At 44.9% G+C, this 281,615-nt stretch overlaps 11 protein-coding genes and 1 long non-coding RNA gene across 44 annotated transcripts in view; 8 read left to right on the plus strand and 4 right to left on the minus strand.

The window, feature by feature from the left end:
* SLC11A1 (solute carrier family 11 member 1) overlaps nucleotides 1-6,383 on the plus strand; it is a 9,126-nt gene extending 2,743 nt beyond the window's left edge. The window contains exons 5-15 of the mRNA XM_045481231.1: nucleotides 300-406; nucleotides 788-858; nucleotides 1,197-1,264; nucleotides 1,406-1,561; nucleotides 2,464-2,622; nucleotides 3,648-3,737; nucleotides 3,862-3,981; nucleotides 4,408-4,557; nucleotides 5,046-5,119; nucleotides 5,542-5,695; nucleotides 5,845-6,383. Of these exons, the coding sequence (XP_045337187.1) occupies nucleotides 300-406; nucleotides 788-858; nucleotides 1,197-1,264; nucleotides 1,406-1,561; nucleotides 2,464-2,622; nucleotides 3,648-3,737; nucleotides 3,862-3,981; nucleotides 4,408-4,557; nucleotides 5,046-5,119; nucleotides 5,542-5,695; nucleotides 5,845-5,955 (1,260 nt within the window). The 3' untranslated portion in view covers nucleotides 5,956-6,383. The remainder of the gene's footprint in view (nucleotides 1-299; nucleotides 407-787; nucleotides 859-1,196; nucleotides 1,265-1,405; nucleotides 1,562-2,463; nucleotides 2,623-3,647; nucleotides 3,738-3,861; nucleotides 3,982-4,407; nucleotides 4,558-5,045; nucleotides 5,120-5,541; nucleotides 5,696-5,844) is intronic.
* Nucleotides 6,229-8,036, minus strand: LOC123599466. Its single transcript, XR_006713160.1, has 2 exons — nucleotides 7,194-8,036; nucleotides 6,229-6,387 (listed from the first exon to the last, which is right to left on the minus strand). It is a non-coding gene; the product is annotated as an uncharacterized LOC123599466 (long non-coding RNA).
* Nucleotides 8,037-10,538: 2,502 nt separating this feature from the next.
* On the plus strand, nucleotides 10,539-16,625 carry CTDSP1 (CTD small phosphatase 1). Of its 4 annotated transcripts, none has more exons than XM_045481234.1 (7): nucleotides 10,548-11,069; nucleotides 12,493-12,641; nucleotides 13,088-13,189; nucleotides 13,299-13,355; nucleotides 13,982-14,074; nucleotides 14,209-14,394; nucleotides 14,932-16,625. In XM_045481234.1, exons 1-7 carry the CDS (start codon nucleotides 11,003-11,005, stop codon nucleotides 15,058-15,060), a joined length of 783 nt encoding a protein of 260 aa, XP_045337190.1. In that variant the 5' UTR covers nucleotides 10,548-11,002; the 3' UTR covers nucleotides 15,061-16,625. The 4 variants fall into 4 exon arrangements, with proteins under 4 accessions (XP_045337192.1, XP_045337191.1, XP_045337190.1 ...); XM_045481232.1 differs by having other exon boundaries at nucleotides 10,549-11,069; nucleotides 13,085-13,189; XM_045481236.1 differs by lacking the exon at nucleotides 13,299-13,355 and having other exon boundaries at nucleotides 10,539-11,069.
* Nucleotides 16,626-25,562: 8,937 nt separating this feature from the next.
* VIL1 (villin 1) lies at nucleotides 25,563-50,610 on the plus strand. Of its 2 annotated transcripts, none has more exons than XM_045481243.1 (20): nucleotides 25,563-25,668; nucleotides 30,380-30,464; nucleotides 30,793-30,867; nucleotides 31,688-31,884; nucleotides 33,362-33,470; nucleotides 33,638-33,748; nucleotides 35,312-35,514; nucleotides 35,625-35,703; nucleotides 35,898-35,996; nucleotides 36,614-36,767; nucleotides 37,294-37,394; nucleotides 37,494-37,631; nucleotides 38,232-38,390; nucleotides 39,419-39,598; nucleotides 40,092-40,237; nucleotides 40,967-41,111; nucleotides 41,569-41,757; nucleotides 43,855-43,923; nucleotides 45,011-45,151; nucleotides 49,743-50,610. In XM_045481243.1, exons 2-20 carry the CDS (start codon nucleotides 30,390-30,392, stop codon nucleotides 49,854-49,856), a joined length of 2,484 nt encoding a protein of 827 aa, XP_045337199.1. In that variant the 5' UTR covers nucleotides 25,563-25,668; nucleotides 30,380-30,389; the 3' UTR covers nucleotides 49,857-50,610. The 2 variants fall into 2 exon arrangements, with proteins under 2 accessions (XP_045337199.1, XP_045337200.1); XM_045481244.1 differs by having other exon boundaries at nucleotides 25,628-25,717.
* Nucleotides 50,611-50,721: 111 nt separating this feature from the next.
* USP37 (ubiquitin specific peptidase 37) lies at nucleotides 50,722-150,746 on the minus strand. Of its 5 annotated transcripts, none has more exons than XM_045481238.1 (25): nucleotides 150,453-150,745; nucleotides 144,876-144,971; nucleotides 140,010-140,227; nucleotides 136,204-136,375; nucleotides 131,760-131,857; nucleotides 128,764-128,942; nucleotides 128,092-128,169; nucleotides 120,002-120,099; nucleotides 118,140-118,224; nucleotides 110,469-110,630; nucleotides 96,141-96,272; nucleotides 95,629-95,752; nucleotides 94,957-95,147; nucleotides 89,490-89,607; nucleotides 88,115-88,194; nucleotides 85,658-85,822; nucleotides 83,933-83,998; nucleotides 81,130-81,271; nucleotides 78,363-78,618; nucleotides 65,402-65,568; nucleotides 62,733-62,793; nucleotides 58,566-58,681; nucleotides 56,591-56,660; nucleotides 55,933-56,071; nucleotides 50,722-55,408 (listed from the first exon to the last, which is right to left on the minus strand). In XM_045481238.1, the coding sequence occupies exons 3-25, from the start codon at nucleotides 140,163-140,165 to the stop codon at nucleotides 55,321-55,323; spliced, it is 2,943 nt and encodes a 980-aa protein (XP_045337194.1). In that variant the 5' UTR covers nucleotides 140,166-140,227; nucleotides 144,876-144,971; nucleotides 150,453-150,745; the 3' UTR covers nucleotides 50,722-55,320. The 5 variants fall into 5 exon arrangements, with proteins under 5 accessions (XP_045337194.1, XP_045337193.1, XP_045337195.1 ...); XM_045481237.1 differs by having other exon boundaries at nucleotides 144,831-144,971; XM_045481239.1 differs by lacking the exon at nucleotides 150,453-150,745 and adding an exon at nucleotides 150,291-150,444 and having other exon boundaries at nucleotides 144,831-144,971.
* Nucleotides 150,747-150,806: 60 nt separating this feature from the next.
* On the plus strand, nucleotides 150,807-177,332 carry CNOT9 (CCR4-NOT transcription complex subunit 9). 3 transcript variants are annotated; one of them, XM_045481247.1, is made up of 8 exons: nucleotides 150,807-151,254; nucleotides 162,638-162,817; nucleotides 165,390-165,505; nucleotides 167,681-167,790; nucleotides 169,475-169,584; nucleotides 172,506-172,604; nucleotides 172,802-172,893; nucleotides 174,992-177,332. In XM_045481247.1, exons 1-8 carry the CDS (start codon nucleotides 151,231-151,233, stop codon nucleotides 175,158-175,160), a joined length of 900 nt encoding a protein of 299 aa, XP_045337203.1. In that variant the 5' UTR covers nucleotides 150,807-151,230; the 3' UTR covers nucleotides 175,161-177,332. The 3 variants fall into 3 exon arrangements, with proteins under 3 accessions (XP_045337203.1, XP_045337202.1, XP_045337201.1); XM_045481246.1 differs by having other exon boundaries at nucleotides 150,825-151,059; nucleotides 174,029-175,099; XM_045481245.1 differs by having other exon boundaries at nucleotides 150,826-151,059.
* Nucleotides 177,333-182,235: 4,903 nt separating this feature from the next.
* PLCD4 (phospholipase C delta 4) lies at nucleotides 182,236-208,025 on the plus strand. Of its 6 annotated transcripts, none has more exons than XM_045481263.1 (17): nucleotides 182,239-182,356; nucleotides 183,089-183,631; nucleotides 188,290-188,345; nucleotides 188,488-188,646; nucleotides 189,934-190,162; nucleotides 191,292-191,421; nucleotides 192,242-192,473; nucleotides 197,217-197,418; nucleotides 198,939-199,083; nucleotides 199,974-200,126; nucleotides 203,132-203,326; nucleotides 204,846-204,941; nucleotides 205,083-205,239; nucleotides 205,580-205,696; nucleotides 205,911-206,083; nucleotides 206,627-206,762; nucleotides 207,105-208,025. In XM_045481263.1, exons 3-17 carry the CDS (start codon nucleotides 188,324-188,326, stop codon nucleotides 207,437-207,439), a joined length of 2,481 nt encoding a protein of 826 aa, XP_045337219.1. In that variant the 5' UTR covers nucleotides 182,239-182,356; nucleotides 183,089-183,631; nucleotides 188,290-188,323; the 3' UTR covers nucleotides 207,440-208,025. The 6 variants fall into 6 exon arrangements, with proteins under 6 accessions (XP_045337223.1, XP_045337219.1, XP_045337221.1 ...); XM_045481265.1 differs by lacking the exon at nucleotides 182,239-182,356 and having other exon boundaries at nucleotides 207,105-207,254; nucleotides 207,333-208,025; XM_045481267.1 differs by lacking the exon at nucleotides 205,580-205,696 and having other exon boundaries at nucleotides 182,236-182,356.
* Nucleotides 208,026-208,713: 688 nt separating this feature from the next.
* ZNF142 (zinc finger protein 142) lies at nucleotides 208,714-225,594 on the minus strand. Of its 5 annotated transcripts, none has more exons than XM_045481251.1 (10): nucleotides 225,458-225,594; nucleotides 225,040-225,191; nucleotides 223,166-223,478; nucleotides 219,723-220,322; nucleotides 218,430-218,597; nucleotides 216,696-217,520; nucleotides 214,864-215,041; nucleotides 211,201-214,117; nucleotides 210,551-210,656; nucleotides 208,714-209,619 (listed from the first exon to the last, which is right to left on the minus strand). In XM_045481251.1, the coding sequence occupies exons 3-10, from the start codon at nucleotides 223,443-223,445 to the stop codon at nucleotides 209,150-209,152; spliced, it is 5,544 nt and encodes a 1,847-aa protein (XP_045337207.1). In that variant the 5' UTR covers nucleotides 223,446-223,478; nucleotides 225,040-225,191; nucleotides 225,458-225,594; the 3' UTR covers nucleotides 208,714-209,149. The 5 variants fall into 5 exon arrangements, with proteins under 5 accessions (XP_045337207.1, XP_045337205.1, XP_045337209.1 ...); XM_045481249.1 differs by having other exon boundaries at nucleotides 218,430-218,624; XM_045481253.1 differs by lacking the exon at nucleotides 219,723-220,322.
* A 137-nt stretch (nucleotides 225,595-225,731) lies between these two features.
* On the plus strand, nucleotides 225,732-229,582 carry LOC123599474 (mitochondrial chaperone BCS1). 4 transcript variants are annotated; one of them, XM_045481272.1, is made up of 8 exons: nucleotides 225,732-225,831; nucleotides 227,048-227,415; nucleotides 227,519-227,658; nucleotides 227,865-228,059; nucleotides 228,322-228,385; nucleotides 228,614-228,783; nucleotides 229,013-229,130; nucleotides 229,277-229,582. In XM_045481272.1, the coding sequence occupies exons 2-8, from the start codon at nucleotides 227,096-227,098 to the stop codon at nucleotides 229,527-229,529; spliced, it is 1,260 nt and encodes a 419-aa protein (XP_045337228.1). In that variant the 5' UTR covers nucleotides 225,732-225,831; nucleotides 227,048-227,095; the 3' UTR covers nucleotides 229,530-229,582. The 4 variants fall into 4 exon arrangements, with proteins under 4 accessions (XP_045337228.1, XP_045337231.1, XP_045337229.1 ...); XM_045481273.1 differs by having other exon boundaries at nucleotides 225,814-225,888; XM_045481274.1 differs by lacking the exon at nucleotides 225,732-225,831 and adding an exon at nucleotides 225,958-226,453.
* A 450-nt stretch (nucleotides 229,583-230,032) lies between these two features.
* RNF25 (ring finger protein 25) lies at nucleotides 230,033-236,565 on the minus strand. 2 transcript variants are annotated; one of them, XM_045481271.1, is made up of 10 exons: nucleotides 236,398-236,565; nucleotides 234,063-234,137; nucleotides 233,717-233,819; nucleotides 233,557-233,624; nucleotides 233,395-233,464; nucleotides 232,176-232,247; nucleotides 231,941-232,078; nucleotides 231,493-231,582; nucleotides 230,873-231,007; nucleotides 230,033-230,673 (listed from the first exon to the last, which is right to left on the minus strand). In XM_045481271.1, the coding sequence occupies exons 1-10, from the start codon at nucleotides 236,436-236,438 to the stop codon at nucleotides 230,095-230,097; spliced, it is 1,371 nt and encodes a 456-aa protein (XP_045337227.1). In that variant the 5' UTR covers nucleotides 236,439-236,565; the 3' UTR covers nucleotides 230,033-230,094. The 2 variants fall into 2 exon arrangements, with proteins under 2 accessions (XP_045337227.1, XP_045337226.1); XM_045481270.1 differs by having other exon boundaries at nucleotides 231,493-231,585.
* A 21-nt stretch (nucleotides 236,566-236,586) lies between these two features.
* STK36 (serine/threonine kinase 36) lies at nucleotides 236,587-262,926 on the plus strand. 8 transcript variants are annotated; one of them, XM_045481258.1, is made up of 27 exons: nucleotides 236,587-236,696; nucleotides 237,287-237,461; nucleotides 238,154-238,294; nucleotides 238,405-238,482; nucleotides 240,291-240,421; nucleotides 240,652-240,901; nucleotides 242,555-242,648; nucleotides 242,942-243,111; nucleotides 243,517-243,704; nucleotides 244,218-244,317; nucleotides 245,992-246,135; nucleotides 250,105-250,284; nucleotides 251,116-251,315; nucleotides 251,704-251,809; nucleotides 253,590-253,740; nucleotides 253,932-254,059; nucleotides 254,595-254,699; nucleotides 255,047-255,145; nucleotides 255,232-255,320; nucleotides 255,604-255,667; nucleotides 255,854-255,964; nucleotides 257,595-257,669; nucleotides 258,159-258,321; nucleotides 258,538-258,685; nucleotides 258,915-259,062; nucleotides 259,624-260,370; nucleotides 261,434-262,926. In XM_045481258.1, exons 2-27 carry the CDS (start codon nucleotides 237,378-237,380, stop codon nucleotides 261,575-261,577), a joined length of 4,038 nt encoding a protein of 1,345 aa, XP_045337214.1. In that variant the 5' UTR covers nucleotides 236,587-236,696; nucleotides 237,287-237,377; the 3' UTR covers nucleotides 261,578-262,926. The 8 variants fall into 8 exon arrangements, with proteins under 8 accessions (XP_045337214.1, XP_045337210.1, XP_045337216.1 ...); XM_045481254.1 differs by lacking the exon at nucleotides 236,587-236,696 and adding an exon at nucleotides 236,703-236,906; XM_045481260.1 differs by lacking the exon at nucleotides 236,587-236,696 and adding an exon at nucleotides 236,703-236,906 and having other exon boundaries at nucleotides 251,218-251,315.
* Nucleotides 262,927-266,566: 3,640 nt separating this feature from the next.
* The window catches only part of TTLL4 (tubulin tyrosine ligase like 4), a 38,626-nt gene continuing 23,577 nt past the window's right edge, over nucleotides 266,567-281,615 (plus strand). Inside the window, exon 1 of one of the 3 annotated variants that reach the window (XM_045481278.1) lies at nucleotides 266,567-266,844. The gene's annotated coding sequence lies outside the window, so the exon portion shown is untranslated. The remainder of the gene's footprint in view (nucleotides 266,845-281,615) is intronic. The other 2 variants (XM_045481279.1, XM_045481276.1) reach the window with 2 other exon arrangements.

Raw genomic sequence — 281,615 nt, forward strand, 5'->3', positions numbered from 1 at the left:
CATTTGCTGCCTTCAGGAAGCTTGGCCGCTACTGTCAAAACAGCCACCAACGCTGGTGGAGCCCGGGAAGCCTGGTGCCCTTGATGGTGCCTGTGCCAGAAACACCACTAGAAGTAGGGGGAAAGAGTGATCCCTCCCTGCCTTTTAATCTCCCTTAATTGTTTCCTACAAAACCTAACTGGAGGCCAGCTGGCAAGGCCGACAAACATAGTTTGTGCCGGGTATGGAAAGGTCCGGGACATCAACAAATAACAATATCTGGCCCAGCCTTGATGCGGTGCTCCCTCCCCCCCACCCAGGCGCCCCGCACCCTCCTCTGGCTGACCATCGAGCTAGCCATCGTGGGCTCGGACATGCAGGAGGTCATCGGCACGGCTATCGCATTCAATCTGCTGTCAGCTGGACGGTACTGCCACCAGGAGCCCCAGCTCTTCAGCCCAGCGCTGGGGACTCGTGCTCCTTCTTCCCCAGGCCTCGTCCTTCCCCCCGTCCCCCTCACCCCCAGTCCCCTCTGACTTTAGAGCTGTTGCTCAATTTGCCCGATGGGGAACAGGGACCCAGAAACGTAAAGTGATGTCAGTCACCACGCAGACTTCAGGACTGCAGCCCCGAGCTCCCTGCCATGCTGGTCCCCCACCAGCGCCTAGTGCCATTTTCCCACCTCCAGCACACTCTCACCCCCCTCTGCCTTAGCTGCCTGGGGCCACTTGGGTCCCCGCTCCCAGGAGTCCAGATTCCACAGTGTCCTGCCTTGAGGCTGGGCTGACCCCGGCCCCTCTGGTTTCAGAATCCCACTCTGGGGCGGCGTCCTCATCACCATCGTGGACACTTTCTTCTTCCTCTTCCTTGACAACTACGGTGGGTGTGCCCCTCAATCTCCCAAGGGACTGGGTTGGGGGAACAAGTGAATGAAGAAACCAAGCTCCGCTGTACTGAGAGAAGGGCTCCCAGCTCCCTCACTCTGGCTGTGTGGCCCTGAGCAAGTTACTGAGACTTCTGTTTCTTCGCCTATAACGCGGGGACAATAAGAGCACAGACCTCACCGGCTGTGGCGAGAACTCACTGAGGCAATATATACGTTAAGCACTTGGCACAGTGCCTGAAACTTGCTCAAGATAGTAGCCATTAATAATTGCTTCTGTTACAATTTTTGTCATTTTTCTCGCTCTTGTTGTTCCCCTTTGCTTTCCCCCTAGGGTTGCGCAAGCTGGAAGCCTTTTTTGGATTCCTTATTACAGTTATGGCCTTGACCTTCGGCTATGAGGTGGGAAGCCAAAGCCTCCATACCCTCCACCAAGGCTGTTCCTCGGGGCTCCTCGAGAAGCCCCCTAGCGGCCAGGGTCAGGGTGGATGGTGGGAATGGCTGCACGTGGCGTGGCTGGCCTAAGGAGGCTCCTCCCCACAGTACGTGGTGGCCCGTCCAGCCCAGGTAGCGCTCCTCCGGGACCTGCTCCTGCCCTCGTGCTCCGGCTGCGGCAGTCCTGAGCTGCTGCAGGCCGTGGGCATCGTTGGAGCCATCATCATGCCCCACAACATCTACCTGCACTCGGCCTTAGTCAAGGTGAGCAGAGGGAAGAGGAGGGATGTCTGCTCCTTCAGCCACGCTCGGGTGGCCTCCAAACTTGGAGCCCCGCCCCTTTGGCTCCTGCCTTCCGGATTCAGGCGGGAAGGGAATCATTCTCTATGTATTCAGAATGTAGTAATAGAGCATCTACTATGCGTGGGAAAAGGGGGTCAATGATGAAAAGGCAGACAAGCCATCTGCCTTTCTAGGGCTTGCATTTCTAGTCGGGGCGGGGGGGACAGATCATGAGCAAGTAAACAGATAAAGGAAAGAATTACGGGGGCCCTGGGTGGTCCGTTAAAAGTCTGACTCTTGATCTCCGCTGGGGTCGTGATGTCACGGTTTGTGAATTCCGGCCCCACCTCCGGCGCTGCCCTGACAGACCGGAGCCTGCTTGGGATTCTCTCTCCCTGTCCCTTGGCCTCCCCCCCCCCCCCCACTTGTGGGCTTGCTCTCTCTCTCTCAAAAAAAAAAAAAAAAAATTAAAACTAAAAAATTTAAGAATTAAAAAAAAGGAAAATTATGGATTGTGAAAGGTGCTTTGAAGGAAACAAAACAGAGAAGTATGGCAGAGAAAGACTAAGGAGGGGCTCCTTTAGAAAAGGTAATCAGGAAAGGCCTTGCTAAGGAGGTAATCTTTGAGACTTGAAGGATGGGAAGGAGGATCAGAGGAGAAGATATTCCAAGCAGAGGGAGTGGTAAGTGCAAAGGCCCTGGGGCGGAAATTAACCAGGCATGCAGGAAGGGTGTCAGCTGATCAAGGCCATGACCAAACTGCCATGGAGAGGGCTTTAGAAAGAACTGGGGTTTGGAGGGAACATCAGTAGATGTGTGAGGGTGGAGAATGTCGGGGTAGCTCTGAGGAACTTTGGCTTTTCTTTCCCCTCTGACCTTTGCAGTCTAGAGAGATAGACCGGTCTCGCCGGGCAGACATCCGAGAAGCCAACATGTACTTCCTGATTGAGGCCACCATCGCCCTGTCTGTCTCCTTCTTCATCAATCTCTTTGTTGTGGCAGTCTTTGGACAGGCCTTCTACCAGCAAACCAACCAGGCTGCGGTGAGAGACACCTCCCCACACAGCCAGGGCAGGCCCCCCACACACAAGCCCTGCAGGCTTTGCTGGGGACTCCAGGCAATGCATCTAAGCCCCTGAGTGTCTGTCTGCACTTCCAACACTGGTAGGGGAGGGAGTCTGCGATCTGGCCTTTGGCTGAGACCCCTTCCCCACTCTGCTGGAGAGTCCAGCTCTCCCCTGCCCGGGGGTAGGCTCTTAGAGAGTCAGACCCACCCCAGGGCCTGCAAGGCACAGACAATCAAAGGAGGAGACTGGGAGGGCGGAGCTGAGTCTTAGAGGACCCCGCATCCCAGGTGCTCCCCAAAGGATGGACAGGATTTGTCCAGAAAACTGCAGGCAGGGCATTCTGGGAGTAGGCGCCTGCCTGAGCATGAGCAGGGAGTTGGGAATTCTCTGAGTCCTCTCTCTTGACAATCTTTATTCATTCAGCAAATAGTTACTGAGGATTTGTTATGTTATCAGGCAGTAGGGGGTAGAGCAGTCAATGATACAAAGCTCCTCCCTGGCTCTCTGGGGTTTGGGACCTGTGCCTGTCTCCTCTCCGAGTGGGTCTCTCTCACGTGGCTCTAACAGCGGTGGGGTGCTTACTGAAGGCTGAGCACTGCAGGGGACGACTGACCAAGTCTCCTGGGATTTGGGCACGGCCACTGCCTTGCTATGTGGCCTTGAAGATCAGGCCAGCCTCAGAGTTGTGGGAAGTGGGTCCCGTGTAAGAGAGAGGGGACCGTGGAGCAGCTGGACTCACTGCCAGCCAATTGTCTCTTTGTGGTAACGCCATTCCCTACAAATGCAACAGAACCCTGGAAACTGGGTTCCCGTGTGAATTCTTCTCAATTTTAGATGTCGGCAACAAATTCACATTAAAGAGAAAAAACATCTGTTAATCAAGCAAAATATATCTGGCCGGATTCGGCCTGCGGGTCGCCAGTTTTCAACCCCTGGTCAAGACCTGGCAGTCTGATTTTCTGAGACTTCACATCTCCCTCCTACTGTCCCGGTGCCCACAGTTCGACGTCTGTGCCAACAGCAGCCTCCACGACTACGCCAAGATCTTCCCCAAGAACAACCTTACAGTGGAGGTGGACATTTACCAAGGAGTAAGCGACAGGCGGAGGCGGGCAGGGAATGTAAAGATCCCGCAGGCTTCGTCGCCACGCCCACCAGGGGGGCGGAGCCTGCTCCGGGGCGGTACCACGGCTCTAACCACACCCCTCCCTGCAGGGCGTGATCCTGGGCTGTCTCTTCGGCCCGGCTGCTCTCTACATCTGGGCGGTGGGCCTCCTAGCGGCCGGACAGAGCTCCACCATGACCGGCACCTACGCGGGACAGTTTGTGATGGAGGTGGTGGGGCCTGGGGAGCGGGCCGGGGAGTCCCAGGGGTCCGAGGTCAACAGGCACACCACTTGGGCTCGGATACCAGCCTCACTGATCCTTAAAGCAGCCCAGAGGTCACTATTATAAGCCCCGCTTTACAGATGAGAAAACTGAAATGCGGAGAGGTGAAGCGACCGGCTCAAGGCAGCAGACCCAAAACTAGTAGACGCCTACCCCCCAAAAGTTTAGTCTTAAGCATTAACCCGGGGGGACCCCCCCCCATTTCTCCTCATCCATTCTCTCCACCAACTAGGGTCAGAGCCTCCCCCATTTCAGAGATGGAAAAACAGAGCGTTCCCCCTGATGCCTGATGGGCTGAGGGACGACAGAGGATCCCTCCCTTGGAATCCCTAGTCCTGCACCCACCACCAAAATGCCCACTCCACACCCCAGGGCTTCCTGAAGCTGCGCTGGTCACGCTTTGCCCGTGTGCTCCTCACTCGCTCCTGCGCCATCCTGCCCACCGTGCTCGTGGCAGTCTTCAGGGATCTGAAAGACCTGTCAGGGCTCAACGACCTGCTTAATGTGCTGCAGAGCCTGCTGGTGAGCCCGTGGTCCCTAGCCACCCCCCTCCCCCACCCCCCTGCAGAGCTAAAGAGGAACCGCAGCAATCCTTCAGAGGGACCCTTCACACACCCTCTCCCTCCCAGTCCCCCAGTGCCTTCCCACTATTCCAAACACACGTTTGCTTGTAAGGCTCACATAATCCCCATAGACATCCCAGGGGTAGGAACCACCATTGTCCCCGTTGTGCAGATTGGAAAACGAATGTACACAGTTAAGTGATCAGTGGCAGAGCTGAGATGCAAACTCAGGCAGCCTGGGACCAGAGCCCCCAAACGCTTCTCCTGCTTTGGAGCTTCACAACTCTGGAACGCTCAGAGGTGGAGAAACCTCTGAGTGATTATGGATTAGGAGACTTGTCCAAGGGCACACAGACAGAGGACGAATGGAGCCCTGCTCCACTCCTCCTTTCCTTACTGTATTCTGAGGGCCATGACCCTCAGCCCCATCCTCCTGCTTCTCCCCAGCTTCCCTTTGCTGTGCTGCCTATCCTTACATTCACCAGCATGCCAGCCCTCATGCAGGAGTTTGCCAACGGCCGGTGAGTACTCCCCACCCCAAACACCATGCTTGCAATTCTCATTTGATCCTTACAACCACCTTGAAGTGGGAATTATCATTATCCATAAGCTCATACAGGTTAAGGAAGCTGTGCAGGCTCACACAGCTAGCAAGTGTAGGGCAATAGGGCTGGAATCTGGAATCTGGGGTCGGGGGCTGCTTCTAGACCCTGAGCTCCTCACTCTCACCTCAGACTCTGCTCTTGTCAGATCCTGCCAGTGTGGAGCCTGGAGGGCCCAGGAGACAGTAGTGGGCAAGGGGTCTGCTCCAGGCCCCACAGCCCAGAGAAAGTGGCTTTGTGTATCCCCTCACTCTCCCCACCCCAGCTCCAGGCTGGCTTTGGGCAGTGGAGACAAGGAGGAGGAGATGGGGCCAGTCCTGAGCTTCCCTCCCTTCCCCCAGGCTGAGCAAGGCCATCACATCCTCCATCATGGCACTGATCTGTGCCATCAACCTCTACTTCGTGATCATCTACCTGCCCAGCCTCCCCCACCCTGCCTACTTCGTCCTTGTAGCCCTGCTGGCTGCAGTTTACCTGGGCCTCACCACCTACCTGGTACTGTAGGGCCAGAGGGTGCCTTGGGGATGGGGGAGGCGAAGAAAGGGGGCAACAGATGGAAGGCATTGGGGGAAGGGGATGCACAGGGAGGGGAGGCTTCCCAGAGGTCTTGTTCTCTCCCAGACTCATGGTCTCCCTTCCTCCAGGTCTGGACCTGTTTCCTTGCCCAAGGAGCCACCGTTCTGGCCCACAGCTCCCATCAACACTTCTTGTATGGGCTTCCTGAAGAGGAGGAGAAGGAGAGGATCTCTGGATGATCTCCCACACAGGGCCTGGCTTGGGCGTGGAATGAGTGGGGCAGACTGGCCTGCCCCGGGGGGGTGGGGGGTGTGTGTGTGTGGAGGCAACAAGATGGAGTGGGAGTTTTGGAGGCAGGCTAACCAGGCTTCCATAGAGACTTGCTGTTTCCCAGCTTGGACAAGTGATTAATCCCCAGTCTCAGTGTTCTCATCTGTAGAATGAGGACAACGCCAACCGTGTGATGGATGTAAAGCACTTTAACACAATGCCTGGCACGTGGGACTTAAAAATAATAGTAACTCCAAAAATATTTATTGTGGGCCTATAGGAGTGACCTGACAAACGGACCCATTTGGGGGCGGGACACGGGCATCAAACTGGCACTTACGATGGTCTGATTAGCTTGATGAATGCTCAATAAATGCTAGTCTACTTCTCATCCAAAGGCGCTGGAAAGTAGAAATAGGGAAAGGACAAAATCCTTGGACCAGTAGAAGAGTCCTCCCCGCCCCCCACCCCATTCGAATGTCAGTTCCTAGAGTAGCTTCAAACTAACCCACTTTTCAGGCCGTAAAACCAAGGCGCAGACTTCTCTTCAGGCGCCAGGTCATGGAACCCAAGAGTCGTGCCTCCGAGGCCCAATTCATTTGCCATTTCCCCAGGGGACTGGGCGGCCGGGACTCCCACGCCGCGCACTTAACGCTCCCTGGGTGCTGACTCCCAGCTCCCCCTAGGGGCAGGGACGGTCCCGAGCGCCCTCACTCCCTCCCGGCCCAAGAGCTGGAGGCAAGCGCTCCGACTTCGCGCCCCGGGGCTTCGGAAGGTGGGGGGGAGGCGGAGGGTGGAGGGGAGCTGTGTGGGCGGGGAACCCCCTTGGCCGCTGGGAGCCGCCCGGCACCCCTTCGCCCGGTGCAAGGGTTGCACTTTACAGACGCTCCCTGGGCTGTTTCTAGGCTCCCCCAAGTCCCTCCTCCGGCCTCGTCGGGTCCCTCTGACCACTGCCCTGGAGCTGCGGAGAGAGGTGACCAGAAGGGGCCCCCAGGCCTTTGCCCTGGGGTGAGCCTGGAGCGGGCTTTGTGCCTGGAAGCACCCTCAATTGCCCAGGGATCCGGCGGGGCAAGCTCCGCGCTCAGGTTGAGGCGCTTGTTTATGAGAAGAATTTCCTCTTTCTTAAAAGGGCAATGATGCGAGTGGGGCCCTTAAGGACGGGATGGGACAGGTCTGGCCCAATCAGAGAAACGGTCGGAGAGGGTACCTGAGCTAGAAGGCCGCTGAATCCCTCTCTGGGCTTGGTCCTGGAGAAGATGGGACCCGGGCTAGCGGAAGAGGAGGGTGGATGGGGGCAAGATAATGGAGAAAGGCGTCTTCCATACTCCTGCCCAGCGTCCTGGAAGTGTCCCCAGCTATACCTCTGCACACACTCTCCAATCAATTCACTAGGTATTAATTGGGTGTCATCCCTGCGCTAGACATGGGGGAGGGAAGCGAAGTCCCGAATTAAAGATGTCAGCCCTCCAAGAGTTCACACTCCAGTAGGGGAAGACAGCTAGGTAGATGATAACAAACCACTCTACAGGGGTGGGGGTGGGGGGTGGGGAACGAAGTGCGTGTCAGGCGCACCTGCAAAAGACAAAAAGGAGAGGCAAGGGCCGGAGAAGGTAACTCCTGGACAGGATTTATAAAGTTGAATGGGGTGGGGGGTGGGGGGCAGCCAAGGAAGAATGAACTTGCCAGGAGTGAGGACAGATGTGTGCGACCTTGTGGGGTGGGTGTTCTTGGATCTTGTGGAGCAGGCCGGGGGTGGGGGTCGCTCCAGAAAAATGAACAAGCTGGTCACCTGCATGCTTACACCTGGCATTGACAACTTGGGGGCAAGGAAAGCAGACAGAGGAGGAAACCAAAGGGTCAGCTACAGGGCTACCCTGGGCCTGAGCAAGGTGTTAGCAATGAGGTCAGGCCAAGGTCAGTCATTTCTGGGCAGGGAGGTCCCTACAAAGGGCTTCCCTCCACCCCCATAGTAGCTTTGGTCTTCCTAGGGGGAAGGAGGGGATGTTTCCTCAGCCCCTCAGGTGGGAAGGACCTGCGGTGGGCACCCTGCCTTTCTTTCTTTTTTTTTTTTTTAATTTTTTTTTTCAACGTTATTTATTTTTTTGGGACAGAGAGAGACAGAGCATGAACGGGGGAGGGGCAGAGAGAGAGGGAGACACAGAATCGGAAACAGGCTCCAGGCTCTGAGCCATCAGCCCAGAGCCTGATGCGGGGCTCGAACTCCCAGACCGCGAGATCGTGACCTGGCTGAAGTCGGACGCTTAACCGACTGCGCCACCCAGGCGCCCCCACCCTGCCTTTCTACACGGCAGGGTGCCTACCCTACTTCACTTGCCTGGGTTGGGCTCTTACCAACCCCATTTGGCAGTTGAAGAAGCCGAGGTGCTGAATAGAGAGGTCACTTGCTCACAGCTGCCAGAGAGAAACCCAGCTGAGTCCTGGTGTTTCTGGACCCACAGCGCCTATGATCTGATTCCTCCTGGGGTGCAAGAAGAAAAATAAATTGTGGATAAGATGACCTCCCGCAGTTAAGGGATAGCAGCTGGGTGTGACACACACACACACACACACACACACACACACACACACACACAAGGGAGGAAACCCAAAGAACCCACCAGACCCTGCACGATACTTCCACCGGCTCCTCTGTCCCCACAGACCCCCAAGACCCTGCGCTGCTGCAGGGGGCCTCCCGACTCGTTCACTGGCCACCACCCCTCCCTGCGGGGGAAGGAGCCTGGCACTGCATCAGAGCCTGGGAAGGTCTCCCAGGGGAAGAGGCCTTGGACGGGGCTAGTGTTAGGGATGAGAGGTGAGGGGAACAGGGATGGCGGTGGGCAGCGACCCTGCCCGATGCCCTACCCCTTTCTTCAGCCACTCTGACTCTCAAGAGTTCAGCCGGCCAGCTTCCAGCCTTCAGAGAGGGAGAAACGAAAGGACAGGAAGGCGAGCCGCCCTGCTCAGGCCAGGGGGTCACTCAGTCCTCCACCACACATTTCCTTTTGGGGTCAGTGCAAGCCGGGATCCGGAGACGAAAGCTGACATCCCGCCCCGGGGCTCAGCCGAAGGGGAGGGGGTCTCCGCTCGGTGGCCAGGATCCCACCTCTACCCTCGCTGGAAGGCTGGGTCTGGTCGCTTCGCTTCTCGGAGCTCAATGTCCTTATCTGTAAAGTGGGAGCGGAAGAGGGTCGTTCTGAGGAGTGAGCGAGACCAAGGGGCGCAGCCAGAGCAGGACGAAGCGCTAGCTACACGTTGGCTATTAGTATTCAATGCAACGATGGCGGCGGTGTGGGCGGCGAAAGGGAAGGAGGGGGGCCGTGGGGTCCAGCCCGGGACAGGGTGGTGGTGGTGGTGGTAGAGGTCGTGGTGGAGGGAGTCCCAGCCCGGGGCCACCTCCTGTCTCCCCTGGCGCGGGGCACACAGCTGGCGCGCCTCCGGGCCGGCGCCGCTCTACTGCCCGGCCTCCCCGGCGCGGGGCCTCTCCCCTCCCCGCCTCCCCCCTCCAACCTACCCCGCCCTGGGCCTGGAGGACGTGCGCCGTGCTCGCACCACGCGGCTGGACGGGACAGGACGCGCCCGCTCCGCCCCGCCACCGAGGCCCGCGGGGGAAGGAAGTGCTGAGGCGTGTTTGTCAAGGCTTGGCGTTATTATTATTTTTAAAATAGTGAACGCAAAATAGCAAGGACGAATGGAAAGAACTTCATAAACAGGAAACACACATACACACACACACACACACACACACACACACAAACAACCGTAGACCTCACGGCGCAGAACACGGGAGTTTCCCTCGTGAAGAATCCGCGCGGAAACGCGGCTCCCGGCCAGCTGGTGTCTCTGTACACCCCAAATGAAACGGGTGTTTACAATCGTCCAGTTGGTGTCTGTGGACTCCCACGGTCAGAAGTTTGGCCCGCAGGGATTGAGCGCCCGCTGTGTCCGGGCACCGCGTGAGCCCCCCGCCCCAATAATCACAGAGTGGCCGGCGTGGAGAGTAGAGGAAGGGTCTAGGAAGGCCTCTTGGAGAAGGTGGCATTTCATCGAGATCAGTGGGATTTGGCCCTAAGAAGGAGCTGGAAACTCTTCCAGGCAGAGGGAGCAGCGCAGTCGAGAGCCCCGAGGCACTTGGTGCCCTGCCGAGGGCACCAGATGGGGCTACCGGGCGAGATCGGCAGGGGGCATTCTGGGGCTGGGAGTAGTAATTTTCACGCCCTACGGATCCGGATACCTGGCCTGCAACTGCGATGAGTGTTGACAGTCACAGTCCGGTCAAGAGCACAATTCTACGGATGTACACAGCCGTTTGGAGCTGAGAGAGCGCCTTCACTCGCTCAGAACTTTACCGCGAGGGGGCCCCCGCAACCACTGAAGACCCATTTTGCAGACCAGAGAGCGTTATTCCCGTTTCCCAGATGAGGAAATCAAGAAGCGGCTAGCGTCTGGCCCTCGAAAAGCGCCGAGGTGGAGCCGCGCCGCCCTCGGGCACTCCCCGGCGTGGGCGCTTGGGGCGGGTGGGGCGGGCCCTGGCCCGGGGCGCTCGGCTGTCTGGAACTGTGGGCCGGGTGCCGGTCCTGCCACGCAGCCGCAGAGGCTCGGGCCCGCGGGCGGGCGGCAGGAAGAGAGGCGACGCCCCCTGGAGCGCGGCAGGAACCCGGCCGGGCCCGCCCCCCAGCCAGCAGAGCCGCGCCGGCCCCAGCGGTGATGAAAGCGGCGGCCGAGTCCAGGTCACGCCGAAGCCGTTGCCCTTTTAAGGGGGAGCCTTGAAACAGCGCCCGGGTTCCATGTTTGCATCCGCCTCGCGGGGAGGAAACTCCATGTTGTAACAAAGTTTCCTCCGCGCCCCCTCCCTCCCCCTCCCCCTTAGAACCTGGCTCCCCTCCCCTCCGAAGCTCGCGGGGATCCCTCCCTCCCACCCCTCCCCTCCCCCCCGCGCCCCGATTCCGGCCCGAGCCGGGGGGGAGGCCGGGCGCCCGGGCCAGAGTCCGGCCGGAGCGGAGCGCGCCCGGCCCCATGGACAGCTCGGCCGTCATTACTCAGATCACCAAGGAGGAGGCGCGGGGCCCGCTACGGGGCAAAGGTACTGGGGCCGCGCGGAGGGGGCTGCAGCCCGGGAGCCGCGGGAGGGGAGGAGAAGGAGGCCGAGACCCTACCCGGGGCAGTCGCCGCCGCTGCCCCGGGCGCCCGCCTCTGCGGAGCTCTGAGCTCCTAACCGGAGAGGGAGCGGGGAAAGAGTTTGAACTAGACGAGGCTCAGAGACGCGGGGCGGGGCCTGGAGCCATTGGGGCGCTCCCGAGTGCTCGAGGTGGGGAAACTGAGGCAGAGGTAGAGAGTGGATTCCTTCCTAGGCTCCTGGGCTGGCGTAGCGGGTTGCCCAACAGTCGCCCCCCCCCCCATTGGCGCCAATGAAGCTGGGAGATGGGGGGTTGAAGAGGGCGCCTTCAGGCCACCCTCTGAGGCTCCGCCCCGGGCCGCGATCGCCCGGGTCGGGTCGCCGGAGGGGGTGTCGAGGTGACAGCGGGCTCGGGAGGGTTGGAAGGATCTCCCGCCAATACACAGCTACGATCCCAACAAACTTCCGCGTCATGCGTGGAAGCACTGAGCCTCTCAGAGGCACAGAGTGGGGCAGCCACTTCTAAGGGTCGCTAGCGCGCCCGCGGGGTGTCCCGTACGACGGGCGGGGCACAAGGAGCCCGGGCTGCAGGCCCTTTGGCGCCGGGCCTGTGCACACACGCACCGACCCGGTAAGCCGTGCCGCCCGCCTCCACCCGGCGCCCAGGAGCTGGAGGGTCTAGGCTGGGGGTCTGCCCCTCCCTGTCCGGGTGTTGACCTTAGAGACTAGGAAGTCCCTCCAGGTCTGCCCAGCTCTGGCCTGGTCCTAGCTCAGCCCGAAGGCAGGGGGCCCGGTAGAGGGGCGGTGGAGGGTGGGCCCGTCAATCAGGCGGCGGATGCCCAGCTCTAGGTCGGAGGCCTGGGCGGGGCGAGGGCGGAGGAGGCGGGGCCGGCAGATGGCTGCGGGACACTGGTTCCAGCCAGGCTCCCACTCCCAGCCTCGGGGCCTAGCCTTAGTGAGGACTTTGGACCCACGTGGGCGGAAAGGATGGGAGGAAGGCGGGAGTGGATGGCAGGGCCTCAAGCCCCAGCCCTCATTGGTTAGGGGCCGACGGAGCAGGGGCTGCTCGGGTAGGTGGGTGTCAGGAAGCCCCCCACTGGGGCCGAATCCTCAGTAGTGATGAAGGCTGGGAGGAAAAGAGAAAGCACTCTCCGTAGTCCCCTTCCAGCCAGCCCACTTCCTAATGAGGGTAACTTTGTGCCCACACTAGGAGGATTTCTGGGTACCACAGGGTGACGTGGAGTCAAGGCTGTCAGGAGGGCCTGGAGTGTATCTCCTTCAACGAAGGGGGCGTGGCCAGATCCTCTCACCCAGGGGATCGCACCTGGGCACCTACACCCAACTCTGCAGGCTAGAGTGCACACCCCCACCTTGGGCCTCCCTGCTGCAGGTGACCAGAAGTCAGCAGCTTCTCAGAAGCCCCGGAGCCGGGGCATCCTCCACTCGCTCTTCTGCTGCGTCTGCCGGGACGATGGGGACGCCCTGCCCGCCCACAGTGGGGCGCCCCTGCTGGTGGAGGAGAACGGCGCTGTCCCCAAGGTGCGTGGTGGCCGGGTGGGAGCTGCCGGGGCAGCCTGGGCTCAGCCTGGAGGATGTTTAGGAAAAGGGGCTTTTCATGACCCATCTGCAGGCCTTGGAAGGTATGGAAGAGGGTGGAGCCCCCCACCAGGCCCGCCACCCTCCCTCTCAGGTCCCTCCCAGCCAGTCCCTGAATGCCCCAAGACTGCCACCCAAGGGAACTCTATAAGGTGGGAGCTTTCTCTACCTTGGTGTTCCAGGTGGGGAAGTGAGGTCCAGAGCCAGGCGGCCTGCCCCAGGCTCCAGTTGGCAGGGGCAAAGCTGGGAAGGGGAGGATCTCTCCCCACTATCCCTGTGCTTCCCCAGGTAGAGGGCTGGGAGAGGGAAGACGTGCTTAGGAGAAATGACTGGGTTTTAAGAGAGTTTAAAAGAAGTGCCCCCGATGACCTCATCTGTCCCTGCAGCAGACTCCAGTCCAGTACCTGCTCCCAGAGGCCAAGGCCCAGGACGTGGACAAGATCTGTGTGGTCATCGACCTGGATGAGACCCTGGTGCACAGCTCCTTCAAGGTAGGCCCTGCCCAGCAGCCCTCAGCCCCGGGTCTCTGAGGGGGCCTGCCCTGGACTGGGGGTATGGTCTCTGCGGGCCCCGCCCCAGCAGCTCCTTTTCCCCCCACAGCCAGTGAACAACGCCGACTTCATCATCCCTGTGGAGATTGATGGGGTGGTCCACCAGGTGAGGGGCTGGGTGTGGGGGGGAGGTGGGGGGCTTGGCATCTGCCTTCCAGACCCTAGGCTCCTCTCACCAATCCTGAGAACCCCAGGTGGGACTTTGATAGATGTGCGATGTGAGGCCCCAGAGGGTGTGAGACTTGCCTGAGGTCGCACGGACCCTGAGGGACTTGGCCCAACTCCAAGGCCTGCAGGGAGTGGGGTTCCTCCTCGGCTCCCCCTTGCCCCACCTTGCCCGGGACCCAGTTCAAGTAATTCAGGATAGGTTGTGTGCTGTCCAGCCTGTTCTCCATTACTTGGCTCGGGGGTCGGTGCCCTGCAGCCTTGGGGTGAGGGGGCTGCCCCCAGGCCCCTATATTTGGCTGAAGCCATAGTTGGGGAAGGGCTGGGCATTAGTGATGCCCCGTGAGGTAGGACGTGAAGCTAGAAGTTGGAGGTTCATTTTGATCCTCTTCTGGAAGGATAGCTGGAGTGGCTGGCTGGCCAAATGGAGCCCGCAGACCCTGGGACCGGCCTCCCTCCTGTGCACCTCTACTCTTCCGTTTGCTCCCTCACGGCCCTCAGCCACCCTCCCACCCCCACCCCCCCGGCCTTGCAGGCCTGCAGTTCCCTTACTGGCCCACCCCCTAGGTCTACGTGCTGAAGCGGCCCCATGTGGATGAGTTCCTGCAGCGAATGGGTGAGCTCTTTGAGTGTGTGCTGTTCACCGCCAGCCTTGCCAAGGTGAGTCCCGTCCCCCCCCCCCACACTGAAGGGCTCCTGGGGCCACCGGCCTCCCATGAGCCTCCAGCCTGCAGCTGGATTGACCTCTGGGTCACTCACCATTGGCCCCGGATGACCCATCTTCCACTCCGTAGTATGCAGACCCAGTAGCTGATCTACTGGACAAGTGGGGGGCCTTCCGGGCGCGGCTGTTTCGTGAGTCCTGCGTCTTCCACCGGGGCAATTACGTGAAGGACCTGAGCCGGCTGGGCCGAGACCTGCGGCGGGTGCTCATCCTAGACAACTCGCCCGCCTCCTACGTCTTCCATCCAGACAACGCCGTGAGTGCCGGGCAGGACTGGGTTAGGGGCTGAGAGCCAAAGAAAGGGTCAGCCATCAGGACCACTGGGGCCTCCCCATTCCCATGCTGGGTGCTGTCCGGGGCCTGATGCCCTCCCATTCCTCCTTCCTGCCCTTGACCTGTGCCTGCCACCCACTCACCTCATCACCCGCTACTGCATCCCTTAGTGACCATTTGATCCGTTTGCTTGTGCGAAGAGAGTGCCTGGCCAGGCCTGAGGCCCCCGCTGCATGCTGGAGCAGTTTCACACTGCTGGCTGTGACCTGTGAGTGGGTCACAGAGGTGATGCGGTGGGTCCTAGCTGGGAATTTTTAAAAAACAAAATAGAATAGGAAATATTGGAGTGTTTTGCAAACAGTAAGATTATCATTTCGTAAGACTTGTATTGCATGCATAGATGTGATTTACCGTGGGTGTTGCCAGAAGTGTTTGAAAACTGCGGGTAAGGGGCTTCTGGGTGGACATCCTGTGCCCAGAGGCCCCGGCCCCCCTCACTGCCCCACATCCATCTGCCCAGGTACCAGTGGCTTCCTGGTTTGACAACATGAGTGACACAGAGCTCCACGACCTCCTGCCCTTCTTCGAGCAGCTCAGCCGCGTGGATGACGTGTACTCAGTGCTCAGGCAGCCAAGGCCCGGCAGCTAGTGAGGTGCCCCGGGGGCCAGGACCTGCCCCTGACCGGTGCCCACGCCCCTCACACGTGGACTGTTCCTTGAGAAAACCCAGCGGCCGCTGCCGCCACCTCAGCGTCATGGGGAAGTGGGCCCTCCCCACCTGCCTGGCCAGGCTGTGAAAGGGGCAGCGGGCTGCACCAAGGGCGATGAGCCCCTGGGTCCCTGTGTCAGTGCCTTAGAACCTCCTCCTTCTTCGTGGGGGACCTGTGGGACCCTGCGTGCAGCTCCCCCTTTTTCTCTCTCTCTCTGCTGCCATGTTTCTCTGCTGCCAAATCGGGCCCCTTGGCTCTGTCTGGTTCTGCTTGGGGGAGGGGCAGGGCTCTTGCTGCCCCATGCCTTGGGCCCCCAGCCTGGGAACAGTGGACACCAAGTGCCTTGCATAGAGCCCTTTTCCCTGCCCTGTTTTCCCAGGGCCACGATCAGGTCGGCTCTTGCCCGGAACAGTCTCCAGATTGCTGCAGTCTAGCCTGGCAGGGGAGGAACCAGTCTCCGCACCTCCTCCCTTGGGACTGACACAGACCCCCACCAATCTCTGCCTAGGAGGGCAGGGAGGGAAGATCTGTTACCACTTGTGAAGGGAGCAGGGTGCGTCCTATGGGACCCCGGAGTCCAGTTTCTCTAGGCTCAGCAGCAGCTGAAGGCTGCTCTCCACGCCAAGACCTGACCCCTCACATCTGCCTTGACCACCCTAAGGCCCTGGGGCTTGGCTCCCCCAGCTCCTAGTGTGGGGGCATAGGCAAGACCCCTTTGTGGTGCCATATAAATATGTATATGTGTATATAGTTTTAGGGGAAGGGGAGAGGGAAGGGCTGGGGTAGAGATACCCCTCCTTCACCCCTTTCCTGGACCCATAAACTGGGGGGAGGGAGGGAAAGGATTTTTACATTTTTTAAACTGCTATTTTCTGAATGAAACAGGCTGGGCCAAGAAGTCCCAAGCCCTGTCTTCTGTCCCTCACACCCTCTTTGCTCCAATTATTCATTCAAAACACATTATTAGCACCTTCTCTGTGCCCAGCTCTGTGCTAGGCCCACCAGCTGAGTGTGTGGGGTCCCTGCACCTAATCAGTGCCTCCCCACCCACTCCATACTTCACCGGTGCCTTTAGGGGAGCTGTAGGAGGTGGGACCCTTCTTGTGGGGTTTGGGGGTCTCCAGGAAGCCTAGCCAAGCTGTCTCCCCTCCCTAGTGTCAACCCATCCCCTGTCGACCCCAGCCTCACCCCCTGCTGGCTGGGGGCAGCTCCCAGGACATCCTGATTTCCAGCTCTGACTTCTCTATCTGGAACCCCTTCCCCCTAAATGCTGAGTGTGGAGGTCAAGGCCTTGGGCTCTCCCCAAGGCCTAACGGTTAAGGGGACCCACGTAGCAGTGCCAAGGGGGATGTCAAATGGAGATGTCATTGCCCCCCTCCCCTCAGAACTGGGGGTGGGAGGGAGGACAAGGTTGGCCTGAATCGGGTGACCTTCCCATTTAAGTGCCTTCTCTGATTGAAAGCCCCACACTATGACAAGAACTAAAGAGAACGCCAGACCCCCATCCCGCTTCTGTGGTCTTTGGGGGGACGTTGAAGCTGGGAGTGGTTGTGTCCCGTGAAGCCACACTCAATTCAGTGTATCTTTTGGCGGTGGAGTGGGTGGAGGGAGGGGCTGCCCTAGGTTTCGGGGGGCTTCAAGAGTGCAAGTGCAAGGTTAGTGCACAGCGGTGGGTGGATCCGAGCGCCTCGCTGTACTGTTTAATTATTCTACCTCTCTTAGTCTCAGTTACCTGACCTGCATAATGGAGAAATGCCCTCTTTGCAAGTTGGTAAATGCCTGCACGCGGAGGACTCGGTAGTATTAGCGGTAAAGCTGAGCAGCGTCCTTAGGGGAGGCCCCTGGAAGGTATTTGGAGGCGGGAGGGGTGTGGTCTCCGTCTCGGGGCGGATGGGAGGGGCTCCTGCCGCCCCAGAGCGAGGGGGGGGGGGAGGGGGGCGGGGCGAGTTCCTGGTAAGCCAAGTTCATCTCCAAACGGAAGAACTTTGGCCTTGGCTGAGGCGGGCCTCCGAGGCGTCGGGAGGGAGGGGCGGGCGGTCGGAGGCGTCAAGGTCTCTGGAGAGACGGTGGGCCTGGCACTCGGTCTCTTGGACCTCCGCACCGCCTTCCCCTACCCGCCCCTCGGCGGCCTCTCAGCACCTACTAGCCGCGCCCTTGCACGAGCCTCCGGCCCACTTCCTGCCTCCGCCCCTCCGGCCTTGGCAGCACTTCCTTTGCAAAACTGGGCAGCCCCAGGCCCTGGCAGGAAGTGCCCTCCCGGCCCGCCCTCTCCTGCTTCCCACGGCGGCCACTAGAGGCCTCTCTGGCCTCGCGGACGCCAACCTGCCCCCTCCCCCACCCCGGGGACTGAAAGGGTGGGGGCCACCCATCTCCCTGGGGTGGGGCAGCCTTCCCCCTAACACACACAGACACACTGTCCCTCCCAAAGTTGGTCCCTGGCCCCCCAGCTCTGCCTACCCTATCCCCTCACCCCACTCATCCCCATACCTTGTGAATCCAGCCTCAAGTGGACCTTCTCCAGCCCCAGATGCTGATCTGTCCCCGAAGTCTCAGGGGGACCTGCAGTGTGTGAGATAGCTCCCTCCCATCCCTCTTCCCAGATGGCGCAGGAAGCAAAGCCCAGAGCTCCATCACAACACCAGCTCCACTCTGAGCTGGAGCCCACTTTGGCAGGGTAAATACCCAGCCCTCCCTGCCTTTGCCTTCCTCCTCCCCAGGGCACTGCCTGATTTCCTGCTCTCCCAGTAAGCACCAGGTCCCCCACCCCCACCCCCAAGATTTGCATCCCAGGGGCCTTGACAGCCAGAGAGTCACCCGGGTTCCCAGCTTTGAATGAGACCACAGTCAGCTTCTCCCCACCACCACCACCTACACAGCTTCACCCACATAGAGTTCAACTCAACCACATGTATCCGCATTTCCAGGGTGCCAGGCACGGTGCCAGGGCCCAGGGACACCCCATGACTGGGCCATGCTTCTGCTCTCAAGGAACTCACACCCTAGTACAGAGAAAGACACCTGAGCAGGCTAAAACCTGAAAGCCTGCAGGTGCACTGAGACAGAGACAGAACACAGAAGGCGGGGGGCACAGGGGACACTTCACCCCTCCTGGGTTGGTCTGGGAGGTTTGGAAAATGCTTCCTGCTGGCTTGCATCTCAGAGGAGTTTGGGAAGGTGGAGCAAGTCAGGTAAAGGTGGCCTAAGCAAGGAGGTGCACCCGGGAAGGAAGCAGAAGCATCAGGGGCCTGCCACGGTAGGGAGTGTGGGAAATGACCATTTGGAATGGCCCACAAGGGAGGAAGGACAGGAAAAGAAGCTGCAGAAAGCAGAAGAGGCCACATATTGCAGATCTTTGGGCAGTCCAAGGGAGTGGCTTTTTTCTTGCAGGCCGTGGGTGTCACTGAGGAACACTGAACGGGAGGGCACAGTGCTCAAAGCCAGCAGGTGTACTTTAGAACCTAAACCAGGGATACGGAGGAGAACGGACAGGGAGACCACAGTCATGGCCCTGAACATGGAGGGTGAAAGCCTGAACTGAGGCAGAGGCGGAACAAAGCAAGAAGAGGATAGAAGGGATGGATGTGAGAGAAGAGAGAAACTTGGTGGGAAGCTATGGCTGGCTGGCTTTGGGGGTGGGGGCAAGGATGGCCTGGAGGGAGGAAGGCTTTGGAGATGTCAGCTGTGAAAATGTATCTAATGGAGCCTGGTATGGGCAGATATTCACTATTTGCTTGTTACACACACAGGAGTAGAGGGTGTAGGGCAACAGGCACCAGATAAAACGCTGCTGGCAGGGGTGTGAGCTGGTGCAACCCATTCAGAGAGTGATTTGACTATCATTATTTTTTTAATGTTTTATTTATTTTTGAGAGACAGAGCACAAGAAGGGGAGGAGCAGAGAGAGAGGGGGCAGAGGATCTGAAGCAGGCTCCTCACTGTCAGCAGAGAGCTCCATGAGGAGCTCGAACTCACAAACCATGAGATCATGACCTGCACCAAAGTCGATCACTCAACCAAATGAGCCACCAGGCGCCCCTTAAAATTATTTTTTAAATGCAGATACTCTGATCCAGCAACTCCACTTTTAGGAATTTATGCTGTATATAGAATATATGAACATAAGGGTGTTAATTGCATCCTTGTTTGTAATAGCAAAACACTTGAAATAACCTAAGTGTCCATCAGTGAGGGACTGGTTAAATATTGCTCTATCACAGAGAACACCATGCAGCCTTGAAAAACAATAAGTTGGAACTACTCAAGCAGATATAGGATGATCTTCAAGACAGACAGCCAGTAAATGAAACTATTAAAATCGAGTTCTAACAATGGTGATCGTGTATTCCCACAAAGCAGATGTATTAAAAACAGACACAAACATATGCGTACTTTGGGAATGCAAGCTGGTGCAGCCGCTCTGGAAAACAGTATGGCGGTTCCTAAAAAACTAAAAATAGAACCACCCTACGACCCAGCAATTGCACTACTAGGCATTTATCCGTGGGATACAGGTGTCCTTTTCGAAGGGACACACGCACCCCCATGTTTATAGCAGCACTATCAACAATAGCCAAAGTATGGAAAGAGCCCAAATGTCCATCGATGGATGAATGGATACAGAAAATGTGGTAGGGCACCTGGGTGGCTTAGTCGGTTAAGCGTCCGACTTCAGCTCAGGTCATGATCTCGCGGTCCATGAGTTCAGGCCCCACGTTGGGCTCTGTGCTGCCAGTTCAGAACCTGGTCCTGCTTCAGATTCTGTGTCTCCCCCTCTCTCTGCCCCTCCCCTGCTCATGCTCTATTTCTCTCTGTCTCAAAAATAAAGCATTAAAAAACTTTTTTAAAAAATGTACACACACACACACACACACACACATATATATACACACAATGGAGTATATATGTGTTGTGTACATATATATATATACACACACACAAATATGTATATACACAATGGAGTATATATGTGTTGTGTATACACACACACACAATGGAGTATTACTTGGCAATCAAAAAGAATGAAATCTTGCCATTTGCAACTACATGGATGGAACTGGAGGATATTATGCTAAGTGAAATTAGTCAGAGAAAGACAAAAACGATATGACTTCACTCATATGAGGACTTTAAGAGACAAAACAGATGAGCATAAGGGAAGGGAAACAAAAGTAATATAAAAACAGAGAGGGGGACAAAACAGAAGAGACTCATAAATATGGAGAACAAACCGAGGGTTGCTGGAAGGGTTGTGGGAGGGGGTATCGGCTAAATGGGTAAGGCACATTAAGGAATCTACTCCTGAAATCATTGTTGCACTATATGCTAACTAATTTGGATGTAAATTTTTAAAAATAATAAAAAAAAATTTAATAAAATAAATAAAAGTTCTTTTTTGAAATAAACCATTTTGAGCCTTAAAAAAAAAATATGCATACTTTCTTGCACTTTCTTATCCTCCAGTCGGGTACACAAGAAATGAGAGCTGCTGCTAGTCCCGGGGAGCAGGGCTGGGGGACTGGGTGGAAGTCATCTAAGAGGAGAGGGACACATTTTATTATACATCTGATTCGAATTATTTTACCAGGTATATTTATTAATTTTAAAAAATAAATTATTTTAAGGGTGCCTGGGTGGCCCAGTCGGCTGTCTGATTTTGGCTCAGGTCATGATCTTACTGTTGGTGAGTTCAACCCCCACATCAGGCTCTCTGCTGTCAGTGCAGACCTTGCTTCGAATCCAGATCCTCTGTCCCCCTCTCTCTTCTCCTCCCCCATTCATGCAAGGTCTCTCTCTCTCTCTCTCTCAAAAATAAACTTTAAAAAATTATTTTAAAAATTAAAAAATAAAACTCATTTTAAAACTTAAAACACAGCTTCCTAAATATAATGTCAAAGATAGAAATCATAAATTCCATTTCTTTCCTTCAACATTCATCACATGCCTACGGTGTACCAGGCACTAGGATTCAACAGTGAGCACAACAGACACTGTGGGGGAAATCAGACATTCAAAAAGTACAGAATGGGGGCGCCTGGGTGGCGCAGTCGGTTAAGCGTCCGACTTCAGCCAGGTCACGATCTCACGGTCCGTGAGTTCGAGCCCCGCGTCAGGCTCTGGGCTGATGGCTCAGAGCCTGGAGCCTGTTTCCGATTCTGTGTCTCCCTCTCTCCCTGCCCCTCCCCCGTTCATGCTCTGTCTCTCTCTGTCCCAAAAATAAATAAACGTTGAAAAAAAAAAACAAAAAAAAAAAAAAAACAAAAAGTACAGAATGAATATTATAAAAGAAGAAGTAAAGGGGCGCCTGGGTGGCTCAGTCGGTCGAGTGTCCGACTTTTGATTTCAGCTCAGGATCCCAGGGTTGTAGGATCGATCCCCTGAGTAGAGACTGCTTGGGATTCTCTCTCTCCCTCTGCCCCTCTACCCCACTCTCTCTCAAAATAATAATAATAATAATAATAAAAGAAATAAAAAGTGGTAAATAAAGAAATAAAAATTTTTGTGCTTCTAATACCAAACTGTCACCCCAAGATGACTTCTCATTGCAAAGGAGGGAACGTGCCTTTACAGTGGGGATATCTGGCAGTCACCATTGTCACCAAGGGGTCAAACTTCACACCACTCATGCTAGGACAACGTGACGTTTTATACCTCCTAATGCCACGCAATGTGAAACAGCAACACCTTTGCCCGTGCTACTCAAAATGGGGTCTGTGGACCGGCGTGGCGACATCACTGAGGAACCTGTTAGGAATTCAGAGTCTCAGGTCCTAGACCTATTGAATCAGAATCTGCACTTTAAATAGATTCCCAGGTGATTCTTATAATATTACAGTTTGAGAAGCGCTGACCTTTTTCAAGTATCCTTGAAAAGAGTGTTTAACCAGAACCCAGTCGAGACTTTAGATGTACTTTCGGTTTGTGGGAAATACAGGGGAAAGAGGAACAAATTAAGTAATACACAAAGAAAGATTCAGACAAATCCACAATGTGAACACACAACAGGACATCTGTCCTGGACTCAGGTAGGTCAATATCAAAAAAAAAAAAAATTGGAAGACTGTTCTAGATTTACAAAATACTAAGAGTCGTAACACTCAAAGGAAATGCATGATCTTAATTTGATCATGCGTCAGTAAAACCAGCCGTCAGAGTCGTTGTGGGGACAATTGGTGAAATTTTTAACTGTGGACTAGATAGACGATATTAGAAATTATTCTCAGATGTGAAAATCATATTACAGTTATGGAGAATGTCCTCATTCTTAGGATATGTGTGATAAATATTTTGGGCTCAAGTATCATGATCTACAAATTACTTCCAAGTATAATTACTTTCACTAATTCTTGAATCCATGAGCGTTTATTATTGTACTATTGTACTATTATTTATGCGTTTCTATTTGTTTGACATTTGCCATAATAAAGAAATTGGAAATGATTTTTTTAAAGGGGCACCTGGGTGACTCAGTCTGTTAAGCATCCGACTTCGGCTCAGGTCACGATCTCACAGCTCATGAGTTCGAGCTCCGCAACAGGCTCTGTGCTGACAGCTCAGAGCCTGGAGCCTGTTTTCAATTCTCTGTCTCTCTCTTTCTCTGCCCCACCCCCGCTCATGCTCAGTTTCTCTCTCTCTCTCAAAAATAAATTAAAAAAAATTTTTTTTAATTAAAAAAAAAAACAACATATGTTCTCCCAATAGGAACCCTCGTGCATTGTTGGCGGGAATGCAAACTGGTATAGCCATTGTGGAAAACAGTATGGAGGTTCCTCAAAAAATTAAACATTGAACTACCCTATGATCCAATAATCACACTGCTGGGTATTTACCCAAAGAATATGAAAACACTAATTCAAAGGGATCCCTATGTTTATTGCAGCATTACTTACAATAGCCAAATTATGGAAGCAACCTAAGTGTCCATCGATAGATGAATGGGTAAAGAAGATGTGGTATATCTATACAATGGAATACTATTCAGCCATAAAAAGAATGAAATCTTGCCATATGCAACCACTTGGATGGAGCTAGGAAGTACAAATGTGAAGCAAGCCAATCAGAGAAAGACAAATACCATGATTTCACTCACACGTAGAATTTAAGAAACAAAACAAATGAACAAAAGGAAGAAAAAAGGAGACAAACCAAGAAACAGACTCTCACCTATAGAGAAGAAACTGATGATTACCAGAGGAGAGGTGGGTGGGTCGATGGGTGAAATTGGTGAAGGGGAGTAAGAATCCACTTATCCACTTATCCTTATCCTTGGTGAGCACCAAGGAGGGTATAGAATTGTTGAATCACTATATTATACACTTGAAACTAATATAACACTGTATGTTAACCACACTGGAATTAAAATTAAGAAACAAACAAACAAACAAAACATATATTCTTCCCAAAATCTCGAGGTTAAATTAAAAGGCAAGAAGCAAACTGGAGAAAAATACAGCATTAATGACAGGCAGGTTACCAAACTTAATACATCATACATGTAAACAACGAACTCAACAAATTAATAAAAAATTCGCAAAAGAAGACATAGCCAATAGGTATATTTTTAAGTGGTCTATTTCACTGGTAATCAAAATAACATAAATCAACGCATACAATGATTTTTCTTTTTGGCAATCAGACCGACGAGAGATTTTCTTAAAAAGCCGGAGCCCAGTGCTGGAGAGGACGTGGAGGAACAGACATTCTTCTGTGCTGCAGGTGGTACTAGGAATTAATGGGACTTTTCTGGAGGCCGATTTGCCTGTTCTCATCTTCAATCCAGCAGTCCCAGTTTTAAGAAAGAAAGAATAAGGGATATAATCGAATGGTAAAGATACTCACCACAGCATTCTTTGTAGTATAAAATAAATGGATGTAATTTGGAAGTCCAACAAAGAACTATCACTTATATAAACTATGCTATCTACTTCGTGGATTGCCCTGAGACGATTCAAATGCAGTCATGGGGGGCCTGGATGGCTCAGTCAAGTCAGTTAAGCGTCCAACTTTGGCTCAGTTCACTATCTCACGGTTTATGGGTTCGAGCCCTGCGTCAGGTTCTGTGCTGACAGTTCCGAGCCTTGAGCCTGCTTCGGATTCTGTGTCTCCCTCTCTCTCTGCCTCTCCCCCACTCTCTCTCTCTCAAGAAATAAACATTAAAAAATTATATATATATATATATATGTATACACACATACAGTCATAAAATGACACATAACCTGTCACAGTAAGGATAGATGGAAAAATAGATACATGTAGATATTATATACATAGAGTGTACATACACAACATATGTACTGAAAAATGAAAGACCTACTTCAAAATAAATCACTAACTGATTTATTTGTAGATTATTTCTGTAGTGAAATTATAAACGAGTTTTTTCTTCCCTTCTCGCTCGTCTGTACAACTGAATGAACACAGACTCCTTTTTAGGCACAAAAGATGTTCTTTAAAGACAAAGTAACCCCCCAAAAAGATTAAAAATATATATAAATAAAAAACCAAAGTAGAACCTGCCGTGTCTTTACTCCTTTTCCCAGACTGGGCACGAGCATGCTCACACGTGCTCATGTGCGTGCACACACACAGACAGCGGGTCTCCAGGACTCCTGGGAAGGTGTGGTCAGGAGGAGGGGCCGCCCTCACCCAGCCGGCTTCATCTCGCCCTCCAGAGGACCAGGTTCAGAAGGCCGGAGAGTTTCCGCAGGGGCGGGAGGCTCGGGTGCAGCCGCCCGAGGTGCTGAGTTTGCAGGCAAAGCCAACTTCAGAGCAAGACCCACAACCGAAAGGACGGTGCTTCTTTCCAGTCCTCAAGGAGATGGGCCCCCTAGGATCAGGGGTCGGAAATCGAAGCCTTTGGCATCTGGGAGGAAGTGGCAAAGCAGAGTCCAAAGGCACTGGTTTATGGCAGCTAATAAAAAGTCCAGGTGCGGCCAGTGCCCTTGAAACAGGGCGGGTGGGGGGGGGGGCAGATAGGGAGAGCACCTGTGCCCCCTCTAAGCAAGTGTCATGCCCAGTGAAAGAGACCTCTAGGGGTGCCAGGGTGCCCATCTGTCCAGGAGGGGCCGCAAGGGTGAACCCCACCCCCCACGCCCACCCCCGCCGTCCCCCTGCCCTGTGAGCCATTCTCCCGGGGAAGGAGGGAGGACAGCTGAGCCTCGTCGTCTGGGTTGGTAGGAGGAAGGGTCCAGGCTCCCCTGCCTTTCCTGGCTGGTGCTGTCCACCTGCAGTGAAGGCCTGGGCCTTGGGCAGAAACGTACCCTATCCCTGGGAGTGTGCTCACTGGGTGTCAGGGGTGGGGCACATTGGCTCCTGCTGTCAGGCTGGCGCTGGCGCTGGCTCCGCTGGCTCCCAGGGACCAGCGTCCCTGGCGGGCACCTGCGTCCCCACCCCCTCACCCATTCTCACTCTCTCTGGGGCCCTATCTTCCCTTATATGGTGAAGGCAGTTCCTAAGGGGGGGGGGGTGGTGGGGACAAAGGTCGCTCTCCTGCAGCCAGCTTGCCACAACTCCCTGAGACCTCCCAGGTGGCAGCTGCCTCCCCCAGACAGGTAAGGCAACCCTGCCGGACACACCAGACGGACACACTCGGACGGGACGGTAGGTGCAGGAGAGGACGCGACAAGGGCCTCTGCTTCTTGCTGGCAGCCTGGGGCTTCCTGTAGCACCTTGGAGCGGACGTGAGGGAGAGGCTTGGCACTCTGGAGCGTCTGGAAAGAGCAGGGAGCCCAGTGTGGCTTCCTGGGCCTCCAAGGAAAGAACTGTACAGGCTCCACTCCAGGCAGCTGCTCTTTCAGACTCGCACCTGCCGTTAGCACCCACCTGACTTCAAGTGTCAACCATCCCGGATTGCCCTGAATGGGGAGATTCTGGAGACACTGGGCTTTTAGATTTAAAACTTGGATACTCCTGGGCAAACTGGGACTAGCTGGTCGCCCTAATCTCATTCTGCCACCCCCTTCCTGCACCTCACCCCATCTCTTTGCATATTTGTTCCTCATATGAAATGGTTTCTTTCTTTGTGCGGTCATTCCCCCTGACACTCCTGGGGCCTCGGGGCTCCTGGATCCTAGGGTGTGAGCAACAGCCATCAGGAATTGAATGGGCAAAGGCAGAGAGAGGCAGGGGGCTGGTGAGGCAGGGCCCTTTTGGCCCCAGTCCATGCTCCCCGGCCACCCTAGCATGCCCTTCTGTCCCCAGGTCCAGTCCTCTGGCCTTACCAGCCACTGTGGCCCCATTCAGCTGAAATGGGGAGGAAAAGAAGTGGGAACCAAGTCCAGACCAGGGTCTTGGGATGTACTGACCACCCCTTCCCAGAAAGCCTGCAAAGACATTCTCAGGGCTTCGAGAGACAGAGTCTGTAGGCTGGGATGCTGGGTTGTGTCCTCTCTCCCTGCTCTCATGGGCCTGGGGAAGCAGGAGGGTGTCCTGGGTTTCAGGAACTGCCATACCCCTGTCCAGCTCAGACCCGCATGACTGGGGACTGAGAGCCGGGATGACAGCACCCCGCAGCTCTCTGGAGCCAGAACCCTGAGGACAGGACAGCAATTAGAAAATGAAAGGTGGGACCTGGATGGAGCAGGAGCCCTAACTCCCGCCAGGGCTCCAACATGGTCCACCCCTTCCATCCCACAATTTCGTCTTTAAGTTTTATGAATATTTATTGAGCATCTACTATGGGGGCTACGCAGACCAACTGTCTAGGTCCTTGACCTCGGAGACCTGGGATTTATAAACAGATCCTTTCATTGCCATGTGGTCAGGGTGCCAAGAGAGGCACAGGTCCAGGATGCTCTGGTGCCCTCGAGGAAGGGCCTCGTCTAGCCTGAGGATTCTGGGAAGGTCTCCTGGAAGAAATGAGACCTAAACTGAGTCTAGAGGAGCATCTAAGTGTGAGCCTTGTGAAGACAGGTGGGGAGGCCATTGGGTAAAGGAAAGAACAGGAGCGCAAGGACATGGCGGGAAGGGGGAGAAGCCGCCTGGGGGGCAGGGCATCACTAGAAGGCAGCTGTGAGCAGAGAGGGAGGGGGGTGTGGCAGGGGGCAGATAGGAGAGAGATTCCAGTGGAACAGAAGGGCAGGAGAGGGAGGGGTCCAGGGTGTTGCACACATAGCCGTATCTGGGGTCTGGGAGTAATGGTGCCCTTCCTCAAATTGGGGGCAGAGAATACTGGGGATCAGGAGTGAGGGGGGCAGCCAGAGAACTCAAGTTGAGGGAGAAAGAGGCACACATCCAGACCTGGGGCCATGCTGTGCGTGTCGTGGGTAGTGAGGAGCCCACATCCCTCCCACCAGGAAGGGAGAGACAGCCTCTCTGGGGAGAGCCCACCAGGGTTGGGGGGTGGGCAGAGGCATCTGCTCTGACCAACATGGATAGGAGCAGGAGCAGGGCAGTATCTGTGGGGATACCCTCTCAGTATGAGTTCACCTCTCAGGGCCATCCCCTTTCCCCCCGATCCCTGGCCCAGTGGAGGTTCTCCCTCCCCAGTTCAGGCTGCTGGAAGTTCCAAATCTAGGGGGAGGAGCATGCTGGCCTTTTCAAGTCCCTGCTCCCCCAAATGTCCACTCATCTGATGGGCAGGAAGTGTCTCTTCCTGTCTACCCTCCATCCTCTTGCTGTTCACCCCTAAAAATCAGAGCCTGTCCCTAGAGGTCATCTAATTGACCGCCTCCCACACCATAGATGAAGAAACAGGGCTCATGTTCATACAGCTAGTGGGTGTCAAAGAGTCTGTCTCAGAGAAAGGAAGATGTAGGCCAAGGTGGCAAATGAAATAACACAGAAAACATTTTTCTCCTTTGTACCAAAACTGGTCCTACTGACCCAGGTGTCCTGGGAGCCCTGGGGTCTCTGTGGGTTGAGAAATATCTCACAAAGGGGCCATGGCCAACAGGGCATCAGACAGGGCCCAGGCACAATGGGCTCCTAAAGGCGCATGGAAAGTGACCCGACATAGCCATGATCTGCCAAAAGGGCCGCTAATCAGAGGCTGGGCAGGGAGACCTTGCCCCAAACTCCAGAATGCCTGGGAGAGAGGTCACCCCTCAGGACTCAGAAGAGGGAGTTTCCCAACAGTAAAATGCCAGGTCATTGTTCCAAGAGGTGATTCAGAGTCAAGGTGCCAAGAGAGATTAGATAGCGAGGTTTCAGGCTGACAGCTTGTGAGGCCTGACCCTCTAAGCCACATGACCTTTCATTTATTGTTCATCAGTTCAAGGAGCATTCCTGGAGGACAAATCTGTGCCAGGCTGGGTGGTAGACTCAGTGGGGAATGGGGGTGGCCTCCAGCCTGATAGGGAGAGGCAGGAAACCAGGAATGAGAATCACTGGGGGCAAGCTGTTCTCTGCCCTCACTCATATCAGAATCTCTGGGAAGTTTTAAAAGCACCCATGCTGTGCTCCCAAAAGTCAGAAAATAAAGTACCCATGCCTGGGCCTGCACCCAGCCTAATTAAATCAGAATCCCTGGGGATAGACCTGAGGAGCAGCAAAGCATTGGTATCATTTAAAAGCTCCCTAGGTGATTCTGATGAGCAGCTGGAGTGGAGAACAGAGCTACGGGTGAAAATGGAAAGAGCCATAAAAGATACCATAAAAGAAGCTTGGCAAGCGGAGGTTTCTTTCAGTTCAGTGGCTGGAGCCTGGTTCACACTGGAGAGTTCACTCTGTCATTCACTCACTCATCCATCCATCCATCCATCCATCCATCCATCTATCCATCCATCCATCTATCCATCCATCCATGCATCCATCCATCCACTCACTCAGCAAAATGCCTACATGGTTTTAGACGCTGGGGATTTAGTACTGAGCCAACAAACATGGTCCCTCTCCTTGTGGGATCTCCTTGGGCGCCACCAGAACAGTGACTGAGGGGTGTTTGGGGGGAGCCAGGAGGGAATAGGAAGCTGCTGCACAGACTTTTTCTATTGTGGTAAAATACACATAAGATTTACCATTTTAACCACTTTATACAAGTCAGTGGCATTCAGTACATTCACAACATTGTCCAGCCATCACCATGGTCTAGTTCCAGAATTCTTTCATCATCCAGATGGAAACTCTAGTAGGCATCCCCCCTTTCCCCTCCCTCCAGCCCCTGACAACCACTGCTCCACTTGCTATGTGTATGGATTGGCCGGTTCTGGATGGTTCATAAAAATGGACTCATCAAGACATGGCCTTTTGTGTGTGGTTCCTTTCACCAAGCGTAATGTATTCAAGGGTCATTTGTGTTGCAATGTGTATTAGCCCTTCATTCCTTTTCATGGCTGAATAATATTCCATTGTGGGGATATAGACCGCCTTTTGTTGATGGACATTTGGACTGCTTGTACCTTTTGGTTATTGTGAGTAGAGCTGCTATAAATTTCAAGTTCCAGTTTTTGTTTGAACACTTGTTTTTTCTTGGGGTACATACCCTTTTGGGCCCTCATTTATTCTTTGCTTTCCTTTTTTAAATTTTTTTAAAATTGGGGGCGCCCTGGTGGCTCAGTTAAACTTGGGTTCAGCTCAGGTCATGATCTCACAGTTCGTGAGCCCACATTGGGCTCTCTGCTGTCAGCTCAGAGCCTGCTTTGGATCCTCTGTCTCCCTCTCTTTCTGCACCTCCCCAGCTCATGTTCTCAATCTCAAGAATAAAAATAAAGGTTAAAAAAAATTTTTTTTAATTTCTAGTTTAGAGAGAGAGCACAAGCAGGGGAGAGAGGGAAGAGGGAGAGAGAGTGAATGTTAAGCAGGCTCTCTGCTGAGATGCTGAGTGTGGAGCCCAACATGGAGATTGATCCCAAGACTCTGGGATCATGACCTAAGCCGAAATCAAGAACTGGACGCTCAACTGACTGAGTCACCCAGGTGCCCCTGCTTTCCTTTTTTTTTTTTTTTTTTTTAAGTCCATATGAATTTTTTCCAGTCAGCATGGCTTTGATAAAAAAAATTCTTAAGAAAAATTGTTTGGGGCTAAATAAAGGGCCTTGAATGGAAAGCTAAAGAGTGAGGGCTTTATTCAGTAGGTAATAGGGAGTCAGGGTAGGGGTTTGAGCAAGAGAGTGACAAGATCAGAGTTGGGTGGGAAGACTGGACGCTGAGCCCTTGGCCAATCAGGGCCCAGGGTGGAGCGCCAACCCCTCCCCTCCCCAAGTTCCTGAGCCCTGGCCTCCTGGTGGTGTTGGGAGCTCTCTGGGGCTGCACTGGAAGGGCAGCTCCTGAAACCCAGGGCGCTCCCAGCTCCTCAACCCTTGTTCCCGCGTCTCCCTTCCCTAGGTTCCTCACCATGACCACACTGAGCGCCCAAGTCAAAGGCTCCCTCAACATCACCACCCCAGGGGTGCAGATATGGAGGATCGAGGTGAGGCCTGCCTGGGTGTGTGTGTGGGCAAGGGGGGCGGGGGGCCTGCAGGCTGGGGTGGATGGAGGGAAGGAGGGAGCCTGAGATTACTCTGTCCTCAAATCCTGCCCTCTGATGTGCGAGCCGCTGCTGCCTGTCCCCAGGGCCACCCTCCTCCTGCTCCTATTCCTCCTCCCATGGTCACATCCCTTCTTCTGGTCCACTTTCTCAGGCCCTCCTCCTGCTGGTTCTCCGCCTCTCCCAGCTCTCCCTGGGGTCAAGGGAGGCGGGGCAGCTGGGGGTTCTGGGTGGTCCGGGGCAGCCCTTCTGAGCTCCTTCCTCTCCCTAGGCCATGAAGATGGTGCCTGTTCCTTCCAGCACCTTCGGCAGCTTCTTCGATGGTGACTGCTACATAGTCCTGGCTGTGAGTGTGGGCGGGTGCCAGAGGGGCCCAAGCAGACAGCAAAGCCCACTGTGGCATTAGGGAGGAAACCTGAGGCTGGGGGCAATAAGGAGGGCTGGCCGGGCTTCACCCCTAGACAGTATTCACTGGGTGGGCCCAAATGCCCAGCCTTTGGTAGCTCTGCAGGGTCAGAGATATAAGAGGCTCTCCCTGCCCTTGGTCACTGAGCTCCAAGGTGAACATCTTTGAATGTACAGTCTTGGGGACACTCTGAGCCAGCGGGATGTCACCCGACCTCAGGTGCACATTTCCAGAATCCATAGTCCCCTTCATATTGCCTCCTTGGTTTTTGCCACATCCTGTACGATTAACGCATTTTTATCTTCCCTTACGCTGACTCGCTTTTGAAATTTAAATCTATTGATTAAAAACATAACTCTACATCAGTACCATAAGTGGAAAGCGGTGTCCCATGTCACAAGCAGAAAGTAGCTATACAGTTTTTACATAATCATTTCCTATGTACATTTGTACACCCCAATTCATCACCTCATAGACCTGTGATGGTCCATACACATCACTTGAGAAAATGCTGCTATGTGAAACCCACTTATTTCCAAGACCCAGAGGGAAAGCCACTCGCCCGATGTCTCAGCGAGTCTGTGGCAGAGCTGGGGCCATTACTCACGGTTCCTGACCACGAGTGCCGTGCGCTTCCTGGATACCAAGCTCACCTGTGGCCCAGGCCCCTTGTGTGTGACAGACCATGCAAAGCAGGGAGGCGGGGAGAGGGCTGTGGGAGCCCAGGGCCTCGGGCACACCGCACCTCCCCTCTCCCTAGATCCACAAGACGGGCAGCAGTCTGTCCTATGACATCCACTACTGGATTGGCCTGGCCTCGTCCCAGGATGAGCAAGGGGCAGCTGCCATCTACACCACACAGATGGACGACTTCCTCAAGGGCCGGGCCGTCCAGCACCGCGAGATCCAGGGCAACGAGAGTGAGGCCTTCCGAGGCTACTTCAAGCAGGGCCTCGTGTATGGAGGGGTGCACTGCTGGCAGGGAGTGGGGCCTGGGCTGGGGAGGGAGCCTGAGGCTGTCGGGGAGCTTGTGAGGGGGACCCACCATGGGCTTTTGGTGATTTTCGTTCTTTCCACTTCCCCACCCCCATTTCTGCTGCCGTCCTGTCCTTGGTCTTCATCCCTCTGAGTGTCTTTGGCTGCCCTAGGGGCCGTTCGGCAATTAGGTGCACCATGAATTTTCGTAAGTCAACCCCTGTTTGAATGTCCTGGAGAGCTCAGTGCCAAAGGAGGCCTTCCAGGGCCTCACGGTCAAGTCTTCCCTCTGGCCAACGGGCAAATAACTGCTCCTCCATTCTCTAAAGCAGGACTTTCCCACTGAAAACCCAGGTATCTAGCTTTTCTTGAAAAGTCTGAAGCTCTGGCCTTTGGGCTTTTCCCATGGAAACATGGTCAAGAGCCATGTTGCTACTGACCAGTAGGATAGGCCAGAAGCTCTCCGGTTAGCCACAGTCCCCACCCCTCCCTTTGGTCTTGTTCCTCCTCTTCCCACACTTCTAGCAACAGTCCGCCCCTTTGGCATTTGAGCTGCCACCTCTCCTGTCTTAGTGTCCTTGGGCTGCCCTAACAAAATACTGTAGAGTGAGTAGCTTAAACAACAGAAATTAATGTTCTCACAGTTCTGGAGGTTGGGAAGTCTAAGATCAAGGTGCCAGCTGATTTAGTTGCTGGTGAGAGCCCACTTCCTGGCTTGCAGACAGCCACCTCCTCACTATGTCCTCGCATGGTGAAGAGAGTGAGCAAGCTCTCTGGTGTCTCTTCCTATGAGGACACCAACCTCATCACGGGGGCCCCACCCTCAGTACCTCATCTAAACTGTATCATGGGGCGCCTGGGTGGCTCAGTCCGTTAAGCCTCTGACTTCGGCTCAGGTCATGATATCATGGCTCGTGGGTTCGAGCCCTCTATCGGGTTCTGTGCTGACAACTTGGAGCCTGGAGCCTGCTTTGGATTCTGTGTCTCCCTCTTTCTCTTCCCTCCCCCACTTGCACTCTCCCTCCCTCTCTCTCTCTCTCTCTCTCTCAAAAATAAGCATTAAACAAAATTAAACTGTATCAAAATCTGCTACCTCTCAAAGGCCCCTCTCCAAATACCATCACAGTGGGGTTAAGGCTTCCATACATGAGTTTGGGAGAGGACACAATTCAGTCCACAGCCTCTCTCCTCTTCCCCTCCACTGTGGTCCCCGTCCTCGGAGTCCCGTTCTGTCCTTCTGCATTTCCACATTACCACGCACCCTTCTTAGTGGGCCTCTCAGCGGGGCAGGGAGGCAGTGAGTGAGGCATCTAGGGTGCAAACTGTGGGCTCCTGAGATACCTCGCGCACCTCAGCCTAGTCCCAGGCCCAGCCCTCAGGTGGCCCCAGTGGCAGCGGGCACCCGGGCTCTGTCACACCTCCCAGCCCACTCCCTTGGGTCAGCTCCCTCTCTTCTCAGGATCCAGAAGGGAGGCATGGCTTCTGGCATGAAGCATGTAGAGACCAACTCCTACCAGGTCCAGCGGCTGCTGCATGTCAAGGGCAAGAGGAACGTGGTGGCCGGAGAGGTGGGCATCAGCCAGGGCCCTAGCGTGTGGCCTCCTGTCCTCCCTACCCACTCCCCACCCCCCGCCCCGGGTGCTGGGCAGAGGCCCAGGAGGGGTGAGGGAGGGAAGACATGATGGACTGTGGAAAGTATCTGAGTAGAGGCCACACCTGCCCTCTGGCGCTCCAGGTGGAGGTGTCTTGGAAGAGTTTCAACCGTGGGGATGTTTTTCTCCTGGACCTGGGGAAGCTTATCATCCAGTGGAACGGGCCGGAGAGTAACTGCATGGAAAGACTCAGGGTAAGCCCTGCCCATGCACCGCCCTGCTCCCCATCCCACCCTGCCCTCACCTGCCCCTGCACACCTGCCCCTCTCCTACCAATTGAACTCGCCAGACCTCTGTCGCCAGTACCGCGCCCCCCCCCCCCCCCCCTCCAACCAGCCCAGTCTCCAGGTCTCAGCTGACTGCCCTGGACAGTGTGTTGGAAGGTAGATCTGAGTCTCCTTGTGTATGTGGAGAGGCATGCATGTTGGGATATGGGTGTGTGTGTTCTCATGGCTGATCCACTGAGGTTTAATACATCCCCGCTGTGCGGTAGACCCTGTGCCAAACATCAGGGAGCCAGTGGTGAAGGAAATGGGCAGAGCACCGCCCTGGGTCTGGCCGTCAAGTGGGGGAGACCGACAGGAAGAGGGTAATTGAGAGGTGAGGGGTGGGGGTGGCGGTGGGGGTTCTGGAAAGACTTCTGAGAGGAGGTGGGCTGGGGCCGGAAGAAAGTGGCTGGTGAGGGGTCTGCCAGCAGAGCCAGAGCACAAGATGGGGATTACAGGGAGAACAGAGACCTTGGAGAAAGTCTTGCTCGCAGGGCATGTTACACGGCCAGAAGGCTGAGTAAGAGGCTCGGGTTTTGTTCTCGGTGCCCAGGAGGCCACCGAAGGTCATTCTAACTTCTGAGTGGAGAAGGGGTGTGGGGGCTGCGGGGACGCACGGCGCCCTGTGGCCATCTGGGTGAGGATGGGAGGAGGCGCCCTGGCCCCTTGGACAGGAAGGGGGGATCCACACACATTATGTGGGTGGCGATGAGGCTGAGGAGAGAGGGGCATTGCGCTTGAGCGGATGGGGTCCCGTTGCCCGAAATGAGCAAGACCAGGAGCAACGGATTGGGGGAGGAGCTCAAGTTCAGTTTAGGGCATCTTCACATGGGGCTGTCATGGATAACGTGAGATGACAGCAGGGAGCTGGGCTGGAGACAGAAATATGGCCTCCGCAGTCTGCAGAAGCCCGGGGCCTGGGGCTGAAATGCAGGTACCCAGAGGTACACAGACATGGGGCTGAGGAGGGGGAGCCAGGGTGTGTGTGAATGTGCGTGCACATGTGGGCACATGAGGAAGTGTGTGCACGTGTGTGTCTCTGCATGAGCACATGTGGACTGTCCACCCTGGGGGTGTGTGTGTCTCCGTGTGAGGACGGTTGTCTCCGTGTGTGAGCACATGTGAAGCCATGCGTGCACGTGTGCATGGCTGCACATGCGAGCTCGCTTTGGGGCAAAAAGACCGAGTGCTATGAGAGCCAGGGCTCAGCTCTCGTCCAAAACTATGAAGTAAAATCACAAGTTTCAAACGCACCCCAAACCCCCTCTTGCCAACGAGAAACATGCTTTCCCCATGGGGTTCACTTGGTTTCCTCACATGTACCTTAAAAGCCTGGTCCCCCCTGCCCCTGGTCACCAGGGTAAAGGCAGGCAGGCACCTCACCCCTTGGGGCCATGGCAGGGTGGGCTGGGCTCTCCCGGCATGGTGTGGGGTGGCGGACATGGCCCTGTCCCCCACCAGCCTTCATGGGTCACCGGGGTCTCCCTGCAGGGCATGAACCTGGCCAAGGGGATCCGAGATCAGGAGCGGGGCGGGCGCAGTTACGTGGGCGTGGTGGACGGGGAGAACGAGAAGGAGACCCCGAAGCTGATGGAGATCATGAACCACGTGCTGGGCCAGCGGAGGGAGCTGAAGGCCGCAGTGCCCGACAAGGTGGTGGAGCCGGCACTCAAGGCCGCCCTCAAGTTGTACCAGTGAGTGTCCAGCTGGGCTCTTCGTGGGTGCGGGGGCTCCCTGGGGTCAGGGCACCTGGGTGACAGCTGTGAGAACCCCGCTCGTCTATGCTGTGCCCTTCGTCCTGCAGCGTGTCTAACTCAGAGGGAAAGCTGGTGGTTACAGAAGTTGCCACGAGGCCACTCACCCAAAACCTGCTCAGTCACGAGGTGAGAGGGTCTGGAGACCCCCAGCCCCACCGCCTGTCCCCCTGCACCCAGCCTGCTCTCCCCCCAAGCAGGTGAAGCGCTGGGGGCCTGGGGCTGGCCTGGAGGGAAGGAGTCAGTTTTGTGCCTGAGACTCTGTAGCCCCGCCCCGCCCGCACCCTCAGGCTCCCACCCTGGTCTTTCTCTCCCACCTGTAGGACTGTTATATCCTGGACCAGGGGGGCCTGAAGATCTATGTGTGGAAGGGGAAGAACTCCAACACCCAGGAGAAGATGGGGGCCATGAATCAGGCACTGGTGGGCATGGGGATCGGTGGGGCGAAGGGGAGAGAAACAGATATAGCAGGGAGAGAGAAGGGGGATCAGACTGGGCGTCCCACCAGGCAGAGGCCTCCAAAGCTCTGGGCCCAGCTCAGCTGGGAGTGCTGAGGGTCTGCTCTGTAGCCCCCTGCGGGGGTCGCTGCCTGCCACCAGGGGCCCACCAATGGGCAACCTGGGGGCCTCCTCAAGCTCAGTTCAGAGAAAGGAGGGAGAAATGGAAGCTGACCTTTTTACAAGAGGGGATTGGGTCAGCAGGGGGCTGGGGCTAAGTCAGAGTTTGGGGTCATTACTGGGGTTGGAGTCAATAACCCTAGCTGGCTTGGGGTCAGAATGGGGATTGGGCTCAAGGTTGGAGATGGCAGCTAGGGGTCAGGGTCAGAACTGAGGTCTCATTTGGTTTTGGGGTTGAGGCCAGAGCAGGCCTTAGCTTTGGGTCAGCACTGGGACTGGGGTTGGGTTCTAGTTTGTGCTTGGGACCTGGGGTAGGTTTGTGGTTGGGTCTGGTTGGGGTTAGAGCCAGGCTGTCACTTGCATTGGAGGGCTATGGGGGTTCAGAGAGGGACACAGATCCAGCCACCGCTTTCTCTTCCCAGAACTTTATCAAAGCGAAGCAGTACCCCCCGAACACACAGGTGGAGGTGCAGAACGATGGGGCCGAGTCAGCTGTCTTTCAGCAGCTCTTCCAGAAGTGGACGCTACCTAATCAGACGTCAGGCCTGGGCAAAATCCACAATGTGGGCTCCGTGGGTGAGGGCCCGCCCGAGGCAGGGTGGGGCTGGAAGAGCGTCTGCGCCTGCCTCCTGTCCTCCTTCCCAGACACGCCTCTGCCATGCGCGCTTTTACCCTGGCTCTGGGCTCCTGACTGGGGTGGGGACATGAGGGCACACGGGTAAACTCCGGAGCTGTCACAAAAGGGGAGCTGAGAAGCACCTGTCTCTCCTTTGGAATGGGATCGAGTCTCCCTGGGAACCAGACGGCTTCAGTCTCTCACCAGACAATAGTTGCTGAAGGCAAGCTCAGTGCCAGGCACCTGCAGGAGGGAAAAAGTGTTGTCCCTCTCCTGGCTCCTCTGGGAGGCCCTGGCGAAGCCAGAGTCTGAGGGGTGGGAGATAGGGTTTCACATTATAACTGCCACTCTCTAGCTCTGTGACCTCTCTGGCCTCGGTTTCCTCACCTGTAAAATGGATCTAAGAATTCTAGCTATCGGGGTTGTTGGGAGGACCTGGGGATCTCAGTTGGTGACGGCCGGTGTCGCGATTCCCCCTCCCTCCAGCCAAAGTGGAGCAGGTGAAGTTTGATGCCATGTCCCTGCACATCCGACCTCAGGTGGCCGCCCAGAAGAAGATGGTAGACGATGGCAGTGGGGAGGTGCAGGTATGGTGAGGGTGGAAAGTGGGTGCTGGGGGGGGGGTGGCGGGGGCGGCGGAGCCCGTCCTGGACCTCACACCCACACCGGCCTGGTGCTGGCCTCAGGTGTGGCGCATTGAGAACCTAGAGCTGGTGCCGGTGGATTCCAAGTGGCTGGGCCACTTCTACGGGGGTGACTGCTACCTGCTGCTCTACACCTACCTCATTGGCGAGAAGCAGCACTACCTGCTGTACATCTGGCAGGTCAGGCCCCACCCCTCCCTGCCCAGAGCACAGCCAGCTCAGTTCCCACCCTGCTCTACCCCTTCCACGTGGCCATCACCCTTGAGTTGAATACCTCTGGTGATGAGCAACTCACCCGTTTTCCATCCTGGGATGGCTTTGGCTATGAGGTCCCAGTGGCCCAGAGTACCCCCATATACAACCCTTTCCCCTTCTCTGAGTTCTCAGAGCCTCCAATTTCCATGGCTTCCAGCACATTCCCTTCATCTGGGCTTCTGTGTCCAGATGTGGGTGAGCAGGGAGATGCTTGGGTGCTGGGGGTAGTGGTATGGTAGCCATGCTGTTTCCCCCAGTAAGAAGGAGAGGAGGTCTGGGGTTAAGGCCGGGGTTGCAGGGGAACTATGGGTAGGGGGTTGCCGGGAAAGGATAAGGTATGGGGATGAAACCAGAAGAGGTCTGGGGCAGATTGGGTTTGGGCTGTGTCCAGGGTAGGGTTTGGTGGGGAGGACAGTTGGGTTTGGGGCCGGGTGAGAAACAGGGATGGAGTTGTTGCTGCAGCCGGAGACGGGGTCAGAATTGGAGCTGACTTCATCCCACCCCTTCCGTCGTGCTCGTCCCCAGGGTAGCCAGGCCAGCAAGGATGAAATAGCAGCCTCTGCCTATCAAGCCGTCATCCTGGACCAGAAGTACAACAATGAACCGGTCCAGATCCGGGTCCCGATGGGCAAGGAGCCACCACACCTCATGGCCATCTTCAAGGGACGAATGGTGGTCTACCAGGTGTGGTTGCCGACCTGAGGCACCTGGCAGTCCCCGCATTTGCGGTGGGGTGGGCGTCAGGAGATGGGGGAGGGGAACTGGGGGGGGCCGGCCTGGAGGTGAAGGGCAGTCTTCATGGGGGAGGACTGTTTGAGGCCCCATCAGCCATGTGGAACTGGTGATAGAAACAACCACCCAGTACTTTAAGAATACGTAATGAGTATGTGACATGTGCAAGTGCTGTTTCTCTGCCCGCCCATCTCCCTGGATCCTCTACATGAGAAAGGCAGTTCTTGTGCCTAGATTAGCCCAAATGATGAGCCTGTCCAAACCGCACTGGTGCCTTCCAACGTAACGGAATAGACACCTCCTGTTTGTTGAGCACCTATGAAGTCTGCGGCCCTCTGCAAAGGGCCAAGGCTGGAGAAGGCTGCGCATTACTGTTTACGGTCCTGTTAGGAGAGCAGTGAACTCACAGCCCGAGGCCCTGTGTGCTTAAATGCCAGAAACTCAAGCTGAGTTCACAGGAGAGTGTGAATACAGTAATCTGGGATAGGCAGGGAGTTCACGGTAGAAAGGGGGTTTGGAGGAGCCCTTGACATCAGGGTCGGAGCAAAAGGGCTCAGCAGAGGTAAACTGTAGGGCAGGAGGCACAGCAAAGACAAAGGCCCAGAGGAGGGGACACACATGGGACAGTGAGAAGCCTGGCAAGCTACATGGGAGGGTTTGGAGAGAGCAGAGCGGGTCTGGAAGGGTAGTTTGCACCTGAGTCATGTGGGGCCTTCAAAGGCTGGGATGAGGAGCTGGTTCTAGTCTGTAAGCAGTGGGGAGCCACTGAGGATTTCTGAGCAGCGGAGTGCCATGACCCAAGCAATGTTTTGGAAAGGCTACTCTGGTGATGGTGCATCAGAGGACCTGGGGGCGGGCAACCGCCACCCCCGCCCCCAGCCTCTCTTGCTCTCTATTTTCTGTGCCCTTCAAGAATCTTCCATTGTCTCTACTAAGTTGCTCCCACCTCTTTCTCTCTGCCGTCTCCCCACACCCTGCAGGGAGGCACCTCCCGAGGCAACAAAGTGGAGTCAGTGGCCTCCACACAGCTGTTCCAGGTCCAGGGAAACAGAGCCGACAACACCAAGGCCTTTGAGGTCCCAGCCCAGGCCAGCTCCCTCAACTCCAATGACGTCTTCATCCTTAAGACCCAGTCCTGTTGCTACCTGTGGTGTGGGAAGGTGCGTGCAGGGCCTAGTGGCCTCCCCCGCTCTTCAAGTGGGTCTTCGGGATCCCCCCGCCTCAGGGAGCCTCTGGACGAGTAGGTCCTTCTTGTTAATTTCCTAGTTGGTCTCCTTCCCCTGCAGCTCTGGGTCTGGCCACCCTCACATTTTCTGCCTCTATGTCTGGGTCAGTCTCTCTCATTCTGTTTGTCTCTGGCTACCCCTGGCTGTCTCAGTGTTGGTCTGTCTTTGTGTCCAGGCTCTCTCTCACTATCCCCGTGCCTGTTGCTGCCTCTCCATTTATCTCAGCCTCTTGGATTCCTTTTCCCGCCCTGTAAGGATTGTGCAGACTCCTGTCCCCTCTGCCATTCTTTGGAGTGTCAGGCAGAGGAGGGGTGCACATGGGGTCCTGATCCAGGCAGAAGAGCCCTCTCAGATGCAGGAGCTCTGTGCCAGTGAATGTGACACTAGAGATGGTCTCCCCCAACACAGCTGACTCCTCTTTCCCCAGGGCTGCAGCGGGGATGAGCGGGAGATGGCCAAGATGGTTGCTGACATCATCTCCCGGACGGACAAGCAAGTGGTGGTGGAAGGACAGGAGCCGGCCAACTTCTGGATGGCCCTGGGTGGAAAGGCGCCCTATGCCAGCAGCAAGAGGTAACTACGGGGTCCCTCTGCCTCTAGCTCACCTTCTGAGGCTGGAGAGCCTCCCAGCATCTCCATCCCATGGCCCAGAGCCTGCAGCAAGCATGAATTGAGGACTCTGTATACCAGGTCCCCAGGGCTACAAGATGAGTCAAGGGCAGTCCATACCCTCAGAGCCTCTTGAGCAGTGCAGTGTCTGTGTGGGTGTGCCTCGGGCCTGATGGGAGTGTCTTCGTGGCAAAGGGAGTTCACAGCCATAAGAAACAACTCAATGAGAGGGGCAGGCTTGCCCTTTGGGAAGAAGATGCCAGAGCCCTGACCTTTAGCGCTGACACAGGACCTGGATGCTGAGAAGCCCCAGCTGTACACACTCTGTCAAATGGTTTTTCTGAAGAATACCCATGATCCACCATTCCCTGGTTCAGAAGCAAAAGGGCATATATTGCAGTAGCCGTAAGAGGGCACGGAGGGAAGACGGCAGAAAGAATTTCCCAATGGGCCCATAGAAGAGCCACTGGAATGGATGTCCTAGAAAGGCAGTGGGGATTTCTCCCTCGGAGCACTCTTAGACTCTTGGGAGGAGGGGGGACTTTATATGTGAGCAGAAAAAAAAAAAGAGTATTTTCCTAGAAGTTAGGCTTTCCATGCCAGAGTTCTGTATCCCCCTATTCTTCTGTCCCCCTCTATTCTTCTGTCCCCCTACCTTCTTCTTGGCAACACAATTTTCTCTCCATCCTGCAGATTGCAGGAGGAAACCCTGGCCATCACCCCCCGGCTCTTTGAATGTTCCAACCAGACCGGGTGTTTCCTGGCCACAGAAATCCCTGACTTCAATCAGGATGACTTGGATGAGGATGATGTGTTCCTGCTAGATGTCTGGGACCAGGTAGGACAGAGGCCTGGGGAACCTCCCTTCCCACCATCTCCATCTCCAAAGCCAAGAAATAGTGGCTTAATGGACAGGCTCCCTTATAGATTCTTCCTGGGAGTAGTATTATGAACAACAAGAGCCTACGGAAGAAGGAGGCAGGTAGAGAGGAATGTGCCCAATGGGGCTGCAGGGCAGGATGTATTTTCCCAAAGTCCAATTTTTTTTTTTTTTTCTTTTTCCACGTGGCATGTCTATAGCTCTGGAGAGGCTGGGAGTCACACATTGGCAGAATATCCCAGTACAGGACATCTGTCCAACCTCTTCATTTCCCAGATGCAAAGTCAAGACCAGACGGGGCCTGCCCAAGGTCACTTAGTGCCACTGTTGGTCATCGGAGCCTGGGTGAACCGAGGCAGAGCCCTGTGGGCCAGGGAGGACGGGAAGGACCGCCTGAACCCTGGATTCTCCACAGGTCTTCTTCTGGATCGGGAAGCGTGCCAATGAGGACGAGAAGAAAGCCGCAGCCATCACGGTGCAGGAATACCTCAAGACCCACCCCAGCGGCCGTGACCCCGAGACCCCCATCATTGTGGTGAAGCAGGGATACGAGCCCCCTACCTTCACAGGCTGGTTCCTGGCTTGGGATCCCTTCAAGTGGAGTGTAAGTGGCCAGCCCACCCTGATCCTTATAGCCCTTCACATCCTCCTCCAGGTGGCCGCTCGTGGTACACCACAAGGGCAGGGCAGACTCCCAGGCTTTTCTGTTTACTGCGGTAGATGACCAGTGATATATTTGTAAAGGGGTCTGAGGGGGCCTAGAATAAAAAGTAAGGCTGCATAAAACCATTAACCCCCCTGGTGAGGGAGAGGAAAGAAGGCTATCAAAAACTCAGGCTCAGTTCAGTGCCTTGCCTTATGGATCCAATGTAGCTGAAGGCTGTTGGACACTATTGGTTAGAACCGTACTATTTAAACTTAACTGCAGTTAAACAAAATTAAACATTCAGTTGCTCACTAGCCACAAGCTAAGTGCTCTGTAGCCCTATCGGACAGCACAGAAAAAGAACATTTCTATCATCGCAGAAACTTCTCTGAGGCGGTGTTGGTGGACCCATAAGCCAGGTGAAATGAAACATGTCAGTTCTCAAGGACAGATAAATATCTTCCCGGCACCGAATTCTAAGCAAAATGGGTCATACACGTGGTCCTTACCTGAGGGACAGGGAGTCAGACTTCCACAGGATTCTCCGGAACTGGTCGCACATAGAAGCAGAGGGCAGGTCCTCAAAATGGAAGGTTTTCTGCAGGAAGGAGGAAGGCTAAGGTAGAGAGTGCCAGCCCAGTGGTTTTGGGTGTACTAAAGTGGCAAAACAGATGAGTTTAGGGAACCACAGCTTACTTTCCTCGAATACATTTCCTCAAATACTTTTTTTTTAAACGTTTATTCATTTTTGAGAGACAGAGCATGAGAGGGGAAGGGGCAGAGAGAGGGAGACACAGAATCTGAAGCAGGCTCCAGGCTCTGAGCTGTCAGCACAGAGCCCGACGCGGGGCTCGAACTCACACACTGAGATATCATGACCTGAGCTGAAGTCGGATGCTCAACCGACTGAGCCACCCAGGCGCCCCTCAAATACATTTTTTGAAAGCATTCTTTCAGTGGCTGATGGGCTGAATTTAGTTTTGAGGATAAATAAATCTCAAGGCTGCAAATCTAGATGCCAGAACTTTTCTTTCTTTTCTTTCTTTTTTTTTTTTTTTTTAAGAGCAGCAGGCAAAAGTTTATGAGAGTATAAGATCAAAAAGTAAGAATAGTAGGAAAGCTCTCTTTACAGAGAGGGGACATTCGAAAGTGAATGCCCCGACTCTAGGCGAGGGTCCTTGTTTTATAAGGTTCTGGCCACCCCCCCTTCCTTCCCCCTTGTTCCTTCTCAGGTCCTACCCTTATTGGCTGGATAACTCTGCGTTGTCCAGTCCTGATTGGCCCGATTCCATTGTGTGAGGGGTGGTCTATGGCCATATCATTCCTTGTGGGTCGTCTGTTTTGTGGTCTACTACTTATTTTTAGTCAGGTCTTTCGCCAAATTCCTGAGGGGAACCTGAGGGGGTGCACATGGTGTCTGATACACTCTTAAGAGGAAACTTATGCCTGAGGGGGTAGATGCCAGAACTTCTAAAATTCATATCAGTGTCCTGAGTCAACACCTCTGGCGGCCCTCCCCTCGCCCCAGTCTGGGGGGCTTCTCTCAGGCTCACGCGTGGGCTCACTCCTTCACTCAGCATAACTCCAGTAGGGTGCGCCATGCTTGGCGCCAGGCCCTGGGGATATGGAGACGGGGTTCCTCGTGGAGCTAAGGTCCCTTCTAACTCCCTTTGCTCTTTGGCGGCAGGGTCCCCCCCCTGCCCAGGCTCTGGGAGGAGCCCCCCCCCCACTCTCCAGGGCCCCCATGTTCCCCAGAGTCTGCAGGGTGTAGGCAGGTTCTCAAGGCTGCATGTGGCTGCTTGCACTGCCTCTGAGTGTGGCCTCCAGCCCCACGTGGGGCTGAGCGGGGCCTCTTCTGACTGTCAGCCCTTTGGGTGCCCATCCTCGCCATCCAGCCTCCTTTTTCAGGGCCCCCCCCCCTCCAGCCCCTGAGCCCCTTCTTCCCCCTTCCATGCCCAAGCCTTAGACCAACCTTCTTTCAACTCCTGAAGGAAAAAGTTCTTCCATCTCCTCTGCTGAGAACCGGGTCTAACTTGTTATTTACTTTCTGTGCAGAACGCCAAATCCTATGAGGACCTGAAGGCGGAGCTTGGAAACTCCAGGGACTGGAGCCAGATTACTGATGTGAGTACGGGGCGGGTGGCCGGCTGACGATGGCCAGCCCTGCGGGAGCTGAGAAAGCTCCAGAGAGGACACCAGCATCCTGGGCTTTACTTCCCACCATGAACCGCCACCCCCCGGAAGTCCTTGCTGTTTAACTTCAAGGCCTCTGGATGTTTTTTTTTCTCCTCCATTTCCTAGGGTATGGTTCCCCCATCTGATCATACATGAATCTGATGGGAGCCGGGAGTGAGGGGCAGGGGCAGCTGATTAGAATGCAGATCCCAAAGTCCCACTCACTGCCTCAAATTCTGGCTTGTGGAATTGGGTTGAGACCCAGGAATATTTGCCCGTTCTAAACGAAGAGCCCAGGTGATTTGATGCAATTAGGCCATGGACTACACTTTGAGAAAGAATGATTTCTCTGCCGTGGTCATCCAGGGATAGCCTTCTCCAGATACAAACTGCAGTCTCTGAGTTAGTTAACAGAAACTCATTTAGCCTGTCGGCCTGGTTGATAAGGAAATCTGAAAGCGAAACCTTTCCTTCAAGAAGTTCCCAGGCTTGCAGGGGAACTGAGTCCAAGCAGACTCTGCAAAAATGTATCCAGAACATGAGAGCAATTCCACAAGCATGCTGGGGTAATCAGATAATGCACCTGGCTCCTTGGCCCCTCCCTCAGGCTGAGTACCTCGTGACACTCATTAAGCCCTTCTCGGTGGACTGATGGTGTGCGTTGGAAGGCATATATAGGTCAAGGCTAAGTGAATTTACTGATCACAATTTCATAACCGATAAGAGAAAGAGGATCATAAATGTCCAAGGTGGACCTCAAACATCCACCATGAGAAGCCATGAAGAAGTTTGTAAGTCAAAGAACAAAATAATCATCTCAGACCAATTGGCTTTGGTTGGACACAATCCACCAAGTTTTAGCTCATGGGTCCGATCAAATGTTGTGTTCTTATGAGGAGTGTGTGTGGGTGGTGGGGTCATGGAAGGCTTCAGAAAGGAGGTGCCCTAGTATCAATGTTGACTCCAGAGAGATAAGCAGCCTGGGAGGTAGCCACAAGCCAGCAGAATTAACCAGTGGTTTCCTTTTCTTCCCTAGGAGATCACAAGCCTCAAACCGGATGCGTTCAATGCTAACACCAACCTCATTGTTGGGCCTCTACCCATCTTTCCCCTGGAACAGTTGGTGAACAAGACTGTGGAGGAGCTCCCTGAGGGTGTGGACCCCAGTAGGAAGGAGGTAGGTCAGACTGGAAGAGGAGGATGAAGAGATATGGCTTGCCGATTGCCGGACCACACTAATTGAAGCCCAGATTGTGCCCTGCAGGTGATTAGGTGCTGGGGGGATGCCAGAGAACAAAAACAGACCTGGTCTCTGCCTTCATGTGAGGTGACATCTCAGTGGGGAGAGAGGGCTCAAAGGACCCTGATTACACTGTTATTTCATTTCAGTGACAATAAGTACCACACAGGTGAAGTACAGGTGCCATGAAAAGTATTCCCAAAGGAAACCTGTTATAGTCAGAGCAGAGTTCCTTCTGAAAGGTGGACAGGAATTATTCAGGCAAAATGGGTTATTCCTGGAGAAGGGAACAGCATACATGAAGCCCAGAGGCAGGGAATAAGCGTAGCATGGGGGTGAAACTGCAAGGTAGCCAGAGTGGCTGTGGTGTGCAGAGCTGGGGAGTGGCAGGCCAGGGGGCCAGGGGCCCAACTGAGTAGTGCCTGCTACGTCACCTTAGGGAATGTGGTGTGTTTTTTTGGGGGGGTGGAGAGTGCAAGTGGGGGAGGGGCAGAGAGAGGGGGACAGAGGATCTGAAGTGGGCTCTGTGCCTACAGGCTGACAGCAGTGAGCCCGATGTGGGGCTTGGACTCACGAACTGTGAGATCATGACCTGAGCCGAAGTCGGATGCTCAACCCACTGAGCCACCCAGGTGCCCTGGGAATGTGGTGTCTTTTTATTTTTTATTTATTTATTTTTTTAAAATTTTTTTTTTTCAACGTTTATTTATTTTTGGGACAGAGAGAGACAGAGCATGAACGGGGGAGGGGCAGAGAGAGAGGGAGACACAGAATCGGAAACAGGCTCCAGGCTCTGAGCCATCAGCCCAGAGCCCGACGCGGGGCTCGAACTCCCGGACCGCGAGATCGTGACCTGGCTGAAGTCGGACGCTTAACCGACTGCGCCACCCAGGCGCCCCTGTGGTGTCTTTTTAAAAAGTGGACAGGAACCATTATGGCTGAAGCAGGGGAGTAGCAGTTAGATTTATGCTTTTAAAAGATCACTGTAGGGGCACCTGGGTGGCTTAGTCAGTTAAGCATACGTACAACTATTGTTTTCGGTTCAGGTCAGGATCTCATGGTTTGTGAGTTCGATCCCTGCATAGGGTTCCGTGCTATGTCAGCATGGAGCCTGCTTGGAATTCTCTCTCTCTTTTTCTCTCTCTCTTTCTCAAAATAAAGGATTTATTCTCAAAAAAATTAAAAAAAGAAAGATCACTATAGGGCCACCTGGCTGGCTCCGTTGGTAGAGCATGCGACTCTTGATCTTGGGGTTGTAAATTCGAGCCCCATGTTGAGTGTAGAGATTACTTAAAAATAAAATCTTTAGGGACACCTGGATGGCTCAGTCGGTTAAGCGTCCGACTTTGGCTCAGGCCATGATCTCATGACTCGTGAGTCCAAGCCCCACATCGGGCTCTCTGCTATCAGCTCAGAGCCTGCTTCAGATCCTCAGTCCTCCTTTCTGCCCCTCCCCCACTCATGTGTGCACGCACGCTCTCTCTCCCTCTCTCTCTTTCAAAAATAAATATTAAAAAAATAAAATAAAACCTTTAAAAAAGAACAGTGAAGAATGGAAGGTGCAGAAGCAGCAGCCCTGAGCAGACTGAGTGTGTGTGTGTGGGGGAGTCTACAATAGGTGGTGGCTGGGGAAGTAAGGGAAGGAAGTGGTTTAGAGAAATATTTAGGAGGTAAAGTCAAGGACACTAGGTAATTACTGGATGGGGGGAGGAATTGTGTCATTTTCCGAGATAACAAAACAAAACAAAACAAAACAAAACCCTGGGTCAGACTGAGCTTAGAGGGGACAAGCATGAATTGGGTGGTAGCCATGCCATTTGAGGCCCCTCCCCCCCCCGCCCCGGGTGACATGCGAACAGATGCACGTTTGGTGGGCAGGCAATTCAGAGGAGCACCAGGGAGAGACTCACCAGCGCTCGGTGCCTCTGGTGGCTGCAGCTGTAGGCCCGCGCTGTCACCTGTAGGGAGGGAGTATGGCAAGAAGAGCTTGTTAAAAATACATTTCCAATATTTATTCCCACTACAGGAAGATCCAAAAGACATGGCAAATCTAGCTTGATGGGGGTATTGAGAGAAAATGTACTCTGGGTATAATAATAATAAAGTCTTACACATGAATTAAGGACTCTACAGAAGAGAGATGCCTGATTTCTCCAAGAAGTCTGTTAGCGATCTGGGCCCGATATACGTTTAAGTGTATTGTTCCCAAAGCATTTGTATCCTGCCCTTCACCTTGGAGACCATGTTCGTGCATTCTCTCCCAGATCTGCCCACCATCCATGTCCTCACTGTAATAGTGGGATGATCCTAATATATTTTCTGTAATAGTAATACTACAAATTATTATTTGCCCAGCACCTGGTACATAGAAAGCGCTCTGCAAATGTAACCTGCTATTTTCACTGCCTGCTCTACACCTGAGAAAACTGAAGAGTGGGGAAGTGACTTGCCTTATGTGGCTGGCAAAGCTACTTAGGAGCCAAGTCAGAGCAAGAACCAGGTCTTTGGAGCCCTGCTGTTACCCTCGTATCATCATGTGGCACCAAGTATCTCTAAAAGGAGGGGCAGCCAGTGTTATTGAACGAGGTGATCAATGGGAGGCTGGAGGGTTTGCAGGTTTTGAATGGGACAAACAGCATCAAAACAACCCTACCACAGTAGACACAGTCTACAAGATCTAAGATCCTTTTTAAAAACTCAGTTGTCTGTTGCCGATGTTTTTAATCATGGGAGTAACATACATTCTTGTGGGAGAGCTATAAGTTCATGGTCAAGTGGGGAGAGTAGGAGAGGTCTTGAGGCCTCGCTGGCTGCTCCGAAGTCGGAAGGGGAGCCAGAGACAATGAACAGTGGTGTGGTGGGTCTGGCTGCAGGCAGTAGCAAGAGGATAATCCAAGTGTTTGAGCGCAAGTGAGTAAACCAGAGAGAGGCGGATGTGGGTATGGGTGAGGCCAGTAATCAGCTGGCAGGACCACAGAGTCCAAGAACAGGACTAGGGAAAGATACAAGGCCACTGGGATGGGCAGTTCCTGCTATCTAGCCTAGGGGTCAGAGTCTAGAAGTCTCCACCAAGCAGCGGAGCCAGCCTGACTGGGGCTGAGAGGGCACCTGCATCCACAGCTGTGAGGGACCTGGAGCGGGCGTTTGCTACAAACCAGTTTGGGGTAGGCAGCTCTTCCCCATCCACTGATGCCCAAACCGCCCACCTTTACTCCCTTCCTCCCTGCCTGGGGGAGTGGGCAGTGCTCTCAGGATCCTTGAGGACAGAATGCCCAGGGGGTGGGAGGCAAATCTAAAGACAGGTTAGAGAACTGAGGCATCAGACCTACCTGAGCTTGAGGTCCATCTGCGGATGTTTTCCGAGCGGTTCAATTAAGGGCTCTCTGCAGGAGTGGATAAAACACTCTTCTGGGGTGGCAGGGTGGGCTAAGATTGAAAAACAAAAAACAAAAACCTTGCTCTCACCACCCCTCCCCTCTGGGAGCCTGGGGATCAGAGATGAAGGTTGGGAGATGCTGTCTTATAGCAGCTTCAATTTGGGGGTTCTCACATTCAGTGTGCCTTGATAGCACTTAGCTTGCCTTAAGCAGCACCACTATTATATTGTATCAGCTGGGAGCAACAGTCATTTCATGCAATCTCCTCATCTAATGGAGAAAGATACATACTCCAGGCCTAGAAAGGTGTCTCCCAGTCATGATCTCCAAGCTGAGAGTAAAAAGGTAGAATTGTGCTAACCTTCTAGACCCTTCATAGGACTGGAGAATATAGGGTAAGTCATCCAAATGTTTTGTCTCCTGCTCAAATTAGCCAGCTGTTTTGTAAGTGCCACGGCTGTACACGCTTGCTCACTTTGCCCATTGGGGTGGGGTGGCTGCCGGGTGAACTTGAGCCTGAGCAAGTCAGGGCCCAGGAGGGCAAGCCCTCAAGGGCTAGGGGCTTCTGCCAGAAGAGCTGTGCCTCCTGTGGTAAAGACAACTTGGTCTAGACCAGACCCAGGTAGATTCCCTTCTGCAGCTCATCTGCTTCCTCCATGGGCCAGACTCACAGAAAGAAGGGTCCCCTGGCTTAGGTTCACTGCTTAGTGAGACAGATGAACAAGATACTTTCTTAGGGAAACATATGCCCTTTCACATGTAATGTTACTTTCATCCCCATAAAAACATTACAGAGAAGCAAATATTGGCCTTTAAAAAATTTCCCCCATTCCCCCATTCTACAGAGAGGAAAACTAAGACATTCACCCAAGTTAGCAAATTCCTTAACCACGCTAAGTCAAGTTCTTATTTCAGATCTAGGGTCAAAAGAAAGGAGCTCAATCTACTTCATCTTGAACTCGTTTCAAATTCAGGGATCAAACCTCTTGGACCTCAAAATGCCACCTGACTCCTCCCATTTCTTTCTTGGTTCTCCTGACGTTGCCTGTATTTGCTTTTCATGTGATCGCCACCCCACACCCATAAGACTCATCAAAGTAAACCCTGGGGAAGAGTGTGACCTTTGTCCTCTGCTTCCTCTCTCCTTCTAGGAGCACCTGTCCCCCGAGGATTTCACCAAGGCCTTGGGGATGACGCCCACTGCCTTCTCTGCCCTCCCTCAATGGAAGCAACAAAACCTCAAGAAACAAAAAGGCCTGTTTTGAGAAGCAGGGGTAGCTGCTAGCTGGAGGGCAGTACCCTACCCTGCTTGGTTTTTCATGACCGGGATGTGAGTCCTACACTAATTGAGGTGAAATTTTAGTTACCGGTGAGCGGCCTTCTGTGGCACTGCCACCTTTATTGAGTAACCTACCTATTCTTCCAGAATGATACCTCTGTAAAGACACTGTGATCCCAATTTGAGACATGAAGGGGGGGGGGGTCACGTTGTTTCTATCCTCAGGTATTGCATCACTTTTAGTCATCCTGTTCTAGAGCTTTCCCTCCTGAGAAGAGCAGGCACTCCACGGGACATCAGAATTCTGAGGAGCCGTTCCTAGCTTTTCCTCTCTTGTGACACTTTTATCTACAGGAAGTGGGCTGAAGATCTTTCCCAGCGTAATGGCTTTTCCTCTTCACTTTCCTGATTTAGGCGAGACGTTAAAGGGGACTCCTCCTCTGTAGGAGTTGAATGGCCTGGGAAAAGGACCTGTTAGGCAATCTCACAACACTAACGGGTACCCAGTGAGAGCAACATATCCACTGGGTTTTAAATGCAGGCTATTTCACCCCCTTCTTTGGTACTAATAAGGCAAAAGAGCTTAGCAAAGGCCAATGCTGAGTTTACAAACGGTTATCCAGAACCTCTGTAAAGCTTCACCGGCTCCTCAAATGAAAACGAGAACTCCGTGCCGACCACAGCCACTGGTTGGGTTTGCCCTTCCGTTTCCTTTAAGTTGTAATGGGGCTGCACGGAAATCCAAGTCAGAAGGCCAACAGAAAGGGATCTCAGAACCTCAACACGTGATCGGTTAAGAATGCAAGTGTCTGCAAGAATATGTCCTTTTTAGAAATAACAGTCGAACCAACTGAAGGTTAATAAAGGCTTTAATTTCACACACACAAAAAACTCTATGCATAATTTAAAAAGGAAACAAAAACAAGGAAAAACCGTAAAGGATACAGAGGAACAGTTCTGCTAAAACACAGATAAAGTGCCGCTCCATACAAAACAACATAAAGAAATCAGAATCAAGTCACTGTGAGCACAAAGAAAATCACCTCACAAATAATGTGGCCAAAGCTGCCAGCAAATCTGGTAGTGGCTCAATTAGGCAAAGTGTAGGACCTTTACTTTTCTGTCTTCCTCTCTACAGCATAAGTAAGCAACACTGACAACAGGCCAGAGGAGTTGGGATGCAAGGACAAAAACTCAAGAGAGGGCGGGAGACCTGCGGAGGGGATGTGTGTGTGGGCTCAGTCCCCGCAGCCCCTCTGCTTTTGAAATAGGCCAGTCAGTTGATTGCTCTTACTGTTTTGGCATTTGACCTACTGAACTTGGGTCCTGATCCAGACCCTCATTCCCCTCTATTGTTTTGCCAGTAAACATGCCTATACTTTGAATCTCTTAAGGTACTTTAAGAAAAGTTCAATGTTACTAAAATCAACTGCTTATATTCATACTGGCACACTGTTTTAATTAAAAAACTTCAAAACCTCAGACATATAGCACACATGGAAAGAAAAATTTACTGTGTATAAATATGATACAACGGAAAAGACTGCCTGAAGTCTAGTAATCAAAGCATGCCGTAAAGGAGTCAAGGATTGTGGTGACACACAGCAAAAGAATTGTCACAAAACTCTCAAGGCCTAACAAACTCTAGTTTCCAATCATATATATGTTTTTCAGATGTTAATAAGACATACCAATAGAGACAGAATTTTGAAGTGATACATGAGGAAGATGTTAGATGGCAGAAATCTGTTCAGGTTTGGTACACACTTAATGAGAGCATTACTCAGTGTTAAAGCAAGACGGAGAGGAGGAAAAGGACACACCTGTTTTGGGGGGACATTTATGTGACTTGCATCTGGTACTGGGTTTTGATTTTTCCAAAAATCTCATATATATACAAGATTCAAATATACTTGGGAGATGTAGCTGTTTCTCTGATTTAAAACAAAAGACCTCCTGAGAGAGGTCAGTTAAATCAGAGAGAAAAAAAATAAAGTGTGGATGACTGACAGCGTCCACTGCAGTCACTTCAGAGGACAAAGAAAGAGGGAGAAGAGTCATATTTATTTGTTTTAATATAAACTCTTTCCAGATCACAAAAAAACAAACTACTTTTCTCCTGTAGGTTTCCAATCCCCGCTCCCATGTTCTCTCTACACTCCTAACACTCAACTATAGTGACATGGCCAAGAGATCTTCACTTTAGGTGTTTCCAAATAATTTTCATTATACAACCATATCTGTAGCTGTACATGCGTCAAGCTATGTTTACATAGTTACATAATGGTAACTGCAATATGGAGGAATAAGTAAACTCACAAATTCACCTGCTGAGGTTTTAATTCTTAAAGTTTCTCTTTTGGAAGAATTCTACACTTGAACAAGGAGAGAAGTAAAGAAATGTATAGTCTAGTATTTGCCTCCCAGAGTTAATCAGCTGATTTGTAAGTATCACTGTATACTTTAAAAAATGTAAACACATTTAATTTGTTACATCTGTTACTGAGCCATTAAATTAGGCCTGAAATTAACAGATCACCTCCAGTAAACATAGCTTTTGGAATCAAAATATAAATAGAAGAACAATTCATGGACTTGCCTCCTACTCTATCCTGCTGAGACAAAACTTAGATTTGAGTGTGCACACACATATAAATACCCCCACAAAACAGAGGCTATCTCCTCATAGGCCTAAATTACAGTCACGGCTACTAAAGGGACAGCAGCCATCTGGCCACATGCAACTTCCAATTCTCCATAATATTAGGTGATAAGAGTCAGTAAGTCTGGATTTTAGGTTAGTTTTCCATTCAAAAAAATTTAAATTAACATCAGTTGTCTGCAGAACTAAGTGCTGTCGAGTTCTAATTCAATGTCATTTAAAGTAGCGTAACCCTATTTGGTAATTTTCAACAGAAAGGTTACTGTGTAGGCTGCCTGGGACTGAAGCACTCTGTCCCTATCTAACTTGTCCCTTGCGGCCCCAACACCCCAATGCCCCATCCCCCTGATTGTGAGCAAACTGATCAGACTGTGCAAAAAAAAAAAAAAAAAAATATATATATATATATATATAATATATTATTATAATTTTTAAATATATACAGCCAGCTCAAAAAACCAATAAACCCTTTCAACGTGGTCCAGCTGAAATCTCCATCTGTAGTCATGAACCCTTCACTGAACCTGAATGAGAACACGTAGTGAAAGGGGGGATGGATAAGGAGCGCAGGGGGAGGGGAAGGCCGAACAGGCCATAACAATGCACAGCTACCAAAGAAAATTCAAGTCCAAAACTTGCAAGCGTACAAGTGGTGAGAGAAGTCATCTACCTCAGTAACCTATTTCCAACTAACAAGTTCAGCCCAAGAAATGAAGATCAAATCAAATCAGGTTTCTGAGCCACGTGTACTTCTAAACCACACACACACACACACACACACACACACTACAAAAACAAGTCAAATGAGGGCACTTCATGGGCAATCAGGCTTATGGCATTTCTATTTTTTTTATGCCCTAATGCATCCAACCCCCATTTCAAATCATTTCCAACCATTTTTAACAGTACCTCTCAAAGCTCTCAAATACAAACACATGGAAGAGAAGTCCTAAATAGCTACAGAATTTGATCACCACTTCACTCATTTTTGAGAAAACCAGTTATTTCCCAGCAAAAGCTATAATTTTTAAAACAAATATTTTCCTCTGCTCTATATTACTCTTGCACAACTTACTGGCATACCATTTTGGAACGTTCACTATGGTAATGCATAGGTAAATGGCAGGAGGCAAAGCTTTCATTGGTAGTTAACCAAAAGTGCTGGGGCCGTTTACAATTTGGAAACTGAACATTTTAGAACAGGTTACTATGTCAGAACACGTCCAAGCATGGGGCTGCAGCTCTCATAAGGCCATCTTCCAGAAAAGATGTTGCACCTTCTGTGATGGCGGACTTTAACATGTTTACTTCCCTTGAAAAACTGATGTTTTGTCCCTACCTGAGAGCTAAGAGTTACCTCCTTGTTTATAATAAAAGAAAAACATGAAAGAAAATACTGAAAGTTTCATTTTGCTATACTTAACTGTGTGAACCTAATGATTCCTGGGCTTACAAAAATTATTTTGTGGACAGAATTCTCCTCTGAAACTCATTCTTCACATGGTTTCACAAGCTGCTTACTAACCAAGCTGGTTGTGGCAGCCGAGCGACTAATGCAGCACTTAATACTGCACTCCCATTTAGCCTCAACTCAAAGCACCTAAAAAGATAAATCCATTACACACCTTTGTTATTTGTTAGCTCTTGGGATTACCTAAACCAATCTCATTCTAACTCTCACCTGGTTTTAAGGGCAAAGCCAGGCAGCAAATGATTTAAATGTTCTTTATCCAATAGCTCATGTACTTAATTTCCCATTTGCAGCAGGGCTTCTAGGGGTCCAGAGTTTTTAGATTTAACGCAAGAATCCTCATCTTGACCTATGTATGAGGGACAGATGCTAGCATTCTTTCTTATCCCTAAGTATCCTTGCTGGGGAATCCCAACCTCCTAAAGTTTCGGTTGCAATCTTTTAGGGTAACGTTTGCTCCATGGAAGAATGACACGGAAGAAAAAGAAAAGATTCTATCTTCACTACAATGATATAGATGATATACAAAGAATATACTTTGAGAAGGAAATTTCTTTAAAGAAAATGCAAAGTGTAGAATGAATACCAAATGGGGGACCATAACACATTCCAAAGCACCAACAATCCATTTCTTGGGACTGCATGTAAACAGCAAAAGCATTACAAATCCATGAAACAATTTTTTTAAAAAAGCTCCTCATGTCAGGTGGCAGAAATGCCTCTCCTTCCCAAGGAGGACACACTGTCATTAGTGTAACATGGAGAGCTGGCTTTCCAGTGAACTTTACTAATAAGAAACAAACATGAAAGAGTGTAGACTCGAGTGAAACTACTCAAGGAACATAAAAGCTAAATGCCAACTGATATGTATATCTTTACACATTTCTCAGGTGAATGGACTCTTTGACGCCTTCATTTCTTCTCAGACTGCTGTGCTATTAACTTTGAGCAGGCATACTCTGGTGACTCATCCTAACTCTTTAAGGCTCCATTCACTCCACATATATGTGTGTGTGGATGTGTATGTACATATGTATATATTTACAACACGTATCCCTAAGACAAAAGGAAGCGCCACTACTGTAGGAGAGAAAGAGGATAATCAGCTACAGATGTGAGACCAAAGTTTCCATAAAACAATTAGCAATGGAGCGTTCCACATAATTGCAATTTTCATCTTTTGGTTTGGCCCTGAGCTGTTTGTTGCTCCCGCATCAAGTAGAATTCCGAATTCTCCTCGGGCAGAGGAAAGGTGAGGCGGGCGGCAGTAAGAGGGAATAATACTCAGTGCACACTGCCAACCCACGAGTTTGTTCCTCACAAGGCCTGACGAGCGGTCTTCCCCACTTCCATGCTAACTGCCTGAGAGTTCTTTTCCGTTTCCAGCAGCTCATCGAAGATCTCCCTTAAAATAAAACAAACAAGAAATAAAACAGGACATTTAGTAAGTAAAGCCAAAGGATAGAAGACAGATACCGACAGAGCCTGCACAATCCCATTTGGTGCCTAAATTTTATTCAACAAGCAGCTCTTTCATTTGATCACTATCTTAACCCCATGTGCCAATTTTTGAGAAAGCTGGGTGGTGGGGGGGGGTGGTGGTGTGTGGCAATGGCACTAGCTAGCCTTGACAACAAAGCCATGTAATTCCCATCCGTGTAACTCAGATCTTCCAGCTGATATAACTGGAAGACAGACCAAGGTTTACGATAGGACAACTTTATCATATAGAAGTCTTAAGTTCCATACTTAGATGCTACTGTGAGACAATTAACATGAAGTTAAGATATCAAGATATAAGCCCTAAGCAAAGAAAACAAAAATCAAAAATTGTCGACCAGCAAGTGATGGGAATACTTTGTCCTTACAGGGGGAAAAAATAGTTTCAGAGATTTGTAGCCCACAGCTCCAGACCTGGCAGTTTCTTACTTGTGCATATAAAAGAAGATGTAACCACTCCGGTCCCGATCACTCTGCACGGAAGCCTCTTGGATTTTAGATACCTCGAGATCATTGTAAGTAAACCATGCCTGCTTCTTAATGTCGTACACATCACTAATGTAATGACCTAAAATAAATAAAATCTTAAAATGGTTTGTTTTTTTTAAAGCCCAACGCAGGGCTTGAACTCACAACCTTGAGATCAAGGTCAAGAGTCAGACACTTAACTGACCGAGCCACCCATGTGCCCCTTAAAATTGTGGTTTTTAGAACACACTGCATTTTTCTCAGGTACAGGAAGTTTTGGAGAGAGAGAAACAGCCTTCCCATCGACCCTACCCCCAGCAATGTTTCTAAAAACCATTCCGAAAACATGTACAGAAACTCAAGGGAGTAATATAGTACAGCAGGACAACTTTTTGGATATAGATATATGTATGTATATGGAAATTTGGGTCATTTATAGAGAAATTAAAAAGTTGCACCTTTAACACAATTCATATTTAGTGTGATCAAAGAAAAGATTTAAAACTTTTTCTTGATGCATTCAACCTACAGCTCATGATACTGGGCACAGAGCCAACTAATAGGGAGTAAATGCTGGCAACTTCATTTATAAAAAACTGAAATCACAATGTTCATTTACCTGAAGATGAGGTGCTACCAATGTGGCTGACAACACTAATGAGCCGGTAAGAATGAGGAAGATTCCCTGTCTGGAAAACAGAAGTGGGCGTGATTTTTAACTCTTCATTTGAATAAAAGTGAAACACTAACTTTAAATGTACTATCAAAGCCGACATGACAGTTTCAGTGTGTGTAGTCAAACTCAATAAAAAAAATCCAGTGGTTGCTATTGTTCACATCTTTTGACCCAAGAATTCTACTCCCAGCTAAAATTCATTCTAGGAAAATAATTCAAAAGGAAAAAAGAATATGTGTGTAAAAGTATTTACTGTAGCATCACCTATAATGATGAAAAGTTGGAATTAACGAAAGACTCAAAAACAGTTAAATGATCAATGGTATACCAACTCAGTGCAATATTATTCAGTGGGTCAGCAATACGTTAACTTGTTTTCCCAACCCACATGAATGCACACAATAATTACAGCTCTATAAAAACAAGTGTGTTAATGATTAAGTACTGGAAAACAAAATGAACAAAATGAAAACAGTTGCAGTGGTGCTGCTGGGATCATGGGTAAACTTTTACATTTTTAAATATTTTTTTAAGTGCCCTTAAAATATTATTAATAGAAAAATTTTTAAAAACCCTGAAAAGTGACATTCATGCACTGCAGGGAGCACCATAAGGTACAATGTGGGGAAGGAATACAGCTGTATGTAAACCAGAACCATTAAAATGTTCATAAACTTTGAGGCAGTAATTTACTTCTGGGGATTTAAAGAAGAAAATTCTAAATTTAGAAAACACTCAATCATACACAATTCCTCAGTGTATTATTTATCACAGTGAACGACAGAAACTTAAATGCTCATGGTTAAAACCTAAATGAAATGAACAGTATGTTGATTTGAGGGAATACAGTACATACAACAATTAAAAATAAAATGCTTATAACTAATCTTTAATAAGCAAGCAGGATAAAAACTGTACTTATGACTTTAAAAAAAAATTTTTTTTTTAACGTTTATTTATTATTGAGAGATAGAGAGTCACAGAGCATGAACAGGGGAGAGGCCGAGAGATGGAGAGACACAGAATCCGAAGCAGGCTCCAGGCTCTGAGCTGTCAGCACAGAGCCCAACGTGGGGCTCGAACCCACAAACCACGAGATCATGACCTGAGCTGAAGTCGGACACCTAACCAACTGAGCCACCCAGGTGCCCCTACTTTTTTTTTTAAAGCACACTTGGAGGCAGAGATGACAAAGTATGTCAAAATGCTAACAGTAGTTGTGTTAGGACAGTGGACTCCTAGGCAATTAAAATTACAAAATTGGAAAATGGAAAAAAAAAAACAATTATTTCAGAAAAAAAGAAGGGTAAGAAAAGGTTACAATGTGCTCTAGTTTAATAGTGCAATAGTTTTTACTGAGTAACAACCAGCTAGTTTTGGTATATAACTTTAAAGACAATATAGTTTTGGGGCGCCTAGGTGGCTCAGTCGGTTGAGCGTCCGACTTCGGCTCGGGTCATGATCTCAGTGGTTCGAGCCCCACGTCGGGCTCTGTGCTGACAGCTCGGAGCCTGGAGCCTGCTTCGGAATCTGTGTCTCCCTCTCTCTCTGCCCCTTCCCCACTCGTGCTCTGTCTGTCTCTCAAAAATAAATGAAAATGTTAAAAAAAATTTTTTAAGACAATATAGTTTTGGCAGAACTAAAGGTGAGTTAATATTAATATATGACATCAAGAGCCATATTACTCATTTACTACCTAACATGTACATGAGGGAGTCAGTTTTGTTTCAGTCTGTTCTGAAGCTTGTGTGTAAGAAACGAGGAGCAAAGGCAAGAGAAAGTGAAGGCCATCGGACAGCTGACACAGGGCACAGATGAACCCGCAAGGGACACGAACAGGGAGGCCTTTGAAGACAAACAGCAGGAGGAGTAATCCTGACAATGTGACCGGTTCTACTCACGGAAGAAGGTCACCTACCTCAGCATTTCTTTTCAGCTCCTCAGCCTCAGCTTCTGTGTACTCCATATCTAAAACATCCTCATTTCCAGAGTCCTCATCAGAACCCAATGAGTCCAGAAAAGAGTTGTTAAACTCTGAAGAATACAAAAATGTTGTAAAAGTTCTTAGAACAGACACAAAGAGATAGGATTAGAAAAGTAAAAAAACAGCTTGGGGTACACATTTTATCATCCTATGGAAACATAAAACATATTATCATTAGGGTTCCAATTTACCCAGCCCACTCTGAGGAATAACAATTCAGGTACCAGGTATCTATAAAAGAAATGTCCCTTTTTCTTTTAAATATATTTATATGAAAGGGACAGGACTCTAATAAGAAAGGAATAAAACTGAAAAAGAGAATATGATTTTACAGATAACCCAATTTCACTACATTCCACATTCTATAAACTGTATGTTAGGTTTGAAGTACTTGGTGCATATTGTGGATGCCCCAGCAAATACAAACCACCTCACAGAAAAGAGACCATAAAAAATTAGTATCCTTTCACATTCTTCAACATTAACTCTTTTGAAATTTAATATAATGGTATCTAACCTTGAATTTAAGGTTCACTTAAAATATACTACACTAATAATTAAATCCAAGATCCACTTTTTTCTTTAATGATGAGTTTCTACTGAAAGAATCCATCTTTAGTAATGACTTAAATAAAGAGTCCCAGAAGCATTTGTAGGTGTCTCTTTGCTTTAAAATACAATTAATCCCACTTAAAATCATAGTATAGAGTTATTTAAAAGACATGAACACTTATGAATGGGAAGAACAGAGAAAGAGACTATAGAATCAGAATCCTGTAAGCTACAAAGTAGATGGTGACTGACGTAGCAGACCTAGGAAAGCCAAAACCAAATCTTAAGCCAGTAACAGAAAAGTTGAGAACCAATCCAATTTAAATCACAGACTCTTGTTCAAAAGACATACAACTTGCAAATATCATGTACCCCTAAAATTGGAGGCTAAGGAGGGGATAAAAAAAAATAAGGATTTGGTGAAAAGTGTTTTTGAGAAACAGACCCCCAGGATCCCCTCCCCTCCACTTTATGCTGCTAAGCAGTGACAGAAATCTGGAGTTTCATCCTCTGGAGGGGGTAAAACACTCTCTGGATGGGGGAACTCTCTGGACTGGGGGAATGCCAGGCACACACAACAAATGGGGAAGCAGGCCACGATTTGCATAGCAAACCCCTCTACCCCAGCCCTATTCCTATACTTGGCTCTCAGAACTCTGACAGCCTCATCTTTTACCTTTAGGCAAAGGCAATAAATGAGAAAACTCTTTTTTTTTTTTTAAAGTTTATTTACTTATTTTGAGACAGAGAGAGAGCAAGTGCACAAGAGGTGGAAGGACTGAGCGAGAGGGAGACAGAGAATTCCAAGTAGGTTCCACACGGTCAGTGCAGAGCCTGATGTGGGGCTTGAACCCACGAACTGTGAGATCGAGAGTCGGCCGCTCGACCAACTGAACCACCCAGGCCCCAGAGAAAACTCTTTTTTTTTAGAAATCTGACCAGCCCATGACAAAGTCCTAAAATATTAACATCATCTTCAAAACAGTCCCACCCTCTAAAACTCAGAGTTGATGAGCCCTAACTATTCATGTGCTCAGAGCTTCCAACCATCTTTTTGTTATTTTTTTTTTAAGTTTATTTATTTATTTTTGTGTGTGTGTGAGAGAGAGAGTGCACGCTTGAGTGAGCATGTGAGTGGGCAAGGGGTAGAGAAAGAGGGGGAGAGAATCTTAAGCAGGCTCCATGCTGTCAGGCTGTCAGCAGAGCCCTATGCAGGGCTTGGACTCAAGAACTGTGAGACCATGACCTGAACTAAAACCAAGAGTCGGACATGTAACTGACAGCCACCCAGGTGCCCCCAACTATCTTTTTAGTCTCCTTTTCTTAACAATGAACCAACAACCAAAGATTACTAGACACTGAGGCAAGCCTCTAATAAGTAATATAAAGACCATAAGAACCACACAGGACAGGGCAGTTGGAGGAAACAATCTATTCAGGGAGAAGAAACCTTCAAATAAACAAATCAACTATATTTAATATCCTCAGAGATTTGAGATGGTATTACTTCCATGACCACCCCCCAAAAGCTTACAAAAAAGAGAACATACACAAAACAAATCAGTTCTTGAAAATTAGAAATATGATAGAAATAAAACACTCAAAAGAAGGTTTGGAGCTAGAGATAAGATTAGAGAACTTTCCCAGGAAGCAGAGCAAAATTACCAAAAGATGGAAAACTAGAAAGAAGAGATGAGAAAATTTTAAGAATCAGACCAGAAAGTCTGGATAACAGAAGTTTCAAAAAGAGAAAAGAGAGTGAAAGGGAGGAAGTCAGTGAAAATTTCTTATAATTGAAGGACACAAGTTTCTCTATTAAAATGATCTTTTAAGTGCCCAGTAAAATGGATGAAACAGACCCACATCAAAGCACATCGGTATGAAACTTCATCATAGTAGAAATAAAAAGATCCTACAAGCTTTCAGACAAAAACAGGGTCATATCAGGATAAAGAATGGCTTTCATACGGCAACTCTGCAAACAAGACTTCTATCACTGCTCAGCAGCATGAAGCTGGAGGGAAACAATGCTTTCACAATGACTGCAAACCCAGAATTCTATACAGCCAAACCATCAAATACTAGGTCCAGTGAAACTTGCAAGGCTTCCAAAAAAACCTGAGTCACGACCCCTCTTTTCTAAGAAAACTACTAGGACATTCTCCATCAAAGCACCAGTAGAGGGGTGCCTGGGTGGCTCAGTTGGTTAAGCATCTGGCTTCGGCTTGGGTCATAATCTCATGGTTCCTGAGTTTGAGTCCCACATCAAGTTCTGTGCTGTCAGTGCAGAGCGCACTTTGGATCCTCTGTCCCTGTCTCTCTCTGCCTCTCCCCCGCTTCACGTGTGATCTCTCTCAACAATAAACGTTAAAAAAAAAAAAAAAAGCACAAGTACACAAGTAGACCAAGAATGAGGAAGGGTGAGATACAGGAAATGAGAGATTCAAACAAAGGAGAGAATCAGAGGGAATCCCCAGGAGAATGGTTAGGGAGCTCTCAGGGTATCTGTGCATGGATGTAAAGGGCAACCAGTCCAGACTGGAGCAATGTGACTTGTGACAGCCATTAATGCCACCACTATACCATCTTTCTAACAGAGCACAGAATGCCTGGGTGAAATCTAGCTTCAATTCTTATTTGTAATTGCCTCAACTATGTGCCAGCAAAATTCAGGCTCTCTGCTCTATGCCCTGGTGTCTAGATCAGCCTAGAGCACTCAATTTGTACCAAAGTGTCCTGTTTTGATCTATTTCTGAGAACCAGAGAAAGACTAGTGATCTTGGAAAATAAAAGTGAGCCTGCTTCCCATGACTACATGTCCCTGTGGACCTCTAGTATCTGGTCCATATATTAGTTCTGCCACATGCCACAACTATGGTGAGCATTATGTTTCTAAATACTCATGATTTTGCCCACTGATTTTCCAAGAGTGAACTCTTGTAAATTCATGGGGAAACTGAGGCCACATTATCTTCTAGTAGTTCTAATCATGGCAAAATGCTCTTTCACATGTCTGTGTTACGTAATTTTTCAAAAAAAAAAAAAAAAAAAGGAGGGGTGATATGGATAGAAATGACAAATTATTTTTTTTTAAAAAGCTACCGGGGTGCGCCTGAGTCACTCAGTTGGTTAAGCGTCCGACTTCGGCTCGGGTCACAATCTCCCAATTCATGAGTTCAAGCCCCGCGTTGGGCTCTGTGTTAACAACTCAGAGCCTGGAGCCTGCTTCAGATTCTGTGTCTCCCTCTCTCGCTGCCCCTCCCTCTGTCTAGTTCTCTGTCTCTCTCTCAAAAATAAGTAAAAACATTAAAAAAAAAATGTTTTTTTTAATAAAAATATTCAAAAAAAAGCTACTGATGGATACAAACATTAGAACAGTGGTTTTCTCTTGGGGTGGAGGGGAGAAATGGGTACACAATTTCTAAGGTTCTATTTCTTTACCTTGAAGGTGTTAAAATTTGTTATTGTCATTAAAATAATACTTTACATGTTTTTCTGTGTGCGATACAGTTCACCATAAAAACAATGTAATTAAAATAATCTCCACACCTTGAAGACTTAACTCTGTTGCTCTTTTGAGGTCATCATCTTCTTTCTGTTCCCAAGCTTCCTAAAGGGACAAAAACAAAACTAAGGTATTTAAAAAGGTACTGATTAAACTTATTTAACAAGGATGAGATCAGCCGCGCTAGAAGCATTTGCTCACAATGTTTTCCATAATCTTACAAATGTATGGAGTATGACCTTTTGAGGGATGTGGAGAAATCCTTTACTTTTTTCAACCCTGTTTTCCTAAAACAAAACCTCGGGGGTTAAAAGGGCTTACATGTTATCTCTTCTAGTCAGTAACATTTGGCTTGCTAACCAAAAGCCATTCACTGTGACAGTGTGATCTAATTAATTCCCTTTCTTCTTGTATGTATGAAATGCCTGGCACACAGCAGAACCTACTGAGCAAGTTGCTCTGTTTTCTTTCCTCTGATTTACAGCATCTGCCCATTTCCGTGGTATAAATACTCCCACTGTGGCAAAGTTTAAGCTACCAACGTGATACTGAGTGCACGGCTGGGAAGAGGTGGGCACGCCTGAGCTGACGGTGAGCTGGTCCTAGTGTATTGCTGTCCCTAAGTCTATGACAGCAACAGAAACAATTTCCACAAGATCATTATTCAAACATTTCTATTTTATTCTTTTTTCTATTTTTTTCTTGCTTAAAAAAACCCCCGACACACGTAACAGATACTTGGTGAATACTAAATGAATGCTGCTGTTACTTTTCTAATACATCTGAGGTTCTCTTAGAAAGACAAGAACCTGTGAAAATGTCAACCTGATGACTAATTATAAAAATAGGGAAATGTTGACTCTAAAAATTTTTCCCTCTCATCTGCAGAGAAATTTATAAACTTCATGCATAAATGAAGAAAAGATGTAATTTAAGCAGAACCGTTTTATACTTTTCCCAAGTCTAGACTTGTTTTTAGTTACTAAAGTATATAAGAAGCTTAGAATGAGCTATTCTGCATTACAGTCCTGGGAGCAATAATACTGTATTCAGGAAAGAAACAGATATTCTCTAAGAGGAAATATGATTACTTAAACTCATCCAGCATATAAAGTCTGTGCTGAAACCCAGATGGTAAAAGATACTCTTTTAGCTATTAATAGAATGATGCAGGTATACCAAACTGAAGAGACCTCATATTCTATTCTCAGATGTGAAGATAGGTTAATAAGATAGTTTTAACTGGGTAGCTGACAAGAAAGAGGATATATGTCCTTTGTGCATGAAAAAGAGGTATGCTGAATTTTTTCTTTCTCTGCACTATAAGGAACTATTGTTAAAAAATCAGACCTTGGTCTTTTAGATGAAAAATAAGTTTTCTAAAACAAATGATTACTATCCATTATTTGCAAAATAGCTGACATAAATACATCTTGATGATGAGGCAGCTAGGGAGATACTTCTCACAAATAAAAGGATACAGAACAGCTGGTTCTGAAAGCATTTTAAAGCAGCAGTTCTCAGCCTTGACTGAACACCAGAATCACTGGGAGGTTTTAAAAAATGAAGGAAGAAGTAAGGAGGAGGGAGGAAGCAAGGAGGAAGGAAGGAGAGAAGGGACGCTGAACGAAGGGGGAAGGGGGAGAGAGAGGGAGGAGGGGGAGAGGGGGAGGGAGAGAGAGGGAGGGAGGGAGAGAGAGAAAAGGAAAGATATCTAGATGCCCAGACCATACCCCAGGATCCATTATATCAGAATTCCTGAGGGGAAGAACAATGCAAGTATCAGTATTTTTTAAAACTCCCCAGATGATAGTAATGTGCAGTTAAGAATGAACCCTACTGTTCTAGAGAAATCAGATCTTAAGATTTTATTTTTAAGTAATCACTACACCCTATGAGGGGCTTGAACTTACAACCTGGAGATCAAGAGTCACATGCTTTACTGACTGACCAGCCAGGTGCCCCCAGACAAATTAGATTTATTAATCTGATTATTTGTAAACACTAAAATGGTGTGCTCATTCTAGGGAGTTTTGGTAAATTTTTATTACTAACATGACGTGGATTGCATAGGATCACACAACCATGAAAACATCACCTTTTAGTCAAGATACCTTAGGCAACTGCAATACCTCAGGCAAAAGCAACAGCTTTGGCAAATATAAGTATGAAAAACTAGAAATTTAAGATTAGATTACTATATAAGAAAAGAGCGGATAAATGTTCATCTTTTCCAGTCTATGACTGAAAGCTGAAATTTCAGATATTATTCAGACAATAGCCCTGAGAGTTTTATGCTCAAATAATTCATAGGAAAGAATTCATATTGTGAGAAAGTGACCAGAACAATGCCTTAAAATGTTAAAAAATCATGGTGGTATGCTGGCTATTTCTAAAGCTTGCAAAATAAAGTTGGACAGGGGATGATGTGTAATAACCCATCCTGCCTTAGCATGCAACGAATTACACTAATGGGAAGTAATCAACAATACATTTTGTTGCATTTGGAATTTCAAAAAAAGAAAAACTATCTCTGTTTCTGTTTCAGAACCAAGGCAAAGTTCCAAACAAGTTTGTTTGTTTTGCTGGACCAATGCCTTAGTGTATGTAAATCATCTGGAACAATGCTTGGCACACAGTAAGTGCTTAATGCATGTTAGTTGTTATTGGGGAAGACAGGTAAGGAGAAAACAGCAATAGAAGTATCTCTTACTTGTTCCTGAAGGCTCTGAGCCAATGCCTGCTGAAGTTCTTGCTCTTCCCTTTCACGTTCCATATCATACTGCTGGAGCCAATCAACCTCTCCTTGAGATCCTTCTGGAGTTTTATTTTCTTTATTCTCATCACAGTCTTTAGTTATCTCAGTAAAACTGGCAGGATCTGAGGAAGCAGAACAAGACGTAACTGGGAAATCCTCTCTAATAAACTGGAATCTCTGGACTAGAGTGACACCTACTGTTCAGAGAGTAACTGCCCGAACCGCATACATGACTTGCTTGGGACACACAATTTCATCTTGCTACATTTAGATCATGGTTTCTCAATCTCAGCACTACTGACATTCTGGGTGGGATAATTTTTTGTTGTTTGAGGGGGCTGTCCTATGCACTGCAGAATGTTCAGCAACATCCTTGGTCTCTACCTACTAGATGCCAATAGCACCCCCCTTCCCCAGATGTGACCACCAAAAATGACAGACATTGTCAATGTCCCCTGGGGGGACAAAACTGTCCTTGGTTGAGAACCACTGATCTACAGCAATGTTCTGAAACGTAACCAATCAGGAAGCACTATGGCTGAGGATGGAGCAAAATGAACAGCCATATTCATAGCCGGTCACAATGTCACATAGCCAAGTATTAGGAATAAAGCATTGTTTAGAGTAGTAAATGAAGAATTAGGCTAGAATGATTAAGCTAACATTGAGATTTTTCTCATTATTAAATTAGGTCAAATGAGTGTGTGTTTTAATTAATAATCAAATAAGCCTTGCACATATCCTAAATCAAAAGAGCTACATGAAATACGTAAACACTTCATGTACTGCACAAGTATATGACTATATATGTTTAAAACATCCACACAAGGAGATAAGAAGAAAAAATCTTTCATTTCTTTCTGTTCCTTCTCAATCTCTAGATCACAGCTAGCTGGGATAAACAGTATGGTCATGATTTCGTTCTGGTTATTTGAACTGTGAGAACAAAAAACATCTCATTATGATTTTTAATATAGGTAAGAGTGGGTAGACAAAGAGTTCAATGCTTTCTTTCTCTCAAACACTACAAAAGCAAATATTATCATCTTAACAAGTTAGGGAAAGTCTCATAAAAAGAATTTAACTGGCAAACAAGAATTATCTTTACAGATTGATTTTATATAGATTGTGTTAAGATTAGTATATGCTCTTTATCTGCCCTAATACTGTATTTTAACCACTTAAACGATAGATTTTCTACAGCACTACCAATTAATCTGAAGTTTACAACATCTTGACTTTAGACTCTAAATCAGTAACTTGTCATCATTTTTTAATTGTATCAAATTGTTGACTGAATACTTACCATTAAAACTCTGAATACTCATTAAAAGAGAAAAACTCAGGGCGCCTGGGTGGCGCAGTCGGTTAAGCGTCCGACTTCAGCCAGGTCACTATCTCGCGGTCTGTGAGTTCGAGCCCCGCGTCAGGCTCTGGGCTGATGGCTCAGAGCCTGGAGCCTGTTTCCAATTCTGTGTCTCCCTCTCTCTCTGCCCCTCCCCCGTTCATGCTCTGTCTCTCTGTCCCAAAAATAAATAAACGTTGGAAAAAAAAAAAAAAAAAAAAGAGAAAAACTCTTCGAATATATGAAGTGCAAAAGCAATATGATCCCAATTAAAAAATTATATAAAAGATGTAATTTCTGGGGCGCCTGGGTGTCTCAGTCAGTTAAGTGTCCGACTTCAGCTAGGTCACAATCTCGTGGTCTGTGAGTTTGAGTCCTGTGTCAGGCTCTGTGCTGACAGCTCAGAGCCTGGAGCCTGCTTCGGATTCTCTCTGCCCCTTCCTCGCTCACATTCTCTCTCTCTCTCTCTCTCTCTCTCAAAAATAAACAAACATTAAAAGATATAACTTCTTCCTTTCTCCTCCATTCTTGGAGAAAATCATTTCCATAAGCTGGAAGGGGGAGCTCTGAAGTCTCTCTGACCCTGCCTGTCCCTCTGGCCTTAGCTTATTGGACCAGGAATGGATATTTGAGTCAACCAATCTGATTACTGCTGGAAATGTGGAACTGAGACATTCAAAATTAGCTGATGTTGAACATTTTAAGTGGAAGAAAGATTTGGGAGTTGAGGCTGCTATTTTAGACCTAAGATAAATATTATTACTTTTATTACCAAAATATACTCATTAAAAAAAGGTAATTTTTCTTAACCAATAATTTTCTGCATTCCAGGTACTAATGTGCCCCACAAATCCTAAAATCATACTACCAATTAATCCACGTGATAGAAAACCAATCAAGAAAGTTTACTTTGAGATGCTAAAATCAAGATAGATTTGTTATCAGGACAAGATAGATTATCAGATGGATACAAACATTACTTAAGATCTATGGGAACAAATATGACCATGGAATAATAACACTCTTTTAAGGAACTTGATCAATGGATAGAAGGAAAGCCACATGTCAGAATTTAACATTTTTACACTGAACACATATCTTCTGCTTCTTCCCCTACACCAAATGAGACCTGCTCCTTTCCTATAGTCTATGTTTCAGTGAAAGGGATCACTATACACAGTTTTTTTTTAATGTTTATTTTTATTTTTTGAGAGTGAGTGGGGGAGGGGCAGAGAGAGAGGGAGATGAGGATCTGAAGCAGGCTCTACACTGAGAGCAAAGAGCCCAATGTGGGGCTCAAACTCACAAATTGAGATCGTGACCTGAGCCGAAGTCAGAAGCTTAACCGACGGAGCCACCCCTGCACCTTATGTGCCTTTTTTAAAGACAGAAAGCTGGTGTCATTTTTTACTTATCCCTCATATCAGGTAAGTCATTATTTCCTAACTATCTCTTCAATCCATCGACTTTTCCTTCAAATGCCAAAACCTTGGCCTAAGGCATCATTAGTTTTTGACCTAGACAACTGAAGTAACTTCTTCACAGGTCTCACAGGATTACTTTGAATTTCTTCTCTAATAAATGTGCTATAGTGCAGCCAGAATGGTCTTTTTATTTTTTTAAACTTTTTTTTTTTTTTTTTAATTTTTAACGTTTATTTATTTTTGAGAGAGAGAGAGAGAGAAACTGAGTGGGACAGGAACAGAGCCTGACATGGGGCTCGAACCCATGAACTGTGAGATCATGACCAGGACACTTAACCAACTGAGCCACCCAGGCACCCTTTTTAAAATTTTTTTAAAAAGTTTATTTATTTATTTTGAGAGGGAGTGAGAGCGAGAGCGACAGAGAGAGAGAGAGAGAGAGAGAGAGAGAGAGAGAGAGAGCACGCGCACGCGCGCTCAGATGCATATGCAAGTGGGGGAGGGCAGAGAGAGTGGGAGAGAGGGAATCCCAGTGCAGAGTCCGATATGGTGCTCAAACTCATGAACCATTAGATCATGACCTGAGTCAAAGGTGGATGCTTAACCAATTGAGCCACCCAGGTGCTTTGAGAATGATCTTTTTCAAATATAAATCTTTATCAAACACTTGTTTGCTTATAACTATTCAATAACTTCCTAATGGTTCTGAAATAAAAGTCCAAACTTCTAAAAATGGGTTTAGGCCATGTAAAAACTAGAGATGCATAGCTTTCTCTCTTTTGCTTTTCTTCCTCAACACTATGCTCCAGTCATGCAGATCATTCTGAACTTTTTTGTTGCCTACTAACTTGCCATGGCCTTTCTCACATCTCAACCTCTGCACATACTCTTCCCTCTGGCTGGTGTCCGGAGACAGTGAAACCTTACTTGGCAGTCTTCTTGCCCTTCCTGAGTTGATTCATGAGACAATGTGCTGGGCCCCAAATAATTACTGAGAATCTACTATGCACCAGGAATTGTTAAAAAAAAAAAAATAATAATAATAAATAAATTAAAAAAAGGGGCGCCTAGGTGACGCAGTCGGTTAAGCGTCCGACTTCAGCCAGGTCACGATCTCGCGGTCCGGGAGTTCAAGCCCCGCGTCAGGCTCTGGGCTGATGGCTCAGAGCCTGGAGCCTGTTTCCGATTCTGTGTCTCCCTCTCTCTCTGCCCCTCCCCCATTCATGCCCTGTCTCTCTCTGTCCCAAAAATAAATAAACGTTGAAAAAAATAAATAAATAAATAAAGGAATTGTTGTGGAAGGTGAGACTACAGCAACAATTAAAGCAAGATGGCCCTTGTCCTCAAGTAGCTTAAGTGCAAAGACTCTGAGATGAGAATGAACTTAGCATATTTGTAGGAACAAAGAGAGACAAAGCCAGTATAGCTAAGTGGAGTGAAAGAGGGGGAGAGTGGAGACAGGCCATAGTAAGAAGCGTGGATGGGGGTGCCTGGTTGGCTCAGTCAGTTAAGTGTCTGACTTTGGCTCAGGTCATGATTTCATGGTTCGTGAGTTCGAGACCTATATCCAGCTCCCTGCTGTTAACACAGCCTGCTTCGGATTCTCTGTCCCCCTCTCTCTGTGCCCCTCCCCAGCTTGTGCTCTCTCTCTCTCTCTCAAAAATAAACAAACATTCAAAAAGAAAAAAAAAAAAAGAAAGAAAAAAGAAGCTTGGATGAAGTGTAATGGCAAATCATAGTAAGTTTTGAATGTTTACTTATTTATTTTGAGATGCAAGGGAGGGGGGGAGGGGCAGAGAGAGGGAAGGAGAGAGCATCCCAAGCAGGTTCCACCCTACCAGGGCAGAGCCCAAGGTAGGGCTCAATCCCATAAACCATGAGATCATGACCCGAGCCCAAATCAAGAGCTGGGTGCTTAACTAACTGAGCTAGCCACCCAGGCGCCCTGCCAAGTGGACATTTTACATAGGCATCTCAATACCAAAATTTAAAGCTCAGCTGAGAGATCCAGGCTAGAGGTATGAATTTGGTAGTTCATTGGTATGTGAGGCTGTGGTAAAATATGAGATCACTCAGGGAGAGAGCTTCAGTAGCAAAAAGACAGCTAAGGATGGTATTCTGGGAATACTCCAACAATCAGAGTTCTGATGAGGGGAGGGAAACTAAAGTGACTTGGTTTAGTAGGAAGAAAACCCCTGACAAGCATGGTGTCATGGAAGCTCAGAGAAAAAAAAATGTATAAAAGTTTTGAATGTTAAGGAAGGAGTGGTGAATTATGTGAAATACTGCTAATGTAAACTTGATAAACCATTTCAGGGGAGTGATGGGGAAGAAAGCCCACTTGCAGAGGGCTGGTGAGAGAATGGGTGGTGGTAAGAAAGTAGAGAGAATGAATAAAACACTTTCAGAGAATTCTGTTGTGAGTGGAGCAAAGAAAGAGAGCAGTAGCAGTAGGGGAATGTATGGTAACAAGAGAGTTTTTTAAAAATGGATTTTTACCCCATAACCAGTAAGGAAATCGAATTCGTAATAAAAAAAATCTCCCAAAAAACAAGAGTCCAGGGCCAGATGGCTTTCCAGGGGAATTCTACAAACACTTAAGGAAGAGTTAACACCTATTCTCTTGAAGCTGTTCCAAAAAATAAAAATGGAAGGAAAACATCCAAACTCTTTCTATGAAGCCAGCATTACCTTGATTCCAAAACCAGACAGAGACACCACTAAAAAGGAGAACTATAGACAAATTTCCCTGATGAACATGGATGCAAAAATCCTCAACAAGTATTAGCCAACTGGATCCAACAATACATTAAAAAAATTATTCACCACGACCAAGTGGGATTTATACCTGGGATGCAGGGCTGGTTCAGTATCTGCAAAACAATTAACATGATTCATCATATCAATAAAAGAAAGGACAAGAACCATATGATCCTCTCAATAGATGCAGAGAAAGCATTTGACAAAATACAGCACCCTTTCTTGATAAAAACTCTCAAGAAAGTAGGGATAGAAGGAGCATACCTCGAGATCATAAAAGCCATATATGAACCCAATGCTAATATCATCCTCAATGGGGAAAAACTGAGAGCTTTCCCCCTAAGGTCAGGAACAAGACAGGGATGTCCACTCTTGCCCCTGTTATTCAACATAGTATTAGAAGTCTTAGTCTCTGCAATCAGACAACACAAAGAAATAAAAGGCATCCAAATCGGCCAAAAGGAGGTCAAATTTTCACTCTTCGCAGAAGACATGATACTCTATATGGAAAACCCTAAAGATTCCACCAAAAAACTGCTAGAACTGATTCATGAATTAAGCAAAGTTGCAGGATATAAAATCAACACACAGAAATCGGTTGCATTCCTATACACCAACAATGAAGCAACAGAAAGAGAAATAAAGGAATTGATCCCATTTACAATTGCACCAAAAGCCATAAAATACCTAGGAATGAATCTAACCAAAGAGATGAAAAATTTACACACTGAAAACTATAGAAAACTTCTGGAAGAAATTGAAGAAGACACAAAAAAAATGGAAAAAGATTCCATGCTCCTGGATAGGAAGAACAAATATTGCTAAAACATCGATACTACCCAAAGCAATCTACATATTCAATGCAATCCCTATCAAAATAACACCAGCATTCTTCGCAGAGCTAGAACAAGTAATCCTAAAACTTGTGTGGAACCAGAAAAGACCCCGAATAGCCAAAGCAATCTTGAAAAAGAAAACCAAAGCAGGAGGCATCACAATCCTGGACTTCAAGCTATACTACAAAGCTGTAATCATCAAGACAGTATGTTACTGGCACAAGAACAGACACTCAGATCAATGGAACAGAACAGAGAACCCAGAAATGGACCCACAAACGTATGGCCAACTAATCTTTGACAAAGCAGGAAAGAATATCCAATGGAATAAAGACAGTCTCTTCTCTTCAACAAGTGGTGCTGGGAAAACTGGACAGCAACATGCAGAAGAATGAACCTGGACCACTTTCTTACACAAGACACAAAAATAAAGTCAAAATGGATGAAAGACCTCAATGTAAGACAGGAAGCCATCAAAATCCATGAGGAGAAAGCAGGCTAAAACCTCTTTGATCTTGGCTGCAGCAAGTTCTTACTCAATGCGTCTTCGGAGGCAAGGGAAACAAAAGCAAAAATTAACTACTGGGACCTCAACAAACTAAAAAGCTTCTGCACGGCAAAGGAAACAATCAGCAAAACTAAAGGCAACCGACAGAATGGGAGAAGGTATTTGCAAACGACATATCAGATAAAGGGTTAGTATCCAAAATCTATAAAGAACTTATTAAAGTCAACACCCAAGAAACAAATAAGAATACAGTGAAGAAATGAGCAAAAAACAGGAATAGACACTTCTCCAAAGAAGACATCCAGATGGCCAACCGACACATGAAAAAATGCTCAACATCACTCATCATCAGGGAAATACAAATCAAAACCACAATGAGATACTACCTTACACCTGTCAGAATGGCTAACATTAACAACTCAGGCAACAACAGATGTTGGCGAGGATGTGGAGAAAGAGGATCTCTTTTGCATTGTTGGTGGGAATGCAAGCTGGTGCAGCCACTCTGGAAAATAGTATGGAGGTTCCTCAAAAAACTAAAAATAAAATCACCCTATGACCCAGCAATTGCACTACTAGGCATTTACCCAAGGGGTACAGGTGTGCTGTTTCGAAGGGACACATGCACCCCAATGTTTATAGCAGCACTATCAACAATAGTCAAAGTATGGAAAGAGCCCAAATGCCCATCAATGGATGAATGGAAAAAGAAGATGTGGTATATATATACAATGGAGTATTACTCGGCAATCAAAAAGAATGAAATCTTGCCATTTGCAACTACGTGGATGGAACTGGAGGGTATTATGCTAAATGAAATTAGTCAGAGAAAGACAAATATCATATGACTTCACTCATATGAGGTCGTTAAGAGACAAAACAGATGAACATAAGGGAAGGGAAACAAAAATAATATAAAAACAGGGAGGGGGACAAAACATAAGAGACTCATAAATATGGAGAATTGAGGGTTACTGGAGGGGTTGTGGGAGGGGAATGGGCTAAATGGGGAAGGGGCACTAAGGAATCTACTCCTGAAATCATTGTTGCACTATATGTTAACTAATTTGGATGTAAATTTTTAAAAAATAAAAATAAAAATGGATTTTTAGGGGCACTTGGATGGCTCAGTCGGTTAAGCATCGCCTTCGGCTCAGGTCATGATCTTGAGGTTTGTGAGTGGTTCATGAGTTTGAGTCCCACATCAGGTTCTCAGCTCTCTGCTGTCAGCACAGAGCTCACTTTAGATACTCTGTTTTCTTCTCTTTGCCCCTCCCTTCCTCCCTCCCTCTCTCTCTTAAAAATAAACAAACAAAAAAAAAAGATGGGTTTTTATTTTTTTTTTATTTTATTTTTTTTTTTTTAAATTTTTTTTTCAACGTTTATTTATTTTTGGGACAGAGAGAGACAGAGCATGAACGGGGGAGGGGCAGAGAGAGAGGGAGACACAGAATCAGAAACAGCATCCAGGCTCTGAGCCATCAGCCCAGAGCCCGACATGGGGCTCGAACTCACGGACCGCGAGATCGTGACCTGGCTGAAGTCGGACGCTTAACCGACTGCGCCACCCAGGCGCCCCAAAAGATGGGTTTTTAATCATTTTAGAGATTAAGGCACACGAGAGTAATTTACAAGAGAGGGAAGACTTGATGCAGAAGAGAAGGTATAATTTTAAGACAGAAGGTCAAGAAACAAGTGGATGAAATTCTGAGTATGAACGGAGGGACTGGCCTTAAAGAGCAGGGATATTTCCTCCATAACAAAAGTGAAGGCAGAATGTTCATCTGATTACATCTATTTTCTTTCTTTCTTTTTTTTTTTTTAAAGTTTATTTATTTTTGAGAGCGAGAACAAGCCTGAGCGGGGAGGCGTGGAGAGAAAGAGAGGGAGGGAGAGAATCCCAAGCAGGTCTGCACTGCAGTGCAGAGCCCAAGGCGGGACTTGATCCCATGAACTGTGAAATCATAACCTGAACCGAAATCAAGACACTTAACCAACTGAGCCACCCAGGTGCCCATGACTGGAAACCGTAATGAGATCAAGTCATCACTGACAACAGAACAGGACACTAGGTTAAGCTGGATGGAGAGAAGGTATCTGAAATCAAGATTTCAAAGGTGGCACAGTTACTGATGACAAAGTCAAGGGAAGGGTTTCTCAAACGTTAGCATGCATCAGAATGACTTGGGAGTCAAAACACAGAATGCCAACTCCTACATCCAGAGTTTCTTATTCAGTAAGTCTGGGGTGGGGCCATTAATGGCATTTCCAGCAATTTCCCACGTGATACTGATGATCTGTGAAAATACTCTGAGAACCACTGGTCTAAAACAGGACTACTGTCAGTGATCAAGATGGGGTAGGAAAAAAGATCTTTGGAATTAAGATCAGGAACTGAGAAACCAGGCTTTTGAAAGGATCATTTATGAAAATGCTGAGGGCTCTACGATGTTGATGAGAGAACCTGAAAGGTAAAAGACAGCTATAGGAAGAGATAGGTAGGTGGCAAAGTTTAATGTCTTACACTTCGAGAAGCTGGGATTTTTGTAGAATAAAAAGAGACAGAGGTCTGGTGATGGCAGTGAGTAACAAGAAAAAAACTCATCCCATCTCCAAGGTCTGAAGTTTTATGGTATGCGAAAAAACGACTTATGCTTAAAGAAGAGTAGGGCAATCCACAATGGGAGCCTTTCAAAGAAAAAACTGGCCGTGAATACATACTAAAGACACCTAACAATCAAATGCAGTGGGTAAACTCTGGGTTCTAGGTGGGGAAAAAAAGTATAAAAAATATTTTGGAGAACAACTGGAGAAACGTGTGTGGCCTCTACACTGGAATTATATATGGACACAGAGTTAATATTGCTAAGTGTGATAACTGTTATGTAAAATAATTTCCATATATTTAGGAGACTGAGGCGAAGTGTTTTAGGGTGAAGTATCGTGATACCTGCAATTCCAAACAGTTGCTTTAAAAAGGAAAAGTACACAGGGCATCTGGGTGGCTCAGCTGAACGTCCAGCTCTTGGTTTCGGCTCAGGTCATGATTTCACGGTTGCGGGTTTGAGCCTCACATTAGGCTCTGTGATGACAGTGCAGAGCCTGCTTGGGATTTGCACTCTCTCTCTCAAAAATAAAAAACAAAAAACTTAAAAAAAAAAAAAAAAGAAAGAAAGAAAAGTGCATACATACATGTATGTAGTCTGCAAAGATGGCCTCCAATGAACTACGCAGTACTCTTACTACCAGTATTCTTTACTCTTGTGTAGGCACCCCCACAGTGAACATGGGAGTGCTTTAAGCAACAAAATGTGGTGGAATTGATTCTGTGCTAATTTTAAGCTTAAATAAAGGAGACCTGGTAGCTTCTTCCCCTTCTGTGCTTTTGGGAGCCCTGAACTGTAATGTAAAAAGCTTAGCTATCTTGCTAGAGAGAACACAAGGAGAAGGAGAGGCCCTGAGATTACATGAAGAGATGAAAAGATGAAGGGGGGGGGGAGGGGGGAAAGAATGGAGAGGATATCTAGCCATCCCAGCAGACTCTTCTAACCAACATCACCAAGGTGCCTAGATGAGCCATCTAGGATGTTACAACCTAGTCAAACCCCAGCCAACATCACAGGAAGCAGAGGAGCTACTAGCTAAGACTAGGCAATCCAAGAGTTATGAGAGATAATGTTATTGCTGTTTTAAGATACTAATTTTGGGTAACTGCTGCACAACCATACACACACAGACACACACAATGACACAGTGACACAATGACACACACACACACACACACACACACACACACTGTGAGGGAAGAAAGCAAATGTGACGAAATGTTAAATGATGTATCTATTCAATTTCTCTCTAGATTTGAACATTTTTAAAGTAAAAAACCTATGGAGAATATGATCATAGTTGATACTGCTAATTTTTTAAAGTATGATAATGGGATTGAGGATATGTTTTCTTAAAAAGGAGCTCTTTTAGAGACATTGAAATCTTTACTGATGAAATGATCTAATATCTTGGATTTACTTCTAGGGGTGCCTGGGTGTCTCAGTTGGTTGAGCGTCTGACTCTTGATTTCAGCTGAGATCATGATCTCATGGTTTGTGAAACTGAGCCCATGTCAGGCTCCATGCAAACAGCGCAGAGCCTGCCTGGGATTCTCTATCCCTCTGCTCGTGTTCTCTCTCTCAAAATAAACATTAAGAAAAATAATCTAGGGGATGTGTTAGAGAAGGAAGACAGGGTATAGATGAAACAAGATTGACTTTTTGATAATTACTGTTGATAATGGGTACAAGGGTGAAGATTCATTATACTCATCTCTCTACTTCTGTCCTTGGTCTGTATTTTCCAGAAATTAAAAAAAAAAAAAAAAAAGTTTGCAGAAAAAGCAATGTCTTTGGGTTTCGGTTATAGTAAGAAGGTGAATGGAACCATGACATTAAAGAAACGGGAAACACAACAAAGGCTTGCCTCCAATTGGGGAAGACAGGAGCTAGAGAACAGACAGTTTTACAAAAAGGATATAAAGTACTTACTAACAAGTTTGCTCTCCCCAAAGCTCCTATACAGTTGCAAGCCACCTGTGGTTATTGATTTTGATAACTCAGTGTTCTCCCTCATTGGCACAGATAATAAGGTAGAACTAATTGTATAGAAGAATAACTTCCTTTGTTAATTTTAGGGAGATGTAAGACAGAGCAAAGAAGTGGAAGGAAGAGGTGAATGCAGGAATTACTGGTGAAAGGCAAAAGCACTGATATTAACCAATAATATGTAAGGGTGGTGACTATGAGTTTAAGAAAAGAAAGGGATTTCCTAAGGGCACTTGCATCAAGAAAGGGAAAAAAAGGGAACACTCAGATCCAAAAACATCAGCTTTTTGTTTCCATTTAAACTGAGAATATACTAATTCTTATTTTCACTTGCACATAAACTCAGTTGATAAGACTTAACCCCAAAGAACACAGAAAATAATTATGATATACTACTGTTCTCTTCATCTCCAAAATTTCAGGCTTGATGTACTGAAACACATCAGCTACACAGATATAGATAATGTGGATATCAGGAGAAAAATATTAGATTGTTACAGGAAGAGACAGTAAAAGTTTTACACCTAAAACTGTTAAAATACCCACAGTACAAGGCAAGGAGGCTCAGCTCTGTTGTTATCATTGACAGATTTGAGAAATAACAAAATAGAAATAATTAGTACAAAGTAATTTTCTATCCATATAGCCCTTTACAATATATGTATATTTGATCTAACATTCTAATCACAACTTTCCAAAGCATGCCTGGTGTATCCCCATACAGTGATCAGAAAGCTGACTGTCAAAGTGGTTAAATCTCCTATTTAGAAATTCATAGCTAGTCAGTGGTACAGCCAAGATTGGAGGCTCAGGGGTGCCTGGGTGGCTCAGTGGGTTAAGCATCTGACTCAGGTCACGATCTCAAGGTCATGAGTTTGAGCCTGCTTGGGATTCTCTCCCCACCGCCCCCCCCCCACCCCGCCCCGGCCTTCTGCTGCTCATATGTGCTCTCCTTCAAAATAAATAAGCTTAAAAAAAAAAAAAAAAGATTAGAGGCTCAAAACTTGACCTTAGTTCAGTGGTGTTTCTATCATTATAAAGGGATGAACCCAAAGAATGGAGAACTCAATTTATACACTAAAACTCAGTACAAATTCAAATACAGAAAAATGAGGAAAGAATTATACAAATTTCTGAGAGAGCAGTGGTGAGGAAAAAAGTGGCCAAAAAATGACACATTTACTTATGTGCACAAAGGAATCCTAACTTTTCTTTTGATGTACACTTAAAGGGATAAGGCATACTTTACCAGCAGCCTCTGGATACTACTCAAAATATTTACTCCTCATTTTTTAAACTGCTTAGGGGGTGGGGGCGGGAAGCATGAAAATATTATTAGCCTTGTTACACAGATTCATTTCACCTCCCATTATTGAGAAGCTGCTTGTCCCGATAAGGCTACAGAACACCGCTGTGCCTTAACAGATGATTCTTTTCATTAAACCTACCAGGCTCTGCAAGTGTTTTGGGCTTCTCCGTTTCCACAGGGTCTTGATTTTCAGGCATTTCTTGAATATCATCTTCTGCAAATCCAGTATCTGGGCTGCTGGTTGGTTTATCATCATCTTCATGACTCAGGGATGGTGAAGCTTCTCTCTTACTTATCTCTAAAACGGCTGCTAGAAGCTCTTCTTCACTCATCCCATCAAATCCAGAGTTTTCCAATTCAGACTTATCAGGCTCTATTCTGCATGATTTGGAATCCTGAAGAAGAAAGTTACTTTTAGAGGAAACCAGAATGCCTATGAATATAGCAGTCTTAGAGTTTAAAGTGAGAAGTTTATTTCTAAAAAGTTTCCTTTCTTTGAAGTTTTAGGTTATTTAACAATCAATAACCAATATATAAACTCACTGGTAAGCCTAATTTTCTTTTGAATAAATACACGGGGACACAGGTTTATTTTATTAAGTATGCTCTTTGTAGAAATTTAGAAAATACCTAAAAATAATAAAACAAATTCACTCAAAATCCATCACTCAGGGATAATTCCTACAGGTATCTTTGGTGTATTTTCTTTCAGTTACACGTGTACTACATTAGAAATGTTTTCACTACACCTCATATTTACTTTTATTTTATTATAATTAAAAACTTTTTTTCACGTTTGAGAGAGAGTATAAGCGTGTGCACATGCACAAGTAGGGGAGGGGCAGAGAGAGAGAGGGAGAGAAAGAAACCCAAGCAGGCTCCACGCTGTCAGAGCAGAGCCCAAGGTGGGGTTCGATCCCATGAATCATGAGATCATGATGTGAGCAAAAATCAAAGACTTTCATTTCTCATTCTGACTTTCATTTCTCATTCAGGGTGAGCAACCACAAACTATCTTTAGCTTTGAAATTAGATGGGAAACAAGTCAATAAAAAATAACTATTAAATTAAGTGTTACCTAACCAAAAGGGAGATTTAAAATCAAACAGTCACACGAGATGATGCAAACTCCTAGAGAAGCTTGTATCTTCAAGGTATTAACTCTTATTATGTGTCAAGATTGAAAATGATGAAGTTACACCTTCTCACATCCATTATTTAAACCTTTAAATTAAAAAAAAAATTTTTTTTAATGTTTATTTTTGAGACAGAGGGAGACAGAGTGTGAGTGGGGAGGGGCAGAGAGAAAGAGGGAGACACAGAATCTGAAGCAGACTCCAAGCTCTGAGCTGTCAGCACAGAGCACAATGTGGGGCTCGAATTCACGAACTGTGAGATCACGATCTGAGCCGAAGTCGGATGCCTAACCGACTGAGCCACCCAGGCACCTCAATTATTTAAACCTTTAGATGACCTGGTTGGCCTGTTGATGTAAAACGTTTACTAGAGTCTCCCATATATTAAAAATTAGTATTAAAAAAAATGAGTAATTATTTCGGGACCAATATGTGAAAGTAGCTCTGAACCTGTAACAACTTTCATTTCTTAAGTCTCAATCCTGGAAACAGCTTAAGTGTCCATCAATAGATAAGTAAAAATGTGGCATATACAATGGAATACTATTCCACCACAAACAAGAAATGAAATCTTGCCATTTGCAACAACATGGACAGATCTTGAAGTTATTACACTAAATGAAATAAGTCAAAAAAAGACAAGTACCATATGATCTCACTTACACGTGGAATCTGAAAAACACAAAAAACTTCCCACCAAGCTCATAGATGTAGAAACAGACTAGTGGTTGCTAGGGACCAGAGGTAGTGTGTGCGAGCGTGAGTGTGTGTGTGTGTGTGCATGCACGCGCAGGTGCTGGTGTGAAGTGGGTAAAGCAGGCCAAAAGGTACAAACGTCCAGTTATAAAATAAATAAGTCATGAGTATGCAATGTACAGAATTAGGCTATTGTTAATAATCTGTTGTGGGGCACCTGAGTGGCTCAGTCAGTTGAGCATCTGACTTCAACTCTGGTCATGATTTCACAGTTCGGGAGTTTGAGCTCTGTGTTGGGCTCTGTACTGACAGCCCAGAGCCTGGAGCCTGCTTTCAGAGTCTGTGTCTTCACTAGTCTCTGCCCCTTGCGTACTCACACTCTGTCTCTTTCTCTCTCTCTCTGTCTCAAAAACAGATAAACATTAAAAAATATATATATTATATGCATATTTGAAAGCTGCATAAGAAAACAGATCTTAGAAGTCCTCGTAAGAAAAAAAATTGGGGGGAGGTAACTGTGTATGGTAACAGATGTTAACTAGACTTACTGTGGTGATATTATTGCAATACATACATATATTGAATCATTATGCTGTATGCTTGAAACAAGTATGTCAATTATACTTCAATTAAAAAAAAAATCCCAGGGGCATCTGGATGGCTCAGTCGGTTAAGTGTCTGACTTCAGCTCAGGTCATGATCTCACAGTTTGTGAGTTTGAGTGTCGTGTCAGGCTCAGTGCTGTCAGCTCAGAGCCTGGAGCCTCCTTCGGATTCTGTGTCTTCCTCTCTGTCTGCCCCTCCCCTGCGTGCTCTCTCTCTCTCTCAATAAATAAATAAATAAACATTAAAAAAAAAAAAAAAGAATAACTTAAATCCCAATCCATTTTTAAACAGACTGGTTTTATGGTTATAGAAAGTACACTCTTTAAAACTAGTGTTTCAACAGATCCATTAAGTTTATGATCTACCCTGTATATTTATTATGTTTGCTGATGCTGGTTATAAAGGCATGTGTTTGGACAGTAAGAGCTATACAAATATTTGCCAAGTGTTTTGATGAGAAATTACTTACTTTTTCTAAGTCTTCCTGCTGTTGTTCACAGCCTGACACTTCACAAAGTCTCTGGCTAAGGGCCACAGAGCGTTTTAGCTCATCCTCACTGTCGGAATCAAGGCATAAAGCCAAGGAACTCTTGGATTTGAAGGTGAAATTCCTGTAATTTAAGAAAATAAAAACCTATATGAGTCTGATAAATAAACACTTGTCCTTGTTATTTCCTTGATGCATATAATACCAAAATAAAACAAAAAACTTTTCCATTATGGAAAATGATTTACAGAGAAAAAAGGATACAGAAGAGATATATTTAAGCATTACCTTTGCCCCACTCCAAAACAGCCATGCTTTGAAAATTAGACAATTCTTATGCTATTATATATATCATCCGTAAACCAATCACTTTGTGCCTTTTTTCTTTTAATGATCAACCCCAAAGTAGTTTTTGTTTTTATAAAGCAAGTACTCTACTGAATGCATGCAGACATGGCAATGAATAAATGTTTTTGACAACTTTGTGCATGAGGACTAATTTTTTATCTTTTTAATTATGATCCATGTATTCTAAAATTAACAGTAACATTCCACTTATCCAATTATATGTAAGTCAGACTTCCGGCAACCTCTAGTTTCCAGAACGCAGGGATTCAAAACTAAGAAAAAAGGCTTCTCAGGAAAGCAGTAGTTTCAAAGCCCATGCACTTTACTCTTTAGACAGGGACCCTTTCTTTCCCAGGAAATGGTGCATAAAATAAGGTAGCAAGTTCATCAAGAAATGAGAGCTAGGAAATGAGAGAGAATAACCACAAAAAGGGCAATAAAGAACTATAAAGTCATTTAATATAAACTGTTTTGTAAGAATTAAAAGCCTCTGAGGGCATGATCATATTAAAACACAGTGTAATAGGTGATACTCATAATGCTGATTCTAAGTCATTAAAATATATTTAAATTACCTTCAGTTTATTTTATTTAAGAATATAAAGAATTCTGTAAGGTTACAGAGTACAGAACCATCTAAAACGGCTAAGCATTTTAAAGATGGATGCTTAAAAAGGCAAGCTTTGGCTACGTAAAATATCATTCTTCAATGATACCAGATAAGTAAGGTGTTACTGCATTTTCTTCTAAGTGAGCTGAAAATAAACTAAAAGAAAAAGTGGAAAAGGTCAAAGAGCACGAATTTTCTTTGATGAAGGTTAACGTAAATTTGTATACTATACTAAAAAAAAAAAAAAAAGTAAAATGGAAATTGGAAAAATGCAATTCATCTAAATGTAAAAATTGTAAATAAACATATAGAATGATGGCACCAAGAAATAAGAGGCCACAATGGAAACCAGGACGATCGCATAGCAATGTAGATCAAAGAAAAGAGGCAACTGGTCAGTGATAAACCCAAACATAGTCTGTGGCTGAGAGCACCCAGGATATCACTGCACTCCAGCCTACACACTTGAATAGCCTCCCATTAGGTGTTCAAAAGGGTTTTTAGCATAACTTAGAAATAGCCAATCAGCCGTCTTAATTCCTCATTTCTGATTTCATGCTCACCAAGCAAAACTGAATGTATTAATTTGTTTATGCATGTAAATACTTTGCTGAAGGAGGGTGACACCTGGCCACTAAAATACCAGGGTCAAATGTGACAAAGGACATTGTAGAGGAACCAATGGTATTCTTATTCATAACTCAGCCTCTTTTAAGTTTGATCGGCATGACAGGTCTTCTAGGGCCTAATTAATTATCCTTTATTGATCAGCTCTCAAATTCTCATACCAGTAGACCCTGGAGAACAGATGACCATGCCAAATATAATGATGCCCAATGAAACCATCTCTTTCTTGAAACTATAGTGATTTGGTACATAAAGAGTGCATTCCATTAATAATTACTATATTCACAGAAGGCAGCTTGCCTGTAGTAAGGAAAAATATTCATCCTGTAAATGCATCACTTGCTCACTTTCTAAGCAGCCAAGTGGTATTGCTCATTTGTATCTTGAGAACGGGCAAGAGTATTCATATCGGTACCATTTCAGATTTCTAGTCATGTTAGTCATCTGGTTTTAATTGCACTGAAAAATAATTAACAGGAGGAAAAGAAAATAGCAGTTCCCAAATGTCATTTTATGGTTATATTAGCCCCCCAAAGCCCTTAAACAACAAAGTGTTTAATTTTAAAGATAAATGACAACCAAGTCATTTAGAATTGTCTAATCAGGAACTGTGGTTCTAGTTAAATCACAGAGGAGATATATTTAAAAAAAGTATTTTCTTCTCTTCTTGGACAAACTTTTCCATTTTAAGTAAAAAATATAAAACATTTGTAGAATAGCTACATTTCACTGTGTGTTTGTTTTCTTGCTCCCTATCAGAACTGCGCCAGTTAAGTGTCTAAAACAAGGAAGTCCCAGACTGGCTAGCAACAGGCGAAAAGATAATTTGGGATTTCCAGGTGTATTTTTGAGGAATAGTGCTTTACACCAACAGGGGTTATTTTATCTCTTCAATCCTTAAAATTCCTTGTCATCAGTTAATTTCTACAGTTGTGGGATGAAAATATTACATATTAACAGATGACTTAAGTTTAAAAACAAAATTTTGAGAGGATCATCTGAATGTGCTTCACTATTAAAGACTTTGTTATACCCTACATTACAGTTTAAGGCAGATTCAGGAAAATTACAAAGTATAGTAATACAGAGCAGTTATCATGCAAAGAGAAACAAAGAAAAGGGGAAGGGATAATCTCAGAAATTAGGGCAAGCCAAATCCTTAAAAATACAAATTTTGGGTACACAAGAAATATAACTCACTTTGAAGGTGTAGAAGGGCTGGTGATGCAGGAATTCACCATTTGAGAGGCTTTCAATGGTCTAGAACTATCAGAAAATTAGAAAATATATAATGTATATAATTACATTACTAAAATATATATTTAACTTATAAAACGAATTATTCTATACTATAGTCCCTTATGTATCCTTTTGAAAAGCAAAAAATTATAATACTTCTACTAGCAATAGAAGCCAAAAGAGAAAACAAGATACCATCTCTAGGCTCTTCCTGATCCAATGATCTAAATAAACAGCATTGGAAATGAAGTCAAAGGGAATGCATATGAAGAGGACAACTTTGGAAAAATTATCTTGTCTCAGTTCTTTACTTTTAAGCAATAAAATAATAATAGCTCTCATTTATTGAGGACTTACTGGCTATCAGACACTGTAGTAAGAGCTCACGTGTATTACCTCATTTAATGTTCACAACCATCCTGTTATATTCCCTACAGACAGGTCAAAGAATGTATCCAGTCTTAAAGCTATTCAATTGTGGAGTCAGTCATACAGCCTGGTTTCAGCCTGTGAAATAAACCGCCTATACTAATGGCCAGAAAGAGTAACAGTTCTACCAGCAGTGGGCACTTTGCATGAAGCAGAAACAAATTCTGAAGAAAGGCCGTAAGAGAAAATCCAGAAACACTAAGACTCTGGGAAAATGTCTTTATTAGTAAGTAGACCCATTGAGGCCTTTAGGATAAACTTATATGATGTGGTATATATGTCCATTTCTAATCCAAGGGAAATACATTTTATAAAAAGGCATCAATTCATGTTAGCAAACGTTCATTCACTTTCTGAAAGGTCTATTCCACTTTAGCCAAGAGACCTGGTTCTCCCAGTTGCTAACTGCATAACCTTAAGAAAATCACTTAATCTTCTTGGATCTTCTCTGTAAAATTAAAAATTTAGACAAAATCTCTACGATCCTTTTTCACCTCTAAAGTTTGAGAACTTTATGATTCTACCAAATTAGAGTTCAAGTATAAAAAAGAACTACAGTACATGGCTCCAAAGTAATCCAAGTATGCAGAAGGAAGAGCTACATTCAGAGAAGTCCTATGGTTTCCCCAGCATATGTGATGAAGCAAGATCAAAAGTAAAGGTTACTACTTTTCTCATGGAAAAACTTCTAGGAGCCACAAAAGTTCTTCACTCACACTGGTGGTGATACATTTATGAAGACCCAATCAATCTGGGGGGCCCTGGCATAACATTTAGTATACTGTTTCTCAAACTTGCATATTCCAGACAGTCAGCAAAGGCATTGTTAAAAATACTGATTTTCTCAGATCTACTGAAACAGAATTTCTAGGGAAAGAACACAGGAATTGGTTACTTTTTATTTATTTGTTTTTTAGTGTTCAGGTGACTTTTATGAACATGCAAATTCCAATTTATATTCCTAAAATGTATCAAGCTTATCTTCTAGTAATCTAAGAGAGTAAGTGTACTCTCTAAAAAGGTAACTTTTTATGAAAGGCAATTAACCGACTTGGAAAAATTTTGTTTAAGCATTTTATTACTTCCATAAGGAAGTAACTTAACACAAAATCGTAAAATAAAGCAAAATTAAAATCTCCTTCTTGGTCTGATTTTACCGGGGAGTCATGTTATCTAGTTCAGTCATTGTTTTGATCAGATATTAAAGCCCTTTAACTTCAAAAGGGAAGATAAAGAAATTCTCTCTCAAGGACTTACATTGCCGTATGTGCACTCCAACCAAGGGTGAAAGGTGGTTTTGTACTTTCAGTGCAATGAGAGGACAGGGTCAGGTATCTTGGAATGAAGACTTGCTGCCCAATCTTGTTGTTAAGTGAGAGAGTGACGTTGAAGCTGTATCGTTTCAAATGAAGAATGAGAATCCTGAAAAACAGGACATGATGACATTACTAGCTGACACCTAACAGATACTAGCTAGCTCTCTTACAGGTGAAAAGAGATCACTGTAACTAATCATGTTACATAGCTTTTGACTTAAAGAATACATTTGGCTAAACTAAAGATCCTTCAAAAAACATTTACTGAATATCTGCCATGTGCCAGGCACCACTATATAAGTAAAAATAAAACATGGGCATAGGGTGGATAAGTGAGGTTTGGGTAAAATATTTATAATGTTCCCAGAAAAAAAGAAAACAAAAACACCAAATAAAACGCATTTTATTTTAAAATGTGGTACTGGGTTAAATCCTTATTTACTTCAATGTGATGTAGTTTACAAAAAAAAAATAGGTGTTATATAACCATTACTGGTATTTTAATTAAAGTGTTAAACAGCCCTTATGTTTGAGGGTGAACATTAAGTTTTTCAAAATGATTTTTGACAAGAACTACTCTTACTTCGGTGTAGCACCTTCTCTGGAGAGAGCTAAGAGAGAAAAGGTTTTCTCCACTTTTTTCTCTAAAAAAGTTCTACAAAATGTACATGCCAAATCTGGCTTGTGGGTCTGAAAAGGCTTTTTAGCTCTGTAGAAGCACTTCTTTTTAGTTACTATTGTGCCAACCTTTTCACCTGTGATACAGACCATAATCTCTGCTAGATGGACTAAATATATCTCACAGCCCACAAGAACACTTTAAAATTTGAATTTCAGAACTCTTATGGGAATAAACCTCAATTTTAGGCAAAATGTCTGATTTATGGAAATCTGTTTTCTTTCTTACCATACGTAGCTTTTCACAGAAGCCACAAACTAAAAAAAATTATAAACTGAAGTTACTGACTGCATTCCTCTTTAAAAAGTATGCTAGAACTCATAATCTTCAAATTTATAACCTAAGAGAACATAAGGATCCAAATGATACGAAGAAATCAAAACTCATGTCAAATGTCAAATATTTTGACTAAAGTTTCATATAATCCTACCAAAAAAAGGTACTATGAAACAGATAGATAGATGATAGTCAAAATCACTGATCTATAAAGATAAAGTAGACTAAAATTGAACATATTTGATAAAGACACCAGGCACATCAAGAATAAAAGTAGACTGGATTTAATACTGAAATGAACAAAAACAGAGCAAGTCCAATAATCTGGATTTATGATACAAAGGCTTCTAAAGTTCAGAATAAATTATCCTGTAACATAAGTGACCTATCAGAAAAAATAGAAAACCAAGGAAAATAATTCCCGTAAGTATTTTTTTTCCCCTTAAAAGACCAAACAGCTAGCCACTGGAAAAGGGAACAGACATTCAGCTTGCCAGGTCAAATGAGTATTTAAAACTGTACACTGCTTTCCTTAGTTAATGATAACTGATAACAATCAATCCCTTGCCTTAAGGTTTGCTCCCTCCCACCTCCTGCCTCAAAACACTCACAAATAGGAAAAGACTAAATCTCTTGAGTAAAAAATGGTCAACATAACAATACTGCTGATTTAGAAAGTCATTCCTTTAAAAGAAATTCATTTTCTAGCAAGAAGATTATGGAATGTAAAAGAACTAATCTCTAGTCTCTAGGGGCTAGGTTCCAGAAATCCTATGCTTACAGAAAAGAGAAGCTAATAAAAGAAAGTAATGCACTCTGCAGGCAAAGTGCCACATAAATACTTAATAATAACCTTGTTTGTGGTTGAGATCTATTCTTGGAAAGAACTAAAAGCTGCACTATCATCACATCACATTGTGTCTAACTAGTTTGGTTTTATGTATGTTTACACAGAGCTAATACAAGTTAATTTCGTTCCTAATTCAGAACTGTTTAGATTATAGGAAACTTACTAACTTACAAGATCCTTTGTAGAAAATTACTCTTCTTGTTTTATGTTCATGCACACCCTATCATGTGTTTGTGGCAGATTTTCACTGAAGGCTCAGGATAAGAGAGGGAGACTAGCACATAACCAAACAACAAATTACAACTGAATGTTATACATTACCAAATTAAAAATGTACTAGCTGATCCCTACCACTGGTCCAAAGTCTCACCAGCCACATCCTCTTCCTGGCATCTTCTGGGGACTCTCAAGTGACTTCCCTTCTTCAGCATTCCAAATATTCTTCCTTTATAATGGAAGAGCATTCTGACTTCCCTCCCCCTACCCTCTCACATCTCCGCTTTGCTTTACCAATCCATTCTGGTGAGCCTCGCTTATTCAGTAATATCTGTAAATACTTCAAAGAAGAAAAACTGAAGAGCAATCAATTTTACCTGGGTAGCCTGTTAAATTTGTGCCTGACAAGAGCACACTTCCCACCACACTTCTCACAGGAATACTCAAGTTCTTCTGCCTGTAAAAAGACGAGAGGGAAAAATAAAGAAGCATGAAGTTGAATCAGCATTACCCCATTCAATGCTAATACTCTTCTCTAGTCATACTACTAGTTCAGTGCAATGACAACTCCGACCAGTTTAAATTTTGTGTCTAGAGCCACAAGCCTTACTAAATTAAGACCTAATCCTCAAAACAGTCATCTTATAATATCATGCCCTATTTCAGAATTCCTAATTTCCTTTTTTACCATGGAAACATCTCAATTTATGATAGCAACTAGACTCTACAGTAGCAGATTCTCAACCTTTTCCCCATGGATGCACAAGAACCACTGCCAAGAGTATATCCAGATTTTAACATTTGGCCATAGCAGAGATAAGATCACCTTCAGGTTAGGCGGAGTTCCTGGTCTGTTAGGTGTAACTCTACCCCTTTCTTATAATGGAACTCAATCTTCTGGTGACAGCCCACTAAGAACAACTGCTCTAAAAGGACCAAAGTTTGGGGTGGATATCATTACCTAGAGAAAACTGAAACAAGAAATCCTTAAAAAACGGGGGTAAAAGATACACAGGAAAAGCTTCAAATTCTATGATAATAACAGGAATAGTAAGGAATGATAAAACAAAAAGAAAAGCAGAGTATTTATCTTTGGGTGGAGCTGAATGTTCAACATTTAAAGAACAGAATTTTTTTTTTTTAACCTTAGGAAGACAACGCTGTCCATTCGGTATAACAAAACAAGAACCACTATTAAATAGACAAAGGGTGATCCTGGCAAATTTCCATCAGTTATAAGGACAGCTACACAATAGGTCCAATTATGCCCCCAAAACTTGTTGAATATCTCTAAGAGTAAATCACAGAAACATATTTATCTATAGCCTTGGATATACATGACTTTTCCCTTTTGTTTCTAATAGGGTACATACCACCTAAGGAAAAGCAAAGAGTATTTTTTTATTCCTCAGATCTTAGATACAAACTTACATCGTGTCTCCAATTTTTACCACTACTACCAAATTTTAGCATATGCTTCGTTAGTACTTGTTTACAAGTAACTGCTTGTAAGGTGGTCTAAAACACCTGCTATTGAGTTAAATGTATAATCTACTTAAGCAATCAACAGTCTTCTTCAACAAATTAACAACTAGGTTTATCAAGCTTTTAAAAATACTTTTTATAAATATTTATTTGTTTTCCCTTCATATCTATTTGCTGAAACTCTGCCTTAAAGAAACCAATTTCAAATACTATTATCTATGATATATAAAATTTAGTTATGTGAAAATACCAAAAGATATTACTTACCCTAAAGAAAAGATCAAGAGAATCTTGAATTGAACGAGGAGGGAGTGGCTTTTTCCTTCGAGGAAGGTCAATGGAGAGGTCATTAAACTGTTCTCTTTTGGGAATAATCTCTCCACATCTGTATGAATAAAAGACAAATGGGAGCATTTAGAAGTCTAACTATGCAATACAAAATAAATACAACTAGACTTCAGAAACACTGTTTCCCTCATCAGGTACCAACAGACTAGGACTAGGCATAAGCAATGTACAACACAGTGGACTTCACCTTTATGAAATCAACACAGGAAGAACCTCAACTGCAAGTGTTTAAATACTTCATTAGAACGCTAAGTTTTTACATTTTATTTTTTTTAAAAAGCCCCAAAAGTTAAAAAAAAAAAAAAAAAAAAAACTGAAGCATAACATACAGAAAAGTGAGCCAAAGGTGTACAGTTTCATGAATGATCAGTTAACACCACTCAAATCAAGAAATAAAATATTATAAGGTCTCTAGAAGCCCCCTCACATGCTCCTTCCCAATCACTATCCCTTTCTCCCAAAAGGTAACTATTATCCTAACTTCCAACACAACAGATGAGTTTTGCCTGTTTTTGAACCTTATCTAAATGGAACCATACAGTACGTTTTCTGTAGTCTCTCTTGTTCAACATGATTGTAAGTTCAACCATGCTTGCTGCATGTGGTTATAACCCATCTTTATTGCTGGCTCACATGAACCTGTTTTGAGCATGCCACTATTTATCCACAATACTACTGATGGACATTTGGATTGTTTCCAGCTTTTGACTACACAAGCAGTGATGCTTCAAAAATTCTATGTGTTTGGATACTCTTTCTGCCCACAGGTCCTGTCCCTGTGCTTTAACAAAAATACCTTTTTGCACTGAAAAAAATAAATACAATAAATAAAAATTCTATGTGTTTTTGGTAAACTTCTGTCAGCAGACCTGTTTGATTATTGGAGATATATATACATATATATATGTGTATGTATGTATGTGTATATATATATATATATATATATATACACATACATACACATATATATATGTGTATATATATATATAATATTTTTTTTAATGTTTTTATTTTATTTGCGGGGGGAGCAGAGAGAAAGGGGAGGGACAGAGGATCCCAAGTGGGCTCTGCACAGACAGCAGAGAGCCTGATGTGGGGCCCGAATTTGTGAACTGCGAGATTATGACCTGAGCCAAAGCTGGATGCTCAACCGACTGAGCTACCTAGGTGCTGCTATTATTGGATGTATTTCTACAGAATTTTAAAAAATGGGCTCAGAGATCAAAACTCTGTATTTAATTTATCTGGAAGTAAATTCACTTCCTTTAAATAGTTTTAGTTGATGTTTTTCCTTCTATCTGCATATCAGCATTTTTAGTTCTCTACTGCCATAGTTGAAGACTGGAGATCATCAGAATATATTTGTTCATTCAACAAATATTTGAGTCCCTCTCTAATAGGGAGAACTCTAAGACGACCCTTGCCTTTGTATAACTCCATCCCCTTTAAGAGAATGTGTGACTGTGATGAGCTATCACTCCCAAGATGATGCTACTTTACATGACAAAGGGATTTTACAAATATGATTAATGTTACTAATCCTAATGTTGAGTTGATAAAAAAGGAAATTATCTGAGTAGCTCAGATCTAATCACATGAGCTCTTTAAATCTGGATCTAGAGATATGAAATAGAGGAAGTCAGGGATTCAAAGTCAGAGACACTACTGCTGACCCGAAAGAAAGCAACTGCTATGAATTGCCTACGAAAGCCACAGAGCATGAAACTACAGGCAGCCTTTAGGAAATTGGTAGTTCCAGCCAAAAGCCAGCAAGAAAATGGGGACTTCACTGCTACAGTCATAAAGAACTAAATTCTGCCCACAACCTTAAAGAGCTTAGACGGGGATCCAGATAAGAACATGGAACACCTTGATTTCAGCCTCTGATACCATGGGCAGAGAACGTGGCCACACCTTGCCTAGACTTCTGGCCTATGGAGCTGTGAATTAATTAGCAGATATTGTTTAAAAGCTGATAAATTTGGGCAATTTCTTATGCATCACTAAATATGCCTCCTATCTGCCAGAAACTGGTCTAGTAGCACTGAAGTTGCAGCAATGAACAAACCCAAGACAGAATACCTCCCTGCACAAAGCTATAATGGAGGAAAAAGGCAATAAAAAATATGTAAGTAATATGTATAGTATGTTAGTGATAAATGCTAAGGGAAAAAAAAAGTAGAGATCAGAGTAGATGGTTAGAATTTAAATAGGGTAAATTCCTAGAAAATGCCTTACTGAGCAAGTGGCCTTTACATAAAGATATAGAGGAAAATGTGGGGAAAGAGAATTTGAGATAAAGGTAAGTGAAAAAGGCCCTTAGGTCCCAGGATCCTGGTTTTGGGGAAAACAAACAAACAAACAAACAAGGAAGCTAGTTTGGTTGGAACAGAATAAGCAAGGGGAAAGACTGGTAGGAGACAAAGCCACAGTTAACTGGGGGAAAGGGGGCTGCTGACAGATTATATGGGATTCTGCAGATCACAGTGAGAATTTCAGCTTTTATTTTATAGGTTATGAGGAAAAGCTTAACATGAACTAATTTACTTCTACTTCATATGGATCACTTTGGCTAATGTGTTTAACCTAGACTACAGAGAGACAGGACAGAAACATAGAGACCAGTTTAGAAGGTACTCCAACAATCCCGGCAAGAGATGATGGTGGCTCTGATCAGCTGGTGGCAACAGGTCAGATCCTGGATGTACTCTGAAGGAAGAGCTGAAAGGATTTCCTGACACATGAGATGCAGGGGTGCAAGAGAAAGAGAAGAGTTAAGAAATACACCACCCTTTTGGGCTGATAAACCCTACGTATGGAACTGTTACTACTGAGATAGGGAAGACCGCAGAAGGTTTTATAGAGAATATTAAGTACTTAGTTTTATATAATTTAAGTTCTTTGAATGCAGAATTCTTCATATTCAATATTACTATATTGAAATACCTTATAACTGAAAACAAGCCAAATTAAACTACAACAGCTTAAAAAAATAAGTACTTTTGGCAAACTGGCCACACTAACTTACAGCAAGATGTATCAGAGGCTAAACAATGATAATTACAATCTGAGGTGCATGCAGTCTTCCTTCAGCCAAAAACTATTTTGTGTTTAAAGAATGCTCTTGGGGCACCTGGGTGGCTCAGTCAGTTAAGCCTCCAACTTCAGCTCAGGTCATGATCTCAAGGTTCGTGGGTTCGAGCCCTGCTTTCAGGCTCTGTGCTGACAGCTCAGAGCTTGGAGCCTGCTTCGGATTTTGTCTCCCTCTCTCTCTACCCCTCTCCTGCTTGCACTCCATCTCCCTCTCTCTCAAAAACTAAATAAACATTAAAAAAACTGGAAAAAAAAAAAAAAGAATAGTCTTAAAGAAAAAATCCTAATAAAGCAACTAAAGCAAGGCCTTCAAGGAAGTAGTACCACAGCGGTTGTGGCCTCATAGAGCCTTTCTGCCTCCCAGACTTGCCACATTCTTGGGCCACTGTTCAGCCTGGCCACCTGGCGTGTCTACATCCCATGAAATATGTCACTTCATGCATGGTGCACACACCCCAAGTGTATACCCAACATCTGGATGCTGCACAAGCGAAGTGCCTGATTGCTGCCATTGGCACAGTGCAGTAGCCACTGCTCTGATATGACTTCTTTCTTCTTGTGCTACCTGGAGCCATTTCTATCAGAGGCAACTGAAATTCTCCTATGAAAAGAAGTTTGGTTGGCACCCTCACAATTAAATGATACAATCACAAATAATCATCAAATTTTTTTTTCTTTAACTTGAACAGATTTTGTATGGAAGTGCATTAGAAGAAAGAGAAAGATGACTGGCTACCATATTATTAACTGCTGGTGGGCCTTCCAGTTTGTAAAAAGAGATGGGCTGTATTTATAAGACCTGGACTTTTTCTTTTAAAATAATTTATCCACTGGGGGTAAAAGACTGAAGAAATTACGATGGCAAGAAATGTCACACATACTAGTAATATAAATTATCTGTATAGTGTCCATCTGAATGTTCAAAATTCTAACCCAAATTACTGGAATGTTATAGCTGGAAGAGACCTCATGAACAGTCTATGAAAAACAGAGATATGGAAGACAGAATGGATAATGGGCAGCCAATATATGGGTGTTGAGTATTTCTTTTTTTTTTTTTTTTATGTTTATTTATTTACTTTTGAGAGAGACAGAGAGAAAGGGAGGGAGGGAGCACTTGTGTGCATGCATGCACGTGCATGAGCAGTGGAGGGGCCGAGAGCGGGGGAGAGAGAGAATCCCAAGCAGGCTCTGCACTGTCAGTGCAGAGCTCGATGCAGGGCACACTCATGAGATCATGAGTGAGATCATGACCTCAGCTGAAATCAAGTCAGATGCTTTAACCCACTGAGCCACCTAGGTGCCCCAGGTATTGACTATTTCTAAAGAAAACTTCAAAACAAATGGAAGAGAAGCACTATTTAAAGAATAGTTTCCTTGAGTCGAAGAAAATCCCAAATCTTCAGATGAAAAAGCTGTATCACGTTTAAGGGAAAATTAAACAAAATATTTAGATGCAAACTTGTGAAACTGAATTTCAAAAATAAAGAACACCACGGGTTTTCAGAAGAAAAACATCACCCACAAAATCAGGTTTCTCCCAAATGTCACAGAGTAATAGGATATGATGGATGGGAAAGTGTATATAAGATATTAAGGGGGAAAGGTTATGTGTGATTCAATAGTTCTGTATTAAGTCATGTGCGAAAGCCACAAAACTAATTCTTACCTATATAGAAGAATTCCACTCTCTCTGAAAAACATTCAGAGATATACTATCAATAACTAGGAAACTAATCAAAATAGAACCTTTTGACGTGAAGTGCAAGGTACAGAAGTCCTGACAGTGAGCATGGAAATTAATTAAATGTAGAAAGTCTGAATAATGAATGGAAAATGGTTAAAAACCACTGCAAAAGTTAAAATAATTCAAATTCTGATCCTGTAAAAAAAAAAAAAAAATCCCATTTTTAATACAAACAATTTGGTTTAATAAAATAAGCAACTAATAAGAGGGAGTCTTTCCAGGGAAAAAGAACAAGTACTCCCAGAGTACTCAGTATTCCACACAAAGATTAAAAAAAAAAAAAACAACCAAAACCAAACTTACAGATCAAAATTAAGTGCTTAGTCAGCACTAAAGCACATGACAAAATAGTCCAGTTCTCCTTAGTTCTCACCCTACAAAGCATTTTTACAGAAGATAAAGACACTGAAAAGAGATGTTTGGTAGAATCTATGCATTTATGTGTCCTTATGACATAGAAAGGAAGAATTAAAACCTTCTCAAAGAATTTTAATCACCTGCCATAAAGAATTAAAAAGGCAAAGAGTTTTCCTAGAGACTACTTACGCTTTACAGATGATGGAGTGCTGAACCTCAAATTCCAAGTTAGTAATAACAGGGCAAGTGTATACCCTGGTAGCTGAAATATCTGATGAAGTTTCTTCTCCAGGAACAGGTTCAGTCTTCCAAGTTTTATTTAACTTTTCCATGTCCTCTTTCAGCTGGTCTAAGCACTGACTTAAAAATTCATGAGCATCCTAAGAAGGCACAGTATCTTTAATTATAAGATCAAAGCCTTTCTTGTCACAAAAATAGCTTGCTAACATTGTGATTTATACAACTAAAGCATTTGGATGTTAATTAACACAAAAAAGGTCAGATTTATTCTAACAATTTGGGGGTACATATTTTGTGAATAACAATAAATGACGGATTTTATAACTACCAGGGGGACTAGCATGAATAAATAAATGAATCACTCCTACTTTAAGAAAAAGTATGTTAGCTTTTGTAGCTAAAATAGCCCAAGTTTCCGTAATGGCAAACGATATCTGTATTATTAAAATACGATAAAATACACGGAAGAGTCATATTAAACCTTACCCTAAGTCCTCAGGTTTTACAACCTGTGATGAACACATGTACACAAATCTCATTTTAAAATAAAAATCAGGTAACACACTGAAATCATCTCAATTTCCCTTATCTCTAAAGTGTTTAAAAACAATGAGTACTCACATTCTGCATATAACCAGAGAATCTCTCTGCTGTGGCTGAAATGGCATTTTTAACCTTCTTGAGTAAATCTTTTTTGGTCTCTGAATTACAGATATCTTTTTTAACAAGCAAGTGTGCAAAGCGTCTGTTAAAACAAGAGACAAATTTAGTGAAGTTTTACAAAAGTTTGGATAGCATGATATCTGAAAGACTATTACCAATAAAACTTTGAACTTTAACATTTATTTTTGAGAGACAGAGCGTGAGTGGGGGAGGGGCAGAGAGGGAGACACAGAATCCCAAGCAGGCTCCAGGCTTTGAGCTGTCAGCACAGAGCCCGACACGGGGAGCTCAAACCCACGAACTGTGAGATCATGACCTGAGTCGAAGTCAGATGCTCAACTGACAGCAACCCACGTGCCCCTAAAACTTTAAGCTTTAAGTGTCTAAGGCACATAAAATTTTAAGTGTCTGCAACTGTTCTTCTATAATTAATAAGGTAAATGTTTATTTAGTAAATATGTAACAATTACCTGATAAGTGCATTGAGTGGAATTTTCTTCCATGGGATACCTTGCTTAAGCAAGTCATTTGCAAATGATTGGAGTGAAAACAGAGATTGTAAAATAGCATTCATATAGCAGGTATTTCCCAAATTGGAGAAGCTGAAAATGAAAAAAAAAACAACAATAATGCTTTTGAAGACAATAGTAGTTCCTGACATATGTTCATTAAAGCAGGGGTTCTCCACTACAGCATGCTTCAGAATCACATAGAGGGCTTGTTAAAATACATATTGCTAAGCCCTGTAGGTCTAAACAGAGAGGGTGCAAAACTGCATTTCTAACAAGATTCCAGTTGATGCTGATGCTGCTGGTCTGAGGACCATACTCTGAGAACCACTGCATTATAAGATTATAACAAGTAAAACTGTACATTTTCAAATGAATGTTAAAAAGAACTGGGGACTTATTCAAAGAGTTATCTGTTCTTATTTATAATTTTAATTTTTCATTGAGATATAACTTACTCATTACTCTTCAGGATATGCCCAGAAGTAGAACTGCTAGATCACAGGATATATGTATTTGGCTTTAATGGGTATTGCCAAACATATTCTAAAGCACATATATATTTTTTTTTAATTTTTTTTTTCAACGTTTATTTATTTTTGGGACAGAGAGAGACAGAGCATGAACGGGGGAGGGGCAGAGAGAGAGGGAGACACAGAATCGGAAACAGGCTCCAGGCTCTGAGCCATCAGCCCAGAGCCCGACGCGGGGCTCGAACTCACGGACCGCGAGATCGTGACCTGGCTGAAGTCGGACGCTTAACCGACTGCGCCACCCAGGCGCCCCTAAAGCACATATTTTTAAAAAAAACTTCTATTTGAAAATATTCCCAAACTGTCAGAAAAGCTGCACAAGAATATTCTTTATCCAGATTCATCAACTATTAACCTTTTGCACTATATGCTTTGCCATTTAATGCATCTCTCTCTGTATTTATGACGCGTGTGAGAGTAAGTTGCATAAATCGTAACTCTTAAGCCCTATATACTTCAGGGTGTATTTCATAAGAACATTCTCTTATATAACCAAGGCAGAGTTACCAGCATTATAAAATTGAATGCCGATATATTCTTATCTAACATACTTCAATCCAATTTTGCCAACTGGCCCAATATGTTTATAGCATCCGCCCCCTGACCCCTGGGCTAAGCACAAGATTCAGTCCAGAATAGGATGATGCATTTAGTACTCGTGTCTCTTCAGTTTTGTTTGTTTGTTTTTTTTAATCCAGAGTACTTCTTCAGCTTTCTCTTTCACGACATTGACATTTGTGAAGAATACATCCTCCCCCCCATCACTATTTTTTTTTTTTAATGGACTGTTCTTCATGTTGGGTTTGTTATTTCTTCATGAGATTCAGCCCAGGCTGGAAAAACACAGTGACATATAGTGATAATGTCTCCTTCCAAGAGTATCACATTCAGAGGTACATGATATTACTGTACTATTCATTGGTGATGTCAATTTTGAATACCCTGAAGAACTTCTACTTCAGACTATGAGAAAGTATCAGGGTCTGGAATTATCCTACCACCATAAACAATGGGGGGAAAAAAGGACAAAATATTGGACAACAGGCAGCACAGGACTGTGACTCTTATGAGAAGGGAAGCAGTGTGAATCCTACCATTATGCAGGGTTTCTGGCTGCAGGCAATTTGTGAACTGCAGTCCAGGGAGGCGTACCCAAACAGAGCCCAGGAATTAAGCTGAACTGAGTTGAAACAAATCAGAGTTTGATAGGCTGAGATTGCTTAGATTTCTGGGACAGAGTACCTGAGGGGAGGGAGCTGTGCAAAGGAAAAGCTCCAGAAATAGGCACAGTCTGTTGAGTATTCAGCTAAATACCAACCTGTGCATGTTTAGGGTGAAACCCTGTGACACCAGGCAAGAACTTCAAGGAAAAGAATGATTATTGGGGATTTTTTTTTTTCTAATGTTTACTTTTGACACAGAGAGAGAGAGAGAGAGAGAGAGAGAGACAGACAGAGAGAGAAAGAGCATGAGTGGGGGAGGGGCAGAGAGAGAGGGAGACACAGAATCTGAAGCAGGCTCCAGGCTCTGAGTTGGCAGCACAGAGCCCGACGCAGGGCTCGAACCCACAGACCACGAGATCATGACCTGGGCCGAAGTCGACGCTCAACCGACTGAGCCACCCAGGCGCCCCATGGGGAACTATTAGCAGAATAATTTCCAGAGCTCTTGCAGGACCCAGAATTGGTTGAATTCCAACCAGAGGAGAGAGATCTAGATGAACTCAGAGGGCATTAGCAGAAATACCAGAAGACCCATGCTTTAGGAAATGAATTACATTAGCCTTAGAATAAAGTCTACTCTAGGTTTAACACCAAAGAGCTTAAACAAAAGTCTCAGAATAATCAAACCCAAGTTGCAGGTATTAAAATAGCTATTATAAATGTACTTTTTTTTCACATTTTTAAAAATTTTTTTGAGAGACAGAGAGAGACAGACAGACAGATAGAGTGCAAGTAGGGGAGGGGCAGAGAGAGGGAGTCACAGAATCCAAAGCAGATTCTAGGCTCTGAGCTCTCAGCAGAGCCTGAAGCAGGGCTCAAGCTCACAAACTGCGAGATCATGACCTGAGCCGAAGTTGGATGCTTAACCAACTGAGCCACCCAGGTGTCCCGCTATTATAAATATACTTTAGAGGTGCCTGGGTGGCTTGGTCGGTTAAGCGTCTGACCCTTGATCTTGGCTCAGGTCTTGACCTCACGGTTTGTGGGTTCAAGCCCCACATCGGGCTCTGTGCTGACAGCGTGGAGCCTGTGATTCTCTCCCTCTCCCTCTCTCTCTGTCCTTCCCCTTTCATGCTGTCTTTCTCTCTTTCTCAAGTTAAATAAACTTAAAAAAAAATACTTCATGTGATCACAGGTGCAGAGAAAAACATAAATATAAGAGGAAAGAAATGAAAAATATAAATAAGCCCCAAACTAATTTTAGAGATAAAAAACACAATAAATGAAAATATTATTGAATAAGATTAATAGCAGATTAGACACTAAAGGAAATACCACTGAACCTGAAGACACAGCAACTTAAAACATATTTAAATATAGTATTATATTCCAATTTAAATAAAATATAATTTTATTTTTTTTATTTTTAAAAATTTTTTTTTCAACGTTTATTTATTTATTTTTGGGACAGAGAGAGACAGAGCATGAATGGGGGAGGGGCAGAGAGAGAGGGAGACACAGAATCGGAAACAGGCTCCAGGCTCCGAGCCATCAGCCCAGAGCCTGACGCGGGGCTCGAACTCACGGACCGCGTGATCGTGACCTGGCTGAAGTCGGACGCTTAACCGACTGCGCCACCCAGGCGCCCCAATAAAATATAATTTTACGCATTCTATTTTATATATTTTAAAAATATTTTATGTATACGTATAAGCAAACATGTATATTTTTATTTCTTTTGTAAAAACAGAAGATAGATGGAATGCTATACGGTATATACTTAGTAACTTGTTTTTTTTAATTTACTAACACATACTTCGTTATTTTCATGTTTCTTTTTTAAATTTATTATTATTATTATTTTTCATTTTTAGAGAGAGAGTGAGTGAGTAGGGAAGAAGGACAGAAGGAGCGAATCTTAAACAGACTCCACCCTCAGCAGGGAGCCTGACTTGGGGGCTCAATCCCCACAATGCTGGGATCATGACCTGAGCTGAAATGGAGTCAGATGCTCAACCAATTGAGCCACCCAGCCACCCCGGGTTTCTTGTTTACCACTACTAGGTGTGAAACAGTATTTCATTTTGGCTATGAGTTTATATACCTTCTTCAACTTTTTACACTTTTTTTTCATAGCTACACAATTCTCCTTTGTTTCTAGAAATCTATCCATTTCATCTAGTCACCTAATTTATTGATGTAATCATAGAATGGTCTTAAAATCCTTTTTATTTTGGTAAGATTGGTAGTAATGTACCCACTTGTGTTTCCGATTTTAGTTATGTGAGTCTTCTATTTTCGTCAGTTTAAAGGTTTGTTGATTTTCTTGATCTTCTCAAAGAAAAACTTTTGGTTTGGACGACTGTCTCTTGTTTTTCTATTCTTTATTCATGTCTTCTCTAATCTTTATTATTCTCTTCCTCCTGCTAGCTTTGGGTTTAGTTTGCTCTTCTTGAGCTAGTTCTTTAAGGTGTAAAGTTAGATCATTGATTTGAGGTCATTTTTTAAAATATCATGAGAAAATATACATAAAACTTACCATTTAACCATTTTATACATTTTTTTAAAAAGCAAACTCTATGCTGAACGTAGGGCTCAAACTCACGACCCAGAAGTCAAGAGTTGCAGGCTTTGCCGACTGGGCCAGCCAGGCACCCCACCATTTAACCATTTGAAGGTATACAGTTCAGATGCCTTAAGTACACTCATGCTGTGGTGCAACTATTACCACCATCTATCTCCAGAACTATACTGTTTTCCACAGTAGCTGCACTATTTTACATTCCCACCAGCAAAGTATAATGGGTTCTAATTTTTCTACAGCCTCACCAATGTTTCTTTTTTAATGTAAGTGTTTCCTGCTATAAATTTCCCTCTGGGTACTGCTTTTGCGGCATCCCGTTAATTTTGGTATGCTGCCAGGGCTTTCATTCATCTTTAAGTATTTTTAAATTTCCCTTGTGATTTCTTCTTTGACTTCATTAGTTAAGAGTGTGTTGTTTAATTTCCACATATTTCCGGTTTTCCATCTGTAACTGATTTCCAGCTTCATTCTACTGTGGTTGAAGAAGATACTTTATATGATTTCAAACTTTTAAAATGGAAACTTACTTTGTGGTGTAACACATGGTCTGTCCCAGAGAATGTTTCATGTGCATTTGAAAAGAAAATATATTCTGTCGTTGATGGGCAGAATGTTCTATATATGTCCCATACATCTAGGCAGTTTATAGTGTTGGTCAAATCACATGTTTTCCTTAGTGATTTTTCTGTCTATATGCCCTATCCATTACTGAAACTGGAGTATTGATGATATTTAGCTATTATTTTATAATGTTTATTCTCTTTGGCTTATTATTTATTTAAAAAAAATTTTAATGCTCATTTTTGAGAGAGAGAGTGAGCAGGGAGGGGCAAAGAGAGAGGGAGACACAGAATCTTAAGAAGGCTCCAGGCTCTGAGCTGTCAGCACAGAGCACGATGCGGGCCTAAAACCCACAAACCATGTGATCATGACCTGAGTCGAAGCTGGTAGCTCAACTGACTGAGCCACCCAGGCGCCCCTCTCTAAAGTTTATTTAAAAATTTTGTCTATTAAGTCCAATGTCTATGTTTCCTTAGCAATAGTTTCCATTAATTTCTTCTACCAATGGGCCATACTTTCTTATTTCTTTGCATGTTTTTAAGTTTTATGCTGAACATTTTGAATATTATACTAATTATGGAAACTGGATTCTTATCTCTCCTCAGAATTTGTTTTTGTTATTTACTGTAGCTACGTGTTTAGTGAGTTTTCTAAACTCTTTTTGTAAAGTCTGTGATTATTTGTCATGTGTGGTCCCTGAAGTCGCTGTTCCTTTGGCTTGTGTCCAGCTAATGTTCTGACAGATTTCCTTGAAATCTGGAGGAGAGAAAGTGAAGAAAAAAAGGAGAAAGAGGGAAGAAGGAAAAGAAGTAGAAGAAACAACAAAATGAAAAAACTTCTCCCAGGCTTTGAAGATTGGCATTATGCTGGGGCACACTTTGAATGCTTATCTGGGTCATTTATAAACTCTGTGTCAGCCTTAACTGCCAGCTTGCACTGATCTTACAGACTGGCCAGAAGTGAAAGCTTCATGTCTTCTTAGGTCTTTTCTGAGCATGAGTCTTGGGCATGTGCATGTTTTTCAAAATTCCTCAGCATACACAGGAGTTTTAAAAAGTCCCAATTTCCTATCATTTTTATTTTTAATTAATTTTTTAATAAAAAAATTTTTTTAAGTTTATTTACTTTGAGAGACAGAGAGAGCACAAGCAGAAGAGGGGCAGAGAGAGAGAGAATTCCAAGCAGGCTCTGCACTGTCAGTGTGGGGCCTCATGCGGGGCTTGAAATCACTAACCTCGAGATCATGACCTGAGCCGAAGTCAGAAGCTCAACTGATTGAGCTGCCCAGGTGCCCCCTATAATTTTTTTTTTTAATGTTTTTTTTTTGAGAGAGAGAGAGAGAGAGAGCGCGCGCGCGCGGGGAAGGGGCAGAGAGAGAGAGAGAGAGAGAGAGAGAGAGACAGAGTGTGAGTGGGGAAGGGGGAGAGAGAGAGAGAGAGAGAGAGAGAGAATCTGAAGCAGATTCCAGGATCCGAGCTGCCAGCACAGAGCCCAACGTGGGGCTCGAAGTCACAAACCATGAGATCATGACCTAAGCTGAAGTTGGATGCTTAACTGACTGAGCCACCCAGGCACCCCGGCCCTGATCATTTTTTAAATTGCCTTTTTCTTGATTTAGTGTTTGCTTGATTGCTGTAAACCTCTGTTTTCCACAGAGTTCTGACAAAGTTGATTCTGACAGTTTTGCTTGATTTTTCAATGGCTTTGTGAAGCAACAGAACGTGGGACCTCCACCACCTTATTGAGATCTTCTTCCCCTGTCAAGTTTTTAAATTCTTTGTATTTTAGAAAGATCAGCACGATATTTATGATACATGTTGCAAATATTTGCTCCAATTTTTCTTAGTTTATGCTTTTGGCCATGAAAATTCTAATTTTTTTAATGTTTATTTTTGAGTGAGAGAGAGGGAGAGAGAGGGAGGGAGGGAGGGAGATTATAAGCAGGGAAGGAGCAGAGAGAGGGAGACAGAAGATCTGAAGTGGACTCCGTGCTGATAGCAGAGAGCCTAATGTGGGAGCTTGAACTCACGAACCACAGATGGTGACCTGAGCTGAAGTCAGATGCTTAATGGACTGAGCCACTCAGGGGCCCCAAATGTAATTTTTATGTACACAAATTTATCAATCTTCTACTGAATCTTGATTTTGAGTCACAGTTACAAGCCTTTCCCTACACTAAAATTATAAAGAAATTCACTCCCAGTTTCTTTTAGTATTTAAAGTTTCATTTTTAAGGGTGCCTGGGTGGCTTCAGTCGGTTGAACATCCGACTCGGCTCAGGTCATAATCTCACTGTTAGTGGGTTTGAGCCCCATGTTGGGCTTTGCACTGATAGCATAGAGCCTGCTTCAGATTCTCTGTCTCCCTCTCTCTCTGTCCTTCCCCAGCTTGTGCCCTAGCCCTCTCAAACATTAAAAAGTTTTTAAAAAGTTCCATTTTTAAAATTGAGGACTCTAATATTCAATTTATTCTTGTGTACAGTTGAGATGAATCTAACTATATTTTTCAAAATAGCCATATAGATATGTCAACCCCATTTATTAAAAGAAAAATACTTCTTGTCCCTGGACTTTCTATTCTGTTCCACTGACCTGTCTATTCATGTATCAGTACTAAGCTATTTTATTTTAGTTTAAAAAACCACTTTTTTAAATGTTTATTTATTTCTGAGAGAGAGAGAGAGAGGGACAGAGTCTGAGCAGGGGAGGGGCAGAGAAAGAGGGAGGCACAGAATCCGAAGCAGGCTCCAGGCTCCGCACTGTCAGCAAGCACCCGACGCGGGGCCCAAACTCACAAACTGTAAGATCATGACCCGAGCTGATGTAGGACACTTAACCGACTGAGCCACCCAGGTGCCCCAATACTGAGCTATTTTAATCATACGGACTTTATAATATTACAAATATAGTAAGACTATTCCCCCCTTTATTTCTTCCCAGTATTTTCCTAACTTTCTGTGTTTTTCCATATCAACCTTTTTTTTAAAAGTAGGCTTCATACCCAGTGTGGAGCCCAATGTGGGGCTTGAACTCATGACTCTGAGATCAAGACCTGAGTGGAGATCAAGAGTCAGACTCAACCAGCTGAGCCACCCAAGCGCCTCTCCATATGAACCTCTGCACACAAAAACATCAACTAGCCTAGCTCCATAAAAAAGCTTTTCAGTCTTTTTATTTGGATCACATTAAACTTACAAATCATTTTAGGGAGAACCATATCTTGATCATGCTAGGATGTCCCCCACCCCAAGAACATGGATGTTTCACATGTATTTAAGTTTATTTTATATCTTTTTGAAGCATTTTATAGTTTCCTTCATTCAATTTTAAGTAACTCTTGCTAAGTTTCTTTCCATGTATACACATACATACACACACACACACACAAAACCTTTTTTTGTTGCTACTGTACATGGGGCCTTCTGTTCCATTATCTTCCATCTGATTATCTGTATTAATATACCAAATTGTTCTGTATGTTAATTTCCAATCCTGCTCTCTGCCTAAGGCTTTGAGTTAGTTTCACCATGGTTTATAGGTCTTTCTTTTCCAATGCTTATTGTCTCTATTTCCTTTCTCTTGTGTAACTGTATTGGTTAGTACTTCCAATACAAAATTAAATAGAAATATAAATAGCAGGCATCCTTAATTTTTTCCTTACTAAACACTGGTTTTAAAAGTGAGGTATAGGGGCGCCTGGGTGGCGCAGTCGGTTAAGCATCCGACTTCAGCCAGGTCACGATCTCGCAGTCCGTGAGTTCGAGCCCCGCGTCAGGCTCTGGGCTGATGGCTCAGAGCCTGGAGCCTGTTTCCGATTCTGTGTCTCCCTCTCTCTCTGCCCCTCCGCCGTTCATGCTCTGTCTCTCTCTGTCCCAAAAATAAATAAACGTTGAAAAAAAAAATTTAAAAAAAAAAAAAAGTGAGGTATATATTTATTTATTTTTAATTTTATTTTTAATGTTTTTATTTATTTTTGAGACAGAGAGAGACAGAGCATGAGCAGGGGAGGGGCAGAGAGAGAGGAAGACACAGAATCCGAAGCAGGCTCCAGGCTCTGAGCTGTCAGCACAGAGCCTGACGCGGGGCTCGAACCCACGAGCTGTTGAGATCATGACCTGAGCTGAAGTTGGATGCCCAACTGACTGAGCCACCCAGGCGCCCCAAAAGTGAGGTATATATTTAATCAGGTTAAGGAAGTATTCACTGATTCTTATGTTTTCAAGTGTTTTTATCAGAAATGAGTGTTATATTTTGTCAAAGATTTTTTCGGTATCAACAAAGAAAGTCATATGATTTTTTCTTTGGCCTAGTAGTACAGTAAATTATAATAATAGGTTTCCTAATCTCAAACTATCTTGCAATCTTGGTATGAACTTGTTCAGTCACAGTTTATTATTTTCTTAATGTGATACTGGAATAGAAATATGTCAGTATTTAACTTAAGGTTTCTTGCATCAGTATTCATAAATGATACTGGTTTGTAACTTTTTGTGTGTACTACTTGAACAAACACATACAGTAAAACCTTGGATTGTGAGTAACTTGTTCTGCGAGTGTTCCAGAAGAGCGAACGTTTCTGATAAATTTTAACTTGATAAATGAACGATGTCTTGCAATATGAGTGGTATGTGATGCCGAATGTCACATGATCACAGTTGAGCTAATGGTTCTCTCTCTCTCTCTCTCTCTCTCACACACACACACACACACACACACACACACACACACCGCGGGATTGTGGGTGATTGTCCCCCATGCTCAGATGCTCAGATTCAGGCCCTGGTGTTTGGCAGAAATCAGTGATTTCAGTGATTTTTCAGAATGTTGGAAGGTGCCCACAACTGGCACTCGTGTATTTTTTGTCATATCAAAGCACCTATGGACAGTCCTTTGCTTTTCCATACAAGAGTAAGCTCAGGAATGCTTTGCTTCATTCTAGGTCAGGCTGTCTGCGGATATAGATCCTTTCCTCTGCAGCCTTATTGCCAGTTACATTAAATACAGTATATGAAAAGAGTTTATTAATACTGTACTGCAGTCAACATCTGTTACTGAAAGTTGTCCTACACAACAGTCCTCCTCTCTCTTATCTCCCTCACGCCAGCCACGAAAGTTTTCAAAGATAAGTGCAGGTTAATTTATTTTTCTTTATATTTTGTATTTTCTTTATTATTTTGTATTACAGTAATCATTTTTTTAAGTTTATTCATTTATTTTGCGAGAGACGGAAATCATGGGTGGGGTAGGGGCAGGGAAAAAGAGGGAGAGAGTGAGAATCCCAAGCAGGCTCTGTCAGCACGGAGTCTGATGTGGGGATTGAACTCACGAACCATGAGATCATGACCTGAGTTGAAATCAAAGTCGGACACGTAACCAACTGAGCCACTCAGGTGCCCCTATTTAGACTTTTTTATAGTGCCATTAACTCTTACTTCTTAAGCTTTTTCTTTTACTATCTAGTCTGTCCATTTTAAAAGGCAACCTTTGACTCATACCTATTACCTCTGACACAATTATTTTATTCTTTTTCTTTTCTCTCCCTTTCCATTTCCTTTCAGATGCAATCATACTCCTTTGACAGAAGACGTAATGTTTATATACCATCTTTCCATGTGTTCCCACCATTGTTTTAGTCTTAGCTCTACAACCAAATACATGAAAGTTCATCACTTATCTCTTGTCAATGTCTCCCTTGTCACCTCTTGGTTGGATGAAGCTCACACTCTGCAGATTCCTCATGAAGAGCATATGTATGTACACAGTTTTTGGAGTTCTTCCACTTCAAAGCTTATTTTCTCTAGCCTGCATACTTGGCTGTTTGGATTGGCACAATCTTTGTGCATCCTTTCTTTCCTCAAGTTTCTTCAAAATTTTGTTCTTTTCTTGTCTTGTTTTGAATGATGACTTGAGAAGTCTGGTATCGGTCTTCTCTTGCCCTTGCAAATAATTTCATCCTTTTGACTCAAGCACTGAGGATTTCTCCGTATCTTTAAAGTCTAATAAAACTTAATCTAAAGTCTAACAGTTTTCTTATCTTTGAAGTCTAGACTGTTAGACTCTAGTGGGACCTTCCTTGCCTGTTTCCGAGTTCAACTCTTTCTCCCTGATTGTTTATTATTTACTTACTTATTTACTTATTTATCTCTGATTGTTCATACTTCTCCATCTCATCTCCACTCCCCCTTGGGTGGTTCTTCTGTTTTCCTTCAAAGCCCCTTATTAAATTTTCATGTAAACTTATTTTCCCTTGGGGACCTTTAATTTAGCCTTTTGATATGATGTCTTTCTTCTTTTTTCGGAGCGTAAGCAACTGCCATTTCTTCCTGTTTGCCCATTTTGATTTAGGTTTGAATTCCTGATCCATGGTGTTTTTTTCATTCCTTCAAATGCTTGTCTAAGGACATTTAATTCAGTTTTGGGTGCTATACAACAGTTTTCTCATGGTTCACGGTGATTGCAGGGGTACAATTTTTTTTGGTCTAAATATTTTGAATCATGTTTTTTTTTCCTTATAATTTTGTATGGCAGTGGCCTGCTTTTTACATTCCTGTTCATTTCACGGACAGGGTTCCTAAGTATACCTTCTTCTGTTAGTTTAGGAAAAAGCCGTTTCTTTAACGGAAGATGGCAGTGGTGGTAGAAGACAAGGCAGGGTTGGCATGTCTTGTTTGCCCTTTATTTCAGCACAACTCATAATTTTTCTCTCATTTTTTTCTTTTGCTTCTAAACCAAGTCTCCAGGTTTGGATGATTCCTTCCCCACAAGTAATGCTTCTTTGAGACTGTTACTTCTGACACCAATTACTTTCAAGTTCCTTTCCTGTAACCAGAGCTGTGAACTACCAAGATCCAGACTTACATTCAGTACTTCAGCAGATGGCATCTGAATTTCTCTAACAGTGATTTTTTTTTTCCTATGCTTCATCTAAGCTTTCTACCGCCTATATATTTTTGTTTCATGGAATCTCTAAAGCCTCCTATCCCCAACTCAGCACTCACAGGCTTAAAGCAGTAGAAAATAACACTACTGGCATTTGGTTTGCTTCTCTACCCAGAAGGTAGTTTGAAGGTGATAGTATTCTTTCTCTCCTAGTAATGCTAATGGTTATGTGTGCTTTTCTTTGCATTACTCATTCATTTTATATTTTTTTGAGGATTTGCAAGGAACAATGGAATTAGGTGGCCTCCTTTAACCTCTAGATCTGGCAGTTTTCCACTGTTTGTTGTTGTTTTTTAATTTTTTAACATTTATTCATTTTTGAGAGACACAGAGAGACAGAGCGTGAATGGGGGAAGGGCAGAGAAACAGGGAGACACAGAATCTGAAGCAGGATCCAAGCTCTGAGCTGTCAGCACAGAGCCCGACGTGGGGCTTGAACTCACCAACTGTGAGATCATGACCTGAGCCGATGTCAGACACTTAACCGACTGAGCCACCCAGGCACCGCTGTTGTTGTTGTTTTTAAGGAGTCCTTAGTCCTGAGTACTTAGCCTACTTGAAACCCTACAGTCTAATTCATGAAACAACTCCGAAAAAAATAAAGCTATATTCCTAGAGATGGGTATAGGTATATACCAAAATTAAAGAAACACTAGAAGTAGACAGGAAGTCTGGAGCATCAACAGTGGGTAACTCATGAGAATTTCAAAGGACTCTGGAGGAAGCAAATGACAGAGACCAGAAATGGAAACAAAGACCAGAAAACAAAGACCGCATAAGAGGAGACAATAAGAAAATGAGACAAATATGATGAAGATAGAGACAAGATCTGGATAAAAAATGGTCACAAGAGGGGACAGGTATGACTAATATAACAAGAATGTTGTCTAGTAAGGAGAAAGCAGGATAATAATTTGAGGCAGACCAAAAATTTGGTGAAAAAAGCACAGGGAAAAAAAAGCTCAGAGAAAAGGAACAGGAAAACAGAGAAGAAAGTGAAATGTCTTCACTGTAAATTCTATATTATTATCTGCTATGACATGGAGCATATAAATCACTATGGATAAGCCAAATTGGGAGATGCCACTCATTCAAGTAAAAAGATTACCTTAAAGCAGGTACAAAAGCAATAATTTGAACAACACTGAAAACAAACTGGTAGATGTGAGGAGAGCAGTTTGGTAAGAATAATAAAAAAATTTCAAAACTTCAAAATTGTAGTCTTAACAAAAATACACTTCCAAAAATTTATACTAAAGTTCCAATAAATATTAAAAAGATATGCATGAGAATCTTCATTCTAGCCTAGATGGTAATGGGAAAAAAGGGAAACCTAAATGTACACTAACATGGTTAAAGGTTATGTCATAATATAGGAGGAAGCCCATGATTAGTATGGAGTGAAAAAAAATCAAGGGACAGAGAAGTAATAGAGCACAGGGGTTAAGAATGCAAGTGGAGCCCAACTGATGAAGTTTACTACTGCTGTACCACTGACTGTATCACCTTGAGAAAGTTAGTTACCTTATCTAAGCCTTAGTTACTTCATTTGTAAAAACCGATTTTTTTTTTTTTAAGTTTATTTATTTCGAGAGAGTGTGAGACCACCTGTGCCAGTGGGGGGGAGGGGGGCGGGGGGGAGGGAAGAGAGAAGAATCCTAAGCAAGCTCTGTGCTGTCAGTGCAGAGCCCAATGAGGGGCTCGATCCCACAAACCATGCATGAGATTATGATCTGAGCCGAAATCAAGAGTCAGATACTTAACCAACTGAGCCACCCAGGCACCTCTAAATGCAGATATTTCATACATCTATCTCACAGAGCTGCTATGAGAATTTAAAGAAAAAAAATCTATTTAAACACTTAGTACACAGTATTTGGCATGTAACAAATACTTAAGGTAAGAGCGCTACAATTATTATTAGTTATTATATTGTGATCTCTCTCTCCTTTTAAATTTATTTTGAGAGAGAGTGCATGTGCAAGCAGGGGAGGGGCAGAGAGAGAGGGAGAAAGAATCCCAAGCTGGCTCTGGGAGCTGTCAGCACAGAGGCAGAGCCTGACACAGAGCTCGATCTCACGACCGTGATAATCATGACTTGAGCCAAAAGCAAGAGTTGGATGCTCAACCAACTGAGCCACCCAGGCGCCCCTATGATCTCCTTTTTATGTGTTTAATAAAACTCTAAGCATAAAGAGGCTGGGGAGCATATAAATAAAATTTAGTGCTGAAATATCTCAGCAGAAGGATGAAGTGCATGTGATTAGAAAATACACTTTTTTTGCCTTATGATTAGTATGTTATACGTATGAATTTTTTTCAAAGTTCAAGAACAGGAGATCAGATAATGGCCTGATATATCATTACTAATGGATATGATAAATCTTTAATAAGGGAGTATATATTTTCAAACTGTAATTAATATGACTCCTTTCATTCTTTTTTACACCAAGCAATATATACTTTAATCACTTTACAAAAAGAAAGTAAAATACAAGGAATTTACTTACCCCTGCAGTTGCTGCTGTTGGTGAGAGGAAAGGGGCACTCTTGGTTTGTTCCAGCCAGCATAATCCTGATTACACCTCAGCTTTTTGACAGAAAGAGGAGCTGGCTGTGGAAGAAACCCCAAACTTCTTTTGGCAGAGGGAGTTTGGCTTGAAACATTAGTCCTATAAAAAAGAACAGACAATGAGGAAAGCAAAACAATTTTGAATATTATTTTCCCCCCTAGAAGATTCAGAGCAGTCAATGTCTGAAAAAAAAAAATCCTAAATTTGGGGAAATATCCATAATGATGATCACTTGGAAAAAATTCCACAAATGTAAATTAGCAAGTCTGTCAATAGCTGAAGAAGCCTGTGACACTGTACCTACTTAACCTATAATCAAAATAATCCAAGTTAATGGCTTGAAAAAAACTATAATACAGTTTTACTTTACTATTTACTTTTATTCACTTAATAGATATATTAGTTTACCCAGTCTTGAAAACATTTAGGCAGTTAACTTTTTCCACTACTGCAAATAATGACACAACAAATATTCTTACCCAGTTTCCTGGAGAACTTCCTTTAGTTTATATGCTTAGAAGCGAAAATGTTAGGAATAAGTATTTTCAATTTTAATTTTTAGTCTTCTGAAATCTTGTCACTGTTTTCCCAAAAGGCTGTACCAATTTCTATTTTCACTAATAGTGAATTTCTATTTCTTCACATGGTCTCCATCACATTAACGAGTGAAACATGATCTCATCGTTATTTTGCACATCCTTCTGATTACTACTGAGGTTGAACGTATTTTTATAATTGTTCTTCTCTGAACTGCTTTTGCGTACCCTTTGTTTTATATGGGGTTCTTAATGATTTGCAGTTTTTTAAATATTCCACATTCTAATTCTTTTTTTTTTTAACGTTTATTTATTTTTGAGACAGAGAGAGACAGAGCATGAACAGGGGAGGGGCAGAGAGAGGGAGACACAGAATCTGAAACAGGCTCCAGGCTCTGAGCTGTCAGCACAGAGCCCGATGTGGGGCTCGAACTCACGGACCGTGAAATCATTACCTGAGCCGAAGTCAGCTGCTTAACCGACTGAGCCACCCAGGCGCCCCTCTGATTCTTTATCATATATTCTAAGTGTCAAGCTTTGACATAATCAAATTTATCAATCTTTTGTAGTTTCATATTTTTTTCTTTCATAACTGAGTTTTTATTGGTTGTTCTGAGGATCAGTACAGACACTTCAATTTGTATACAATTCTTAATGTATATACCAAAAATCTAAAAAATCATGTAGCTGTGATTCTTTTCTAAAAGTCATTCCAGTGACCTTCCAGCTTAAAATTTGGAGGCAAATTTCCCTTAACAGTATATCAAGCACCAATATCTTCAAATGTTGATACGCTGTTACATTAAGTCCTATTAACTCACAATATCATATACACTACATACTTAAATTTTGAATCCTATAAAAGCTCATTAACAAAGTTACTAAGAAAACTAGACTACTATGACCAAGAAGTTACAGAGTACACAATTCTGACAGGGAGAGCCAAGATCAAGGAGTGGTTTTCTTTAGGAAATAATTCCACCAAAGACAACATGGGAATAAAAGTAATTTTAAAATGTTCAAGCAGTGCCTGGATGGCTCAGTCGATTAAGTGTCCAACTTCAGTTCAGGTCATGATCTGGCGGTTCCTGAGTTTGAGCCCCGCGTCGGGCTCTGTGCTGACAGCTCAGAGCCTGGAGCCTGCTTCAGATTCTGTGTTTCCCTCTGTCTCCCTGCCCCTCCCCTGCTCGCACTCTGTCTCCCTCTCTCTCAAAAATAAATGTTAAAAAAAAAAAATTAAATAAATAAATAAAATGGTCAAGACAGGGGTGCCTGGGTGGCTCAGTTGGTTAAGGGACCAACTCTTGATTTTCGCTCAGGTCATGATCTCACGGTTTGTGAGATTGAGTCCCACATCAGGCTCTGCACTGAGAGCATTGGAGCCTGCTTAGGATTCCCTCTCTCCCGCTCTCTCCCTCTGCCCCTCCCCTATTCTCACACTCTCATTCTCTCTCTCAAAATAAACATTAAAAAAACCGTTCAAGATCTATTAAAGGCATATCTGACTCCAAACTGCTATTTAGTATGCTTGGTATTATAGTATATAAAAACTACCCCACCTATGGAATGTTAAACTCACACCCAAGACAATCAAAGCCTCTCAAATTTAATATCCTATTATTTTCTGGTTGTACCAAAAAATAAACAACCAGCAAATTATTTTACCTCTTAGAAAAAAGCATTTATACTTTAAAAATGGGATGAGATGGGATTCCCTCCGTCTTAAAAATATTTCCAGAGGTACTAAAAAACTTACATTTACAAAACAGTTGATAAAAATATTCCTCTGGATTATACAAGAAGGGAGACAGGGATCACTGATAAGACATGGTAATGATACTAATACAGACTTGGCTTCTTTCTCTCCTGCTTCGTCAGAGGCTGGACTCTCATTTTTATTTTCTCCATTTTCTGCAGGTAAGTCTTTTGTTTCTTGGTTAGCCACTTCAGCCTGTTTTCCCTTTGCTGCACTTTTTTGTCTGAAGACTTATCCTTTCCTCCCTCTTTGGCTTCGTTTCCACTTTTGCAGGAGCAGGTTTCTCCTCCTTTGCTGCCCCCAGTGTGAAGCTGACCTTCCTCTGGGTATCATGGCAGTGGGCCATGGCACACCGAGAGCCTTCGTGAAGCTGGGCTGCCTGGCTACTGTGCTATTAATTTTATAAGTCTATAATTTAAGGTCACAGAAATATTTTCCTATTATTTTCTCCGAAAAGTCTTAACTCTTATTTTCTTCCTATTTAGGTCTTTAATCTGCCTAGACTTTTTTTTTTTTTTTTTTTTTTTTTTAAGGATTTTAAGTAATCTCTACACCCAATGTGGGACTTTAACTCACAAACTCCAAGATCAAGGGTCATGTGCTCTACTGACTGAGCCAGCAAGGTGCCCCTACCCTAAAATCCATCATTACCTTTCCATCAGTTGTATCTCTTACGATGCATTCCTAAACACTGTAGCTTGAATAATGCAAGGTGTATTTGTTTCCATCCTTTGGCTCTCAGCCTTTTTTCATCTATGTTGTAGTTGTTTCTTTTAAATAGTATATAGATTATTTTTCTTCCTTTAATATCCAGTCTTTTTTTAAAAAAAAAATTTTTTTTTTCAACGTTTATTTTTTTTTGGGACAGAGAGAGACAGAGCATGAACGGGGGAGGGGCAGAGAGAGGGAGACACAGAATCGGAAACAGGCTCCAGGCTCTGAGCCATCAGCCCAGAGCCTGACGCGGGGCTTGAACTCCCGGACCGCGAGATCGTGACCTGGCTGAAGTCGGACGCTTAACCGACTGCGCCACCCAGGCGCCCCAATATCCAGTCTTTTTTAACAACGGTTAAAACAGTTTGTATTTATATTTAATGTCATGACTGATTCGGACTAATAACTTTTAATTTCCATATGCTAATTCTATCACCTATTTATGAACTTTTCTCCTCCATAAAGGCTGAATTTTCCTGCTTTTTTGTATGCCTAGTAAGTTTTCTTTGATTCCAGACACTGAGAATTTTTTAAGAGAGAAAGAGCATGTGCGAGTGGGGTAAGCAGGGCTTGGTAGGGAGAGAGGGAAAGACTCTTAAGGATGCTCTGTGCCCAGTGCAGAGCCCAATGTGGGGCTCGATCTCACGACCCTGAGATCATGACCCAAGCCAAAATCAAGAATCAGAATGTCACCCAGGTGCCCCTGAATATTTTTGGTTTTTATAAACATTCTTGAATTTTGCTCTGGGATGTAATTAGGTTACCTGGAAACAGTAAGATCTTTTTGGGTCTTGTTTTTAAGGTTTGTTATGTGGGAACAGAGCAGCAATTAGTCCAGGGATGGTTTTCCTCACAAATGAGGCAAGGCCTTTCTTAGCACGCACACTGCTGCTATCAGAAACAGGAACTACCTCTAACTTTAGGTGAACTCCAAGTATTATTCCCTTAGATGCTTGGGGTGATTCTTTTCTAGGCCTTGGCTAGTTTCCTCACCTGAAAAATTGATCAGCAGTCAACTGAATACTCAAGGGGAACCCTCTGCAGATCTCTGCAATTCTTTCTCTGTGCAGCTATCCTCTCTGCTCGTCTGCTCTGTGAATTCCAGATGTCTTGACCTCCCAGGACTCCTAGCTTCATTTCCTCAACTCAGGAAGAGCACAGAGCTCTGACTGGTTCCCCCTCCTTGTGTGGCAGCCTGAGAGCTTTCTCCACGAAGCAAGGTAGGGCAGTCATAAGGCTAACTTCATTTGTTTCCCAACTTTCATGGATCACTGTCTTTCACTGCCTCATGTCCAATGTCATGTCCATACTGTTTCATATATTTTGCCCAAGTTCTCAGTTGTTTCATGACAGAAGGCAAATCTGGTCCCTATAACTCCATCTTGGCCAGAAGCAGAAGTCATCTTTAACTTTTTATTATGTATAACTTAAGTTCTCAAAAGGAACTTAAAATGTTTTAATTTCCCTATATTCTTCCCTACTCTATTTCTCTTTAGTGTCTAAAATTTTATTAATTTTTTGCTTTCAATTCTATTGTCGCCTCATTTTATAAAAACTACCGAACTGTATTTAGATGTACAGAATAACCCTGAAAGAATATTAGCAATAGTAGTTGCCTCTGGAAAGATAAAATAAACAACTAGGAATTAGAAAAGAAAGGGAGATTTACTTTTCACTGTTTGCACCCTGTAACTTCTGGAGTTTCTACCATACACATTTAGTATACAAATGAATAAATTGTAAATGTATTTAGATTTTTAAATATGGTTTTATAATTTTTTGCTCAGGTATTTATTTTCACTCCTTCAATTTGCTTCTTGCTGAATTGTCTCTGTATATCTAAAAACAGCATTACTTGTCTGCATTTTTTTTAATGTTTTTAAATTGTGTTTATTTTGAGAGAGAGTGCGAGTGTGCACAAGTGGGGGAGGGGCAGAGAGAAAGGTAGAGAGAATCCCAAGCAGGCTCTGCACTGTTAGTGCAGAGCCCAACACGGAGCTCGATCTCACAAACTGTGACATCATGACCTGAGGCGAAATCAAGAGTTGGGCTCTTAACCAGCCAAGCCACCCAGTTGCCCCATCTGCATTCTTGAATTATAATTTAGCTGGGTAGAGAATTCTTTGATGCTATTACTCCAGTGTCTTCTGTTTCTATTGTTACTAATGTCCATCTCCTTTCCTTTTATAAATGATGTAATTCCTTCAAGTAGCTTTTAAAATTTCATCTTTTTTTTTTTTTTTTTTTTTTTTTTCCAGTGTCTGCTGTTTGGCATTTGTTGAAGCTTTTCAATGTGTGGACTTTCATCACTTTCATCCATTCTTCTTTGGCAAATTCCTTGTCTTTATTTTCCTCAGTCTTTTTTTCTCCAAAATGCTACTGAGATGTGGAGGATAGACCAATGGAGCCCAACATAAGTCTCTTCATTTGATTTACATTTACCAACTTCTTTCTGTGCTACATTCCACAATCCCACATTCTTGACATGTTTAATAGCTGCCTCACTGTGGGCCTTTAATCTGCATGGGACTTTATGTTAGAGATTCAGAATTCTTGCCCCAGTGCAGGCAACACTAAAACAGACACCAATCACTAAAATTCCCATTTCTGTGTATTTGATCTCTGCTCAGAGAGCATCAGGCAAGCAGCACATTTTTGGTTCCAAACCCAGGTAGTGCTACAAAAGTGTTTTGCCTTGGTTTATTAGCACAGAAAGCAGTTCTAGATATGTAGCTTCATATAACAAACCAAGTTCTGGCCTGGAATTATGTTCAATTCCCAATCCCGTGCTGGTTTTGAAGACCCAGACCTAAATACTTGACTCTAATCTGTGTTTTCCATGTGCCCATGGCTTCAGCCTATTTACTCAGTATTAGTTTTTTTCTCAATGATTTGGAAATTTTCACCTCATTGTTGAATTGCAGCTTTGCCTTAAAAATATTTTTTCCTTCAGTCATTCCTATGTGTAGTAAATATACACATTCTATTATCTTGAGAAGAAACTTGTACTATAATTTAGGATTTTTATTATTTTTTTTTTTAATTTTTTTTTTTTCAACGTTTATTTATTTTTGGGACAGAGAGAGACAGAGCATGAACGGGGGAGGGGCAGAGAGAGAGGGAGACACAGAATCGGAAACAGGCTCCAGGCTCTGAGCCATCAGCCCAGAGCCCGACGCGGGGCTCGAACTCCCGGACCGCGAGATCGTGACCTGGCTGAAGTCGGACGCTTAACCGACTGCGCCACCCAGGCGCCCCTATAATTTAGGATTTTTAAAAACTTGGATTCTTTTAGGATTCTTCTAATAAGCAAAAATATGTCTCTCTTTTAAATTCAAATAACTTAGTTATCACTGTAGTTATTAAGTGTCTGAAATAACCACCCAAGGCTGAATATACCTAAAGATACAGGATCAAATTCTTTACTTCACCTTGTTTTATCAAATAATCAAAAATATTTTTTACCACTTTGAATTAAATTCTACTAAAAAAACCCAAAATGTCACTTAATAGGTCATTATATAGCATATCTATTATATACCACCATTACCCACTACCCTTACCTTTTACATTTACCACTGCCCCTCCAGGCTACATTCCAAGATAGTGCCTTCTTGACAAGCACTTACCAGTTGTCTAATATATTTATAAAAATGGTCAGTAAATCTCAAAAAAAAAAAAAAAAAACTCAATCTGTATAGGATCAGCAATTAAGTTTCTGACTAGTCTTTCCCAGTAAAAAATACTAACATGCAACTTGTTTTTTAAAGAAAATGTCCTAACTTTTGGTAGTAGCTTAATACACAGGCAACGAAGGCAATTTAAAAACGTCTGAGGAGGCACCTGGGTGACTCAGCTGATTAAGTGTGTCCGACTCTTGATTTCACCTGAGGTCATGATCTCACTGCTTACTAGTGAATTCAAGCCCCCTGTCAGGCTCTGCCTCTGTGCTGACAGTGCAGCGCCTGCTTAGGATTCTCTCTCCCTCTCTCTGCCCCTCCCCTGCGTGTGTGCTCTCTCTTTCATAAATAAATAAATAAGTAAAACGCCTCAGGAGCGATCTTGATATGTTCATCACTAGGGATGATGGAAAATACACTGGTCAAGAATCTGATCACATAGTCAGTCACCACCTGTGGCCTCAGCACATTTATTCATTTGTTGAAAACATTAAAAAAAAAAAAAAAAAAGCATCTGAAAACTAAAACATTTCCAGCAGTTTTTAAAATAATTTTTTAAAAATTTATTTATTTATTTTGAGAGAGAGACAGAGAGTACGCGAATGCACACACATGCATGAGAGGGAGAGAGAACCCAAGCAGGCTCCATGCGGTCAGCACAAAGTCTGATGTGGGGCTGGAGCTCATGAACCATGAGATCATGACCCGAGCCGAAATCAAGAGTCAGATGCTCAACCAACTGAGCCACACAGGCGCCCCTCCAGAATACTTTCTAACTAAAATATCGTGAGTCATGATTCTCAGCAATTTTGTTATTTTAAATTAGGATATTCACTTAAGACCTCACAGCCTAAACCATCATTCAGTATTCTGAAAATGAGAGCTCTTCAAGTTCTTCACGAAGCATAGAGCCAACGCATACCTGTCTAGGTTAGTGCTACCAGAAGAGTAGTCCTTGGATCCAGCTCTGCTGCCATAAAACGATGATGACTGTAAAGGTAAAAGCCCTAAAAAAATGAAAAAAACAGGGAAATGTTAATTCCTAAATCAGCCAAATTCATTTAATAATAAAATTACGCATTAGGCCTGTTTATATTTAACTGTTTCTCCCCCTTTCTTTGCATCAAAGTAATATATATGCATGTTAAAAGATCAAACACTGCAGAAAGGTTATAATACCAAGAACTCTCTCTGCCCTAAAATTTTGCTTCTAATTTCTGACCAGTTTTAAAACTTAGTTTTCCTCATTTCCTTCATAATGCTAGATAATGTTTCTACTATTTCTTGCTTTATTCATTATAAGTAATATCTCCCTGTTATGAAAAATTAGCAATTTCTCCTTTACATCACTCGTTCTTGTTCTCTTCTCTCCAAGTATTGGTTGTGTTTACTTTTACTGATTAACTCTGTAACTTTAAAAATTTTTTTTTTTCAACGTTTATTTATTTTTGGGACAGAGAGAGACAGAGCATGAACAGGGGAGGGGCAGAGAGAGAGGGAGACACAGAATCGGAAACAGGCTCCAGGCTCTGAGCCATCAGCCCAGAGCCCGACGCGGGGCTCGAACTCACAGACTGTGAGATCGTGACCTGGCTGAAGTCGGACGCTTAACCGACTGCGCCACCCAGGCGCCCCTAACTCTGTAACTTTAACACACTTAAAACTTCTACATTTTGTTCCATGAACCTCATCACTCAACTACTTCATTCTTTCTCTCTCCTCCTCTTCCCCATCAACTCTTCTAAGACACACCTTAACTTCAACATTGTCAAGGTTTATTACATCTTTAAGCATTGTTTCCTAACTATAGGTTGATTATAAAAGCTGAAAACCAGTAAGTGGATGTTACAAAATATATTATTATTTCAGAGGTAAGAATTATATTGGAGATACTTCTTTCTGTAGGAGTCCAATGTCATAACCCTGAACCACTAAAAAAAAAGAACATTCCTGAAGTCCTGATCAAATGAATTCTTTTTTTTTTTTTTTAATTTTTTTTTAATGTTTATTTATTTTTGAGACAGAGAGAGACAGAGCATGAACAGGGGAGAGGGAGAGAGAGAGGGAGACACAGAATCTGAAACAGGCTCCAGGCTCTGAGCTGTCAGCACAGAGCCCGACGCGGGGCTCGAACTCACGGACCGTGAGATCATGACCCGAGCCGAAGTCCGATGCTTAACCGACCAAGCCACCCAGGCGCCCCAAATGAATTCTCTTAAACTCAACACCAGGCCATATTTTAGCTTGCTTCAATTTAATTTCCAGTTGACATAATATTCAAATCAATACCACATAGCTGATTCTCTAAGGAGTTGAGAGGATCAGAGAGATGTTAAATGTGGGAAACACTGACAACAATTCTTGGACAGCCTAACTTTTAGTTTTTGTAAAATGGGGTACAAGCTGAGCTTAAACAACTGCTTCAGGCAATAATTCCAAGACCTTCTGGAACTTGTAACAAGCAGCAACACTGATAAAATTCAGTTTCAACCACTTTAACTCCTTGAATTCATTCTATGGTTCAGGTACTTTGACAACGAAAAAGCTTAACTGTAGGCAGTGAAATAGGGAAGAAGGTAAAGGTTAGAGTCTTTCTTAAAAGAATAAAAATCCCTTATATCTAATACTTTCGCCAAGTACTGGATACAAATTGGCACCTGATAACTAGCACTGAATCATGCACCGAATAATGTAGAGATATGTCCCACTTTAGGTTTTTATTTCTAGTATAATACGGTATGTCATATAATAAATTAGCATTTTATATGAAGACCAAATACTTACCTGATGTTCTATTCTCTTCCGACTGTTTCAAACTCAGCTGCTTCTCTCTACTGCTGGTTAAATACTTTCTGGAGGGATCTGTCATAGCCTTGTTGTTCCTACAGTTAATAATTTAATTCAGTGTGTGTATATATATATATATATATATATATATCGATATAGATATAAACACATAGTTCTTAATTTTAAATACTTATCATTTCAGAAAATTTACATTTCACACACAGGTCAAAATTTCTTAAGTGGCATTTCCCCCATCTATTATTCCCAAATACCTAAACCTTTCCAGTGGAGTGGGTTCAGTTGGAGATATGCTCATGCTTTGATTAAAAGTACTAATTTTAGGAGGTCCATCATGCATAAAGCCTGTAGCACACAACGCAGATGGCTCTACCCAGATTCCCTCTGACCCGGTTTTTGTGTCTTCTCTTCCACACCAATTTAGGTTATGTTTTTGACAGCCAGTACCTAGGGTTCTTTTTCACAGGTTAACCTCAAGCTACTAGAGATAATTTGCTTGCACTTTGAGAGACACAAGTAAGGTCAAGAAGCCAAGCTCCCTTGCTTGGATGAGAGAACAACTTTAAGGTGAATTTTATGTAACAGGTTTTCTCTCTGGAATTAGGATGAAGCCTAACCTCTGCTTGATTTTTGCATGAGACCACACTCAAGCTTCATTTCCTGCACTACTGACTTGCTTTCCCTACTCCCCTCCTGGTATCCCCTGGGAGTACTTTCTTAATAGATAACTTGAGCACAAATCTCCATTTCAGCGCCTGCTTCTGGAGAACTTGATCAACAACAGCTAGTTCTAGAAATGGGCCTAGGAAGCACACCTCTAAGGCCAAGATTCTGGAACTGGACCACTTGTTTGGCAATGACAACAGAAATCCCACTGCTGGTGATAATACCTCTGGGACCCTATCAACTATAATTATTAAGATTTTCATTTGTAGTGAATTGGGATGGGATACACTAGAAAAGAATATGGCTCATGCAATATCTCTAGCATTTGAGAAATATGGTAGATTACACAATGGATCTTACTGGGGTTATAGAAACATTCTAAAACTAGATTAAGGTGATGGTTGCACAACTCAATACAATCACCCAAAATTACTGAATTGCACATTTAAAATAAGTAAATTTTAGAATATGCAAATTGTATTTCAATACAGTTTTTAAAAATGTGTCCCAAATCATTCCTTTCCTTGTACCCAAATCCCCCATCAAGAAATGCAGTCTATTTTCCCATGCCTTAATGGGGCTGGCTTTGTGATTTCCTTTTCCTAAAAGAATGCAACAGACCCAACAGTGTGTAAGTCCTAAGGCTAAAGGCACCTTGCAAATTTACACTCACTCTCTTGGAATCCTGACACTGCTATGTGAATAACTCCAGACTAACTTGCTAGATGATGAAAGACACATGGCCCAATCACCCTCTTTACCCAACCAGTAGGAAGCCAATGGCAATCATGAGTGAGGCCATTCGGGACCAACTAACCACTAGCTGCCTCAACAAGTGACCATGGGTGCATGAGAAAATGAGAGTACCCAGAGACAATCGGCCAATTCTGGCCCAGATAAAGTAGAATCACTTAAGTCACCATCAACTCACAGGCAATAATAGTTACTATTTTAAGTCACTAAGTTTTGGAGTGGTTTGCTATATAGCAACAGATAACTGATCCAAGTGATATGGAATAGTAATCATAAAGACTATGGAACTGGTTGGTTGTTGCTACGAGTACTGATCTGCTCAAGAGAAAAAAACAATAGAGTCAGTTGAGCCATTGAGCCAATTACCAACTTAAGACACCGTGTAGAATTGCTCACCCAAAGAGAACTGCAGCCTGGATCTTTAGGATTTGAGAGCAAGACAATGCTGTCTGCAGCAAAAATGTATACATTACTTATAAAGTATCACACACTACTCCTGGCATGTTACTAATGCCTGGAAGAGACCCTTGAAGTAATCAGACCAGAAAGTTACAGCAGCAATCCATCACAAAGTGGAAGTGATTTATCTAGGATGAGTTCTAAGCAAGCAGGAATAGATAAGAGGAATAGGCCTATGAGTACTCTCTATAACCAACCTGGCCTGATTCACAGACAGATCATCTGCTATCTTGGTACAGGATAAAAACGAACTGTTGCTGCACTATAGACCCATTAGGGTACTGCCCAAAAACAGAGTGGTGAGAGGAAATCCTCCATGGTGCAGAGTTTGAGAGGCACACTTCTTTATCCACTGTGTGTGGAAAAAAAAGTGGGCCATGATTTCCGGGACAGCAGCAAATAGTTTTGATGGATAGTAAGAAGCCAACAAGTAGCAAGGCTGGAAGATCAGGGAGAATGATTTATGGAAGAAGTATATGAACAGCCATACAGAAGTGTGTACAAACAGTGGGGATCTGTTTATTAATGCACACCAGAGAGCTCCACTAAAGAGACATTAAACAATCAAGTCCTGGTTCCCAGAAGGGGAACTTTTTCAACCGTGGGGACGGTAAGAGTCCCGTTTAATCTAAAGCTATGGTTGCTACTCATCTTGGGCTCCTCATGTTGGGAGAGGAACAGGCAAAGAAAGGAACTGCTATACTAACAGGGGTAACTGACTTTTGTTTTGTTTTGTTTTGTTTTGTTTTTTGACAGGGAGTGCGCGAGAGCGAGTACACACATGAATGGACGGGGGAGGGGCAGAGAGAGGGAGAGAGAATCTCAAGGTAGCTCCATACTATCAGTGCAGAGCCCGATGTGGGGCTCAAACTCATCAACGGTGAGATCACGACCTGAGCTGAAATCAAGAGTTTGACGCTTAACCGACTGAGCCACCCAAGTGCCCTGACTTTGATTACTATAAGGAGGCAGGGTTGATACTATACAATGAGGACATGAAGAATATCTTTGGAATAAAGGAGATTTCCTAGGGAATTTCTTAATGCTGTCATGTTCAGTTTTAACTACGAATGGGCAATTTTAGCACCCATGGCCTGCAAAAGTACATAGTGACCAGGGGCTCATCCCCACAGGGATGAGGACTTCAGTCATACCACTAGGCAAATCACCAAGACCAGCAGAAGTATTAGTGGAGAATGCAGCAAGTCTAGAATGGATAGCAGAAGAAAAAGATGACAATACCAGTTATAGCCTCAAGGCTATTTATAGCAGTAAGGACAAATAGCAGCTCGTCCCTCCAACCCTCTTTTGTTAAGGTTTTCACCCAGAAATTGAGTAGCATCAATGTGAAGAATCTGTGATACCATGGAATGAACTTAATAGTTCTGTTCCATCAGAGCCCCTCAGATCCCTTTTTATACTTTTCACACATCCCAGTTGTGTGTTTTCAACAGCCAGCACCTGCAGTTCTTTTTCAGAGAACTGCCTTTGGGCTACTTAAAATATTTTGCCCATTGGGGCAGAGCCACAGAACCAAAGGCTGTGCAGTATGGGAACATGAAAGCCCATCTTCCTTGCTTCAAGTTGGAACAGGCCCAGAGACCCTGCTGGATCAAGATAAAGTCTACTCTCTGTGGGACTTTTCGCTAAGATCACACCCCTGGGTGGCTTCCTCTCCTTCCCTGTCCTATTTCCTCACTCTGGTCTGTCCTATAAGCACCTTCTTAACAAGTCACTTATACAAGTGTAGTAACCTAGAGTCTTCTAGGAAACCCAAACTTCATACAATCTGACTGTGATGTGTTTAAAAGTATTATTAGCCCAAAACAAAGATCAGAAATTTAGGGCTCACTACACAGAATTCTAAGTAGAAAAAGTGAGATGTCCCACAAGTATGGTGAATATGGTGAACTGACATGCAACATTCCATTAAAACCACCTTTTGGGGTATCTGTCCTGTAAAAGCCAAAAAACAAAAAAACTACATTTCCTAGTTAGTGTTCAGGATGGGAATTAAGATAAATTACATGTAATTGTGTAAGATCTGAAAAGTGGAAGGAAGGCAGAGGTAATGTGTTCTGCTCCTTGTGATGACAAACATCATTTTAGAGGCATCCGGATTTTCTGTAGAGATTTCTAATCTTGGCAATGGTAGCATGGTCCCAGAGGTGACAGCTTCCAATGCAGCTATTAGCTTCAGCAACAGCCAGGGGCATCTTTGGTGACCTGATCCGGGGCATAGCTCTTAAAATCATTCTGAAAGCTTAACCTAAAGCCTATCTTTTCAGCTTTCCTAACGAGTCCATAAGTCTGTTAATACTCTCTGAAGGCAAATACCTTTGTGTATATAAACTAGCTGAAATGAATTTTGTTCCCTACAACTAGACACTGAATACACAAATTTTGTTACTAGAAGTGTGGTACTACCCTAACAAACCTAAAATATATAGCACTAGCTACAGTTGGAAGGTGGAGGGTCAGGACACAGATATTACAGACTGGAAAGCTGGTGAGTACTACTGCTACATCTCAGCAAAATGTTCATAAAACTGTTACTGTAATGTCTTCGTATCAAACCTATAACTCTAAGTGAAAAGACTGAGACGATAAGAATACTGGTCTGTGTTTCAGCATGGTCCTATTCAAGACAGGTTAAACTGGGCAAGGGGCTAGCCAGCTTACAATCAGGGATGAAAAGGAATATAGCCCTCTGTGCCGATGGCCTAGAATTGAAATCGTCTAGTAATTTGAGACCATATGGAACTAAAAAAATCCAATTGCTTTTGATTGTCAAACTGAGGCAATGATAGAAGGTTAACTAAGGAAATAAATTTATGAAAAAAACAACTTGATGTTACTATTAGGAGAAACTGAGTGAAGGGTATACAGGAACATTCTATATTGCTTTTGCAACTTTTCTGTAAATCTAAAATTATTTCAAAACTTAAAAAAAATTTTTTAATGTTTTATTTATTTTTGAGAGAGAAAGAGAGTAAGTTGAGCAGGGCAGGGACAAAGACAGAGAGGGAGACACAGAATCCGAAGCAGGCTCCAGGCTCTGAGTTGTCAGCACACAGCCAGACACGGGGCTCGAACCCACGAACTGTGACATCATGACCTGAGCCAAAGTCGGACACTTAACCGACTGAGTCACCCAGGTGCCCCTTCACTTTTTTTTTTTTAATGTTTATTTATTTTTGAGAGAGGGAGAGAGAGGCAGGACAGGGGCAGAGAGAGGGAGACACAGAATCTGAAGCAGGCAGGCTCCAGGCTCTGAGCTGTCAGCACAGAGCCCGACGCGGGGCTTGACCCCATGAACCATGAGATCATGACCTGAGCCAAAGTCAAATGCTTAACTGACTGAGCCACCCAGGCACGCCACAACTCTTCATTTCAGCTCAGGTCATGATCTCATGGTTCATGAATTCGAGTCCCACACTGGACTCTGTGCTGCTGATGTGAGCCTATTTGGGATTCTCTCTCTGTCCCTCCCTTCCTTGAGGATGCTCTCTCTCTAATAAACATTAAAAAACAACAACAAAACCAAACAACAAAAATATTGGCCCAAATTCTTTCTCAAGTCTATAAAATCCTTCTTGTTCTATATTTAAATAAACTTTTGGACTTCTAAAACTCCTAGATTTCTGGACACTTCTACACTTGATCTTCGCCAAAAGGCTGAGAAGCAATGATATCTGGATACTTCTAACTCCCAGAACTTTTATCAGCATGAAGCAGGCTACAAAAGCTGCACAGCCCCAAGGAAGAACACAGTCTTCAAAACCCATTTCAGCTATGGCCTTGAAAGATAAAAGACAAAGGAAATCTATTAGGGGGCAAAATCAGGAGTCAAATGAAGTACAATGAGGGAGTTTCTCCCAAAGGACAGAACACAGACTGCTTGCTACATGGGCTAAACTGCCTTCACTGTCTTCATACCTTCAGCCTACCAAGATTTTATTGCTGCTGTAGAGCAGTGACTCCTTCAGTTTCCTATTCTTGTCTTTTCTAAATAGAAATTTCTATTGTGGTTATCTTATAACTATGCCAGCAATGTATGATAATACATGTATAGACTTGGGAGTGGGGAATACAGGTTAACTTGCCTTTTACTTTTTTAGGTATCAGACCATGAGGCACATGGTCCAAGGCACACTTAGACATTATGGAGAGAAATGCACATCACCCAGAGATCCTGGGCTCTGAACTGGATACAATGTCTAAATGTATGCGAAGAATGATGAATAGGTATATTTCTATGGCTAGAGAGGTAAACTACAGCAGACTATTAACTGTCCCCAAATAATCATTGTACACTTCTGCCATAATAGTATAATTTGGGCTAGGCTAAGCATATTTCCCAGAGTTCCTCATAATTTGGTATATGGTATAACCATATGACCAAATTCTGGCCAATGTGCACAGAAGTGGTGTGTGCGATTCCCGGCCTAAAGGAAAGCAGTATGCCCTCCCTTTGTTCCTTTCTCCATTCCCATCAACAGGCATGCAGACATGAGAGTGGAGGCTGAAGCATCTATCTTGGTTCACAAAAAGAAAGCTATTTATTAAGAATTGTAGGGGCGCCTGGGTGGCTCAGTCGGTTGAGCGTCCGACTTCGGCTCGGGTCACGATCTTGCGGTCCGTGAGTTCGAGCCCTGCGTCAGGCTCTGGGCTGATGGCCCAGAGCCTGAAGCCTGCTTCCGATTCTGTGTCTCCCTCTCTCTCTGCCCCTCCCCCGTTCATGCTCTGTCTCTGTCTCAGAAATAAAATAAATGTTAAAAAAATAAATTAAAAAAAAAAAAAGAATTGTAGACCAACAAAATAGAAGGAAGCTGAGTCTATGGTGATTGTAGTTTCAGATGCCACACCAGTCCTATATCACCTACCCAGTTTTCCATCTGTTATAGCAACAGAACCAAGACCCCAATAAATATATAAAGTTTCTTTAGCTTTTTCTCAACTCTCGTCTGCTGACCCTTGACCTTGAGTATCGGTTCATTGATTATCAACTGATTTCTGTCAAGGTATTAATTGGCCATTTGCAATGATGTGGACGGAGCTAGACACTATTACACTAAGCAAACTAAGTCAGTCAAACAAAGACAAATACCATATGATTTTACTTGTATGTGGGATTTAAGAAACAAAACAAATGATCTAGGGGGAAAAAAAGAGAGAAAACAAAAAACAAACTTTAAAAAAAATTTTTTTTTTTAATGTTTATTTTTGAGACAGAGACAGAGTATGAGTGGGGGAGGGGCAGAGAGAGAGAGAAAGACACAGAATCTGAAGAGGCTCCAGGCTCTGAGCCGTCAGCACAGGGCCCGACGCGGGGCTCGAACTCACAAACTGCAAGATCATGACCTGAGCCAAAGTCGGACACTTAACCGACTGAGCCACCCAGGCGCCCATAAAAAACAAACTCTTAACTATAGAGAACAAACTGATGGTTACCAGAGGAGAGGTAGGTGGATGGATTAAACAGGTGATAGGGATTAAGGAGTGCACTTGTGATAAGCGCCGGGTGTTGTATTGCTAAATTGTACACCTGAAACTGACATTACACTGTATGTTAACTGACTGGAATTTAAATAAAAACTTTAAAAAAAGGCACTAATTGAAGTATTTCATAATTGTGTAATAACTATTCTCCCCCAAACAACAAAAAATAAACAAAAACCCTCCATGATGAGGAAGAGACTATGAGCTGGTGACTGTCCTGCTGCAGGTCTATTCTCTTTTGTTGAAGCCAGAAAATACCTCTAAAAAACTGAAGCTCCTTGCCTAGACCCTATGTCAGGTTCACATCCTTTTACTCCCAGGCTAACTTTTCACATGAATAGGATAAAAAAAAAAAAAAATAACACAGATAAAGGGAAGGAAAGAATTCACACCAAAAAAAGCAGCCAACAAGAAACATCTGTTTAGAGTTCTTCAATCCTATTCTTCCTCTAAGTATTGCAGATAATAAAAAAGGCTAGGATGGAAGAAGGGCAATGATCAAAGCAACAGCAATGGCCAAATACTCTATGGAGTCTATAATCTACTGTCACCAAAATACTTTAAATTCTGTTCTATCTTTAGAATTCTCATAAACTGAACACCTCTCCCCCAATCTTCCTTAGTGACCGTAATTACCAATATATAAGAAACACTGATCTAGTGCCTTAAGTGTTCTTTAAGCAACTTACGATGATGAATCATTTTCCTTAGGGTAATCTTCATTCAACTCTGAGCCAGATGATAGCATTCTTTTCCTCTTTTCAGTCCTGTAGAGGACAAAGAAAAAAAGTTATTTAAAAAAGTCATAATTCATACCATTAAGAAGTATAAACCAACATATTCAAGGACAGGAACTATGACTACTACTGCTTAATTCTCTAAACCACATTTTAATTAATATACTGTACATCTGCATGCTCAGTATGTGTCACTGATGTAAATCATAAAAAGCCAACACTACCTACTAAAATATATGCTCTATATGTTCTTTTTCTAACCTATTTTACTCACTGGACAATCTCTTTTTTCTCAAAGTCCCTGTCTTTCTAAAAGGCCTAAAAGACATTTAGAAACAGGCACAGCTAATTACTAAGAAAAAAAGTCTTGGGGCGCCTGGGTGGCGCAGTCGGTTAAGCGTCCGACTTCAGCCAGGTCACGATCTCGCGGTCCGTGGGTTCGAGCCCCGCGTCGGGCTCTGGGCTGATGGCTCAGAGCCTGGAGCCTGTTTCCGATTCTGTGTCTCCCTCTCTCTCTGCCCCTCCCCCGTTCATGCTCAGTCTCTCTCTGTCCCAAAAATAAATAAACGTTGAAAAAAAAAAATTAAAAAAAAAAAAAAAAGAAAGAAAAAAAGTCTTTCATACCGATTTTCTAATGACCCTGATCTAAGAGGTGTTGATGTAGATGTCAAAGAGGGAATTGTTCGGGTGACAGCTATTCCACTTCCTGCTGCAGTCTTAATTGATCCTCTACCTGGATTACCAAGAACTTTTCGAAATGGAATATCATCTTTAGTTTCCAAACTTCCTCTTTTTGAAGGTGTCTGTAGGAATAAAGTTTAACATAGCTAAGTATTCAAATTAATTGGCATGCTTTTAGATCATATTCTCACATGGAAAACTTTTTAAATTTTTTTAAAAGTTTATTTCTTTTGGGGGGGGGAGGGGGAGTGTCGCACAAGTGGCGGAGGAGCAGAGAAAGAGAGAGACAGAATCTGAAGCAGGCTCCAAGCTCTGAGTGGTCAGCACAGAGCCCTATGCAGGGCTTGAACTTACAAAGCGTGAGATCATGACCTGAGCTGAAGTCAAACGCTTAACCAATGAGCCACCCAGGCACCCCTCATATGGAAAATTTTTATGAAAATAATTCACAACTAGAAACCCATCTCCAGATAGTCTAGCCTAATTGGCTTGGAGTGAGGAGCATTCACCAGTAGGCTTTTTTGAAGCACTCCAGCTGATTCTAATGTGGAGTCTGCATCAGAAATTGAACTTGACACTCATTTTCTTCTAGCACTCCCATCAACTTAAAATTTCCACACTATAACTGGAGGCAGAAAGGAATTTGCTTTGAATACCGGACTTAAAAAAAAAAAGACTCAGATACATAAGATGTGATTCTAGTGATTAGCATGAAAATAAATCTTCAGAGAAAAACATTCAATGATTATGATAATGTGACATAAGTATGAGAAAAAGAAGCAATGATGATATTTCGTTGCCATAACTTAAATACCAAGTCACATATGCCTCATATGACTTTTGAGGGGTTCTAGTCTGGAGGAATCAATGAAACAAATACATCATGATGGGGAGAATGAGAGTGAGACAGAGTCCACTGGCAGAAGATCACTCGAAGAGTCTACTCTAAAAATATAGCAAGAACATTCAAAGTGAATACAACAATTTAAACATCTTAGTTGGGAAGTAGTGCTTATGGCCGGCATTCTGCCAGATAAGTTTTACAACTAGATTAAAAGCAATGTAATTTCTCTATGGAAGAAATTTCTAATTTTTTTTCTTTCTACAGAATTACATACAATCTTAGGATAGGAAAGAAAAAAATCTCTGAGATCATCTGAATGAACAATTTTAAAACGTTAGAATTTATTTTCAAATGGGTGATACATTAAGACTCAAAAATCAAAATACTAATATAAAAGCCATACACTAAGAAGTCTCATTATGATCCACTGCCATCCATCCAGTTCTTCCACTTGCCATTCTCTTATCCTCTATAAGTATTCTTCTTTATGTAAATGCAAACCAACTTCATTCTTTTTGTTACACAAATGGTAGTATATTATACAGTATACATATGTATACTGTTTTGCATTTTTTAACCCTTTTGACCATGATCTCTACTTAGAAATATTTTACATCATAAACTATTATACATACATAAAATGACAATAGAAATTTCAGAAATCAATACTTATCCTTACTATGTATAATACTTCCTCTATTATTTTCTATTTTGTTCCTTTTTCATTTAATGCTAGTTATGACCCATAAAATTGATTTTACAATCCCACTGACAGGAATCATTACTTGAGAGTATAAATATTTGTTTCTGCTACATATGTTAACATTTACATATTTAAGTATTCTAACAGTTTAAATTTCTATCTATACGTGAATCTCCAAATAATTATGCTAAATGAAAAAGACAAAAAATATATACACTGATTCCACTTATATAAAACTCTAGAAAATGCAAACTAATCTACAGCGACAAAAAAACAAACCAGTTGTGGTTTAGGGGATAGATGCCAGAGAGAAATCAGGAAGGAAGGATTACCAAGAGGGATGAGGAAACTTTTAAGGGTTATGGCTTATGTTCACTTGATTATGGTGATGATTTTATAGGTATATACCTAAGTCAAAACGTGTCAAATTGTACACCTCAAATATGTGCATTTATAGCATGTCAATCATATTTCAATTAAAATGTAAAGAAAAAAACCACCCATAACCTATTAAAAAAACTAACAAAAATAAAACCTCACTGCTTAGTCCAGCAAATGGACTAAGTAATCACCTCTCCCAGCCAAACAGAACTCATCAATTTATTTACAGAATAGTTCAAAGCTTTTCTTTATGTCTGGTTTCCATTTATGAGATAAATTTTAAAAGACATAGGACTCCTAAGTTGTAATAGTACACAGCAAGACTCATGGCTATCTCAATGTTTATGAAAGAAAAACTACTTAAAAAGTAAATAGAGAACCTCAACAAAACAGGTTGGTATCATATAGTATAGGGGAAAAGTTCATAATGCAGAACAGACTCAAAGGACGTCACAGAAGTAATAGCAACAAATATTTATAGGATTGTTAGTATATGGTACCATGAGCTAAGCACTTTTACAGGACTATCTCATAGCAACCCTTAAAATATTACTTCTGTCTCAATTTTACCGATGGAGAGTAAGGTTCAGGATACTCAAGGAACTTCTCCAATGACACAGGACTAGTAAGCACCAGCACCAAATCTCAAACCTACATCTAATACCAAAGCTATGTTTGTAAAAACTACTCTTTGGGACACCTGGGTGGCTCTACTGGTTGAGTGTCCAATTCTTGATCTCAGCTCAGGTCTTGGTCTCAAGGTCGTGAGTTTGAGCCCCACATTGGGCTCCACGCTGGACCCAGCCTACTTAAAAAAAATACATATATATTAAAAAAAAAAATACACTTTACTGTGGTTCATGATGACCATAAGACACAGAGCATAGGTCACATTGGGTTCAGTAAAACTACATGTAAGAAGGGGAATTTGTGATAAATTATGGAAAAAACTTGCATAATAATAGTTGATTTTAACTTTTTTTAAAAGCCAGAAAAGTCAAATGAACATACCTGATTGTCTGAGTAAGAAAGCTGCCTGTTGGTTTCCTTCTGTGAGGTCCTGCTGCCCAGAATAGCTCCAAAACTACCAGACCCCTGAGGTTTCATGGCTGGTGGGGGAAGAATAAATGAATAAATCCCAAGTCATTTACTTTAATAAAGAGATTTACCATTATTACAGAATACTGAAAAAAAAACAGAAGAAACATTAAAAAATCAAAGTGCTGGGGTGCCTGGGTGGCTCAGTGGGTTCAGCCTCTGACTCTTGATTTCAGCTCAGGTCATGATCTCACGAGTTTGTGGGTTTGAGCCCCAATACAGGTTCTGCCCACTGACAGTGTGGGGCCTACTTGGGATTTTCTCTGTCTCTCCCCCTCTCTCTCTGCCCCTTCAGCATACTTTTTCTCTCTCTCTCAAATAAACTTAAAAAAAAAAAAAAATCAAAGAGCTTATCAACCGATTCTTTCTGAAAATATATCTGCTATATATAGTAACTGAAATTCCAAGCTAGAGTCTCAAGCAAAAAATGAAATAACATGCAAAAATCTGGGAAGATGTAATAGAAAAATAAATTTAAAAAAAATCTTTTTTAATGTTTATTTTTGAGAGAGAGAGAGAAAGACAGAGTGTGAGTGGGGGAAGGCAGAGAGAGAGGGAGACACAGAATCTGAAGCAGGCTCCCGGCTCTGAGCTGTCTGCATACAGCCTGACATGGGGCTTGAACTCACGAACCATGAGATCATGACCTGAGCAAAAGTCGGATGTTTAACTGACTGAGCTACCCAGGTGCCCCAAAAAATAAAATTTTAAATGCAAAATCAAAGTGCTATAAAGTCTCCTCTATAAATATTTGGTAATTAACACTACAGAAAAATTAGTCACTATGTGTCAATGGCATGAACACTGACACTGGATGCTAAGGAAACATGTTAGAACCAGTGACAGATATACTTCCAATAACCTATATACTCTATTAAGTTCAGCAAGCAGCATAAATGGTTTCTATTCCAAAGAAATCAGTGCTAGCTTAAAATACATATGGTACTGGGGCACCTGGGTGGCTCAGCTGGTTAAGCATCTGACTTCGGCTCAGGTCATGATCCCACAGCTTGTGAGTTTGAGCCCTGCACTGGGCTCTGCTCTGGCAGTGTGGAGCCTGCTTGGGATTCTCTCTCTCTCCCGATCTCTCTCTGCCCCTCCCCACTTGTGCTTGCTCTCTCTCAAAACAAACTTAAAAAAAAAAAAAAACATGAAGGTACTGCAGAAGTGTGAATTTGTATATACTTTAGAAGTATTTTATACTTCAATTTCCCACAGACAATCCTTTGAAATGTTTTAACTTTTAAAAAATGCAAATACTGAGCATTGTATCTTCTTGCATGAATAAAATTGTTTTTGTAGAATAGGAATTCTAAGAACTTGTTAGAATAAGAATTGCTGGAGTAAAGGATGTACAGTTTTTGTTATTTTTTGTGAGAGGGAAAGAGAAAGAGAGGGAGAGAGAGGGAGAGAGAGGGAGAGAGAGGGAGAGAGAGGGAGAGAGAGGGAGAGAGAGAGAGAGAGAGAGAGAGAGAATCCCAAGCAGGCTCTTTCCTTAGCACAGAGCCCAACGTGGGGCTCGATCCCACAATGCTGGTATCATGACCTGAGCTGAAATCAAGAGTCGGACACTTAATGGGGCATTGGGTGGCTCAGTCAGTTAAGTATCCGACTTCGGCTCAGGTCATGATCTCACGGCTCATGGGTTTGAATCCCACACACGGCTCTGTGCTGACAGCTCAGAGCCTGGAGCCTGTTTCGGATTCTGTGTCTCTCTCTCCGCCCCTCCCTCGCTTGTACTCTGTCTCTCTGTCTCTCTCTCTTTCAAAAGTAAATAAACGTCAAAAAAAAATATTAAAAAACAAACAAAAAAAGAGTTGGACACGTAACCAACTGAGCTACCCAGGGGCCCCAGGGAAGTGGTTTTAAACTAAATTGGTATTACCAGTTATTCCTCCAAAAAATATCTCTAAGTTCCTACCAAATATATGAAACTATCTTGTTCTCCTCATACTATTGCTGATGTGATACTAAGAACTTGAATTTAATTACTGGTGAAGTTGGGATTTTTTCATGTATAAGAGCCATCTGTTTATCTTCCTGAATTTCCTATATGCAGTTTCTACTACTCTACTGAATTGTCCTTCTCATACTGATTTGGAAAATAGGTCTTTGTTTATTAGCAACATTAACTCTGTCACTGTGGCTAATATTTTCGTTGTTTTTTTTTTTTTTTTACTCTTGCCTCAGAGATCATTTAAGTTTTTTACAGTCCATTATTAATCTTTTCCTTTACTGATTCTGTTTTTATATCATAGTCAGAAAGGTCTTTTCCATCTAGATATTATGTTAAAATCCAGTGTTCCCCTTTAATAACACTTTTATCATTTTACTTTTTTATATTCAAATCCTTGATCAATGTAAAATCTATTTAGATGAATGAAGTGAGATAGGGAGCCAGCTTTATTCTTCTTAAATGGTTAGTTATCTCATTTATAGATAACACGTCTATCAAATTTAGTCTTTTTTCCACTGATCTGAATTGCCACACATTATATATTAAATGTGCTGTACTTTTCAAAGTATCTTTACATTCATTATCCTACTCTAGTCTCTGTAAAGTACATATTACTTTTGGGCAGCAAAGGCAACTAAAGTCAAAAGATTAAAATAACTTGTCCAAGAGCAGCACAAGACAATTCAACTCCACAGCCTGCTCCTTTTGACCTAATTACTAAGTGTCTCTCTTATACCAGTCATGCTTTCTACTTATGAGATTTTATTCTTTAAGACCTGAACTTAAGGTAATATAACCTTCATTTTAGAGATGAGAAACTGAAACTCAGTCATTAAGTGACATATTGAAAACCACACAGGAAGTAAACAGAGGTAGGATTCAAACCCAAATCTGTTTAGGTCCAAAATTCACATTTCTCCACTATATCATGTTGTTCAGATTTAAATAGGTTTCCAGAGAGTCTATTGTGCTTTCCATTCCAATTTATTTAGAGACATGCTTTTCTTACACGTGTCAACTTTTAAAACAGTGGGTCAATGAACATGATGGGTACAATGAAATAAAACAAAAACAGAAAGGTATATAGACATAGTCCCTGACATATTCTAAAAATTTTAAACAGTATTCAATTCCTTGATTCTAAAATTCAACAGTTATTTAGTAAATTGACATAGCTCAGATTTGGTAACATGAACATATGAGTAGGTACTACATAGCAATCAATTTTTTAATTTTACAAGGAATATAGTGTATCAAATAGATATTAATTAAACACAAGCGAAGTAGCACTCCTACATCTTCATCTTCTAACATTTTTATGTGTCACATTTGAGTTAAAAAACCCCAAAATTTGTCAACTATAAAATATTAGTAATGAAGTTTTGATGAGAATATAGCTGAACACTAATAGTAATAGTGGAAAACTCATTTTAAGCACTAGATTCCTTTAAAAATGTCTATAAATACATTTTTTAAATCAAAACATTCTAAATGAGAGGGATTAGGAAAGGGTGGGGGAACCTAATCATATTGTATGATTTTTGTATAGTACTTGCTATCTTCATAGCAAGAGTAAAACCTCAGAATAAGTCTCATGTAGAGAAACACATATACCTAAGATTTAAATGACAAGGTAACTCTTCCCAATAGTCTCCCTCCTCCTTTGCTAGCCATAGTCTTTTGTAGAATCTTTAAGGTTTTCTACATATAGGATCATATCATCTGAGAACAGATATAATTTTCTTTTCTTTTAAAAAAAATTTTTTTTTCTTTTAAAGTAAGCTCTACACCCAACATGGGGCTTGGAACTCATGACCCAGAGATCAAGACTCATACACGCTATGGTCTGAGCCAGCCAGGCACCCCTACTTCTTCCTTTCTAATTTGCATGCATTTCTTTTTCTTGCCCAAGTTCTTTTGCTAGAACTTCTAGTATTATGTTGGGCAGAAGTGGTGAGAGAAGGCATCCTTGCCTTGTTCCTTATCTTAAAGGAAAACCTTTCAGTTTCTCACTGCTGAGTATGTGAATTGTGTGTTTTTCATACATGGCCTTTTAGGTTGAGGTAGTTTCTACTCTTAGTTTGTTGAGTGTTTTTGTCATGAAAGGGTTTTGAATTTTATCAAAGCCTTTTTCTGCATGGAGAAGATCATGTGTTTTTTTTTCCTTCATTCACTCTCGGTGTATTACATTCATTTTTCATATCCCGAACCATCCTTGCATTCCAGAAATAAATCCCACTTGGTCATGGTATATAACCCTTTTATTGTGCTGTAAAATTCAGTCTGGCAGTATTCTGCTGGGGATTTTTATATCAATATTCATCAGAGATACTAGTATACCATCTAGTAATATTCTTTTATAATTGTTAATGGCAAACCCTGGGAAGATTTAGTGCTCACCTGTATGAAGTCTGTTTTGATGGACTGCATCTAGAAACAACCTCATTTCCTCTGCATCCTTACTTGGTACTTTGTCAATAGACAAGAAGCTATTATCTTGTAGAGTTAACATTAAGCGGCTTTGTTTCGCTCCACTTGGTCGAAGCACCACATTTTTAATGTTATGACTTAGCTAAACAACACAAAAGGAAAATTACATTATTATTAAAAATGCACAATAAAGTAAAATAAATTGTATAAGGAGCACTTCACTTCATACTTTCTAAGTTACATTTCTTAAGTCTTTCCCATATTAATTTTAGGGTTTTTTCCCACCAACCGAAAAGAGTTCCCATTTCTTGATATGCTTAAAGATTTCACTTTCAGGAGAGGCAAACACCTACTATTAAAACTTATTTTACAAAGTAATCCTAGCATTCTTGATTTTATGACAGGGAATTGAATATTTTCACATATAGTTATAAAGCTATAAAAGCTAGTGAGTTAACAATTAACAGAGCCTAGGTGGATATACCAGCACTACTCTAGAAAGCCACATTATGTTAGAGGCTTTCTTTTTCTTTCTTCCTTTTCTTAAATAAAAGCTTATAAAATATCCGACAATTGGTTTAGGTAGCTGTAATGTAAATTACATTAATACATTGGATACATTAATCCAAACTATAATCTTCAAAAGAATTCCACCTCTCAAAAACATGGCAAAATAAAATTTACCAATTTGAAACGTCTTTTTTTTTCTTTCAAATATATATTTTAAGATTTTATTTTTAAGTAATATCTACACCAACATGGGGCTCAAACTTACAATCCTAAGATCAAGAGTTGCATGCTCTACTACTGAACCAGCCAGACACCCCCATCTTTCTTTTCTAATTATCTAAGCAGGTTCATTTAACTTTCTTTCAATCATGAAGATCATGAGTACTCTGGAAACCCTTGTAGCTTACTTCTTCCACTCCCCAGAATGGTCCAGTAATTTGTCCTATAATTTTCCAGACTCTAGATATGTGCTATGAAGTGATAACATTTATTTTCTCTTGGCTGAAATTTTTCCAAGACTAAATTAATAAGTCTTCCAGTTTATTACCTAAGTAATTCTTGCCAAATAGGCATCCTTATTCTCTAATGTTCTCCCTCAGCAGGCACATACAAAGGTTTCAAAAGCTGCCTTTTGCTGAAGATATACCCTTTGAATAGCAGAAAAATGTAATAGTATTTCATAATTTTTTAAAACTAGAATTGATCTTTGTCAATTTTTACATAAGATTAAAAATATAATTTTACCAGACTTCATTTATATTCAAATTTTAAATAATATATATATATACACACACACACACACACAAATATATATATATACATAAAAGCTTCCTAATAGGTCTTAAACTCATGTCCTTCAGTAAAAATCCTATCATAAGGGGCACCTAAGTGGATCAGTCGGTTAGTGTCTGACTCTTGATTTCAGCTCAGGTCATCATCTCAGGGTTCGTGGCATCGAGTCCTGCATCAGACTCCTTGCTAACAACGCATAGCTTGCTTGGGATATTCATTCTCTCTCTCTCTCTCTCTCTCTCTCTCACTCTCTGCCCACCCCACCCGCTCACACTCGCACACCCTCTCTCTCTCAAAATAAATAAAAACAATTTTATCATAGAACACAATAAACAGTTTCAGAGGCTTTAACTCTGAAATATTTAAACAAGGAGTTTAACATGCAAAAAAAGAGATCACTTAAAACCATTATTTCAGTCCACATACTACTTTTTAAAAATCAAAGTTAACTACAAAAGGGAAAAGTTTGTTCATTAACAAACAGGATGAGAATAATCTGAATTTGATGTCTCTAACAAGTGAAAATCCTATTAGCCCCGCAATTTCGTTATTACCCATATGGTGAGGCCTTCCAGCTTTAAGCTGAAGTACTCTATTGAGGCCTTCCAGACCTCTCTGCTGGAGCTCCAGTCCTGTTTACCTAATGCCTACTAGATACCAATATCTGTCTGACGCCTACAACAACTCATCTCTCCCCTCCCCACCCCAGTTCTTCCCCTCTGCTCCCTACCAAGACATGAAAGGGACTACCATCCACTCAGAAATCTGGGACTCTCCCCAGGGTCTTTTCTTTTTCACCTCCCTAAATCTAATGAGTCTTCTTGAAATCTCTTCAAATCTATCCTTTTCCTCCTCTTGCTTCTATTGACTTTTCCTTTGATTAGGACCTTCATTCCTCACCCAAACTCCCACAATGACCTTCCATATGTCTTTATTCTCCCACTATCTCTTGTAATAAACTCATCTGCCTAGCCCCTAAATGAATTTGAACTTGAGATTCTTGGCTTCTTAGAATCTAAGCTCCTCTTAGTATGACAAACAAGATACTTCAAGATCTGGTTTCTACCTAGCTCTTCAGCCTCTACTTCTGCTACTCATTCCTTACTGTCCGTTTATTTTAAAATACTTTTCTGGTTCCCTGAGTGTTGATTCACATTTGCATGTGTTTGTCCATGTATAGAAATCACCTCCGCCCTACCTCCACTTGTTTGGCAAACTCCTATTTACCATCTAAATGCTCAGGGCACAAACCATTCTCTTCTTTGTGTTACTTCAGTGTGTCTGGAATATTTTTACATCTGAAAATGCATTTGATTATGCTTAAGTTTGAGAAGAAAAACAACTCATTCAGCTCTGTATTAATAGCCCTTAATACAGTATCCACCACATTAATCTGTAGGTGGTTAACAAATGAATGCTGAATGCAAATTGATCTAGAACTGAGATGAGGCCGGAATAACAAGCAGAATCTTCATGCTCCTAAAGACCTAAGTTTGCTTAAACATTTAAGTATTTACTCACTGCTAATTTGGGCTGAAAAACTCAATCTCCATTTGAAAAGGAATCATTTCATTGAGATGAACAATTAGTAGATATACATTTGTGGGAGAAACTACCACTGTTTCTATTACCCATGTTACCACCTCCAATCTATTTAAGAATATCTTTAATACACTAATCATAAGCAATTTATTTTCACAGTTCAAAAGCAAACAGGAATGGAAATTTTATCCCAGGTCTAGGGTTCTAAAGCATAATATTTCATAAATTATTATTCAATAGAGTACTTCAGCTTAAATGAATATTATACTTTTGTATTATGTAATTAACAAATACAGAATTTTACAGTGCAGAAAATGTTAAGACATTATTTTCTTAAATTTAAATTATAACAAGATGAGTAATTCAGGATAAAAAGTATAGAAGTGAAAACAAAATTTACTATTTTCTGCAGTGATGAAATAATGAAATTCTTCAAAAGTTTACAGCTAGAAGAAAACAGCTGTAAATATGACTTCGAATAATCATCCTTGAATGGTCCATACTATAACCTTTGGTAAGACTATTTGGGAAGTAGACATTTGGTTTTAGAAGATACTAATGAGTTCTCTTAGAAGCTAACACTAAATAGTGATGAATCTATCATATTATGCTAAGGAAAAAAAAGGAATAACTAAAATTATCCTAATGTGGTTTTCAGAATAGCTTAGAAATAGTATCCAAACCCAGTTCCTCTCAGCTTCCTCCCAGTTTTCTTTTCAATAATGGTGACTACTTCCCGCTCCTTATTCTACACCATCAACAATGCAGTTGAATAATTTATAAAAGATATACACAGAACTATCAGTGTCCTAGAAATTAAAAAGAAATATTAACCTAGGAGGAGGGCTACAACTATACTTACTATTGTACAAGGAAGCTATTCACTACAGGGTGTGAGTCAACATCTATTCCACATCAAAATCTGGTAATACCTGAAATATCCTTGGAATTCCTCCAGTATTGTAGTGAACTACCAGGCTGACTTTATTCTCTTTTTCCACAATTTCAAAGGATCCTTCTTTCCATTTTGTAATGCCGGTCTGCATACTTCGAATTCTGATAGGACCGTGAATCTTCAGAGGAGACATACTTTCTTTAAAAATAAATTGCTTCTAGCCAAATTAAAAAGCAAGAATACACCTGACAGATTCTAAGGAAGAAAAATAAAATAGTAAGTTACAATTTATTAAGAGTGATTAAAATAAGAGTCACTTAAAAGAGAGCATTTAATAAACCATCTTTTACGTCCTTTTCTCTGTTTCAGTAAACCACTTTTTATTAAGCAACCTCAAAGGCCTTGATCAGTTAGCTGGTAAGCAGAAGAAAGACAACTAAAGCAGTCACTGAGTTCAGTGACTGAGTCTCCCTACATTTTATTTCTTCTCTACCACATTCCCTTCTTTGCCATGTGTCCAGTATCTGTGCCCTAGCAGTGCCTGAATTTTGCATTTGGCACCATTAACAACCATATTGCTGCCACTAAAGGCATGTCCATCAGGAATACTAAATTGTCAATGTGACTGCTCACAGCAATATGACCAACTTTTACTGTCCTTCATGAATGTGAAAGGGTCTTGAATTTCAAATGTAAGTAAAAAAAAATATTTTCAGTCAGCTGACTCCATTTCTTAGAATGGAGTTCCTCTGAAAATATCAAATCATATCATAAAACAATTCCTTCTACCAATCAGTAGTCTAAGCATATCCACATGTATAGACATTAGATGAATAAAAAAATTGTAAGAATAATCAAATGAGTTTAACCTTCAGAATTATATTGAGAAAATAATTTATTCTTTAGGCAAAAGAAACACACACTAAAAACCTCTCTTCCTAAGAACCACCTACCATTTGTTTAATATTACCATAAAGCGGAAAGAATCTTTACCAATTTTATCTTTGACAAATACTCAAATTTCTGAAAGAACTTCTACTTAAAAATTGTTTACAGCAATAACGGAATATCTAAAACTTTCAAATTAGCTTACCAAATGTCAGCAAGTAAACACAACTGTAATAGTAAAGAATGTTAGTGTTATGTATTATCTACATGTATGTACACACATACACACAATCATCTAAAATTAAAACAAATTTTATGTATACTGTTTTCAAATCTCTAAAAACATTGCTAATACAGATTCTTGCTTATAATTTAAGAAATTAAAAATCATCATACTTTGCCTAAACAACTCAACTGGAAAAGCTTAAAAAAAAAAAGTAGTATACAAAGGAAAAACACAGGAGGCCTAGATATCAGGAGCCAGCTGTCACTAATTTATAACGTACCTTTCTAACCATTAGTTTTCTCAACTGTAAATAGGAATAGCAAATGCTATAGCTTTGCAAAACTAAATGAAATAACATACATTAGGCACTGAACAGACAAAAGCTTTAATATGAATGGAATTAGTGTGCACTTTCTGTATTTATTCCTTGCCCACAACACCTCTTTCTTGAAAGACCTCAGATAAATAAGCGGTTAAAAGGGGTCAAAGTCAACCACCTATAGGAGTCATGCAGGTGACATGACTTAGGCAGGCAAACTCTGAAAAGTGCTGAAATCTAGCCAATTTTACCATGTAGAATTAGTGAACCCAGCTACTGCCTGATCATCTAACTTTTCAAGAAAACGAGCTCCAAATGTTTATGTAAAACTGCCCATTGTAAATTGTGGGCAATGAATTAAAATTTATTTTTAAAAGCTACAAATCAAGCAAAACCCACCTACAGGTAGGATACAGGCAAGATAGAGCCTGGAGGGCCTCTAGTTTAAGGCTTCTAGGTAGTATATATCAAATAACAGAACAAAATTTCAAAAAAGATGTGAAAACACTTTGAATAGTTAAAAGGTGTTATGCATTTTAAGTCCTCCATTATTATTCACTCACCTCATCAAAATTTTTGAATGCCTACTGTGGTCAGATTTAGATAGTGTAATTTGGTAGGTACGTAAATCCATCAGAGTAACAGAGTCCTGCTACTGTTTATAGACCTGTTAACATGGCACTGCTCAAAGTAGTAACTGCAGAATTTTGGACCAGCAATGTGTGTTTGTAATACTTTTTTTTTTCTTTTGCAATTAATAATTTGGTGCTTCATTGTTTGGACAGGTCCTTGAGACTTTCTTCCACTAGGCTCTCAATACTGCCAAGAATACATGACCCCTCTCCTACTCCGGTTGCCCTTGCCAGAAACATGAGAGTTATCTTTGACTTCTCTCTTGACGATTATTGGTATTGGATTGGAAATGGAAGATCACAGTAGAGTCCTGTCAAGTCTATCACCATACACCTTCCAGACATCTTTATGATGAACTGTATATCAAATCACATCACTCTTCTCCTTAATATCATTCAACAGCTCCCCATTGCCCTCACAATAAAATCTAGACTCATTAACATGACATAAACACTCTTCATGATCCAGGCCCTATTTACCTCTCTATCCCCACAAGCCCACCAAATACATCCATCTGAATTTATAATTTCCCCCAAAAAACTATGCCAGTATACTTCTGCATACACTGTGGTCGATCTCTGGAGGATTTTCATGTATTCTCTCCATGCCCCCACAACCCCACTTAATTTCTCTTGGCTATAAAATCAAGGCTTAGCTTAGATGTTATCCTCTTTAAGAAGCCTTTCCCAGCTACCTTTCACTTTTTCTCTCAGCTCACATCCACAGAGACAGTTTCATGCTTCTGTATTTTCCTGTTGTATACATTGTGCTTACTACTAGTGTAACATTTGTCACATTGTATCACAAATTGTTCACTTTGTCTCTATCTAGATTTTGCTATTTGAAGATAAGGAATATATTCTTTAATCTCAGCATCCCCATTTTGACAGTGTCTGACACACAAGAAACAAAATGATTAAGAATGAACAAATCAGCACTAACAATTTTATTCAATTTGCTGTTAATATATACAAAAACAGAGGGGCATCCAGGTGGCTCAGTCGGTTGAGCTTCCCACTTTGGCTCAAGTCATGATCTCATATTTTGTGAGTTCAAGTCCCACACTGGGCTCACTGCTCTCAGCACAGAGACTTCTTCAGATCCTCTGTTTTCCTCTCTCTGCCCCTCCCCCACTGGCACGCACATGTGTGCTCTCTCAAAAATAAACATTAAGAATATATATACACATATATGTGTACATATATATATACACACAACAGCAGATACTGGAACCATAAATCCCTCTTATGTGACCAATATAGGATTATATTTACTAAGCTCTTTATAAGTATCACTATGCAGTGGACGACATACAAGTCATCTTTTGAACACTGCATGTAAGTCTTTTCTACTGGCACCTGAACTTCACTAAATGCAAAGCTGTCCTCACATCTCACCAAGATTCAATGAGAAAAAATCATTTGTGGAAGAACAAAATAAATATGCAATTACAGAATACATTAAAACAAAAACATTAGTAAACTTGCCTAAACTAGGATTCATATTGTTCATTGCTCAATGGAGAAACTCCAGTTTCAGAGTTCTGTCAAATTCCCTTACCTTTCCTTATATGTCATTATGGATCAGGGTACCAAATTGAAAGAGAATACAAAACCCCATTATCTTAGCGCTTTCTTCACAGACCAAAAGTAAGGTCAATGACCCTGAATTCCTCCAACAAATTTTTAAAAATTAACACTATTTAACAAAATTGGAAGTGTAGATTTCGAAGTTCACTAAAGCATATGAAAAATTAAAAAAAAAAAAAACCTTTAGTGTTATTTCTGTTTCTCTCTATACAATTTCTCCCTATACAATTCTAAAACATTTTGATGCAGTTTGGATTAAGTACATGAAATTTTACTTCAGATATTGAACATTTCCTTAACCATTTCTACTAGCCATCTCTCCTTCCTCTAAGGAAAAGAAAAAAACAACACCCTGACAAAGTACAGGATGTAAAACTTGCAGAACCAACAAAACTTTTCTTTAATCCCTCAATTTAGTCCATTCCCAGGTCTTGTACTAAACAAATTAACGATATCTACTTTTGTACATTCACATAGTATCAAGGTTTGCCCTATTCTGTTAAGAGGAAAAAAACTAAGTTTCTTTTTCAGTATGTAGCACTAATCAGTAACAGTTAAACTTTCTATGAATGTAGGACAATGAGGTTTCTTTGAACTCTATAATGCTAATTCCCTATCAAAGGAATATTGGTAAGACAAGGTATAACAAAAACAAATTATTCTTTAAGCATGTCCAAAGAGATTTCTCTTTCCCTAACTTTTTTCACAATTATTAAAATTACTGGTTCAACTTTGAGAATTCTATGCAACTCAATCAATAATATTGGCAAAAATGTTTCTGTACCCTGTACACTTATTTACATGCACATATTTTAGGTACTGCTTTGAAAACATCTTCTCTTTAAAATTTTTTTAATGTTTATTTATTTTTGAGAGAGAGAGAGAGTGAGGGAGGGGCGGGGAGGGGCGGAGACAACAGAATCTGAAGGAGGTTCCAGGCTCTGAGCCATCAGCACAGAGCCCAACGTGGGGCTCGAACCCACGAACGGTGAGATCATGACCGAGCTGAAGTCGGATGCTTAACCAACTGAGCCACCCAGGCGCCCCTGCTTTAAAAACATCTTTATCTAGAGGGTGTTCTGTGGTAAAGAAAGCATGCTAAAACATAAAACCACTACTATAAAATAAAAGAAAGAAAACTGTTAATTCCTGCCAATTTGCATACTCTTGGAAACACACATCCAAAATAAAAACATTACTTACTTTTCAGTGACTTTTACTGAAAAACCCTATGTAATAACAATTCACCTTTATTCTGATCCTTGTGCCAAAGGCAATGCACTCTTCTTGGGGAACTACTCATATTCTGCAGCTATGCCCGTTCTCCGGAAGCCATCACCTCAGCTAAAGAAAATATAAGTGTGCCTTTTTAAAAGAATCCAATTTACGAAGTTAAAATTAAAAAAAGAAAGCAATCATTTACACAAAAAGATAAACTCTTTTTGATTATTTAAAAACCACAACGTATCTTACTGAAAACATTTAAAATGTAACGCTCAAGATACACACATATACACACAATCAAAATGAGGGACTTCAAGGCCTACACCTTATCAATTTGTGTCTTGGGATATTTCTCTCTGCTACATTTTGAAACTAAGAAGGCAGTGAAAAAGAGTATATTCTTTGTTTACTTTATAAACATTGTTACATAATGATGCTCGAAGTCTCAAAATACCATTTCCATGATGTGTTGATACACATTTTGAAAGGTGAGTAAATCTGGAGTTTTTACTTTTCTTACAAAACTAACTTCATGGGTTTGTTTCTCAAATTTAGGCTCTCTAAGCCTCAACTTCCCCTGAAGTTCTACCCAAACATCTTTCACGATCTCCTTGAACGCTAGCTACAGTACCAACTGTAAATTCATTTGTTCCCTTACTAAAAAATGATTGAGCCACTTTAATTTGATGGCACCGTGGTAAGAATACAAAATGAAGATGATACAATTCATGCCCTCATTAAGAGGCTCCCAGACTTCTCTACATATTCCTTCTATAGTCATTTAGGCAAAAAAATTTAGAATCAGCTTTACCCTCAATCTCACTCATCTAAAACCCAGCCTTTTCATAGCTGCTATCCTAATTCAGAAACTCCTCATTCTGCCATCACTCTCACCTAATATTTATTATGCAACACTTACTAACCATAGTGCTAAGTGCCACGCATGAATTACCTTATTTAATTTTCACAATAATCTTAAAGGCAAGGATTATTATCTCTATTTTACAGATGAGGAAACTGAGGCTTAGAGAGAGAATTTATCCAAAGATACAGATTCATTAAGAGACAAAACAAAGTCTAACACCAAAACCCATGTTTTTTTTTTAATTTTTTTTTTAACGTTTATTTATTTTTGAGACAGAGAGAGACAGAGCATGAACAGGGGAGGGTCACAGAGAGAGGGAGACACAGAATCCGAAACAGGCTCCAGGCTCTGAGCTGTCAGCACAGAGCCCGACGCGGGGCTCGAACCCACGGACCGTGAGATCATGACCTGAGCCAAAGTCGGACGCTTAACCGACCGAGCCACCCAGACGCCCCAAAACCCATGTTTTTAACCACTATCACAATGCATCCTCATCAATGATTTGCAGCAACAATCACTTTTCAGTCTCCACTGTTTCAGGATTTCTCCATCCAATGAATCCTCTACTCTATATATACCCTATGTAAAGAACTACTCTTTATTTCTTGACAAGTAAAGAGTGCACTATTTGTCTCCTTAACTTTCTCCTGGGACGGGGGGGGGGGGGGGGGGGGGATGTGCAAGGAACCTGTCTTACCTTCTTTTGTACTAGAACAAATACAAGCACTTAGTAAGTGCTAAATATTTACTATTGATGCCAATTCCCTATCATACATTTTTTTGTAAATTTTATTCTACCATGGTAAGAATACTTAATATGGTAACAAAACAAAGTGTACAATATGATATCGTTAACTATGGGTACAACATTGTACAGCGTATCTCTAGAATGGCTTGTCTTCATCTTGCTTAACTGAAACTTTCTCCCAAACATTAACGGCTCATCACTAAGTATAAAATAAACCCAAATGTTTTTCTGTATCTGGTACTCATATGCTTCCTGTATTTATTTCCTCTTTTTCAACATAAATACTGTTCTACACACACAAATTATTAAATTTTAGTATTTTCTCCCACATCCACCACCAACTTACTTAAATATGGAATTTAAGTAATATTTTGGAATTTTCCAAAAATTTAGTTTTTGGAAACCTCATACCCTCCAGTCTCGTAGTTTAACCTGCTGTTAAAATATATAAACCACTTCTAAGAGCTTTCTTTCCTAAACAGATCTATAAAACAAATGCACAGAGATAAAATTAATGTGTGACTAAAAGACAGAAGTTGACCTAAAGTTTATCTCCAGCTCAGAGTCTAAAATCTGAATGATTTTATAACCTAAGAATGAGTAAAATCATCCACAGCTGGAAAACTCTTGAGTTTTTTTTCTTTTGTGTCCTTGAATTTGCCTGAAGAGTGAAAAGGTGCTTGTCATCAGATGACAAGGTATAAGTAAGCTGGTGCTTCTGAAAGACAAGATGGTTCCTAAAACAAGCTCCAGTTTACTTATTCACTCGAATTCTTGAGAAATAGAAATGAAATACCTCCTAGCATATGTTCTAATAAAAGACAGGCTTGAAATAATCACACAATATATAATTACAAGTTCTAAAAAGTGATACAAATATAAAGCACAAGGCATGATGAGACATTATAATAGGGTACCTGATTTAAGACTTGGGGGTAGAGCGTAGAAAGCATCGAGCAAAAGTTAGGCTAATACTGAAGAACGACTTAATTGGGGATGGTCATGCTCGAACAAACCAGGCAACTACAACAGCATGTGCAAGGGCCCTGTAGTGGAAAACAACTTGGTGTGACTAAGGAAATGAAAAGTAATGTAGCTAGAGTTTAGTGAGAAAGAGGAGGCTAGAGCAAGATGAAGCTGGTGAAGCTGGAAAAAATCAAATTATACAGAATCCTGTAGACCACAGGGATTTTTAATTTTACCCTAAATTTAATAAACATTTAGTGACAGAAAATCCACAGAAGAGTTTTAAGCAGAGAAACAACATGTCACTGTTGAATGCAGAAGTGATATGGTTTATTTGGGTTCAGAGAGGAGAGCAAAAGAAGGAAGAATGAAAGAAAATAGGGCAGACAAGAGAATACTGAAATGATTCAGCTTATAACAATTACAATAACAATACTTATTAGCTATTTATTTTTTTTTTTTTAATTTTTTTTTTTTTTTCAACGTTTATTTATTTTTGAGACAGAGAGAGACAGAGCATGAACGGGGGAGGGGCAGAGAGAGAGGGAGACACAGAATTGGAAACAGGCTCCAGGCTCTGAGCCATCAGCCCAGAGCCTGACGCGGGGCTCGAACTCACGGACCGCGAGATCGTGACCTGGCTGAAGTCGGACGCTTAACCGACTGCGCCACCCAGGCGCCCCTACTTATTAGCTATTTATTGTGTGTCATGTGCCATTTAATTTTCGAAACAATACAATAAGGTGATTATTATTCTTATTTTACAGATGAGAATACAGGGAACCAGTGACATTAAGTCCAAGTGAAAGAAGATTGTGGCTTGAGGGGTGCCTGGGTGGCTCAGTCGGTTGAGCCTATGACTTTGGCTCAGATCATCATCTTGCAGCTGGTGGGTTCGAGCCCCGTGTTGGGCTCTGTGCTGACAGCTCAGAGCCTGGAGCCTGATTTGGATTCTGAGTCTCCCCCTCTCTCTGCCCCTCCCCCACTCATGTTCTGTCTCTGTCTCTCTCTCTCAAAAATAATAAATGTTAAAAAAAATTTTTAATATTGTGCCTTGAACTGGAAAAGCGATACTGAAGATGTACAGAAATAGATTCGGACATATAGATGACCCTTGAACATAGGTTTGAAATGCACGGACCTATGTATACATGGATTTTTTTGATAAGCACGGTACTGTAAGTGTATTTTCTCTTTCTTACGATTTTCTTAATAACATTTCTTTTGTCTAACTTTATTCTAAGAATACAGTATGTAATAAACACAGCATACAGAATATGTATTAACTTTATGCTATTAGCATTCTACTCAACAGTAAGCTATTAGTAGTTAGGTTTTGGAGAAGTCAAAAGTTACACATGGATTTCCAGCTGGAAGGAGTCAGTGCCCTCCACCCTTGCATTGTCCAAGGGTCAACTGTATTGGATATAGAATAAATAGAACTTAAAGATTCATGGGATGAAAGTCAAGAATGGATCTCAAGTTTCTAGCTTATGTAAGTGAATAAGTGAATATGCCGTTAATGAAATGGCATACTGAAAGACAAAGAATTTGGGGAATGGAGATCAAGACTTTGGTTTTAGATATATTATATTTGAAATTCCTGGGGCGCCTGGGTGGCGCAGTCGGTTGAGCGTCCGACTTCAGCCAGGTCACGATCTCGCGGTCCGTGAGTTCGAGCCCCGCGTCAGGCTCTGGGCTGATGGCTCAGAGCCTGGAGCCTGTTTCCGATTCTGTGTCTCCCTCTCTCTCTGCCCCTCCCCCGTTCATGCTCTGTCTCTCTCTGTCCCAAAAATAAATAAACGTTGAAAAAAAAAATGAAATTCCTAAGAAAAAAATCCAGTGGAGATATCAAGCAGACAATTGGTTATTTAGATCTTGAACTGAAAATAAAGGGAAAAGCCTAGAAGTTAAAATTCTTAATCATCAATATATAGATGGAATTTAAAGCTTAGGGCAGAAGAGGTGAATAAGACCCTAGCACTAAACCCAGATATTCCATTTCACTCCACCGAACATCTCTCACTAATCATAGATTACTCTGATGTCACCAGGCTTTTTAGTCCTCATTCTGTTGAATTCAACAGAATTCAACACTGATTGCTTCTTTCATCTCGTTTACAAAAGACTTGTCCTCCTCTATACGGTTATTAAACACCAAGAATCCCTCAGTGCTCTACCCTAGGTGCATTTTTTTTTTTTCCAGTACTACACTCTCCATAGGCAATTTCATCCATATCCATAGCTCCAGTTAACTATCAACACGGCAGGTGACATATATACATTAATTCACATATTCTGCCCAGAACTCTCCTCTGAGCTCCAACCCAGTATATCCAACTGCCTCCTTGACACCCTGTCTTAGACATCTTGTACAGTTAGAGACTTGTAGACTTGTCAGATACTCCCACCCCAAAAAGGCATTTACCCAGAGCCAAAATTTTGAAAAGGATTACCACAAAACCACTACAGGCCAACTCTCCAGAACACAGGATTTTGTTATCAATGATCATTTCCTTTCATGGATCAAGACCTAAAATAGGTAAACCTGACAACCTGATCTGATAGCTAGAAGATGGAGAGCAACCGAATGCACGACAAAAATACAATTCATGTCTTTTAGCGAGAGATGGTTAGCAGAGAGAAGATGAAGAATGGTCAAGAGTGAACGTCCAAGGCCTGATGGGTGTACGGCAACGGAAGTCACCTGAAGAGACAGCAGGCCCTGCTAAGGGGCGAGTGGCGGACGACGACAGCCCCCAGCGAAAAGGGGCCAGGTTTGGATTGCGGAGGAAGAGCGTGACAGTAAAGACCAGGTCAAAGGAGAGGAAAAGCCTGGAGGGGAACCCAAGAGGAGTACCTGTGAGGCCCAGGGAGCGTCCTGGGGGTGGGGGTGAGCTAAACAGCAGCGGGGCGAACTCCAGAAGAGTGAACGCCGAGTGGGCGGACCGCAGGGGGCGGGGGGAGGAGGGACCTGGGGAAAACGGCTCAGTAGAGAAGCTCGCCGCCGGGCCCGCCTTACCTGTGCTTGCGGGTCCGGAGCCCTGCAGTAGCCTGCCGGAAGCACAGAGTCCGCGCGGAGGGGGAGGAGCCGGGGGGAAGGAAGGAAGGGACACCAGGCACGAAGGAGAGGGGCCGCTCGCTCCCCCTACTCAGGGAGAGCGGCTGATGGCGGGAACTGTGACCACACGCAAACACGCACGCACGCACGCACACTCGACGCGACCAGACGAGGCGCGTGCGTGCAACCCTGCAAACTCCGCCTTTCCTACGCCTTCGCCCCGCCCCAGCACGGAGCGAAGTCTCGCCGAGACAGTCCCGCCCCCGCCTGAAGTAGTACGCATGCGCACTTCCCACTTCAAGCACTTTGGACTTTCCGTCATTTCCCCTCCTACACAGCCCAGTTGGGCATGCGCACTGCTTGTCCTCCGAGAAGGCCAGGCTTTTCCCGCCCTTCCCTGGCCTCCGGAGGACAGTCAGAGTTCACGCTCCTCTCTGGGGATACCTGCTCGAAGCCAGAGGATGCCGGGACTAGTAGGTGGCGGACGTCCTTCTGGCCAAGAATCTTAAGGGGCAAAGGACAGACTTTGGGACTATTAACTCCATCAAGAGCCAGGAGGCGGGAAGAGGTGTGTGGGCGGGGTCAGGGGTGAAGGGTCACAGGGCTGCGAAGGGGGCGGAGCGAGCCGGAGGCGGATGGCGGCTGCGGCGGCTCTTCATCTTTGGCGGCAGAGTCACTGAAGCGGGGACGCGGGTCAGGAGCGTCCGGCAGTGGGAGAAGAGCGGCGGCCGCTCTCAACATGCACAGCCTGGCGACGGCTGCGGTGAGTGGCTGGGCGTTCCGGCCTGGGCCCAGACCCCGTCCTTAGCCCGGCTTTTCGGCCTCCTCTCCCAGGTCCCCGTGTCGGGCCCGGTGTCCCAGCTCCTCCTGACCTAAGTCTGCGAGGCCCGGGCCCTTCCCTCTTGGCGCCTTCACTCTGGTGGAGCCGGCCCCTACTTTCCTTTCCGGTCGGCTCTCGCAGCCTCCTGCGCCGCGTATCGCGTTCTTTTCCGGCCCCGGGGCCTGGTCCCGCGCCGGAGCGCCTCCCTCGCGGCCGGGGCAGGCCATTCATTGATTCATTGCGCTGACCAACAGTCTCAGGGTGCCGGTTGCGTGCTGGGAGTCGGCGGGGATGAGGGGGAATTCCGTGGTCAATCTGACACGGCCCTTGCTCTCGGAACTCGCTCGCTGCCTGGGCACTTCGCAGCGGGAAAGAAATGGCTTCTAGCTCACACCACTTGTTTTACAGGTGGAAAATCCGGGACCGGGAGAAGTGAACACCTATTACGTCTGACGGTTTTCTGCCCTTAAAACCTTTCTCACACATCTCATTTAACCAGGGCGATCTTTTAATAAGAAAAACGGATCGTGTAATTCACCTGTCTGAAGTAGTTCTTGGACTTTCCGTTGCGTTTAGATAAAATCCAGACTCTTTGCTGTGGCCTATGAGGCCCTCCCTATACGATACGGTCCTTACGTTTGCGGTCTGGTCTTATGTCATTTGCTCCGTAGGCTCCAGCTGCGTTGGCCGCCTGCCCCTTCTTATACCTGCACTTTTCTACTTCACTTGCAGTTTCTGATTCTCTAGGGATGCTCTTACCATGTACCACCCCCCATTGCGCGCGCGCGCACACACACACACACACACACACACACACACACAGCCGGTGGGTGTAACTGGCTCGTCTTCCTTGGGTCTCTGCCTAAATCTCCCCAGAGTAGCCTTCTCTTGATCACTCTCTTTAAAGAGGTTTTGTAACCCCTAACTTTTCTCTCTTAAAATATCCTTCTCAGCGTTTATCTCAATTTGTAATTTTTGTATTAATTTACCTGTTTGTTGACTGTCTACTTCTTGAGGGCAAGGACAGAGATCCTATGGATCTTGTTTACATGGTTACCCCAAGTACCAAGACAGTTCCTAGCACAAAGTTTGGTCTCAAATGCTTAAATGAATGAAAGAGTATAGATGAGGGAGGTGACTACTGAGAGCACATAGCCATAATGGGGAAATGAGATCATATGATTTGAGCACACTCTTCTGAATACCAGTTGTACCTTTTTTGTTCCACTAGGGTGAAGTGACTTAAGATGATAATACACTGAAAGTGCATTATCAGGCAAAATGACATAAGTACTAAATAGAGAGCAAAAAAAAAAAAAAAAAAATTGCTTTAACTTTAAATATAAAAAGTGAGGGGTGCCTGGGTGGCTCAGTCGGTTGAGCGGCCAACTTCAGCTCAGGTCATGATCTCGCGGTCGGTGAGTTTGAGCCCTGCGTCGGGCTCTGTGCTGACAGCTCAGAGCCTGGAGCCTGTTTCAGATTCTGTGTCTCCCTCTCTCTGACCCTCCCCCATTCATGCTCTGTCTCTCTCTGGCTCAAAAATAAACATTAAAAAATTTTTTTTAAATAAATAAATAAATATAAAAAGTGAAAAAGTATGCTGAATGTGACTCAGCTATAGAAAACATTGTCACTTCTGGGGCCAGTGACATCTCTGCCTCCTCTCACCGTGTTTCTAAGCATTTGTAACTACTCAGAGTATCCACTCTCTGCATTACATCTTTCTATTAAGTGATTGCAATTTCCTCAGCTTTTTTGTTTCTTCTCCTAAATTACACATGTAATTTGGGAAGAAGCAAGTCAGAAGATAAGGTTGCTGCTAGTAGGGGAGGGACAGGTTACCCAGGGGATTCTTGTAAGTTTGGCTTGTCCATTTCCCACAATCTGATTGTGTCTTCTCCAGGCTTTGGTACCAAACTGCTCTTTTATCTATGACCATCCAAACTCTGTACCTATTCACTTCCTTTTATTTTCACTTATCCCCTAATGCATCTTTTGAACAATGATTAAGGTTGTGATTCATTACTTATAATAGACACTAAATATATGTTTCTTCAAATAAGTTACATTGCTTTACATTGATTTAAAATCTGAGCTTTTAGGGGCTCCTGGGTGGCTCAGTTGGTTGAGCATCCGACTTCGGCTAAGGTCATGATCTCACATTTGTGGGTCTGAACCCCATATTTTTGTGAGTTTGAGCCACACATTGGGCTCTGTGCTGACAGCTTGGAGCCTGAAGCCTGTTTCGATTCTGTGTCTCCCTCTCTCTGCCCCTCCACTGCTCATGCTCAGTCTCTCAAAAGATAAAATTTTTAAATAAGTTAATAAATTTAAATTTAATTTAAAAATTTTTAATTAAAAAAAAATCTGAGCTTTTAGATACATTTTCATCTGTTATGCTATTGGGAATCACACAAAAGTTCTGACAAGTTGCTTTGTACCACTCATTCACTAGACTGTTTGGTTACTGCGGAAACTGAAGCATAGAAAAGTTCAACCACCTCTTTCCCAATCTTTCATGCCTTCTCTTAGGCTAAACTGCCTGTATTATTCTAATATATGTAAAGGGATAGTCATGGTGTATATTACTGGAAATTGAGAAGAGTTTAATGCAACACTACCTTTAAGCCCATTGAGAAAATTTTTTTTGCTGAATGATGAAAACCTATACCTGTGTATGCCTTTATCTCTTTTTTAAAATAACAGGTAAAGCATTAGTTCAGCTAGGGAGATAGTACTATCAAAGGAGAATGTGATCACATGTGAATGCAGGATTTTATTCACTAGAGGGAAGAATTGAGATAATTTGGAAAGTATCTTAAATTTTGAGTCTTCAGTAGTGTATTATGCTAGAAATGTACAGTATGGTATATTCTTGTCATACTTCACAGAATACATTTTAACATTGTCATTATTGCCACCATAAAATATAAATTTCTTTCTCACATCTGTGAAATAGGGACAGAAATGCCACACAGGATTATTCTAAAGATGAAATGCGAATAACAAAGTGCTCAGTTGTTGGCCAGATACACTCATTGGTTAAGTGACTTGCTCCCAGACTTCAGCCTTGGGACTATAATTCCTGCCTCAGCAAAGTAACAAATCACCTTGTTGTGGACCTTGGAGGTTGTTTCAGATTAGTAGAACTACAGATTTTCACATATTGTGGGTCTTTAATGACTGTTCCGCTAGTGATCTAAAATAGCCAAAGGTAAGCCTTTATTTGAGAGATGCATTGGGTATGAATTTTTTAAAAAATTTCTCCACTAATTTCCACTGGTGGTCTTAGTATCCTTAAACCCATGTTTTTACCCTCACTTTCCACGTAACCAGTAGCATCATCAGTCAGTTTACATCTTTTTGTTGAAGCTGTGCTGGATTCCCAGGTGCTCTCCTGTTCTGGCAAGTAAAAGGAACATTGTGCACTCTGAGGGATCTGATTTAAATGCTGTCTCCTCCCATGTCTCCTGTTGAAGTTTTAAGCAAATTGCCTAACTTCTCTTTGCTTATTCACTTCAATTTTTAAAGGGGTGTTTTGAAGAACATCCTGGCCCTTCTAAAAATATGAAGATAATTAAGCTAATTTAATATTTCCTTTGGCACTATTTAGAAAGTGTGTTTTCTTGGAGTATCATCATTATGCAGACACCAAAGCCACATGTTAAGTCATCTCCAGATTTAGGAAAATAATCTCTTTCAATCTTGTGACATTTTTCTTTATTCACTGTCCCATAGTTACTGGTAGCAAAACCAACAGGTACTTTGGCTCTTGAATATAAAGTTATATTGAGAGGTTTGGTTATTTCCTGTTTTAAAAAGCCATCAATACCAATTTTTTAACTGATGAGGGGGGAAAGTCTTTTTTTGCTCCCACTTAAGGATAACGTGGGTCTTTTTTTTTTTTTTTTTTTTTTTTTTTTTGAAGTCCGAAATCTCTTTCTCCTTTTCACGTGGAGTTAAGATCTTTCAGAGATAGATGACGAACTATCAGTACCCTGTGTGACACTTAAGAGTTTAGCCATTGATGACTGACTTTGGTAAGTGTCTTGCCTTGTTAAGCTTTGTTGAAAGGAGAAATTTACTTGAAATACATTTTTCATATCCAAACCATTAAACAGAAGAGAGGAGGGTGATTCTCTCCTAAATTTTGGTAATATAAACATTTTTTAAACTGATCTGTTGAAAGGACCACTAACTTTAAGGAGGTTATACCTAAAAATGTACAGTTCTATATGATTTCTAATCTTGGAAGTAAGTGTTGAGGATGATAACTAATAGTCCAAATCATACTTCTCATAAATGACTTTCTGGTTTCTGTAATTGAGCCCACTGTTTATCCAAGTCCAACTATTAATGACCTGTATTAGAATAGAATGTTAAACTCAAAGTTCTGTATTGAGTTCTTAAAAAATAATTTCTTCAACTTGGAAGGATCATTGTGATTTCAATCCTACAGACTAGGGTAGGGCTTACTGATTGTATAAAGAAGTAGACTACAGTTTGAATTTAATTCCAGCATACACTCACAGTGTGAATTTGAGGCTGCTAAACCTCCCTGAACCTGTTTCCTCTTTGAATTCTGAGGTAATCCTCAGTGACTGGTACATTGGTATAAACATACTATGTTTTGGGGTGCCTGGGTGGCTCAGGTGGTTAAACGGCCAACTCTGGATTTCATCTCAGGTTATGATCTCTCCGTTTGTGAGTTCGAGCCCCTGTTGAGCTCTGTGCTGACAATGCAGAGCCTGCTTGGGATTCTCTCTCCGCCCCTCCCCTGCTCGTGTGTGTGTGTGTGTGTGTGTGTGTGTGTGTGTGTGTGTGTGTGCGCGCGCGTGCGCTCTCTTTCTCTCTCTGTCTCAAAATAAATAAACTTTTAAAAAAGCGTGTTAAAAAAAACAAAGTATGTTTATGTTCAATATATGTTACCTCCTCTATAATTTCTAGAAAAGGCAACCCTATTCTATAGTGGCAGAATGCCTATCTGTGATTGCCTAAGACTGGGTGTGTGGTTTACTGAAAGAAGTACCAGAGAACTTTTGGGGATGGTGGAAGAAGTCTGTCTATATGTATATATATAATGTTTATTTTTGAGACAGAGACAGAGCATGAGCAGGGGAGGGCAGAGAGAGATGGAGACACAGAATCCAAAGCAGTCTCCAGGCTCTGAGCTGTCAGGGCCACCCAGGTACTCCTAAAGAAGAGGTCTAGATCTTGATTGTGGTGGTGGTTACTCAGGTATATAAAGTTCTCAAAAGTCATTGAAACATGGGGCACCTGGGTGGCTCAGTCGGTTAAGCGGCCGACTTCAGCTCAGGTCATGGTCTTGCGGTGCGTGGGTTCGAGCCCCGCATTGGGCTCTGTGCTGACAGCTCAGAGCCTGGAGCCTGTTTCAGATTCTGTGCCTCCCTCTCTCTGACCCTCCCCCGTTCATGCTCTGTCTCAAAAATAAATAAACGTTAAAAAAAAAACCAAAAAAAAAAAAAGTCATTGAAACATACACTTAAAATGGGTCCACTTAAAACTTTATGCAAATTAACCTCAATAAAATTAACTTTTTAAAAGAGCTCTTAGATTAGTCTCTCAGCAATAACTAAGAACTAAATAAAGTAATTTCCAAGATTTGAGAGCTGCCTGGGACTTTATGGTAATTGTTCCCTTATTTTACCAATGATAAAATTAAGGCTTGCCAAAGTAAATGACTTATACTAGGTCACACAATTATAGAAATGGCGAAACTGTATTTTGAAGCCATTTCTGGCTTCCAGTGCAGTGTGGATTCCACTTATTGTGCTTGTGTAGTTACATGTAAATTGGGGTCTTTTCTATTCTTTCACTTGATAAACAAGTTCTTAATTCTGGATCCATGCATAGGTTACATGGGGTCTATGAATTCTTTTAAATTGTGTGTAAATTTTGTGTAGAAGAAATAATGTGCAAAACAATTTGCAATTGCATGTTTTCCTGAGGAAAAGATCCATAGATTTCACGTGATCCAAGAAGTGTTGACCTGGTTAAGTAGCTGGCTTCAGTTCAGGTCCTTCAGCTCAGGTCATGATCTCACGGTTTGTGAGTTCAAGCCCCACATTGGGCTCACTGCTGTCAGCACAGAGCCTGCTTCTGATCCTCTGCCCCCCACCCCGTGCCTCTGTGCCTCCCACTCTCTCTTTCTCTCCCCCCCCCACTCAAAAATACGTAAACTTTAAGAAAAAAGTGTTCAATTCTTGTGGCAGTATTCTGCTATTACTTTTAATGTGTTTAAAGTAGTCTCCAGTAGAGAAGTTATGGATGAATGTGCTTATCTACCACTGGACAGTGTATGCTCCTAGATTGAGTTCTATATCATCCACAGCCTCAGAAATGGATTAGTAAATTATAAAAGAATTATAGCAATTGCTTTAAGAATCTTTAGCGGTGATGTTTAAATAGAGAATGGCAGGAAGAGGAAACCTACCATCCTTTACTCATACTTTCATCAGTTGTAAAATGAGGATAATAACCATGTTCTGTTCAGTAAATGAAACCATGTTTTAAAAAATGTCCAGTACAGGGGCACCTGGGTGGCTCAGTCAGTTGAGCATCAGACTTGGGCTCAGGTCATGATCTCACAGCTCTTGAGTTCCAGTCCCGCATTGGGCTCTGTGCTGACGGCTCAGAGCCTGGAGACTGCTTTGGATTCCATGTCTCCCCGTACCCTTCCCCACTCACACTCTGTCTTTTAAAAATAAACATTGAAAAAAATTTTTTTAACGTTCAGTACGGTTCTGTCTCTTTCCTTATCTACCCCACCCCTCTTTCACTTCCCACACTCTTAGAAAGACATGAATTTTCAGATTCTAATATTTTTGTGAAAGGTGTGCCTAAATGATCCTTGGGATTTAGAAAGAGGGTAAGATACATATTGGGGTTTTATTTCCATCAAGATCTACTGAAATGCTAGAATTGTGCTTTGGAGTTTTATTCAAGGATAATGTCCAGAGGATTTTGTCAGTTATCTGGTAATATTAATACAGATGACCCTTGAACAGGGTAGGGGTTAGGGATGCCAACCTCCCCCATGCACAGTTGGAAATCTGCATAAAACTTTTGATTCCCCCAAAACTGAATTCTTAATAGTCTGCTCTTAACTGTTAGCCTTACTGATAACAGTTGATCCACACATATTTTGTATGTTATGTATATTATATACTACATTCTTATAATAGAGAAAAGAAAACGTTAAGACAGTCATAAGGAAGGGAAAATACATTTACAGTACTGTAGTTACTGAAAAGAGTCCATGTATGAGTGACCTGTGTAGTTCAAACCCACATTCAAGTCACCTGTACGTATATCAATATGTAAATCAAAATGTAAAAATATTTTCCCTTTTATTCTCCACAATAAACTTCTGCATGTGTTATAAAATTACCTGTTGATGTGTGTGGTGAAGGTGTGTGTGTGAGAGTGAAGTGGCTATCACTAGCTAGATTATTCCTATGAGAACCATGATTTGACATAGGGAATTAGGTCCAACTATCTCACTGACTTTCTCATTAAAATGATGATTATCGAGGTGCCTGGCTGGCTCAGTTGGTAGAATATGAGACTCTTGACCTCTGGGTTGTGAGTTCAAGCCTCACATTGGGCATAGAACTTACTTAAATAACATTTAAAAAAAATATTTTGTTGATGATTATCATGTGCTTTGTAGTCTCAATTAAGTCGAGAATATCCCTTCACATCGACAGTATTGGGTATTGTTCATGGTGCTGATTGTTTTTCAGATTCGGCTGAACTAACAGCAGTAACATTTTAAGTTTTTGTCTGAGCTTTTTATATATATGTTCCCTGTCTCTATTGTCCAGGTCACAGGACAAAGCTGTTTTGAGCATCATCTTTATTATTTTTTTAATGTTTATCTATTTTTGAGTGAGAGAGAGAGAGGGAGCGCGCGAGCAGGGGAGGGGCAGAGAGAGAGGGAGACATGGAATCCGAAGTACGCTCCAGGCTCCGAGGTATCAGCATAGAACCTGACGCGGGACTTGAACTCAGGAGCCGTGAGATTATAACCTGAGCCAAAGTCAGACACCTAACCAACTGAGCCACTCAGGTGCCCTTTGAAAGTCGTCTTTAGATCAGACCTAATCTTTCAGTCAGGTGAGAAACAGCATTAGCAAAGCAAAGAGTATGGACTCTGTTGCCAGGCTGCCTGGATTCAGATTTTGGCTTTGGCAAAATAACAGTGTTTCCTCCTCTATAAAATGAGAGTAGTGACAAGTATTTGTTTAGGACAGTGTCTGACAGAGTAAGCACTATGTGTGTTAGCTCCCATTTTTGTTTTAAGAAATAATTGTATTCAGGGGCGCCCGGGTGGCTCAGTTGGTAAGCGTCCGACGTCAGCTCAGGTCATGATCTCGCAGTTTGTGAGTTCAAGCCCCGCCTCGGGCTCTGTGCAGACAGCTCAGAGCCTGGAGCCTGCTTCAGATTCTGTGTCCCTCTCTCTCTGCCCCTCCCCTGCTCACACTCTCTCTCTCTGTCTTTCAATAATAAATAAATGTTTAAAAAAATTTTTGTTTTAAAGAAATAATTGTATTCATCCCATAACAAATAGGTATTCAGTAGGGTTAAACTAACTCCTGTTAAATTGTAGGCAAAATTCACTGGGGGTGATGAAAAAGAGGGTTCCTATCCCAAGTATTTCCTGGCACCAAACTGCCCTCACTGCCTTCCCTTTGCTAGAATGGCTGCAGAGCCCATAGGTCCAAGCTAGTGCCTGAGAGGACATTACCACCCACCTGATATCCCTAGCTCTCTTTAGAACCAAAGCCCCACAGAGGCTGCAGCTCCCACAAGTAGCCTTAAAAGTTGGAGTATTGCTGGCAGCAGGTGGCCATGACGTTAGATACCCAACTAGGCACCAGGCCCTCTAGAGTGTTAGCATCGCTCCAAGGACACCATCTCCTTGCTGAAGTTAGGCCAGCTCTGGAAATAGAATATGTGGGGGTGGGGCCTGGTGTTCAGAAGCCATGATATGCTGATCGGTGGCTACAAGTGCATCCTGCTGTTCTACACCCAGAGCTCCCTGGGGCAGCATGAGGCATAGGAGTTCCAGATACAGGTTGCAAACTGGCTGTACTGGGGGCAATGGAGCTTAGTGGTTTGGGGCAACAGGACTTTAGGGGGAGTTGAATGAGTAAAGACTAATCAGTATAGATACTCTATTAATGGAGCAATGAGTATCTCTGAGACCCCTTTAGTTATTGGGTTGTGGGTCATCCAGGAGACTGTGGGCAGGAAACTCAAAGCTAAAATTTTAGCCCTTGTTTCCACAGAGCTTTTTAAGGTGATATAATACTCTATAAATAAACATACCCTGTCTTCCTGGTGGGAATTACATTTCCAAAAATAATTTTTTAAGTTGAGGGCCTATCTGTAGTAGCCTGGAAAGGGCAAGTGCTTGGACAATACTGCTTTTGCTATTGGGGCGGGGGGGGGGGGGTAGGACTACCCTGTTACTTCTTCATATTGCTGCTGTGGGAGCCTGGGCTTCCTTGAGGACCACCACTGATGGGAGTTACAAAATACCTTTCAACAGATTGAGGCACTTAAAGAAGACTTAAGCTGCATGGTATTTCAGTCCATTTAGCAGAACACTTTGTGGTTCATTCTGTCAAGCAAGTGACATGATAAACATTAAGATAAAAGCTTATAATCAAGCTTCCATTTATAGAAGACTGTTCAGCTTGGGTACAGTGATTGTGAGTGCACCTCAAAGTCTATCTTAGACTTTTGTTCTTCAACAAAGACAGTTGTCCTTTCTGTGCCTCATCTTTCCATCTGTACGATGGGTAGGTCATTCTATCACACTAAGCTGTGGTGGGAACATATAAATACCATGGGAAGCTGTGTAATGCAGTTCAGGAAGGCACTGGAATATGCAAGTTCATACTTGGGTGAATTGAGCAGGTTAATCCTCTTTCGTTTTCTTTCTTTTTTTTTTTTTTTTTTTTTTTTTTTTTTTTTTTTTTTTGCGTATCCCTCCTGCCCCCCATCTACCCAATAATTCCCCTGGTTGGGGTAACTAAGTGAGAAAATACTGGGCATAGGGATCGAAATCTTGAATCTGTTAGGACTTTAGAGCTAAAAATAGCAATGGTAATCATTTTTCTACTCTATCATATTTTCCAAAGAAGAATAATTAAGGGAGTTAACCGAGGGCACAGGCTGTTTAACAGGTGTGGAGAATTATAGAAATGCTCAAATTTTTTTGAACGTTGTGATGCTTTAGTACAATAATAAAAGAATGTTGTCCGTCTTGCCCCTATGTGAGTAAGTAATGGATGATTCTCAAAGGGGTAGAGGTAGAGTATGTATAAGAATCATTAGAAGGGGGGCTTTTCCAAATTACGTATGTTTTCTGCTCTGTGGAAGGGGATGCCAGAATTAATGGGGGAAGGACCAGAAGTGGGTGAGGAGGGTGTAACTTTTTTCCTTTCAAAAACTTACAGGGGCACCTGAGTGGCTCAGTTGGTTAAGTGTCCCAACTCTCGATTTCAGCTCAGGTCACGATCTTGTGGTTCATGAGATTGAGCCCCGCATCAGACTCTACACTGACAGCGCGGAGCCTGCTTAGGATTCTCTCTTTCCTCCTCCTTCTCTCTCTCTCTCAAAATAAATCAGCATTTTAAAAATATATCAAAATAATAAAATCAAATAAACTATTATAGATATATGCTTAAGAAAAGTAAACTATGCAGAAGATTTTATTGTTTACAAGGAAAAGTAAATTTCCCATGTAGATTCCAACCTTGGCAGTAATTACTGTTAAGCTTCTTATTTTTTTTTTTATTGTTACTGTTAAGTTTCTTATGTGTCATTCTAGAAATGTTGTATGTAAATATATATTTATGTATATAAGTGGAAGGGTCTATACTCTTCTGTACGCTTTGTTTTTTTGGTTTTATTTAGTATCAACACATGTAAAGCTATTTATTTAAAGACCTACATAGTATTACAAATAAACATGTACCCGTAGGTAGCTAACAGTTCCTAGTTGATAGATTTTTACAATTTCAAGTTTTCTGCTTTTATAACAGTGCAACAGTAAACATCCTGGTATGTCCTCAGTACAGCCCAGGTATACCTCTTGGATAAATTTCTAAACATGAAATTATTGAAAGGTGTGTGTGTGTTTTAGATTTTGAGAGATTGAATTTATTTACATCAAGTGTACGGATATAGAAAAGCTCCCCTGGTATTTATAAAAAACACATTCCCTCTAAAGCAGAGTAAAACTTGGTTTGACTCTAACAAAACATGTTTACTTTGTTTTTTCCACTTGAAGCCTGTGCCTACTGCACTGGCTCAAGTAGACAGAGAAAAAATCTATCAGTGGATCAATGAGCTGTCCAGTCCTGAGACAAGGGAAAATGCTTTGCTGGAGCTGAGTAAGAAGCGAGAATCTGTTCCTGACCTTGCACCCATGCTGTGGCATTCATTTGGTACTATTGCAGCACTTTTACAGGTGGGTACATACCAGTGAGTTGCAGGTCATTCCTGTTTATCATGCTTCTCTCTCTGTCTGCTCAAATGATTTCGAAGACTTTGGTAGAATAGTTCTTTAAATGTTAGCATTTGTAAGAATCTGTTTTAGAAAAGTCTAGGGTGCTTGTTAAAATGCAGATTCTTGGGTCTTACCCAAAAGATTTATTTGGTCTCAGATTAAAAATCTTTTTTTTAGAAAGCACCTGCCCTGCTTCAGGTGATTCTGATGCAGGTAGTCTGAGAACTACACTTTGAAAAACACAGCTTTAGGAATACTACAAGACACTTCTACGTGACAGAAAAAAAAAGGTAGAAAGTAAAGTATAAGAACTGCAGGGTATATTCTGGCAAAAGGAAATATTAAGATAAAGATATGGGGGCGCCTGGGTGGCGCAGTCGGTTAAGCGTCCGACTTCAGCCAGGTCACGATCTCGCGGTCCGTGAGTTCGAGCCCCGCGTCGGGCTCTGGGCTGATGGCTCAGAGCCTGGAGCCTGTTTCCAATTCTGATTCTGTGTCTCCCTCTCTCGCTGCCCCTCCCCCGTTCATGCTCTGTCTCTCTCTGTCCCAAAAATAAATAAACGTTGAAAAAAAAAAAATTAAAAAAAAAAAAATAGGGGCGCCTGGGTGGCGCAGTCGGTTAAGCGTCCGACTTCAGCCAGGTCACGATCTCGCGGTCCGTGAGTTCGAGCCCCGCGTCAGGCTCTGGGCTGATGGCTCAGAGCCTGGAGCCTGTTTCCGATTCTGTGTCTCCCTCTCTCTCTGCCCCTCCCCCGTTCATGCTGTGTCTCTCTCTGTCCCAAAAATAAAAAATAAACGTTGAAAAAAAAAAAAATTAAAAAAATAAATAAATAAAGCCTCTGCTTTAAAAAAAAAAAAAAGATAAAGATATGATAGCTATAGGATTAGAGGTAGGTACACTTGTACATTAAAGGGTAAGTAACCAAAATTTGGTTCTGACTATAATGATCATTGGTGGGAAATAAATTGATATGGTATAATCTTACAATACCAAGATAATGGAATAATCATCCTTGAAAGTATTGTCCAAAATTCCTAATAATTAGATTAGTTTTTCAAGCCTATTAAGTAAATTTGCATTCATCTCCTATATCATGTAACCAAGAAACTAATCTTTCCTTTTTTTAATGTATAATTAACATACATACAGTGTTATATTAGTTTCGGGTATACAGTATTACAATTCAGTTATTCAACAATTCTGTACATTACTCATTGCTTATCACAATAAGTGTATTCTTTTTTTTTTTTTTTTTTTAATGTTTATTCATTTTTGGGAGAGACAGATTGCAAGCAGGGGAGGGGCAGAGACAGAGAGAGACACAGAATTCCAAGCAGGCTCCCGGCTCCGAACTGTCAGCACAGAGCCGAACGTGGAACTCGAACTCACAAACCACAAGATGTCATGACTTGAGCCAAAGTCAGATGCTCAACCAATTGAGCCACCCAGGTGCCCCACAATAAGTGTGTTCTTAATCCCCAAAACTAATCTTTCTCTCAGGAACTTTTCCTATAAAAGTTTTACAATTAAAAAAATAAAAAGGAATTGTATACAGCATATCATCACCTTTTGACAGAGTACATATGTTCACTGCTGTTTGAACATATCTCCATGTGTATACCCGCGTTCTTTTTTTTTTTTTTTTTTTTAACGTTTATTTATTACTGAGAGACAGAGAGACACAGAGCATGAGCAGGGGAGGGGTAGAGAGAGGGGGAGACATAGAACCTGAAGTAGGCTCCAGGCTCAGAGTTGTCAGCCCAGAGCCCGATGCGGGGCTCGAACTCAAAAACTGCGAGATCATGACCCGAGCTGAAGTTGGTCGATTAACCAACTGAGCCACCCAGGTGCCCCATCCCACGTTCTTATCTCTCCCTTTTTGCAGTTGCTACCTGACCAAATTTAGACTTCTTAATGAGTCACTGTGGTTGATCTACTGACACTTGCTATCTGGCCAGTTATCACTATAACTTAAAACAGGGTACTGACAAAATGGAGGATTATAAATATAAGAGCCCCTCAAGTGAAGGCCTCAACAGATGCTGGATATAAAGAGGGAAGTGTAGGTGACCACAGTTGCCTCCAGACAAATCTTCTAGAAACCTATGTAGAAATGTCTCATAGTCTCAGGTATCTTTGGGATGAAAAGATAGCATTGTTTATTTCTGCTCCCACTTTGATAGTTCAGTTCTTACAGGATATGTGGAATCAAAAGTTGTGGGAGTTTTGGGGGACCTGGGTGGCTCAGTCGGTTAAGTGTCCGACTTCGGCTCAGGTCATGATATCACAGTTCGTGAGTTCGAGCCCTGCATCGGGCTCTGTGCTGGCAGCTGAGAGCCTGGAGCCTGCTTTGGATTCTGTTCTCCATCTCTGTCTGCCCCTTTCCCGCTCACGCTCTGTCTCTCAAAAATAAATGTTAAAAAAAATTTTTTTTTTAAGTTGTGGGAGTTTTTAGGGTTTTTGCTTTAATACCATGGGAATTCATTTTGTAATAAGTTCTTTATTCATCTGCTGCTGGTTTCCATTTTTTAGGAAATTGTAAATATTTATCCATCCATCAACCCACCCACCTTGACAGCACACCAATCTAACAGAGTTTGCAATGCTCTGGCATTACTGCAATGTGTGGCATCACACCCGGAAACCAGGTCAGTCCTTTGATGTGTCTGTTGATGGAGGTTGTATTGAATATGGTCTTTTTATGAATGAGAGGAAGAGGCATGCAGTGGGGTGCATGTGTGTGGGTGTGGATCTCTAGGATTCTCATTTGCTTTGCTTTTCCTGAAGAATTTCTGGTCTCTAATTCACTAAGTTTTCATGTAGTAACAGTATAGTATTGTTTAACATGTTCTTTTATAATTTTTTTTTTTTTGCCTTTTTAAAATTGCAGTAAAGTATACATAACATAAGCTTACCATTTCAACTATTTTTAAGCATAGAGTTCAGTAATAAGAATACCTTTATAATTTGCAACCACCACCACCATCCATCTCCATTACTCTTTTCATCTTGTAAAACTGAAACTTTACGCATTAAACCATAACCCCCCATTCCCATAGCCTCTGGGAACCATCTTTCTACTTTCTGTCTGTATGATTTTGACTACTCTGAGTATCTCATTTAAGTGGAATCATTCAGTATTAGTCTTTTTGTAATTGGCTTACTTCATTTAGCATAACGTCTACATTGTAGTATATGTCAGAATTTTCTTCCTTTTTAAGGCTGAATAATAATCCGTTGTCTCATTTACTTTTTACTCATTTATAACACTGAATTTTAAAGGAATGGCATTCATGGGGCGCCTGGTAGAGCATGTGGCTCTTGATCTCAGGGTCGTAAGTTTGAACCCCACGTTAGAAGTAAAGTTTATTTAAAAATAAAATAGGGGCGCCTGGGTGGCTTAGTCGGTTGAGTGTCCAACTCTTGATTTCGGCTAAGGTCATGATCCCAAGGTTGTGGGATCAAGCCCCACATCAGGCTCTGTGCTGAGTGTGGAGCCTGCTTAAGATTCTCTCTCCCACTGCCCCTCACCCCCACTCGAGTGCATGCACGCTCTCTCTCTCTCTCTCTCTCTCTCTCAAATAAAAAAAATAAAAATAAAGGAGTGGCGTTCACATCTCAAGAAAAGTCAGGTATGTAGATACTTCGCCCCCCTTAACCCATGGTAGACATCTCTGTGTCATATATGAGGCACAGTGCATGGCATTTAGCAGGAGTTCAGTAAATATTTGAACCCAGCATTTTTCCCCACTGAACCTAGATTTGGCTTCAGAAACTTTCTTAACCAAGGATTCTAGGCAGCCTTGTAAAAGATTAGAATTGGCATGCTACATCTGACAGGAAAAGGAAAATCCTGTTCAGGTATCTGCTTTGTGACTTTTATGGCTCTGAGGCACTTAATGACATCTTATTGAAGTCTTTCCTCTTTTTCTCAAGTTTCCTTATGAAATCTGAGTGCTAGGTTGACTCTGATGTTTAGAACTCTAGAGAAGTTACCATGAAAATTATTTTTAAGCACTTAAGAAAAATGCAAGAGTACTGTGTTAAAAATTTAGCATGTTTGCTCTCCCATAAGGTGTAACTATAAATAATATAAAGTAATGGATTGGTTCCACATTAGTTGCCTGACATATTAGCTTCAGATTACAATGTTTTTAGAATATCTAGTGTATCTGAAATGCTCTAACAAAAAAAAGAACAGTGTGCATTTAAACATAGCAGATACACCTGATAATGGCTCCTTTGTTTTCCTGTCTCGGTTTATAAGGTTTTGTGTGACTGTACCTGTGAATAGGTGAGGGAAGGCATCTAGGAGAATTTCTCGGGCACTTAATAGCATTTTATGACCTACTTTTTTAAATCTGCAATTGGATATTTTATCAGTTTTTCAGGTACTTGATACTGATTACAGGGAAAATGGTGTATTCTCTTAACCATTGATCTAGACTAGGTTTTTTTTTTTAACCTTGACATTGCCATTTTGAGCTAGGTTTTGTGGTGGGAGGAGGGGAGTGAAAGGGGGCTGTCCTGTGCTCTGTTGGATGTTTGGCAGCATCCCTGGCCTCTGCCCACTGAATGCCACTAGCACCCCCCTCAGTTGTGACAACCAAAATTATCTCCAGACATTGCCACATGTGCCCTGGTGGGCAAAATCATCCCAACTGAGAACCATTGGTCTAGACTAATGACCGTTGACCCTTTTCTAGAGGTTTCTTGGTTAGGCAATGTTATAGACCTTACAGAATGAACTGCCTGGAAATTGAATGTTCACAATCCTTAGAAATTGAGTCTGGGCTCTGAATGTGATTATCTTTTTCTTTCAGGTCAGCATTTCTTGCAGCACACATCCCACTTTTTTTGTACCCCTTTTTGCACACTGTCAGCAAAACGCGTCCCTTTGAGTATCTTCGGCTAACCAGTCTTGGAGTTATTGGTAAGTTATTAGGGTTGTCTTACAAGCCTGAAATGCTCATTCATAATAGCGATCTTAACTTCGGTGTTTTGTTTTGTCTTTTATAACTTTTGTTCACCAGTTGTTTGTTTTTTGTCTTTGAGGTTGAGTCTGTTTTCACTAATAAATGAGGATATAATAACAAATAATAATAAATATTTGTTAAATAATAAGTAAATAAGTCATATAATGGTTCTTATCAAGTACCATTCTGTGTGTTGTTAATAAGGGTATGAAGCCCAACATTTGGGATTAAATTTAGCATATATGTAGAAACATTTATTGGAATTGTAGGGAGAGTAAAGAACAAGAACTGCAGTCAACAAAGAGTATTATTACAGGGGTAAGAATTTGAGCTGGTGTTGTGTTTTGTTTGTTTCTCTTTTCTAACTTTTGAGCTGTTCTCCCATAACTGCAGATGTTTGTCTTCTGCTTCACCTAGTTGAATTTTTGCATGCTACAGTTAATGTTTCCACATATATTTACTATGGGAGATGTGTCTAAAATATGTTTTGCTCAGGAAAATAATACATTAGCTGTTTCAGATCTCAGACTCCCAGATAATAAAGAACTGTCTTTGGATTTGTGAAAAGTAAATACATTCAAGGTTTCTTTCCAGGGGTGCCTGGCTGGTTCAGTCGGTAAAGCATGCAACTCTTGATCTCAGGGTCGTGAGTTCAGTCCCCATGCCCCACGTTGGGTATGGAGCCTACTAAAAAAAGAAAAGAAAATGATTTCTTTCTAAACTCACCCTTCAGTATCTTTTTCTCATAGTTTTTGCTCATGTACTGATCAAACCGTAAGAACATTGATTTTTTTAATAAACTTTTTTGTTTTAAGTTTATTTATTTATTTTGAGGCGGGGAGGGGCAGAGGGAGGGAGAGACAACCCCAAGCATGCTCCACACTGGTAGCACAGAGCCCAATGAGGGGCTTGAACTCATGAAACCGAGAGTCAGACACTTAACTGACTGAGCCACCCAGGCGCCCCAATAAGAACATTGGTTGTACAGACTTTGTTTTGTTTGTTACTGTTTTTATCTTCAATTTGTGTTCATATTCCTACGATTATAAACCGTGGAACAGGAAGTATACTTCTGGTACTTCTAAGGCACCTGGGTGGCTCAGTTGGTTAAGCATCCAACTTTGGCTCAGGTCACTATCTCATGGTTCCTAAGTTCGAGCCTGCACATCAGGCTCTGCACTGACAGTGCGGAGCCTGCTTGGGATTCTTTCTCTCTTTGTCTCTCAAATAAATAAACTTTAAAAAGATAAAAAACAAAAAGTTTGGTACTTCTGAGTACCCTATATATATATATCTCTGTCTGCCCCTCCTAAAGTAAATGGAAAGTAGATGGTGATGTCATTGTGTAGCCAAGAATGATAGAAAAATGATTTAGATGGCTGAACTGCTGCTCACTATGTGATGGACCAAACCTGGTACCTGATCTTTCAGATGCTGACTGATAACAGTCAACCTCTGCTTTCTCTTCCCTTTTTTTGTTTTTAAACATCAGTATGAATCTGATTCTCTGACGTGAATGAACCACAATGTATCTTCTCTCTGTTATTTAAGTTCCACAACTAGTTGAATGAACATTCATTCCAAAGTTAATTTTAATTAAAAACATTCACTCTGAAATAATTTTGTCCATATTTTCTTTAGGGGCCCTAGTGAAAACAGATGAGCAGGAAGTAATCAACTTTTTATTGACAACAGAAATCATCCCTTTGTGTTTGCGCATTATGGAATCTGGAAGTGAACTTTCTAAAACGGTATGTGCTTTTCAACTTAGATTTTATATTTTGTTGGCTCTTGGACTACTTTATGGTTCTGGGATCATTTTCTGCCTCCCTTCAGGCTTTTTGAAACTTATATGAATATATTTTCTCTCTTGGATAAAAATTGTTATAAAATGATCATTTAAAAATCCAGACCTGGGGCACCTGGGTGGCTCAGCCAATTGAGCATCAGGCTCTTGATTTCAGCTCAGGTCATGATCCCAGGGTCATGGGATCAAGCTCCCAAGTTGGGCTCCATGCTCAGCGTAGAGCCTGTTTAGGATTCTCTCTCTCTTTCTCTCTCCCTCTCTCCCTCTCTCCCTCTCTCCCTCTGCCCCTCTCCCCAACTTGCTCTCTTGTGTGCGTGCACTCTCTCAAAAAAAAAAAAAAAAACCAACAAAACAAACAAAAAAATCCATATATATGTATACATATATATATAAATATATATATATGTATGTATATATATGTTTTTTTTTTTTTTACCAAGCCCTTCAGAAGAATATAAAGTTAAACACTGAATTTTTCAGTTTTCTCTGAACCCACTTCTCACCACAAATGTATATAATTCCAGGGGTACCTGGGTGGCTCAGTCAGTTAAGCATTCAGCTTCAGTTCAGGTCATGATCTTGTGGCTCATGAGTGAGCTGTGCTCGGAGCCTGGAACCTGCTTCGGATTCTGTGTCTCCATCTCTCTCTGCCCCTCCCCACCCCTCAAAAATAAATAAACATAAAAAAATTTTTTTTTAAATGTATATTCCAGACATTTTTTTTTTTTTCCAACGTTTATTTATTTTTGGGACAGAGAGGGACAGAGCATGAACGGGGGAGGGGCAGAGAGAGAGGGAGACACAGAATCGGAAACAGGCTCCAGGCTCTGAGCCATCAGCCCAGAGCCCGACGCGGGGCTCGAACTCACGGACTGCGAGATCGTGACCTGGCTGAAGTCGGACGCTTAACCGACTGCGCCACCCAGGCGCCCCTATTCCAGACATTTTTTTCTGCATACTCAAGTGTATATATGCCTTGGGCTTTTGCTTACTTTGCACTTTAACCATGAATGACAGCCCCCGATTGGGTATAAAATTCTTATCTCTCCCTATCAGAAGTATGTTGCCATAGCCCTGTTGTCTTCTGATATTGAATGTACAGTGAAATCTTGGGCCAGCAGTGTAAGTTAATCCTTTTGTTGGTGAACTTGCCTTTTCTGTGTGGATGTCTGTAAGCTTCTTTTATTATTTTTAACTTCATTTGATGATTTTGTATCAATTTTTTTCTGGAAGAACATACTCCTCGTGTTTCTTGTTAGTTTTTATATAGTTTTCTCCTTAAGTTGTTCTAGTCTTTTCCCTCAGCAATATCACTTATGCCTTTCACATCTATTCTTCTTTCCCTTTAATAATGTACTACTTTTTTTTTTTTTTTTTTTAACGTTTATTTATTTTTGAGACAGAGAGAGACAGAGCATGAACGGGGGAGGGTCAGAGAGAGGGAGACACAGAATCCGAAACAGGCTCCAGGCTCTAAGCTGTCAGCACAGAGCCCAACGCGGGGCTTGAACTCACGGACCGCGAGATCATGACCTGAGCCGAAGTCAGCCGCTTAACCAACTGAGCCACCCAGGCGCCCCAATAATGTACTACTTTTTAAATTTCATGTCATGTGATTTTTCTCAAGGCTACTTTTCCATGTTGCTATTTTTAGCAACATCAAACCTCAGCTCCTAAAGTATGCTTAGTCACATCGAATTAATTTAATTCAATGAATATTTTATTGCTGGGTTGGATGCAAGCAGATGTAATGGTTTAAAATTTTTTTTATTTTAAACATGCAATACAGGGGCGCTTGGCTGGCTCAGTTGGAAGAGCATGCAGCTCTTGATCTCAGGGTCATGGGTTTGGACCCCACATTATGGGTAGAGATTACTTTAAAAAATAAGTAAATAGGACGCCTGCATGGCTCAGTCATTAAACATCTGATTTAGGCTCATGTCATGGTCTCAACAATTGTGAGTTTGAGCCCCGAGTCAGGCTCTGTGCTGAAGGCATGGAGCCTACTTGGGATTCTCTCTCTCTCTCTCTCTCTCTCTCTTTCTGCCTTTCCCTTTTGTGTGCACTCTCTTTCTCGCTCTCTCTCAAAATAAACTTTTTTTAAGAAGTAGTAGGAAAAGTTTTACTTACCTCATTTAGAAGAGATAAGGCACAGCTAAATTTCTAAATTCCTCTTGGCCCATGGAAAAAAGAAAACTAGGTTTTCAAACTAGGTTTGGATCTCAACTCTACAACTTAGTGGCTTTGTCACTTGGGACCTTAACCTGACAAGTTATTGATTAGCAGTTATGCCTGGCACATAGTACATGCTAAATAACTGGAAAAGTATCTACATTTTTTAAAATTTATTTATTTTGAGAGAGAGTGTGCGTGAGCAGGGGAGGGGCAGAGAGAGGGAGAGAGAGGATCCTAAGCAGGCTCTGCACTGCCAGTGCAGAGCCCGATACAGGGCTCAAACTCACAAATTGTGAGATCATGACCTTGGCCCAAACCAAGAGTTCAGATACTTAACTGACTGAGCCACTCAGGTGCCCCCATATATCTATATTTTTAAGAAATTGTTAGTTACCCAGACCTGCCCTTTTATATAAGATGTGAATAACAGTAGGACCTACCTCACAGGTTTATTGTGAAAATAAGACGAGGCACGTTATGCCTATAGGAAAAACTCTGGCACATAGTATTCAATATGGTAATGTTTATTATGAATCTTTTTTAACTATGCCTATCTTGGGGAGTAAGTTGTACATAATGTCAGGGTCTCTGCTTAATTTTCTGATTCACAATTATTCCCGGGAGATGAATCAACATTTGGAAGACAAATCTGAGCAACGTTTTAGACTCTTTAATTTTGTTTTACTCCAGGTTGCCACGTTCATCCTCCAGAAGATCCTTTTAGATGACACAGGTTTGGCATATATATGTCAGACATATGAGCGTTTCTCCCATGTTGCCATGATTTTGGTGAGTTCTTTCATCTATCTCTATCCCCCTTACGGTTACTTCTGATTACACAGCTTAGTCCCTTTTGCAGTTGACACTGAACAGCATCCTGGAACCTTATATAATGATTCTTGAAATATCTGATCTCTGATGTCAACTAGAATTATTTTGTATTTTGTGTGTTTTTTCCTACCCCACACCATTTTGGGGGAAAATAGGGTAAGATGGTCCTGCAGCTATCCAAAGAGCCTTCTGCCCGTCTGCTGAAGCATGTAGTGAGATGTTACCTTCGACTCTCAGATAATCCCAGGTAACTAAACATTTACAGGATTTATGGGACTTTGGGGAAATACTCTGGTGAATGGTTGCCCTGTCTCATGGCATAGCTCTTAATATCTTTAGGGTAGGCAAGGGATATAACTTTAAGTCAGACAGAACTTAATTAAATCCTTTTCAAATCTGAAGTGCTGAATTTAAAAATCCATCAGAGGGGGTGCCTGGGTGACTAAGTCAGTTAAGCGTCTGATTCTTGGTTTCAGCTCAGGTCATGATCTCATGGTTCATGAGTTTGAGCCCCACGTCAGGCTCAGCACTGACTGTGCAGAGCCTGCTTGGGATTGGGATTCATTCTCTCTTTCTCTCTCTCTGCCCCTCCCCCATCTCTCTCTCTCTCTCTCTGTCTCTCTGTCTCATATAAATAAACTTTGAAATAAAATAGGGGCGCCTGGGTGGCTCAATCGGTTAAACGTCCGACTCTTGATCTCAGCTCAGGTCATGATCTCACAGTTCATGAGTTCAAGCTTCACATCAGGTTCTACGCTGATGGTGGGGAGCCTGCTTGAGATTCTGTCTCCTCTCTGCCTCTCACCTGCTTGTATGCTCGCTCACTCTCAGAATAAATAAATAAAAACTTAAAAATTCATCAGAGTTTTGGGGGTGCTTGACTGGCTCAGTTGGTAAAGCATGCAGCTCTTGATCTCAGGGTCACGAGTTCAAGCCCCACATTGGGCGTAGAGCTTACTTTGGAAAAAAAAAAAATCAGTTTTGTCTCCCCACTGTAACTCTGTACCCTCCTCTAAAATTTCAGAGAATCTAGTCAGTTTCCAGCAAACCTTATGATACATTATTCCTGTGGTTTGAGCTTTCTATTGCTGCTTCAGGTGGTCAGAAAGAGAAGTATATTTTCAAAGATCTCTTAAGAAAGGAATGGAGCCCAGAGGACTCTTGAATTACATTTTCAGTTTTCTCTTTGATTCCTGTAAAGTCCTTGAACTAATTATTTTATCTGCCTGTGTTCATAATCTTTCTGTCAGAAATCATACATTGTAGATATGATGCATTTTAGAAATGTTTGACCTTTTGCTTTGTAAATCCATAATTCATGCTGAAAGCCACTTGCTCAGGTTCTGCTAAACCACATAATGGGGCAATTTCTGTGTTCCTAGGAATGGGGATAACTCGATTTAATGTGAACGCAGCCTTCTCCCACTGAGGTTATTCAAGCCCTAGCTATTTCTTCAACCATTTTGTCCTGTTCTTCAGTGGTTCCTGTTCCCATCAGTTTGAAAATATGTTTATTTAAAATTCTACTTGTATAAAGAAACCAGACTGAACAAAAGCCGTAACTTTATTTAAAACAGCTTTATAAATCATTACCGTTTACCTGTTTAAGGTTTTCAGATTTGATTTTCCTCTGATTATCTTTTAAAGAAAATGATACATTTAAAAGTTCATCTGATAATGTTGCCACCATTGTTTTGTTTTACTTCTCACCTTTTATTAAACCTTTTAACTATGAAGCTGAAGCAGGGGCGCCTGGCTGGCTTGGTCAGTAGAGCATGCAACTCTCGGTCTCAGAGTCCTGCATTCAAGCCCCACATTGGGTGTAGAGCTTACTTTAAAAAAAAAAAGGGGGAGGGGGGAAAGAAATAAAGAAACTGAAGCAGTTTTTGGAAAGACACAAGTTTATACTGTTCAGAATTAAAGTTCATTCATTTATCGTAATGAGTCAAGTCATCTCCCCTGTTCATGCACTGACTTTAGAAATGTTTCATTTACCATAACCCATCTATTTCTGTCATGAGCGTATTGACAGTATTTACTGTAATGAATCCGAAAGCAGTTGGAATTCAGGTGAACTCTTGCACCACTTCATTCCATTTTGCTTTGTCATGAAATTCCACATTGAGGCATCATTCTGAAAATATTCACAGACGACAGATCCTGGAGACCTCTGAGCCCATGCCTAATACAAGTTTTAAGGAATTTTAATGGATTAAGATACCTTGACTGAACTGCATATTCCCAGGATTCATTGTGTGTGTATCTAAGACAGAACTTCTTCTCTGTCCCCCAAATGTGGGTTTATTTGCTGGTCTCCCCGGTTGGCTTGTTTGTCTCTGATGTAGGGCACGTGAAGCGCTCAGGCAGTGCCTCCCTGACCAGCTGAAGGACACGACCTTCGCCCAGGTGCTAAAAGACGACACCACCACGAAACGCTGGCTTGCACAACTGGTGAAGAACCTGCAAGAGGGCCAGGTCACCGATCCCCGGGGTATCCCCCTGCCCCCTCAGTGATCCTCCCCCGCCCCCTTCCACTGCTCCCCCAAGTTGGGGACAGGAGGGGGAACCTGCGAGGAAAACAGCTCAGGTTTTACCGCCGACCGGGAATAGACAACCTCAACGCTGAACTGCACTGGAGAAGAGGGGCAAGGTGACCCCGCTTGAGGAGTGTGGGCTGCCATCTCAGGCCGCCTCCAGGACCTGGGCTCCCTCCACTCCTCCCAGGAGATGGGCTCCTGACACAGCAGTCTGCCACCACAGCTCCAGGAGGGTGTCCACACCAGCAAATGCTGTGTCTGCAGCATGCCCGAGATGGCCCTTCTCCCCCACCTCCACCAGCCACTGGCGGGGAGGGGAGGCAGGGTGGTGGCAGCAGCACTGTAGGCATGCTGAGCGCCTGGGACCAAGCCAGGTGGCGGTTTTTTATTTTGCCTTCCTGGAAGACTCAAGATGTGTCTCTTCATCCTCTCTCTCAGTATTTGTTTACTTTGGTCTTTTGTTTTTAATGTCAGAGAGAGGTGTGTTTAGTGGACACAAGCTGTAATACTCAGCAAAACTTTGTCAATTGGCACTGTTTACAAGTCTGTTAGCTGCATAAGCTTAATAAAAAGTTGGTCTGGGCATTACATCCCCTCTAGCAGGCCAATAGCTGCATGAACTGTGGGGAGGAATGGGAAGCAGGGGATAGAGAAAGCCAAAGGACAACAGGACCCCACCTCCTCTTTCCGTTCCCTTTCTGTTCTTCCGCCCCCAGTTCCGGATGCCACAAGGACCCTAACCTTGTTTCTGGCTCCAGCTGCTAGCTTTTCCAAATCTCAGTGCTTTTCTCTTTTTTACATCCCTCGTATTAAAACTTTAACAGACGTCTTAATTCATCAGGCTGTCCTGGGAGGGTATTGTACTGGGGGAGGAGAGACAGCAGTGGACCTCACCTTGAATTCCAGTCCTTGGAGAGATTTTCTGGGTGACTTAAAGGGGAGGTGCCTGGGATCAAGATGATAGGCTACTCGATCCCGTTCTTTGCTTTAGTGTGAGTTCCTGTAGCTCCATCTGTCTTCATAATTGTACTTGAAGTGGTATTAGCTGAATGAACGCATTATTCAGATTTAAGATGGAGGACTGGACTCTGCTTCTTCACTGAAGTCTCCTTTTTTTTGGACACATTCCCTATTGGTCTATGGGAATTACAGGGTTGACACTAAAACATTTCCAGCTTGTTCATATTGTGTCAGAGAGTCCCCCTTCTGTCTTTGGAGCTCTAGATAACTCTTCACACTCCATTGGCTTGAATCTGTAACGTGGTGTAAACTGTCTTGCTTTCCTCTAGTCCTTCCCCCTGCCAACACCTGCTTGCTCTCTCTCATCCCCATCTCCAATCACAGATGGGATTACTAGTCAAGTCTAGAGAGAGACAAAGTATTTTCTGTCCACATCTTACACAAATGAAGGTGCCTCCAAACAAGTTGGGCCAGGAGGCGGGGGGCTGTCTGCAAGCGGCAAGCTCAGAGAAACCTTTGCAGAGACAGTTTTGCCAACATGAGGGCTCTTTCAAGCCGACTTTCACCGAGAGAGCCGGCCTTGTTAGTTGGCTTCTGTCTCTTTAGAACCAAGAAAGTAGCAATTGAGTAGCCTAGATGTAGAAAGGGTAGAATAAGCACTTATTCCCCTGCCTTCCAAAAATGAAGAGGAGAATCAGGTCAGCTCTCAGTCTCAAGCCTGAAGAGAAGAGGTCTTGGAGAAAGCAGAGAACAACATGGACCAGATAGACGTCTGGACCTCCTTCAGCCCTTAGTTTGTGATCTGGAGAGTCCAGCTAAGATATCCCTTATTTTTGCCAACTGCCTTCCTGCTGAGCCAAAGTTTCTCATTCCCCCTCCACTGAGGAAGCAGCTGAGGCCCAGGGCCTTGCTCCCTGGGAGATTCTCTTCTCTCTCCATCTTTTGGTGCGTTGGCCATGTTACTGTGCCAACAGTGTCTTAATTCCTGTTCCATCTATTCTCAGCTGGTCTTGGACCGCACACAGGAGTTGGGGGAGGGGTGGAAATGGGTATTATTCCTTGTAGTTGATCCTGATGCCTTATGTGTATAAAGAGACCCCTCCATTTTTTGTTTTCCTTCCCTCTCACACCCTAACAGGATTGAAATAAAACCTGTTTCTGATTTTATAAAAATAATTTTTCCTTTAAACTGGAGACTTGATTTTGTCAATATCTAGATATCTAGGCACTCTGGTCACATGATCCTTGTCACCCCTGCCCCTACCATCTGTTCATCTACACAAACACACTGTTGTGCCAAGAGAGCATTGATGGTTCCTTTGTGGATAGGTCCCTTGGGAAAAGTCTTGCGGATGTATCAAAGCTGTTTGGGAGGCTGGGGTGGTGCCCTTTATCTGGTAAAATATCTTCCTGAAACAGAACCTCACTCCTGCCTGTAGTGGCCAGAACTTAATATGGGAGAGACTTCTATAAGTAAAGAGGTAGTGCTTGAAACATTTTATCACAGACTTTGATATTCATTTCCTTCTGAGGCTCAAGACTTAGCACACATCTCCTTAGTTTCCATGCTTGTTTCTGGCTCTCAGCGAGACAGAGCCAGCCTCTGCTTCCAGCTTTTTTCCAAGGCACTGGGGGACCTGTGACTGAGTGGTGGAACAGGGCAAGGAGACGCACTGGCTGCCTTGAGAGCGCTCTTTCCTTACTGTCTGCGTAGCATTCCCCTGCTCACTACCCCTGCTGCTCAAAGGCTGAGAGGCGGAGCAGATAAAGTTCTTGCTGTCAAAAGTCCAAGTAGAACATTTGGAATAGGGAAGAATAGAATGAAATGAGATTCCTGAATGCTGTGGAATTTTTAAACTATTTAAATACATTTATTTCGAAGCTGATCTAACAGCTCAACATTAACAAACCTAATGACATACAGAACACTGCACTCTAAACTGACATTATACATACTCTCTTCAACTACACCAGAAGCATTTACCAAAACTGGTCATAGCTGACCACCAAGCCTCAAAGTTTTTCAAGAAAAAATTAGAATAATGTTCTCTGAACATAGTGGAATTAAGTTAGGAAAAAGAAAACTGGAAAGTTCCTAACTTTAAAAAGCAAGCAGTGCAGTTCTAAATGGCACAGAAGAAATCACAAACGTAATTAGAAAAAAAGATAGCCATATCAAAACCTGTGACATGCAGGTAAAGTAATACTTAAATAAATACTACTTTAAATTCACATGTTCCAAAAGAAAGGATGAAGTGATCTAAGTTTTATGTCAAACTGGGAAAGGATAGCAAATTCAAAAAACAATAAGATACAAAGAGCAAAAGTCAATGAAATAGAAAATGTGCAATTAAGAAAATGAAGTGGGAAGTCATTCCCTTGAAAACATCAGTGTAATTGATAAACCCTTAATAGACCTTAGATCGGGGGGAAAAAATGTTAGAAAAAGTCAGGGTGGGGGGAGCACCAGGGTGGCTCAAATGTCCAACTTGATTTTGGCTCAGGTCATGATCTTGTGGTCATGAGATCAATTCCCCAGTCAGGCTCTGCACTGAGCAAGTGGAGCCTGCTTGGGATTCTTCCTCTCCATCCCTCCCTAACTCGTGTACACACGCTCTCTCAAAGTAAACATTTAAAAAAAAACAAAAAACTTACAAATTACATTTTGGCTTTTAAGAAAGGAAAAAGGACATCACTCCGATCTACACTCACGAATCTTCCATAAAGTTCCAGAGACTATAGAATAAGGGAACAGGTTCCCATTCACTTTTGAAGCCACCAAAATCTATCAAGGATATCACAAAGGAAAACCAGGGACTGAACTCTACTATGAATGTAGAACGAAAATTCCTAGGAAAAAATAGGTCTAGCAATATATATATATATATATATATATATATATATATATATATATATATATACACACACACACACACATATATATGCATACAAATGATAGTGCACCATACCTAATCTGGGTTTACTATAGAAGACTGATTTAACACTTGAAAACTAAATGCAATTCACATAACAACTGTATAAGGAGAAAAACCACACAATTGTCTAGACAGATGAACAAAAGAATACTATGAAATTCAGTACCTATTCATGGTTAAAATAACAAACTGAAAACCAGCAATAGAAGGGCACATCCTTAACTTAATAAAAGGTATCAACAAAAATCCTACAGTAAACTAGTCAATGAAAAAAATACTGAAGTCCTCCTCCCTGACATGATTGAGACAAAGATATCTACTCTCATGCCTCCCAAGCCTGTGTGCTAAGCCAAGAAAATAAAAGGATAGGAAAGTTGAAAAAATCTGCTGACAGCACAACTGTATACATTGATAACCCAAAAGAATCTCCAAACTCAGAATTGAATGGATTTAGCAAGGTCCTAGAATACAAAGTCAATATGCAAAAATAAAAATAAATCAATTACATATTTCTAAATATAAGAAAATAGTGGAATTTCTAAAATATAATAGGGGTGTCTGGCTGGCTCAATCAGAAGAGCATGTGACTTTTTAAGTTTATTAATTTTTGAGTAATCTCTACACCCAACATGCGGCTTGCACTTTTGGGGCTTGCCCCAAATGAATAAACATTTAAGAAAATTTTTTTAAAAAGGGCACCTCGGTGAGTCAGTCAATTAAGTGTCTAAGTTTGGCTCAGGTCATGGAGACACCATTTGTATTTTTTATTCTAACTTCCCTCATTTTGTCCTCTGGTTCATTTTATACCTCCTTGTTCCCCTTCCCCTTGGTTTTTCATTTTTAGTGTCAGAATGGAGGAATGGCTATATATCCTCCAGCTTTTGACGTTATGTATCCTGGCTTTTAATTAAGTGGTCTCATATTGATGATTTTTAAAGTGGAATTTAATATTTTGAGAAGCGTTTATGACCACGAAGAAGATGGGCTTCATTTCAGAAGTTTTAGTTAGGCTGGAAGGACTGGGGAACTGACTCTAGTCCTGAGAAGCAAGATGTTTAGGGCATCTCCCCTGTGTATCAGAAGGGTCTAGATTTGTCTGTGTGGCAGCAGGAGAGGACAGTGTTTACGTCTCCCTCTTTGCCAGCTGCCCCTTCATTTCAATTTAGGGCTTCTGGGCCTTTCCTGGGCATGATTCCCAGAAAATCCCTCTGCTGCTGCTGCCCTGATCAAGTTTCTGGATCTGTTAATAATAGACAACAGGGGGGGAAGGGCCAGGATCATTATGGAAATAGGAACGATCAAACCACAGGGACAGTTCCTGTACCAGGGCCCCGTCTGTCTGCTCCCTCCCTGGGTCTATGTAGAGCATCCTGTAGCGGGCATGTCTTCTAAGCCACTGTTTGGAGCATTCTAACCTTGTGAAGGTCTCCCATGTGCCTGCCCCAAAAATGAGAACACATGATCTGGGGAACATTAGCATGAAAAAAAAAAATCTGAGATCTGAACTCTCCCAGAAAATGCAGGAGGAATGATAATACCCCTGACCAAACCCCCAGAAGGGAAGAAATTGGGCAGCAACTAGGTAAGGCAAATAGAAACAGGCAAACCATATATGACCCAGGAGTGTAGAAGTGAGGAATGTGAGGCAGAAGTGTGGAAAACTAAGGACGTGATGATGTTAGGGGAGTAAAAATGGGGGAGGAAGATAAGCACATGAGACAGGTGCTCTATTAAGTAAAACCTGAAGCCTGCACCATTTAATTTGTGGTGCTCTCTTAATCTCTCTGTTTCCCTTAAATGGCCTCCCTCTTCAGCCTTCCTAGCCTGTATACTCTTCCTTTATCAAAACCTGCTCTCAGGGGTGCCAGGCTAGCTCAGTTGGAAGAGCATGTGACTCTTGATCTCAGGGCCCTGAGTTCAAGCCCCACACTGGATGTAGAAATTACATAAACAAACAAACTTTCAAAATCAAAAACAAAAAACCTGCTCGCTGGAGAATATGGAAACAGCTTATAAATTGTGGAAAAACAATAAAATGTCAGAAATTAACACCTGCCCAAACTGGAAACCCTGTTATTGTAACAGATATAGAAAACTACATAAAGAAAACGTATAGTTAGGGGTGCCTGGCTGGCTCAGTCAGTAGAGCATGTGACTCTTGATCTCAGGGTTGTGAGTTCGAGCCTCACATTGGGTGCTGAGGTTGCTTTAAAAAAATAAAATTACTGGGGCGCCTGGGTGGCTCAGTCGGTTAAGCATCTGACTTCAGCTTAGGTCATGATCTTGAAGTTTGTGAGTTTGAGCCCTACGTGGTCGTCGGGCTCTGTGCTGACAGCTCAGAGCCTGGAACCTGCTTCAGATTCTGTGTCTCCCTCTCTCTCTGCCCCTCCCCCGTTCATGCTCTGTCTCTCAAAAATAAACAAACATTTAAAAATTTTTTAATAATAAAATTACTTAAAAAAAGAAAAGAAAAAAGGGCACCTGGGTGACTCAGGTACTAAGCATCTGACTTCGGCTCAGGTCATGATCTCGTGGTTCGTGAGTTTGAGTCCCACATCAGGTGAGCTCCAACCCCACATTGGGTGAGCTCCAGCGCTGTATCAGGTAAGCCCTGCTTCTCTCTATCTGCCCCTCCTGGCATTCTCTGTCTCTCTGCCCTCCCTCACTTGCGCCCTTTCTCTCTCTCAGAAAAGAAAAAAAAAATGTATAGTTGAATAAGTTAGAAAGGGAAGACTGTTGTTAGCTCCCAGGACTAGAACTAGAACTCAGCCAATCATTTCAGAAGCCAGCTATGAGCATGATCCCATCACAACTCCCTCTTCCCAGAAGTAACCACGATCCTGACATTTATGGTAATCACTTAGGAGGATTTTATTTTAATGGGACTAAAGTTTTAGCTATAAATAATCACTAATGGTAGAATATTAGGCACTTGAGGGGTGTTTAGGGGAGCCATGAGAGGTAGCCAAATCTCAGCACACTTAAAATCACATCATTTCATTCAGTTAGTTCCCTTTGTGCCTATGATTAAAACACACCTCCCTGGAAAAGGATTCCCAGAAGCCTAAGTTCAGCGCTGTGCCCTGTGCCTTCAGCTGCCTGATTCCCATCCACTGGTCCAGAAAACTCCATATCCCATAGTCTTTCCAAGGCAGAGCAGAAGTAGGTCCCAGCTCACAGTGCTTGGGAGAGTGCCAGGACCTGTTTGTCTCTGACGCTGACGTGTGAGTCCAGGACATGGCCTCAACTTCTCTGGGCCTCAGTCTCTCCGTGTGAGGTATGGAGCCATAATAAAACCTTTTAAAATTTAGGGGCACCTGGGTGGCTCAGTCAATTAAGTGTCCAAGTTGGGCTCAGATCAGGATCTTGTGGTTTGTGGGTTCGAGACCCGTGTCGGTCTCTGTGCTGACAGCTCGGAGCCTGGAGCCTGCTTCAGATTCTGTGCCTCACTCTCTCTCTCTCTGCCCCTCCCTCCGCTTGTGCTCTGTCTTCGTCTCTCTCTCTCTCTCTCAAAAATAAACATTAAAAATTAAAAAAAAAAAAAAACACATTTTAATAAAGCCTTTTACAATTCCTAAATTGGTCCCCTTGCCTCAGTGTTGGTTTCTATTTCAGCCACCTAGTCATTCACCTTGCAAGAAGCTCATTACCTTTCTTTTCCCTGTGGGTGTCTCTCCAATCTTGTGCTCCACTTTTTTGCCCTTGATTCGTACGTACCACAGGTCCATGCCATCGCTACACACATCTTTATAAACGCGCATGCATGTCCTTGCACATTGGAGGCGCTGAACAAGTGTTCATAGCATGGAAAGCACGGAAAGGAAGCATGGAAAGGAGGAACAAATGAACTGTTCGATGCATTTATGCGTGCAATTCCTTCAATGTTTAGCAAGGGCCCAAAAGAGTCAGAGATATTAACCTGTCCCTCGACACTCTTTTCCTCTCCTCCCTTTCTCCTCATCTTCCTCCTTTCCCATCCTATTTCTTTTTGCCTTTCCCTGTGCCACAGAGCTAGGCTGAGCGCCCCACAAGGCGGGATGCAGAGACACAGAGGCAGGCCGGTGGAGCAGACACCCTGGAAAGGAGCCAGATGAAATGAGGGCAGAGACAGCCGTTCACCATGCAGGGAGAAGCTGTGCGGAATGAAAAGCAGCGATTCATGGAGCACCGCCACGCAGACACTCCTTGGGTTTCACTTTGAGAGCTACTGCAGGATTGGGGTCAGTGAGGGCTGACATCTAGATGAAGGGCAGCCAGGCTCCTCCTCCCTTAATCCCTCTCTACCCACCCCTCCCCCAATATTCCCTCCTGATGACCTGTGTCCTGGGCCTTTAAGAGTTGGAAGGGCTGGACCAAGGAGAGAGCTCACACCTCTCCCCACCCTACTCCTTCTCTTTGGCTGCAAGTCTGCCAGTCACAGCAGCAAACTGCAGTAGAAAAGGGGAGGAAGCCAGCGGAGCAGCGAGAGGAGCACAAGAACCCAGCTGGGTTTCCTCGTCCCACAGGAGAGGGCGTCGCAGAGCTCACAGACAGGACTGCTCTCCTGTTCGCGGTAAGGGCCCCAAGGCTCTAACCAGCCTCTGCTCCAAGCTGTGCGCTGCCTGAGTCCCAGCCTCTGCCCCCCACATGCTTATCCACCCTGATTAAATTGTACCCCGGACTCCTTAGCCCTAACAGATCTCCAAGGCTCCCACCTCCTGGTTCTCCCTAGCTCATCCCCTTTGATTTACAATTTTCCTCCTTGGCTGTGGCAGTCAGCCCTTTATATGGGGACCTCTTAGCCACCCAGGGCTGACACTCAGGGTTGAGCCCCACCCTCGTAAGGGAAGAGAGAGAACTGGAGTAACCATGCTTTAGCATACATGCATTAACAGAATGTTGAGGATTACCAAAGACCCAGGGAAGAGTATAGAAACTATACAGTTAGGAGATTTCCTTAGAAAGAGCCCAGGTTTGAGTCCGTACCTGTCCTTAGCCTGCTCGATGGGCCAGGGCAGTTTGTTGGCATGCCCAAGTGCTGTGCTGGGAAACGCACCTGCTTCTAGTCCCGACTCTGCCTTTAACTAGCTCTGTGACTTTGGACAGCAGCTTCCTGAGCTGGGATAGGAATTCAGGGTTTCCCAGACTTGCTTGTGTATTGGGGGTTCTTTTTAACAATAAATATTCCTGAGCCCCATCCTTTCGAATTCTGATCTGGCCGATTGGGGTGGGGCTCAGGAGTCTCTATTTTAAGACACTCCTAGGGATAGTGATATAGCCAGGAACCTGTGGGTTAGATGAGTTATGAAAGTCTTCGAGCTCTAACATTCTGCGAGCTATGACCTATGACCAGAGCCGTTCTGTCCTCTTTATATGAATGAGTTCAGGCAATAGTCCTGCTCAGAAGCAAGAGAGAGGACAAAATGATTCTCTTCCTTCCTGCCCCTCAGAGGGCCCTGAGACACCCTGAATTTCACTGTCATGCCTTTGGCACTATCGGCAACCCTGGCAAAGTCCATCTCTAGGTGACATAAGCCACCTGTAGGTTGAGGACCAAATCTTACTCTGTAGCCCTGGCCACTTCTGACCTTATTTTGCATCTCTGCTCTCTCCTCTGTATTGTAGAGGTAATTATCTGCAGCCTCGAGGATCTCTACATTCACCTCTAGGAGTGAACAGTCAAGACCTACTCTCCTCTCGGGCTTCCTCCACTGTTCCTTACCTCTTGCTCTTGCTCCCACTTCCGATCCTTTGTCCCTTCCTTCCTCACTGCATCTGCATCAGCTGTGACCTTCCTTCCCATCCTACCTTCAAACACCAGAGGAAGCAGCAACACCTAGAACACCTGGGTTCTAAGTCGCGTTCTCTGGGCAGTGTGTTCAGTCCGTCTCCTAGGATACGGAGAAAGTGAGCCTGAGTGGAGGCGGTGCACTCTTGAGTGTCCTCCTCCCTCCTGGACCCCAGTCTCAAAATCTCCACAGGGGACAAGAACCAGAGGTATTGGGAATTAGAAGAGAAAGAAAGAGAGGAAGAGGTGAGCCTGGGGGGAGGGGGGATGCAGGGGGGAGGCGGGAGGAGGATGAGGAAAGGAGAGCACAGAGAGGCTGACAAGGAGGCAAGTAGGGAGGCAGACAGGAACAGGAGAGAAAGGTGAGCTGAGGGAAGGGAAAATGAAGGTGTCAGGATGGGGGAGGAGAGAAACTGGAAGAAAGAAAAGAAAGGCTACTAAGTGGGACATGGTGGGGGCAGAAGATGACAGAGAGGAGAGACAAAACGCCCATGTCCCCTATGGATTCGTAGCCCTGCCCTAACCTGCTTCTGAGACAAAACCCTTTCTAAGGGCAGAGCCTTGGTGAAATCTCCAAGCTGGACATATGGAACCATGGTTCTAGTCCCACTTATGCTATTTAGTTAATTCGTTCGATGACTCTGGCAGTTCAGTCAATCTTTCTAGTCCTCAGTCCCCTTCTCTATAAAATGAAGCCCAATTCTGATATCCTGGGGCTCCCTGAGTTGGAATTGGCCCTCGTATGGCCACATGTTGCCTGGATCTAGGTTTCAAATAGCGAGTCAGGAACGGGAGCAGAATTGGAAGAGCAAGGCAAGCCCTGGGGTTGGAGGATTCTGACAAAAAGCCTTAGATAAATTTCCAAAGAGGGACACCTGGATGGCTCAGTCAGTTAAGCTTCTGACTCTTGATCTCAGCTCAGGTCTTGATTGCAGGGTTGTGAGTTCGAGCCTTGTGTTGGACTACTTAAAAATATTTTTTTTTTTTTTTCCTAAGGCTCATTTGAGAGGAGATAGGCTCAAAAATAGGAGTGTCCCAGCACTGGAGCTTAGGCTTCCCGTGGGCTTCCCATGTTTCAGGACATTCTGGTGAGGCTTCTGGACACAGGTGTAAGGGAAGGTAATTCTGTCTTTTCCCAGGGCCGAGACCCACCCCATCCCAGAGTCCCTATGCCCCAGACATGGAAGCTGAAATTCAGTGAGGAGAGAAGGCAGGATGTTGGCAAAGGGGAATTAGATCCTTGTCCCCTAGAGTCTGAGGACCTGAGACATTTAGGAGAGCACCTATTACTTCAGTCTTCATTCAGCTTTTGCAAGCCTCAGATTCCAGACTGCATCACCACCCAAAAGAGCAGAGCTGTTTTTCTGCCTCTCGTGAAGCACTCTGGGCCCCTTCATCCATCCAGAGGCTTCTTCTGTTCTCATCCAGGCTCACATATTCAGCTTCAGCCAGCAAAACCTTTGCTTTTTGGAACCGTCTTGGGGTTCTGTCTCTCCTGAGAGCTGCCTCAAGTTGTCCTTCCCACTTAGATATGGATTGGTTGCCAACCTTCTCCTCTCCCTCTGGGCCCCTGCATGTTCGCTAGTCCTTTAGAAAGTCTTCTGTAGGGGTGCCTGGGTGGCTCAGTCGGTTAAGCATCGGACTCTTGATCTCAGCTCAGGTCTTGATCTTATGGTTGTGAGTTCAAGCCCCATGTTGGGCTCCACACTGGGTGTGGAGTCTACTTTAAAAAAGAAAGAGGGGCTCCTGGGTGGCTCAGTCGGTTGAGTGTCCAACTTTGGTTCAGATCATGATCTTGCAGTTCGTGAGTTCCAGCCCCGTGTCGGGCTCTGTGCTGACAGCTCGGAGGCTGGAGCCTGCTTCGGATTCTGTGTCTCCCTCTCTCTGTCCTTCCCCAGCTCGTGCTCTCTCTGTCACTCTCAAAAATAAATAAACATTAAAAAAATTTTTTTTAGAAAGGAAGGAAGGAAAGAAGCCTTCATTGGGTCTATCACATTCCTGGACTTCAGCTTTGGGTCCTATAGTCAGGGAAGCTGTATTTTCAGTGACCCCCCACATTTTCCCTAAAGATTTATAGGCTCTTCCAACTAAACAGAGATACGGCACTGATAGGCCGTGTGACCTGAGACAAGTCACATCACATTTCTGGACTTCTGCTTTTCATTTATAAAACATAGGGAGTTGAACTTCACAATGTTTTAATGGAGCACTACCTGACTGATTTTAGAGATGCTTTTCAGGTTTTAGATACTCACCATTGTCAAAACTTTTAACTTATCAATTAAAAAACACAACAATTCTATTCAAGTGCAGCTCCTTTGCTTATACAAAGCATAGAGCTTTATGCTTCGTGAACTTTGCCAATTCCAGAAAGATTTCGTCAAGAGTTGATAATTTCTTATAGGGGCTACATATCAAGTCTTCTAGTTCTTTTCCAGGGAAGTTTGTTGTTCCCTACCCAGGTCCTAAATTAGCATAGATCTTAAAGAAGGTTATCTTTTTTAGTAGGTAGAGAGGACTTGAAAACGCAGTTCTAGGACATCTGGGTGGCTCAGTCGGTTAGGCGTCTGACTTCAGCTCAGGTCATGATCTCACAGTCCGTGAGTTCGAGCCCCATGTCGGGCTTTGTGCCAACAGCTCAGAGCCCGGAGCCTGCTTCAGATTCTATCTCTGTCTCTCTTTGCCCCTTCCCCACTCACGTTCTGTCTGTCTGTCTGTCTCTCTCTCTCTCAAAAATAAATAAACATTAAAAAAATTTAACAAAATGCAGTTCTGAGACTACATAACTTACCTGGTCCATTAAACTGAGAATAACTGTTAGGCCAAGGAGTATAAAATATGCTTGACTGTGTGAAGGCAGAAGGAGATGGCTTATTTTGCAAGTATGGCACTAAGTGTCACAGAAGAGACAAAAGAGACACTCTGCCCTGGTCCCCAGGAGCTGGTTGATCTGTACAGGAGCGTGTAGAGGGCTCCCAAGATAGAGAAGCTGGGGTGATTCCATCTGGAGAAGAGAAGGCTAGGATCTAGAGAGATTCCAGGTTCTTAAAGGGGGCAGCCAGCTTGATGGTAGTCCCTAATAATCAGGAGCTAAGAAGGATAATGCAGGTTACCCAGCGGACTGTGGGGTATTGGGCAGAAAGCTCTGGTGTAGCCCTCTCTGGAGCTGACTATGGGAAACAGCAGAGGCTTTGGAATCAGACATATTTGGCTTTAAATTCTGAATCTTATGTGATCTGATGCAGGTTTCTTAGCCTCTCTAAGCCTCAGAGTCTAACAAACTCGAACTGGAAGTAAAAAAAAACTAAAGAGTCTGTAGATGAGGTACCTAGCACATAGTGGCCAGTCAGGGCACACTGGTTTCTTTCTCTTCCTCCTTTGATCTATTATTCTAAGACCACCAGTATTAACCCAAAGCTTTTTGTTCCTCCTTGCTCCTTTAGGTGACTCTGGCACCAGCTTGTGGAGCAGTAGGTGATGGTGTCCTTGATGCAAGGCCGTGAGTACCCCAGCAGGAGAGGAGGGCTTGGGGACACAGCCCAGGGAAGGGGAGGAGTCTGGACCCCTGTCCCAAGAGCTCCTCCGGGGCCCTCCACCCTCCCTACCAGCTACCCACCCAGCCCCTTCTTCTCCTGGCCCAGGGCTGCCCATCAATCAAGATGTGCTGCTGATGCAGAAAGGCATGCTGGTGCGCAAGGTGAGGTCCAAAAGCTGGAAGAAACTAAGATACTTCAGACTTCAGGATGATGGCATGACAGTCTGGCATGCCCGGCAGGCAGGAGGCAAGGCCAAGCCCAGCTGTGAGTCACGTGGATAGCTAGGGGTGGGCGTGCTGGGTAGACAGGACTCTGAAGAGGCCAGCAGCTAGAGAGCAGGGGAGGGACCAGGATCCTACAATGTGTCCTTGTGCTGTCCCTCTTGTGTCTCTCTCCTAGCCTGCAAAGTGGAAATTATAACAGCACTTGCCTTGTAAGGCTATTTATGAGGATTCAACCAGTTATTGCATGTAAAGGGCTTAGGAGAGCCCTAGCATATAATAAGTCTCAATAAATCACAGTTTATATTTTATTACTATTAAATTAAGGCATGATCTCAGGCATCGGGCTGCTTGGATTAAAACCCTTGCTCTGCAACTTTCTAGCTGAGTGGACAAGTTACTTAAATTAAGCTTCAGTTTCCTCATCTGCAAAATAGGGATTAAACACTACCTGCCTAGATGGTTACAGGGACTAAATGAGTTCATGTATAAAGCACCTAGCATGGGACCTAAAGCCAGATGCATTTAATGCATTAGCCACAATGATGAATATTTTTAAAAATCATAAATGCAACATAGCAGTGTGCATCCTATTGGCCAGAGATGCCTTATGAACCCTCTAAAAATCTGATCACAGGACACATCTAAGAGAGTCTGCTTTAGAGATATAATCAAAACTCACCAGCCACACCACCTCCAGCTGAGGAAAGGGAGTGGAAGAATTTCTCTGGCTCTCCCCTAGACATCTGGAAAGAGGAAGCCCTCAAACCTGGAACAGGGGAATTGAATTTGGGCACATCACGCTTCGGTGTAACTGCTGCTATGTAGACTTCAAGAGTGTTTCCTTCTGTCAGCCCTGACAGTCCTCCTGTGATGCCTCTACATGGGAGCTGAAATTCAGAGAGGAGATAAGGCAGAATGTTGGCAAAGGGGGATTAGAGCCCTGTCCCCTAGAGTCTAAGGACCTGAGACATTCTGTGACCGGGCCACGGAAGGGACCACCGCTTATTTCAGATGAGAGCACAGAGGGGTTAAGTCATTTTGGTCTGTGTCACACTGCCAGCTGGTGGCCAAAAGCCAGGTCTTGCCACTCCCAACACAGGCCCCTTACCATGCTGCCTATGAAAATGGCCGTGACTCATGGGGAATCTTGAATCCCAGGGGTCTGCATCTCCCTGTACTAAGGATTCAGGGGTTTCATCCTGTGGAGGTTGGAGTTCCTCTTCCCTATGGCTTCACAGAGAGGAAGGGAGTACTGGTCCTTGACCCTTAGCCCCTGCAATTTGGTGGATTCTCTTCCTCAGTGCCCCACTCGTTTCTTCTCTGGCAGTCTCAATCTCTGATGTGGAGACAGTGCGTGAGGGCCATGAGTCTGAGCTGTTGCGCAGCCTGGCAGAGGAGTTCCCCCTGGAGCAGGGCTTCACCATCGTCTTCCATGGCCGCCGTTCCAACCTGGACCTGGTGGCCAACAGCGTTGAGGAGGCCCAGATATGGATGCAGGGGCTCCAACATTTGGTGGACTTTGTCACCAGCATGGACCAAAAGGAGCAGCTGGACCAGTATCAGCAGGATGGAGTCAGAGTGGGGACCAGGGGTCACTGAAGGAGCTGCAGGGCTAAGGATGGGGGGGGGGGTGCATGGCATGTAGGGATAGGGAGGTCTAAGAGTCCAGTTGGGGTGGGCAAGGGCAGCTCAGGCCAATATGAGGCAGAGGATATTGGAGGAGTAATGGAGGCTTGGGACAGCAAAAAACATAGTCAGGCAGAGAGTGGGCAGAAGTTAGGCCCTTCAGGATTGGGACAATGAGAGGCAAAAGGCCAAACAAGGTACTGATCTTGAGAGCTGAACAGAAGATCCCAGTGGCATTAGCTGGCATAGGACTGGGAAGCAGCTTTAGTGGTGTTGACTGATTCAGGTTTCCTAGATTGTATTCACCTTCCATGCCAGTTCGTTCATTCATTTGCTCATTCATTTGCTCATTCATTTGCCATTTATTAAGCAGAAGGTGTCAGTCACTATACCACACTTTAGAAGTACAAAGATCAGTGAGACTCAGGCATTGTTTTGGTTGTTGGAAAAAAATGGAATTGTGTAAATAACCTAAGTATCTTAGAAGTGTTAGGGGACTTAGATTATTTGTGGGTGTTCAAAGGAAGGAGAAATACTTAATTCTAGCTAAGAGAGTTCTAAGAAAACGTTAGGCAGGAAGTTGCATTTGAGCCGAGCCTTGAAAAGGAGTAGAATTTGAACATAAAGAAGGAGGGAAAGGCTCTCCTGCCTGAGGGAATAGCAGGAGTAAAGGCCCAGACATAGAACATTGAAGAGCAGGAGGAAGAGTGGGACATCAGAGAGTGGGGGGGTTGCTGAGTCTGGCCAAAGTACAGGGAGGATAGAGGTGTGGTGAGAAGGCTGGGTGGGGGCCAGCTCGTGGGGGTGAAGACCTTCATCTATGTTAAGAAACTTGGGCTCCTTTCTGCAGGCAACAGGGAGGCCCCTGTAGGCACCTAAGCCATGCAAAGACAAGATAGATCTCTGGAGAGATTATTCTGGCAGCTAATGTGGAAAATGCATTGGCCATGGAGGAGAGACTGGGAAGATGATAGGGGAGAAGATGTCAGTGGATGAACATGCACACTCATCTGCACACACAAACACACACACGGTGCTTTTGCCTTGACTCACACCTGGGTGGCTGAGTGACTGGTTCCAGCGTGGAGACAAGAACCAGGATGGTCGCATGAGTTTCCCAGAGGTCCAGCGGTTACTACACCTGATGAATGTGGAAATGGACCAGGAATATGCCTTGCAGCTTTTCCAAGTGAGTCTTTCGGGGAAGGGTTTTCAGAAGCCAGGCAAGGCCACATTCTCAGTTGGCCAGAAGTACTCTGGCCCCATACAGCATTGCTCTTTGTTGAATGTCTCCTATGCACCCTACCACTATGCCAGGCTCGATGTAAAGTGTCGGGCATGCTTCTTACCCTTCAGTCTTCTTAGAAAGATGATTCATGGGACACCTGGGTGGCTCAGTCAGTTAAGCATCTGACTCTTGGTTTCAGCTCAGGTCATGATCTCACAGTTCGTGAGTTTGAGGCCTGCATCGGGCTCCACACTGACAGTGTAGAGCCTGCTTGGGATTCTCTCTCTCCCTCTCTCTCTCTGCCCTTTCCCTGCTCACACTCTGTCTTTCACAATAAATAAACTTAAAAAATCTTTTTTAATAAATTAATTTAAAAAAGGAAAGATGATTCATAATCTTATGAAAGGCAAACAATACATTACTATGTCGTAGCTCAAGGACCTCTCTGTCCATAGCCAGAATTTCACAGGTGCCTAGTATCAATGGAAAACTCCAACTGGAATGTGAGTAAATAGGAGGAGGGATCTTTTGACCTTGTTGGGGGGCATTTCACTCTTTCTAGTTGAAGTTTTTCTCTAGGAGCAAATGGTGTGGCTGCCATTTTGCTTTTTACTTACCAAAGTGGCTTCTATGAACACTAAATGTCAGGAGTTCTGTGGGCATACTGTGGAAATGTGTTTGTATCCATCTGTCAGTAAGATTGCCCTTACAAGGCAAGTTGAAGCCGTAAAATTTGCTCTTAAAAGGATTTGTCCACAGTCCTCTAAACCCTCTCTTGCAGGCAGCAGACATATCCCAGTCTGGGACTCTGGAAGGAGAAGAATTTGTAGAGTTCTATAAGGCGTTGACTAAGCGCCCTGAGGTGCAGGAAGTGTTTGAAAACTTTTCAGCTGATGGGCAGAAGCTGACCCTGCTGGAATTTGTGGATTTCCTCCGAGAGGAGCAGAAAGAAGGAGAAAGAGCTTCAGACCTTGCTCTGGAACTCATCGACCGCTATGAGCCTTCAGATAGCGGTAAGAGGACCGGAGGGTGGAGAGGCACCGGTCACGGGGCGGGGAGGGGGACCAGGGTTAGAAAGGTCCAGAGCCAAGCTGCCTTCTGCCTAGCTCAGGGAAGGCTGAGTCTACCTGTATGCCAGTCCCTGTGCTATCATTTTCCTCTCATCCAACCACTCCCTGGGAAGGAGAGCAGTGATTTCCTTCCCAAGTAAGACAGGAGTCTCCCATCGTGCTGGATCTCTCCAGAGGAAGACCCTTCCTTAAGTCCCCTCTCTTCCACTCTGCTCCTGCTTCACTTTCAGAATAAGTTCTTCCTGGTATCAACGTTTGTCCCCAGGGGAAAAGGGAGATCCTTGGTCCTCTTGCCTTGGCTTCTCCTCTAGCGCATATGATTCCTCTTCCTCTAGCTCCTTCATGGTCCCTGTTTGTTGTTTCTGTAAGTGCTGGGTCTCTGCCCTTTCCTGAGCTCTCTCCAAATCTCCGAGTGGTTCTTGAGTCGCTAAGCCCCTGGGGAAGGAAGCTAGTCAGTCCCTGGCTGAGGGGGCGTGATGAGGAGGCCAGTCACCCAGCTTTTAGCAAGCACCACTAACATATGCCCTCTCTGCCCTCAGACCTTTCTCCCTGCCCCTTCAGTGGACATCTCCCTGCCCTCCATGCCCTTCAGAATAGCAGGAACTGACATTAATAATAGATGATTTACAAGGAACTTTCACATCACTTACTTCATTTAGTCCTCCCTACAACCTTGTAAATCAAAAGCATAATCTTTATTCGGCTTCTGCTAAGTATCCCGTCATGTGCCAACATTGCTACATGCCTTTTCTCTCTTCATCCTTCCAATGGCCTGTTGAAGTGGGTTCTGTTATTAAGTCAGTTGTGCGAAAGAAGAGAACTAGGGTTTAGAAAGATCAAATGAGCTGCTCAAAGCCAACAGCTAATGAGAGGAGGAATCAGGATTCAAACTTGAGTCACTTGACCCTTTCCTCATACCTCTGTGGAGCATGAGGATTAGAGACGAGATGAATGAGAGCTGGACAAAGGACCCACGTTGCCAAGTCTCAACTCCCAACGCCCTTTCATTCATTCGTTCACTCACTACGTCAGCCAATGCTTATTGAGCACCTGTCATAGGCCAGGACCTAGGCTCCGGACCAGAAATACAGCAGGAGGAGGTTGGACAAGGACACTGCCCTCGTGGAACTTAGAGTCAAACAGAAAGGGCTGGAATCGCTGATTCCAGATACCTGTTCATGCTCAGAGAAGAAAGGGGGCTATAAAGAAATCATTTCAGAAAACTAAATAGAAGAAGAATGCTGAGGCATTAGAAGTGGGATCTTCCCTTTCCAGTGCAGGATCTGGTAGACATCAGTTACATTTATTCTACTGCCGGTCCTTCTGGATGTTCCCTCCCCTGCATTCACCTGGCAGTTACTATACTCTGGCTGCAGAGCATCGTATCAGCCAGGAGACCTGGGCTCAATTCCCCACTGTACTTCTTTTTTTTTTTTTCCTTTTCCCTTTTTAAAAATTATTTATTTAGGGGCGCCTGGGTGGCGCAGTCGGTTAAGCGTCCGACTTCAGCCAGGTCACGATCTCGTGGTCCGTGAGTTCGAGCCCCGCGTCAGGCTCTGGGCTGATGGCTCAGAGCCTGGAGCCTGTTTCCGATTCTGTGTCTCCCTCTCTCTCTGCCCCTCCCCTGTTCATGCTCTGTCTCTCTCTGTCCCAAAAATAAATAAACGTTGAAAAAAAAAATTAAAAAAAAAAAATTATTTATTTATTTTTAAATTTACATTCAAGTTAGTTAGCATATAGTACAATAATAATTTCAGGAGTAGAATCCAGGGATTCATCCCCTACATATAACATCCAGTGCTCATCCCAACAAGTGTCCTCCTTAATGCCCCTTGCCCATTTAGCCCATGCCCCCACCCACAGCCCCTCCAGCAACCCTCAGTTTGTTCTCTATATTTAAGAGCCTCTTATGTTTTGTTCCCCTCCCTGTTTTTATATTATTTTTGCTTTCCTTCCCTTATGTTCATCTGTTTTGTATCTTAAATTCTACATATGAGTGATAAGATATTTGTCTTTCTCTGACTGACTTGTTTCACTTAGCATGGAACCCTCTGGTTCCATCCACGTTGTTGTAAATGACAAGATTGCATTCTTTTTGATTGCTGAGTAATACTCCATTGGATATATAAACCACATCTTCTTTATCCATTCATCCATTGATGGACATTTGGGCTCTTGCCATACTTTGGCTATTGTAGATACTGCTGCTATAAACATGGGGGTGCATGTGTCCCTTCGAAACAACATACCTGTATCCCTTGGATAAATGCCTAGTAGTGCAATTGCTGGGTCATAGGGTAGTTCTATTTTTAGTTTTTTGAGGAACCTCCATACTGTTTTCCAGAGTGGCTGCACCAGCTTGCATTCCCACCAACAATGCAAGAGAGATCCTCTTTCTCCACATCCTCGACAATATCTGTCATCATCTGAGTTGTTAATTTTAGCCATTCTGACAGGTGTGAGGTGGTATCTCATTGTGGTTTTGATTTGTATTTCCCTGATGATGAGTGATGTGGAGCATTTTTCATGTGTCAGTTGGCCATCTGGAGGTCTTCTTTGGACAAGTGTCTATTCATGTCTTTTGCCCATTTCTTCACTGGATTGTTTGATAAGTTCTTTGTAGATTTTGGATACTAACCCTTTATCTGATATGTTGTTAGCAAATATCTTCTCCCATTCTGTCAGTTGCCTTTGAGTTTTGCTGATTGTTTCTCTCACCATGCAGAAGCTTTTTATCTTAATGAGGTCCCAATAGTTCATTTTTGCTTTTGTTTCCCTTGCCTCCAGAGACATGTTGAGTTAGAAGTTCCTGCGGCCGAGGTCAGAGAGGTTTTTGCCTGCTTTCTCCTCTTCCCCACCGTACTTCTTACTAACTGAGTAGCCCTGGGCAAAGTGAGACATGGTTTGCTCCTTTGTAAAATAATTGGTTACCGAATGAAATGATGAACATGAGAAGTATCTGGCAACTGTGGATTTACCCTCGTGATTTAAGTTACTACTATCAAGAAGAAAACTTTCTGCCTGACTTCCTGCCACTGCCTTTCTCCATCTCTAGGCCTTGTCAAAGCTGGAGCAAGGAAGCTGGGCATTAGAGTCAAGTTGTTTGGCCTCCCAAGAGAACCCCTCTGCAGTGTTGTTACCCTCAGTCAGACCGCACAGCCCAGTGATATGGCTGTGGCTCAGACACCTGGCTGCCTGGGTTCAAATCCCAGCTCCTTCACTTACTAGTTATGTTACCTAACCTCTCAGGGCAGGTTATATTATATCTGCCTCATCATGTCGGTGAGAGCATTAAGAGAGATGCTGCATGGAATGTCCCAGGTATAAGTGCTCAGTATTAGTTGTCATTGTTGGTATTGTGTGAAGCCCATGCTGAGATGGGTGAGGGCTGTGGAAGGAGTGACAGGACCCTACCATCAAAGAAAGTGTAGTGTAAGGTGATGTTGGACAAATACTCTTCAAAATACCATCTGAGAATTGATGATAGGAAGAAACCCTCAGGTCATGGTTGGCAGCAGCTACACAGTCCAGGGAATAAACCACAGGTACCTCGGTCATGCCACTAAGTCTTTGACTTTGTTTCTCTCTGGTCCTCAGCTTCCCCATCTATAAAATTAACCCTTTGCACTGAATACTATGCTGTCCATTATGGTAACCATGAGCTCTGTGTGACTATTTACATTTAGATTAACTAAAATCAGGGTGCCTGGCTGGCTCAGTTGGAAGAGCATGGGACTCTTAATCTCGGGGTCATGAGTTCAAGCCCCACACTGGGTGTAGACATTACTTAAAAGAATAAATAAATTAGGGGCGCCTGGGTGGCGCAGTCGGTTAAGCATCCCACTTCAGCCAGGTCACGATCTCGCGGTCCGTGAGTTCGAGCCCCGCGTCAGGCTCTGGGCTGATGGCTCAGAGCCTGGAGCCTGTTTCCGATTCTGTGTCTCCCTCTCTCTCTGCCCCTCCCCTGTTCATGCTCTGTCTCTCTCTGTCCCAAAAATAAATAAACGTTGAAAAAAAATTAAAAAAAAAAAGAATAAATAAATTAAAACTTAAAAAGTAATAATTAGCTAAAATCAAAATTTTAAATTCAGTTCTTCAGTCATACAACCACATTTCAGGTGCTTGGTAGCCATATGTGTTTAGAGGCTACCATACTGGATGGCACAGAATAGAACATTTCCATCATTGCAGAAAGTTCTATTGGATAGCACTGGATTAGAATGATGTTTAGTTTTGTTTTTAACTAATGCTTTTTTTTTAAGCTTATATATTTTTGAGAGAGACAGAGAGACCATGAGTGGGGGAGGGGCAGAGAGAGAAGGAGAGAGAATCCCAGGCAGGCTCCCCGCTCAGCACAGAGCCTGACGTGGGGCTCAATTCCACAACCGTGAGATTGTGACCTGAGCTGAAATTAGGAGTTGGATGCTCAACCACCTGAGCCACCCAGGCACTGCTGGACTAGAATGATCTTAACGATTCTCCTTGTAACTTTAACTTTCTCTGAGGGCGGCCATGATCGAAGTGACAGTGAGTGGGGCACATTTTGGGATCTAGAGGCTGGGAGTGGACACCATCTGTAAGTCAGGACTCTGGAAGAGGGGGTGGGGTGAAAGACGGGCTGGGGATGTGCTGGGATGCTGTCACTCAGAGCTTCTCACTCTGGCATTCCCCTGCTCCCCACCTTAGGCAAAGTGCGACATGTGCTGAGCTTGGATGGCTTCCTCAGCTACCTCTGCTCGAAGGATGGAGATGTCTTCAACCCAGCCTGCCTCCCCATCTACCAGGATATGACTCAACCCCTGAACCACTATTATATCAACTCCTCTCACAACACCTACCTAGTGGGGGACCAGCTTTGTGGCCAGAGCAGCGTCGAAGGATATATACGGTGCAGCGGGAAGGGCTCCAGCTCATGAGAAGGGGCCATCTGTGCTCTCAGTAGCTAACAGGGATTGAGAAGATGTCCTGGGGGGGGGGGGGAGCTTGGGGCTGAGGATCCCTGGATCCCTGGGAGACTTGAAGGACATGTTGAAGACTGACAGGAGACTAGTATTGAAACTCTATGGGTATATAGAGCTGCTTTCTCTTTCATAGGCTATGAAATGCTCCTGGAACCCAGAGGTCCTGACAGGTTTATTTTGAACAAATAAAGTAAATGTTACACAAAAAGCAGTAGTGCATAGAAGTTAGAAACGTATGTTCTGGAGTCGGACCATTTGAGGTCAAATCCTAGCTCTCTCAGAGCTTGGTACTCTGGTTCTAAGTACTTAACCCCTCTGTACTTCAGTTCCCCCTTCTATGAAATAGGGATGATAACAATGCCTATTCTGTCTGAGTTGTGAGGACTTTTTAAAATGTTTATTTATTTATTTTTGAGTGGGGCAGGGGAAGGGCAGAGAGAAGGAGACAGAGAATCCCAAGCATGCTCCACATTGTCAGCACAGACCCCGATGTGGGGCTCGATCTCACGAACCTCAGATCATGCATGACCTGAGCTGAAATCAAGAGTCGGACACTTAACCGACTGAGCCACTCAGGCTCCCCCTGAGTTGTGAGGATTAAATGAGATAATCCATGTGTTAATAGCTAATAAGTGGTATCTGCTTTTATTGTGATTATCTGTGGCTAGATTGAAGAGTCGAGATATCTTGACTTACAGTGCCAGCAACTGAACTAGCAGCTTCAGGGTATACAAAGATTAGTGAAATATGTTGTTTCTGCCCCAGGACATTCAGTAGAGAAAATAAAGTATAAATTTACTGAGAGTTTGAGGGGTGCTTGTCTGGCACAGTTGGTAGAACATGCAACTCTTGATCTTGGGGTCGTGAGTTCAAGCCCTATGTTGCGCATAGAGCTTACTTTAAAAACAAACAAATAGGGGCGCCTGGGTGGCTCAGTTGGGTTAAACATCCGACTTTGGCTCACATCATGATCTCGCAGTTTGTGAGTTCCAGCCCCACGTCAGGCTCTGTGCTGACAGCTCAGAGACTGGAGCCTGCTTCGGATTCTGTGTCTCCTTCTCTCTCTACCCCTCCCCCACCTGTGCTCTGTCTCTCTCTGTCTCTCAAAAATAAATAAATGTAAAAACAAACAAATTTCCTAAGAGTTTAAATAACTCAGGGGCCGCAGAACGATACACAACCAGAACACCAGAAGCATCATGAGGCAATATGTAATGACTTGCTGAAGGCAGCCTGTGAGTTAGGTGGGCTGGGGGTGGGGGGGTGGAGGTGGTGAGAGCTGTAACAGTGTTCCAGTGGACAGAAAAAGGCCCACGGAGATGTAGCATGAAAGGGTCTTAACAGATAAGTGCCGGCGAGCACTGTTCTCTCCAGAGTGGGTAAGGGTCCCTAGACGGAAGAGGAGACCTTAACCTCTCCGTCTCTTGGTGTTTGGGGTTTTTTGCAGGGCCCTGAAGAGGGGGTGCCGCTGTGTGGAGGTGGATATATGGGACGGACCTAGTGGGGAGCCTATCGTTTACCATGGACACACCCTGACCTCCCGCATCCCGTTCAAAGATGTCGTGGCCACTGTAGCACAGTACGCCTTCCAGGTAGGAGCCCCGGGATGAGCATACTGGTGAGGGAAGATGATCTGAGGGAGGAGCGGCTGGCTCTGGATCTGCAGAGGGTAGAGGGATACAGGGGAGGTCATATCAAATAGCATATATGTGTAACTGAAACATCAGGCGAATATTAAGGGATTATGAATAAGGGTTGGGTATGTCACCAGTAATTAGTAGTCAGAGAGGCTATTGCTAGAGATTAGTAACTAGTACCTTGAATAACTGTCACCTATTTGGGAGAGGGTGGATAAGGAAGCAGAGAAGATGGTGGGTAGGGCTGGGGGACAAGAGGAATCGGGAGATGAGAGTGTACCATGAGCACATAGTTAGGGGAATGGCCTAGCCTTCCCACTCTGAGGCTAAACACTCAAAGGTCCCAGAGGGACCTGGGTCAGACCTGGTACAAGTCTCAGATTTGGGATCCCAAGAGTGACTTTTTTATTTTTCTTCTTATTTAATTAATTAATTAATTAATTAATTTTATTTTTATTTTTTTTTTTTTTTGAGAGAGAGAAAGAGCATGCACAAGTAGCAGGGAGGCAGAAGAGGGGCGGGGAGAGAATTCCAAGCAGGTTCCAGACTCTTAGCCTGGAGCCTGACACTGGGCTTGAACTCACCAACCATGAGATCATGACCTGAGCCGAAATTAAGAGTCGGGCACTTAACCGACTCTGCCACTCAGGCGCTCCCCCAACAGTGACTTTTAAACATGGGGTGGGCCCCAGACCCAGCAAGACCTCCTTGACACCTGGAATCGGGTCAGAGGAGTTTAGCCATCAGGGTACTCTGCTGAGTGAGTCACCAGGGGAGGCCTGGAGACGCAAGGAAGTTACAGGCTATAGAACTCTGGCTCCAGCGTCCCCTCCCTTCCCTATCAGACATCAGACTACCCAGTCATCTTGTCCCTGGAGAACCACTGCACCTGGGAGCAGCAGCAGGTCATGGCGCTTCATCTGACCGAGATCTTGGGGGAGCAATTGCTGAGCACAACCTTGGACGGGCTGCTGCCCACTCAGCTGCCCTCGCCTGAGGTAGGCGCCCTGTTCCCCGAGCCCGGGCTCTACCGTGGCTTCCATACCCTCCCCATCTCGGCTCCTTCCTCCATGCCCCTCCTTTCCCTTCTCCTCACCCTCAGATGGATTATCCTTCTCTTTAATATCTTGGAGACAACTTTTTTTTAATTAAAAAATTTTTATTTTAGAGAGGGAAAGAACATGAGCAGGGGAGAGGGACAGAAGGAGAGAGAGAGAGAGAGAGAGAGAGAGAGAGAATCCCAAGCAGTCTCCACGCTCACGTGGAGCCCAGTGTGGGGCTCAATACCATGACCCGATGTCCCAACAATTTTAATTTTTAAAAAATACAATTGAATACAGAATTGTTTATAGTTCTCTAAATTTTAAATCAGTTATTTACTTCTTATTTCTTTTTTCAATGGAAATATCTTTTTTTTTCCTGATAGTTCATAATTATTGTAGACTATACAAACAATATACAGAAAGGGAAGTCCCCCACTATAATCTCAGCCTCTCCCAAAACAGCTGTCAATAGATTTTTAAGGTTTATTTATTTTGAGAGAGAGAGAGAGAGACAGAAAGAGAGAGAGAGAGAATATGAGTGGAGGAGGGGCAGAGAAAGAGGGAGAGAAAATCCCAAGCAGACTCTACGCTCCACAGTAAGCCTGATCCAAGATCGATCTCACGACCCTGAGATCATGACCTGAGCTGAAATCAAGAGCTGGAAAGCTTAGCCAACTAAGTCACCCAGGTGCGCTGTCAATAGTTTTTTTTTAAATGCTTATATAAACATGTATGTGTATATATATTTATGTTTTTAAAAACGTGCATGGGGTCCTTTTCTATGTCCCTTTTATATTTCACATACCGTATATATCATGGATGTCTTTTCATGTATAATTTTGCTCCTTCTAATAGCTGTTCTATTTCCTATGTGGTATTCTATTTTCTGTTATGAACCATCGTTTATTCAACCAGTAAATGGTAATCATTCAGGTTGTTGCTAAGTTTTCATTTTTACATACAGCTTTGTCCATTTATTCTTTCTGTGAGATGGGTTTCTAGAAGTAAAATTGCTGGGTTGGAGAGTTTGCATGTTGATATTTTGGTAATTATTACCAAGTTGCCCCCGGAGGAAAAAAACCAAATTGCATTCCAACCAACAGTGTAAGAGAATGACTACAAACAACTCCAGTAGTGAGATGATTCATAGTGGCAAATGTGGAAAAAAAAAAAGAAAGAAAGAAAGAAAAGTTCAAGTTTTTAAAAAAGAAAGGTCTAGGGGCGCCTGGGTGGCGCAGTCGGTTAAGCGTCCGACTTCAGCCAGGTCACGATCTCGTGGTCCGTGAGTTCGAGCCCCGCGTCGGGCTCTGGGCTGATGGCTCAGAGCCTGGAGCCTGTTTCCGATTCTGTGTCTCCCTCTCTCTCTGCCCCTCCCCCGTTCATGCTCTGTCTCTCTCTGTCCCAAAAATAAATAAAAACGTTGAAAAAAAAAAATAAAATAAAAATAAAAAATAAAAAAGAAAGGTCTATATTTTCTTCTTTTGGATTAATTTATATTATTTACCCACTTTTATTGGGGTTTAGAATCTTTTTTTAAATTTTATTTTAGATAGAGCTCATACAGGGTAGGGAGGGGCAGAGGGAGAGAGAGAGAGAGAGAGAGAGAGAGAGAGAGAATCTTAAGCAGACTCATGCTCAGCATGGAGTCTGACTTGGGGCTCAATCCCATGACCCAAGCCAAAATCAAGAGTTAGACACTCAACTGACTGAGCTACCCAGGAACCCCAGGTCACCCTGGGTTTGTAATCTTTGTTGATACATAACAAATTTGTTTGTTTGTTTTACAGAGATGATTCCTAAGCAAGAAACTGTAGTTACGGTTTTACTTATTTATTTACTTACTTACTATTTATTATTTATTTATGAGAGACAGAGGGAGAGAGAGCGTCAGCAGGGGAGGGGCAGAGAGAGAGGGAGTCACAGAATCTGAAGTGAGCTGCAGGCTCTGAGCTGTCAGCACAGAGCCCAATGTGGGGCTCGAACACATGAACCATGAGATCATGACCTGAGCCAAAGTCTGATGCTTAACTGACTGAGCCACCCAGGCGTCCCTGTTTGTTTGTTTTATTATTTTTAAGTAGGCTCCACGCCCAATGTGGGGCTTGAACTCACGACCCTGAGATGAAGAGTCCCCTGCTCTCCCAACAGAGCCGGTCAGGTGCCCCTATAACAAGTTTTTAAATGTTAAAGATACAAATGCTTTGGAAAATATCTGGTTTTGCAGTCTTTGCTTTTGGACTATTGCCTCTTCTGCCTTATTGGGGATTTTTTTTTTTAATGTTTATTTATTTTTGACAGAGAGAGAGAGAGAGAGAGAGAGACAGAGACAGAGACAGAGCACAAGTGGGGGAGGGGCAGAGAGAGAGGGAGACACAGAATCCGAAGCAGGCTCCAGGCTCTGAGCTGTCAGCACAGAGCCTGACGCAGGGCTCGAACCCACAAATTGTGAGATCGTGACCTGAGCCGAAGTCGGACACTCAACCGACTGAGCCACCCAGGCGCCCCATGTCCTATTGGGGATTTGAAGCTTTATGTAGTCAAATCTGCCAGTCTTTTTTATGTCTTCTGAGTTTTCATCTCCTGAGTTTTTTTCTTCTTTTTTCCACCTCCTGTTTCTAAAGGCTTTCCCACTGAAAGATTATTCAAAAAGATTCTCTATTTTTTTCTGATACTCTTAGTTCTTTACATTTAAATCTTTAATCTGGGAGAAATCTTCAAATGTGAGGTAGGGGTCCCATGTATTGTTTTCCAAATGGATAGGGATGTTACAAGTTGGCTTAAGGATAGGGAATCCCTACCGTATGTATCATGCAGCGCCCCCCCACCCCCCACCATGGGCACTCCTGACCACCCACTTCCCCTGTCTTTGAGGTGGTCCCATCAGAGCAGTGGGCACTGCATGGTCCCCAGGAGGGGCCCAGAGCAGACAAGTAAACAAGTCCCTTCATTTCCACCCCCAGGAGCTTCGGAGGAAGATCCTGGTGAAGGGGAAGAAGCTACAGACCCTTGAGGAGGACCTCGAGGAAGAGGAAGAGGAGGAAGTGCTGGAGTCTCAACTGGAGGGAGAGCAGGAGGCTAAGCCAGAGCTGGAGGCCCAGTTTGAGTCTGAGCCCCAGGAGCTGAGCCCCCGCAGTAAGGACAAAAAGAAGGACAAGGTGGGCCAGGAGGGTGGTCTTTCCGCTCTAGCACTGGGTCGGTCTGTACCATAAGCTGAGTTCGTGTGTGGAGAGACTAGAGCCAAGCAAGGTGGAGAGCCAAGGAGCAAAACGCCCCTGACCCCCAGTAAATGAGGTGTAGGGATGGCATCACTATATATGGTCAGAGAGAGAGAGATTGCAGTGGCTTTCCAACTTCTTTGGGCCATGAAATCTTTTTTGAATGAAATCTTATACGGGTGCTCCGTATACAAAAGAGATAAATGTGAAGCTGTCCTAGGTGGAGCACCTATTTGGCTGTCTCCTGGGTCCCCCCGCTGACTCCTGAGATATCTTTTTAAAATAACAATTTTTTGGGGCGCCTGGGTGGCTCAGTCGGTTGAGCGGCCGACTTCAGCTCAGGTCATGATCTCGCGGTCTGTGAGTTCGAGTCCCGAGTCGGCTCTGTGCTGGCAGCTCAGAGCCTGGAGCCTGTTTCGGATTCTTTGTCTCCCTCTCTCTGGCCCTCCCCCATTCATGCTCTGTCTCTCTCTGTCTCAAATAAACGTTAAAAAATAAATAAATAAATAAAATAAAATAACAATTTTTTAATGTTCATTTTTTTGAGAGCGAGCAAGCTCAGGTGGGGGAGGGGCAAAAGAGAAAGACACAGAATCCAAAGCAGGCTTCAGGCTTTGAGCCGTCAGAACAGAGCCTGACATGGGGCTTGACCCCACGAACCAAGAAATCATGACTTGAGCTGAAGTCAGATGCTTGACCGAGTCATCCAGGCGCCCCTCCTGAGATATCTTTGTACTAATTCTCAATCTTCTTAAAGGCCAGATTGAAAACCACTGGTATGGGGAGAGCAGGGAGAGGAGAGGGAGGGAGGGAGAGAGAGAGGACAAAAACACGCTCTACTGTATTGGGTAAGTAGGGCTTAGTGGAGGGACGCCTGTGGCCTCATCTAAAATGAGCTTAGAGAAAGCTTCTTGGAAAAGGTGACTCTGAGAAGGGGCTGGAAATGACCAAAAAGAAGGAACAGAAAGTCAGAGAAGGCGAAGGCTTCAAGAAGGCTGTTCCAAGGTGGTCCAACTCCTTGTGGGGAAGGGGTGCCATTGGTGGGTCCGCCAAGATCCTGGTTTGAAGTCTGCATTTCCTTCTCATGCACTTCCTTGACTTAGCTAACTGCTGGCTTACCCTGTCCTCTCTGGGGCTGTGGTGTCTAACCTGCTACCATGTCCAGGGAAGGAAATGGGAATTCAGGAGACAAATGTAATGCTATTACTCTGGGACCCTCATATCCTTCCAGGTGTGACTTCCATGCCCATTTGCATACCTTGCATATCTGTCTGGGTTTGACCAAAATTCACTATTGTTTTAAAAGATGAGAGGTAGGGAGGATGACACCCCTCTGCTTAAAAATCATTACAAACCTGTTGCCCAGAAAGTAACAGTAGAGCAGACGCTTTAAGCCCAGAAGCTGAAACCAGTCCCATCAGTGTATGTAGACTGCCTTTATTCCCATTCCCATCCCCAGGTTGTGATGTGTCCGCCGTTTTGTACGCCTATCTGTTGTCAGATTATGGTTCAGGCTCCTAGTTCCAAGCCTGAGTCCCTTCTCTTTCCCAAGCAGGTGAGGCAGGAGGGGGAATGCAATGGGGAGGCAGTGGGCAGAGGCTCAGGCTGGGTGGGGAAATTCAGATCCTGGCCACCGGCCCCTTCCTCTCAGATCGCTGAGGGTTCAATTTCATCTTCCTATTTTCTCCTTTTCCAGAAATCCAAACCCATCATGTGTCCATCCCTCTCTGCCCTGGTTGTCTACTTGAAGGCCGTCTCATTCCACAGCTTCACTCACTCGAGGGAGCACTACCGCTTCTATGAAACATCATCTTTCTCTGAAACCAAGGCCAAGAGCCTCATCAAAGAGGCTGGTCAGGACCGAAAGGGAGGGCCAGGGAGGGAATTGGGATGAGTAGGGTCAGGCTGCTGGGCAGGCAGATGAGTCCCAAGAAAGAGGACAAAGGGACTAAGGAGAGACGAGGGAGCTACGAAACTCCTCAGAGTAGGCACAGGGACAGGAGTTATGAGTAGTGGGCTCATGGCTCCAGGGGGAGGGAAGCTGGGGAGACGGGTCAGGATGGAACAGAGAGGCATGGTGAAGCCTTCCGGAGCTGGCCTTGCGAGGTGCTGGGCACAAGAGTGAAGTACCTGGGGCCAGGGAAGTGGTGGAATCAACTCCATTGCCATCTCCCTACTATATCCCTTTTGCAGGCAATGCGTTTGTGCAGCACAACGCCTGGCAGTTAAGCCGTGTGTATCCCAGTGGCCTGAGGACAGATTCGTCCAACTACAACCCCCAGGAACTCTGGAATGCGGGTTGCCAGATGGGTGAGGGGTCAGCAGGGACAAGGAGGAGGGAGGGGAAGGGCCACAGGTGGCAAGAGGGCTGGGGAATGCTTGAAGTGTGCTAGGCTGAGAAAGATGCTAAGGGGGTGTTCCCAGCAGGCCCTCTTCTACCCAACACATTTCCTTACTCCCCTGAAAGAGGGCCTAGATGGTTCCTGAGATACATCCTTCCTTCCTATGCTCCTGGGGCTCTCAGTGGCTATGAATGTGCAGACTGCGGGGCTGGAGATGGACATCTGTGATGGGCTCTTCCGCCAGAACGGTGGCTGTGGCTATGTGCTGAAGCCAGACTTCCTGCGTGACATCCAGAGTTCCTTCCACCCAGAGAGGCCCATCAGCCCTTTCAAAGCCCAGACCCTCCTAATCCAGGTACCTTGGAGAGGAGAAACTGTCGGGCAGAGCCTAGGGTAGCTGGGATAGAAGCAGGGGGAGGAGATGGCTGGGCCCGGTGGGAGTGTGATGGGTGAATTCCTCACGAGGCAGCACAGCCCAACTGTGAACAGTGTGGTCTTTGGAGCCAGTTGCCTCGGTTCAAGTCCGTTCACGGGCTGTGTATCTCTGGGCAGGTTCCTTAACCTCTGGCTCCTCACCTGCAGAATGGGGGTATGATACCACCCACCTCACAGGGTTGTTGTGATTAACATAAAGTGCCTACAACAATGTCTGGTGCAGAGTAAATGCTGGAAAGGGGTTGCTGATGTTAACATACCTACTTCCAAACCTTGTTAAATTTCTACTTGGATGCATTTTAAATTGCATTTAAAGGTAGATTACTAGAAGAGAATATATTACCCAAATCCAGAAGCCGTAGTGCAAGGTCCTGTGTATCCCCGCCCCCCTCCCCTGGGTGTAAGAGTGAGCTGGAGCGGGGCTGGGAACAGGAACTATTGAGGTTCCAAGTCCTGCTTACAGGTGATCAGTGGTCAGCAACTCCCCAAGGAGGACATGACTAAAGAGAGGTCCATTGTGGATCCACTGGTGAGAGTTGAAATCTTCGGTGTCCGCCCAGACACAACCCGGCAAGAGACGAGCTACGTGGAGAACAATGGTGAGATTGGGCAGTGCTGGGGGGAGGGGAGGAACATGGCCATTTTCCTACCATGCTGCCCTCCATGAAGCACAGTCCCGGTCACCACCCCTCTCCCACCCCCAAGAGGAGCAGTGTAGAATGGGACAAAAAAGGGCTCGGACATCTTGGGTCTGAGTTCTGGTCCCTTACTTATAAACTCCAACAGTGTGGGCAAATTGCTCACCCACTCTGGGCCTCCATTGCCTCACCTCGACTCCCTCACACTGATTGCTCTGAAAATCACAGTGGCCCAGGATGGGCTTAAAGAAAACCGCCAATGATCTGTCCCTTCACTCCCACCGTCTTTCACCCCCTCTTCAGGTTTTAATCCATACTGGGGGCAGACACTATGCTTCCGGGTCCTGGTGCCTGAACTGGCCCTGCTGCGTTTTGTGGTAAATGATTACAACTGGAAAACCCGACACGACTTTATTGGGCAGTACACACTTCCTTGGACCTGCATGCAACAAGGTGGGCCGGTCCCCCAAACCCTGGCCAGCGGTCCAGCTCCGGCTCCCTTCCTAATGCTGTCCTCCTGCCCCTTTCCAGGCTACCGCCACATACACCTACTCTCCAAGGACGGCACCAGCCTCCATCCAGCCTCCATCTTTGTGCATATCTGCATCCGGGAAGGACTAGAGGGGGATGAATCCTAAGGCGGGCACTTCTTGGGAAGGGTGGGTGCGCTGGCTTGAGACGGTAAGAGAAACCTGGAAGGACGCTCCAGAAGGCAAACAGAGGTGGTAAAAACCAAGTTTTGGGTTGTGCATTCCTAAGCACAAAATTACCTCACCTTTCCTAACAAGCAAATCTAGGACCTGATTTTTCACTCTCTCTCTCTTCCCTTTCTTCGTTTTTCCACCTGTGGTATCTTTTCTGCCCCTTTCTTCGCATACTCTCTGCTGGACTTCCTTCCTCTTGCCACAGCCTCAATCCCATACCTCAGTCCCAAAGGATGAATCTCTTTCATCAACCCTGGCTCAAACGATGGTTGCCACCAGAAACCCAGAGAGGGGCTTGGAGCAGAGAAACACTAAGAGGCATTATCCCCTCCACACTAACTTCCTTAAAGCTCAGAGCCAAGGAAAGGATAGACCAATCCTCCAGGTTCCCCAGGCAGAGGCTGGGGAAGGAGACCTGACCCCAAGACCACACGGACTCTCAAGAGAACACTGCACAGCCGAGTCCCCACTGGACTGCTCTTCCCTAGTTCCACTTGTATAAACAGAGCTTTTCTCCCCAGTTGTGCTTGAGTATGGTCTGTCACTGTCGGGCAAGAGGAAGTATGAAGGTCGGGAGACATTCAGGTAGACAGGTGGGCTAGGGAAAGGGTAGGAAAATAAGAAATTTCCAGGGGCCCCTGCATGTGCTACATAATGTAGAAAGGTTCATTAGTATAGCTTCTAAGGGCAAAAGGAGGAGACAAAGGGTATGTGATCCCAACCCTGCTGGAGTTTATACCTGGAATCATCCTGGTTTACATCTGTTGTCCCAGCATAATTACTAAAAGTACCCTCTTTCATTTTCCCAGTGTGTCCCAGTGTAGATGATTAATCATCCAGTCATTGTGAGGTCTGGATTAGAGATTCACACCAGCCCCCAAGTCATCTGCATTTCACACTACCTTGTACTTTAACTCTAGTGTTGCTGCTGAGCCAGGCTGAGGACAGATGCTGAAATAAACCTGCTTCTAGGAACAGGCTTAGTGGGGGGGCAGTCCTCCCTCTATAGGTAGACCAAGGGACTTGGCAAGAAGGAGCAAGGCAAAGGCCTAGACAGGTTCAAGGACAGAGAGAAAACAGACCTGGCCCATTTCAGAATCACGCAGTGAAAATGGAAGGAGACAAAGGAGAGGCAGAGGTCTGAGAGGGAACAGGGCAGATCAAGAGGACAACCTGGAAATGGTAAGTCAGGGACGTGGACGAGTCTATAAGCTAGTAATCACTCTGTTTAACATGCTTTAGAGAGCATCAGGCACAACAGCACATGCAGGTAGATACAACTGTTTTGAGGGCATTGAAAGAAAACAGACTTGACAGCAAGAAGAAAGGGGGCGACAGAATGGGTAAAACCAGCATCTTAGAGCCAGGGACTTTGGGGGAGGGATGGTGAAGAAAGCAGGAACTCATGGGTTAAAAACACAGTGTGCCGCGACAGGAAATTAATTTGTGGTCCATGTTGCTCTTTTATATATATGGCCATCAACTTCAAAGTACTAGAGCCTGAGTCCCAGGAGGCCTGCAGCCCCCTCCCCGGGCGCCTCGAAGCTAGCCCCTCCTCTGGCTCCGAGCTCCAGGCTCGCTCTGCCTCCAGTCAGTCTGCACTGCACGTCTTGGACCACACCCTCCAAGAGGTGGGGTAGGCTCTCAGCCCTCTGGTCCAGTTGGAGAAGCAGCAGGAGCAGGGGGGCTGGGGTCCTCCAACTGCACGTCATGCAGGTGCACTGTGGGGGTGGTGGGGTCTTTGCCCACTCCTTGGTTTGGGTCGGCCTGGTCGGGGTGGTGCCTGCGCACATGCTTAACCACCTGGAACTTCTGCTTGGCCTTGTAGCTGCAGAGGCGGCAGAAGAAGGGGTGGCGGTCGGTGTGGGTGAGGGCGTGATGGCGCAGGCCGGCAGCCCAGCGGAAAGCACGGTGGCACACGTTGCACACATAGGGTTTGGCCTCGCTGTGCTTGCGGAGGTGGGTGCGCAGTAGGAAGCGGGTCTTGAAGGCCTTGCCACACTGCTCGCACATGAAGGCCCGGGCTTCCCGGTGCCGCGTCTCCTGGTGCACACGCAGCGCATCAGCCCGGTTGGTACAGTATTCACACTCGGGACACTGGTATGGCTTCAGTCCTAGGGGACAGGGCGAGGACAAGGAACAAATTACTGCTGAAGGGAGTCAAACAATGCTCAGTGTGCCGGAAGAGTCGCCGTGATCCCGGGACACAAAGAACACAAGCAGCATGGTGACTAACGACTGCATCTTTGGAATGTTCCAGTCTCCTCTGACATTTCTATGCCCTTCTCCCAAAACAGCCCCTTGTATACAGCGGGTGCTCAATGGATGCTGATAACCGATTCCCAAGTAGCCACCTGACAGCAACAACTATTCACTCAAATATGACAGGGTTTCCAAATGGGAGATTCTAACCCCCTTTTGATCATGGGGTCCTCATGCAACTTGGAAATCCATTTAAATACAACTCCTTGTCCAACCCAAACAGGAAAATAAAATGTTTAAGAAGGAAGAGCTAGAGGCAAAAGAAGTGTCATTCATAGATGCAGAGTGCCTTGAAATGCATCTGGTTACTTCCTTTACATGAGGGGATCATACACAGTAATCACAAGCACGGCATCATTAAGTCTTTCCTGAGAAGCCATAGTTCATGGACTCCGTACCCAGAAGAAAAAAAAAGAAGTCAAAACAAGTGAACCCTTCACATTCTCTTTGTTACCCATAACAGCCCATCGTGTCTGCAGGAACCAAGGAGACCTCCTTCAGTCACATGTTTGAGTTCTCAATGGGAGGTGGATAACCTAGGGCCATGAAGCTTTTACACAATGCAGACGCATAGGCTCCCAGGTTCACCTCTCTTCTGATTCTGATAGGTCTTCAGTGGGCAGGGAAGCTATTCTGGCATTTCAGCCTACCTCCCTCCTAGCACCAATGTGAAAAACTGATGTGCACCCTGAACCTGACTAAGGACACCCACAACCTCAAGGAGGCTGGGTGTGCCAGAGAATGGGGGAACCCCTTGGGCCTGTCGAAACCACACAGACTCACCTGTGTGCTTGGTCATGTGGTACTTGAGCTGGTTGACCCACTTGCACTTGTAGCCACAGTCAGGGCACAGATACTTGCGTTCTTCCTTATGGATCCGCATATGGTACTGGAGGAAGGAAGAGCAGAGTATGCCCAGAAAATGCGTACCCTTGACACTCAAAGGATGTGCTCCCATCCCGGCCATACTTCTGTTACCAAGCAGGCTCCCCAGTCTGGCCATGTGGACACCAACCTAACCCACTGGGCCTACCTCTTGGTCTGCCCTCTCAGCTCTGCCACTTGCTACCTGTGTCTTTGGGGGCTTAACCTCCACCTCACAGTTTATTAACCTGTGAAATCAACCGCAGAAGAAATAGCAAGAGCAACTCTTATCTTGTGCTTTGGAAGGACTAAAATTAGTATCCAGCATACAATAAGTGCTCAAAAAATGTTAGCCATTATCACGGAGATCACCACCCAACTATTACCTGCCTTCATCACATACCAAGCACGTATGACGGAATTTTATCTCTGTAACAACTCTGTGAAGTATTCTCTTCCTTTTACACATGAGGAATCTGAGGCTTGGAGAAGTTAGGGGGCTTGACGAAAGTCCCAGAGCTCATAGCTGCGAGTTGGGATCAGGGAAGTCCCCAGGGCCCCGACCTTACCTTGAGTCGAGAAGGGTCAGCACAGGCATAGGGACAGAGGTGACAGCGGTAGGGCTTTTCCCCGGTGTGGATGCGGCTGTGCCAGGTGATCTTCTGCCGGTTCTTGGTGCTGTAAGCACAGTCAGTGCACTTGTAGAGCCGGGTGCCCCCGTGCCCTTTCACGTGGTGGTCCAGCACGAGCTGATGGCGGCACGTAAAGTCACAAAAGGGGCAGCGCAGGGGGGGCTGGCTGGCACCTGCACCGCCCTCCGAGGCCGCTGCCGCCTCATGCTGTTCCAAGTAGTGCTTCACCAGGCCCGCCCGCTCCCGGGCAGCGAAGTCACAGAGCTGGCAGCGGTGGCTGAAATGCTGCTGTCTCCGGTGCTCATCCAGTGCCGGCCGGCTGGGGAAGGCCTCCTGGCAAGCCCCGCACTCCAGCCGCGGATGCTGTTTCCGGGTGTGTCCTCGCAGGCTGGCGGGGCTGGGGCACAGCAACCCACAGCGGGAGCAGTGCAGGGGGCCCTCGGTGGCCTCCGCAGGAGAGCCGGGGGCGGGGGGCGCAGGCTCAGGATGTCGGCGCAGGGCATGCTGCTTGAGTGCCGTCTCGGAACTGAACTGGGCCTCACACCGGGGGCAGGCAAAGGCAGGAGTGCCCCGATGGCAACTGTTGACGTGGCGAGTGATATCATGGCGAAGGTAGCCACTGTAGTCACAGAGGGGACAGAAGTGGGTGGGTGTTTTGTCATGTACCCTTAGCCGGTGCAAGCGCAGTTTTGAGTTGGTACCAAACGTCTGGGGACAGGAGCTGCAGGGGATGCGGCCAACACCTGTGTGTCGTGACTGGTGCGCCTCCAACCGGTACCGTCTGGTGGTGGAAAAGTCACAGAAGGGGCACTGGTGCGGCTTCACTCCCTCGTGCTTGAGCCGCCGGTGCTGCTGTAGGCACCGGCCCTGCTTACAGGTGAAGCCACAGTCCCCGCACTGCAGAGGGGGCCGGGGCCCGCGGGCGGGAGCCGTGCTAGGGTGCCTCCGCTTCTGGTGTAGCCTCAGGGCGGCAGCGGCGGCAGTGGTGAACGTGCAGAGGCCGCAGTGCAGCTCGCCGGACCCCTCGAGGGGGCAGCCCCGGGTCTGGTGAGTCCTCAGAGCCCGCTCCTGCTGGCAGCTGAAGGGACACGTGGGGCAGGAGAAGCGCGCCCCCTTCTGCTTTGGCACCGCAGTCGTGTCCCCATTCCCAGGGCTGCGCTCCGTGCTGCCGCTGTTTAGGGGAGCGGAGCCTCCATCGCTCAGGAGGGATGCAACGGGCTGGGTCTGGGCGGCCCCCCGCTTTCCTCCCCCACCACGTCCCCCCCGGCAGCCTTCGGCCACGTGAGAGGTAATGGAGGAGAGGCGAGAACAGAGGAACGTGCAGGAGTTGCAGTGAAACTTGCCCTGCTCGAAGTGGAACTTCTCAGGCGTCTCTGCGGGTGAGGGGTTTCCTGCAGGAGGGACTGCAGGGACACACAGTGTGCCAGGAGGCTCCTCTACTTCCGGCTCCCTGGGAGGCACAGAGGGAGCATCTTTCGGGAGCACCAGCTCTACTTCTAATGGCGCAGGTGGGGGCTTCCCACCTTCCACATCCCCTGAGTCCTGGGTGCCCGGGGGCGGAGGACGCAGAGGGACGGGTGAACTTGGTCTGGGTAAGCCCTTGTTCTTTCTGAGCAGAACAGGGCACTTCTTCAGCAGGTGGGTGCTGAGGCCACGCTGTTGCTTGAAGCTAGCCCCACACTCAGGGCACAGCAGGGGCTCTCGGCGGCCCTGGCACCCAGTCCTGGAGTGCACACTCAGGGCCTTCTCCCGGCGGGTGATAAAAGGGCAGTGCGGGCAGCGGAAGGCCCGCCCCTCTCCCTGTATCACAACCATCTGAACCCGCCCCTCCAGCACCAGAGCCTCTGCTTGCTCTTTGTCCTGTCTCCGCAGGGCCTTGAGTAAGGACTCCGACTCTGGGAACTGGGGGAGGGGAGCGGTCTCAGCAGGCAGAGCTGCCTTGAAGGTTCCCACCCAGCTGTCAGGGGGCTCCTCTGAGGAAGGGGGGTTTCTGGGGCTTTCAGGGGCTGGCTTTTCCAGAACGGGCTCTTCTTCAGCATCCAAACCAGACGTCCCAGCACCTTCAAAGGTAGACAGCTCTGTCAAAGTTGCACCTGGTCCTTCCAGTCTCAGGGGCCCCGAGGGGTCCAGGGGCCTGAACTCCGCAGGGGCGGGTTCAGTGATCTCCTCAAGGGGCGGCTCAGCCACGGGCTCCAGCTCCACCCCCAGGGCCTCGAGGTGCAGCGTGCAGCCACCTTCATCTGCCTCGGCCGGACTGGGGCTGCTACCCAGGTCGTCCCCCCGCAGAACCTCGCTGCCAGCCGGTCTCCCGGCGCGGTCCTCCTCACCGGGCTCCGGCGGGGCCCGGTCCACGTTGGGGTCCACCACAGTCCCGGGGTCACGGTCTGGCACCTCAGGCTGGGGAGACAGCTGGCTCGAGGGCTCTGAGTCTGGCGGGGGTGTCGGGCACTGCCTGGCCCCCTCCGGTTCCTGGCTGGCAGAGCGGAGCTGCCACACCTGGTCCCCAGGCACGTAGCCGTGGGCCTTGCGCTTATGGAAGAAGAGGGTGGTGTTGCTGAAGGTGCGGTAGTCGCAGAGGGCACAGCGGAACTCCCGGAGGCGGGTGTGCTTGCAGTTCTCGTGGCTCAGCAGGGCCTGCTTGTGGCGGCTCTGGTAGCTGCAGTAGCGGCAGGGATAGAGCGGGGCCGGCGTGCCCGGGTGGTGCTGGGAGGCCATGTGCTTCTGCAGCTCATACTTCCGCTTGCAAGCGAAAGCACACACCTCACACATCAGGGACTTGCCCTGGTGGCGCAGCTTGTGGCTGCTCAGCTGGTCAGCCCGGTGGCAGCGGTACGAGCACTGGTTGCACTGGTATCTGGCGAGGAGGACAGGGGTGGGGGTGGGGGGCAAAATCACAATTATCGATCTCCCTTGACAGGTAAACGAGCACTTACCATGGACAAGGCTCTACACTCGGTACCGTACACGCATCATCTAATTTATTCTTTTTTTCCACCGCCCTGTGACGTAGGTATCTATTTGCAAGTGAGGTCACTAAAGCACGGAAATTAATAACTTGCCTAAGGTTAAAAAGGAAGTGAAGGGCAGGGACAGCCTAGCTTCAGGGCCTGTGTTCCGACGCCTCCTCTGTATCGCTTCCCAAAGGGAAGAGAGCATAAATCAGCAACCCGCTGTGGACTCCGAAGGAGCTGACAGGGCTACAGCCTCATAGGGCAGGTTTCTGTGCCTAGGTCCCATTCTCCCGTGGAGGCATGGAAGCTAGGAGAAACCCCCTGGCCAGCTGTGCCACAGCTCAGCAGGAAACATGCCTGGGTTGGGGTCACAGGTGCAGCCTCCCTACTTTCCCAGGACCGGACTCAGAACCCAAGGGACACCTTTGTGTGTAGGCCTGCGCTCCCTCCCCTGAGCCCAGACAGCTCTCACCATGCACACTGGGCCACAGGCACAGAGTCCAGCTACAGGCAATGGAGCTGAGGCGAGAGGAGCAGAGAGGGACAATAGGAGTCGCTCTGGGACCAGGAGAGCAAGGTGAGTTCAAGAGGAGGCTAGCCTGGCATAAGGTCCTTGGGAACAGGGACGGAGGCGTGCGTGTGCTCATACCTGAGGTCCCCTGCATGTTTCCGCATGTGCACACTGAGGTAGTGCTTCCACTTGGTGACATAGCCACACTCGGTGCACATGTAATCCTTGGTGTTGGAGTGGGTCAGCATGTGCTTGGACAGGTAGCTCACGTCTCGGCACGTGAAGTCGCACAGCTCACACTTGTGAGGTTTCTCGCCTTATGGGGGAGTGGGGGTGGGAGAGGGGAGAGGACACAGGTCAGACACGGACCGAGCGAGCACAGACCATCTTCCCCAGCAAGCTTGCCCTGATGCCAAGCAGAACGAAAGCTTCACGCGTGGCCCGCGGCATGGCTCACAAGTCAGTGCTGCTCCCCAGCCCTCGCAGACGATTTCTCCACTCCGACACGGAGCAAGCCCTGGCGGAAAGTGAAGACCATGCTTTCCAAAAACAGCTTGGAAGTCTACCCTTGATTTGTTGTGGAGCTTGTTGGCACTGGCTCCACTTACCCTAGTTCCTTCCAGTTTTGTGGAAGAGGAGAAGAAAATCAGGCAATACAAGAAGTAGTTAAGAATTTGAACTCTGAAATCCGACACGGTAACAAAGACGTCAATAGCCAACATGTATAGAATGCTCATTATGTACCAGGTCCCCTCGTACTGACTCCTCCCAACAGCCCCCAGAGGAGGACTGCCCCATTTTACAGAAAAAGAAGCCAAGGCAGAGAGAAACCACAGAGCTATCAAGTGGTGGTTCAGATCCCAGCTTACTACCGTATGGCTTTGGAGAGGTCATTTAACCCCTCCAAGTCTCAGTTTCCTCGGCTCCAAAGAGGGAGCAACAAAAATACTGACTGCTCATGGTTGACAGAAGATTAAATGAGATGTCCCAAAGTCCTCAGCAGTGCCCAGCAAGGACTCAAGGAAGAGCTGTCTGTGTAGTTGGTCAAGACCAGGTCCTTCAGGACCCTTCCCTGTGATCCCTGCCTACCCGCTCAGCCCACTTCCCCACGGTCAAAAGCAAGCAACGTGGTGGTCTGGCTCTGGTTCTGATACTAGCTGTGTGATCCTGAAACAGGCCATTTAAGTGTTCAGTTTCTCTTTTTCACCTGTCTTCCTTACAAGATTGTTATTATGAATTAAATGAAGTGATCTATCTAAAAGAACTCTAAACTATAAAGCACCGTAGAGATGAAGATTTTAGGAAAGGCCGCAGAAAAACGAGGCTTGGTGACCAAAGCATGTGTAGAAATGACCTGTTCCAGGGAAACAATGGCTTTACCCCAAGCTACCTAAAACCTGGCCTCCCAAAAATCTTTGATGAGATTTTTTAAATATCTTATCAACCCACTGATTCTTGCCTAGAGAGCACAAATGGGGTGATGCTGTAGGAGGAAGCCTGATGTGTCTGTGTCAAAGCATCAGCAATGCTGGTAACCAATTTAGACTCTGAGTCGGCTGCCAAAGCTACAACATATGTAGATGGTTCAGTCCCCTCGCCCCATCTCTCATAGCACACCTCAAAACTCAAATTGCAAAGGAAGGTATCTCCCCCCGTCTGGGTTTCTTCGCTCTAATAGGCTGGGTACTGACCCAGGCAAGCCTGACGAAGGGCAAGCAGAACTGGACGGGGCCTTAACGGTGAGACACAGCAGCACAGCAGTGAGAGCACAGTCTTTGGCTCAGTGGCTTAACCACCGTACTAGCTGAGTGACACTCGGCTTAAGGCTTGATTTATATCTAGGAAGACTGGGTCCAACAAGACAATGCACGCAAGGCCCTTCCTGTGTCTTGTACACAGTAAAAGCTCACTTCTGCCGCCCCCTCCTCATCGCCACCCTTACGTTATGGGAAGCAGGGAAGCCAGCTCACCGGTGTGCAGCAGCATGTGGCGGATGAGCACCCTCTTGTGGGCGGTGGCAAAGCTGCACTCAGGGCACTGGTGGATCTTCTCGTGGGCGTGCATCTTGCCCACGTGGTCCTGGTAGGCCACCGGGTTGAAGGTGGCAAAGGGGCAGAAGGTGCAGCGCAGCTCTTCACTGCCGGGGTGGCCCTGCTTCTTGTGTTTGCGGAACAGGTGCTTATTGGAGCAGGCAAAGTCGCAGTGTGGGCAGTGGAAGGCGTAGTGGCTTTTGTGATGGGCCTCCATGGCTTCGGCCGTGGCGAAGAGCATGGGACAAGAGTGATGGCGGCACTCCACGGCCCGCACACCATGGGTCTCCTTCAGGTGCTTTATGAAGGCCTTGCGGTCGGGGGCCGTGTAGCTGCAGCCTTCCTGAAAGCAGCGGAGGGGCAGCGGCTCTGCTGCCGCCGCCGCCGTGTGGCTCTTGAGGTGCTCCTTGAGGGCCTGGCTGAGGCGGAACTCCTCGCGGCACACGGGACAGGTGTAGGTGTCTGAGTAGAAGTTGGAGATGTCCTCGTGCATGCTGGCCATGTGGCGGTTGAGCGCGTTCCTCTCCACCGCACTGTAGTGGCACAGCGGGCAGCGGTGGGCCTTCTGGCCCAGCTCCCGCAGCAGATGGGTCTTGAGCTTGCTCTTGCTGGTGAAGAACTTCTGGCAGTTGGGGCACTGGAGGCTGGGGTCCGGGAAGTGGAGATGCAGGTGCTCCACCAGATGGGTCCGCTTCTTAAAGCAGCGCTTGCATTCTGGACACATGTGGGTCTTGAAGAGGGACTCGGTGCCAGAAGCCACATCCCCTGGGAGAGGGAAAGGCACAGAAGGTAGCTCAGGGGCTGGCCAGATAATGGGAGAACCACAATCTGCCCAGACACAAACATCGTGTGGCCTTTCCCGTTTCTCTCCAGGAAACCGAAACGGTAGCACCTCAAACACTGTAGTCTCAAAGAAGAGACGAGAAATTCAAGTATTGAAAGAAGCAACATCACAAGGATTTCTCAAGCCTTGTGGCAAACCTATTTGAAGTGCTTTACCCAGCCACCTACTGTTCCTAAGCCTTTGTCTAGAGCTGCTCGAGAGAACAATCCGGATGGACCATTCTTGTTCTTCCTTGTCCTCGTTCGTGGAGGTAGGCAGTGGGATCAGCAGGGTTGGTTGGAAGGAAAAAAACCCCATGGAGTGTGGAAAAGGGAAGTGAAGAAGGTAAAGTACTCCCACTTCCTAACACTGGTTCACTGAGTTCTAGATCATAGAGAACTGGTCATAAATACAACCAGATCTTTTCTATTCTCTTGACAATAAATGTGCTCCCTGTGGGCTGGATGGGTTTCAAATGTTCTAGTGAGTTAGAAAACTGGGAAGTAGGGTTTCAGAAACAAAATCTCAGTGGGCCCAATGCCAGACATGTCAGGCTGCTGATCAATAACCTCTAGCATCTTTGTATGATGAATATCACCCTCTCCTTCCCTGCAAAAAAGCTTTCTGCCCAAGGAAAACCAGCCCAGGAGAGCAAACTCTATTTACCCCGGCTCTGTTTCTACAGTCTTTACTCATTTATCATTTTCCCACTAGACATGTCAAAGTGGAAGGGTAGGAACAAAGGGATATGAATCAAAGCCCAGGAAACCAAACCCCAGAGCCTCAATGCCAGGCTCCCCTCAATCCGTTCCTCCCCACCACCAGGAGGTTCAGCCTAACCATGTTATTACCTTCTAACTGCTGAGCCCCCTGGGCTTTCTCTGGGGCTTTCTGGGAGTCCTTTAAGGTGCCATTCCCCTCTTCGTCCTCTACGTCCTCCTCGTCAGCTGACTCTCGCCTGGGCAAGGGCGTATCTGCTTGTTCTGAAGGCTCTCCCTCTCTACTGGGCAGTTTCGGAGCTGGAGACACATAACACTCGATGATGTCTATAGAAGCCAATGCCAGCAGTGAAGGCTTGGACTGCTCCTCTTACTGGCTGGCAGAATCACCCCCTCCCCATTTAGTGTAAGAGAATCTCGAATTCTAAGTCTATACATTTATTATCACTCAAGACAAGGATAGGAAGACCAAGAGCTAAGCTGTCATTAATGCTCCAACCTAGAGTAAATCACACTTCAGATAACACCATCCTTAGACCCCTGAAAGGTAAGAGCTTTGAGATCACTGCAGTGGGGGTAGGGGACTGAGAGGGACAGAATGGGTACAGAGCCCTTCCCTGGCTTGGGTTCCCAGGGCTAACGGCTGGTGGCTCAACGCAGGGTAACATAGTCTGTCCTCTTAACTGCTCTACTGAGAAGCCTGATCAGCAAGACAGGGTCACACCAATCCAGCCCTTCTATCCCTCAACAAAGGGAGATGCCTCAGGAAGGCAAAGATACAAGACTATTTCCCAGGAAAAAGGGGTCTTCTCTTTGGGAACAAAGCACCAACAGGTCTTAGCAAGCCTAAGTCTCTCAGCAGAATCCTGAGCTTCCAGGCCTGGTTTCTCTATTTTCTCCTGCTCTTCTATCCACCCCATGCCCGTTTTTTTTGTTGTTGTTGGTTTTTTGTTTGTTTTTGTTGAGACTGAGAGGAGTAAGGATCAGTGAGGCTCCACCCTCCTAGAAGGTTTCTTTTTAAAAGAATCCCGGCTTCTCTGGCCCAATCCCACGTACTCTAAAAAGAAGTCTACAGGTATTCTACCAGTGGCCATGGATGAACATTTTAGCTTCTGCCCTCAGAAAGCTCTGAAATGAATCAAAAAAAGGATACTGGTTAAGTAACTTCAAGGCCACAGCACAGCTAAAGCCAAATATCACTCACTGTCATGGACAAAGACTTGCTCCTTGTCTTATATATTCTGACTGGTCCAGGGTTTCTAGATGCCTTCCACTGTCAGTCAGTAACGCTGGCCTCCTGAGCCACTGCTCCACGTTCCTTTGCATTCACATATACATTCACGGCACTGGAATCAACGGCCTGTCCTGTAAGACTGACCGTGGCTGCATTCCAGGCAAGGCACTGCTGGGCCTTTGGCCTCATACCTGACAGCAGCTCCTGGGATGGAAGACCCTGAAGGGCAGACAGTTCTCCCTGTGTCCCGGCCCCGTGGCTCCGCTGATGCTGCCGGAAGAGTTTGACGTTGGAGCCCACGAAGCTGCAATGGTTGCAGTGGAAAGGGTAGTGGGCCTGCCGGTGCAGCTCCATGCCCTGCTGGCTCCCAAAGAGCAGGGGGCAGCCCCGGAAAGAACAGGGCACGGGAACCGTGGCGTGGGCCTGCCTCAGGTGGTGCTGCAGACCCTTGCGATCTTCAGCGGAGAACACACAGCCAGACTCTGGGCAGGAGAAGATGTCGGGAGTGGCCCGGTGAATCTTGAAGTGGCTCTTCAGGGCCTGGGGTTGGGCAAACTCCTGTCTACACACAGGGCATGGCAGGGGGCTATCTGGTGGGCCCTGGCCCTGCAGAGGGCCAGAGAGAATGAGGTTGCTGGGGGTCAGTTCTACAGAGCATGGAAGGCTAGAGAGGCCCTGCATAGGCTGTATAAGGGTCTCAGTACACTGGTGCAGGGCCAGCAGAGTGGGCTCTGCGAAGCTCTGCTCACAGCGCTCACAGAAGTACACCTCCACCACCTTTACCAGGACACCTGCAGGCAGAGGACCGACAGAGAAAGGCACAGAATCAGATGGAATGAGACTCACAGGAGTTAGCTACTAGTAGAAAATGTAGGTGAATCTTTTAATATTAGTAGAGTGGAGATGGACCTTAAGTCTGGTTCTATCCCTGGACAGTAAGCTCCATAAGGTCAGGGACAGTCTATTTATTTGCACATACATTTGGATTCCCACTATCAAGTGCTCGCTTCGGCAGCACATATACTAAAGTTGGATTCCCAGTATCTGGCCCAACATTTGGCACAAAATAGGTATTTAATATTTGCTGAATAAATACAACAAGCATTAACCAAACAGGAAAGCATTAGGAAAAGGCAATACGTTTTGCCCAAATGAAAAATTACGAACTTCCAAAAGAAGTAAACGACAATCTGCGGATAATATCTACAGTATAAATGACAAAGTATTACTTTCACATTCTGTAAAGAGATTTTTCAAAGGCACAGTAATTTACAAAATGGAAAACATCCGTTTCCAAAAGACCCAAATCACGTTCACAGTAATCACTGCCATTTCTTAAGCAACGGGCAGGACCTTCACAAAGGTGTAGGAAACACTCACTTGGTGCTCCAGTTGCCCTACGAGAAGAGGGGCCTGGAGTTCTAAGGTTAAGGCCATGGTGCCTGTTAATGGTGGAACCAGGACTCAAGCCCAGGTCTGTGCCACATCTACCCTGGGAATCCTTTTTTTTTTTATCGTTTCTTTGTTAAATAAAAGTTCAGTGTGACAACTCAAATAACATAGATGTATATAAAGAAAAAACAACCCCCTCACACTCTCACACAAAATTTAATGTATATTCTTATTCTTTCAGGCCTTTTTCAGTCATTTCTCTGCAATTTGCTTCCCTCCCCGCCCCCGCCCCCCCCTCCCCCGCTTGCTATATATATCAGATACTTTTTTTTCTGAGTACCTTTAGCTCTACCTTGTATTTTTTTTTTTTGTCCAGTCCAGAGTACTTCCTGGCATGAACAAGTCAAAATGAAGTCTTGCCCTTACTGATGGACATTTGGGTTATTTGCAATCATTATAAATAAAGCTGCTCGGGATATCCTTTTACCTCTGTCTCCTTGTGCATGTGTGTGAGTTTTCTATAGGACAGAGGCCTAGAAATGGAATGACTGGGTCAGTTTAAAGTTTGTTATATAGGGGTGCCTGGGTGGCTCAGTCGGTTAAGCATCCGACTTTGGCTCACGTCATGATCTCAGGGTTCGTGGGTTTGAGCCCCGTGTCAGGCTCTGTGCTGACAGCTCGGGCCTGGAGGCTGCTTCAGATTCTGTGTCTCCCTCTCTCTTTGCCCCTCCCTCGCTCACACCTCTGTCTCTCTGTCTCTCAAAAGTAAATAAACATTAAAAAAATTGAAGTTCATTATATAAAATGACCTTCAAAAGATTATGCTAATTTATACACTCCATAAGCTATAAGGCAGTTATCTGTTTTCCTACCAACACTAAGTATTATAAAAAACATTTAATTTTTGCCATAGTTGGGAAGCAATATGGGCATTTCATAACTGTTATTACTTTTTTTAAGTTTATTATTATTAATTTTTTTTAGTAATTTCTATACCCGACGTGGGGCTCGAACTCATGACCCCGATATCAAGAGTCACATGCTCTGGGGCACCGGGTGGCTCAATCAGTTGAACGTCTGATTCTTGATTTAGGCTCAGGTCATGATCTCACTGTTTGTGGGTTCAAACCCCACATCAGGCTCTGCACAGAGCCTGCTTGGGATTCTTTCCCTCCCTCTCTGCCCTTCCCCCCATAGGATCGCTCTCTCCCTCTCAATAAATAAATACACTTAAAAAGAAAAAAAAGAGTCATCTGCTCTTCTGACTGAGCCAGCCAGGCACCCCTCATAATTATTTTTAACTGGAATTTATTTGTGTGTTAGTGAGATTATGCATCCTTATGGTTATTGACTATTTTTACTCTTCCTTATTGAAGGGCCTGTAGGTTTCTTTTTCCCTTTCTAAAAAAAAAAAACAAAACCCCCAAAAAACACCGTTTCTTTTTCTTATTTCATAGCTCTTTGAATTTTAAAGATATTAACTCTTCCTCATGTATTGCAAATGTTTTTCCCAGGTTTGTTCTTTGCCTATTACTTGTCTCATTACACAGAAGGTTAGAAATACTCTACGATCAAATTAGCTAATCTTTCCCAGTAGTTGCTGTCACTATACTACACTGCCAAGGGAAGTTGTGACAGCCATAGCTGGAGGATGGCAGTTAACAGCAGGGAAGTTACCTAAAAATAAGAAGTTGTAGATATGGGAAGAATAAAGGGGAGAGTCTTTTTTCTAGAATAAATATAAATGTTCAACTCCCACTCTTGACAACATGCCTCGGATGAGTTAAGTATGTTATACACAAGAAACTAGGGCAAGGAAATACCAGATTACCTCTGGGAAGCCCTGCCAAGCCCAGGGTGGTGGAGGCGCTGGGCCTGTTGCCTAATCCCTGGCTGCAGTTCCCGAGTGGGAGGGTCAATATGGGGGAAAAACTCCCCGAGGGCTATAGGAGTAAGGATCGGGCAGAGGTGTCAGAAAGGTCTTCTCTTCTGGATTGCTGCCTAGCAGACATGAAGCCCTCACAGGGATAGACTCTGCCAAGAGCTCGGTACCAGGTTGTGAACCACCTTGCCAGCCTTCAATCAACATTCACCAACTGCAAATCAAATTACAACATCTCTAAGAATAAAAATAAGATGTTACCTTGTGTTCTCATCACATTTATATAGAAGGGTCAAAAATAGCACAGACAAAACCTCAGGGCTGACTGTCCCACTGGCCTGGTAGCAACTATGTTTGTACCTGGGGGCTCTCCAGGAGCACCTGGGGACAGGTTTCCAGCTACTGCTTCCACAATGATCTCCATGTTCCCTGTGTCCTCTTCAGTTGCCGTGGACTCTACCAGCAGGCAGCCTGGGTCAGCAGGCAAAGGTGTGGGATTCCCAGCAGGACAGGGGCTCTGGACAGGCTCCAGGATTCCACGGTTAGACAGAGATGGGGGGATCAGCAATAGCTCAGGACACAGTCCATCCATCTCCCCAGTGCTGTCGGTTGGCTGTGGGTCCAACACGGGGTCTGTCATCACCACTGACCGGTGTTCTGTGGTTTTTATGTGCTGATAAGCCAATCAGAAGAGAACCCAAACAAAATATAGTTAGAGATCTCACTCACTTTCTTCCCAGCTGATGTGGATGCACGGCCCAGTGCCTGCCCACTTAGGCATTTCCTTGCATGGCAGCATGCCACACCTAGTTAACCTAGAAGTTTTACAACAATGCTCAGAACGAGAAGTATACAAATGTTAATAGGGATCAATATTAGAAGACAGCCAACAAGTTTTGGCCAATATACTAAAGACTGAAGGTTAAGTTTCTTGGATCTAAGTAACCCTGGTGAAATCATAAAGCAATCTGGGTCCCAGTTTTCTTATCTGCAACAAAACTTGGGCCAAGGAATCTCAGATGTCCCTTCCCCGCTTAACATGTTATGATCTCACTACTCCTCTGTATGGGTATAAGGCCCTTCCTTCATGACCTGGCCCCTGCTGACCTCTCCAGACTCATCTACCACCTCTCCCCTCAACAGATCTCTGATCCAGTCATACCAATGAGTTGCCATTCTCCAGGCTCACCAACTTCTCTTTTGCTCCCATACCCTCACACATGCCTCTCTCTCTCTCTCTTGGCTTGACGGGCCATTTCCCCTTCTCCATCTCTCGTCTGGCTAACCAACTCTTCACTGTCCTTAAGAATCTGCACAAATGTCACTTCTGCTGTGAAGACTTCTTGACACTGTTTATGTAAGTTACTCTCTCTGGGATCCTCAGGGCCTTGTACCTTGTACCTTGTACCTAACTCTATCAGAAACTGTCTCACTGCACTGTTGTTTAGCTATCAGTCTCCCTCCCTAGACTTAGAGCTTTCTGAGTGCAACTGACTGACTTATCACTTCACTGAACACAAACCACAACAATCTATGCAAGTAAGACAAATGAGATTCTAGTGGAGAACCGCAGACATGGAGATGCATCAGAGGGAAGCTAGGTCTCCTACAAAGATAAACCAGTGGTTCCTTACATATGAAGGAACACACCTGGAGAAATTTCAAACTCATTGACTATGGCCTCATATTGAAAACACTAGAACACAACTGAGAAATGAATACCAACTAAATTGCATATCCTGTTACACATGGCTAAAATTAGCATAAGCTGAAGAATAAGTAATGTATGACAGTAATTACTCCATGAAATTGAGTCATGGAGGTCAAGTAAGGGCCTTAGGGATAGGAAATCAGGTTGCAGGTGTGAATCCTGCAACTCAAAACCTCAGATCGGGGGATTCGGAAGGTAGCTGGGAAGTGCATTTCCACGGTCAGAGGATTCTCTGGAAACCACAGCCTCCGCTCACAGAATTTTATCGCTGCTCTGCGGGGAGCCAAGGAGGACACAGTGCCTTCTAGATCAAGAACCTGAAAACCTGAACCTTCAGCGGCTGGTAAGCGGGTGAGGTGGGAGAGAGGCGGGCACAAGAGGAGAAATGAGCACATCTTTGGGGCAGAGGCACTGAGCAAGAAAAGGGACAAATTAATGCAGAGAGAAGGCCTGGGGAAAGAATGTGACCCGGCGTGGGGACAAAGGCACCCAGGTTTCCACGTGTCTTTGGGCTCTGACTCACCGCGTGGCCTCTGATAGATACAGTCACCTCGCTTCCCAGGGCCTCAGCTTTCCTATCTGTAAAGTGGAGGTGATGACAGCGTCCACATCGTTGGGCAGGAGTGGCAATCACAAGAGCCAGCAAATGGGAAAGCCGTTTTGTGACCTGCAAAGCTTGGGATGGAGCATCGTCATGATTATGGTCCTGAGGAGAGGCAGGGGGCAACCGGGCGGGATCCAAAGCAGTGACGCGGCCGAGGCACCAGGACGGCTGCTGTGATGCGCCGGGGCCCCGACCGTCGACGTGCTTCTTTCAGCACCTCCTCCAGGGGATTCCCACCGCCCAGGCCCACCCTCATCCTGGGGTTCGAGAAACTTTTGCCTCCGGCCCGCTCCACAAACACTCCCTACTAGTTTCCGCCCTGCAGCCACTAACTCACCTCCCGGGCCAAGGCCGGCGGGAGCTGTGTCTCTCTATGGTCCACCAGCTGCTGGAGCGGCCTCCCGGGACTCCTTTTGTGCGACCGCCTCCGGCCCAGCCGCCTCTAGGACTTCGGGCCGATGGAGGCCGCTCTCTCTTCCTCTCGTCGGCTGGCGGTGTACTCTATGGTTTTCTCCGGCGTTTTCCCTTTGCCCCTTTTCCCCCCCTAGCGGCCCAAGGAGTACCATCGAGAGTTGTGGGGCAGAGTGGCACGGCCCGCTAGGTGGGTGTGGCGGGAAGTAGGTGAAGGAACGCCGGGGCGGGGCCGAGCGGCGCGTCCCTGGAGTGCTGGGGGCTGAAACCATCGAGAGGGAGGGCCAGAGAGTCATGGCGGTAAGGGGGCGGAGTGAGGGGTTATTCCGAGCCACGCTGCTGGAGGCGCGAGCTGGGGTGTGGAAAGGGTTCGGGAAGGGGCTTCTGGGCGTCAGACAAGGGACGGGAGGGGGAAGGGCTTTGTCTGTGGATTTCCACGCATAAGTATTTTGGCATTCTGGATTCTACTCTGAGCCTCAGCCGTGGTCTCGGCTGTCAATTCACCGTCCCGCGTGCCTCGCGCACAGCAAAGTGGCAGGGGTCGGGAAGGTGTGCTAGAAACGATGTGACTTCCAATCCCTCGGGATCTTACAATCTAAAATTAGACTGGGTCACGTTTTATTGGGGGAGAATTCGGGGAAAATGTCCGTGGAGGAAGCAGCAAATGGACAGGTGTTAAATTGGGGGAGAAGGAAGAGTCAATTAGAATGGGGATTCCGAGTAGAGAAGACCTGCCTGAGCAGAATTATACAACAGAGATTATTAGGCGCTAAGCAATGAAAGATAGGTAGGCCCTGTGTTGTGAAGGGTTTTGAGTACCAGGCAGAGGAGTTTTTACCTAATTCAGGGATCTGTTCAGAACAAGCCATTGGATTGAAGCCGACTGTATGAAGAAAGATCTGGATCCCTGTGTAGCAATTTGGTACGCCAAAGCCAGAGGTGGAGGCCCATTAAGATGACGTTTTAAGAACTAAAATTAATTTTAAAGAGACAGTTTAGTCGTGAGGTAATAAAGGGCTAACTAAACAGGGCATTAGGAATTGAGCATGTAAAGGAGAGGATATTTGAAGGGTATTACTCATGGTGGTAAGGCATGGGGTTACTGACAGGTCAGTGGAAGAGAGTAGCTTCATCCTCTGTTAACTCTGGGCAGTGGGCCCCTTTCTATCTCAGCTAGTCCCAGGGACCACAAAAATTCTGCCCATTATCCTGATGAGAAGATGGTTACATTGTTCTCTCATGTTTAAGGACTCTTTAGACCTCGTCCTCTGGCAGGAAATTGAACTATGAACAGGATAATGAAGGGCAAAATGGGAAGAGGGGCCTGAAGTCTCAGCCCTTGCATTCCAGCAGGACCTCCATCCCACAAAGGGAGGATATGGAAACACACAGTAGAACTGACCTGTCCTTCCTGCACCTGGCCTCTGTGGGAAGAAGGGATGAGGGTGACGAGGAATTGCAGAGTCCTTTCTAAACTAATCTGCTTTGTCCCATCTCCACTGCTCTCCACCCCCAGGTTTGAAAATGCGTCAGAGCCTGTAAGGTTCAGTGTTTCCCTCTCAAGATGCCCCTTTCAGACTTTATTCTGGCCCTGAAGGACAATCCCTACTTTGGGGCTGGATTTGGGCTTGTGGGTGTGGGCACGGCCCTGGCCCTGGCCCGGAAGGGTGCCCAGCTGGGCTTGGTGGCATTCCGGCGCCATTACATGATCACACTGGAAGTCCCTGCTCGAGACCGAAGCTATGCCTGGTTGCTTAGCTGGCTCACCCGCCACAGTACCCGTACTCAGCATCTCAGTGTTGAGACTTCATACCTTCAGCATGAGAGTGGGCGCATCTCCACTAAGTTTGAATTTGTCCCCAGCCCTGGAAACCACTTTATCTGGTAAGGTTGGGAGCCAGGGAGGGCTCTAAGAGTAGAAAGGAGAATGAGGGGAGCCGGATTTGACCCCCCATTCATTCACCTCATTGTGACCATTTTTATTCAGGTACCAAGGGAAATGGATCCGAGTGGAACGAAGCCGAGAGATGCAGATGATAGACCTGCAGACAGGGACTCCTTGGGAATCTGTCACCTTCACAGCTCTGGGCACTGACCGAAAGGTTTTCTTCAACATCCTGGAGGAAGGTGTGGGATAGCACGGGCTGCCTTTATGGCGAGGGGGGCAGGGGGGGGGGGCAAGTTGCAAGAATGGGGCATGTGACGTCAGAGGAAGAGAAGCTTGGAGAGGAGGATCTTAGCCCATGAGACCAGAGGGAAGCTGTTTTGGCACAGGTCTGCCTAATAGCATGGCAAAGACGAATTACTGGCTTTGTCTTATTTCCCCCTCTTAGCTCGAGAGCTAGCCTTGCAGCAGGAGGAAGGGAAGACGGTGATGTACACAGCCATGGGCTCTGAATGGCGCCCTTTTGGCTATCCACGCCGACGGCGGCCACTGAGTTCTGTGGTTCTAGAACAGGGTCTGGCTAACCGAATTGTCCGAGACATCCGGGAATTCATCGATAACCCCAAGTGGTACACTGACAGAGGTGAGAAGCCGCTGGGGTCTTGGCCAGGCTGTTTTTGATGTGGTGCTATAGTAAGGGAAAACAGGCTGGTCTCTGTGGTCATATGGGATGAATATGAAGCTCTAGCTTAATTCCCAGAGATGAAAGTTGGCCCCTAGGGTTAATTTCTTCCAGTACTGAGGTCATCAGGCCACTAGGGGGCAGGGTTGGTAATGAATGTGGACATTTGAAGTAGAGTACTTGAATTCATTTTAGGTCCTGATCATCTTGGCTGTATTCCTAGGCATTCCCTACAGACGTGGCTACCTGCTTTATGGGCCCCCTGGTTGTGGAAAAAGCAGTTTTATGTGAGTAGGATCACATTTTCTCTTAATCCTTAAACTGGAGAAAAACTGGGCTGTGGGGTTGGAAAGGGAATTAAATGTGAACATGATACACATGGGACATGAGATGCCTTAAGATGGGGTGATAGAAGGGTTAGGTCTCTGAGACCCCACCCGTTATGGGGAGGACAAGTATTTGGGCCCAAGGACTGATTCCGGGTTGCCTGCCTGCTGTCATCCTGTCCTCCATAGCACAGCCCTGGCTGGGGAACTGGAGCACAGCATCTGCCTGCTGAGTCTCACAGACTCCAGCCTTTCCGATGACCGGCTCAACCACCTGCTGAGCGTGGCCCCGCAGCAGAGCCTGGTGCTCCTGGAAGATGTGGATGCAGCCTTTCTTAGCCGGGACCTAGCTGCAGAGAGTAAGTGAGGGGAGCTGAGGAAATGGGGAGCATTTCTACGTGACGGTAAATGAGGTACAGGAGTGAGGAGCAGTGGAAGAAAGTGGAAATCCAGAAGGCTGATGGAGGATGCCTGAGTTGGCAACGAGAGTTCACAAGAGTCACTGATAAGCAGGAGAACATGGTGGGGTGTAGAAGGTTTAAGTAGGGTTATGACCGTCCACGCCTCTTTATCTCTGCCTTCCTCTAGACCCAGTCAAGTACCAAGGTCTAGGTCGTCTCACCTTCAGTGGACTGCTCAATGCCTTGGATGGTGTGGCTTCCACTGAGGCACGCATTGTGTTCATGACCACCAACCATGTTGACAGGTAAGAAGGGATGAGGCAATCTGAGACTGTGAGGCAGGACTCCCTGCCCCCTCGGTGCTTTGGGAGATCAGGAGGTTCAGAGAAACCATCATTTTAGGGGGTAGCAGTGGTACTTGTGCCTGTGATCCTGCTTTTGCTGCTCTTAGGCTGGACCCTGCACTGATCCGCCCTGGACGAGTAGACATGAAGGAGTACGTGGGCTACTGCTCACACTGGCAGCTGACTCAGATGTTCCAGAGGTTCTATCCAGGGCAAGCACCTTCCCTGGCCGAGGCTTTTGCAGAACGCGTCCTTCAAGTTACAACTCAGATCAGTCCTGCCCAGGTCCAGGGCTACTTCATGCTGTATAAAAATGACCCTGCAGGGGCAGTTCATAATGCCGAGTCTCTGAGGACGTGACAGGCTGGCCATGCTCAGCTCTTCTCTAGCTCAATAAACACCTGCCACACCGCTCTGGTCTCTGACCCCCTTCCTACCTCCCTGTATTGGTACTTGAATAAAAAGCAAGGACCTTCAGGCATCCAGCATACACAAGTGTTGGGGCATAAGCTAGGGCAAAGCAGAAAGAAAAGATACTATGGCAATCAGGGAAGTAGAGTCTTCCATTTAAAAAGCATTCAATTAAAAAGAATGCATATGCATAAAAATGTGTGTGTGTGTGTGTACATAGTATATATATGTTATGTTCCCATATATTCTGCTTAAATGCTGGCTGGCCTCTACTAGTTTTCCTGAAACTCACACTAGCGGAGACGTCAGACCTGTCTTTACTCAGACCCTGATCTCTTGGGAAAACAGACTTTAGAGCAAAGTTAGGGCTATTCTGTCACACTCCAGTCTTGCCAGGAAGTCAGAAAAAGCCATACTGCACAAGCTAGGCGCTACTAAACAAAGAAGCCAAACAAGGCCAGATCTCTTTATTGCCCCCTGCCGCCCCAAATCCCTGTCCCCCCCCACAGTACTGCTAGGAACCATCCTCAGACTCCAGGCTCAGGGGCTCCCTTCGAGTACCAGGACGATAGGCTCCCCGACCCCGAGGCAGGCGGGGGTAGGAAGAGCCCGGAGTCCGACCCTTGGAGCGCTCCCAGCGAGCACAGTCCCGAGTCCTGCGGGGTGGGGGACCCTGCCAAGTGCCAGGCCCCTTCTCTTGGGGAGGACCTTCAACCCCTTGGCTACAGGGTTCTGGCTTTAGGTCCATGGGCTCCTTGAGGGGCCCCTCGGGAGGTGGCAGTTCCTGGGTGTCATTGGTACCTTTGTGGGCATTGCACTCCCCTCCCTTTAGGTGCCTCCGTTCAGGCTGTCTCCAGGGGCCTCGACCGGCCCGGGGAGGATCTAGCATAGTTTTCGGGGTCTCGCCCAACCTTTGCTGATTTGGCCCAGCCCCTGGAATCTTCTCACACGTGTGCTGGGAGGCCACAGGCAGAGGATCTGATAGGTCGGGTTGGGCAGTTGATGAGGTGGACAGTTCTGTGTCAAGGGCACTGGGTGGGTGGGATCCTCTGGAGGCATCTACAGCTGACTCTGGTTCCAAAGGGGCAGGAGGCTAGAAAGAAGTGAGCAGATACAGTGAGGGAGACGCAGTTCCCCAAAGCAGGGAACTGCAGGCCCCTTGCTCACTACTGGAGCTGACCACCATCAGCCTCAAGGGTAGAAGAGAGCTCACCCTCAGGGCCACTGTGGCAGACGCGTGCTGGTGGGAAGGTAGGTGGCATTAAGTGAGGAATGAGAAAGCCTTTCCTCACCTGCTGGAGGCTGATGAAGTACCGATTACGCTCAGCCTCAAGGTCGATGATACCCCCCCGCTCCTGCTGCCTTTGGTAGAGCCGCTTGCGCTCTTCTTGCTGGCGCAAGCTCTCTGCGTTAGGCTGGTACAGCTCCTAGAGGGAAGCGAGCAGAATGACAAGGAGGAAAAAATAAACAGTAGAAGGCAGACTTGAACCCCTGTTCTTTCAGGATTGCCTCAGGAAATCTGCACAAGGTTCCTTTTTTCTCTTTGAGAGAGAGAGAGAGGTTGCGAGCGAGAGGGACAGAGGCAGAGAGGATCCCAAGCAGGCTCCACACTCAATGCAGTGCCCTGATTAAGGGCTCAATCCCATGACCCTGGGACCATGACCTGAGCTGAAATCAGGAGCCAGGTGCTCAACTGGCTGAGCCACAGGCACCCCCTGTACAAGGTTCTTGGGCTTGTCGCTCAGATGGGGCTCCCAGAGTCTTAGCCTAGTGGGGGCTACGGCTCTGCAGAGAGGTCCCAGGCTGGTCAAGCCCAATTCCCAAGATCCCATTTGAAGCGGACAAGATGCCATCCCTCCCTCCTTGGAGAATGCCATTATTTCTGGCTCAGATGAGAAGGGGGTTCCCTTACCATGGGCTGTTGAGGTTCGGGGGCTGCTTTCAGTGAGGCAAGATCATACACGAGGGGCTCTCTGCACACCGGACACTGCACACCGACTGCCTTCTAAAAACAGAGGAGCAATCAGAGCCCTGCTTCACAGCCCGTGGTGCTCGCCAGCTGCCTAACCCAGTCAGCCAGCCTAATCCACACGGGGCTGGGACGAAGGGCAGAGGTACACCGTTCAGTAGTGAAGGATAGGACAGGCGTCGTCTCCCTAGATGGAGATGTGGGAACTCTCTGAAACTACAGCAGTACATAGATATGTTTAAAAGAATGCCCTTTTTTTCTGGACAGAGGTGAGCTTTCATTAACCTCAAAGGTATCTGTGACCCTAAGAAGGTGAAGAGCCCCTGGAGTGGAGAGACAGAAAGGGTGTTGACGCGGGGGGTCAGGTGGGAGCAGAGGCTGGGGAGCTGACCTGCTTGGTTGCGGCATGCTGTCGTTCCTGCTCCTGTCCTTGCGCCTGGAGCTCATGCTCCATGTGCTGGATATACCGAGCAAGGCAGTGGCAGTGGAAGTAGTGGTAACAGGGGGTTTTGGTAAAGGCCTCCTTCTCCTGAAGGCAGGACAGACATCCAGCATGACATCAGAGCTCTCATGAGCCCTCCACTGCCCGTCCCAAGCAGACCCCAGGTCCCAAGAGAGAAACCCACCTGGAAACCGTACAGGCAGATGACACACTGGCCATGGGGGATGTTGTTATCTGTGAGAATTTCCTTCCCTTTCTGAAAGGAGAGAAGACACTATTCAAACAGGGAGGCAGGAGCAAGAACTGTGAACAAAGCCTGTCTATTATTCCCAGGAGTGACTGGAGGGACTGTCTCCTATCAAGTCAATGTTACTTTGTGCTCATGAGTTTCTGTCTTAGTGAGGAAGGTAGGATTCACCAAGGGAGGAATCAATCCTCCGTGGCCCCGCCCATCCCCCAGAATCTACCCAGCTGCAAAATCCGATTTCATTATTTTTCCACTCATTAAATCACTTTTAATATGTCTCGGGGATGAAAGTAATACACCTTCAGAGAACAAAATGTTCAATTAAAACGTATCTTCTGGGAGGTGTTCCTAGGTTAAACCCCTCTGAGTATCACTCCCACCCAAAAGTCTGTTCTGGAGTCAGCCTTCAGAAAGAAAGTCAAAGCATGGACAACCCAAACAGAGAACTCAGGCATCAAGTTAGGCAATGAACTAACACATCTGCACTGCTGTCTGAATAGCTAATACTCTGGAATTCTGCAAAGTTCAAAGTGGCATTGTGGAGGCCGGGCTCAGGAGTGCTACAATGGTCTAAGCCCACTCTCTGACTCTGGGCCGCCCACCTTCATTCTCTTCTAAACATTTTTTCTCAAAACTCGAAGTTAAGGAAAACAAAACTGTACTTATTGTGTGTTTTTAATCTCAAGCAACAGAAATTATCTGTGTATGTGAACGTGTAGCTCTATGTGTTCCCTGTGTGTTGTTAATTTCATCGGGGTAGAAACTCTGAACCATGATTTTCTCAGTCAGTTCCAAGGGCAGGTGAGCCTTCAAATGTTCATTTGTGGCTAGATCCTCTAAGCAAGGCCCCTATCTCTTGCTACTTTCAGCCACCAATGCCAAGAGAATGCACTGAAATGGAATAAAAAAATCCAAGTTAAAGAGAAAAAGTAATTTTCAAGATACTGCCATAGGCAACTTGGAGAAGCTACAGAACTGTCTTTTTTTTGGGGGGGGGGGGTATTCTCAGAAACGAAGAAAACCTTATTTTTCTGGATTTAGGCCTTACCTAAACAAGGACTAAATTAATGACTCCAGACATATTTAAGATTCTAGGCCCATTACCTCCCTTGAGAGAAACTGCTCTAGCAGTTTCCCAAGCCAGGACACCGCTTACCTCGATGAGTTCATAGAGCATGGCAGTACCCAGCCCAGCATTGGCCACATGGCTCAGTGCCTGCGAAATCCTAAAAAGGGCAAAGCAAACATTAGGCCTGCCCCCTCCCCTCACCAGACTGAGCTGTATCTCCTTTTTCCTCCTCTGAACTGTCCAACTTACTTGTGGATCTGTTCATCTGAGAGTCCTCGGGGGTTACGGATAGAGATCTGTGGCACCTCATTGGGGTACTAGTGGGAGAGAATAACAAGTTACTGCTAAAGCACTCTACCTCAGGGCCTCTCCCCTTCCTCTCTTTGCTACCATAAAGTAGGGGCCTCACCTGTGCTGGGACCTGAAGTACCAGAGTGAAGCAGACATACTGTGAATCCTGATCTTCTGCCGTGGCAGGGTGCAGGGTAATGTAGATTTCCCATGGTGAAGATCTGCAAATGGATAAAGTGGGGACCTGGGATGTGACTAGGCAGGAGTTTGAGGACTGGGGAAAATGGAGGTGAGACAGTAAAGTGGGTGGAGGAAGTGAGCACTGGGCTCTTTCTTTTGGAGATTAAAGGAATAGTCTTTGTCTCCAGGAGAGCAACATTTTCTCTGGATCAAGGCTCACGGATTCTCCACGGAATCCTCTCATTACTAAGGGGACTCCTGCCCACCTCTAGTTGAATACGTACCTTCCATTTCCTTTAACCACCTGTAGTTCATCCAGATAGATAGACTCTAACACCTCGACTTCAGAGGGAAGTACCCTAGAGAGACAGGGGGAGATTGACTCACCATTACAGCTCTCCCTGTTAAAGCCTGCTAAAGCCAATGAAGGCTGGCTTTGTAGAAAACTGGCACTCTACCTGAGTGCATTCTCTTGCTAACCTCCATAAAAATGGGGGAAATATGTTTTAAGCTGTCAAGTGGCCAGGAAGGAAGCATGGAAGTTATTCTGTCAACAGTTGAGGAAATGGATTCCCAGGAAGGTGAAATAACTAGCTCAAATATCAAAGTTTAACAGAGGCAGAACTAGAACCAGAGCCAGGTTCCCTGACCTCCTTTTTAAGTTCCATCGCACTATTGATTGGCCATCTATCTGACCCAGAAATATCACGTCCATTGATTACCAACACCGCTCCTGGATTTCCCTACACCACTGTTCACATGGGTCCCAGTGTCTACACATACTGCCAGTATCAGTCACCCTAAGCCTATTCAAAAAGAGATACCAAGAAAAAGAGATAAAGGCCATGATACAAAAGAGCCACCAACTTTGGAGTAACAGGTACCAGTCACTTACCAGTTACATGATCTGAGTAATTATCTCTGTAAGCTTGAGTCAACCTACCATATATAATACCACCTACTCTCTAGGGTTAGAGAATAAAAGGTTATTTATGAAAAGTACCTAATAATATCTTGGCCACAGTAGCTAGTCTATGTCCTCTTTTCCCCTATTGGTATATAACTTTCTCCCTTAAAAGGAAAGAAGGAAGGATGTAGTTAATATTCAATGTATTCATGACCCTTGTTGTTTGGCTGATCTAGATCAACCTGTTTAGGTCAGGATCTGGTGGTCAAATGTAAATGAGAGGACATACATATTTAATCCTAGAAACAGCAGTTGTAATGCCATTGAAGATGAGTGGCTGGGTTGAGTCCGTAGCTCTACCCAGGCAATGCATGTAAAAATGCATTCTTGGTTTCCTTTCTACAGTTATTGTTCCCTCTTCATCAAGAGCAGGTCTGCCCTAGCATGACCTATATATTACTGGCTCTCAAACTTTCTTTTTAAGTCTTAGAGGCCTCAAAATATAAAATAGGTAACAGTGGAGTACTTTGGTTGACATGAGTGTGGGAGTCTCAGAGCATCACAAGCCAGCTGCTACCCTTTCCATGGCTCAAAGTGTCTCCTCCAAATCTTAAAGTTCCCCTGAAGAGGGTTGAAAAACCATGAGCCTAGATGGTCTCAATAAAGGCCAACACAGGCTGGGCTCCCTGAACCAATGAAACACTGACGTGTAACCTCCATTAAGAGGCCCTTCAATACTTCACCCCACCATAGCTGTGACTTGCCCTGGATGTGAGGGATGGGATGGGATGGTGGTAAAGTGGTGGCCAAAAAAAGGGCGGAGGAGATTATAAGAGTGCTAGTCCTAAAAACATAAGATTTGGAGTCAGATAACTTGGATTCCTAGTCATAACTATGTACCTTTTTAGCAAATCGATTTGCCTCTTCAGGCCTCATCTAGTCCCACTAGATGCCCCATCTAGTGCCCACACCTCAGTTAGTAATGAAAAGAAGGCTTTTATATAGGTTACAAATCCATCGTGATGCTCTCAACTATTCTATGAGGTAGATGCCACACCCACTTTTTTACATCTGAGTACACTGACTCACAGAAGCTAGGTGGCCTGGTTAGCATCACCCAGCTAATAAAATGTGGAGTGAACCCACATTTATCTTATTTCCAAATCCCAGAGTCCTTCCAGGTTTTGGTCTCTTGTTGAGAACGTTTGAGAGAGAGAAGGACTAGGAGAGCATTTTGTGAGGTGTAAAGCTTTATTCAGACAATAGTCCTCATTAGTGCTGGCGGGGAGGGAGAAGGTCGAGGAAAGCCTCGGCGGAACTAGGCTGATCCAAGGGGAAAGAGGGACGTGAGCTGGAGGACATCATTCTGGGAAGTAAAAAGCGGCGGGGTGGGGGGGGGGGGGTGCGCTGATAAACAGGCATCCTCCAGGACCCTGGGCAAATCCACTTCAGGGGAGAAGAGGGGATCGAGCCAGACAAGGCGCAGCCCGAGCTGGCCTGGGCGGCGCAGATCCTGTCTCCTCTCCATCAGATCAGCCCCCCTCCACCCTCCCGCTCCCCAGTGCAGAAGCTCTCTGAGACATGTCAGCGTCTCTGCCATCCCTTATCCCTCGCTCCGCTCCACGCGCCCGCCATACGGACCGTCCGCGGCCACTGCCAGTCCCCCGGACCGGATCCAGGCGGCCAGCCAAAGCCCATGCCCCCAAAGTTACCAGTCTTCCTCCCCGGCAGCTGCCGACGCAGACGCCGCCATGTCTTCTCCGGCCCACAGACGGAACCGGAAATACTCTCGGGGAAGTCGGAGGCGGCAGGTTAAGGGAGGGAATGGGGGAGGGTGGCTACGGGCCGTTTCTAGGCAACCATAGACTCCAGGTCCTTAGTGGGTCCTGATGGCCAAGAGAGGGATCGGAAGTGCCCTAGAAAGTGCCTATGGGTGGTCCGACGACTCTCCAATACTTCTGAACGCCTTTGTCCTCTGAACCTCTCTGACCAGTTCCAGCGAGCACATGTGGTAACAATGGGAGTCTAAAAAGAAAGGCAGCGGGAGTGGAGAAGAATTATAAGTCAGGCAAAATCCACAGGCAGCCGGAAGGGGCGGGGCTGAAGGCCAGGGCCTGCATCCCTCGGCCTGAGGAGCTTGAAGCTCCTAGGCTGGGGGTGAGAGTGGGGCTCCGGTCTGCGAAGCGCGCGGGCAGGTGGCACTGGCGGGGGTATTGAGGAGGTTGGCGGGGGCAGGAACCTGGGGAGACTGGAAGGGGCGGGGTCGGTAGGCGAGGCTGGATGGAAGGGGCGGGGTCGGGTGGGCGAGGCCGGACGGAGGGGGCGGGGCCGAGGGGAGAAGCTGGATTGAAGAAGAAGGGGAGCGGTCGAGTGGGCGGAGCTGCGTGGAGAGGGGCGTGGGGCACGGGTTTCGGTGGGAACGAGGTTGGGTTGGGGGCCAGGAGGAGGTTGAAAAGGAGGGAGAACAAGAGGCTCTCTGTTTGCTCCCAAGATCTCATCTTTCCATCCACTTCACCGTACCATGTTTTTGAAGCCTGGATTATTATGAAAAAGGAAAAGGCAAGGTGGCTAACATAAACCTTTCTTTTATGCCCGACCCAGGCCTCCTAGATGTGTGGAGCTGTCCCTGGAGCTGTAGCCCTTCACCACCATCTCTACCTCCTTCCATCTGAAGGATCCCGAAATCTCTGTCATGGAGAAGTACCACGTGTTGGAGATGATCGGAGAAGGCTCTTTTGGGAGGGTGTACAAGGGTCGAAGAAAATACAGTGCTCAGGTGGTGAACAAGGAGGGATATCTCTTGGGTGGGATTCTACAGGGACCAGAATACGGACCTGTATTCCAAAGGCACTGACTCGGTCATTCCTCTTGTGGAGTGTGTGCTCTAATATTGGATTACTAGGTTCAGACCCTAGATCCACCATTTCTAGCCTTAGAACTGTGGATAAGTTACTTAAACTCTCAATGTCTCAGTTTCCTCATCTGTAGAATGAAGATAAGAACAGTATCTGATTGATGGGGCTTGAGGATTAAATATGATTCATGCTGAATCACTACATTAGTATATTGTCTGGCACCTAGTAAACAATAAATTTTATTTTTATTATTGTTATTGTCTATCATACCACACAGGAAGAGATAAACCACCTTAACTTTATTCTTCCTTCTTCATTTTCTTCTTCCCTCTCTTTCCCCTAAATCTCTTAAATTTTTACCCAGAGTTCTTTACCCAGATCAGAACACCTCTCCCAGATTCCACCAAAGGAATCTGTCTGGCAGAGGCTGTTTTCTCCTAGGGCAAGAGGTGGGGGGAGTCTGGATAAGGCCAGGGTACTGTAAGGAAGAGGAGTAGGAGACTAGCAGGTAATGAGAATTTGCCCAAACAATCTGAAGCCTGAGTTCTGGAGCTCTGAGGTGAATGTTTCAATAGCATGGTTAGGCCTTGACTCTTCATCTTACCACTGACAGGTGGTGGCCCTGAAGTTCATTCCAAAACTGGGACGTTCAGAGAAGGAGCTGAGGAATCTGCAACGAGAGATTGAAATCATGCGGGGTCTGCGGCATCCCAACATTGTGCATATGCTTGACAGCTTTGAAACTGACAAAGAGGTGCACTTCAGTTTTGGGTCACCTCTCCCCAGGAAGAAGGGTCCCCCAAATTTCCCAGCCTCAGAATGCATAAATCTGGAGCCATCAGTACCATTGCCTTCTCCCTGCAGGTGGTGGTGGTGACAGACTATGCTGAGGGAGAGCTCTTTCAGATCTTGGAAGATGATGGAAAACTTCCAGAAGACCAGGTATGTTTCCTGGCTCAAACTTGTCCCCTACCCTGACCTCTTTTCAGATTAAGGACTGGTAGCAAAAGCTGAGGGCACTGAGATTCTCCATTTTGAAAACTCCTGAAGAAACTATAAGAGTCTAGGTATATATAGAGACAGTGTGGCATGTCAGTAAAGTAGGTGAACACTGGAGCCAAAATCTGAGTACAAAGTTGTCTCTGCCACTTTCTAGCTGGATCCTTTTGGGCGAGTTACCTTAACTTCTTAGCATTCAGTTTCCTCATTTAAAAATGGATGTCATCGGGGCGCCTGGGTGGCTCAGTCGGTTAAGCGTCCGACTTCAGCTCAGGTCACGATCCCGCGGTCCGTGAGTTCAAGCCCCTCGTCGGGCTCTGGGCTGATGGCTCAGAGCCTGGAGCCTGCTTCCCATTCTGTGTCTCCCTCTCTCTCTGTCCCTCCCCCACTCATGCTCTGTCTCTCTCTGTCTCAAAAATAAATAAACATTAAAAAAATTTTTTTTAATAAAAAAAATTTTAAAAAATAAAATAAAAATGGATGTTATTTTAATGTCTGTCTCATGAGACTATTGTGAAGATTAATGAATTCATGTAAAGCATTTAAATCTTTAAAAAACTTTTTTTTTTTTTTTTTTTTTTTGAGAGAGAGAGAAAGCTCGAGCATGGGAGAGGCAGAGAGAGAAGGAGAGAGAGAGAATCCCAAGTAGGCTGTGCACCATCAGCATGGACCCCGATGTGGGGCTCAAACCCATGAACTGTGAGATCATGCCCTGAGCCAAAGTTGGATGCTTAACTGACTGAAACACCCAGGCACCCCTCATATAAAGCATTTAAAAGAGTGCCTGATGCACAGTATTCAACATTCCTGTTATTAATGCTTTTGCTGTCACCAGATAGCACGTGTGGTGGTACCAGAGAAGGCAGGAAGGGAATAAGAGTTGTTGTTAAGGCAGGATTCACCACCAAGACCTGCTGGTTGGCAGTGGGATTTGGTGGAACACATTCTCCAGCCACACTCATTCTAGGGATTTCTCTGTACTCTAACAAGTAGCCCCCCTCCCCAGGACTTCCTGTTGTAGCAATCCATTTTAAGCATTGTCATTTGTAAGTCATCATCGTACTTATTTTGTCTGTCTTGTTTGTTGTCTGATTACTTGTCTTGAGAAAAAAGACTTTGTCTTGTTTAATAACAGCTAATGTAGAGGCACCTGGGTGGCTCAGTCAGTTGAGCATCCGATTTCGGCTCAGGTCATGATCTCCCGGTCTGTGAGTTCGAGCCCTGCGTCAGGATCTGTGCTGATGGCTCAGAGCCTGGAGTCTGTTTCTGATTCTGTGTCTCCCCCTCTCTCTGCCCCTCCACCACTTGTGCTCCGTCTGTCTCTCTCAAAAACTAAATAAACAAAAAAAATTTTTTTTTTTAGTAACAGCTAATGTATATTGAAGGCTTACTAAATGCCAGGCACCATTCTGAGCATGGCATGCTTTGACTTGTTTAATCCTCACAATAATCCTATAAAGGAGGTGGTATTATTATCATGAGCTTACAGCTGATGCATATGAGAGGCACGAGATAATTTGCTCATCCCAGGCCACAGCTAGTGAGACTCGATACATTTTCCTTGAACGAGTGAATGAACAAATGAAAGAATGAGTGAATGGGAGTCAAGAGCTAAGGAAGATGTGGGAAGCTCTGGAAGAAAGAGCAAGAAGAGAAGATCTCATCAGTAATTTAGGGAAATGTCTTTGGGCTCGTCAGTAGGCTCCTTCCTCTGGCCTCTCCTTTCCTTCCCCTGCCTGTTTGACCCCTAGGTTCAGGCCATTGCTGCCCAGTTGGTGTCCGCTCTGTACTATCTGCATTCCCACCGCATTCTCCACCGTGACATGAAACCTCAGAACATCCTCCTTGCCAAGGGTGGTGGCATCAAGCTCTGTGACTTTGGGTGAGGACCCTGACCTTCCGTCTCAGCTTCCAGTTCTGCAAGGAGTCTTAGGCCATATGCTTAACTTACCTGGACCTCATTTTAGAACCCGAGCTAAAAGACTGGGGGTTCCTGTTGGGTCTTTGGAAGGTGTTCTCTGTTTGAGTTTGGGATATCTCACACCATGATAGGCCTTGTTTTTATTGAATATGTTTTTTCTCTTCCCAACTCCGTTCCCTCATCTCCTGCAGATTTGCCCGGGCAATGAGCACCAACACGATGGTGCTGACATCCATCAAAGGCACACCACTTTATATGTCTCCAGAGCTGGTGGAAGAGCGACCATACGACCACACTGCAGACCTCTGGTCTGTGGGCTGCATACTGTATGAGCTGGCTGTGGGCACCCCTCCCTTCTACACTACCAGCATCTTTCAGTTGGTCAGCCTCATTCTCAAAGACCCTGTGCGCTGGCCGACCACCATTAGTCCTTGCTTCAAGGTAATGAACGTCGAAAGGGAGATTACTTTTGCATTAGAAACCTGTCTTCCTCTGCCCTGGTTCCCTTTTCCAAAATCTGGGGCAAGACTCTGCAGTTACTGAACTAATGTGGGAGCTGGGCCAAGCTGCGTTGCTTTTCTGCTGCAGGGGCTTATTCTGGGAGGCTGTTCTAAACTCTGCAGAATTTGGGAATACCAGCCAGCCCCTCCTTGGGGCGGGCTATTCATATACATAATGGGCTATTCATATGTATGTGTGTGTGTATGTATGTGTATATATATTCATATGTATGTGTGTGTGTACATATGTGTGTGTTTTTTTAAGTCTATTTATTTGTTTTAAGAGAAAGCACGTACGCGCGGTGGGGAGGGACAGAGAGAGAGGGGAGAGAGAGAATCCCAAGCAGGCTCTGCTCTAGTGCAGAGCCCAATGTGGGGCTTGAACTCACGAACCTGTGAGATCATGACCTGAGCTGAAATCAAGAGTTAGATGCTTACCCCACCGAGCCACCCAGGTGCCCCCAGGGCAGGCTATTCTTTATCACAATGGTAAGGTAGTTTCAAGCCACCAGAGACAGAAACTGTCCTTTTACACATCCTCTCTTCCACTTACTTCCTATCAGATGCAAAGTCCTCATGATATCTAGATTTGCCCACAGACTTCTTAGTCTTCTTCCTGAAAGAAGGACTCTTCAGAAATCCAAATGGCCAGAGCTAGTGGGGCTAGATCAGCGATTAGGGGCAGATGATAGAAGTGGTATCTGTTGATTGCAGCTAAGTCTCAGGAGGTGAGGGAGGGAGGGAGAATAAAGAGTTGACCCTTTTTATTTCTTATCTAGGGCAAAATTTGGGCCCTCAATGGAATTTAAGTGCAACCTTTTCCCAGAGTGCAGTCTCATTATAACTTTCCCTTGGCCTGTCTAAGATGAAAAGGGACAAGTTTCTCCCTAACCTATTTAGTTGGGGAGGCTCAAATAATTATCAAAAAGAATCTAAGCAAAAGAAATTTAAGTGGGTGATCTACATAGGATATTCATTCTCCCTTAGAGCAGACAGGCAGGCATCTTCAGCAAGAGCCACAATATACTAATCACCTTGTTTTAGAACAGTGGTCATAATCGACCAGTACCTTCTATCCCTATTTTAGGCCCAACTGGGGATTTTCCCAAGGATACACCATAACAGATACACCCTTTTCAGAGGCAGTCTCCCTTCCCTTCTACCATCTCAAGACTTGCTGAAAGATTTCTGTTTTTCTGTGCTCCCAAACACATCTTTACACAATGACTTGGGTGTGAGTGTGCTTTTAACCACCAATGCTTCTGGTCCTACCCAGCTGCAAACAAACCCGCAATCAAAGGGAGGGAAAAGTGAGCAATTTGGACTCTTTTGAATGTTTGCTTTCTGAAGATGATTGTGAAGGTGACAGTAAGTCTCTGGACAGGAATTGGGGCTCTGCAGGAGGTGAGGCAAAGAAGTCTCTCCCTGAAGCCAGCTAAATGAGGCCTAAGGATAGGATTAGAGAGGGCATGATCAAGACCAGCTAGTTTGCTCATGGAACGGACTCAGGAGTCTTGGTTTCCTAGTTCTGCTGGTGAGTTAGAGGGAGTCTGTAGGAAAGCGATGACCCATGGGGTATTTTTTCTCTCCACAGAACTTCCTGCAGGGACTGCTCACCAAGGACCCTAGGCAGCGTCTGTCCTGGCCAGATCTCTTACATCACCCCTTTATAGCTGGTCGTGTCACCAGTGAGTCATTGGGGTTCCCAGGGCTTTTACACTTCCCTGGCGCTCTTTCCAATCTACCCCCTTCCCCCAGTGTCTGGATGTAACATGTCTGCTTTGCCCTACCAGCTGGAACTTTCTTCCTAACCTTTTGCCTAACCTTTGGCACTTCTCTTGCAACCCCACTCCCTCTTTGTCACATTGTCAAAATGGCCTCCTTCCACAGAAGCCTGAGGACACTGAAGTTGTCTCTGGCCAAGTGGAGATGGTGGTGCAGCCCCAGTGTGATCACATATTCTCCCTCTTCTTCCCTACAGTAATAACTGAACCAGCAGGCCCAGATGTGGGTACCCCATTCACCAGTCGCCTACCCCCAGAACTTCAGGTCCTAAAGGACCAACAGGCACACCAGCTGGCCCCCAAGGGCAATCGTTCTCGAATCTTGCGACAAGCCTGTAAACGCATGGCTGAGGAGGCCAAGCAGAAGGTATGTGGACAGAAGGGAATATGTGGCATGACCAGCCTAGTGACCGAGAGAATTGGAGAAGGAAGGTTGAGAAAGGGCCATGAATAGGTTTCATTCTGCCCTCTGAGTCGGTACCATTCATACCTATGAATGATTTTGTTTTGTTTTGTTTTTAAATTTATTCATTTTGAGAAAGGGCATGTGCAGGGGAGGGGCAGAGAGAGAGAGAGAGAGAGAGAGAGAATATCACAAGCCGGCTCCACACTGTCCGCTCAGAGCCTGATGCAGGGCTCGAACTCAGGAACCACAAGATCATGACCTGAGCCAAAACCAAGAGTCAGATGCTTAACCCACTGAGCCACCCAGGCAGCCCACCCCACAACCAAATAGTTTTGATTCAGTGTGTCTCCTGCCCATTTCCCACAGAAACACCAGAACACAGGACCTGCCCTTGAGCAAGAGGACAGGACCAGCAAGATGGCTTCTGGCACAGCCCCTCTGCCTAGACTAAGAGCCACTCCTCAGGAACCAGGCCTCTTGGCTGGGATCTTGGCCTCAGAAATGAAGAACAGCTGGGCTGAGTGGGGGGCTGGAGAGGCCCCCCCTGTACCTCGGTGAGGAGGGGCTAGCCAGGGGTTTATAGATGGAGGTCCCTTGAAGATCTTTGGTTTTAGTCCAAACAAATACAAAATGGTGTCTATCACTAGCCACCACCTAAGTATGGACAGGGCCCTCGGAATCCAGGTCCTGTGTTCTTGAATTCCGATTCTGGATACTTTCCTGATTCATCAGTGGAAATGGGAATTTTCCTTTCTTTATTGCCTCAGTTGTACATTAACTGAGAAGGAAAGAATTGTCTCCATGTAAAAGGGAAGATATTTGAGTTGAGAACTACAGGTGAAAACTGCCAAGGTAGGCTTGAGAGTAAGGTTCAAAGTGGAAGGGCAGTCAAGGATATGTGTAGTGGTCAACATCCTGTCCTGCCATATCCTAGAAGAAAGCTCTTTTCTATCCAGTCCTATATGGCTCGTTTTTCATTCGTATCTTGGGCCTAGAGAGAGGAATATGTAGATGAACCCTAAGCCTCACAGGTCTGGAACTCTTCCTGTTCCCTGTTCCTCTGGCAGGGAAAACCAGATCAGCCAGGATTCTGAACCAGCTCTCCTAGAGCTGAGGCCAGAGGTGGTGAGCCAGCGGAGCATTGATGCAGTGGACCTAGAAAATGAGGTGAGCTGTGGGGGCCCCTCTTGGCCTTGACCTTGCCATCAGATGTTGGGTCTGGGTACATGTTTTTCTAGAACAGTGATTCCCAACCATCCAAGAACAAGCTCCCCTGGTGTTAAAAATTGCTTTCTTACTATTAATTTGTAGATTTTTAATTGCACAGTATAAACATGCAATTATCAAAAATTGGAACACATGGGTAGAAATGAAAGTCCTTCTTGCGTCTTACCCCAGTTCCAGAGGTGTCTGCCATTATTAGTTTAGTCTTTCTTTTTCCAAATGTTTGCACTTCTACATGTATGTATACGCATACATAGAAATCTGTAGTTTGACTATTTTAATGTTGTTGAGTTCACACTACATGTACTGTTTTGCATCATGCCTCTCTTACCAGATGATCCATTTTGGAGATCTTTCTACATCTGAACATATAATTCTACCTTAATCTTTTCTGGCTTTTTGGGGGGGGGGGGAGTAGTTAACTTTTTATTTTGAAATAGTTTCAAGTTTCAAGAATAATTGTGAGGATACCACAAAGAATTCCTGTATGCCCTTCATCCAGATTCACCAACTCTTCAAATTCTGCCACAGTGGCTTTATGATTTTCTCTCTGTATATGTCTGCTTACATAAGGGTGTATCCTCTTTCTTGAGTCATTTTAGGGTAAGATGCAATCATGTCCCTTTACCCCTAAGCACTTTAGTGCACATTGGTTAAGAACAAGATCCTTGACCTACATTACTACAGTACAATTACAGAAGCCAGAAATTTAACATTGATATAATTCTGCTACTTGATCTATAATCCATATTCAAAGTTTGCCAATTGGTCCAGTACTATTCCTTATAGCAAAAAAAAAATTTTCCTGGTCCATGATACAATCCAGGGTTATGCATTGCTTTCATTGTTATATCTCATTAGTTTCCTTTAATCTGGAATAGTTCCTAGTCTTTCTTTGTCTTTCATGACTGACAGTTTTGGGGTACACAGGCCAGTTATTTTGGAGAATGTTCCTCAAATTGATACTTTCTCATGATTAAATTCATTTATGTAGTTTTGGTCAGAATACTACATTAGTGATGTGTCCTCAGTACTATAAACTTTTTTTTCTATTTTTTTTTTGTTTTTTTATTTTATATTTGAGAGAGAGAGACAGACAGAGCATGAGGAGGGGAGAGGCAGAGAGACAGAGACAGAATCCGAAGCAGGCTCCAGGCTCTGACCTGTCAGCACAGAGCCTGACATGGGGCTTGAACCCACGAACCATGAGATCATGACCCGAGCTGAAGTCGGACGTTCAGACACTTAACCGACTGAGCCACCCAGGCGTCCGAGTACTATAATCTTTTTAATAACTTCATCATATTTCTTAATATGGATGTGCCATGATTTATTATTCCCTTACTGATTGCCTTTATGACATTGCCAATTTTTTAAAATTATAAATGGACATATTGTAGGTACCTCTTTATGAACACATGCCAGTGTTCTCCAAGAGACTTTTCAAGACCCCTCACATACTGCCAAACTATACCTTTTTAAACCGGTGGTTGAAGCAAATACATCTGTGTTGAAGGATTCCCTGGTTCTTGCATTTATTCCATGATTCTGCAGGTTGAGGGCTACTACCCTTGAACCTTACACACTTCTGACCTTGTTCGTTCCCCTATGCCTCAGGAGCCCGACAGCGATGATGAGTGGCAGCACCTGCTAGAGACCACTGACCCTGTGCCTGTCCAGCTGAAGGCCCCCCTCACTCTGCTGTGCAATCCTGACTTCTGCCAGCGCATCCAGGGTCAGCTGCGCGAGGCAGGAGGGCAGGTAACGGGCAGAAGGATACTGTGGATGGGATTAGACTATTTTAATCACAGATGAGATATTAAAAAACATAAGGAGAAAAAGAAAGCTTGTCCCTTTCCAATTCTCTTGCAATCATCCATCTATTTAATTCAATATTTGCTAACCTCCTTTAGTGACACAGAAAGAACAGGCCTTAGATTTCTCTTTCTTTCTTTCTTTTTTAATGTTTATTTTTGAGAGAAAGAGTGCAAGTGGGGGAGGAGCAGAGAAAGGGAGATATAGAACTCGAAGCAGGCTCTAGGCTCTGAGCTATCAACACAGAGCCTGATGTGGGGCTCGAACTCACGAACCGTGAGGTCATGACCTGAGCCGAAGTCAGATGCTTAACCAGCTGAGCCACCCGGGTGCCCCATTGGGTTCTCTTTGGGAAGGGAAGAGCATTCACCTAGAGCAGGGGTCGGCAGACTGATGGTAAACGTTTTAGGCATTGAAGAGCAAGAGGCAAAAATGGAGGGTATTATTTAGTACTTCCATAGTGAGAGAAAGCGCTTTTCCATGAAATCTTTCTTGATTAAATTTAAAATCTTAATTAAATCAGAAATTTTAAAAAAATTTAAGTAAGTTAAAAATAAGTATACAATATTTTCTAATATAGGTATACGAATGAGAAGAATGAGATTCTTTTTTAAGGAATAATATTTTGCTTAATTGGTATTCATAGTGTTCTTTCTTACAAAGCCTTTCCTTTTTTTTTAATTTTAATTTTAACTTTTTTTTAATATGAAATTTATTGTCAAATTGGTTTCCATACAACACCCAGTGCTCATCCCAACAGGTGCCCTCCTCAATGCCCATCCCCCGCTTTCCCTTCCCTCCCACCCCCCATCAACCCTCAGTTTGTTCTCAGTTTTTTAAGAGTCTCATGTTTTGGCTCCCTCCCTCTCTAACCTTTTTTTTTCCCTTCCCCTCCCCCATGGTCTTCTGTTAAGTTTTTCAGGATCCACATAGGAGTGAAAACATATGGTATCTGTCTTTCTCTGTATGACTTATTTCACTTAGCATAACACTCTCCAGTTCCATCCACGTTGCTACAAAAGGCCAGATTTCATTCTTTCTCATTGCCACGTAGTATTCCATTATGTATATAAACCACAATTTCTTTATCCATTCATCAGTTGATGGACATTTAGGCTTTTTCTATAATTTAAGCCTTTCGTTTTCTGAAACACCATGATCTTCCTTCCTGAGAACTGGCCAGAATATGTTGCCTGCATTTCTTTCCTTCTATTTTTTTTAAAGTTTTTTTTAAGGTTTTTTTTTTTTTAATTTATTTTTAAGACAGAGCATGAGTGGAGGAGGGGCAGAGATAGAGGGAGACACAGAATCTGAAGCAGGTTCCAGGCTCTGAGCCATCAGCACAGAGCCCGACATGGGGCTCGAACTCACAAACTGTGAGATCATGACCTGAGCTGAAGTCGGACGCTCAACTGACTGAGCCACCCAGGCGCCGTTTGTTTTTTTTTTTTTTAATGATTTTTAGGAAATTTACCAAGTTGTGAAACCATCACTATAATCTAGTTTTAGAACATTTTTATCTCCCCAGTAAGATCCCTCATACCCATTTACAAGTCATTATCATTCCCAAAGCCCTGGTCCCAGGCAACCCCTAATCTACTTTCTGTCTCATAGATTTGCCTGTTCCAGGTAGTTCACATAAATGTAATCATACAGTACACAGTTTGGTTTTTTCTTTGTTGTTTTTTTAATGTTTATTTCTGAGAGAGAGAGAGAGCGAGAGAGCACATGCACACACCAGCGGGGGAAGGGCAGGGAGAGGGAGACAGAGAATCCAAAGTGGGCTCCACACTGACTGCAGAGAGCCCAATGTGGGGCTCAAACTCACGGAACCACAAAATCACAACCTGAGCCAAAGTTGCACACTCAACTGACTGAGCCACTCAGGCACCCCAATACACAATTTTTACATCTGGTTCCTTTCACTTAGTGGAACATTTTTGAGGTTCCTTCTTCTTGTGACATATCAATACTTCATTCCTTTTTATTGCTCGTTCTCATTAGAATTCTGTCATATGGCTATATCACATTTTGTTTCTTCATTCATCAGTTGATGGACATTTGAATTGTCTCCACTTTTTGGCTTTTATGAATAATAATGCAATGAACATTCATATGGAAGTATTTTTGTGGATATATGTTTTCATTTTTCTTCTGTGGATACCTAGGATTGCTGGGTTGGATGGTAATTTATATTCAACATTTTAAGAAACTACTAAACTCTTTTCCAAAGTGGCTGCATCATTTAACATTCCCACCAGCAATGTATGAGGGGCCCCATTTCTCCACATTCTTGCCAGCTTGTATTATTGTCTTTTTATCACTGCCACTCTAGTGAGTGTGAAATAATGGCTTATTGTCATTTTAATTTGCACTTTGCTAATGACTAATGTGGAGTGTCTTTTCATGTGCTTATTAGCCATTTGTGTATCTTCTTTGGTGAAATAGCTCTTCAGTCCTTTGCTCATTTTTAAATTGGGTTCTGTCTTCTTGAGTTATAAGAATTCTTTGTATATTCTGGATAAGAGACCCTTATCAGATATGTGATTTGCAAATATTTTTTCCCAGTCTATGATTTGTCTTTTTATTTTCATAAGAGTGTCTTTTGAAGCACAAAGGTTTTGAATTTTGATGACATTCAATTACCATTTTTTCTTTTTGTGTATTATGCTTTTGGTGTTACGTGGAAGACATCTTTTCCAAACCCAGAGTCAGAAAGATTTCCTCCTATGTTTTTTCTAAAAGTTTTTTTTTTAATGTTTATTTATTTATTTTGAAAGAGAGAGAGAGAGAGAAAGCACTAGTGGGGGGAGGGGCAGAGAGATGGAGAGAGAGAGAATCCCAAGCAGCCTCTGCGCTGTGCTGTCAGCACCGAGCCAGATACGGGGCTCCATCCCACGAACTGTGAGATCATGACCTGAGTCTAAATTGAGAGTCGGACACTCAACCAGCTGAGCCACCCAGGTGCCCCCATCTGAACTACTCTTTAGCTGTGTGATTATTGACTCCTTACTTAACCTATCTAGAAGCTTTAGTGTAAAATGGTTAATTGCATTTCCTGCACAGGGTTATTGTAAAGAGTAAATGAGCAAATAAGTGAAAAGATTTAGAAACACTGAATGGCATATGATAAAGCACTTGATGTAAACATTACTCTCTTTTGAAGAGTATCCTTTTATTTTTTAGAAATTTTTAATTTATTTTTGAGGTGGGGGGACAGAGGGATGAGAGAGAGAGAGAATCCCAAGTAAAGCTCCGCGCTGTCAGCACAGAACCCGACACGGGGCTCAATCTCACGAAACTGAGATCATGCATGCCCTGAGCCGAAATCAAGAATCGGATACTTAACTGACTGAGCCACCCAGGCGCCCCTAAAGAGTAACCTTTTAAAGAATAGCCATTTCAAAGTATCATACTGACCCTACTTTGTAGGCTATATGAAAATAAGTGGCAGGCTAGATTTGGCCTGTAGGTCATACATAGTTAGTCAAGTCCTGATCTAGAGTTGGATGATATTGCTTTATCTGTTTGGAGTTGAATGACACTGTTTTGCGTCCATTGTGTTTAATCTTTGGAAGTGCGTGTGGGCACATACATATGTTTTTTAAAGTTAAAGGCTGGAGAAGGGAGGGAGGAGATAGGAATGGCACTGGGCCTGACGGAGATTCTGAGTGAGGTCCCCTGTCCCTTGGTCACCACTGTTGTAAGTCAAGTGACCTGACCATCTATATCTATATTCTTCTTCCTTGTTACTGCTTCCCTTTTTCTCTATTCTCCTTCTTTGGGTTTTAGAATCCCAAAGAAAGGAATGAGATCATTGGTCTGCTTTGCCAACTCCTTGGGGACAATTAGTATTTGTGACTCCTTTTCCCTCTGATAAGATCGATTACTGTCTCTTTCCCTCGTGTCGCCCAGATCCTGAAAGGCATGCTGGAGGGTGCTTCCCACATCCTTCCTGCACTCCGGGTCTTGAGCAGTCTTCTGTCCAGCTGCAGCGACTCTGTTCTCTTGTACTCCTTCTGTCGTGAGGCAGGGCTCCCCGGGCTGCTGCTCAGCCTGCTCAGACACAGCCAGGACAGCAACAGTATCCAGCAGGTAAGCAGTAGGCCAGTAGCCTTGAAAGACTTCCAGGACTTTCTGCTCCTTGGATTTCTCTTCTTCAAAGTGCCATCTCTATTCGGCCCACTGCCTTTTCTTTTCTTTCCTTTCCTCCTCTCCGGTTAGTAGACCACGAGTTGCATACTCCACTGCCTTCTGATGCCAGGCAGATCCCGTCAGTCAGGGAGGTAGACTCTGTGTGACTGTATGAGAGTAGCGGGGAAGACGACAGACCGGAGATCTTGTGCCCAATCTGAATGGGACATGCCCTCAGCTTCAGCTCACTGTTGCCACATGAGAACACGGGCCCCGTGTTGCCAGATCTTCCAGTTTTCTAAGAGAAGCTAGAAATCCAGATTTTTATGCTCAATTTCCCAATATTTAGTGCACTGTGGTTTGGAATATTAAATCCTAGGTTTTAATTGACCTGCTTTTATAGAACAGAGTACTGAAATTCAGGGATTAATCAACTTATACACCAGCATTAGCTTGTAAATGGCCACAGGGACAATAAATGGAGGAGGTAGGATAAACAGAGGAGGTAGGCATGAGGCTCAGGGTGTCTGAGGCCAGATCTGTGCTACCCCACGCTGCATTCTGCTGTGGCTGAGCTGAGAGGACAGAACACTGAAATGTTTAACGGGAAGCTGCATCCTGCTGGTGAGTATTAACCTTGAATGTTTCTAAGGAATTTAGAAAGGAATTTGAGCTATTTGAAAAATAGAGCCTCCTGAACTCCTAAATGCTATTCTGGCCAAGCAAGATACAGGCTGTTTACAGCCCCCTGGCTGCCCCTTTGTTACCTCTAGATTTCCTCTTTCTGTCCAGAAGCCTCCCTGTTTGGTCAGCCTGACTGGATATCTGACACCTTTTTCACTGCCTTTTCTCTTCGTCTACATTGCCCTTATTCTCCGTCCTCTTCCCTGGCAGCAATGTTGGTATGGGACCTTCTTACGGCACCTGATGGATGTGATTCAGGCCTATTTTGCCTGCACCTTCAATCTGGAGAGGAGCCAGACAGGTGACAGGTGGGATGAGAGCCCGCTTTGCTCTGTTGGCCACTTTGGCTTCAATTTCTACCCCCAATTCTTCCTTCCTTTATTAGGAAGAGGCTAAGTGAGGAGAAAGCAACAGGTTAGGGATCCCCTGATTCTCTTAAGGACCGAGACCACTCTAAGTTCACCCCAAGACTTTGAGGTTCTAAGGGTCACCATACACTAAATGGAAGGGTCACAATTTAAGTAACTTAGAGAAAATGGCAAAGAAAGGTCTTGGAGGGTATGTAAGACTCTGTGTGTGTTTAGTGGGGGGAGGGGAAGGAGCATTCTGATATATTCCTTTGCACAGATTCTCCTACCTGCAGAACTGACGTTTACCACACGTGGGCTTTTAGAGAGATGGGCTATTTTTTCCCAGCCTACAGGTGTTTCAGGAGGCCGCCAACCTCTTTTTGGACCTGTTGGGGAAACTGCTGGCCCAACCAGATGACTCTGAGCAGACTCTAAGGAGGGATAGCCTTATGGTAATCTGCTCCCTTGTCCAGATTTCTGTCTCTGATATCTTTCCATGTTTCTCCCTTTCCCTTTCTTATAACTATAGAGGGTTAGATCAAAGTAATAGAACAAACATTTATTGAATACCTAGTGTGTGCCTTATGCCACTTGAGTACGAGAAGGTCCCCATTGTCAAGGGACTAGTAGTCTAGTAGGAGAGATGAAAAATGATCAAGGACAACAGCATGAAAAGTACATTAGAACTTGTATAAAACTTGTATAAAGTACAGAAGCACCACTGAAGAAGATATGATTAATATTACTCAGGGAGTCATAGAAGAAATCTCAAAGGAAATCATCTTTGCTAGGATTCGAAGAATGCATAGAAGTTTGCCGGGTGGGTGAGGCAGAAAGTAGGGAGGACATTCTAAGCAGAAAGAGCAGCATTTACAAAGGCCCAGAGGCATTAAGGACTGTGGCCTGTTTCAGGGAACCACAAATAGAAGTATTTCTTCTTTTTTTTTTTTTTAATTTTTTTAATGCTTTTTTAATTCTTTTTTTTTTTTTTAATTTTTTTTTTCAATGTTTATTTATTTTTGGGACAGAGAGAGACAGAGCATGAACGGGGGAGGGGCAGAGAGAGAGGGAGACACAGAATCGGAAACAGGCTCCAGGCTCTGAGCCATCAGCCCAGAGCCCGACGCGGGGCTCGAACTCCCGGACCGCGAGATCGTGACCTGGCTGAAGTCGGACGCTTAACCGACTGCGCCACCCAGGCGCCCCTTTTAATTCATTTTTGAGAGACAGAGAGAGACAGAGCATGAGTGGGGGAGGGGCAGAGAGAGAGAGGGAGACACAGAATCTCAAGCAGGCTCCAAGCTCTGAGCTGTCAGCACAGAGCTCAATGAGGGGCTTGAACCCACGGACCGTGAGATCATGACCTGAGCCAAAGTCAGATGCTTAACTGACTGAGCCACCCAGGCGCCCCTAGAAGTATTTCTTTTTTTTTTTTTTTTTTTTTTGAAGTATTTCTTTTTGAAGAGACTTGCAGATGGACTAGTATTTCCCAAATGTATTTGCCCTACGACTAGCAAGCTAGTGGGTTCTCGCCCCTGGACTCTGGAAATGAGGGACAGGAGAATAGAAGATTGAATGAGAAGATAGCGGAGTTCTGACTGATCTCCAAGGAGACACTTAGGGAGGAACATGAGCAAGGAAATAAACAGTTGCCTAGCCATTGTTCAGACTGGCAATTGGGAACACAGATCTGGGCTGCATTTCTGCCTCCAGTGAGCAGTCCATTCGAACTCTTCTAGTCTGAGAGCCTATTTTAATCTCCCTCATCCTTTCAAGTCAGGAAGCTTTCAACGTCTAACCTAAACTTTGGCCATCAGTGACTCACGTTATTGGCCAGCATTTGTCATATGTCACTGTGCAGTGAGTGCATAGGAAGTTTGGAATAAACATCCCACCTCCTGAAATTCTGAATCAGTAAGACTGGGTTGGAAGGGACCCAGGAATCCCCAGGAATTCTCATACTCATGGACTACAGATAACACTTTGAGAAACATCATCTGGGAAGCAGCTGATCAGAGAATAGGATTGATAACCTAAAATTGCCATCCTTGAAATGTGAAGGCAATTAATTATAATGCATTTTCTGTGTGAGGAATACTTAGAATGCCACAACTGGTCCCCCTGGGTTTTCTCCTTTATTCTCAGGTTTTCTGGGGGGGATTCTTGCTCCTTACCCTAAACCCAGTCAGTTTTCTGCTGCCCTAATGTTAATGCCGCCCTTGTCTCCCTTAGTGCTTTACTGTTCTGTGTGAAGCCATGGATGGGAACAGCCGGACCATCTCCAAAGCCTTTTACTCCAGCCTGCTGACTACCCAGCGGGCTGTGCTGGATGGGCTCCTTCATGGCCTGACAGTTCCCCAGCTCCCTTTCCACACCCCCCCAGGTAACCAGAGTAGGGAGTGGAGGTTCTCTTGCCTTCTGAGTAACTCCGGCTATGCCCTCCCGGCTGCCATTGCCTCGAAGAGTGCCTGGCATTTAGTGAGGGCTCAGCAACTAACTGTGCACTGAAAGAATGAATGGGGATCCGAGACAAACAATCAGACCCCACCCTGCGTTCTTTGCTTTTCTCCATAGGAGCCCCCCAAGTGAGCCAGCCACTACGGGAGCAGAGCGAGGACCTGCCTGGAGCCATGTCCTCTGCACTGGCAGCCATATGCACTGCTCCTGTGGGGCTGCCCAGCTGCTGGGAAGCCAAGGAGCAGGTCTGAGCTGCAGTTTCTGATTTCCTCTCATCCATGTTGCTGGAGATGAGGCTGGCCTCAGCTTCTCAGAAAGGCAGAAAAACAAGCATTTTTGCTTCCCCTTACTCTGTACTTCCAGAAACAGATGCTTCCACCTGGGTCTGGTAATCTGGCCACTTGTTGAACACGATGTCGCCAAAATCCCAGAACCCTTGGCCAGCTGGCTAGAGAGCTCATTGACAAACTGCCCATGTGGTAGGGTAGCTGACCCAAAGCCACCTGTGATGCTGCCTCAAGGGCTCAGGATTTAGATTTCCTGCTCCCTTTTGGCCAGCAACACTTTCCTCTATACCTGTCTCTACTAGGGCTAAACTAGGCCCTGACTTTTAGTTCTTCTTTGGCCATGAAGACTGGGAATAGAATGGGATCTGAGGTTCCTGGTGAACCTGAGGAAGAGTGGCTAGCAAGGGGTTGAGAACCCTGAGTAGTTGGAGACATGAGAGGAACAGGATTGGAATATGGGAATGGGGTTGAGGCTTCAAGTATGTCCCTACAGATCTCTCAGCATTTGGCGAATCAGCTCACCGAGGACAACAACCAACTGAGACCGTCCATTATCTCTGGTTTGCGGCATCCCATCCTGTGCCTACACCTTCTCAAGGTACTGCCTGTCCAGAACTCTTGGGACTTCAGATTTCTTTTTAACCCCCAAGACCAAGAGAGAAAGACACTGAGAGAGACAAGAGACCCCAGAGGGTCCCTTTCTGCTTTTCAGTCTGTTCAACCTGAGATGGCCCCACTGTTAGCCAGTCCTCTCTAGAATAGAGCAGTAGCCCTATCTCACCGTCTTATAGCAAGAAGAGGCGGAAGTTGGCCTGAACTTCTCGAATTGCCCCGGTGTGGACACTAGATCTGCGGAGAGGCTAGCCTGCTTCTCAGCTGAGCCTTCTGATCCAGGAACCCAGGGGCTGCTCGGCTTCACTGACAGACTGCTTCCCACTCCTTTAGGTTCTCTACTCATGCTGCCATGTCAGTGAGCGCCTGTGCCATCTGCTAGGGCAAGAGCCCCTGGCCTTGGAGTCACTGTTGATGCTGGTCCAGAGCAAGGTAGGCCAGGAACACAGGCAGGTATATCGTAGTGGCCCTACTGTCTCAATCAGAAGTTGCTCTGATATCTTTGGTTTCCTTTGTAGGTAAAGGTAGTAGATTGGGAAGAGTCTACTGAGGTGGCACTCTACCTCCTCTCCCTTCTTGTCCTTCGGCTGCAAGATCTGCCTTCTGGGTAAGCCTGAAGTAGGGTCTCTCCACTGGAATCTTCCCTCCCGATAGCTCACCCTGACGTAGAATATGGGGAATGGCACCTTACAGCCTATCCTCAGAAGGGATGGGGATAGAAGGGATGGGGATGTTCTCTACACAGAACAGAACAGACCTAGATTCCTACCAACTTTGTGCCTTGGGGCAAGGTCATGCAGCCGTGTAGAGAGTGCCATCCAGCAGGGAGGGAGGCCACTCCCTAGCCTCCTTTCATTTGGTGCATCCTTTGATGAATCTTCTTTTTCCAGAATGGAGAAGCTAGGCAATGAGATTGCTACTCTCTTTACCCATTCACACGTTGTCTCTCTCGTGGTGAGTTTTCAGTTTTCCCCTTCTTCCCCTTTTCACCCTGCCACCCAGGCCTGCGGGGTGCACGGGCATCACTCTCATCAAGAGGTGGTTATGAGGCATTCTTCTGGGCCAGAGACATAAATCTTCTCTGCCTGTCGTGACTACTGTGCAGATTCAGACATTCCTTCTCTTCCTCTAATTCCCCAGAGTGCAGCAGCCTGCCTGTTGGGTCAACTTGGTCAGCAAGGGGTAACCTTTGACCTCCAGCCTGTGGAGTGGATTGCCGCAGCCTCACACGCTCTGTCTGCCCCTGCAGAGGTGAGGTATACCGGAGAGGGCACAGACAACATTTTCACTGAGTCAGACCCAGGACTCCACTTGGGGGCAAGACTGAAGTGCCAGCTTGGCTGGGGCAAACTAAGCAGTCATTCCTTTCCTCCCTGTCTGCCCCCAGATGACAGCTTCTCTGAGCCCAGACTGGGCTGACACTTCCAAAGAGGGACAGAGGGAGGGGGATCCGAGTTACCTACTGGAGGATGAGATCTTCCTGCCTACTTTAGTCTCCTCCCGCAGAAGCTCCTGCTCCTGTTGTTAGGGTCATTTCAAAAGCTTAATCTCTTCCCCTCTGACTACAGTTTGGATTCCCTGTCCCCCCTCCTTCTCCTTAACTGAAATGGAAAAGGTGGCTGGCATCCTGAGAACTCTTGAGGAATCCAGTCCATTGTGTAGCCTCCTTTCTGCTTTCTCCTTTTCCGGGCCTTCCCCCCGCCCCCCCCCCCCCCGCCTCTCCTTTTTAGGTACTTTGGAACCCCTATTTCTTTCATTTTGTAATAAGGATAGACTTAGTATTCAAATGATCATCATCCTTATAGATGCAGAATTCTTTATAATTTGGAAAGCACCTCACATCTTATCTTACAACACACTTGAAAGAGAGATGCATGAAATGTAATGAGACTCACCTGCTTTTTCTAGATAAAGTTGAACTTCAGAGAGGTGGTACCAGTAGTGATGACACTCACATTCATCCAGGAGCCCCAGTCAGAAATCTGGGAGTCATCATAGACTGTGTTCTCTGCTCCATTATTCCCCCCATCTAGATGGTTCCCCCAGGTCCCATGTGTTCCGCCTTCCTGTTGTCTCAGATCTTTTTTTACCTGGCACCATCACTACCCTGCTTTAGTTTGTGTGCACACCATCTATCTTGCACTGTGGCGCTTGCCCGCTGAAGGATCTCTATTCTAGGCTCTCTCCTCTCCAGTCTATTCTCTTCACTGCCACCAGGGTGAGCTTTCTTAAAAGTCTAGTCATTTGTTCAAGTATTTAGCACAGAAGTATCTATTGAGTACCGAACACTATTCTGGGTTCTGAGACTACAGCAGTGAATAACAGAGACGAAAATCTTGCCCACGTGGAGCTTGTGGAGTTCAGTGGCTTCCGATTGCTTCCGGGATAAAGTCCAGACTCCTTTACCTTCTTCTCAAAGCTCATCTGTTACCTCTGGGCTCTATAATCCTGCTATACCAGGAGTTACCACTTCCAAAATTCACTATCATTTTTCATGACCTGCCTTTATTTATGCTACAAGGAATGCTGTCCCTTCCTGCCACCTCCTTCTCTTGACTGCTTTTTGAACTTTTAATTCATCGGTGTTCTACCTCCAGAAGGCAGAGTTAGGCACTCTCAACTGTGTCTCCACTCCCACCCCAACCCCAGCCTCTTGTGTGGCAAGTGTCTTCCGACCCTACCAGATGATGTGTCTTTAGAACAGAGGTAGTCATTGAATGAATAGTCAGGAACCAGGACTTGTGTAAGTCCAGGAGAGCTTTCCCCACTACACCAGGCAGAGGACAAGCTCTTTCTGCCTGACCAGGAGTTGCAGGCATGGGTTTGTGAGGCCCCTTCATCTCTCTTGGGGATCTGCATTCTTCCTGCCTCTCTCTGTCAGGTCCGGCTGACTCCACCAGGTGGCTGTGGATTCTATGACGGCCTCCTCATCCTGCTGCTGCAGCTTCTCACTCAGGTACAGGTGCATCCTAGGTTGGCTGGAAAGGCAGGAGAGACAAGCTAGGCATTTTGATGAACCGCTAGATGATAGGAATGAAGAAGCAACCCACACTTGCCTCTTCTGTCAAATATGGTGGCCGTGATTACCTTCAAAAGGGCCCCCCCTGCCCTCATCGTGGACCCTTTCTGGGGAATCCCAGCTGCATCCCAGGATTCAGTGGGGAGGAGAGCTGTAATTCCCTGGTTTCTAGCAGACACTTGCGTGGGTTAAGATGTGATAAGAAAGGCAACTAAGACAACAGGGAAATCCCACATTGTTGGGAAAACAGAGGAATTATTTCTGGGACTCCCTTTCCTCAGAGGTCAGGGATAAGAGTGAAAAAAAAGAAAAGAAAAGAAAAGAAAAGAAAAGAAAAGAAAAGAAAAGAAAAGAAAAGAAAAGAAAAAGGCATTTTGATACCTGACTTTGACTTCCCTACCCACCCTCCTTCAATTTCATCTCCAGCCAGGGAAGGGTAGCCCGATAAGGGACGTGGCTAGCTCAGAAATGTGGACCATTCTATGGCACCGCTTCTCCATGGCTCTAAGGCTCCCCGAGGAGGTGTCTCCACAGGAATCACAGCCATCACAAAGCCCAGAGCCAGACTGGACACTGATCTCACCCCAAGGTATCTTTCCATAAGCATGGCCTCCTTTGATCCTTTTCAAGAGGAGGCAGCCTAGAACTGGGTTAGCCCACAGAGATTGCAGCCACTGCCCCCTGGGGAGAGGATGGCACAGACTGTGCTGGATGGGAAGGGGACTAAATAGGTGGGGGCCCTGGAGAAGCTGGAGCATCTGAGGCCCTTCCTGCACCACTGGGTCTCCATTCTCGGTGTTTCCAGGCATGGCAGCCCTGCTGAGCCTGGCCGTGGCCACCTTCACCCAGGAGCCCCAGTTATGCCTGAGCCACCTGTCTCAACGTGGAAGTATCCTCATGACCACCCTGAAGCACCTGCTTTCCCCCAGCTTCCTGCGTCAGCTGGGCCGGGCGTGAGTTCGAGCTAGACGAGGGAGACCAGACCGTGCAGACAGTCTGCAGTGTGGCGGTGGGGAGGGGTGGGCAGGAGAGCCGTAGCTGACAGCTTGAGCTATGAGGCCAGAAATAGGACTGGTGAGGTTGGAGAAGGGGCGCTGGACTTGGGGATTTGAGAAGGGGGCAGAGAATAATAAAGGGTGGGTGAGTAAAACCGAGTAAATCCTTCCACGCTGCCCTCCTTAGGCCTCATGGGTCTGGGTTTCTGCCCGTCGTGGTGCTCTCTGTCTGCCAGCTCCTCTGCTTCCCCTTCGCCCTGGATGTGGATGCCGACCTCCTTGGAGGTGTGTTAGCTGACTTCGTGGACTCAGAAGTCACAGCCCGCCTGCTGCAGGTATTTGGGAAAGCCACCAGGCGTGAAGGTGGAGGAGGAAGATGGCCGACCTCGTGTATTGTAATTCACTTCCCAACAGCTCCAGGGCTCCCCTGAGCTCCTGGAAGAGTGGAGCATCTGGCTTGATGTAAGCGTTGGAGTGGAGAAAGCATTCAGGCCTGAGCAGAAGCACTAGTTAGAGCTGGGGCTGGCGCCTCCCGTCTCCATCTGTCCCTCATCTGGATCTGTTGAAGCTCTGTGGGGAGGACATCCCAGTCTGGGCAGGGAGACTCAGCTCCTCAGCCAGGAGTCACTTCTGTGCAATCCTTGGCATTCAGCAGTGGGTTTTTGAAGGCAGAGAGCCTGAGTCCTTGCAGAGCAAGGAATGATCCTGCACCTGTTCTCTTGGGCTCCACAGTCTCACGTGGAGGGCTTGGGTCAGGTCTTCCAGCTCTCTGTGGTATTTCTCAGCATAGCTTGGCTTTTCTCTTGGCCAGAGCTTGGGCCCCTTCTAGCTACCTCGCTGCGGTGAATTCTTCCTCTCCCTGACCACTTTGCCTGCTCCTCTATCCCTTCTCCAAGGTCTGCTGCCACCATCTTCCGTTGACGCAAGTTGAGTTGCCTGTCAGCCTCCTCACACACCTGGCCCTCACGGATTCCACCTCTCTCAACCAGTTTGTGAACACAGTGGCTGCCTCCCCTAGAACCATCATCTCCTTCCTCTCACTTGCCCTCTTGGGTGACCAGCCGCTGCTGACCTCTGACATTCTCTCCTTGCTGGCCCACACAGCCCGAGTACTGTCCCCCAGCCACTTGTCCTTCATCCAAGAACTCCTGGCTGGCTCTGATGAATCCTATCGGCCCCTGCGCAGCCTCCTGGGCCACCCAGAGAATTCTGTGCGGGCCCGCACTTACGGGCTCCTGGGCCACCTGCTGCAATACAGCATGGCTGTGCGTGGGGCACTGCAGAGCCAGGCTGGGCTGCTCAACCTTCTGCTGCTGGGGCTTAGGGACAAGGACCCTGCCGTGCGGCGCGGTGCCAGCTTTGCTGTGGGCAACGCAGCCTACCAAGCTGGTCCCCTGGGACCTGCCTTGGCAGCCGCGATACCCAGTGTGACCCAGCTACTTGGAGATCCTCAGGCTGGTATCCGGCGCAATGCCGCGTCAGCTCTGGGCAACTTGGGCCCTGAGGGGTTGGGGGAGGAGCTGTTACAGTGCCAAGTACCCCAGCGGCTCCTAGAGATGGCTTGTGGAGACCCCCAGCTAAACGTGAAGGAGGCCGCCCTCATTGCCCTCCGGAGCCTCCGACAGGAGCCCTGCATCCATCAGGTACACCCCTGGGGACTTCCGGACCATGACGATGGGGTTGTATTTCACGACATTTTTCTGAGACAGCCTTTGAGGAATTGGGATGCTGGGAAACCCATGGGCGGTGTCTTGGAGATGGGTGTGCCATCTACCATCTCCCACCCCGGAGAAGGGAAGGAATGTGGGAGAGGGCTCCGATGAGTGGCAAATTCCCAGGATCTCCAAGCCCAGGGGTTCTCTGTTCTTGAGGCTATGTGGGAAGGAGGTGAGGCCAGATGAGGTGATGTTGAGGTCTAGAGGGATTTCATTCTGGGGGCTGGGAAGGGGCTATCTTTTTTCTTTTTTTTTTTAGCACTTACCACGTGAAAAGCGCCATGCTAAGCATTTTACCTTTATTACCTGGTTTAAGCTATTATATTCCTCATTTTGCAGGTGAGGAAACTGAGGCACTAAGGATTTAATAACATGCCCAAGTTACAAAGCTTAGTTTGGGGAACTGGACTTCTGAGCTCAAGGGTCTGAGGCCTGAGCCCATACCTTAACCACTGCTTTATTCTGCTTTTTCTGCTTGTGACATAAGTAGCCTAATGGGAATCACACATCTACCTATGATAAGGCTAAACCTCCAAATTATAATAAAGCAGTGTGGGAACCTTGGCTGGTTCATGCAGAACAGAAATTTTGACGGGATGGTGATGATGTAAATTATGGGATTTTCTGGCAATCCATATGGGGAAATAATATAAGAGACTCTTGGTGGTACTGAGGTTAAGACCCATTGGTCAAGATTCATGACTAGGAATCACACTTTTTGACTTACTGTCACTGCTGCATTTATGACCCCTTCCTGGGACAAATGCATGGATCCCGCGGTGCCTCAGTTTCATGGTGTGTAACCGAAGAGAATGGCAGCAGACCTCCGGTCTCGATGAGCCCTCTCTCCAAAGTTTCTCTTTCCCCGCAGAATCTATATTGATTCCCCAGGGGCCCATTGTCTTTTTCTTTCTTTACTAGAGTGGGAATTGCTGGGCCAAATGAGAGTCCTCTGCATGTCCTATTCTGTCATCTGCTCTCTGTCTCACAGGTGCTGGTGTCCCTGGGGGCCAGTGAGCGATTAGCCATGCTCTCTCTGGGGAATCAGCTACTGCCGCATAGCAGCCCCAGGCCTGCCTCTGCCAAACACTGCAGGAAACTCATTCACCTCCTGAGGCCAACCCACAGCACGTGATCTCAGATTCCTACGGTCCATCCACCCACTTTCGTTACCCCTCTATTGCCAACCTTTTTCTACTATTCAAGCCACCAACTCAACCAAGAACTAAAAAGAGACTAAAAAAAGAGATAAGCTACAAGTCAAATAATTTAAGAACGAGAAACTAGAAGAGATTTATGTATAAAGCTCCCTCCTTTCCCCAGATTCAGGATGATTTCAATCAGTAAACTTCATTGCTGTTGGTGCCAGAGAAGATTCCTTCCTTTTCTACATGCAGGGGTCTTTCTCCAGTAATGTGCCTTTACCCCCAGGAGCATACCTCCCAGACCTCAGGGAGGTACCTTCTACCTGAGAGGCCACTTCCTTTCTAGAGCTTGTATAATCCTCCCAACAGGTTCTTGCTTTTGTGCACTGGCCCTAGGACAGTGATGAAGACTGAGCCCATCTCAGCTCTAGGCTATGGGGATAAATGCTGCTGTGGATGGTTTCCTGACCCATAGCCCACATTCCCATCCATGGGTTATGGTAGAGAGTCTTTTCTTTTTTCTTTTTCCTTTCCCCTCTCTCCCCTCCCCTCTCCTTTCCTTTATTTCTTTAACTTTCTCCTTTCTTTCTTTCTTTTTCTTTCCCTTTCTTTCTTTCTTTCTTTCTTTCTTTCTTTCTTTCTTTCTTTCTTGTTTTTCCTTTCTTTCTTTTCTCCCCTTCCTTCCTTCCTTCCTTCCTTCCTTCCTTCCTCCCATCCACCCATCTTTTCTATGTAAACTCCTGTAGTAAAAGGTATACCTCACCTTACTTGGAGATGCCAGGGTAAGAGCTTGGGTGGGGGGTCAGCTCCTCTCTTGGCTGCTGGTTGGTGCTGCAGCTCTTGTGTCCTGTTCACACAAGACCATGGTTTGGGACCTTATTTATTTATATCTGTTCCTGCCTTCCAGCTTCCTGCATCTCAGCTGAGCTACATGTGGTCACCTACTTCCAAGCCAAGACCAGTGGAGCTGAAATAGGAGAGATAGGATTAAACAGAGCTATACATTGGATTGCTTTGTGATCTCAGGCTTAGTGATGAGTTTTGATGTTTGATGGAGTTTCAATGTATAGGGAAGCCCAATTGCTTGAGAAGGGCAGCTGTTTAGGACATCGTGCATTTCACCAGAAACAGATGTTTGGCAGACCCGTTAGAGTTGAGATCCAGCTGGAAACATACTACAAAATTTCAACCCTGACTCACCGGATGGCTTGCGACAAGCTTCCCAGAGCCTTCCTTGGTTTCTCTATCCATAAAACGGGGGTATTACTTTTTGTCCTTCCTTAAATTCCAATTGTTTTTTAAATGAAAGATGAATAAAGTGCCTTAGTTTTATAAGGAATTTTATTTAGCATTCATCTTCATTGTCTGTGTTTATATTTTAGCAAAAATAACATTTTTTTCTAGAGACCACTGGAATTTCCTCCTGTCCAGATTATGGCAGTTCAGTTCAACATTGAGTTCTTTCTCTGTGCGAGGTACTGTTGTAGGCACTGGAGATAAAGCGGTGCTTGTTTGTCGTAGAGTTTCCATTCTAGCCGCGGAGTCAATGAACTTACCAAAATAAGTGAATTCTGCACAGGATGTAGAGAGGTGATAAAGCTCTGGAGAACAATGAAGCGGAGAAAGAGGACGAGGAGTGCTGAGTTGGATGGTTAAGGTAGGCCTCACTGGGATGACCTTTGAGCAAAGACTTGATGGAGATGAGGGAAATGAGCAGTGTAGCTATCTGAGGGCAAAGTGAGGCAGAGAGAATAATCACTTCAAAGGTCCAGAGATGGAAGCTTGCCTGGTGAGCTTGAGGAGCTATGGTGAGGCCAGTTTGGATGGCAGAAGTGAAGAAGGGGGAGAATAGTAGGAAATGAGGACAGGAAGGTAGTGAGGACCAGATGTAAGCCTGTAGTAGACCTTGTACTTCGAGTAAAGTAGGGATGTATTGGAGAGTTTTGACAGAGAAGTGATGTAATCTACTTATGTTCTGAAAGATTACTCTCCATTCTGGTGTTGTGCATGGACTGTGAGGAGTGGGGGAGGCTGGGAAGCAGGGTGAGGGCTTAGGAGGCTGTGGTGGTACTAATGGAATGGTGAAAAGTAGTCAGATTCTGAATATATTTTGCACATGAAGCAAATAACATTTCTTACCTGATTGGATGTGAGGGTGTGAACGAAGGAAAGCAGACAAGGATATGACTCCAAGGTTTTTGGCCTAAGCAATTGGAAGAACGGAATTGCCATTAACTCAAATGGGGGAGGCTATTAGTGGAGTGGTGGTAGGTGGGAGAATTCAAGTTCAGTTTTGAACATATTAAGTCTATTAGTTGGAAATTTTTAAACACACAAAATTAGAGACATTAGTTCAGTGAATTCCATTACTGTTCCAACAGCTACCATATCTATTCTTTTTCTATTCAAGTATTTTAAAACACATCTTGGGAAATATATAATGTAACCCATATTACCTTGGTGTTTATCTGTAACAGATCAGAACTTCTGTTTTTGTTTTTAACAAAGCCACAGCTGGGGCACCTGATTTCAGCTTAGGTCATGATCCCAGGGTCATGGGATGGAGCCCCTTGTCAGGCTCCGTGCTGAGCGGGAGAGATTCTCTCTCCTTCTGCCCCTCTCCCCAACTTGAGCTCTCCAAAAAAAAAAAAAAAAAGAAAAAAAAATTAAAAAACAAAAACAGAAACCCACAAAGCCACAGTACTTCACTAAGATTTGTCTGGATTTAGACAAATAAGTATTGTGTTTTAAAATCTAGATTCCCCCCCCCCCAAAAGATAAACTAGGAAGAATTACCTTAGGAAAGAATTATTCTTTTTATTTTTTTAATGTTTATTTATTTTTGAGAGAGAGAGACACACACAGAGTGCTAGCAGAGAAGGGTCAGAGAAAGAGGGAGACACAGAATCCAAAGCAGGTTCCAGGCTCTGAGTTGTTAGCACAGAGCCCAACACAGAGCTCAAACTCACAAACCGTGAGATCATGACCTAAACTGAAGTCGGACGCTTAACCGACTGAGCCACCCAGGCGCCCAGGAAAGAAGTATTCTTTAGGAAAGAATTATTCCTCCCCCCCGCCCCAAATAATTCATTAAATACTAGCTAGAGATATCATGCTTGTCTGGCATATAAAACACTCGATGTAGAGAAATTAAATATACAGACTTTTTAGGTTATCACATAAAGCAATAGTTAATCATTTTATGAGGAAGCATAATAAGAAAACATATTTCCATCCTTGTGAGCATACAATCTAGGGGATTAAAAATCTATAAACAATCTTACACCATTTTATATCATTGCACAAAGTGCTGAGAGGATTAGAAGTGAGTGCTGTGAGAAGTGTCTGGAATTCACAGAATGTCTGGAAGGTTTGAGCGTTTGTGCCCATGTTTCATTTTGCGTATGTATGAGTGCATGTCTGCTTTAACTCTTTTGGTGGGAGAGGGAAGTTAACGTTTTCAAACATAAAAATAGAATAGCATAATAAGCTCCCAAACTCTGATCTCACAGATTCAGCTATTATAAACATTTTGCCACACTGGTTCTACCCATTCCATTAAAAAATTTTTTTTAACGTTTATTTAGAGAGAGAGTGAGAGAAAGCACAAGCCAGGGAGGGGCAGAGAGAGAGACACACACAGAATCTGAAGCAGGACACTTAACCAACAGAGCCACCCAGGCACCCCAATAATGGTTTCCTAACATCTGTCTTTGTTCTTAATGTCCCCAGCCCATATTCAGATTTCTCCACGGTCTCAAAAATATCTTTCACAGTTGGTTTGTTTGACTCAGGATCCAAACAAGGTCCACTCATTGCATTTGATAATGTCTCTTAAGTCTCCTACAATCTAGAACACCTTTTTTTAATACTCTGAAATCGTTGAAGAAATGAGGTCATTTGTCTGTACATTGGCCCACCTTCTGGATTTGTCGGATTGCTTTCTTGCAGTGTCATTATTTCTCTTTACTGGAAGTTGGGAGACAAAAGCTTGATTAGATTCAGATTCAACTTTTTAAAAAAATGTTTATTTATTTTGAGAGAGAGAGAGCATGAGCAGGGGAGGGGCAGAGAAAGAGAATCCCAAGTGGGCTCCATGCTGACTTGGGCTTGATCTCATGACACATGAGATCATGACCTGAGCCAAAATTAAGAGTCTGATGCTCAACCGACTGAGCCACCCAGGCACCCCAGATTCAACAATTTTTTGACAAAAATTCACTACTTCCTAAATATTGTGTAGTTTAAATTGCATCACATTAGGAAACATAATTATAGCTGTCCCACAATACACGATCTAAGATTGGTTAAAATCTATAGGGGATCCCCCAATCAATCCTCTAATGGTTTTAGCATCCGTCATACTGTGGCTGAAATCAATGATTTACTACGCATCCTTGCTCTGGTCCAGATTGTTTTCATTAGGTTAGTCTCACCTTTTATTGTTCCCTTTATTTCTGTAGCCTACTGTTTAGAAAAGATCTTTTCACCCTCCAGCTCTCTTTCGATTTTCAGATCCATTAAGTCTAGGGTCATCTGGGACTGAGGACATCTAGGGCACCGTCTGCCTTGCCTAAGGAGATAATGAATTGGAGTCAGTGTTTCCTAAAGTTCATATCTGAAGCTCATAAAGCAGGAGGTTGTAATAGTACTCCGAGTGGACTGGAGTTAGGGGAAAGTGGGTTGGAGGGAAACAAGGGATGTGGCCACGTGTCTTTTACTGGAGTCAAACTCAAAAGGCTTTTGCTGAGAAATAAGAAAATTCTTCAATAAAGCCTTAATTCCTTGATTTTAGAGGAGCGAATTAAGGCACGGCCCAAGTGAGTCCATAGAGGTGAGGTGGAATCAGGGCCCAGAAAAGGAGAGAATCCTGGAATCCCAGAATATAGTCTTTCAGGGACTCAATCTCGGGACTACAACTCCCAGAATTCTGCTCTCCGGGTCTCACGCGCACTGAAGCGACTGCGCTTGCGCGCGGCTGGTGACGGCCGGCCTTCCCAGTTCCCACAACCCCCGAGATTCCGCGCGCCAGCCCTCCTCCCTCCCTGCCGAGATAGCCCCTTCCAGGCCCTCTGTCCGTCCGCTGGGGGCGCGCGCAGTGCGTGGCAGGCGGCCGCGGCGCCGGCGGCTGGGAGCGCGGGTCGCGTGGTGGTGTGTGGTTGCTAGGGGCGTCTGAGGCCGCCCGCTCGCCCCAGCAGGCCGAGGGAGGAAGCAGCGCGGAGCCGGCGCCGAGCCGGGGCGAAGCTCGGTCCGCTAGGTGAGTGTGGCGGTGAAGCCGGGGGAACGACCCGCCGCCGGCCCGACTCTCTTGCCCCTCCCTCTGCCCCGGTTCTTTCGCGCGGGTCCCCAAGCCCTCCGGCGGCTCCCGCCCCAGCCCCGCTTCCTGCCCGCCAGCTCTCCATCTCCGGGTAGGCGAGGGGGCTGCGGCCTTCCACCGGGCCGGGTCTTCGCGCGTCCTGGGGACCCTTCTCCCCCTCCGCCACGCCCCGTGAACTTAGTCAGCCCCGCCTCTGGGCGCCCGGACCCTGCAGCATCCCCTCACCCTGGGCCTCCCTGCCTCCTCTTTCCCGCCGCGCTGCGGTTTAAATTCTCCTCGCCTGTGTGTGAGCCCAAGCTACCTCTCAGGCTTCATAGGTGAAGTGAACACGGATATCCACTTTTTTAGTTCCCCATCTTCAGTAGGTGTAGAGAGATACTATTCCCAAACTGTAGAGTTTCAGATAGGGTTTGAGATCCTGTAAACGTTAACTCTTCATTTGTCCATCCCTTTATTTCATCATTCATTCAACAGTGTTTTACAAATATCGACAAATATTTAATGAGCCAGGGACTGTGGAAGGCTCAGGGGAGGTGTAGTGATGAACAAGGCAGGCATGTCTTCGCGGAGCTTGTAGCCTAGAGATTTTCATCAAGTAAACTAGCATTTGCCATACTGTGTGGTGTGTGCTCCGATAGAACGTTGGATATTTAACCCAGCCTTGCTCGGAAAATTATACCATCCCCATTCCCTGGTCTTCACATTCTCTTTCTGGATGTTGGAAATGTTTGAATCCTTCCTCCTTTATTGAGTAATCCTTGCTCCTGCAGATACTCCAGATCACATCTTCCTCAACTTCATCATCTGTTGGTTTAGCCGATCAACAAATAGCTGGGGGACCCTTTGGGACAGTGTTCCCTCCGTCCTTCATTTCTTGCAGTAAATATTGAGCCACTGTTTGCATAAAACCCACCCCCTTGGTGCCCAGAAGGCAACCAGCTGCTTATTGATTGGTGGAATGGAACCTTGAAAAGTTATCAAGTGTTTTCTGGGAATAAAGAAGTGAGAACCCATTCCAGATACAAAATAACTTTAAAGAAAATACAGCAAGGCCTAAAAAGAGAACCGGAAGCAGTTTGACAGGCCTGAGGTGCATTTAGAGGTAGCTATCCAGTGACAAATAGGAAAAGGAAAATTAATAGGGGTTAGATCACAAAGGGCCTTGGATGTTTTGTTAAAGAGAACAGTATCCTCAAGAGCAGTGGTTTTTCAAGCAGGGTAATTGGGGCCCAAGACTTCCAAGGGATACACCTGCGTATATAGCTTTAGAAGGATCCATTTCCAGATCCTCAGCTTTCAAATGAACTCTTCTGAAACTGACTTTACAAGAAAAGGCAGGTGGAGAGGGGCCTGGGGAGGGATGTTATATCCTTCACACTTCCCTGTATTATCCCAAGTGTAAAAACCTCGGGTTGCCAAACAAAGCATTTGGAAATACTGATTTCAGGAAGGCCTCCTTTGGTGATTAAATTACTTTGAAAACCCAGAAGGCTTCGTCTCCCCCTAATACAGATTGGTGTTAGGGTGAAGTCTGTGATATTCTGAATTCAGAAGAACCCCACAGTTAAATGTGATTAGAATGTTTTTTGGGACCACGGGTTTTTCAAGCTATAGGATCAAACTTGCATGAAAAGCTTTTAAAGAGATTTCTTTTAATTTAGGTGTGTGTTATTCAATAAGATAGCTAAAAATTATTTTATTAAATCATGAAATGCTTATTCCAATTACGGTTAACTTAGTTCTTTTTATAAAATGTTTAGTAGTTTCTACCTCCTTTTTTTTTTTTAAGTTTATTTATTTATTTTGAGAGAGAGAGAATCCCAAGCAGTCTTCTTACTCTCAGCGCAGAGCCCGACGCACCCAGCTCTATTCCATGAACTGTGAGGTCATGACCCGAGGCTATGCCAAGAATTGAAAAGCTAACCTACTGAGCCACCCAGGTGCCCCTCTGTCTCCTTTTAACAGAAGAATAAACTTGTTTAAACTTGTGATGAAAAATTTTAGAATTAAACTTTATTTTTTAAATGTTTATTTATGTATTTTTGAGAGAGACAGAGCACAAGCAGGGGAGGGGAAGAAGAGGGAGACAGAATCCAAAGCAGGCTCCGGGCTCTGAGCTGTCAGCCCAGAGCCTGATGTGGGGCTTAAATTCACAGCCCTGAGTTCATGACCTCAGCTGAAATGAATGCTTAACCGACTGAGCCACCTGGGTGCCACAAAGAACTTTGTCCTTGGGAGCCCTCAGGAGTATTCTGGACAAACAGTGGTATTCTAGACCAGAGTGCTCAGACTTACTACTCTTAGGACTTCTTTATACACTTCAAAAGCTCTTTGGGATCTTCAATATATTTTTTAATTGGGATACATAATCTTGATAGTTACCGTACTAGAAATTGAAATATATATTAATTCATTTAGAAATAAAGCCATTACAAGTTAATGTAGAATTTTTAAAATGAAAAATGATATTGTTTCAAAAAGATTAGAAGAGTGACATTTTTTCAAATCTCTTTAATGTCTGGCTTAATAGAAGACAGCTGGATTTTCATATCTCTTTCTGTATTCAGTCATATTTGTTGTTTTGGTTGAATTATCAAGAAAATCCAGCCTCACATGGACATTTAGTTGGAAAAGGAAGAGTATTTTTAATAGCCTTTTCAGATAATTGTGGATATTCTTCTTTGGTATTACACACAAGTTAACAAGGGATGGTTTTATGAAAGTTATTACAGTGTGGTATCTGAAATGATATCAGTGAACTTTTCATACTTTGTTACATTAAAATCCATTGGTCTGCCTCTCATTTTGACTGCGTCTTTTACCCAGAGAGGATTCTGTAGCATTGTGTGATAGGCATCTGGAAAATACTGGTTTCACTGAGTTACGTGGCTCTTCCAAATGTTGACACATTTTATTAACGGTGTCAGAAAAATCATATCACCACACTCTCATCAGAAAAAGGGTTAAGTGTTGGGAAGCTGTCAAGTTCATGGCGGCAGATACAGTTTTGCCAAAATTCTAATTTTCTCTTGGAAGCTCAAATTTTATCATTGGCAACAAATACTGTCAGTTGTTTTTTTCTTGGGTTGCCAGTCTCACTTTGTTTTATTTTCTAGAAAATGTTTGCCAAATGCCAAAGTCTGAATAACCCATCGCTTTTGTGTCATTTATTCTTCCAAGTGAGCATGATGTTCCACAGAAAAATTTTGCAATTCATACGCACAGTGCTTTCCTTAGAGGTAGCCATCACCTTCTGTATGCCACATAGGTGTTTTATATGTGCTTCTTGTTTTGTCACACAGAATATTAAAAAGATGCCCTCCAGAATTGAGCTTTAATAGAATTTTTACTCTGCCATCAAGGACATTCTTGGGTAAAGCTGGCATTCTTTCACTGTGTGGGGAGGAAGCGTGTGGTGGTGAAGGATCTAACTTGGCGTGCCATTGTCTCACTTCTCGCTCTGGCACCAAATGTTGACCCACCATCGCTTTTGTACCGTCAGTGGGAAGGCCAGCACAGTTAAAAAGGCGAATCCCATCTTAGTTTTGTTAGGAAAATAGTTTCACCAGCAGAACCTGTGGACTATCCCCAGAGGACCACCGTCCACCCTCAGGAGGAGGGAAGAGGTTCCTTTCTGGTATAAAAGCGAAGGCTTTAGGAGAGCTAGTCACCCAATTATGTTAAGCCTCCAGCAGTTTTCACTTTTCAGTAATTTGTAGATTTACCTCCCTCAGCTCTAGGTGCTGTAAGCTAGATTTTTCTCTCAGGTTGGCCAACTCCTTTTGCATTACTGAACTGTGTTCTGTAAAAGCTGGCTTTCTTAACTTGTGGTATTGACCCTCCCTTCTCATAGGGCTACGGTATTGACCTTCCTTTCTCAGGAGGCCTTCAAGAAGTTCATTGCTCCTCCACATTTTTTTAGGGGGACGTAGCTTGGGATTTATCTCATAAGAGAAATTGAGTCTGATTCCTATATTCCTCCCCATTCAGCTTGGTTCCAGATACGACAGTTCTATCTTCTACCATATCTACTGAGCGATTAAAGCAGTCTCATCAGAGAGCTTTGGAATTGTAGACTCTGAGCCATTTCTGATGTCCTGAGTTCCCACCTGGTGACAGTGAGAGACAACCTAGGTGGAGGAGGAAAAGGGAAGTGCAGGTCCCAAGGGCCACACCCACTTCTGTAATATAGTAGAGTGATTTGATCAGTGGGTAATGAATAATTGCTTTCTGTAGAAATAGATATCTTGTCTAAGTTGGTCTGGACCTGGCCCCTGGAGACTTGATCGTTTGAAACAACAGCCATAGATTTTCAAGCGTAGGTTGCTCATCATTCACTCTCAACTAAGGAGGAAACTTGAGGCAAAATTACATCTCAAAGCGTGGAAGGCGGAATGAAACGGGCAGTTTGTGGATGCCGGATAAAGATGACAAAGCAGATTGGTGTGCTTCCTGAGACTGCTTGCTCTAGAAGAGCAGAGGCTGCAGCCCCGGACGGCAGTTGGGGATCTACTGCAAGAGCCCTGCGTTTGGTGAGGTGGGTGGGTGGAGGGGGTAGATATTGGGCTAAGCTAGCTCTGTAAACAGAGAGAAAGGGATGTTTGAAGTCATTTTGTTTAAGAATGTTTTGCAGTTCTTTATCTTTTTTATTTTTTAAATTAATTAATGTTTTTATTTATTTTTGAGAGAGAGAGACAGAGTGCGATCAGGGGAGGGGCGGAGAGAGAGGGAGACACAGAATCCAAAGCAGGCTCCAGGCTCTGAGCTGTCAGCACAGGGCCTGACGTGGGGCTGGAACTCACTAGCTATGAGATCATGATCTGAGCCAAAGTCGGTTGGTTAACCGGCTGAGCCATGCAGGCGCCCCCTATCCTCCTTTCTTATCCGTTTAGTCAAGTTTTTTTGTTTTATTTTTAACAGCTTTTTTTTTTTTTTAATGTTTGTTTATTTATTTTGAGAGAGTGCAGGGGAAGGGCAGAGAGGGAGGGAGAGAAAGAATCCCAGACAGGCTGGGGACATCAACTGTGAGATCATGAATTGAGCCAAAATCAAGAGCTGGATGCTTAACCTACTGAGCCACTGAGGCTCACCTATTTTTTTTTTTTTTTTTTATGTTTTTAATGTTTATTTATTTCTGAGACAGAGACAGAGCATGAGTGGGGAGGGGCAGAGAGAGAGGGGGACACAGAATCCAAAGCAGGCTCCAGGCTCTGAGCTGTCCGCACAGAGCCCGACGCGGGGCTCGAACTCACAGACTGAGAGATCATGACCTGAGCCGAAGCCGGACGCTCAACCGACTGAGCCACCCAGGCGCCCCTGAGGCTCACCTATTTTTAACAGCTTTGTGGATGTATGAGTGACATTGAATGTACCCATCACCCCCAAGTCCATGGTTTTCGAAACCTTGTTCTAGGGAGCCTAGTGCCGGTGAGGTTGTTGGGGGGGGAGACGTGGGAGGCATTGCTGAGGAGGAGGTCAAACTAGGGCAGTGATCTGCCCCCTTCTGCCAGATTAGCTTTGCATTTGTCTGTTATAGGTACACCGGGATTCCCTATGAAGACCATCATGGAGCTTGTGAGGTATATCCAGGTGAAAAGAGAACAGTGTTGAGAGTAGCCTTTGCAAAAGTATCACGTTAGAGGAATAAATACGCAAGAGATATTTATGGAGAGAGTGGGGCTTGAGTTGTGCCTGGAAAAGGTAAATAAAATATAGGGATTCAGAAGGAAGAGGCTTAGTGGAGTAAAGGCCTGCAGACAAGTTTGGAAGGTTTATTCCAGGAGTTTAGTGTTAAGACCAGCACAGTTCATACGGCAGTTCAAGGTAGAAGGAAATGGAAATAAGCCTTTCAAACCCAAGGTGAGAAATCTGGATTTTATTTACTGACTCATGTGAGAATCATCTGGAATGTTAAAAATGCAGGTTCCTGGGTGGCTCAGTTGGTTAAGCCTCCGACTTGCGCTCTCAGCTCAAGGATTTGATCTCAGGGTCGTGAGTTCAAGCCCTGTATTGGGCTGGATGTGAAGCCTACTTTAAAAAAAAAAAGCACAGATTCCTGGTCCTACTGAATCCTCTCTGAAGATGGGATTCAGGAATCTGCACCCCATATTATTCTGATGCGGATGGTGGTACTTAATGAGGACTCCTAGAAAATGTTTGAATTGGGAGTAACCCATTGAAGTAAAATCAAGCAAAGTGAATCTGGAGGCTGCCTGGAGGATGGAATTCAGGAGGGCAGGCCCTGGAAACACAGACTTCAGTCTGGATGTTATTGCAATGGTCCAGAACTGGGGTAGGGGTGGGGAAATGAAGCCTGCTAAGGAAGAGAATCTCTTAAATTTTATCACTGGTTTGGCCATGGAGAATAAGGGAAAGGATGAAGTCCGAGGTGACTGACATATTCTTAGGTGACTGAGAGAAAGAAAGTTCCACTGAAAGAAATTGAAGGACAAGTGTGCAGGGCTGGTTTAACAAGCTGGATTGAAGTGATTGGATACGCATGATGAAAAGGTAGAACAGACAGTTGGTGACGAGGACATGAAGCTTGAGAGAGGTCAGGTCTGAAGAGTGGCTCTTCTGTAACTAATAGTTGAAATTGCAAGAGCAGATTGGTTGGATGTGAGGGAGGGGATAAAAGAGGAACTTGGAGGACTTTGGAGGGGGCTTCATGGGGAGAAAAGGCACTGGGGAGGAGTTGGGTGTGGCTGTGGCCTGGTTCCTGCACTGAGTAAAGAAGTAGCAACAAGGAGATGGTGGTAGGAGCACCTGTGTGACCTGAAGAGAGTCCACTTGCGGCTGTGCTGGTTTTAGCTGTTGTAGATACATTTGAATATTCAGCAAATATTTAATGAGCCCCGATTACATTTCCAGGGCTCGTCATAACACTATGTAAACAAGGTCCCAGTTCTCAAAGAGCTTTCATTCTGGAAGGGAAAATAGACAACAAAGGAATGCATAAATAATTGAAGTTTTTGTTTTAAAAATAAGGAATGTGGTTTTTGACTAGGTGATTCATTTTTATAGCCAGAAATTAAAATGATAGAAAAGATAGGTAAGTCTCACACCCCATTGATAAACTTTAAAAAAAAAAAAATCAGTTCCTATTTATTTTTCCACTATTTCTTTAGGCAGTTACAAGGAAATATTAACATCCAATAATTTCAGTTAGTGGAGGAGTGAGACTAAAACGAGGTAGTGTGATAGGGAAGGATCGGGGGTACTGCATCAGTGTAGACAGGCTTTTTGAGGTGGTGATATTTGCTGAACTCTAAAGATCTGAGTGTTTCAGAGAGAACAGCGGAGCCTCTGGGAACACAGGTGGGAACACACCTAGTGAGGAGGAAGAATGGCTCTCATAGGGTCAGAGATACAGGAGTCAGATCATGTAGGCCTTGGAACCACCAGATGGCTTTAAGCTACATTTTATTTTTTTATTTTTATTAAAAAAATTTTTTTTTTAACGTTTATTTATTTTTGAGGCAGAGAGAGACAGAGCATGAACAGGGGAGGGGCAGAGAGAGAGGGAGACACAGAATCTGAAACAGGCTCCAGGCTCTGAGCGGTCAGCACAGAGCCTGATGCGGGGCTCGAACTCACGGACAGTGAGATCATGACCTGAGCCAAGGTCGGACACTTAACCGACCGAGCCACACAGGCGCCGCTAAGCTACATTTTAAAAAGGGCACCATGACCACAGTCTGGAGAATTGGTTATAAAGAAGGCATAAGAGGTAGAAGCAGGAAAACCAGCAGGTGAGAAGTGATAGTGGTGTGGACTAAGGTAATGGTAGAATTGGAGAATAGATGGCTCCAAGGGCATACATTTGAAGCTGGAAAGACTTGATGGTGGATTGAGTGAGTGGGAGTGAAGATCTGAGGTCAGGGTGAAGTCATTGCCACAGGGCATGTTGGGAGTGTTGGTGTTGCATGAATACCAAAGGGACTTAGCCCCTTCTGCCTGGATGTTTTTTTTACTGAAGTCTTTTTGTGCATTTGAAGCTTATTTACTGCCTCTGATTCTACAAGGTCTCTAAAGGTGAGTCGGTTAAGTGAGGAATAGGATTGAAATGATTGATGGCATTCTTTTTTTTTTTTTTTGAATGTTTATTTTTGAGAGAGAGAGCCGGACAGACAGAGCATGAGCAGGGGCGGGGCAGAGAGAGAGGGAGACAAAGAATCCAAAGCAGGCTCCAGGCTCTGAGCTGTCAGCATAGAGCCCGACACCGCCTGGTGCTGGAACTCACAAACTGCAAGATCCTGACCTGAGCCGATGTTGGATGCTCAGCGGACTGAGCCACCCAGGCACCCCTGATTGATACATTCTTATCTCAGCCCGGCTCCCATTGTCCTTAGCCACCCAGGCACCCCTGATTGATACATTCTTATCTCAGCCCGGCTCCCATTGTCCTTAGCACGACTTTACTGAAATCTGACATTCCCATCTAGTTTCAAGAAGATTAACAGAAAACATGTTCCCTTCTTGAGTAACAGTGGTCATAGGAAAAAACAAAAACAAAAAACCTTAAGCTTCCCATGTTGTCCCCGTGGTCCTTCGACCCTAGCCAGCCCTTATCTCAGCCTCTAGGTTCTTGTTTCTCAACTGGTGCTGACAGCAGCTGCTTTTCAGTTGAAGTCAGGACCAGGCCTTGTGTTTTGTTGGACAATGAGGTTTTGCTTAGAATCAGGTTTAAACAGCATTTCTCCCCTAAAAATCAGAGACCTCCCCCTACATGGTGTGTTGATGGGCCCCAGGGAAAGTGCTGTTGAACTTTATCTGCCAGGCTCCCGTGTTTGCCTTCTTCCTCTTATTCCCCTTTAAGCCAGGGTTGGCAAATTCCCTGGCAGGTTAGAGCAGAGTATGCTGGGTGACTAGTTCATATTAAGGTGGCTACCAGTGGCTACACTGAAAAGACTTATATACTGGGGAGGCCCTTCTTTAAGGCATGTGACCTCAGTTCTTGCGCCTTAGTGATGGATCCCCAGTCAAGCCTGCTTCAGGTAATGGAGCAATGAGTGAGTTTTACTTCATTGGCTGGAATCATTCACTGGTAAAATTCATTCCTGCCAGTCTAATTTCAAACAAAAATTGAAGTCGATTGTGCGCTGCCTACCTCCTGGTCTGAGGACAACCAAGCTTCCCTTTAAGTAGTAATAACCTTTTTTTTTTTTTTTAAGTTTATTTATTTTGAGAGACACAGAGAGAGAGAGAGAGTGTGTGTGTGTTTGTGTGTGTGTGTGTGCGCGCGTGCGCGTGTGTGCAAGCAGGGGCAGAGAGAAAGGGAGAGAGAGAATCCTAAGCAAGCTCTGTGCTCTCAGCTTGGAGTCTGATGTGTGATGTGGGGTTTGAACTCACCGTGAGATCATGACCTGAGCTGAAATCAAGAGTCAGACACTAGGGGCGCCTGGGTGGCTCAGTCGGTTGAGCGTCCGACTTCGGCTCAGGTCATGATCTCACAGTTTGTGGCTTCAAGCCCCACGTTTGGCTCTGTGCTGACAGCTCAGAGCCTGGAGCCTGTTTCAGATTCTGTGTCTCCCTCTCTCTCTCCGCCCCTCCCCCACTCGTGCTCTGTCTCTGTCTCAAAAATAAATAAACATTAAAAAAATTTAAAAAATTAAAAAAAAAAAGAGCCAGACACTCAACCAATTGAGCTACCCAGGTGCCCCCAGATGTTTTGCCTATTTTTAAAATTGCCTATTTAAAAAATTTTAAATTGGGTTCGTTTTCATCCTTTTTTTTATTATTTATTTTGAGAGAGAGGAAGGAAGAGTGCATATGCACACACGCATGAGCGAGCAAAGGAGGGCAGAGGGAGAGGGAGAATCCCAAACAGGTTCCATCCTGTCAGCTCAGAGCCCCACTCAGGACTTTATCCTGTAAACTGTGAGATCATGATCTGAGCTGAAATCAAGAGTCGGAAGCTTAACCAACTGAGCGACCCAGGTGCCCTTCATCTTGTGAGAATTCTTAGTATATTCTGAATACAAGTCCTTTATAGTTGCAGCTATTTCCTCCCTGTTTGTAGATTTTTATTTTTCATTCTCTCAGTAGTGTTTTTCTAAGTTCTTTTTTTATATATGTGTGTGTAGCTTTTTTTTTTTTTTTTTTTTTAACTTTATGTATTTATTTTGAGAGAGAGTGTGGGTGACTGAGCAAGGGAGAGAGAGAATCCCAGGCAGGCTCTGTGCTGTCAGCACACAGCCCAACACGGGGTCAATCTCACAAATTGTGAGATCATGACCTGAGTCAAAACCAAGAGTTGGACACTTAACTGAGCCACCCAGGTGCCCCTTTCTAAGTTCTTAATTATGATATAATCCAGCTAACAGCTGGACTGTTAACCATACTTTCCTTTAAAATTTTTCAGTCATGATTTTTGTATCATATCTAATAAATCTTTGCCTTGCCCAAGGTCATAAACATTTTCTCCTGTTTTTTTTTACCGGAAGTGTTATAGTTTCGGTTCTTACATTTAGCTCTATGATCCATTTTGAGTCAATTATGGTCTAAAGTAAGAGTCTGAGTTCATGTTTTGTACATGGATACCCACTGTTCCGAAGTCATTTGTTAAAGATTATCCTTTTCCTCATTAAGTTGCATAGGCAACCTTATTGAAAATTAATTGACCGTAAATGTAAGGGTTTATTTCTGGACTCTGTTTGGTTCCATTCATCTGTATGTTTATTATGCCAATACTTACATTGCCTTGATTACTGTAATTTTATACTAAGTTTCTAAATCAGGTAGTGTAAGTTCAACTTTTTTTTTTTCCCCTCTTTTAATTGTTTTTGGCTGTTCTGGTCTTTTTCATTTCCGTATAAATTTTAGGATCAGCTTGTCAGTTTCTCCAGGAAAGCCTGCTGGGATTTTGATAGGAATTGCGTTTACTCCATAGATCAGTTTGGGAAGAATCGCCATCTTAACAATGCTGAGTCTTCCAGTTTATGAACATGTTATATGTCTCCATTTATTTAATTTTAAATATCTCTTGGCAGTGTTTTGTAGTTTTCAATGTACTTCTTTTGTTAAGTTTATTTAAAAAAAAATTTTTTTTTAATGTTTATTTTTGAGAGGGAGAGAGACACCATGAGCAGGGGAGGGGCAGAGAAAGAGGGAGACAAAGAATCCGAAACAGGCTCAGGCTCTGAGCTGTCAGCACAGAGTCCGACGTGGGCCAGAACTCATGAACTGTGAGCTTAAGACCTGAGCTGAAGTCGGACATTTAACTGACTGAGCCACCCAGGTGTCCTAAGTTTATTATTATTATTTTTAATATTCATTTATGTTGAGAGAGAGAGCACACACATGTGCATGCACAAGTTGGGGAGGGGCAGAGAGAGAAGGAGAGTGAATACCAAGCATGCTCCACGTTCAGCACAGAGCACAATGTGGGGCTGGATCTCATGACTGAGATCGTGACCTGAACCGAAATCAAGAGCTGGATGCTTAACTGAGTGAGCCACCCAGGCACCTGTTGTTAAGTTTATTCTTAAGGATTTTATTTTTTCTAATGCTATTGTGAATGGATGTGTTTCTTTTATTTCATTTTTTACTTGTTAGTATATAGAAGTAAATCAATTGTTGTATTTGATCTTGTATCCTATTATCTTACTAAATTTGCTTATTTAGAAGTTTTTTTTTTGTAGATTTCTTAGCATTTTCAATGTACAAGATTATGTCCCCTGCAAATAAGTATAGTTTTATTTCTTCCTTTGCAATCTACATACGCTTAATTTTTTTTTCTTGCCTTATTGCACTGGTTAGAATTTCCAATGCAGTGTTGACTAGAAATGAGGAAAGTAGACATCCTTGTCTTATTCTCAATCTTAGAGGGAAAGCATCTAGTGTTTTACTCTTAAGTGTGATATGAGCTGTTTCTGTGATCTTACGATGTCTCTATCAAATTTTGAATGTTTCCTTAGTTTTTGCAGCATAAGAGATAGTCTGGGCTCATCTGATGCTTTTCCTGTCCCAACTATTTTCCAAGGAGCTCTAGTTCCTTTGTTCTTTTTATTGACAAATGGTATGTAGTGATCAGGGTCTGGGCACTAAGTGAGTAACAATCACTTTTTAACTCTTCACCCAGTGTTTTCAGAAATCCCAACCATCTAGTTATATAAAAACTGTAAGGGTATATCCCAAAGCACTTTTTTTTTTTTTTTAAGCTTATTTATTTATTTTGAGAGAGAGAGGAGAGAGAGAGAATCCTAAGCAGACTCCACACTGAGTGTGGAGTCCGACACGGGTCAAACTCACGAACTATGAGATCATGACCAGAGACAAAATCGAGAGTCAGAAGCTTAACTGGCTGAGCCACCCAGGCACTGCCCTCCCCCCAAAAAAGCACTTTTCAATTGTTTTTTAGTGCCAAGTCACACCTGCAGGTGAAGAACCTAGTTACCAGTAATATAATAAATTGCACAGAAGTTTCCCAAATGACCAGACTACTATGTCTTTTTATGAAAGAACATTATTTGTACTAGCTGAAATTTTGCAGCGGAATACTTGCTGTGCTGCCTTCTCCATGTGTGTTTCCCCCTTCCGACCCCTCCCCCCTCCTTCATTGATACTTGAGAAAAGAGCTAAGGGAAGAAGGTTTGACCATATGGTGCCAGTAACGAGCATGATAACTGCCACCCACCCCTTGAATGTTTAGTGTGGACTGTGCTTTATGTGAATTTTCCAATTTGATCTCACTGCTACCCAGTGGGGGTTATGATACTTCTTCTCTTGTCTTTTCTCAAACATTCCAGCTGTGTGGTTTCAGCATTGAATGAATTCACTATTCATCAGAGCTCTGTTTGATGTGAGTTATGAAGGGATGGTAACTGCTGACCCAGCATGTCTGTGAGGGATCATAGTGCCCTGGAGACTCTTGGAATACTTCCCACAAGTAACATGTGGTTGGTTGTTGTTGTTTTGAAGGATTAGACAGTACAGATGCCCATGAAGTAAACTGGAAAAATGTCCCCCTCCCTTCCCCTCCCTTGCCCCATCCTTCATTCCACTCTTCTCCCCAAGATACTTACCATGATAGTTTAGTGTATATTCTTCCAGCCCTTTGTTTTTGCTTAAACACATTCAAATGTCCTGAGAGCTGTTTCAAAGGGGCTTTTATTCCCAAGAACACGCTCCTCAGCTGATCTGCCTTAAACTAACCTTTCTTGGGGCGCCTGGGTGGCGCAGTCGGTTAAGCGTCCGACTTCAGCCAGGTCACGATCTCGCTGTCTGTGAGTTCGAGCCCCGCATCAGGCTCTGGGCTGATGGCTCAGAGCCTGGAGCCTGTTTCCGATTCTGTGTCTCCCTCTCTCTCTGCCCCTCCCCCGTTCATGCTCTGTCTCTCTCTGTCCCCAAAATAAATAAACGTTAAAAGCTTCTCTTTAAAAAAAAAAAACAAAAACAAAAAAACTAACCTTTCTTTTCAGCTGGGCATGTTCCTGTTTGGACCTTGACCTGAGGAACTTAATCAGAAACAGGCTTGTTTGCTTCTAAACTTGAATGCTTCTGGCAATAGCATAGTGTTTGTATCCCCTGTTCACCCCTTGAGTTCTCCTATTCCCCAGGGATAATCTGTAGGAGCAAGAAAGGTGTAAGATTAGTAGCTCTGTGAAATGTGTTAGATTGTTCAAAATCTAACAGATGAGGTCAGTTTATTGGTTCCTTAAGTAAGTTCCTCACAAGCTCTTGGTTGGAGGGTCAACTAATGGCGGACCCTTGAGAGAGAGTAAGTATGAGTGCCTTTACTTGTCTTTAAGTAATGGATATATATGTGGCTAAAAAAAGCATGTAAATTGAATGAAAATAATGGGACTTGTGAATCCTTTTAATTTATATAATCACCAATTACTCTAAGTTTAGACTTGCTTGGGTTGGGTGTTCTTGTGTTTTGTTGTTGTTATAGAAACAGACTCTTTTTCTTTTAATGTTTGTTTATTCTGAGAGAGAGCACACACACGAGAGCACACGAGGGACAGAGAGAGAGGGAGAGAGAATCCCAAGCAGGCTCTGATGCTGGGGGTGGGGGGTAGGGGGGGTACTTTCATCTCAGGAACTGTGAGATCATGACCTCAGCCGAAAGCAAGAGTCGGATGCTTAGCCAACTGAGCCACCCAGGCGCCACCAGTTGGGCGTTTTTGAAACAAGGCTTTCATCAGTAGCCTTTGTGAGGCTTCCTACATATATAAATACCTTTCCTTCTTATTCTTGCCTTCGATGTCTCATCCTATAATGTTTCCTGGGAGATGGGCAGCCTGTTTCTGAGATTCTTTTTTTTTTTTCCAACGTTTATTTATTTTTGGGACAGAGAGAGACAGAGCATGAACGGGGGAGGGGCAGCGAGAGAGGGAGACACAGAATCGGAAACAGGCTCCAGGCTCTGAGCCATCAGCCCAGAGCCTGACGCGGGGCTCGAACTCCTGGACCGCGAGATCGTGACCCGGCTGAAGTCGGACGCTCAACCGACTGCGCCACCCAGGCGCCCCTGTTTCTGAGATTGTAAAGACACACATAGACACACCAGTGTGTATCATCACAGTGTGCTTAGGAATCTGAGGGAGTTGGGGCGGGGTGGGTGGTGTACATTGTGTCAGGAGCCCAGGGTATACTACAAGGGACAGGTTTTATGACCTCGTGGAAAAATGGCCTTCTGAGTATATACTTTCTCTGGGGTCTGGGTACCAGACATTATTTGTCCATCTAGGCTTTGACTTTATGGC

The sequence above is a fragment of the Leopardus geoffroyi genome, chromosome C1 (genome assembly GCF_018350155.1).
Source record: "Leopardus geoffroyi isolate Oge1 chromosome C1, O.geoffroyi_Oge1_pat1.0, whole genome shotgun sequence".
NCBI lineage: Eukaryota > Metazoa > Chordata > Mammalia > Carnivora > Felidae > Leopardus > Leopardus geoffroyi.

Excerpts from the sequence above, each read along its gene's own strand:
- USP37 (XM_045481240.1), bottom strand. The coding sequence starts at position 140,165 with ATGTCTCCTCTGAAGATTCACGGTCCTATCAGAATTCGAAGTATGCAG. Across the intron at positions 131,858-136,203 it reads TCAAAACAGACTTCATACAG|CCATGAAACCTCAGGGGTCT; the intron begins GTGAGCACTAAA and ends TTCCCCCACCAG. Across the intron at positions 78,619-81,129 it reads AGCAGGAAGACTTAGAAAAA|GATTCCAAATCATGCAGAAT; the intron begins GTAAGTAATTTC and ends TTTCTTCTTCAG.
- VIL1 (XM_045481243.1), top strand. The coding sequence starts at position 30,390 with ATGACCACACTGAGCGCCCAAGTCAAAGGCTCCCTCAACATCACCACC. Across the intron at positions 30,868-31,687 it reads ACTGCTACATAGTCCTGGCT|ATCCACAAGACGGGCAGCAG; the intron begins GTGAGTGTGGGC and ends CCCTCTCCCTAG. Across the intron at positions 36,768-37,293 it reads CCACAATGTGGGCTCCGTGG|CCAAAGTGGAGCAGGTGAAG; the intron begins GTGAGGGCCCGC and ends CCCTCCCTCCAG.
- CNOT9 (XM_045481245.1), top strand. The coding sequence starts at position 150,841 with ATGCGCACTGCTTGTCCTCCGAGAAGGCCAGGCTTTTCCCGCCCTTCC. Across the intron at positions 172,605-172,801 it reads CCCATGTTGCCATGATTTTG|GGTAAGATGGTCCTGCAGCT; the intron begins GTGAGTTCTTTC and ends GGGGGAAAATAG. Across the intron at positions 172,894-174,991 it reads CGACTCTCAGATAATCCCAG|GGCACGTGAAGCGCTCAGGC; the intron begins GTAACTAAACAT and ends TCTCTGATGTAG.
- STK36 (XM_045481258.1), top strand. The coding sequence starts at position 237,378 with ATGGAGAAGTACCACGTGTTGGAGATGATCGGAGAAGGCTCTTTTGGG. Across the intron at positions 238,483-240,290 it reads GAAAACTTCCAGAAGACCAG|GTTCAGGCCATTGCTGCCCA; the intron begins GTATGTTTCCTG and ends TTTGACCCCTAG. Across the intron at positions 255,668-255,853 it reads CACACGTTGTCTCTCTCGTG|AGTGCAGCAGCCTGCCTGTT; the intron begins GTGAGTTTTCAG and ends CTAATTCCCCAG.
- CTDSP1 (XM_045481232.1), top strand. The coding sequence starts at position 11,003 with ATGGACAGCTCGGCCGTCATTACTCAGATCACCAAGGAGGAGGCGCGG. Across the intron at positions 12,642-13,084 it reads AGAACGGCGCTGTCCCCAAG|CAGACTCCAGTCCAGTACCT; the intron begins GTGCGTGGTGGC and ends CTGTCCCTGCAG. Across the intron at positions 14,075-14,208 it reads TCACCGCCAGCCTTGCCAAG|TATGCAGACCCAGTAGCTGA; the intron begins GTGAGTCCCGTC and ends TCCACTCCGTAG.
- ZNF142 (XM_045481249.1), bottom strand. The coding sequence starts at position 223,445 with ATGACAGACCCCGTGTTGGACCCACAGCCAACCGACAGCACTGGGGAG. Across the intron at positions 217,521-218,429 it reads GGGGGCTCAGCAGTTAGAAG|GGGATGTGGCTTCTGGCACC; the intron begins GTAATAACATGG and ends TCCCTCTCCCAG. Across the intron at positions 209,620-210,550 it reads CCACATGACCAAGCACACAG|GACTGAAGCCATACCAGTGT; the intron begins GTGAGTCTGTGT and ends CCTGTCCCCTAG.
- PLCD4 (XM_045481263.1), top strand. The coding sequence starts at position 188,324 with ATGGTGTCCTTGATGCAAGGCC. Across the intron at positions 192,474-197,216 it reads CTATGAGCCTTCAGATAGCG|GCAAAGTGCGACATGTGCTG; the intron begins GTAAGAGGACCG and ends TCCCCACCTTAG. Across the intron at positions 204,942-205,082 it reads CCCTTCTCTTTCCCAAGCAG|AAATCCAAACCCATCATGTG; the intron begins GTGAGGCAGGAG and ends CTCCTTTTCCAG.
- RNF25 (XM_045481270.1), bottom strand. The coding sequence starts at position 236,438 with ATGGCGGCGTCTGCGTCGGCAGCTGCCGGGGAGGAAGACTG. Across the intron at positions 234,138-236,397 it reads GCTGCCGGGGAGGAAGACTG|GGTACTTCCCTCTGAAGTCG; the intron begins GTAACTTTGGGG and ends CTGTCTCTCTAG. Across the intron at positions 233,625-233,716 it reads TACTTCAGGTCCCAGCACAG|TACCCCAATGAGGTGCCACA; the intron begins GTGAGGCCCCTA and ends CTCTCCCACTAG.
- LOC123599474 (XM_045481272.1), top strand. The coding sequence starts at position 227,096 with ATGCCCCTTTCAGACTTTATTCTGGCCCTGAAGGACAATCCCTACTTT. Across the intron at positions 227,416-227,518 it reads CCTGGAAACCACTTTATCTG|GTACCAAGGGAAATGGATCC; the intron begins GTAAGGTTGGGA and ends ATTTTTATTCAG. Across the intron at positions 228,386-228,613 it reads TGTGGAAAAAGCAGTTTTAT|CACAGCCCTGGCTGGGGAAC; the intron begins GTGAGTAGGATC and ends TGTCCTCCATAG.